At 37.5% G+C, this 288358-nt stretch overlaps 1 protein-coding gene, 1 long non-coding RNA gene and 1 pseudogene across 7 annotated transcripts; 2 read left to right on the top strand and 1 right to left on the bottom strand.

Annotated features, from left to right (window-relative positions):
- The first annotated feature begins 22126 nt into the window (after nucleotides 1-22126).
- Nucleotides 22127-49296, top strand: LOC131762367 (uncharacterized). 6 transcript variants are annotated; one of them, XR_010842235.1, is made up of 8 exons: nucleotides 22127-22212; nucleotides 23936-24079; nucleotides 27183-27506; nucleotides 28135-28177; nucleotides 31653-31756; nucleotides 34571-35330; nucleotides 35448-35532; nucleotides 49068-49296. It is a non-coding gene; the product is annotated as an uncharacterized lncRNA (long non-coding RNA). The 6 variants fall into 6 exon arrangements; XR_010842233.1 differs by having other exon boundaries at nucleotides 27183-27388; nucleotides 28071-28177; XR_010842234.1 differs by lacking the exons at nucleotides 23936-24079; nucleotides 27183-27506 and adding an exon at nucleotides 37930-38042 and having other exon boundaries at nucleotides 22143-22212; nucleotides 28071-28177.
- CALCR (calcitonin receptor) lies at nucleotides 32772-181967 on the bottom strand. Its single transcript, XM_059073923.2, has 14 exons — nucleotides 181902-181967; nucleotides 181499-181718; nucleotides 99350-99430; nucleotides 93174-93330; nucleotides 90102-90212; nucleotides 85083-85195; nucleotides 79325-79416; nucleotides 71931-72057; nucleotides 60875-61028; nucleotides 47678-47738; nucleotides 47532-47598; nucleotides 45089-45307; nucleotides 42419-42460; nucleotides 32772-34886 (listed from the first exon to the last, which is right to left on the bottom strand). Exons 2-14 carry the CDS (start codon nucleotides 181526-181528, stop codon nucleotides 34614-34616), a joined length of 1527 nt encoding a protein of 508 aa, XP_058929906.1. The 5' UTR covers nucleotides 181529-181718; nucleotides 181902-181967; the 3' UTR covers nucleotides 32772-34613.
- Nucleotides 58933-59310, top strand: LOC131762363 (ragulator complex protein LAMTOR3 pseudogene; annotated as a pseudogene).
- Nucleotides 181968-288358: the final 106391 nt, after the last annotated feature.

Raw genomic sequence — 288358 nt, forward strand, 5'->3', positions numbered from 1 at the left:
TTAGGAAGTGTTTCCTCCTCTTCTATTTTCTGGAGAAGATTGTTTTGAATTGGTGTTAATTCTTCAGTGAAACAATCTGGGCCTGGGGATTTCTTTTTTAGTGGGAGGTTTTAAATTATGAGTCGAATTTTCTTAATAGATAGGTTAACAGATCTATAACAGATCATCATTCAGATGATCTGTTTCATAGAATGAATTGTAGTAGTTTGTGTTTTTTGAGTATTTGCTTCATTTCATGTAAGCTGTCAAATTCATTTGTATAGAATTCTTTGTAATATTTTCTTATTATCCCTTTGGTGCCTGTGGGGTCTGTGATGGTACGTACTATTTCATTCCTGCTATTGATAATTTATATATATATATATATTTTGTGGTACACGGGCCTCTCACTGTTGTGGCCTCTCCCGTTGCGGAGCACAGGCTCCGGACACGCAGGCTCAGCGGCCATGGCTCACGGGCCCAGCCACTCCGTGGCATGTGGGATCCTCCCGGACCGGGGCACGAACCCGCGTCCCCTGCATCGGCAGGCGGACTCTCAACCACTGCACCACCAGGGAAGCCCAGTCCTGACTACTTTTGATAGCACCTTTTAGGTTTCGCTTGCCCAGCATCTTTCTCCCCTTTTTCCTAACAACACTTTGATTTTTCCTTTTGGGAACCGACTTTCTCATTCTTGGTCCTTGTATATGGGTCACATCGACTCTTACACCCCCTTGTGACTGCAGGCTTGGAAATGTGACTCAGGCATAGCCAATGAGACTTATTTTCTGGGGTTTAATTGGAATCAGGGGGAAAGATAAGCTGGAAATGCCAGGGATTATTAAATGGAGAGGACCTGGCAATGAATAAAGCGAACGCAGAGGAAAGTAGAACTCAGAGAGGAGAAAGAGAGACTGAGTCCACTTGATACCTTGAACTTCTGGATCTTAGTATGCCTAAACCCAGTTCAACCTCGGCTTTTTCAGCTACATGAGCCATTGCGTTCCTTTTTTCCTTGTTATACGGGTTCGAGTTGGCTTTCTGTCACTTGCAGCTAAGATCCTTGTTTGATAACAATGTCTGAAGTTGGCGTTACATTGAGTATTGAGAATTGGGAGGGAAGCCCCAGAGCATCTTTCCTCCCTACACAAATTTAGGAATTTTCTTATGCTGATTAGGTCTCCAGTCAAGACAAGTCACCAACAGGTAGAAAACCAGATGTAAATAGATTGTAGTCTATTAACATGGGCGTATTATTGATTGATGTTTTCCATCAATCAATATTTTATTGGCTCAGTACTTATTCAGAAATACTTTCAAACTTCTTTAGAAAGAGTGCCAACAATAAGCCACTTAAATCAGATGGCAGGGCTTCCCTGGTGGCACAGTGGTTGAGAGTCCGCCTGCCGATGCAGGGGACGCGGGTTCGTGCCCCAGGCCAGGAAGATCCCACATGCCGCGGAGCAGCTAGGCCCGTGAGCCATGGTGCTGAGCCTGCGTGTCCGGAGCCTGTGCTCTGCAATGGGAGAGGCCACAGCAGTGGGAAAAAAAAAAAATCAGATGACAGTATTTACGTTATCCATGGGAAGAATAATTGCCGTGTATGATTTTTGTGTCAAAGGCATAAGAGTTATGTTACTTTCTACTCAAGTCTTTCCTAGGAGGATGGTTGGTATTAATCCATCTTTATTATACTCAATCTACCACTTGTAATGAACATAGAATATTCTGAAATCTTTTAGGTAAAAAGTAAGTCAGTGCTTCAGTTAAGTGAATCTATGCTGCTCTTTGGCAGGGACTGACCCATGCTTTATTTGTTTAAAAAAAAAAGAGGAAAAACATTTCCTGCCTGGTATATTTAGACAAACATTTGCCTTATACAGTCTTTCCTTTATGGATTATTTCTTTGTCCTCATTCACTGTTGATAAATATCATGTTCAGTATCCAAAAGGCACAATTTACAAATATTTTAAGGCCCAGCAGTTACAGTTTTTCCTTGTCGCATCACTCTTTCTTGTTTTTGATAGTTCTTTTTGTGGTTATAAGACCTTTCTTAATGACTACATGTTTTCTTACTTTTGGCAAAACATTTGATCTTGGGTGGACTGACTTTATCCTGCCTCCTCTGCTGCCTGGATGGATAAGAAGGTGTTTCTTTATTTGGGGTTTTGGTTTTTTGATAAAACCAGTGGGGTTTTTTTCATGTTTACTACTACAACATATAGAGGGCTTTCTTATTCTTAAAGAATCACTAAGAACATATATCCTTTTTGAATTAATATTCTTTGAAAATTATTTTATTGATTACTTCACATTGTCTAAAGATTCTAAAGTTATATTATGAACTTTCATAATTCAGATTGTTGGGAATAGAATAATTGCTCTTAGATCTGATACACTGGAGAACATCTTTACACTCACAAAGAAATTGAAGACTATGTAAACTGCAAAGCACCTTGTTGATTTTGATGCTGTGTCAAAGCCAGAGGTTAATTATAATGCCTTTTAATCCTATTTCTAAAAAACAATCTGTAGGAATTTGTTGTGTAAATAGATTTAGTTTGGCACTCTCTAAACAAGATGACTTCAAATAGGATGTTCCTAAAAGATGTTATGTTTTTAAAAGTACTTTTTAATTTCCCCTTATGCAAAACTTTGGTTATATTCAGATTGAAAAACACTTTTTTTAAATTGAAAATTGGAAAATTAAGAATATTGAAATGATCCAATTAATATGATACTCTCTAAAAACTGAAGCTAATCCATCCAAAGAAATATTTTCACAAGTAACTTTTGAACTAGAAGGATAAATCCAGGGAACAGAAATGCAACCGAAGTTATCAGTAGACAGAAAATTATATTCAAATCTTAAATGGGAGATGGATTTTTTTAAAAACTTATTAAAAAGCATAGCTCAAGGAATTTCATCATAATTTGGGGAGGCAGAATGTTCCTTCTGTCCTACTTTGGTGAGTAATGTATTCAGTCCTGACCATCTCATTACCTAAGAAATGTAGGCAAAGTGGAAGGAGTTCCAGAGTTAAGTAGCAGACATGACTAAAGGCCTTGAAAATCTAATCCATGGGGGAAGATTCAGTGAAACACAGCCTGCTTGGAAAGAGTACACAAGCTGAGCCAACACTGGGGGAATAATCAGGGTCATGGGAGGAAGCACAGTGGAGGAAACAGAGTGTAGTACATACAGCCGTCTTCATTAGCAGTCTCAGAAGGGGGGACTCACTGGGATTGTGGAAGGGACAACACAGCAATTAAAACTAGGTAAATAAACTCACAATCACATGTTAAGGATTTTCAAAAATAAACTGAGGCATACTAAAAACTTTCAGGAGTTGACTTGAGCAAAAATCAATTCTAACTGGGCAGCAGCCCAAACCGGAAGTGGTTAGGAAAGGAGTCAGGGGAAGACTTAAATAGAAAAAGTGGGAAGCAAAGGAAAAAATTACTTGATTGGCTATAGCTTGATTATAGTTGGCTGTTTGTGATTGGTTGTCCTTAGTGTTTTAATTTTGTAACTTTGAGGCATTTGCAAGCTCAGGTTTTGGTTTGCTTACCATGGCATTAGAGCCACCATGAGAAATTCACATGTATTCCATTTTCTTGGAAGTGGAAGCTCATAGCATGCTTTTAAAACAAACAAAGCAAAACAAATGAACAAACAAACAAACAAAAACCCAGATTCTCCACAGTGTCTTTGTTATAGGCAAGACTACCTGCTGCTTTATTTCCAACATATGTGGGCTAAGTGACAGTGTCCTGTCTTCTCAGCCAGTTTGGAGACAACTTAGTACATTTGATTTGTGTGTGTTAACATGATTAAACATTCAAACTTCAAAATTCTTCCTAACAGTTCAGTGGCTTTTTGAGCGCCTTCTCATTTGGAAACAAAAATTGAAGCCCACACTTATCTCTTGGCTCTTCTCCATGGGTTGGTTTCTTTCCACTTTGCGGAGATCTAAATATCAACAGGGTTTTCCTCTACCTCTCTGGGAAGTGGAAGACAAGTTAACATAAGCTTAAATTATGAGTTAGGCCTCTTTTCCTTTTCTCTTGAGGGCTACTCTCTTCTTCTACATGCAGCCACAAACTTGCCAAGAAACTAGTGTCTGGTGACCCCCTGTGGTGGTGGTACTCCATTGGGCCCAGCCCTTTATAGAGTTTTTACAGGATCTTGGCTCTTCTTCTTTCCTGCCAAATTCCTCTGTTTAGAATCCCATTCCTTTTTCTTTTTTTTTTTTTTTTTAAAACTGTAGTTGATTTACAACATTGTGTTAGTTTCTGGTGTACAACAAAGTGATTCATATATATATATATATATATATATATATATATATATATACACACACACACACACACACACATATATATATAAAATTTCATATTATTTTCCATTATGGTTTATTACAGGATATTTCAGGATATGTATTACCGTATTACAGAATACAGTTCCCTGTTCTGTACAGTAGGACCTTGTTGTTTATTTTATATATAGTAGTTTGTATCTGCTAATCCCAAATTTGTAATTTATCCTTCCCCCACTCCCTTTCCCCTTTGGTAACCATAAATTGGTTTTCTATGTCTCTGAATCTGTTTCTGTTTTGTAAATAATTTCATTTGTATCATATTTTAGATTCCACATATAAGTGAAATAATATGGTAAGTTTGTAAAGGAATTCTAAACATGAACATAATGTAAGTAATATTCTTCCTTCCCCAACTGTGTCTACCCTAGTCTTCAGAAAAAAAAGGTGAAATTTTTTTGGTTGTTGTGAAAATGGTGACCATGCTTATTCTAATGGTTTATCATTATGAGTTCACTTAATAACATAGGAAATTTCATATGCTCACTTATAATTAGAGGCTATCAGAGAAGTGTGAATATATAGTCTGCATTGATTCTAGACCTCTTGATTCATAGTCGTAATTGGTTGGTTGTTATCTCCTTCAGGAGGGAACAGAGTCTTGGGGAGAGCAGGTTTAATATATCTTTAGTCAACAATCTCCCAATAAGAACTGAATTTGATAAGACTATATAAATTACAGCAAGAAAAAGATTAAAATGTCAGTCTTTACAATTCTTGACCAACTTGGATCATGTTATTCATGCTGTCATTTATGTTTGAAACGCATTATGAACCCAACCCAAGATTTTCTTCACCTACATCCTTTCTCCAAACCTCTTCCTTTCTCAGAATTCTCTCATAGTTAATGCCATAAACATCCTCCTAGTCACTGGCTGGAACTCTTGAGACCATTTTAGCTCCTTATTTTCCTTCATCTTGTACATTCTGTGAAATACCAGTTCTAGTTAGTTCTGTCTACAGAGTTCCTTTCATACTTGCCTTTTTGTTGTTGTTTAACAAAGCATTGGCTGATTCCAGGTTCTTGGTATTTCTTGCTTGAATAAGTACTATACTCAATTTAACTTGAGTATAGGTTTCAAATATTTGCTACCTCCCATCCAGTATGCCACACTGCCCCTCTTAAATGCTATGAAAATCTTTGCATTGCATTTGAGTCTCCTGTATTGACCCTCTAGTTCAACACAGTGGCCCACTGTTACCCCAAGAAAGTCATTTTCAGATTTCTGCTTAGTTTATGCTAGAAATGGCAAAATTGGTCTCAACCCTTAGGTCCAAATCAGAAGCAACCTTTGACACTTTCCATGTAATCTGTATCCTTCTGAGCTAGGAGACAGGGAAGTTTCATGTGATAGAGAAGGAAGACTGTAATAGGACAAGAAACATACTCCTCCTTTTCGCTTCTTCAGCCTCTCCATGCATCCAGTGCCTTCCTTCTTTCCCTTCAATGCGCTCTGAATGCCGCTGCATGCTCTGCTTCCTGACCAGGGGCATGGCTTATTGGCAGGATCTAGCTGAGAGCTGAAGAAAAGGAGAAAAGCTAAACTTCAAAAAGCATGCACTTCGCATGGACACAGGGTCTGAGGCATTCCTTGGGGAACACAGAGAACCAAGGACTTGGTGTTAACTCAGCCCAGTTATTTACTTAATCCGACTTTGTTGATGACCACTTTTCCAAACTGAGGGACAGTTCCGTTTGCATCTCAGTCCTCTCCTGTATAAAAACGTGATGGTGAATTAGAAAAAAAACCCAAAAACCGAACAGCCATGTTTCTGCTTGATGGTACATTTCTTACCACAGCAAAAGTGTCTGATTGAAATGGTTATAATAGAGCAGAAGAAGCACAGAAGTTAAGGTAAGAGGACCTGTTTGAGTGTGATGTGGACGTGCTTTTGAAGTACACACCTGGTGCTCTCTTCTGCCCACAGCTTCTCTCCGGCTGTGTGTAGTAGGAATGAGGGGAGAAAGGGAGAGCGTGTCACAGATTCTCCCCCACTGCCTATGATGCAGCCGCTTCTCCCATACAAAGAGGAGACAGACAGCCCCCAACCAGCTCACAGGCTGCTGTTTGATGTATTCTATCCCTGCTAGCTGAGAGCAGACAGACAGCCCTTGTTGAGAGGAAGCTGTGGCCTGAACTCTAGGCTGAAATGGAGACAATTGGATCACTGAGCCAGAGGGTTGAATAAGGTTCTCAGTTATTAGGAATTATCACCAGAGTCCTACATTGGGAAACACATTCAGGCCACAGGTAAAAAGCAGACTGGTCATGATAAAGCTGATGGATCATGGAGAGGCCCCACTCTACTCACACCTGTACATTTGCTAGCAGGGAGAAGTTTTTCCAAAATGAGATGTCGTAGCCTGTAAATATTAAGTGGCCAGCTGTGAACCACTGCAAAGCCAATCTGGACACATTTTAATTGGAATAAGAGCCAGAGAAGTAGCCAAAGACATCTGCCAAAGGAATGGAAGTAGATCTTGGTATTACTTGATTGCCCACTGGGGATAAAGGGCAGCAAATCAAGTGCTGGAAGTTAGAACCTTGTGAGAACAGAAATGGGGCTAGAAAGTATGGCAATGTAAGTTTTCTTTCCATAGATTAGCAATAACTAATGGCAGATAAATCATTCATCCTTTAAATCTTAACATTTTCTTTGGAATGATAGTGTAGTTTACCTAAACTTTTTTCCTTAGTTCTGGTGAAGTAACTGAACTTGAAGTTTAATTTCTTTGGATATATTTCTTCAGTTCCTGCAGTTATAAGCAGTCTCTGTCATTTTATGAAAATGTGTTTTATTCTCTAATTTTTTGAGAAAGAAAAAGAAGTGTAGCCCATTACCAGTCCAAACAAAGGGAAGCAGCTGATAGAGTTTTGCAAAGTGCTGATTGTACTTGTGAGCAACCCGTGGTCTGCTTGCTCTTGGAGAGGAGCATTCTCTAACTTGAAATTTTCCACTGTTTGCCAGGCCCAGGAAGTATCAACAATGGTTAAGTGAGAATGAGATTCGTGACCTTAAGAGTGGTTTGGCTAGAAAACCTGAGGAAATACTCAGGGGTACCATCCCAGCTGACAGGGAGTAGTGTGTTTCCTGGGTACTGGAATGGCAGGGGGTGGGGTTGGTCCTTGGGATGGATGTGCACCTGCTTTCTGATGGTCTTCTAATGAGGGATTTTGTTTTTCTCTGACAGGGGTGACTTAGATGTCATCCTCTCTGGGACAGAGATGTCCTTATGTCTCTGAGGTTTGACGAATTTCCTAAGAGACCACAGGGACATGTTCTTTGACCTGGACTAGTTTTGATATGGGATGGCACTTAAATTACCTGTTCTCAGGCTTGAGTTTCTTGCTTTATCTCTGCATTGCCCTCACATTCTCCCAGAGCCACATTCCCCCTGCTCTGACACCTGCTTCTCTGAACTCCGGAGGAAGTTCTGCGCACCCAACAGGGCAAGTGAGGTCAATGGAACACTGAGCCCAGCAAGGCAGAAATAAAGAAAATGCAGCAGTCATTCTGGACGGTGGTAGGTTTATGTCCCAAGAAGAAGGAAACATGAGCACTTCAAGGACACAGGAATTTGTCAGAATTCTTTCTTTGCCAAATCCTAGCAGAGGTCTGCCCTCAGTCCACTGTCAAGAACAATTTCCTGTTCTCTTTTTCCAGCCTGCATGTCCATTCTGTGGAGAAAGACTTGGCTTCCACTGATGGACTGTCAAATGTAGCTGAGTTCAGTACCTTTGCCAAAACGTTTAACCATTTCCTCTGGAAAGCTGATATCCAAATAGAACCTACCCAGTAACTTTATTTGCTTTCATGAATTATTAAAACTGCTAAAATTTTACCTGTCAGTCTCTCCTTGGGAAGCAGTGGGAAATCTGAGGATAATTTTCTGCTGAGAAATAAGTAAGACATGATCTTAAAGGTAAAATTTTAAAGGTGATCATGTCTCACAAGCCCAAAGTTTCCATTGTAATAGTCCAGCTGTTGGTCACATGCCACATTCATGCAACAGTGATTCTTTTTAGATCTTGCCATCAAAATTTGCGTACAGCTCAACCCAGTAGGGCAGCTAGCACCAATGGGAGCAAGTGGGCAATTCATCTACACATGAAGTGCTGCAGGAGACCTGAAATGTTTCTTCAGAGATCTTTCTTCCTACATTTGCTGATTTCTTTTAATGAGTATAGAAAGAGAGATTATGTGTGCTTAACTTTATGCAAGTTTCTATTCAGATGTGGTTTCTTGTAATGTAGGAAACATTTTTATTTTTAATTTGAGAAGCATCCAGGCCTGAAATTTGACAGTAAAGAAGTCAGGGTAAGGTTTTGCACAGAAAATCTTAAGATGTTTGGTTTCAGTCGTTGCAAAGGAGAATGGTTTCTGCCTAGAGGCTTAGTTTGGTGACGTTAGAAAATCACAAAGATAAGAAGACTGAATTAAAGCCATTTTAACTAGGCACCTCAAGAACAGTGGTCTCACATTGAAAAATGTTTTGCAAATCAAACGTTTGGTAACTTCAGATGCATTTAATATGAACTCAGATATGTGGTAAGTATGTGTAATCAGAAAGCGTCCACTTCCTATCAGTCTGTGGTTATATGAAGACAATTGACGTTAATTTCCCAGACTCACTATTTGGTAGCCTTCTAGCGTGTAACCGTAAAGCACCAGCGCCCGGCACAGTTGCCCCCAAGGAGTGACCCACACCCTCTGCCGGGCACTCTCTCATCACTGAGCCAGGCACTTTGTCTTCTGGCCATCAGCCTGGCCTTAGGGACAGCCCCCGAGTTGGGTCGTGTCCTCATGGGGGATCCTCCTGGCAGTTGTTTTCTGCAACAGCCCAACTATCACCACCTTCAATTGCTAAAATGACAAAACCCTAAGGTACGAAACAATCCTGTGTCCCCTTCAGTCCTCACTCTACCCGGGGACCGCATTGTAGTCTGTGTGGAGTTGGTTGTCTTTTTCCTATTTTGAACTTCACTTTGGATCTGGACCCAAGCATTTTTACTTGTGCTCTGAGTCTCACTAAGTCACTTGTGAAAACAGTCCTTTGATTTTCTGCTTGACAGTAAAGTAACTTCCTCTTAGAGGCTAAAAACCTGGCTGGCACTAGACCAGAGGCCATCACATTTCCCTTTCAGTCCTCCACTGGGTTCCAGGAAATAAATCATCTCCTATAATTAGACCTGATGTGTTGCCCCAGCAATAAGCGCTTCATCCTTCACCCCCTGAAAAGACTGCATTTCCTTTAGGGCCATCCAGAACCACTGCTGATGCATAGCAAAAACCAACTCTATTGTAAAGACAGTAGTGCCATGAAACTCTGCAGAATTCACACATCTAAAATTATTTCCAGACAGACCTACAATCTTTAATATCATCCCCTTCTCTCCTCACGCCAAACAACTCTTTCCAGTAACTTCAGAAAGTGAAGAGATATGGTAAACCTGAAACTTCTGTGTGACAAAGAGCTCAACAGTTGTGAAATTGCTTGCAGCACATGTAGTCAACACGGGAGCTGAGAAAGTTTATTTCTACTTCATTCAGGTACTTTCTCTGATGTAAAGTGATCAAAGTCGGTGCTTTGTGTCCACCTAGAGGGGTGGGATAGGGAGGGTGAGAGGGAGACGCAAGAAGGAGGGTATATGGGGATATATGTATATGTATAACTGATTCACTTTGTTATGCAGCAGAGACTAACACACCATTGTAAAGCAATTATACTCCAATAAAGATGTTAAAAAAATAAAGTGACCAAAGTGGAGAATGGCACTAGTACTCTTAATTCTCTATAAATTGGTCCAGATAAGTATGGGACACAGTGGACAATAAAAACCCAGTTATCCTTCTTTTATACTCCTTAGAATTTAGGAGATTTTGGAAAATAACTTCATTCACTGGAAGTATATACCAACTAATAACAGACTCTGGGCTTGATGCAATTTCTTTTCCTTACTGATTACTGGATCTGTTAGGAAATGCTCAAAATATATTGCATTCTTACCCTTAACCTAGAGGGAGAAATTATATCTGTCTGGTATCTATCACTTTAGTTACAATGTCATGTCACAATTAAAAGTTGACTATATGGACAAAAAGCTTAGTATTTTGATCATTATCTTAGAGGGATTTCCGACTGATTGAAAAATCTTTAAGGAACTCTCTAAGGAATGTTAAATTAGAGGTATTTTTAAGCAACATAATTTGTCTTACTGTAGTTTCTTTGCTCTCTCCCGCTAAGATAAAAACGGTGAAAGTGTGAGGAGTCAAGTCAGTGGTTTGGGGAAGGTGTGACACTTTATTGGGGGGAAATCTGTTCACTGATTAGCTGGAAACTTACCCACCTAGCAAGTGGAACCTCCTGGGGGTAAAATTCTTCTTACAGAGTATGCAGGAAATTGCAGACTTCGGAACATTCTTGCAGATGTACAGATACAGTCACATTTATTGTCTGATCTCTTATGAACAATTTTTAGAAATACAATTGACCCTTGACATGTTAGATTTTAAAATGTGCTATTTGGACCACTCACAAGCAACCCAAAGGATCAAAAATGTGTGGTTTGCTGAGGTACAAATTTGAGTGATTTTCCAAACAAAACATTTAGTGAGAAGGGTGGCATTATTTTACATGTTTGCATATCTCTTTAGTGACTGGCTTAATGAAGGCAACTGGATTCTTATATCTGCCTCTGCCTTCATTCAGTCTGTTGAAATATATTGCTTTTGATTGAAGTATGTAAAGAAAATCTAGTCTCACAGATATGTACTAGAACATGTAAGAGTGTTTTAGTAACTCTTTTGGATAATTATAGATTGTTTTCTTTGATTCATAACCTCTGGAAGGTTAAGTGTAGTGCAATCATTGTATTGATAGTTTTTTTTAACATCTTTATTGGAGTATAACTGTTTTACAGTAGTGTGTTTGTATTGATAGTTTTTGAAGTTTCATCATTGCTAAGAAAATTCTTCATATGGTCTTAGAATTATAAAGCCAGAAAGAGCTTCATTTCAGATGTGGAAATCAAGACATAACGTGACAGAGATAGGATGAGAATACTGGTATTCAGACTCCAAATTCATGATCCATTAAAGTAGGCTACACCTCACCTCAGGTTTACCTGTCATTGTTTTTTTTTGAAAGATACCCTTGTTTTTCAAGAAAGTGAAAATGCTACTTGTCAATTGTAATTTTAAGAATAATAGATACAAAATTTTATTTTTCCTGTTTCTCCCAGGTGGTTTCATTTTTTGAAGAAAGTGAGTAAGAGATTCGGTTGGCTATTGCAGAATGGAGCATGCAGGACCCTCCATTTCTCTAACAGATAAGAGGTGCAGTACCACCCTTTAATCCCTAGTAAGCACTCAAATATTCGCCAAGCTTAGTAAGACTTGCCATAAATACCTAACAGACTGAAATTACCAATCTGCAAAATGTTTTCCTGTGAGAGTGCATTATGAAGTTAAATTTATTCTGTAAAATTGTCAACTAGTAATTAATGTAACTAAAGTAGGAAATTTTTGTGGAATCAAAAATTGCTTTTAGTTGTACTATTGTTCAGGAAGAACAATTTAAGAACATCTGGATTCTGTGTTCTTAGCTCATCATCCTAGTTTATGGTGTTGCTTTTATTCTCTTGTAGGTGGTAAAATAGTGATTCAAAGACTAAGATTAAATATAAATGTGACTCTCCTTTTTAGGTCGTTACTAGTAGAGAGGGGTATCTTTTGGAGATATTTAAAGGGCTGGATTATCAGCAACTTTGTAAATGTTTAGGATTCAGTACAATTCAGTATGGGTTTGGCTGCTTACTTACATCTGTAATTTTTGACATTGCATCCATTTTAGGGCTAACATAATGTGTTGCTTGATTTATGAGCACTCAAAAATCCACAAACATTATAAATTAATAAATAAGACCAGAATATCAAGCATGAAAAGTGTTTCTATTAATAAGGATAAGAATTTTGCTTTCAGCAAATGAAGTATGACATGGGTTTACTTCCCCCAGCATCTGTTCAGAAGTCTCAGAATTTGAACACTTTGTGCATTCTCTCTTTTGTTCTGTGTTCCTTTTGGGAAAATTCCTTGAACTGTGATCTAGAGAAGGTGAGAGGTGGACTGGTCTTCTATTCAGCCTAGTACATTTCCTTCTATTTACTTGACTTTTAAAATCTTAACTGGAAATAAGAATAGCTGCCTTCTCCTAGTCGGAATGCCTTTGCCACCTACTAGTTGTGTGACACTGAGCAGTTTTGCTGTCTGAGCCTTACTTTTGTGATCCATAAAGTGGGAATAATATCTTCCTTGATATGGTGTGGTGTTTAAGGGGATTAAAAGAAATAGTGTATGTAAAGTACTTAGCATAGTGTATGACCAAAGTAAAACCTCATTTATCATTACTGAAGAAAATTTTCCAGATGAAGCCGTGTTCCTCCTTCCCTCCATAAAGCATTCTGGCAGATGCCCATGGAATGCTGAATGCTCAGGGCTAGAAGCTACTCAGGAAGGTGTGGTCGAGGACCAACAGCATTGGCATCACCTGGGTGATCACCTGGTATCACCTTGGTAGAAATGCAGATTTTTAGGTCTCAACCCCAGACCTACTGAATAGGAGTCTGTATTTTAATGATCCCCAGGTGATCCGTAAACACATTAAAGTTTAAGCAACACTGTGACAAGTACACCTGCTTAACAAGTGTTTGCTCCCAAACCATTTGATACCAGTTGTTCTTGCTTTTGTAATTACATAATTTAACCAAGTATCACATAAAGCTAAATAAGAGTGTGAAAAGGGAGAGTTGTTGTTTTTAAGAAAACTAAGTTAAATGCTTTAGAACAATAATAGTGATGAATGAGTTATCAAAATTGCTGTTGAAGTAAGTGTGGGTGAGGCAACCGTAAAGATTGGAAAAATGGTAAAGATCTGTAAGATTGTGAGCTCTGAGTTCTTCTCTTGCATGTTTTAGTTTCTAGATTTCACTGTAAAGAAGTTTAATACCACTTAGTCAGTGACTGGGGCCACCCAGAAGAGTGTGTGCTCAGCCCAAAAGATGAGGGCGACCTGGAATCAACAGCTGCCAGCTAACTGCACATCTGGGCAGCCAGTCCTTTCTTACAGGGGAGAATCAAGGGACACTCACAATGTCTGCCATCATCCCCATCTGTTTCTTAAAAATCTGCAAACCTGTGAATACTTGCATGGTATAAATAAATAAGCCTACGAGACCAATTTCTTATTTACTTTATTGAATGAAGACACCTACAAATGTGAAGACTTTGAACATCCCAAGTGCAAAAATTTATACACTTTAATGATGGCGTTTGGAACTTGACAACTAATCGTGCTGTATGCACACCAGTCTGTAAATATAGTCAACAGTCGTCCCCAGAGCTGTGAAGTGACTCTTGACTGATTTTCAAATTATTGTGAATTTGCTAACTAATCAAAATTCTGAACACAAATTGGCTCGGTCAGGATGCATGATGCATATCTAAACCACCGAGGAAATATCCGAGCGGCTTTAGGAATTCATCTTCCATCATCTCTAGTACGTTTTACAGACCACAAATAGCCAGTGGAGAAGGGTGTTTCTCTGTAGCATCTATCACAATCTCAAGCTTTCTTACATAAAGGCAAACTGATGTGGTAAAAAAGAGTGATACCTGAAGTGAGAAGGCCTGTGTTTGAGAATGGCCTCTGTCATTCAGTTATGGATTTAATGTCATTGGGGATTGGTGGTCACGACGTCTACCGCACAGAAACTTGGGAGGGATTGAGGAAGTGGATTTGTTGACTTCCTACAATGAGTCAGTAATGTTATTACATTTACTTACTATCTAGTTTAATTCTTGAAATGCTGTGAAGTTAGATATCTACATTTAATAGATGAGGAATATGACACAGAGTTACTAAGTGGCAGAAGTCAAATTTGAACAAAATTCTGTCCAATACTAGAAGGTGTGTTCTTTTCTTTATACCAGCCTGCCTCCAAATAAGTTTGTGAAATTCATGTGCATATATGTTAGTTAGTATTATAAATTGAATGTCAAAATAGCACTCTTTATGTCTCAGTTTTGAGACAAGAACAATATGATAGGTGTCCAGTAACCCTACAGAATATCCTAAAGCACAAGGTTAGCTCACACTGGAGGTCCCAAGAAATTATAAATTAGTTTTCCAACAAGATAGTTTCTGTCATGTACTTTGAGAGTATAAAAGAGTTGTGGTAGAGAGACCTTGGGAGAAAGGATTTATTTGGAGAATTGTAAATATTCAAGACCCCCAGCTTCCCCCTCTCCACCCCCACCAATGGCAGAAGGAAGATGGTTGTTTCCTCCTCATCAAAACCAAATTAGAAATGCTGAAAGGAGAACCACTCAGAGAACAAAACTGGGTATGCTTAAAGAAGCTTAAGGAAAGAAGACTGAAGTCTGACCTTCACCAAAAAACCTATCATTGTGTGACTGCTTGAAGCTGCCCTGCCTGATGGCGGCAAAGAGGTTTCTGTACTTTCACTTTTAGTGGTGTGTGTTCTTCAGGAACGAATATGGACCTATATGGAAGGGAACCAGCCTGGGGTGAAGAAGTGACCCTACCAGAGGGAGTGGATGGTGGAAGAATGTCTATAAGCTGAGAGAATGTCAACCAGTAAGAGAGTGAACCCTCCAAGCCTCCCTCGACCCCCTGGTCCAGTAAAGGGAACCTCCAATAGAGGATAGGGCCTCTGAGGAATCTGCACTAGAAATAACCAGAACACTGTAGGCCCTACACATCCAGAGGCAATAAAGACAGATCACAGATGTGCCTACCATGAAAACCTCTTTTCACCAAACTCTGCCCTCCCTGGGCTCAGAAACATTAGCTAGTGTGATGGTGGGGGAGAGATACTGATCAACACCTCCTGCCATACCTTTGCTGTAATCTGCTCTGCCAGATTCCAGTACCGAGGGACTGTGATTATTACACTGTCCTGAACATTTTAATTCCTTAAATGTGATTATTCTTGTGAATGAAAAGGTACTTTCCTAAAGCATCATCCAGGAAATGATAAGAAGGAATGAAAGTGCTTGTGATTTTTCCCTACAGAGGGCAATTCATTCACATACAGGCTTTATTATTATCTAAATAATAGTGGACTATATAATATAGACCTCTATATAATAATAGTGGTCTAAATGAAAGTGAACTTGGTGCTGTTCCTCATTCATATTCAGCATGTTTGGGTGATGTAGAGGCCAGCTGATTGAGATTTCCTGGTGTGAAATTAGAGACCTGGAAAGAATGTTTATGATGACCCAGTGTCTAGGACCTAGCCCAGCACCTGGCATCTTACAAATATCAAACATTCAATAAACATTTTTTGAATTGAATGTAGTCCAAGATCCTAGTTTTACAGATTCAGAAAGGGGTGTTCAGAGAGGTGAAGTGATAAGGTCAGATAACTCGTCAGGGACAGAACCGAGACCTTCTATCAGACAATGGCCTTCTTGTTACTTCTCCCCTCTGGGGTAAGCTGCTTCAGAAAACTCAGTTATAAGTCCAGGTAGGTAATTAGCCTCCAAAACATGGACTTAACAAAGTTTTATTTCTTGCATGTGCTACAGGGATGATGTGGGCTAGGTGGGGGCTGTGCTGTGGGGACACCAGGTTGTCAGAGGTTCCACCATATTAGGTTTGCTGCCATCTCAACATGCAACTTCTAGAGTTGCTGCAGCAGAGGAAGAGAACAATGGAGAAGGCACACTGTCATTTAACTCTCTTGAACTGAAAGTGACACATGTCATTTTCCACTCTTAGGGCATTGGCCAGAATTAGCACATGGTCCCACTTTCCTACAAGATTACTGGGAAATCTTCCAATGTACCCATAACAGAGAGGAGAAATTAATATGATGACATAGTAATTGTTACCACATCCAGAAGTGTAAACTCACTTTAACTTTTGTTCTCCTATCTAAAGTTTGTTTTCCTGTCAAAACTGAGAAATGATCTCTGTCAATTGCAAGGCCACAAGGGAGAATGGTTGCTGAATGGTGAAGTCAAAATATCTCTTTAGAATGTTTCTGTGTACTGTGTATAAGTTCATTCCTGCTTAAGAAATTGCTGCAAAAGACACATTGCAGCCACATACTAGAGCAGTCTATTAGAGCAGTCTGTAGTGCTGATCTGGCAAAAGAAAGTCCTGTGGTGAGACATTTTGTTGACAGGTGTTATATCTTATTTGGAATGGAGGTTTTCCAGCCAAAAATAGGTCCAGTATTCTGATAACCAAATTGCCTCCCAGAGGAAGAATGCATTTATTTTAACAAATAATATAGTCTCACAATGAATGGCTTCATTTCAAAACTTTCAAAATGTGGATCTTATTTATTTTTCTAAGGAAGAAACTTTCTGTAAAACAAACTCCTCCTGCTTCAGTTACAATGACTAAACACTATTGTTGTTTGAAAGTGTCATAGAGAGACATGAGACAAGAAATTAGGGGCTGAATGGAAATATGATATGAATAAAATGGGGATGAGGATTGGGTTTTTCCCTTGCAATCTCTCTGAATCACAAACAGCTCAATATTTTTATTACCAACATCTTTTGGTGCTTATAAATATTTTTGATAAAGTGAAAAATAGAAACTTATCAATAGGAGCACCTAAATATGTAAAGCAAATATTAACACACCTAAAGGGAGAAATAGACAGCAATATAATAGTAGTGTGGGACTTTGAAACCTCACTTAACTGATGGATAGACCATCCAGACAGAAAATCAATAAGGAAACATTGGACTTAAATGACAGATAGATTTAACAGGCATATACAGACCATTCCATCCAAAAGCAACAGGATACATTCTTCTCAAGTGCACATGGAACATTCCCCAGGATAGATCATATGTTAGGCCACAAAACAAGTCTTGATAAATTTAAGAAGATTGAAATCATATCAAATATCTGTTCTGAACACAATGGTATGAAAATAGAAATCCATTAGAAAAAGAAAACTAGAAAATTCACAAATATATGGAGGTTAAACAAGGTATTACAAACATATTACTGAATCAAAGGATCAAAGAAGAAATCAAAAATAGTTTGAGACAAATGAAAATGGAAATACAGCATAACAAAACTTATGGGGTGCAGCAAAAGCAGTTCTAAGAGGGAATTTCATAGTGATAAATGCCTGCCTCAAGAAACAAATATCTCAAGAAGCCTAACTTTACACCTTATGGAACTAGAAAAATAAGAACAAATGAAGCCCAAAATTAGTAAAAGGAAGGAAATAACAAAGATCAGAGCAGAAATAAATGAGATAGAGACTAAAAAGACGATAGAAAAGATCAATGAAACCAGGAGCTGTTTTGAAAAGGTAAAGGAAATTGACAAAACTTTTGCTAGACCCATTAAGAAAAAAAGAGAGAGGATTTAAACAGAATCAGAAATAAAAGTGGAATTATTACAATTGATACTACAGAAATACAAAGGATCATAAGAGACTAGTATGAACAATTATATGCCAACAAATTGGACAACCTAGGAAAAATGGATAAATTGCTAGAAACATACAACCTACCAAGACTGAATCAAGAAATAGAAAATCTGAACAGACTAATTACTAGTAAGAAGACTGAATCACTATCAAAAACCTTCAAAACAAAACAAAACAAACAAAAAAGAAACAAAGTCCAGGACCAGAAGTCTTCACTGGTGAATTCTACCAAACATTTAAAGAAGAATTAATACCAATCTTTATCAAACTCTTCCAAAAATAGAAGAGGAGGAAACACTTCCAAACTCATTTTACAAGGCCAGCATTACCCTGATATCAAAATCAGACAAGGATGCTGTAAGAAAAGAAAATTACAGACCAATATCTTTGATGAATATAGATGAAAAAATCCTCAACAAAATATTGGCAAACTGAATCTAACAATACATTAAAAGGATTCTACTCCAAAGAATAGTGAAAATGTGGAAATTGATTCTATTGTTCTTTTTCATTCTGTAGTATCCATGTATAGTTCAAGGTTCCTGGGGAATAATTAAGTAATAATTGGGACTGTCATAATAGCTACAATAGAAAGCTTTATCACTGGGTTCCCTATATCTATTTTGAAGAAGAAGAAATCCTTGCCCATCAGATATCTGTACTTGCATAGTTTGTTAGAGATATTTGAGTTGCATTTCTTTTTTAGAGCAAAAAGAGTTGACAAGTCAAACTCATAGAAACCATAGAATGGTGATTGCTGCGGACTGGGGGATGAAGGAAATGGGTAGATGTTGGTCAAAGGGTACAAACTTCCACCTATAAGATGAATAATTTCTAGTGTACGGCATGGTGGCTATAGTTAACCAACTATATTATGTACTTGAAAGTTGCTAAGAAAGTAGATCTTAAACCTTCTCACAATCACCACCCCTCACAAAAGGTAATTATGTGAGGCAATCAAGGTGTCAACTAATTTTATTGTGGTGATCATTTTACAATCTATATGTGTATCAAATCATCATGTTATACACCTTAAACTTACACAATGTTATATGTCAATTATATGTCAATAAACCTGGAAAAATACCAAATGGCAATTAAATTAAGAAATTTAATTGCCATTCAATTATTCCACAAATATTTATTGAATACCTACCGTATGCCAATCACTATTTCAGATCTCAGGGATATTGTAGAAAACAACCCCAGAACTCCTGTCTTCACAGTGTCTAAATTTTATTGGAAGGAGAAGAAAATAAATAACATAAATAAGATAATTACATATATGTTAGAAAATAATACAGAGAAAAAAAGAAAGCAGGGAGTGGGGGAGAGAATGTTAGCATGATGGGTTATGATTTTAAATAGAGTGGTAAGGAAAGCCTCACAGAGGTGACATTTAAACAATGTCTTAAAGTGAGAGAACAAACTTTCTGAATATCTGTGAGAACTGCATTCCAGGCAAAAAGAATAGTTAATCATAGGAACCAGAGGCAAAAGAAAGTATAACATGTTGGAGAAACAGCAAGGAGGCTAAGTGTGGCTATAGTAGTTTAAGCAATGGGGAAAGTAATAGGACATGACAGCAGAGAGGTGACAGGGTGAGGGCAAATCATTTAGGGCTTTGTAGGGTATTGTAAAGACTTTGGCTTTCACTGTAAGAAAGGATCAGTAGAGGTGTTGAGCAGCGAATAAAAAGCTCTGGCTTAAGACTTGTTTTTTTTTTTTAATTTCAAAACATTATACCTAAAAGTATATACATTGCAATTAACAGTTCACTGAATTATTAAAAGTGCACACACCCATCTGACAACCACCTGAATAAAAGAAATAGAACATTACTTAGCTTCCCAGAAGCCTCATTGTGACCTTTCCTATTACTACTTCTCTCTCCACAGATACAGTAACCTGTATCTTTACTTCTGATATCATCAATTTGCCTTATTGAAATGTATGTAAATGAAATACGTGAGATTTGTTTGTGGTTTTACAAAAAAAAAAAAAAGAGGATCTTACACCATGATCAAGTGGGATTTATTACAGGGATGCAAGGATGGTTCAATACCTACAAATCAGTGTGATTCACCACATTAGCAAAATGAAGGATAAAAGTCCCATGATCCTCTCAATAGATACAGAAAAAGCATTTGACAAACTCCAACATTCATTTATGATAAACACAACAAAGAAGTGGGAGTGTAACTCAATGTAAAATGGATCATATATGACAAGCCCCTGGCTAACATCATACTCAGTAGTGAAAAGCTGAAAGCTTTTCCTCTGAGTTCAAGACCAAGACAAGGATGCCCACTTTTGCCACTTTTATTCAAGTATTAGAAGTCCTAGCCAGAGCAATAGACAAGAAAAAGAAATGAGATATCCAAAATGGAAAGAAAAGAGTAAAATTGTCATTGTTTGCAGATGACATGATATTATATAAAGACTCCACCAAAAACCTGTTAGAACTAATAAACAGATACAGTAAAGTTGCAGGGTGCAAAATTAATCTATAAAAATTTATTTCTATACACTAAAAACAAGCTAAAAAAATAAGAAAATTATTCCACTTACACTTACCTCAAAGTAAGATACCTAGGAATATATTTACAGAAGTGAAAGACATGTACACTGAAAATTATGACACTGGTGAAAATGCTCATGGATTGAAATAATTAATATTGTCAAAAATATCCTTACTACCCAAAGCAATCTACATATTCAATGCAATCACAATCAAAGTTCCAATGGTATTTTTTTCCCTTTAGGCCAGGATCATGCTGTTTTGACTACTGTAGCTTTGTAATATGTTTCAAAGTCAGGAACTATGAAGCCTTCAGCTTTGTTCTTTATCAAGGTTGTTTTGGCTCTTTGGATTTTTGCATCTATGTTCATTAGGGATATTGGCCTGTAGTTTTCTTTCTTTGTAGTCTTTTTGTCTGACTTTGGGATCATGGTAATTCTGGCCTCATGAAATGAGTTTGAAATGTCCTGTCATCTTCAATTTTTTGGAATAATTTGAGAAGTATTGGTGTTAATTCTTTAAATGTTTGGTCTCAGTAGGTTGTGTGTTTCTGAGAATTTATCCATTCCTTCTAGATTCTCTAATTTGTTCACATTTAATTGTTCATAGTAGTCTCTTATAATCCTTTTTTATTTCTATAGCATTAGTTGTAATGTCTCTTCTTTCATTTCTGATTTTATTTATTTGTCTTCTTTTTTCTTAGTCTAGCTAAAATTTGTTACTTTTGTTGATCTCTTCAAAAAGCCATCTCTGAGTTTTGTTGATTTTTTTCTATTCTCTATTTCATTTGTTTCTGCTCTAATCTTTATTATTTCCCTCTTTCTGCTAACTTTGGACTTAGTTTCTTCTTCTTTTTCTAGTTCCCTGAAGTATAAAGTTAGGTTGTTTGAGATATTTTTTTCTTCTTTAAAGTAGGTGTATACTGCTATTAACTTCCCTCTTAGTACTGCTTTTGCTGCATGCCAATAGTTTTGGTATGTATATTTCACTCTCATTTTTCCTAAAATATTTTTAAAATTCCATTTTGATTTATTCTTTGACCTATTGGTTATACAAGAATGTGTTGTTTCATTTCTATATGTAGATGAATTTTCCAGTTTTCCTTCTGCTGTTGATTTCTAGTTTCATTCCATTGTGTTTGGAAAAGATAGTTGGTATTATTTCAATCTTCAAAAATTTGTTAGACTTGTTTTGTGACCTAATATGTGATCTGTTCTGGGGAATGTTCTGTGTGTACATGAGAGGGTACATTCTGTCACTGTTGGTTGGAAGGTTCTATATGTGTCTAAATCCATTTTGTCTATAGTGTTGTTCAAGTCCTGTTTCCCTTTGATCTTCTGTATGGATGTTCTATCCATTATTGAAAGTGGAGTATCGAAATAAAATAGATTAATTTTATTCCTTTGATTGGGCTAAGTTTTCCTGCTTTTTCCTGTGCCTTGTAACTTTGTGTTGGTATCCATGCATTTGAAAAAACAGCCTCCTCTCCAAGTCTTTACAAACTGGCTTTGTATAAGAAAATACCTTTACTAATCAGTGTACCCAGAGATTCTGGGGGCCTCTCAAACCTTTTTTGTTGATGTGTCTTCTCTGGATTTGGGTGCATAAATTCTCACAGGGTTTTGTGTTTGTTTTTTCAGGCACTTGTAATCTCGTATTCCCTCTGGTGTCTGCGTGCAGTACTGCAGGTTCTCTGGAACTGCTGCAAGCCTCTCAGCTTTCTTTTGTTTTTAGCAGCCCCCAGGCTTCTAGAGTATTCTGGTCCCATCAGTGTTCCCAGTGGGTGAGACAAAAACAAGTCTCTCAGGCAACCCCCTGCCTCAAATGCTGGAACATTGAAGGTATGCCCTTTTTCCTTTGCCAGGAATAAGCCACTAGCAGAGAGTTGTTTAATGACTTTCCTGGGTTAATTCTGCCTTTGGTTAATTTCCAGAGTTCTGAAAAATGTTGATTTTGACAACTTTTGCCAGTGTTCTCATTGTTTTTATGGAGAAGCAGATTTTTGGAACTTCTTACTCTGTCTGGATGTGTATTTCCTCTATATTGCTTTTATTCTTAATATGTACTTGCAGTTAGTGCATAATCTAGATTGATATTTGTATTATTTTATCTTATTGATTCTGTCATTCTGCTGACTTCTGGCTTCCATTATATCTGTCTAAGTCACTCAGAAGTTAGTCTGTTTTTCATCACTGGTTGCTTTTTAAGAGTTCCTATTTGTGTGTGTGTGGGGGGTTTAGTCTATGTTACTCTGTGAATTTCTTTTTATTTACTCTTTTTGGCTTTGTTGGGCTCCTTGTGTCTGTGGATTGATGTGTTTCAAGTTTATGGAAAATTCTAAGCCATTATCTCTTGAGATATTACTTGCAACCCATTCTCTTTCTCCATTTTGTTTGGTGGAGCTCAGGTTAAATATATATTAGACATTCTCACATTGCTTAGTTTCTCTTCTACCTGTTTCTTCTATCTATGTGTGAACTCTGGATATTTTCTTCTCACTTTTCTTTCAGTCCATGAATCCTCTATATCTATGTCTAATCTATCAAACTCACCTACTGTCTCTCAAATATTATTGGCTTTTTTATTATAGAAATTATATTTGATTCTTTTTTAAGAGGTAGAGATAAAGGCTTCCCTTTATTTTTCTTCCAGTTTTATTGAGATATAATTGACATACTATAATTTTAAGGAGTACACTTTTAATAATTTTATTCCTTGCAGATATCTTCAACCTTTTATATACATTTAAACAATGTCAGCAAAGTTGTTTTTTAATCTACATAGCAAGTTCAACATCTGATGTCTTTGCAAAACTATTTTATTCCCAGCTCTCTTCGTGAAGTCTAGTTTCTTTGTGCCTAGTCATCTTTGACTATGTGCTGTACAGCATATTTGATTTTTTTTTTTGACTATTGACAAAGTTTGCACTTACACTTTTTAAAAATAGAACACTTGAGATTGCTTTTGCCAGGCACATGTGCATAAGTAAGGAGCTCAAATATTTCTGGAGAACTTAAAGTAAGTTCAGGAGTTGAAATTCCCTAGTTTATCCTGAAGAGTGGAATGGGATATAATTCCATAAGAGTTACTTTAATTCACCCTCATCCTGAATCCTGATGGTGTACCCTTTTGGGGATGCCAGATCATTATGGGGAGGATTTTTTTTCCTGTTAGTCATCTCTCTTCTTTGTATGTCAAAATTGAGGTTCACATTGACAAATGCCCTCAGTGTGCAAGCGCCTTCTGAGAGCACTTATCTTTCTGGGTTATTATTTTCCCTTCGCCTTTGACTTTGTGTTTTGTTTCTTGTTTTCACTTTTATGTTTTTAACAGATAATTTTAATATTTTATCAAGATTTTTATCTGTTTTCTGAGGTAGACTTAATCTGAATTATCTAATCAACTATTAACAGAAACAAGAATTCCAGCTGTGCATATTTCTTCAAAATGTGCAGCATCTTGCTCAGAGAGCTTCATGGATACCATGCTGATTTCTTTTTTTTTTTTTTTTTTTGCTATACGCGGGCCTCTCACTGTTGTGGCCTCTCCTGTGGTGGAGCACAGGCTCCAGACGCGCAGGCTCAGCGGCCATGGCTCACAGGCCCAGCTGCTCCATGGCATGTGGGATCTTCCCGGACCGGGGCACGAACCCGTGTCCCCTGCATCGGCAGGTGGACTCTCAACCACTGCACAACCAGGGAAGCCCATGCTGATTTCTTTACATGTCCTTCTTCATCAGGTCCATTATTAGTTTTACAGGCAGATCAGTGATTTTTTCATACATTCTCAGTATACAATTCTGGTCTTCCACTGCTTTAATAGTTGAGCTTTTTAAAAAATATATATGAGGCATCACATCTTTCTATTGCTGTGGTCTCTCCAACTTTCTGTACCATCCAAGTGACAGTACTTCTCTATTTGTGTTAATATTTCAATTAACTTTGTTACTCTTACACTTCACATCTTTGTAGGATATAAGAATTGTTTCTTTCTTCCCAGATAATTTCCCATGAAACATGGGAAACATGTCCTCTTCTTCTTTTATGGTCTTGCTTTATCTGTCAGCCTGGGGTCCTCTGGAGAAAGTTTTGGAGCTGTATCTGGGCACTATTATCCCTCTCTTCCTCATTTTTCAGTTCAAAGATTTCTTGGTTTTGCCAGCCGGTTTTCTGCCCAATAGAACCCTCTCAGCCTTTAGGATGGGCAGGCAGGCCCTCAGTAGGGACCCAGTGTACTGATGCATTGATAATAAGATTCAGAAAACCAAATTCTAATTTTCATGGATATCCTCAGATTGAACTCTTCTCATTCTACCTTCTTTCTCTGAGAAAGCTACTACCATCATTTGGAAGAAGAAATGAAAATCACCTGTGCTTCCATGATCCTCAGCTTCTTACCTAAAACCTTCTGACAGGGAACATTTTTTATTACATTAGTATTCATTCCTATGGGAGTATGAGTATGTCTGATGCATTTAATGAGCCTTGGCAAGTTTTTCTTCAGGGCTTAGACATATGCTCTAAAAAGCCAATTATCTTAGGGCACATTGCGATGTCAGGACAGAAATCTACTGCAACTATTTCAAGGAGAAGAGGGATTAATTGTAAGAATACAAGGCAGTATTATAGAATCCAATTGTTGGAAAAACAGCCAGGTCTCTTGAAAGATAGAAAGTAATCAGGTGGCTACTTTTTCCATTTCTGTCTTGCTCTCTTTCATCATGGTCCCCTGTCTCCATTCTCTCAGCATCTCTATTCTCCTGATTTTCTTTCTTATTTATCAGTGCATATATGGCTAAAAATGGCTGCTTAGTTTAGGTGTCTGCCTGTGTTTATTTTATTTTGTAATTAAAATTTTTAATTGAAGTATAGTTGCTGTACAATATTATATGTTACAGGTGTACAATATAGTGATTCACAATTTTTAAAGGTTATAGTCCATTTATAGTTATTATATAATATTGGCTATATTCCTTGTGTTGTACAATATATCCTTGTAGCTTATTTTATACCTAATATTGATAGTTTGTATTTCTAAAACCCCTATAATGGCCCTCTCCTTTTCCCTCTCCCCACTGGTAACTACTAGTTTGTTCTCTATATCTGTGAGTCTGCTTCTTTTTTGTTGTATTCACTAGTTTGTTGTATTTTTTTAGATTCCACATATAAGGGGTATGTGACATATTCCACATATGTCAGACAGAAAGACTTTGTCTTACTTTTTTCACTTAGCATTACGCCCTCCAAGTCTACCCATGTTGCTGCAAATGGCCAAATTTCATTCTTTTTATGGCTGAGTAGTATTCCATTGTATACATATATACCACATCTTCTTTATCCATTCATCTGTTGGTGGACACTTAGGTTGCTTCCATATCTTGGCAATTGTAAATAGTGCTGCTATGAACATTGGGGTGCATGTATCTTTTCATATTAGTGTTTTTTTTGGGGTTTTTTGGATATATACCCAGGAGTGGAATTGCTGGGTCATATGGTAGTTCTATTTTTAGTTTTTTGAGAAACCTCCATACTGTTTTCCACAGTGACTGCACCAATTTACATTCTCACCAACAGTGTAGGAGGGTTCCCTTTTCTCCACATCCTTGCCAACATTTGTTATTTGTGTTCTTTTTGATGACAGCCATTCTCACAGAATGTGCTGTGGCAAAGACAGTGAGATCATCTGGTCTAAACATAGAAGACATTCTCTTAGATGGTAGTGTAGATGGAGAGGTAGTGATTGGTTTATCAGTAGATCAACAGATTCACTATTCTGGAATGGAGAGACACTTATCCACTTTTTAAATGCATGAAGTGTCTTCCTTGATTCAATTATTTTAACACATATACTAAGGGCAGAGATAGGTTATTTCTTGTTATTAATTGACTTGTAGATTTGTGCGTTTTTAGGTTGTTGTCGTTGCTGATTAAATGCTTCAGTTTCACCCTCCCTGACCACATGGCTATCACGCAAATCAGATCAAGAGTTAACCTTTTCTATGTGTGTTTTTCTAGTCACTAAGTTCTAAACTTTGTCTTTGCTTGCATTCTGAACTTTCAGGATTATTTTCTTCTATTCTTTCTAGTCTTTCAATGAACTGGAAGAGGGTTGCCCTCTCCCAAATAGGGATACCTGTTTGCTCCTAAAATATATATCATCTATGAGACTTTTGAATCAGACAAACCTAACACCCACTTTGCAGGTTCCCCTCTCACAAGATGAAGTGTGGATCCTGATGGTTCTCCCTGGAAACAGTCTTATTCCCATGTCTAATAGTGTCATTGTTCTAGTAACTACTTCTCTGCTAACTGAAGAGTCTGTGGATATCTTCATATGCTTTTTAACTTTTTGGATGACTTCTTCTATAACCTGCCTTTGCATAGCCCATGTCAGTATTTTTCTTATTGATTAACTGGAGTTCTTTTTTATGTTCTAGACATTAACTCACTATTAGTTTTATCTTTCATTCTAACATTTGTCTCTTTAACAAGGGACACTATTCCTTATTGATCAGGTATCTTTATTTTGATGTAAACAAATTCTTTTTTTTTTTTGGTTTTTTAGTTTGTTATTTGTTTAAGAAATCTTTTCTGCCCTCAAGCTATTTGTTTGCACATTGTTTTTGTAAATGCATGTATTTATCTTTTACAATTAGCTCTTGATCTCCCTGGAATCTACCTTTTTATATAGGATTAGTAAGAGATCCAGTTTTATTTTTCCCCATGTTGTGAGCCAGTGTTTCCAACATTGTCAAGGTAATTTCTCGCACAATGTTTTTCTTTTTTCTTTTTTTTTTTTTTTTTTTTTGCAGTACACGGGCCTCTCACTGTTGTGGCCTCTCCCGTTGTGGAGCACAGGCTCCAGATGCGCAGGCTCAGCGGCCATGGCTCACGGGCCCAGCCGCTCTGCGGCATGTGAGATCTTCCCGGATCAGGGCACGAACCTGTGTCCCCTGCATTGGCAGGCCGGCTCTCAACCACTGCACCACCAGAGAAGCCCCACAACATTTTTGTTTGTGTGTGTGCGTGTGTGTGTCTGTGTGTGTGTGTGCTTGCTTTTACTCCATTGCTCGCCTTCTGTTTCTTCTAGAATAAACATATCTAAAGTTTAAGTGTCCTTCAAGGAACAGCTTTAGGTATGTCCCATAAAATTAGAGATGTAATGCTTTCCTTATCTAAATAGCATTAATAGTTAAAAACTAACATGACACTAATATAAGACAGTCAACATTCTATAATCTTTATTTATTTCGGCCACACCGTATGGCTCGTGGGATCTCAGTTCCCCAACCAGGGACTGAACCCGGGCCATGAAAGTGAAAGCCTGGAATCCTAACCACTAGGCCAGCAGGGAACTCTCTATAATCCTTAATATTCTTTTGAAAGTCAAGATTGTACAGAAATATTTATTGTTTCCAACATCAGATTGTTTAACTTACAATTTTGTTATTAATTTTTACTTTTATTGCATTATGGTCAGAGATCCTCTGAGTGATGTTAATCCTTTGGAATTAATAGAGGTTTCCTTTGTATTCTTAAATATGGCTGTTTTTGTAAGCATTCTATGTGTACTCAAAAAAGAATGCATGTTTCCTGTTTGTTGAGCGTATAGTTTGATATCTTTAATAGTTTGAGTTTGGTGATTGTATTTTCCAGATATTATATAACACTTCTAATATTTTATTTGCATGATCTATTAGATTCTGAAACAAGGATGTTAAAATATTCAACTACAATTGATAAGTCATCTATTTCTTCCTGAAGTTCTCTTAGTGTTGTTTGGTGTATTTTGCAGCTGTATTTTAAGGTGAGTATGAGTTTATAATGGTTATAATCTTCTTGTTCAATTATCCCTTTTCCTAATACATAATTTTCTTTCTGTTCTTTATGCTTTTTTTGCCTTATTAAATTCTACTATGTCATATATATATATTTATCATTTAATATTTATATTTTAGTTCCTTTCATATTAGGCTCTTTAACCTTCTGTGATTTTTTTTTGCGGGGGGGGGGCTGCACTGTGCAGCATGTGGTATCTTAGTTCCCCGATCAGGGATGGAACCTGTGACCCCTGCAGTGGAAGCGTGCAGTCCTAACCACTGGACTGCCAGGGGATTCTGTTTGATATTGAGAGGATCTTACATTTCTTTTGGTTCATGTTTCCCTAGCATAATTTTCCCATCCATGTTTAATATTTAATTTTCTTTTGTCTTAGGTGTGTCTCTTGTTGCCTGTACATTGTAGGGCTTTAATTTTTCACTCCACTATGGAACTATCTGTTTTTAATTGGTGACCAAGTCCACTCTATTATAATTAATCTTATATTAAGATATTTCACACACTTTATGGCCCATAGTCATGCTTACTCACCCATATTGCTTTCTTAACTATCCAAATCTCTATTTCTTCCCCTAAAAGAGAAAGCTTTAGTCTGCTCTCTTGTCATGTTGATCTTGCCCCAATCTTGTCAATATTAATAAGATTTTAGTTTGGGGTATTTATTTGTCAATCTTTGAGTTTTTTCTTATTTGAGGTCTTTTAATCTTTCTTTAATCCTGGAGGATTTAAACAGTATTTTTTCAAACATTCCCCCTCTCTATTTTCATTTTTTGGTCTCCTTTTGGGACTCCCTTTGTCCAGGTGTTGGATAGAGACACTTTCATAGCCACTTCGTAGAATTATGAGCCTACAGATTAATCTTACTGGCTTTGATTTCCCCTTTGGGCCATTCTAAATAATGCCCATTCTTTTTTTAGGAACTACTAACTAGGTTTTACAAGTCATGCAGCAACATGTCAGGGGAAATCTTTGCCTGGCTAATAGAGTAATGGTGGCTATAGCCTGTTTTGATTTACAAAAAGCTGTTGATGATTCCAACTGAGCCTATTGGGAAAAAAAATACTGGCTTATGTGGCTCTGGATGAAGAGAAGGAACTGACAGCTGTCTTACTCTGGGTATAGAATGTCCACCATTGAGGACAGGTCTTATTTAGCATTTTGCAGTAGAAAATTATCCCTGGTTTTCAGACTTAGTTTTTTTAAAAATGAGTCACCTCTATCCCTTTCAGTGGGACAAGCCTCCCAACCCTGCACACCCTTTCACTAGGCGCCTGAGTGAAAGCTCGGCTGCAGGGTGAAGTCTCTTATCTCTGCTCCCAGTTAGATGACCCCTATCTGGCCAGTCTCCTCAGCTCTGACTCATTTGCTTGAGCTAGAAACAGTAATCAATGAACTTGACAGATTTGACTTGGGCTCTGATGCTCACTTTGACCCTCCTTATTCCCAGGCCCCTTTGATACCAGCTTCTATGGCTTGGGGTACTATCCTCCTGACTCTGTAGTTCATCTAGGCCTCATTGCACCTACTATTCCAGGTACCAATGCTCCTTGGGTCCGCTCTGGTGCACTGGGGCCAGGATCTAAACCAATCTGGTTAGCCCTGTTTGCATCTCCACCAGGGAAGGGGGTCCTACAAAATGTGGCAACACTCTTAGTAGGAAACAGAAAGTACTGAACAAGAGCTTTTACCAGTCCTGCAAGGTGGCAATTTAAAAAGCAGAGGCACTGGGCGCTCGATTCAAACCCTAGCTCAGCCACTTACTAACTGTGTGATTGTGGTGGGCATGTTATTCGTGGCTCCCACTTAGTTTTCTCATCACTAAAATGGGGCTAAATTCAGGTTTCGCTGTTATAAAGAAGAGGTAAGCTAATGTCCATAGGTTTATATTGACTATGGTGTTTCAATGATTGGTGTTCCTTTTTTCTTCTCAAATCATCTCCATTTGAGGGATGTTCTTCATAAGTTCTCTGTAACTTAACTCCATATTAAGCCTCACGATATCCCCCTTGTGACGACAGCATACAGAAGCTATAAGGCTGCGTGTGGTGGAAAAGTGCTATATCCAGAGAAATGCTTGCTGCCCTGAGAATTAACCACCTATCCTGCTGGGCAAAGATTTCGAGGGCTTGCAGCTGGGTGTCTGTTTCAGCCTGAGAGACCAGTGTCCTAGTTTTGATTAGCCAGTCTGGCAGGGTTGGATGGAAACAGATATCCTGATCTATTCTAAATGTTTTTTTTTTTTCATTAGAGACATCTCCGTTGGTTCTTATTGAATATGTACTTAGCACTTCACCAGTAACACTCTGAGATTTTATTTGGAGGTGATTTCTCCAAATTAAAATGAGATATTGAGTCTCTCAAGCAAAGCAGACTGCGGTGACATTCAGTGGTGTTGCTGGTCAATTGGTGAAGAGTGAGACAGTTTTGAGTGTCAGTGGAAGGGCTTCTAGGTAGAATGCATTGAATGTCTGTGAATGGAAAATGGACACGGATCAGTGACCTAAGAGACTGGCTGGTCAATACTGAAGATAATGGAAAATCTCTGAAATCTTTCAGAAGTGCTTGCTAATCCAAATGAAGGAAGATATGATATTAGAATCTCTTCCTGACCTAAGTTAGCTTACAGTTTCAATGGCCATGTTTTCCCTCCTTCAATGCTTATTTTTCATAGATATTAAACATGTTAATTCTATGTCCAGAAGAACAAAAACCATCAGAAATACTGTTGGTTTTAAATTTTCAAATGTGGTTTCTTTCTTTGTCTTCACACGCACGTATTATCATCCTTTTTCTTTATGCTTCCAGTTAATTCCCCAACCTCCCTCCCCACCTCATACAAATTATCTCTGGATTGGTTCAGTAAAATTAATTTTCCTAAGCTTAAGTTAGGAGCGAGGCACCTTGTTTCTGCTCTCAAAATAACAAATGACCATTTCTTTCTGAGCTTTCTAAATATGCTTTTCTAAATATGTCTTCTGATCCATCCTCTTCATGAATAACCTTATTTTAAACTCTGTTAGCTCCAACCATAAGATGTTGAACTGTAACCTAGCCAATGAAAGAATTACTACCTTAGACCTTATCAAGAAAATGAGTCCTTGCTAAGCCTTTATGCAGAGATCTTGTGAGAATACTTCTTATAACTTAGCTGTCCCACCCAGCACTAATGTGGAGAAAAGGTCACACGCAGCTACCACCTCCAACCCCATGTGTGTGTGCTTCTGCCCCAAAGATATCAGTGGTTATGGTTTAAGGGTATGGGTTCACTTGGCAGGTTTGACACAGAGAACTTTGTCATGATGACTTGTTGTACAGCCGAATGAAAGGTGTATGAAACATCTGTTGCATTAATGACAGTGAATGCAGGAATGAATGAGAAGGGTTGGAGATCCATGATGACAGCATTTCTATCATTTCTTTTCCAACATCTTTCCCTCCTCCAGGAACCATGATATGCACGTGTATCCAAAGGCCAGTTTTGGATCAAAGCAGGTGGGCAGCTGACCCTCTGAGTTCCAGTTACCCTGTGGAAGAATCAGATTTTACGGTATGATGGGAAATTATTTTTGTTCTTCAGTATCACGAGGGTAAGGATATTTGTTTCTCCCAGTGGAACACAAAGGGAAAAATGTAGCCCTGATGTATCCTTTCTGAAAAAGTTCCCCAGATCTCCTGAGGCCAACAATTCTGGTTGCTGTCACATAGTATGAAGACCCTACAAATTGCTCTTGTTCCCCTGTATTATTCATCATAGTTCTCATTTATTCCTCATTTCCAGATCTGAAAATCTTTCCAGTAGTGGCCTTTATGCATTCTAATGATATTTAATTAGCTGCCTTTAACCCAGCCAAAACTATCTTAAAAAATCAATGATTGTGGGCTTCCCTGGTGGCGCAGTGGTTGAGAATCCGCCTGCCGATGCAGGAGACACGGGTTCGTGCCCCGGTCCGGGAAGATCCCACATGCCGCGGAGCAACTAAGCCCGTGAGCCATGGCCGCTAGGCCTGCGCGTCCGGAGCCTGTGCTCCGCAATGGGAGAGGCCACAACAGTGAGAGGCCCGCATACCGCAAAAAAAAAAAAAAAAAAAAAAAAAAATCAATGATTGTAACAATTCTAATGATCTGATGTGATGTTGAACAGTTCAAGTCTGGTCCCACAATAGTGGAAAAAATAACCCAAAAAAAACAAAAACCCGAAGAATGTGATATTTTCTTGCCCTTGCTTTCTTTGCTGTGCTGCCCAAAGTTATACAATATAGTTTGCCAGTTGCGTGTGGTTTTGCTTTAGCAAGCGTATGAGAACTGTGCTTTGGAGGGTCTAGTCAAATTGAAGACTGAAGATGGTTCCACTGACAAAGATAATAACCCTGATGTTTCGCATATGGTTTTCTAACCTATATTTTTGCATTATCTTGCCTTCTCCTGTAATACAAGAAAGATGAGATGTCAGCATCCCATGGCTGAAATGAAACAGAATAGGGAATGAGTTTAAGAGATGAGATGAATGAATGAATGAAAAGCTGAATGTTTCTTTAGAAAAATATGCACATATACAACTTTTTGCTTATCACATACTCTGTATTAATTCATACATGGATGTAGCATAAGCATTTTGAATAATTTTGGCATTGTGCACAATTCTATAGTAAGCTGTTTGATTTTCTTCAGCCACTACTATATTAGCACAATAGCACTAGAATATTTCAGCAAAATATTATCACATTTGTACTAGAGCTGCCAAAAATACTCTGTTTTCCATGTTTGTAAACAAAAATAGGAACGCTATTACATAAACACTGTGATTGGAAAAATACCCTCTTTTCAAATCCTCCTTTACATTCAAGTAAAGGAGACTTAAGCTACTTTAGTATCCAAAATACATTTTCTGTGAAAGAATATAATTTTCTTTGGGTGCACTAAATATGCAACCAGAACAAATCTTTTTGTCTTTCCAAAACTATATCATTTCTGAAAGGCAGTGCCATAAGATGATATACATGAGATGAGATTTGGAGGGCTTCAATGTATGTCCTCATTTAGCATACAGATTAACTAATGGTAACTGATTACTGTTGCAAATTCACAACTTCAGGTGCCAGCAATGATACTGGTTTACTCAGGGATTTTTGAAGATTTTATATTGCAGGAAGTAAAGAGAGGTATGGGAGTATAATATTGGATTTTATATGAGAAAGTTTTTATTTTAAATGAGTTGATATATAGTTAAACTTGTAGCAGTTAATTTTTTCCCTCTCCTGTTTCACTAATAGCAAACAAGAGGTCAACTACAAACTGATTTCTAATTAGTCCTACTGAATCTTCCTGGAAAAGGCTCTGAGATCTTGTTAAGTTTAGAAGCTGGGTGGAAAGCAGTTAATGGACTTGTATGGAGTCTTTTAATTACCAGTCTTAAATTTATCTTTTACTGCTAGATAGCACCCAAGGGCAAGAGGTAATCTGCTTTATAAACCTTGGAATGATTTGCTTTATAAATCCTGGAGTTTAGGAAAGTGGAAAACTCTCTTTAAAGAGAGTATTCTCTTCCACTAGGAATTATATTTTTGGCAGTTTTGTGAAAAATTTAGTGATGGATTCTTTGTGACCTCCCAATTTATAAATGTTAGCAACATGAAGGCCAATTCCTCACAGCAGTTAGGGCCTGCCCAACAGATAGGATTATCCAAAACCAAGATGAGCGTATTAGTAAACCAACTAACAAATTGACCCATCTAAGGTTTAGAGCAAACTGACTCTAAATTTCTTTTTCACTCAAAGCATTACATTTTCCTGCCAAATGCAAATCTTTCCCCCCACCTACACACACTTGGTCATCTCATCTCTATATTAGAAAGCCACATTGTCTTGCGGAGGTCACACTATAATTTGTGCAGTTTACATTGTGTGGATGGTAAAACGTCTGAGTAACATCAGAATTGATAGAAATTAAAAATTAAAAATCAGATCCTTAGCCAAATACAGAAGTATCCTAATTCAAAGTTTAGAGTTAAAAAGAAAAACATTGACAGTGATTTTAATTTTTCAAAGGTATAAATGGCTCAAGATTAACAAGGAGCACCCTGTATCTGAACTAGGTCAACTTAACTGTGTTTTACTCGGACACTTTGCTTGCATTACTATGACATTTGTATCTCAGTCCTGGATGAAAGATGGAATTCACAGGAGTTCACAAATGCTGCAGAGGGAGACTCCATTCCTAGACTGTCTCCCGGTAGCAAGAGTACCAAGTAAAACTTTCTTCAGGTTCACTATGGACAAATGCACTTAGTAATTCTCACAAATGAGATGTTTGCTCCTGGGAGGATGGAAATTACTTTAAATGCATGGTCGGTCTTTTTCCCAGGAAATGAGGGCTCAGTGATCACGATGCTGTATTTGCGTCACATTCAAGCGGATGACTCTTGCTCGATGATTTCCATGGCGATGACCTCAGCACCCTCCATAGCGACGACCTCGGCCCCCTCCTCGCCTAGGTTGTTGGTGGGCATGTTCCTTGGCTCCTGATGGCAGATGTAGACAGGAATCTGAGGAGCCTCAGCCAGGGCGGCAGCGGCAGCGGCAGTGGCAGCAGCAGCGTTGGCAGCACGGTTGGCACGGCGGCGGCCACTCCAGCGCTGGGCTTGGTATTGGTTCCATTGACGCTTCAGAGCAGCTTGGACCTGGAAGAGAAGAGAGAACCTTGTGTTCATACAGTTGTCGGAAATGATCTGAGCCAAGTTCATGAGCACAGGTCTTGGAGCTTATCAGAGGTTGAATTGTAATTCTCATCTAAAGGGCCGTGTGGTAAATGCTCTGCCTGTGGAATATACCATCTTGGAAGAAGAATTTGCAAACTGGAGAACTGAGTTACTTGCCTCAACTACCACTGGCAAGGTTATTTGCTGTTTTGAGCAAAGATTTCTTCATTAGCTCTTACAGTCAATGAATGAAAATTTGACTTGGTTTCACATTCAGTATGGCATCCACGCCATATTAGGGAGACAGAGTTTGAAACCTTTTTATCTGCTACAACCTCTGATACAGCAGAAGCTTTTATCTAAATCTATACATTATTGGTCATGAAAAAAATATATGGAAACCATTGCACAGTTCTGGATTTTATGGTAATGGCCTCATACTGTTGATTTTCCTTTATCCAACGTGGCTTGAGATGGGGTGTGCCCGATAAAACTCTGGTTAGTGGTTAACTAACCATGTCTTATTCATTTTTGTATTACCAGATGTCGTGGTGTCAACATCCATTCTAGAATGATTTTCTCCCTCTTTAAGCCAAGAAAATGATCATCCATGACCGTATTGTAATTGGTACGTGAGCGTCGGGTGGTATTAGGGTGGGATGCTAAAACTGGCTAGAGTGAATTTGAGGAAGAGACTTGAATTCCTCCCTGAGGTGAACTGTAAACCACTAGGTCATCTACAGTTGTGATTAGGTCTTCTCTCTCACGCCATGGTGTATGATTTGGGGAATTACTCTTGAGCTCCAATGGGTTGCTAATTTTCGAAATTATCAGAAGCAACCACTTGTAATATTGTACCAGCAACGAGCTGCGTGGGAGGGAATGGTTGTCACTGGGTAACATCACATCACCTTCCCTTTCCTTTTCCACTGATAAGGCCATTTCACTGGGTCTCATTTGATGCCATGAAAAAGTATTGAACTTTGGGTCAAGAAACTGACTCTGCCCACATTAGCCATGAAATCTTGGGTAGTATAGTTAACCTCTCTGAGACTCCTTTCTTCAGTACAACTCGTCTACCTCACCTAGCTGTTTGAAGGATTAAATTGTTGCACTATGAATCAAACTGGCTTCTAAGATGTAAGTACCATACAAGGAGGCTATTATGCCTATTATTTTTTTAACATCTCTATTGGAGTATAATTGCTTTACAATGGTGTGTTAGTTTCTGCTTTACAACAAAGTGAATCAGTTATACATATACACATGTTCCCATATCTCTTCCCTCTTGCGTCTCCCACCCTCCCTATCCCACCCCTCTAGGTGGTTACAAACCACCAAGCTGATCTCCCTGTGCTATGCGGCTGCTTCCCACTAGCTAGCTATTTTACGTCTGGTAGTGTATATATCTGGTAGTGTATATACGTCCATGCCACTCTCTCACTTTGTCCCAGCTTACCCTTCCCCCTCCCCATATCCTCAAGTCCATTCTCTAGTAGGTCTGTGTTTTATTCCCGTCCTACCCCTATTACTCAGCCATAAAAAGAAAGGAAATTGAGTTATTTGTAGTGAGGTGGATGGACCTGGAGTCTGTCATACAGAGTGAAGTAAGTCAAAAGGAGAAAAACAAATACCGTATGCTAACACATATATATGGAATCTAAGAAGAAAAAAAATGTCATGAAGAGCCTAGGGGTAGGATGGGAGTATTCCTATTATTATACCCTTATTATGGCAGGATGGTGGCCTCAAGTCTTTAAAGGAAACTCTTACGTCCTATGTGTGGATATATATATATTTGGAGGGTGGTGGTGTTAAGAAAATAAAAAAGAGCTCTTAATTACATAGTTTCTCAGTTCTCTCTCATATATTCCAAGCTAGGTCTCCACAAAGAGTACTCTACAGCCTGGTAAAATATCTGATGCTAGTGCAAATGAAAGTTTTCTTCACATTGTGATTTGCACTGGCAAAAGGGTGTTGTTGGATCTTTCTTTTGGGAAAAGGAAAGATCACCCTAGGAATATATTTTCAAATACAAAGGTGTTTATTAAAGGTATTAATGAATGAATAGTTCAGACTCTCCCCTTCCATCACTCACTTTGTCCTTCACTTCACTCCCCAAGAAGACAACTGTTTCCCTATCCGTTTCTGGGCTTTTGCTTTGCAATCTGTGCAGTAGGGAGAGCTACAGAATTGAAGAGAGACTAGACTGATTATATCAGAAAGGATTGATATGAAACCACAGCTGAATATATCTGGGAAAGAGCATCCCTACTGAGTTATACTTTCAGATAAAACATGAGTAAATTTTACTTTTTGCCATGCAATGAAATTTCTTTTAGTACCTCTTCAAGAATCTAGTAAATATTTAAATTGCTTTCCAATTCTCTTTTGAACTTTGGATTTCTTTACAATGTATTTTCCTGTTGAGACTAGCAAAGAGAGAGTGATGCTTTATTTGGGTTGTACCGTCTATTAAACTGGTCCTTAAATGCCAGGTTTATAATCTAGGAACTATCAAGTGCCCTGTTGAGGAATTAGGAAATATACTGGCTCAGCATAATTTTGGAGAAGCAATGTCCCCAGACAAAGGGAACTGATAGTTTCCGTGGATTCAGCATCTCTTAAATACCAACATTGTCTTTATAGCTAAAACGCAACACAGATATTTAGAGGTATCTGAGGCAGACAGTGCCCAGCAGGAAAAGAAAAAAAAAGGAAGTCTTTGTTTTGACTCATCTGTCCTTTTAAAACAATCTCCATTGGAGTATCCATGCATACTACTGAAGTACCCAGCATGAGGCCAAAGGGTTTGAGGTCTATTTCAATTTTTTAAAATTGTTACAGAAATGTTCATAGCCTCCTATAATTGTATTCCAAAATTATAACCTATCCTTTTGTGTGGAGATGGCAATCTGCTTCCATTTGTAAACCACACATGTAAGAATAGGCCCTTAGCAGCATGTGAAAGACACTTCAATTTAATACAGTTTAATAAGGGCAATTATCTCCTACAATACCACAGGTTGAGCCTAACGCTGCTTTGATCACAAGAATGTGGGCACTGAATCTGAAAAATACAGGGGAGACTCTGGTTGCTCCTGAAAAGCATCAGAGATGTAAGGAGTTGCCCACGGCGTAAGTATAACATACAAAGTTTTGAATTATATAAATTCATTGCTCATTATAAAAGCAATTAACACAGATCACTTCACATTTCCTCGATTATGTCAATTTATTTATTGCCAACTTTAAAAAATAGAGCCCTGGTCTGATGGCTTGAAGACATAATTATTACACTTGGCTCTATTATTAACTAACTGTATAAGGCTGGTAACATTTGGGCCTCCATTCCTATATTTGTAAAAAAAAAAAAAACTCAGGTTGGAAGGTTCGTGGTTGAATTTGGATGTTTTTGTCTTTGGCCTTTGTTTTCCCGTTAAGTTCATTATAAGCACTTGCAGTTATTGCTGCTGAATGGAAAGTGGGACTTATCCCAGGAGTTCTGATTTTTTTTTTTCTTTGTCTAGGACAAAGAAATCCTTGTTTAGCTTTGAGTCCCAAAGCTTTCTTGAGCCTCTAGAAAGACAATATTTTTGAAAACCAAGTTTTATTGAGAGAATTTCTAAATAGAAAAACTTATTTTTGCATATGAAGTGGTCTGAAAATAGAACTTTACTAAAAGCAATAGTATACAGCCACTATGGAGAACAGTATGGAAGTTCCTTAAAAAACTACAAATAGAACTACCATATGACCCAGTAATCCCACTACTGGGCATATACCCTGAGAAAACCATAATTCAAAAAGAGTCATGTACCACAATGTTCACTGCAGCTCTATTTACAACAGCCAGGACATGGAAGCAACCTAAGTGTCCATGGACAGATGAATGGATAAAGAAGATGTGGTACATATATACAATGGAATATTACTCAGCCATAAAAAGAAATGAAATTGAGTTATTTGTAGTGAGGTGGATGGACCTAGAGTTATACAGAGTGAAATAAGTCAGAAAGAGAAAAACAAATACCGTATGCTAACACATATATATGGAATCTAGAAAAAAAAAAAGGTTCTGAAGAACCTAGGGGGCAGGACAGGAATAAAGACACAGATGTAGAGAATGGACTTGAGGACACGGGGAGGGGGAAGGGTAAGCTGAGACGAAGTGAGAGAGTGGCATGGACATACATACACTACCAAATGTAAAATAGATAGCTAGTGGGAAGCAGCCGCATAGCACAGGGAGATCAGCTCGGTGCTCTGTGACCACCTAGAGGGGTGGGATAGGGAGGGTGGGAGGGAGATGAAAGAGGGAGGAGATATGGGGATACATGTATACGTATAGCTGATTCACTTTGTTATACAGCAGAAACTAACACACCATTGTAAAGCAATTATACTCCAATAAAGATGTTAAAAAAATAAAAGCAATAGTATAGCGAACATGCAGGATATGACATAGGGAGAGTCCCTTATAGACAGGAAGGGGAAGTGGTGAGTACAGAGCCCTTCCAGTCCCCCCACCCCCCAGAGGAAGAGGAGAGAGAGATATAAAGAGACACAAATGACTATGCATTTCCACTTCATGGAGGGAATACTTAAAAAAATGGGGAGAAGAAAGCAAGGAATAACAAACATTCCTGTATAGCAGGTCTTTCTCTTTGCTTCTGAGAGCACAGTCCTGAAAATTGATAGCCTTGTAAAGAAGTCCCACTCTTGGCTTGGTACCAGGTCCAACATGGTGCCTGAGCAGTGGAGTAGCAGTGACTATGGCACATACTAAAGACAGATTCACAGGCCCTTCACAAAGGTGAAGAAAGGGGCCTGAGTTTCCAGGCTCCTCAGGTGGCCTGGAAGGGAGGACTGGTGTCTCAGGATAGGGCTGGGGCCTGCAGAGTGAAAGGATCTCTAGGGTCCTCAGAAGTGAGGGGAGCCGCCATGAACTTCAACAGGGGTTGCCAGCATAATACTTGGAAACCAGCTGCCCATTTGTTCAAAGGCTTTTGAACTAAATATTTTCTAGAGAGAGACTGTTGTAAACTATTAGAGGCTGGTGGAATGAGCTCTTCAAAGCAAGCTAAGTTACAGCAAATAAACAAAATTTTAGTTTTCACACATTTCAATTTGTGACTATTGAATTGAGATCCTTCTAGACCTTGCTGCTTTGATCCACAAACTATTTTATCCACAGTACATGGGCAATAGCAAGAAAAATGAAAAAGGGAAAACCTGCACTGTGTTGTTAGTACTCTCAATTTTTAAGCTACTGCTTAGAAAAATTGGGCCTCTCCCTAGGTGTAATCATCTTTTTGTGGTCTCTTAGATACTTAACAATTTACTGAAATGACTGGGTGGTCAATGTCCACACTCTTGGAAAAGTTGTGGGAAATGTCTGTTACCGAAGCGTGCTCTCGTGGTCATCTCCTGATTCCTTGTACTGTAATCCTCAAAATTCCTTTCCTGCTTTTAAACTACCAATTGACTATCTGATCCATTTCCATAGTAGAAGCCACTGATAACATATGGATAATAAACAAAAATTAAAACCTTTATCTTTGTCGTAGAGCTGACACATTAGCTCCCTCGATCTCTGCTTAAACGTAACATTCAGCCAGGCAAAGCCTGCTCACAACCACGCGGCTGGAAATCACTTTCCGCATGTGTGAGTGCCCTGCCCATGCTCAGTGTCGTAAGACAGTAAGCTCACAGGAGGCCCAGGGGCCTGCAACCCATGGGGCTGAGCTGATACTACATTTGGCACAGTACACCGTTTCTGTGTTATCAGAAATGTCACACTGGTACATTCCCGTGGTAACATGACATTAACTAAAATGGGGATGATTTCTTTACTTCCCAAAGTAGAGATAACATACTTGAATTAGAGACTTTCGATTGTTAGGAGCACCTCTGGGCTTGCTTTCTACGCCTGCCACTACAAAGACAGCATCGTGGATAAGACACAATCAGTATTGAGGTATTTTTACAAATGCATGCAAGCCTTTCGTGTTTTCAAGGTATGCCCTTCCTGAAACTGATTTTTATATTAGCCCTATATTGATATTATTTTAGATGAAAACATTTAATTTGTATGCCACCTGAGCCAACTCAAAAGGCAGGGATATTCATTCACAGAAACTGATATAAAGATGGGGTGACCTAAGCCCTATTTATTTATTAGTTTTTACTGTTCTTAAAAGAAAAGACACTTTAACAGCTGGTAACAGAAGGATGTCTTTTCGTTTCTATCCCAGACTTTCAGTGTAGTCCCTAGCAATAGTGAATGCACAGTATATTTTTGTTCGATTAAGGAAACGATGGATGGATGAATGAATGAATAAAATGTATCAATTAAAAGGGAGAGCAGGGGCAATCATCTTGCAGTTTTAGAGAGGAGCAAGAGGTTTTAGAGCTGCAAAATATTATAAGTGCTTACTGAATATTATTTAACTGAAGAAATAAAGACTAGAAAATCCATTAAATATCAATTAATAATGGTTAGAAAACCATTCTTATTACTAACTGGAAAATAATACATTGATCTTTTAACAAAATGTGATTAGCCTTGGTATAAAATTATTCTTAATAGGAACTAATTTAAAATTATCACAGATACTTTTACATTAAAAGTTATGAGGTGTATAACTCAAGAAAGTGTACTAACAAAACTTCAGGAAGGAGTCATAGACATAATGCCGTGCAGTGGAAGATTTAGTCCATTGAATTGGAAATCAGGAAATTTGGGTTCTAGTCCTGGTTATAAACTGTGATTGTGACATTGGGCAAGTCACGTGATCTTTCCGGAGTTTAGATTTCTCACCTGAAAAATGAGGCAGCTTTCAAATCATGTTCTTTGAAGCCCTGGAAGTTCATTGGTACAGATTTAAGCAGCTCCACTTTTGTTTTACAAATTGGGCTCCCAGGCAAGATATCATTGGAAGAAGGGGAACTCTGTCTAAAAAAACCCTTAAAACACTGGCCATGTGGATCTCTAGATTTTACTCATCTAAATATTCAGATAACAAATTACTTATTCCCTTTTGAATCTTAACTCCAGGGTGATTTTCAAAATGTTGAATAAGTGGTATGACACTGGCATCAAGCAACTGGAAAAGAAGGCAGTGAACCAGGACAAACTGGCTGGATACTGGTTCTGCCCTAGTGAGGAGTTGGGTCTTCCAAAGGGAATGGGGGGGTGTGACATCTATTCTATGGGAATCCAAAATAGCTTTCACTGTTGCTGCTTAGGGTGCTGACCAGCTTAAGGTATAATCCAAGGAAATGAGAATTTAGCTACCTGTCTGGATAATATCTTCAGTTGTACCACACAAAAACACGGGTAAGATTCAACTTGCAGTAGTGGAAAAAAATATGATCCAGCTAGTCATGAAACCCTGTAAGGTCAACTGTAGAAGTGAGAGCAAATGAAAAGTGCACAGAGGCCCTTTGGAGACTGTAAAGTGCTGGCTTTACATAAACGAGTGACGGTATTACATGTAACACACGCTTACCTCGTGGTTGCAGAAGCAGTAAATGACGGCAACAAAGAATCCCTAAAAAGAGGAGGAAAAATAGAGTTGAAATTATTTTTGTGTACATTGTGTTGTTTAGTAATCAATATAAACAGACAACCTGGAGAGGAACATTTCCCTACGGCAGTAGCAAGTCAAGGCTCGATGAAAATTACAACCACTCATGTTCAGTGCTTCACTACAAGAATATTCCATTAGAAATGCCTTTTTCTCATTAGGATTCTATTGTCTGGCTAAAAAGACTACTCTCGTCAATCTGGTTAATATATTACAGCCTTTAACATGGAGATTTATAGCAGAATATGCTGGTTACAGGGGATTTGAAAAGAATCTTTGTACCTAAAAAACTTAAAAACTGAGATCTTGTAGCATTTAGTAGAGAAAACTTTTGCAAGCACAAATGTCACAGTCAGTGCATGGCTGTGGGCCTGACTGTGCCCTGGGTCCTTGTGGTGAACTAGTGCAGTACTGTTCCCACAGCCAAGTCCATCTCGCCAATAAGGACGTGGACTAAGTAACTTCTGAGGTTCCAGTCACTACTCAGAAGATTCCTGTGTCCAAGCTTTAACTGCCTATAGAAATGGCCAAAATAGTAGATCCGATTATTAAAATAATTCCTAAACTTAACTTTTTAGTCAATATGTATTTTTTTTTTTTTTTGCGGTACACGGGCCTCTCACTGTTGTGGCCTCTCCCGTTGCGGAGCACAGGCTCCGGACGCGCAGGCTCAGCGGCCATGGCTCACGGGCTCAGCCGCTCCGCGGCATGTGGGATCCTCCCGGACCGGGGCACGAACCCGTGTCCCCTGCATTGGCAGGCGGATTCTCAACCACTGCGCCACCAGGGAAGCCCCTAAACTTAACTTTAAGCCCTATTAATTTTGACCTCCTCCTTCACATTGAGCCTCAGCAGTAGAAAATAAAACTACTTGGACATGAATAACTGAGACAACAGAACTCTGGCCTAAGAGCCTGTAGCAGACTCACTTCTGCCTTAGGACACGCCATGTCCCACCCTTGCTTTCCAAGTACCTCACACTGTGCCTTCAACGAGGCTTTGGATCTGAAGCAAAGTGAACGGAAACAAGGCAGCCACTCTCCACCTCTGTGTGGTAGACATGGGACCACCTGGGATGACCCCCAAGAGGCTGCTCCATTCTCTCCCACATGAGAAAAGACCTGGATACATTTCCCTATGTAGTCACTGAACTGTCAAAGATGGATTCCTGACATCCCTCTGACAGACTGAGGGTGACAGAGCAGGAGCCGTGGATGCTCTGTGCAAATTCATTACAGCTCCTGGAAAAACAATTCAATGTGTATTTATGAAAGGAGGGTCTGAAAGTTACTGTATGGGAGACAGAGTATATGTGTGGGTGGGACCAGCTGAGGGTCCTGGGAGTAATGGGAAAGCAGAAGCAACAAAGTGCTCACAAAACCTAGTTTCCTTCACAGTTTTGGCTGTTGGCTTGGAGTCTGTAAGTTACGAGATTTTAGGTCAGCTTTAGAGTTATATCTGCTGACTTTGCCACTAACCAGAAAATTCCATTTCCTTATCTGTAATAGGCCTGAGAATACTTACCTCACACATGAAGTGCTACATAGTGGTGAATGGTAGCTATAATTATGATGATTTCTGATTGGACAATGTGAGAGTGTCAGCCATACCCATTCTCTGTGGTCTGCCTGACATTGTAGGGCTAAAATATAGGTATACTAAGGTTCTGACCTCTCTAATCAGAACCAAGGCAATGAAGTGAAGTGACTGGAAACTGGCTTCCAGTTTAAGAGGGATATAGATTCCAGCTTGGGGTCCAGTGTTGGCATTTCACACTGATAGAAACATCTGCTTCTCTGCTCTGTGTTTTCATGGCATTAGCAACTATACTGATAATAATCCAGGTTGGAAAGCCAACTGGCATTGGTTACATTGGTCTTCTACAGTCCCCTCAATAAAGCAAAACCAAATGTGGCCCTCGGATGCTGGGGAGGGGAAGGAAAGGTCAAAAGCACTGTGGGAGGGACTTCCCTGGTGGCGCAGTGGTTAAGAATCCACCTGCCAATGCAGGGGACACGGGTTCGAGCCCTGGTCCTGGAAGATCCCACATGCCACAGAGCAACTGAGCCCTTGTGCCAGAACTGCTGAGCCTGCGCTCTAGAGCCCATGAGCCACAACTACTGAATCCTGTGCGCCTAGAGCCCGTGCTCTGCAACAAGAGAAGCCACCGCAATGAGAAGCCTGCACATCTCAATGAAGAGTAGCCTCTGCTCGCCGCAAGTAGAGAAAGCCTGCGGGCAGCAATGAAGACCCAACACAGCCATAAATGAATGAATGAATGAATGAATGAGTTAATGAATGAAAGAATAAAAAAAGCACTGTGGGAGTAGCTCTGCAGTCAGTCTCTGGACAAATATATTTGTTCTCTAAAGATGTATTCTCAAAGCTCATACCTCCTGTTTCCTGTCTCCTTGCCCAATTTTAAGATTCAAAATGTGGGAAAGCAGGCAGTGAGAGAGACAGAGAAGGTAACATGTGTTACCTTCCGGGTAACGTGTTCTAAAGGGTCATTCTCATCTCAGAGGAGCCCCAGAAAACTGTGGGCCCTGCACCAACCAGCTGAGTGAATGGTTGAATAAGTGCTTTCCCTACCTGGAAGTGAATCAAAGAGTGCATCACGTAGTCGTAGATCCTTCCAAGCACTGGGTGGGAAGGTCTCCAGGGGAGGACGACGAACTGAACCCCCAGCAGGGGCACCAGGATCAGAGTGGCCCTCACCGCCTTCAGGTACATGTGCGATTCCTCCTCCTGGGATTCCTTCATTTTCTTCACAAGCACCCGGACGATGTTGAGCAAAAAGAAGAAGTTGATCTGCAAAGATATGATCCTTCTGAGCAAATTCTCCACGTCAGCACCCCTGAAGGACACCCACTTCCCTCAGTTCTCGTTTATCCAGTGTGGGGAGCAGGTAGCACCTACACGGGACACAAGTGACTGCCTGAGAGGTAATATAATCGGCTCCGTGTTACAAGAACACGGAGCATCAGTAAAGCCAAATATTCTTTTCAGACGTGAATTAACATTTCCCCCCGTTTTTCCCTATATGAGAAAATAATTTCCTGTATATGTAAGTATATTAGGTTCAACTCTAAGGCAGGTATTTTATTCTTTATTTAGGTTTTTATAATTTTTACAAAGGAAGTCATAAATGACACTGAGATTTCTCTTTCTTATCTTTTCATTATGAAGATTTTTCCCTTAGGCAGGACTACTTAACTAAAAGTAAAATGAGGGCTGAAAAATTTATCTGTAAAGCTTATGCAGTGGAGAAAGCTAACGTAGACTTTTTTTTTTTTCTAATAACACTTTTCAAAGGAAATCACTTCATTGAGGTATAATGTACTTTCAATAAAATGGAGATTTTAAGTTTACATTTGGGAAGTTTAGACAAATGTATGTACCTGTGTAACAACCACTCCAAACAAGAAAAGAGCACTTCCACCACCCCAGAAAGTCCCTTCTTGAGCCTTTGCAGTCAACAACTCCCGGACCCCACCTCCAGCAACTAATGATTCCTATCATCACAGAAATGGAGTAATATATGGTGTGTATTCTTTTATGTCTGGTTTCTTTGGTTTAACATTACTATCTGTGGGATTCATTTGTGTTGTGTGTATTGGCATTTCATTCATTTTTACTGCTGAGTAGTACTGCATTATATAAATAATACATACACATACTTTGTTTATTCATTCTCCTGCTTATGGAAATTGGAATGGTTTCCAAAATTTGACTATTATGAATAAGCATGCTGTGAATATTTGTATACAAGTCTTTGTGTTTTCATTTCACTTGAATAAGTACCTAGGAGTGGAATGCCCTGTTCATATGGTAAGTGTATGTTTAACTTTGAGAAACTGCCAAACTGTTTTCCAAAGAGGTGGCTTCATGTTACATGCCCTCCAGCATTATATGAGAATTCCAGTTGCTCTTCAGCCTTGCCAACACTTGGTACGGTCACTTTTTAATATCAGCCATTCTAGTGGATCACAAATTACTTTTGGCTATGAAGATTAGTTTTAAAAATTTAATTGATCATTTATTTAAAAATAATTAGAATAATTCTTCTACCTGGAATAGAAATAAATGTTATTACCCCAAAAATTCAATAAAGGAAAGAGACCTTTAATAAAAATTGAATTCTTATGGGGTGTTGCGTAAATATTCAAGACCCGTGTTAGTAGGCCCTTGTGAGCACAGTTGAACTAGTAAGTACACCACTATTCTGAAAAATGGCAAAAGAAATTGAATTTGCATTGGAAAGGCCAGGAAAGTTAGGAGACAGCCCGGGTGATAACCTAGTTTGATCAGTTACTAATGGATGCTTCTTCAATGCAGGAGCAGAATATGGTCTATGACTCCGACTTTTCATTTTTCTCACTCTTACCTGAAGAAAACACTATCTTTGAGGTTAATGGGGAAAATAATGTCTAAATTTTAAATTGGATGGTTCTGATGATGGCCAACATACAGTAAACCATGGGTGGAAATAAAGAGCTTGCATATAGACAGTCATATTTTCTCCTGGCCCAACTTCTTACTAGTCATGTGATCTTAAGTGAGTTTACTTGAGTCTTTGGGTCTAGTTTTCCTAATGCGTAAAATGTCTCAATGTATCCACTTGGAAGGTCTGCTGTTAGTAACGGTATGGCAAGGTATGTGAAGTGCCTGAAATGCTGTAAGTGCATGTTCAGCAGTAGTCATGATGATGGCTCATGGACCAAAGGTGAAATGGAAGATGGTTTAGTTTGGCAAAGCCCAGGGGAAAATGCTGCAGGGGGACTTTGTGATCTCTCGCTTTCTTATCAGCAACATCTTTACCTTTGGCCTTTAACTAGGAGAATTTATAGAATTGTTGGAAAAAAAAAAGAACACCTATATTGTTGCTATGGCTTGTATAGAAATGAGCTTATGCCCCTCCACCCAATTGTAGTATATAAAAATCATTTTTAAAAAGACTCTCAAATCAAATTGTTCTTATTATAGATTATCATTAAATTAACTGTTAATAATGGATTTAAAAAGCAATTCTCACCACTAATGCCCCCATGACAGGACCATGGATGATGTAAAGCAGGTTGGTGTCCACACTCAGCCAGCAACTAAAAAAAAGAGGAGGGAATACATCAATACGATTGCATTTTATTTACAAATATGTTAACTAAGAACCACAATACTTACTTGTCATTGAAAAACAGGGCCCTTGCGATAGCATGGGCAGTGGTTGGCACCAGCGGGAGCCCTAAAATGTGAAAAAGTACAAAAGCTATAACTACAGTTTTATAGAAATTGTGGTTTACTTTCACGAATAGTGGCAAATTTCATGTCTTGTCAAGATATTGCCCTGATGTTTTTGTGCAGATTATCTTTGGTCAGACCAGGTAAAAATGCTCTCAGTTAGAACATCATGTGCTGTCAGAGAGTTTGGTTAACAGCATCCAGATAATTAAAAGCCTTTCACAAATTATCCAGTGTGGTAGGTACATTGTTACTCTATGACCATAATACCATTGTTATGTCTGTGGTGATGATGACTATTAATTGAGACCAGAAAGCTTTTCATTGTGTGTGAACTGGGCTCTCTTACACAGGGGAGGTGGGTTGTCCTGAAGGGAAGGGACCTGAGATGGCATATGAAAGCCATAGTCTGATTGCTCCAAAGACTTCTTGGTGCTCTCAGTATTTCTTCCAGGCTTTTTGTTTTTCTGTTTATATCACGTGCATTGATCCTACTTTCTTTCAACAAAAACACTTCAGAGTAGCTAGTACATACCCTACCCTCTGTAAGTTCTGGCTCCAGGACCTTTTATTAAAGCAGCTCAGAATCTATTTCCCTGAGTAAACTTGAAGTACTAGTCAAAAACAACTTTGAGTTTATAAATGGAATGATGGAGATAGCTGCTGACGATGCATCCTGTCAGTCTGAATCTTTTAAAAATCAACCTTTATTCTATAAAAGTAATCTAGAGTAAAGCTGTAGCTTTTGTAAAAAAAAAAAAAATTCTTTTTCTCTGATATACCCATGCACAATAGAAAATTATTTGATTTGGTTGACACATTTGTAGACAGTTCTTAAAACTATTATCAATTAAGAAATGTGTCTCAGAAGTGAATCAGACCTCCACACTTCTATTTTCTGTGAATTATATCCAAAGAGACTCAGAACATTGAGTTCTCACCAAAGAACCATCTCAGCTTCTTAACCCATGAAGCATATAATTCAAAACAGGACCATCAAATGTTTGACTTTGAAGAATTTTGAGTCTATTTATATAAAACATGATTGTGTTTTATTCACAGCAGTTCTAACATCCCACTCAAGTTTAGAATCAGAAATTCACTCTCTGACTTCACTTTGAAATACACATTTTAGAATTAGACATCAAGAGAGGCAATATGGAGACTTCACTTCCACCTTGTCATTTTGTAGAAAGGAAAATGCGATTCTTACTTAATACAGAGATGAGTATAGACCCGTATCTGTTAATTTCCTACGGCTCTTCACCTGCCTCTAGCTATGATGTCACTTTTTACACAGTTTATTTTTTCTTTCCTTTTCCTCTTCTTCCAGGCTTCAAGTGTCATAACAACCTTTCCGGCCCACTAAAGATGGTCAGAGTAAGAATAATCCTCTTTCTCCAGGATTTTTCTTCAGGAGTGCTGGATAAATTCTACTTGTTCATTATAAACGTCCATGGGTGGGGGAGGTCCTTCTTTGATTTATAACAACGGGAGAAACAGCAAGGTGAAGAATCAATCTGAAGAGGGTTGTAAAATAAATGATTTTTCTGAGAACTAAACTTCAGTGTTTGAAGTTGCTTCCATTTGAGAGAAATTGACCAGTAAGCCCTCCAGTGCAGACTTGTAAGGAAGTAACTACTGAAAGAAGCCTTTTTTCATTTTCTGTTGGGAAGTTCACCACTAGATACTTTTCACCCAGAGGGTGATGTTCATACTGTCTCTTATAATTCTTTGAGATGGAGTGGGTAATATTACAGCTGAAATGAATGGATGAGATGTACATCACCTGCAAACAAAGTTAGGTCTTAGGATGTAGCTTTCTTGGGTCAATTTTTCTGCTGTCCCACTTTCAAACTCTTTTCAAAACACAGGTTACACCTTACTTCATGTCATTGGAACTAAATTTTAGGACCCATTGTACTGTTTTGGTGTGAAAATAATTTCAAAAGGACAATAAAAATATCCACTAGAAATTTCTTCTTCTCTGCTCTATTAAATTCTTTAAAGTTTCTGTGAAACTATTTTGGTTGAGAATTTATTTTGGTTGTAATTTTACTTGTTTTCCTCCCATCCAAAGATAATGTTTGCCTGAAGTTCTAAGAGAAGGCTATTGCTTTAAAAGAAGTCATCATAGCTGTCTTACAATTTTGTTCTCAGAATTGAGATTTGGTACTGTGATTTTTGAATGGTAAAGAGTTTGGTGGAATTTTAGTGTGTGCTGGAGTGGAGAAAGATAGATTTAGCCCAGGAATGTTAAAAAAAAAAAAATTACATTTTAGAACTATACTTGTTGACTATCTTTCTAAACATCTATCTATGGAAATGCAAATCCTTCTCATTCTTTTAAATGGATGATTCTGTGCTTACCTTACTGAATGTGATGTTCCTTAGGATTCTACTTGAATCATTCTGATAAAGTTTTAAGTATTCTCTGATTAAGATATCCCATAAATATTTTACTTATTTTCATTACCTTCTTTTTGATACAACAGCTTGTTCTTTTTCCCTTTGAATTGTAACACACATGAACATGTGTGTTAAGCAGATGTCTTCAAAGAGCTGACTACGATGATGCTAAAAAAGTTTTATAACAAATTCACAATGCATCAGTATGGAAAGAGCAGTATAAATTGCTCCTTCCAGGGTGCTCTCATCTCTGCTGAATGTCACAAGCAAGAATAAATGTGCAGCCTTTTTCTTCCATGAGAAATGTTCTGAGTGTGGCAGACAGGTGTTTTTAAATAGTCAAAATTGGTACAAGAAGTATGCCATACATTTTACTTCAAAGGAAATAAGTAAACTAGATCAGACAGAAATGGTGTCGGGGGCGGGGCAGGGGGGATGTTATTTTCAGGTTTTCAGTTTGAAGGCATCTGACCAGTACCAATCACTATTATTGTGATAATCAGAATTGCTATTGGGAAGAATTAAATTGTAGCTAGTTGATTCCTGGCATGACCAGTTTCAAAAGACGAGAAATCACTGAGAGGGTATGTATGAAGCTGAGAAGGGCAGGGAAAGGAAAGAGGAGCTTCTTGTGGAAGGCTGGGACTAAAAGAAAAAACAACAGAAAAGAGGGGGAAGATGGCGGAAGGGTAAGAAGTGGAGATCACCTTCCTGCCCACAGATACATCAGAAATACATCTACATGTGGAACGACTCCTACAGAACACCCACTGAACGCTGGCAGAAGACCTCAGACCTCCCAAAAGGCAAGAAACTCCCCACGAACCTGGGTAGGGCAAAAGAATAAACAGAGACAAAAGAATAGGGACGGGACCTGCACCAGCGGGAGGGAGCCGTGAAGGAGGAAAGGTTCCCACACACTAGAAGCCCCTTCGCGGGCGGAGACTGCGGGTGGCGGAGGGGGAAGCTTCGGAGCCGCGGAGGAAAGCACAGTAACAGGGTGCGGAGGGCAAAGCGGTGAGATTCCCGCAGAGGATCTGTACCGACCAGCACTCACCAGCCCGAGAGGCTTGTCTGCTCAACCGCCGGGACGGGCGGGGGCTGGGAGCTGAGGCTCGGGCTTTGGTAGGAAGCTGGAAGAGGACTGGGGTTGGCCGCGTGACACAGCCTGAAGGGGCTGGTGTGCCACAGCTAGCCGGGAGGGAGTCTGGGAAAAGGGCTGGAGCTGCCGAAGAGGCAAGAGGCCTTTTCTTCCCTCTTTGCTTCCTGGTGCGCGAGGAGAGGGGATTAAGAGCGCTTCTTAAAGGAGCTCCAGAGACGCGCGTGAGCCGCGGCTATCAGCGCGGACCCCAGAGATGGGCATGAGACGCTAAGGCTCCTGCTGCCGCCACCAAGAAGCCTGAGTGCCAGCACAGGTCACTCTGCACACCTCCCCTCCCGGGAGCCTGTGCAGCCCGCCACTGCCAGGGTCCCGGGATCCAGGGACAACTTCCCTGGGAAACTGCAAGGCGCGCCTCAGGCTGGTGCAACGTCACGCCGGCCTCTGCCGCGGCAGGCTCGCCCCGCATCTGTACCCCTCCCTGCCCCTGGCCTGAGTGAGCCAGAGCCCCCGAATCAACTGCTCCTTTAACCCCATCCTGTGTGAGTGAAGAACAGACGCCCTCAGGAGACCTACACTCAGAGGTGGGTCCTGATCAAAAGCTGAACCCCCGGAGCTGTGCGAACAAAGAAAAGAAAGGGAAATCTCTCCCAGCAGCCTCAGGATCAGCGGATTAAATCTCCACAATCATCTTGATGTACCTGCATCTGTGGAATACCTGAATAGACAATGAATCATCCTAAACTGAGGAGGTGGACTTTGAGAGCAAGATATATTATTTTCTCCCCTTTTCCTCTTCTTGTGAGTGTGTATGTGTATGTTTCTGTGTTAGATTTTGTCTGTATAGCTTTGCTTTCACCATTTGTCCTAGGGTTCTGTCTGTCCGTTTTTTGTTTGTTTCTTTTTTTATTAAAAAAATTTTTTTTCTTAATAATTATTTTTTATTTTAATAACTTCATTTTTTTTTATCCTCTTTCTTTCTTTCCTTCTTTGTTTCTCTCTCCCTCTCCCCCACCTCTCTCCCTCTCTCTCCTTTTTCTCCCTTTTATTCTGAGCTGTGTGGATGAAAGGCTCTTGGCGCCACAGTCAGGAGTCACTGTTGTGCCTCTGAGGTGGGAGAGCCAACTTAAGGACACTGGTCCACAAGACACCTGCCAGCTCCACGTAATATCAAACAGCGAAAATCTCCCAGAGAACTCCATCTCAACACCAACACCCAGCTTCACTCAAGGACCAGCAAGCTACAGTGCTGGACACCCTATGAAACAACTAGCAAGACAGGAACACAACCCCACCCAATAGCAGAGAGGCTGCCTAAAATCATAATAAGGCCACAGACACCCCAAAACACACCACCAGATGTTGACCTGCCCACCAGAAAGACAAGATCCAGCCTCATCCACCAGAACACAGGCACTAGTCCCCTCCAAAAGAAAGCCTACACAACCACTGAACCAATTTTAGCCTGGGGACAGACACCCAAAACAATGGGAACTATGAACCTGCAGCCTGCAAAAAGGAAACCCCAAACACAGTAAGATAAGCAAAATGAGAAGACAGAAAAACACAGCAGATGAAGGAGCAAGATAAAAACCCACGAGACCTAACAAATGAAGAGGAAATAGGCAGTCTACCTGGAAAAGAATTCAGAATAATGATAGTAAAGATGAGCCAAAATCTTGGAAATAGAATAGAGAAAACGCAAGAAACATTTAACAAAGACCTAGAAGAACTAAAGAGGAAACAAGCAATGATGAACAACACAATAACTGAAATTAAAAATACTCTAGAAGGGACCAATAGCAGAATAACTGAGGCAGAAGAACGAATAAGTGACCTGAAAGATAAAATAGTAGACATAACTACTGCAGAACAGAATAAAGAAAAAAGAATGAAAAGAACTGAGGACAGTCTCAGAGGCCTCTGGGACAACATTAAATGCACCAACATTCAAATTATAGGAGTTCCAGAAGAAGAAGAGAAAAAGAAAGGGACTGAGAAAATATTTGAAGCAATTATAGTTGAAAACTTCCCTAATATGGGAAAGGAAATAGTTAATCAAGTCCAGGAAGCACAGAGAGTCCCATACAGGATAAATCCAAGGAGAAACATGCCAAGACACATAATAATCAAACTGTCAAAAATTAAATACAAAGAAAACGTATTAAAAGCAGCAAGGGAAAAACAACAAATAACACACAAGGGAATCCCCATAAGGTTAACAGCTGATCTTTCAGCAGAAACTCTGCAAGCCATAAGGGAGTCGCAGGACATATTTAAAGTGATGAAGGAGAAAAACCTACAAGCAATATTACTCTGCCCAGCAAGGATCTCATTCAGATTTGATGGAGAAATTAAAACCTTTACAGACAAGCAAAAGCTGAGAGAGTTCAGCACCACCAAACCAGCTTTACAACAAATGCTAAAGGAACTTCTCTAGGCAAGAAACACAAGAGAAGGAAAAGACCTACAAGAACAACCCGAAACAATTAAGTAAATGGTAATAGGAACATACATATCAATAATTACCTTAAATGTAAATGGATTAAATGCTCCCACCAAAAGACACAGACTGGCTGAATGGATAAAAATACAAGGCCCATATATATGCTGTCTACAAGCGACCCACTTCAGACCTAGGGACACATACAGATTGAAAGTGAGGGGATGGAAAAAGATATTCCATGCAAATGGAAATCAAAAGAAAGCTGGAGTAGCAATTCTCATATCAGACAAAGTAGACTTTAAAATAAAGACTATTACAAGAGACAAAGAAGAACACTACATAATGATCAAGGGATCGATTCAAGAAGAAGATATAACAATTGTAAATATTTATGCATCCAACATAGGAGCACCTCAATACATAAGGCAAATACTAACAGCCATAAAAGGTGAAATCGACAGTAACACACTCATAGCAGGGGACTTTAACACCCCACTTTCACCAATGGACAGAGCATCCAAAATGAAAATAAATAAGAAAACACAAGCTTTAAATGATACATTAAACAAGATGGACTTAATTGATACTTATAGGACATTCCATCCAAAAACAACAGAATACACATTTTCCTCAAGTGTTTATTGAACATTCTCCAGGATAGATCATATCTTGGGTCACAAATCAAGCCTTGGTAAATTTAAGAAAATTGAAATAGTATCAAGTATCTTTTCTGACCACAATGCTATGAGACTAGATACTAATTACAGGAATAGATCTGTAAAAAATACAAACACATGGAGGCTAAACAATACACTACTTAATAACGAAGTGATCACTGAAATCAAAGGGAAAAAAATACGTAGAAACAAATGCCAATGGAGACATGACGACCCAAAACCTATGGGATGCAGCAAAAGCAGTTCTAAGAGGGAAGTTTATAGCAATACAAACCTACCTTAAGAAACAAGAAACAATTCAAATAAACAACCTAACCTTGCACCTAAAGCAATTAGAGAAAGAAGAACAAAAAAACCCCAAAGTTAGCAGAAGGAAAGAAATAATAAAGATCAGATCAGAAATAAATGAAAAAGAAATGAAGGAAATGATAGCAAAATCAATAAAACTAAAAGCTGGTTCTTTGAGAAGATTAAAAAAAAATGATAAACCATTACCCAGATTCATCAAGAAAAAAAGGGAGAAGACTCAAATCAATAGAATTAGAAATGAAACAGAAGTAACAACTGACACTGCAGAAATACAAAAGATCATGAGAAATTACTACAAGCAACTGTATGCCAATAAAATGGACAACCTGGAAGAAATGGACAAATTCTTAGAAATGCACAACCTGCCAAGACTGAACCAGGAAGAAATAGAAAATATGAACAGACCAATCACAGGCACTGAAATTGAAACTGTGGCTAAAAATCTCCCAACAAACAAAAGCCCAGGACCAGATGGCTTCACAGGCGAATTCTATCAAACATTTAGAGAAGAGCTAACCCCTATCCTTCTCAAACTTTTCCAAAATTTAGCAGAGGGAGAAACACTCCCAAACTCATTGTACGAAGCCACCATCACGCTGATACCAAAACCAGACAAAGATGTCACAAAGAAAGAAAACTACAGGCCAATATCACTGATGGACATAGATGCAAAAATCCTCAACAAAATACTAGCAAACAGAATCCAACAGCATATTAAAAGGATCATACACCATGATCAAGTGGGGTTTATTCCAGGAATGCAAGGATTCTTCAATATATGCAAATCAATCAACGTGATACACCATATTAACAAACTGAAGGAGAAAAACCATATGATCATCTCAATAGATGCACAGAAATCTTTCGACATAATTCAACACCCATTTATGATAAAAACCCTGCAGAAAGTAGGCATAGAAGGAACTTTCCTCAACATAATAAAGGCCATGGATGACAAACCCACAGCCAACATCATCCTCAATGGTGAAAAACTGAAACCATTTCCACTAAGATCAGGAACAAGACAAGGTTGCCCACTCTCACCACTCTTATTCAACATAGTTTTGGAAGTTTTAGTCACAGCAATCAGAGAAGAAAAAGAAATGAATCCAAATCGGAAAAGAAGAAATAAAGCTGTCACTGTTTGCAGATGACATGATACTATACATAGAGAATCCCAAAGATGCTACCAGAAAACTACTAGAGCTAATCAATGAATTTGGTAAAGTAGCAGGATACAAAATTAATGCACAGAAATCTCTGGCATTCCTATACACTAATGATGAAAAATCTGAAAATGAAATTAAGAAAACACTCCCATTTACCATTGCAACAAAAAGAATAAAATATCTAGGAATAAACCTACCTAAGGAGACAAAAGACCTGTATGCAGAAAATTATGACACTGATGAAAGAAATTAAAGATGATACAAATAGATGGAGAGATAAACTGTGTTCTTGGATTGGAAGAATCAACATTGTGAAAATGACTCTACTACACAAAGCAATCTACAGATTCAATGCAATCCCTATCAAACTACCAGTGGCATTTTTCACAGAACTGGAACAAAAAATTTCACAATTTGTATGGAAACACAAAAGACCCCGAATAGCCAAAGCGATCTTGAGAACGAAAAATGGAGATGGAGGAATCAGGCTCCCTGACTTCAGACTATACCACAAAGCTACAGTAATCAAGATAGTATGGTACTGGCACAAAAACAGAAATATAGATCAATAGAACAGGATAGAAAGCCCAGAGATAAAACCACACACATATGGTCACCTTATCTTTGATAAAGGAGGCAAGAATATACAGTGGAGAAAAGAGCCTCTTCAATAAGTGGTGCTGGGAAAACTGGACAGGCCATGTAAAAATATGAGATTAGAACACTCCCTACCACCATACACAAAAATAAAGTCAAAATGGGTAAAAGACCTAAATGTAAGGCCAGACACTATCAAACTCTTAGAGGAAAACATAGGCAGAACACTCTGTGACATAAATCACAGCAAGATCCTTTTGACCCACCTCCTAGAGAAATGGAAATAAAAACAAAAATAAACAAATGGGACCTAATGAAACTTAAAAGATTTTGCACAGCAAAGGAAACCATAAACAAGACCAAAAGACAACCCTCACAATGGGAGAAAATATTTGCAAATGAAGCAACTGACAAAGATTAATCTCCAAAATTTACAAGCAGCTCATGCAGCTCAATAACAAGAAAACAACCCAATCCAAAAATGGGCAGATAACCTAAATAGACATTTCTCCAAAGAAGATATACAGATTGCCAACAAACACATGAAAGAATGCTCATCATTAATCACTAGAGAAATGCAAATCAAAACTACAATGAGACATAATCTCTTACTGGTCAGAATGGCCATCATCAAAAACTCTAGAAACAATAAATGCTGGAGAGGGTGTGGAGAAAAGGGAACACTCTTACACTGCTGGTAAATTGATACAGCCACTATAGAGAACAGTATGGAGGTTCCTTAAAAAACTACAAATAGAACTAACATACGACCCAGCAATCCCACTCCTGGGCATATACCCTGAGAAAACCATAATTCAAAAAGAGTCATGTACCAAAATGTTCATTGCAGCTCTATTTACGATAGCCAGGACATGGAAGCAACCTAAGTGTCCATCATCGGATAAATGGATAAAGAAGATGTGGCACATATATCCAATGGAATATTAGTCATAAAAAGAAATGAAATTGAGTTATCTGTAGTGAGGTGGATGGAACTAGAGTCTGTCATACAGAGTGAAGTAAGTCAGAAGGAGAAAAACAAATACCGTATGCTAACACACATATATGGAATCTAAGAAAAAAAAAAGGTCATGAAGAACCTAGGGGTAAGACAGGAATAAAGACACAGACCTACTAGAGAATGGACTTGAGGATATGGGGAGGGGGTAGGGTAAGCTGTGACAAAGAGAGTGGCATGGACTTATGTACAATACCAAACGTAAAATAGATAGTTAGTGGGAAGCAGCCGCATAGCACAGGGAGATCAGCTCAGTGGTTTGTGACCACCTAGAGGGGTGGAATAGGGAGGGTGGGAGACACAAAAGGGAAGAGATATGGGAACATATGTATAACTGATTCACTTTGTTATAAAGCAGAAACTAACACAGCATTGTAAACAATTATACTCCAATAAAGATGTTTAAAAAAATTAAAAAAAAAAACAACAAAAAACAAGTTTGATTGTATGCTGGCCTGTTTTGAGGACAGGGAAAAACAGGAGGACCTAGCACCTGATGTGGGATAGGCAGGATAGTCACAAGCTTGATTTCTAACCCTACTGGATGGTTAAAAAATCCAGGATGCTGGGCTATTGCCAGGGTACAGCCCTTTTAGTAGCCCCGCTGCATTTTGGCTCTTGACTTCTATGAGATGCTCTAGAGTGTGAGAATTTCTCTTTCTGATTAAATTAGAATATCTTATTATCTGTTCCTTACAACCAAAGAGCTGTAGCATCATCAGTTCAACTTTGAGGCAACCCATATATCTGCCCTATTGACCCACCATTGAAGGATTATCCCACTGGGTTTGGGTAATGTATTGATACTTGGTTAAAATCCATGTGTTCCTGTGAGGGAGTGTTGACCAGTAAACAAATATAGCATAGGGCCATCCCTGGAGTAAATTGTGGAGAAGACTTTGGGCTGCTTACATGACTTCCCTGAGGCATTTCTATACAGTTGGTAACAATATCTGTTGTCCCTCCTCATGAAATCTTGCCTCTCTTATGGATACTTTTAGGGGCTCCCCCAAATACTGCATTAAAAGTCAGGCTTAGCTGAAGGCAATCCACAGCTTCTGCTCCAAGAGTCATAGTCACCCTGTCAGTGGAGAGTAAGGGCAGCCCTTTGGCTCTATAGACAGTGTGAATGGCCCTCGGGATCCTCCTCCACTATGGAAGTTTCACTGAGTGTGTTTTTGTCCCAGAGCTTTTTCCCTCTCACTGCCTTACTATCTGTCTGCTTCCCTTCCACCAGTGGGACTGTTCTTTTAGCAGCCCTCAGGCAAAGGGAACAATTCTAGAGAGTCCCCAAGGACCTCAGCACCCTACCTTAGTCAATTTGTACAGAATTAGCCACACCTCACAAATCATGTGACAGCGGCTTGTAGAGGAAGCTGTCTCAGAAGCTGTCCTCTGAAGTGACAGCCCAGAGAAGCAGGCAGCCCAGAAACCTAGGCGTGGAGATTGATCCTGCCAGAGAAAGGGGTTCATGATGGCGGATGACCTACAATGATTCCTGTATAAAAAATTACCACGGGTTGAGAGGCTCCATGCTATTATTGTTGTATCAGAATGAGATGGAGTGCCTTTCATTAAAGTGGCCAATGATAACGCTCCAGAACATGCTTTGAGACCTGGTTTCTTGTCTACTTTTGCCCTTGCAACACAACAACCGAGCAAACTTGGATTTTCAAAAAATAAAAGTATCACCTGTTACTATAACACCTACCAGGTGCTTCCATTCAATCGTCTACCTTTGGTGGTGAGTTTCATAGCCAGCAGCAATGCTAATACAGGACTAATCATCAGCCTCGAAAAGGAACTTGCTCCATTATTGGAAGAATTGAGACAAGTTGTGGAAGTTTCTTAATCTGGCAGTGGTTTCTATGTATACCTTATCTTCATTATATCAGACACAGTGTCAATCCAGCAATCTTTAGACTACAGCAACACTTGTATCCATGTACTCAAGAAAGGGCCCCTTTTTCCACCTTACACTAGAGAAAGAGCCTATAGATAGAATTTATGGACAGATTGATTGTTATTTTTTCTTGTGGAGGACCTTTTCTTATTTGTGAGATCTGGGGATTCCACAGAAATGGTTCAGTCTATCACAGCTTCTAGGGAGTTAGTCCAGTCACCAAATATGCATGAGATTCTATTCGGTGGCTCAGAATCAAAAAGATACTTTGATCCACGTGAGCCATGAAGTGCTCTCTATTGTACAATATGGCAGGCCTGCAGAATGAAGCAGACTCTTTTTATTGTGAATGGTGAGAACGTATTTTTCTTCATATTATTTTCTTTGCATTGAGTGTGAGGACGATAAAATGGCTTAGTAAAAGTAATAAAATCAGTACAATCCCTAACTTTCCTTTGTATATATTATTTTGCAGTATAGGTGAGTATTACTAAGTGATTTGATTCTTCTCAGAGGGTGCTGCTCTTTAATGGAAATGAAAATGACAGCCAATCGTTTTTTCTTCCCTTCTGCTTTCTATAACCAATCAGTGTTTTTTAATGTTTGTGTATTCTTTATAAAATTTAGATGTGATTCATTACTGAATTGTTTCCAATATTGGTATGTATGTAAACATGGTAGTACAGCCCTTTTTTTCATACTTGAGTATAAATAAAATAGTATTTTTAAAAGTACAGTTTGAGCACTACATAGGTTTTTTTCCCCCAGACTGTTTTTAAACATTTAAGGACTACAATTAACTTAATTCACTCTTTCAACCACATGAATAAGCGACTGTTTCTCGTCTGGTTTGGAGACTGTGTCGCCTAACATAAACTGTCAATTGGAAAATGAACCTCATCCATGAGCCTTAAGAAAAAAAAAGAAGTAGCAGCCACACCTCAAACAGTCCCACCAGAAGCTTTTCAAAGCCATTGCCATGCACTGTGATGTCAGGTAGGTTCTACTTGGAGGCCCATGTGGTTACGTCTATTACTTAGCTGGACTCCACTTCCTGAACCTTCACTAGAGGAGGCCTGCTGATGGATTGACAGGAAGGAACACACTCTTGAGGAAGGGAAGTGGGTCCAGGGTAGGGGAGTACAGAATTCAAAATGTGAAATTCTCCTTTGCTCTACAAACAGGTGATAAATAAAACTGAAGGGGGTCTAATCAGATCTCTCAATCAGCGCATGTTTTCAGTCCATCTGTTAGCTGGGTTTGTTTGCTGAAGACATTCTCATAATCATACCCCTCCTTCGCTGCACTCGCCCTCCTGCTTATCACAGTCCATGTGAACTTGTTAAAAAGCTTCTATCAAGTTCTCTTGGAGACTGAACTCCTGCCAGCACCTGTGTCCCATCTCTCCTCAAAGGATCTCAGCCCCTGCCTGTTCTCTGACCAAGACTAGAAGACTGTGAATATACAGACAGAGGTAAAGGTGGCTCAAAACTGAGCTGCAGAAAATACATACCCCAGCCCAGGACATAATACCACCACATGCGTTGTCCCTCAGCGAACACAGACACCACGATGAGGGTGTGAAGATAGACTCCTTCACAGAGCATCCAGAAATAGTTGCACGACATCATGTACTGGTGAAAAAAGTGCAAAATCTTGCAGATAGGCTGTTGGAAAGAAATGGAGATACTCAGTGGAAGACATCTGTAACAATTTGGCTGAGAACATAGGGTGAATGTGAGCACGAGCCAAAGTATCTGCATTCAGCCTGAAAGGCAGTTTCCCCAAGCATCTATCAACGTGTCACCCTCTAGAGTCGGAAATCAGAGTAATAGTTCATAGGTTATTAGTATTACATGTAAACAAACAGCCAACTAGGGCAATGGAAGCCTAGTCTCCCAAATGTTCTTTTCTCATTACATCCTGGTTACTTATATAGACTAGACAGGTTTATTTTTCCTGTAGTGTGTCTGAGACCCATAATTTTTGATAGCATCCAAGGATTCGTCACATAACTTTTAGGGCCCCTTTTCTACGGCCAATGAGGAGAATAACACAGAAATTGTTAATGCTGTCCTGAAGTTCACTGATATGTTAGTGATTTTTACTTAGCAGTAAAAGAGGAGAGAACTAGGTGGTAAATTTCTCATATATGAGCCAGGAGCTATGCTGAGCCCAAATGATGTGATTTTGCTTTCATAAGGGAGCCTTAGTTTCTATACGGGGGTCCATGTGTTTGGGACACAGAGATAAGGATGGCAACCTCGCTTGGTACTCAGTACTGATGTGGGATCCACATTTCTGGAGCAATCAAGATTAACTACATATTGTTGTCTGTAAAGAAATAATTATTGCTTAAACTACATAACAGAACACCCTAAAGAGTTTCCTAGTCACCTCTAGAGTAGGGCTTGTCATCTTGGCACTATCGATGTTTTGGACTGGATACTTTTTGTTGTGGGGCTGTCCTGTGTGTTGATGGGTGTTTAGCAATATTCCTGACCTCTAGCCCCTAGACGCCAGTAGCATCCCCTACCCAGTCATAACAATCAAAAACGTTTCCAGACGTTACCAGATGTCCCCTGGAGAGGAAAATGTCCCTGGTTGAGGAACACAACCCTAAGGTATTTAGCTGTGCTCGACTCCCTCTAACAACAACAAAAATAGCAACAATTTAGCATGCAAGACTTTACATATTAGGGATGATTATTTGCATTATTATTTTATCAAATGCTCTGCTTTACATTTTGAATCTGACTGGATTTCAGGCCTTTTTTTTTACAAAGCAAATTAGCCATAAAGTGACTTTCAGTATTGCAGAAACCTTTTCAGGACCACTCATTTCTATTCAACGCATAGCAATAGTAATTCATTTACTGGGAATCTGATGCACTGAGTCCTTTCAGAACTCATTGAACGTAAGAAGCAGCCAGCTGGGTCCATGAGAAGGCGGATAGTGTATTTTCAGAGATAGAATCAACCTCTGATTCTGACCAAAGTGGAACAGTAGTGCAGATAATTCAAAACATCAGGTAATCTAAAAGTAATTTATATTGGCTTACAAAGGCACTGACTTTTTTTTTATCTGATTACCTTCCTAATTGGGATTATTTAATATTATTATTAGTTTGCATTTGCTAAGCAAATACTTGCTATGTGCACATGACAAACAAGGAAGTAAAATAAGAAATTCAGTTGATACTCTGGATTCATTTTAAAGACTACTCTTACTTGAAAACCCTATTCCTTCTGGATCAAGAGGTCCAGAGCAGAAGCTTTGGTGGCTGCCATTTGTAGAGGAAGGGATAAGAAGAGGGCAAAGATGATGGACCAGGGAAAAGCTGGGGCTCTGCATCATCCAAAGCAGCTTTGACTTCACATTTTATATGCAGCCAATCCTCATTATTCACTGTAGTTATGTTCTATATGGCTAGATACAGTAGCATACTAAGGAAAAAATTGTGAGATGTTTTTTGTTTGGCTTTAAAAAATTTGGCAAGGGAGAATTCAAAATAACAACCAACTATTTCTTAAAGGACATTCTGCTAGAGTTTGGTTAAACACGTTATTATTTAAGATCCTTTGATTTGTCAAAATGGTGGCTAAATTTCGTGAAGAAACTATGCTTATTTTTGTGTGTGTTCAATCCTGGACTAGGTCCTACAATTGCAAAGACAAAGGTCAGTGCTTGCAATTGAGAACATCATCTTCTGGAGGGGAGATGAATACAGAAATACATAAATGCAGCCATGCACAGTGACTTCTAAAACAGGTGATTTCTGTAATTAACATTAATACCATTAAAAATTCTTTTCTCAGGTACATAGCAAAGCCTGACACCTAGATAATAGCAAATAAATGAATCAAACTAATGGGGCTTGTGTTGTTAACATTAAATAATCCATTCAATTTTGTGAGAAAATTAACAAGGAATGAATTAGTAGATTCTGCCAAACTTGAACAAAGTATTAAGTATTGTCAAGCATTCTGCCCTTCCTCCAATTTTTGCATTATTTGGGGGCTGCTATACAGACTCATTTATAGTAAAAGAGGTGGCTAACTATAAATTTACTTCTCGAATTTGCATGAACAATATTGAGGCAAAATGAAGAGCGTGCTAGGAGGGCCTCTCTTTGGTTACTGGGGGCTATTAGAAGCATGTTTGAAAACTTATGGCGAACAGTTAAAACCACATCCTCCACCATACAAATATATTAATAAATAACTAAAAATATTGAAAAATTAGTTTGAAATGGTCTAAAGAGTACTAACTCCATAATACTTTGTACCGAGTCAAAGCTGCCAAGTTTATTTCTGCTAAATCTTGCTTTAAAGCAGAAATACACCTTGGGGTAGGTTCTGGTGATCTCCAGCACTGTGTCTATAGGCTGTTCTGCCTCTGTCGCAGTGGTGTGTATTTCTTTCTGTCTCATGTAGGCATATACACCTTTGGGGAATGGAGGTTGCAACACCATTACCTTCCCTGAACTGCTTAGAACTGGAGTGGGAAATACTGTGGAGAGAAACTACTTTTGTTTGTCTATAAAAGTGAATGCATCAAATGAGACTGATATTTGATTCGGTCAGTAATTTTCCCAGCTCTCTTCTCTTGAAGTGTGAGAGTGATTTTGATACACAGAGAACTAGAAAGGACATACGGCTTACCTTTTTCCTCTCCATTCCTTCATACATCTTACAAGCTTGAAATGCCCTTTCATCAACTCCTTGAAATTAAACTCTAAAGGGTATGGGCATGGCTTATTGAAAGGAGTTCTTGAAAGCAGTGATGTAATAATGAATCCCTCCAAAAATATCCAGTTCAAATATAAATAATGAAAAAGTTTATAGTAGCGCTTTTTCAAATTTTAGCATGCATCAGAGTCACTGGGAGAGCTTGTTAAAACACAGATTTGGGGTCCCACTAGTAGAGATTCTGATTTAGAAGATCTAGCATGGGGTGGTAGATTCTGCATTTCTAAGTTAAGTACTGAGTGATGCTGATGGTATTGGACGATGGGGCATGCTTTGATTGGATTTAGGGTACAGAGGGAGTTTACTCAGTACCTGACTGCTGTTTTGGTTACAGCCTTCCAGTACTGATAACACAAACCATCAAAGAGCACAAGCTTCTTGTGCCAGTAGACTCACAATGCAATGAGAAACATCCTGACTTTGATTCACATGTACACTAAAACTTCGTGAGGAGGAATTACAGAATTTTTTGTCAAGATGCCAGTGCAGTTGACAAACCAAAGGGCAAAAGGCTCTCATCTCAACTTGAAAACTGTCAACTTGTACAGTCTTTAAAGCTAGCTGAATGAAGGAGAAAAATCCCCCGTCAGAAAGTCAGCATTAACTTTGTAGGAAACTACTGCAGTCCTTCTCTAGAGAAATTTAAAGATATAACGTTTTCAATTAAATGTGAGTCTGTCATGCAATCCTGGGCTGCTTTCTGATAAAGCCTCAGAGAAAATAAGCTTGAATCTGTGCAACTGTAGTCACGATTGGGTGTGTTTAGAAAAAACAAACAAACAAACAAAAACCACTGGAGAAAAAAGTCCCGTTTGAGATAAATACACTGGAAGATGATCCAGAAATTGGCAAAGGAAATACTCCGGAAGTGTTCAGGAAACAAAGCCAGAGAAAACAGAAAACATGACGGAAAAAAAAAAAAAAAAAAAGCCTGTTGGAAATGTGGCAGGGGAATAAAAATTAACAGCTTGCTAAACTCACGGGTCTTTGCCTACATGCTGTAATGAGGCTATTATCACTCTTCACTGGGGATTTTCAAGCCATGACTGAATGAGTTTTATATGCTCAGGCTCAGGCCACAGCCCTTCCTGGTTATTTGTGATTTAAAAACCTCTGAGTATGTTCATTCTGCTTTCACATTTAGTCCTTTTAGATTTAAGCAGTATTTTACACACGCTCTGTGTTTCCACACCTCCCATGGTGTGTTAACACAGAAATGAAACTGAGTACCACAGTTAGAAAATGATGAGTGCCTAAGTCCATGACAATGGTAACAACTCTAGTATAAATAATAATAGCTAACATTTGAGAGTTCTGAGTCTTAAATGGATTTATGGCTCTTAGGTGTATTGGTTCATTTAATTCTCACAAGCAACTCTTTGAGAAAGGTACCATTATTATTGATATCTCATCTCTATCAAGAAAGTGAAGCACAGTGAGGTTAAGTAACTTGCTCAAGATTAATCTGTAAGTAGAAGGGCTGGGATCTGAGATCCTGTAGTTCAGCGAGAACAATGCTGTAGTATTTGGAGCAATCCACCTGAACACAGCTAATATCAAATTGATGATTGATTGCTCCACAGCTTTCTAGCAATTAACCAACATACCCCAAGGGAGTGTACAAAACTTCTAGTAACTCAACTGAAAGTTATTTGAGAATGAAAACAAATCTATAAGAAGTGCTGCATGACATTCATAACAGCCTTCTCAAAGCAAGGGAAACAAGCTGCAAACGTTGAGATGAAGACTCACTACATAAACCATACCACAAGATACCATTTGTAGGTGACCGATTTCTCGTGCAGAGGTATCACCCAGATTGGTCAGATGAGAGAAACTGGAGATTGGGTTGACGTTTATAGCCATTTTAGGAATAAATTCTTCAAATCCATATGGAAACGTGGTTGATTATAAATAATAAATTTTAAAAGGAATAAAGAAATCCTCTATACCTTTCTGTACCATATGATCTTAGTTAAAAGACCACTTATTGGCTTTGAAATGTAAGTAAAATGAAATAGCATAAATGACCAGGGTAAGATACCTCAATTCATTACCGTGTCTTGGCATTATTCTCTCTGCACTGTCCCTCAAATCCATCATACTTTTTCATTCTCAATCTAATGTCTTTCATAGGCTACCAAAATGGATAATTCCAATACTGTTTTATCTGCCATTTGATCTCTCATCTCAAAAACTCTGCTATCGGGCTTCCCTGGTGGCGCAGTGGTTGAGAATCCGCCTGCCGATGCAGGGGACACGGGTTCGTGCCCCGGTCTGGGAAGATCCCACATGCCGCGGAGCGGCTGGGCCCGTGAGCCATGGCCTCTGAGCCTGCTCGTCCGGAGCCTGTGCTCCGCAATGGGAGAGGCCACAACAGTGAGAGGCCCGCCTAGCACCAAAAAAAAAAAAAAAAAAAAAAAAAAAAAAAAACAAAACTCTGCTATCGCTGTCACCTCCCTCACATTTACATGCTCTCCCTCCCACCAGCCTCCTCTGCGCTAGGTGGGAGGAGTCCAGTTTCCACCCGTGGTTTCATCAGTTTCTAGTGCCTCACTTCTAAGCATCCGTTCCAAGCTGATCTTCCTGTGACGTCCTGACATAGCCTATTGGCTCAACTCTCCTGAACAAGTGAGACTTAGAAGAAATTCACTTTGTTTTTCAGAACTTGGGACTCATTTGACTTTACTTATATAAGAGGCTATAGAAAATGTGACCCAAGTGTTTTGGCTTTTGAGGTATAAAATGCTCACGTTCCCAGTAAAACTAATCTCCCTGTATTGTCCCTTTCAGACTGAGACAAAAAGTTCAGAGAGACATTTCTTTCTAGAAAATGACTAGTATGCTGCCAGCTTCCTTTAGATGCAGCAAGAACAATGCTTTTAATTCTGCCTCCTAACTCTCTACATTGAAGATCGTCGAAAAAGCAGACAGAACAAGAAAATGAAATTTTAGATATTATGGAAGTGAAATGTTCAGATGACACAAATGACAATGAGCAATTTTCACATCACTCAATAAACTGAGGATTTATTCAGCCCTTATTTATTCGATGAGTTATTCTGAGTTTAACTTTAAAAAAAAAAAAAAAAGTTGTGTGAAGGAATAAGATTCTCACCCTTGGTTTTACAGGAGAGAATCTGCCCAACCAAAAAACTTCCAGGGGAAGAGACTGACTACTTCGATGGGAAACGGACCATAAACCCACTGGGATTCCCTGCTGAGGAGTGAGAACACTGTTTTCTTTTGCCCCCAACAAAATAAACCCTTTAGAAGTAGTGTGAAAGCACTGGGATGATGCAGCCTCCTTTTACAAGAAATAACTTTCCTTTTAATATATCCCCTTGGGCACTGGAAAGGAAAATATTTTTGCCTCTTAACTACTGATCCAGTGACCTGAGAATTGGGTCAAAATGAAAAAACACAACCCACAATTCTGTCTTTAGTTTGCTTAAGAAAGAATGAGTCTTTAAAAATTATATATTCTTTTTTATATAGAAAATTATGTATTCTTTTTTATAGAAAAGAGAATATGCTTGAATCACAGACAGATGAAGTACTGCTGGATGTGCTTTTCTTTAGTTTATGACTTTGGTGATGTTTTTCATGTTAGTTGAAACTTCAATAAATATTTATAGACTGAAAATGTCTAATAACTTCCCTTTTTCAAAAATTTCTTCTGCTAATTTTTTTTTTTGGTCTGTCTCTTCTTTCTTGGGTTTTTCTTTATTATCTCCACTTTTCTTGGCTAGGGAGGACCTTAATCTAGTGTTTTCTGGAATGTCAGTTTTTCAAGAAAAATGCAGTATTTCATATAATTTATCTAGAGTAATTAAAAATACCTGATTTTGCACATGACTTAGTAATAAGTTGAAGACATGACTTTCAATATTTGGATGTTATTTTCTCTGTCTTTTTAAAGGTGGGGAATTTTATTGCTGGGAAAGATGGGGCTTTTCTAGTTAAACTTGGTGAAACCTTTCCTAGTTCTTGTTTATCCCCTGTGTATTCAAATATATTACAATAGGAAAAATTCCTTTATTCTTAACGCCTGCATTTGTAGTTCCAACTGCAATTTACTTTAATAGTCTTTTGGATAGGAAAAGATCCTCAAGAAACTAGACTTCTATGATAGCGTTTATGACAGAATATGCATTTTCAAGATAAGGTACAATACAAAGTTTAAGACCTATGTCTCTCTTGGAAATAGTAAATAAGCAGTTTCAATGATGAATAACATACAAGATATATCTACTTGAGAGTTCTTTCCTATCCTTTCTTGAACTAATTTTCCCTGCTGAGAGAGAGCAGTCCTGTGTTGTATGTGGAGGATTAGATAAGAGGTGTACCAAAATCTCACTGGAAAACAAAGACTGTTCAAATAGAGAAAGTACTAACAACAAATGTCCTAGTATTTTTCCTTTGGGCCAGTCGTATGCTTCACAATTTACAAACATCAATTAATTTTTGTCATTGTGGTCTTTGGTTTTTAGCCTATGCTACTTATATGTATTTGGTGAAAGGCACATGTTTCCGAATTTTGTCCTATGGAAGAAAACAGACTTGTGGAAATGTGGAAGAGGGCGAAGTGTGCTCACACACTATGACATGCCCCATTTTCCACTGTAAGTGGGCTGTGATTGGTGGCTTATTCTCATTTGAATCTCAGAGGAAAGGAGACTTCTCATTCAGGCACACAGAGCAAAATCAGGCTTTTTGCTCCTTTCTTTTCCACTAAAAAAGAGACTTACACATACTTTGAAATAGGTAGATAAATGACTGAGTCTCACATATACAGTTGCAAGACGTAGGCAGCTGTTTCCATGTGAGGCTGGGCATATTCCTAGGGATTGTGAAGAGAATGTCATAAATAGATATTTCCCCCAAATGATATGAATTTAGTTCAGCCTGAAGACTAAAATTTGAGTTTGGGGTGCTCAGTAAACACTTGATTGATTGGATGAAGTTCTACCTTTCAAGAGTTTTAGAGTTTTTTTCCTAGGAAGTTTGCTCTTGCATAGCTAAAAAAACCCACCCCAAGTCTGTTAGGTTAAAAATATATTGATTAGGAGAACCCAGTGTTAGTCCTGCCATAAAGATAAACTTCTTTTCAGTTTTTCAAACTTATGTCACTTTGAGAATGCCTAATGTGAGAGAGCCAACCTCTCTCCTCCATATCCAGAAGAAAGCTTCCTATTAATTTCTCTGACTCCCCTATGTTCACATTCTCCCAGGGAATCAGCTGCTTTGTGGCTAAGCCAGGTCCCTAGATACCTGCTTACAGGCTTTATTAAAGGTTTCTAGGCGGTAGGGGAGCTGGAAGGCAGAGCCGAGCTGGCTGCTTGGTGGCTAGGAGGCAGCCTGTGTGCTGTGACTGCCAGAGTACCTAGGAATGTCTGTCCCTAAAGTACCTACGAAAGTGAAAACATCCGCCAATGATAACTTACGAGTCTAGGAAAATGAATAGAGTAACAGATTGTTGGGAAAGTCATGTGCAGAGACCAAGGGAGCTAGCCACAGGGCAAGGGTTAGCAGTAACCTTGTGAGCAATCGTTTGCAATATCACGCTCTTGGGAATTTTTAAAAGCTTTATGCTTCTTTGGGACTCTGGGACAACCCCTTGGAAGTAAGGGCAGTTTTTATTACTCTCATTTGATGGATAAGGTTAAATGGCTTCTACAATTTAACAGTGAACTCAGAAAAGTCCTGAATGTATACTATTTCAGGAGGAAAACAGGTTTAGTATGATCTCATAATGGATGAAAAGCCCCCATTACCCTACATCCAGACGGTGGGCTGGAGGCATGACACGTGGGTGTGAGACCCCGCACAAGAGAGATGGGAGAGAGTCTATTCAAGAATTACAAGACCTCTGCTCCCAGGTTGGTGGGCTGATTATTCAGTAACTAAAGTGCCATTTCCTGGCCTACTCTGTACAGATAGTAAGTTTCTCAGGGTTTTCATATTTAATGGGAAATGCGATGCCCCAAATTTGAGTTTTCTTTGCTGAGATATTCTTGGTTAATGGCTTCTACACCTGTTTTAATCTTAGTGGGAGTCAGCTTCCCTAATGAAATGGAGTGTGCTTGTCTAATTATGGAGAACCATTACTTTGAAATGGCTGAGGCAATATCTTTAGGAACAATCTTCCTAAGGAAAGAAAGCAAGATAATCAAGAGCACCATGTGGTACAGAGGAGAGAGGATGGGCTTCTGCGTGGGACAGGTCTGGGTTTGAATCTATCTATCTAACCATCCCCGGTGTGTAGGACAACTATCCACATCGAACTGTCCATGGTGTGTAGGACACGTGCCTTCACTGAGCCTCCATTTACTCAGTTAATAATGGGGAGATGGCAGGACGGGAATAAAGATGCAGATGCAGAGAATGGACTTGAGGACATGGGGAGGGGGAAGGGGAAGCTGGGATGAAGTGAGAGAGTGGCACGGACATGTATACACTACCAAACGTAAAATAGATAGCTGGTGGGTAGCAGCCGCATAGCACAGGGAGATCAGCTCGGTGCTTTGTGACCACCTAGAGGGCTGGGATAGGGAGGGGGGGAGGGAGGGAGACGCAAGAGGGAAGAGATATGGGAACATATGTATATGTATAACTGATTCATTTTGTTATAAAGCAGAAACTAACACACCATTGTAAAGCAATTATACTCCAATAAAAATGTTAAAAAATAATAATGGGGAGAATATCCACCCTTCGCTGGGGTCTTGTGAGGATTAAGTGAAATGAGATTACTTTTATTAAAATCGGTTGACATGAAAGAAGAAAACTCATCAAGGTAAACCCATTCTGCACCTAAGACAGGACTCTGTCTCAATAACAGATGCCATGGTTTTAAAAGATGGATCACAGTGCCTTTCTGGATGTATTCACACTGCAAAAATTATTAGCACTGTGGATCCATTAGAAGCCAAATTAAGCTGCTTTCCCATGCCATGCCACTGTCACGCAGGATGCACGCTCTGGGCAGATTTCACGCATTTTTGTCATTGGGTTGGCAGAGCTGTCAAATGCCAGTTTTGAAAGATGAGGCTATCTACAGATGCTTGCATAACACAGTTAAGCAGAGAAACAAAAATGAAAATATCCCTTGGCCATTCATTGTGTGCTGGATAACTTCTGTTTGTGCTTTCAAATGCACTCTCTACCCAGCTCCTGGGCCTGGAGAAACTGCTCTGCACATCTCCTTCAGGGCTTCCTCGCCCTCTGTTTTCTGGTTGAGCTCAGTTAATGGGGGCCATTAGCAGAGACTGGGAGATGACAGTGCCTGAACTAGGGACATTTAAATCTTTTTTCTAAGTCATGCAAACATAGAACATGATAAAATTTATATGAATCACTAGAGTAAATGCATAGCTACTTGCAGCTGAAGTGACTGGCTCAAGACCAGCTCGGCACCAGAATGCTGAGGGATTAATACCTATGCACACCTGTAACCCATTAGTGACACACTGGGGCCACTGCAAAGCACTGCTTTAGTACACCTAGTATATGTGCTCAGTGAACTTCCCATAGATGTTAATAAATTACTGATTAGTCATGAAAATTCATTATTTACGGTATGATTCTTATGGGGCTATAACTTTATTATCCCCAGCCCTTTACTATAGCGTATAACCATTACTTCCAATAATTACACAGAAATGATGTGCCTTGTTAAATGCAAAACTCAACTGTAAAAGTAAATATTATTATATATGTAAACAGCTGCTTAAGTAAGCCAATGACACCATGTTCATTTTTATATTTACTATATCCTTAAAAATAAAATTAAAAACAAATCATGTAGTGCTTACCGGATCCCTTTTCACGAGCTCTCCATTGGGCACAACTTCAACCAGGTGGATGATGATAATGATAGAATTCAGAACGTAAGTCAGAAACATGTTCTTGTGCAGAGTCACCCTTTGGCACTTAAGGCTCCTGGAAGGAAAAATTAACAGAAAGCATTAACCAGTGCCAAAATGTTGACGTACCTGGAAAAAAAAAAAAACCCACTTTGTAAATATTTTTAATATTTTCTTTAGCAACAGAGGAAAGAACACATAGAAATAAGTGAAGCTTTCCTCTTTAAGACTCATTACTACCTTTCTGCCTGATTTTTACAGACAGTTTTCTGGTAGCTCATAGTTTTCAGTCCTCAGGGTGACTTCCTATAATAACTAAAAGAGTGAGTGATAAAAATCACTTTTAATTATAACAAATGTCATAAAATTAATTAAGAGAAGGACTTTTACAAGAGAAACCATTAGGGTTTGAAGTTGTGCTTCAGATGAAACGTCGACTCTCCATTGATGTAACCCGGCAGACATTGAGTGGCAAATGGGATAATAGAGCCTGAAGTCAGAAACAAGGCTGCCTGACAGCCTGATTGAATCCATGTCCTTGGCCCATCACATACACAGATTTTATTAAGTCTCCTGTCATCCTTTTCTTGCACCATTTCTTTTAATACCTTCTTATTTCTTGTATTCCAACTGGAAATGAACCCTATGGCTCCTTCTTTCCATGTCCTCCTGATGGTGGAGCTCAGACACAGGCAGAGAATTCTAACTAGTCTCAAATGTGATCTCGTGCTGAGGCACGGTGTGGTTTGGACCTGGGACCTATCCAAGTGCACTGCTGTTGGAACAGTCATATCCCACCTCTGGCGTACTAAACAGTTCGCTGCATTTTTCATTCCTTTCTCCTCCACTTCATAAATTTGTACTTGTGTACTTGTGTGAATGTTCATCTAAATAAACATTAGTTTGAATATCCTATTTCACTTTTTGATGCAAATGTAGACAGCCTGCAGGACGGCTATAACAAAATTGGAATGATTATCCTAGATGAATTAAAATCTCGTGTTTGCCATATTTGATCCAGTCAAAAAACGTTTAGCATAATGTGAGAAATATAACATTAACATTCAGTTAATGATGCCAATGAGTGATCACAGTAACTACTCCTAAAAAAAAATCTTCATGGAATAAAGCTAGAATCCCAGGCATTTTGACAAGAAAATTCTGGGGAAAAATGAATCATGAAAATGCTTTCCTATATTTGCAAATCAAAGGAAAAATGAGTTGTCAATTATCTGTAGTAAAAAGTAACTTTAAGCAATAAGGGCAACTGTTAGAGCATATTTTGATTATTGTAGCTACCTTTTTGAACTCTTCAGGAAGCACAAGTATTAGTAAATAGTTAATACAGAATACTTTAAAATCATCAACTTGTTGAGCAGGGGTAGAATGCAGGAGGCAGCCAATGGCAAAGATGGGGTTTAGAGGAGAACTTTCTCTCTCTCCCTCTCTCTTTCTCTCACACACACTACCATGTGCTACTTTATGTAGCAGCAGAAAATGTTGTTAAATAAACCGAATCTCGTTGTTTTTTTAACAGTACTATAAAAAGGATGCAAATTTAAGGCTTTAAAAAGAAAAAAATATTTATGTGAAACATCATGCCCATTTATACTGCATAAACTCTTCCCATAAAGTAACTGTTAAACCTCTGACCTGCCATTTTTCATACAGTCGTAATAGCATTTTATAATTCTTCTCACTGGGAGGCAAATATCTGTGTTCTCATTATTGGATTCAGCCTGGCTTAAACCAACGACAGTTGACATTATGCATAACTAAGGAGTATGGATGAATGCATCATTCAACATTGTTATTCTCATGCCTGATTTTCTTTGGATTGGGTAGAGTTCAATAATCTGTCAATGGACATTAGCTTACAGAACTGGTTAATGTTCAGTCTCCTGTGTAAACCAGAACTGCCCTAAATAAAATATACTTCCTCCACCTCCAGCTTACTCTTGGGTCCTTGTATCCCTGTTTTATTTTTCTTAACACTTACTGCCTCCTGACCTATCGTATATTTGTTTACTGCCTGTTATTTTCTCCTTTTCTCTTACTAGAATGGAAATGCTAAAGGAATTTGTTTTGTATACCTAGGACAGCTTCTGACACACAGTAGGGCTTAATACTCTTTTTTGCATTAAAAATCTTTATATAATAGCAATTTTCTTTGAGCCGTGACCACTAAACAGTTCTTCCAGTACAGAGAATTACATTAAATGCTAGATGATCTCATATTTCATACTTTGTATCATACTGAACATTTGCCAGATTCTTAACATTGGACATTATCCTGTTGTTTAACATTACGTAAAACCTATATACAGTACTGTGTTATTCACACAGTGAGAAAGTGATGGTTTAAAGCTGGATAAACCGTTAGGTTCCAAAGGAAGAATATGACTAATATGAGTCTCTGTTTCTTGAATATTTCAATATAATTTCTCCTTATTGAGTTTTAAAAATTTTACTACACTTACTTGAAGACATTTACACTCAGCTTTTTGAAGCGAGTTAAAGGTACTTTAAATTCATTAAAATTCTTTCAATAATCCAACACATATTACTGTGTATCCAACTCTGATTCAAACATTCTTGTAGATGCTACAGATATATGGGTGAACAAAACAGACAGCTTCTGCCTTCACGGACCTTGTATATTACATAATTATTTACTATTATAATAAAGGTTCTGAAAGAGGCATAGGATGCTGAAGAAAATTAACTGAACTTAAGAAATTATGTGTTTAATTGTTCCCAATACAAATATCCTGTTGCCTGAATGAACATGAGAGAAGCGGACATTTTCCTGTCAGATCTGAAATGTCTTTAGTAGAAATGGCATGAACCAGATATTAGCTCTACTTTATTCCTCTTGATAAAAAAAAAAATTTTTAAAACCACACAGGTATTTAGATGGACAGGACATTGCTTACTCTGAGTGACAGGGAACTATAAGTACTATAGATTCTCCAAGAGTGGGAGGATAAGACAATATAATCTACTCCTGTCTCGGCCCAATCAAGGTGTCATTCACATGTGAGGATGAGATAACGATTTACTTTCATATGAATCTCAAGATGTCACACTTTAAAGTTAAAGCTAAATGTCATATTTATGATTTTAATTTACCTGGTGTAAATCTTTCACATTGAAAACTTTGTTTCAAGTTATTGGTATTCTACGCATGTATATGTGTGCTTGCAGGATCTTGAAGTTGTATGAGAATGTGCTTAATATTTGCCTTGAGTCTTGCAGATTGTATAGATCAGTTTGATATCACAGGACAAGGCACAACTTTAAGTTTTTTCCTTTACTTAGGTATCATACCTTGTTCATGATGGACAAGAGGAGTGAGGGAAGGAAGCATTAAAACTCCTAGAAAAATTCAGAACAATGTTATACATCTTTCCTATCAGACAAGGACTTTATACCTTTGGATTTAGCACAAAATCTTTATCCTTAAGGAACTCCCTTTCAATCATAACTCTTGCTTCTTTTCCTATTACTACTGTTCTATGAGTGAACATGTGCCACGAGATGACCAACAGTTATCTCTGGTGTCCTGCCATGTCAAGGGTGGGTTGGGAGAAAGGAGGCTGTTTTTGCTGCCATTGATTTAATGGTTTCTCTGGAGGAACAGGAAGGCAGCCAGAGATGTATAATAGGATACTATATAAGATAGTTATCTATCCATCCATCCTCTATAAAGATGTGAAATTGAATAATAGGGAATACCGAGTAATAGAGGAATCAATATTCCTTTGAGAGGTCCCAGTGGAAAACTTTTTTTTTTGGGCCAACGTGGTCAATGTAATGTAATGTAGAAAATGTAATGCAATGAACACACTTCTCTTTCAGCATATATTTCTGTTAACTTTCAGGCAAGAGTAATTGATATTCACAATATTTAATCAGCAACTAGTACTTTGGTACCAAGTAGTCAAAATGGATGTTAATGAATGTTCTATTATTGGATCTTCCTTAAGAAAAAACAGTGAGATGTTTTAGAATTATTATGCAGAAATGTAAATTGATAAATTGTACATGGAACTGATAAGTGAATTTATTGCAAACTTGCTTAAAATGGCAGAAAACAAACACAAATGTCCACTTATGTGACTTTCTCAAGCCAGTCTTCTCTAAAGGTATTTTTATTTTAACCCGCTTATTGACATTTACTCTTAGCATCTAGTCGTGAGGAGTCTTAAGTAATTCGATGGTTCTATTTCATTCCTCTCCATGGTATTAGTCCTAACTATTTTTCCCAGTATAGGTCCTAAACCAAATATCCTAAAAAGGCTGTTTTCAACCTTTAATTGGTGGATCAGAAGTAACCTGTATATCATCCTGAATATTATTTTAACTCTGCCACTTTGTACAGTTAAGATCTTCAGTATTGCCTTTTCTATGATTTAAATCACTGAAAAAATTTTCCTTTATCTTGAAGAGGGCCTAGACGTTCAATTTTATTATAACGAAGACTTTATATACATTTCTACAATCATTTTCCAATAGCACAGGGAGCATGATTCTTATTTGTTTCAGGTTACACAGTCCTGCCTCTTATCTTCTCCTGAATGCTCAGAGTACATTAAGATTAGCAGCATGCCTTAATGATCTCATTCTGAATAATACCCCAGGATTTTTAGCAAAGTATTGGCAGTTCTACAGCCTCCCATATATTCAGTAACTCCTCCGCAGGCCTTCCTGGCCTGCTGGTTTGAGAAGGACACCTGCAGGGTTATTCCTTTTTATAGACCCTAGAAGGCACATGTTAGGATTTTAGAGTGAGAGTTCAATGGGATGCTTATGAATGAGGCATTAGGTCTCAGAAGCAGAGCTGAGTGTAACTTCTCATTTTGGTTTCATGAACGTTTTATGAAATTGATTATTTGGATTTTGCAAAATAACTCAACCCTGGGCGTGAAGAATTAAGCAAGGGAGTGATGATTATTGCCTGCTCAGGTTTCACACAGATGATGCCATTTAAGTACATAAACTGTAAAACCTCCCCTTGTAATGTGCAGTAAATATCACAAGGGTGATGTTGAGTGTTTGAAAAACACCTGGGAAAATATTTCTAATTAAAAGATAAAATGCAGTCATAGATCAGTTATTTTATTTTTATTTTCACAGTCACTTTGAATATTTCTGAAATCCAAATGTAAGAAAAAATTTGACGAATTAGAAACGTACTTTAAGAAAAACAGATGTCATTGATAGTTTTAGTTTGGGCAGATTTAAGGTAAGATTAAGAACAAGTATAAAAATCAGATATGACTGCTTCTGGCTTTGAATATTAAGCATCTCAGCATGTGTGTTTTTTGTATCCTAGTCACCTTTTACTGTGTGCACCCTAGAGAACCAACTGTTTCAGTTTGTGTCTTCCCATTGTTATATTCAGATTCTACCTCAATAAGACATGTTTTTCCTCCCAAGACTTAAGTTACTGTTTGGAAGCTTCTTGAAACAGAGAGACAGTAAGGGCAAAATCTGTGCTTCCTGGATAGTATGCCCCCACTCCCAAGGATTTTACCAGATTTTGTTTTGGGACTAGCTGGAATTGAGAAATATTTCACTTTGCCTATGTGCTACACTTTTAAACACCCATCTTTAGTGGCTTAATAGAGAAATTATTGAAAGAACATTCTTACTTTCTTTGCTGATTTGGCTCTCATACCTCATCACTTATTTAAGTGACTGGAGAAGTAAAGAACTAAGAAATCTCCCTTGACATTTTTTTATCTTTAAAGTCCTTTGTACATTTATTAGTTGCAGAATTACAAATTTGGGGCTTTTTATTTCAATTTTCTTATGGTTATATTTTTAAAATTTAAAGAATAGACTTTTAGTGACAGAATTTTTAATCAAAGTTATGAGAGCCATGATGATGTATTTTTGCTCTGTGGTCAAGTGTAGTTGAAAAATGAATAGACATTCAAAGATTAATCATGCTATGTGTTTACTCTGCTGTATTCTGATCATTATAATTGAAAAAATTATTCTAATAATTAATCCTTCATGTCTTGTTGCTTTATCAGTCTTTCTCCTGTTAATAAACCAAATATGGAAGAAGCTCATTCTCTGCTTATTTATGTTATTGTTTGCTATTCAGTTAAAAAATTGCTATTCAGTTATATTGCTTAATCAACATAAATTGATGATGTTGACATAATACAATATGTAATTATGATGTAAGTTATAGACAGATTAAAAATAGGGTCAAGGAAAAAAATAATTGTAGTTGTATTAAGGGTGTGGTGTGATTCTCCCCTTGGTTTAATTTTTTCTAGTATTATGGCAATATTTTAACAAAAGTCAAATTAAGATTGTTATTTTATATATGAATCACTATATATTTAATTAAATATCACATCTTTTAAGTGTGGAGAATTATTTGTAGTCTGTGCCTATGAACTTTTCTTAATCATTTGTATAATATCACTAAAAAAAGTATCAGTGGAAGGAAATAGCACTGTAGCGTGCCTCCTGCCTTTCATTTTTAAAAATGACACTAAATTTAGGACATGTTTTTAGGATCAAATTTAACATATGTTACTATCTCACATACATTGTGGTCATTCCTAAAACTATAGAATATTTTAAATTCTCCACTATTGTAAAATCAGTATCTATATCAACTTAATCATTTTGCAATAGGTAATGCAATCATTTGTATGGACACAGCCTCAGAAAAGAAACCCTCATTGGAATTTTGTTTCTTACAGTTCTTAGAAGACACTTTCAGTTAACAATGGTAGGTGTGCAAGGGCAAAAAACTGACACTTGACAACAGGCCATCTTCTTCTAGAGGTTCTCCTTGACTCTGGCTGAGTTAGTCAAGGCCAAAAGAAACTTCCTTTTCTGGCTGAACATGATCATGGCCTTACCAGCCCCACTTCTCTTCTTACCCAATCCACTTACAGTACAGCTCATAATTAAGCAGGGTGTGTTTGAACTTGTGGCCATGGCCTCCATATTTTAGAGTGAGGGTAAAAGAAGGAGGAGGATTATTTCCTCAATACTTCATGGAAGCTTAGCCATGGTAAGTGGAACTTTACCATGTTAATGCAGTGTATTTACGGGCTCACAGGATTATTTCATTTTGGGAAGGAGGCATATCACCTTTGAAAATTATATGTATCCATCCTATTTTCCTCAAAGATAGGGTTAAAAAGCATATTTTAATTAATTTCATTTTTCTTGCTACTTCATGACTCCCAGTGTTACATGTCTTATAATCAGCAGACTTCCCCTGGCCCAACACTCTTGCAGAGTAAACCATTTATTTTAGTACCTAAGAGAAGAAAATAAAAGGCAGATGCTATAGGTGTACTTACCTAACAAGCACGAAAATCGCCAGGGAAATCACCAGGGTGAATATCGACATAGAATGACCCACAATAGCCAAGTAGTACAGAATGTATGCATTCTGCAACAACAACAACAAAACCAGTTACAAAAGCAGATAGGTGAATAAATTATTATAGAAGAGGTTAAACAGTTTATTTTTATTATTTTTTTTTTCATCAGTGTATACATGTCAATCCCAATCGCCCAATTCAGCACACCACCCCCACACCCCACCACTTTCCCCCCTTGGTGTCCATACGTTTGTCCTCTACATCTGTGTCTCAATTTCTGCCCGAAAATGTTTATTTTTAAATAGTGTAAATCAACAAATGTTTTTCTCCTTTAAAAAAATGACTAAAATAACAAATATTTCAGAGAATTAAATTATATTGAATTATAAATTGGATTAACTTTCCTAAGAATATCAGTTTTACTGGAATATGCATGACATGGTGGAAAGAATAGAAGATGGGGTTCATCAGAGAGTTCTGTACTCAGAGTATTATCATTAAGTGTTTGCGTGACACTCATAGGTCCAGTCACTTCAATTTTCCAGACTGCAGTAGCCCTTATCTGTAAAATCATGTGGTTGGAATAGATGATCTTTAAAGCAATTATATGTTGTAAGGAGCATCATTTAATACAGGGATACAGAAATATTGGATGTGAAAGGATGAGAAAAGATGGCCCAGGTAAACACTAACCATAAGAAAACTGGTGTGATATCACATAAGTCCAGATGTTAAGTCCGGATGATACAGCAATGCTATATGTCTATGCAACTAATAATATAAACTCAAACCACACAGCATAAAGCAAAAACTGACAGCTCCTAGTAATCAACAGAATGAACACCGGGAGGAAAAATCTAGCTATAGAAGATTTGAACAACATGCTCAACAAACTTTACTAATTCACATATAATAAGCATTGCACACAACATCTGCAGAATACCCATTCTTTTCAAATGCACAAAGAATATCCAAATTGACATACACTAGTCAGTAAAGCAAATGAATATATTTCAAATTAAAATCTCAAATAGCATCTTCACTGACCATAATACTCCAGAAATCATTAATAAAAAGATAACTTAAAAAACACATTCATATTGTTAAAAAGCAAACAATATATTTCTAAATAAACACTGGATCAAAGAAGAACTCACAATGACATACCAAAACCTTTTGGATGTAGATGAAGCTGTGCATAGAGGGAAGTTTAAAGACTAAAATGCATATATGAGAAAAGAAGATTGAAAATCAATGACCTAAATTTCCATCTAAAGAAAATTAAACTTAAGGAATGTAAAAGAAAGGAAATAGAAATGATAAAGAGAAGTTGAATATATATTGAGTGGATCAAAGACAAAACCTAGCTCTTAAAAAAAATTTCAATACCCCTTAGCAAGACTGATCAAGAAAAAGAAGACTCAAGAGAAATGAAAACATATGTGCACACAAAAACTTGTACAGAAAATGTTTATAGCACCATTCATAATAGTCAATAAGTGGAAATAACATAAATGTCCATCAACTGGTGTATGTGGTTTGTCCACAGAATGGAATACTATTCAGCCATAGAAAGGAATGAAGTACTTACACATGCTATAACATGGACGAACATTGAAAACATCAAGCTAAGTGAAAGAAGTCAGTCACAAAAAACCACATATTGTATAATCCTATTAATATGAAATGTCCAGAAAAGGCAAATCTCTTAGAGACAGAAAGTAGATTAGTTTAATGGCTACCTAGAAATCCATCGGTTATTATTTGCAGCTGATATAATACTATACATATAAAATATAAAATTTATAAATTACTAAAATTAATAAGTGAGTTTTATAAAAATTGTTGGATATTAAAATGAGAACAGTTTTAATACATAAACAACAAATAATAAAATTTCAAATGTGGCATTTACAATTGCATTAAAAAATCAAATGCTTGAGAATAAATCTGCAGAAGGGGGACTTCCCTGGTGGCGCAGTGGTTAAGAATCTGCCTGCCAACGCAGGGGACACGGGTTCGAGCCCTGGTCCGGGAAGATCCCACAAGCCGCGGAGCAACTAAGCCCATGCACCACAACTACTGAGCCTGCCACAACTACTGAAGCCCATGCACCTAGAGCCCGTGCTCCACAACAAGAGAAGCCACCACAATGAGAAGCCCGCGCACCGCGATGAAGGGTAGCCCCACTCGCTGCAACTAGAGAAAAGCCCACACGCACCAACAAAGACCCAAAGCAGCCAAATATAAATAAATAAATAACTTTAAAAAAGAAGTCTGCAGAAGGATGCATGTGACCTCTACACAGAAATCTATAAAACATTATTGAGCGATATTAAAGACGGAGATGAATAGAGGGATATATTCTACTCAATCTTTGGAAGAAATGATATTATAAAGATCTCAAAATTTTCAAACTGATCACAAGGTTTCTTTGCGTGTAAAATTTGACAGACTGCTTCTAAAATTTGCACTGAAAATACGAAGAAAAAATATAGCCCAGACAATCTTGAAGAACACAGTGGTAAGATCTGCTCTATGGAGCATCATGATTTGTTATAAAGCCACTGGAATCCAGCAGTGTTATACTGGTGCAAGGAGAGACAAATAGACCTATGCAATGTGGTCCAGAAGCATGTAGTGACATGTATGGTCACTTGAGATATGATAATGGTGATGCTACAGGGCAGTAAGGGAAAGGACGGTCTTTTCAGTAAATGTTGCTGGGTCAGTTGAATAGCGATATGGAAAAAAAATACAATGAATCCCTAACTCTAATTTTCAACAACCTAAAATGTGTGTTCCAAACTGAAAAGAAATAGCACCTCTTAAGTATAATCTTTGACCAGCAGTAGACATAGCTCAAGCATTTAAATCTAAGTTCTTTACTTATGTTATTCCACATTGTTATATTTTCCATTGTTGCCTTTTATGTTTATGATACCAATGGGAGAGACATTTAGGGGCAGGTGGACCTATGACACTCCTCTGACCATAGTGGATCATTTCCTTCTCTATTTACTGATAGGTAGAACTCTCTAAGCACCTAACTTGTTTTCAGAGCTGGGCAGCCTGTATTCTATTTTGTCTGGGAGAAAAAGAGACTGTACTATCCATTTGGTGGGTGAAACAGAGAGGGCAATGGCTTGAAAGGAGGACAACATAATCTCTGGGCTTCTGGTGTTAAGTTCCTTCCCACAACAGGTTATTGGGTTGTGGGAGGAACTTAAAGTATTTTCAATAACTTATTGGGTCCTGGTATGAATGTGAATGCAGTGTAGATAAGCTGGATAATTTCTATGAAGTTCTTTGAATTCCTGGGAGAAACGCGCCATTTATGTACAAATCATTTGTACATAAATGTACAGCCTTGTAAACAGCCTTGAACATTTTGATTCTTATCAATTTCCTTGTGAAGGGTCTGAGATTGAAGCACTAATTCTGCTTAAAAGGCTCCCAAAACAGAGCCCTTTGTTTGGTTATGTGCATTATTGCTAGACAGAAACAGATATTGCCTTGTAGGCCTTAGAGTTGCAAAATGAACGCATCAACTTATCCTGAATTGTGGTTGCATCATTTCACTAGGCATTTACATATTGTTCGCCAGTTTCATTGTTGATACTGCTCTGCTAACAGTGCTTTTTATCCTTGCAGGTAATGATAGTAAATCTGGAATAGTTGGTTTATACCTAGAACTGATAAAAACTTCAGTATAGCTTGTAGGTCCCTTCTTAGAAGGTATTCAGGAATCTTTGCAAGACAACACTCAGCTCCTGTCTTTTCTCCCCAGGAATTCATTTTCTGGCTCTTTTTCTAACTTTACCACTAGACAAAAACAGGTGTGGCATTTTCTAACAGTTTTCCCTTTAAAATAGTTTACCATATTGAGTCCCCTTGCCATTTAAAGTACTGTTTTTTTTTTTTTTCGGTATGCGGGCCTCTCACTGCTGTGGCCTCTCCCGTTGCGGAGCACAGGCCCCGGACGCGCAGGCCCAGCGGCCATGGCTCACGGGCTTAGCTGCTCCGCGGCATGTGGGATCCTCCCGGACCAGGGCACGAACCCGTGACCCCTGCATCGGCAGGCGGACTCCCAACCACTGCGCCACCAGGGAAGCCCCTAAAGTACTGTTTTTAATTTGTATATATAGGCATGCCAGTGTTTTATTTTTACCTCTGCATATTTTATTTGTAAGGAAATTTTATATAATTTAATTCATTTTCTTTCAGTTGCCTCCAGAATACTTTAAAAAATATGCTTCTGAAATAGAATTTTCTAAACGTGTAAGGTTAAATCAACAGCTCATAATTTATTTGCCATTTTTGTATCATTGTTAAGACTGAGAAGTGTTTTTCTTCTAAATAAATTCTAGGTTGATTTTTTTTTTTTTGCCTGTATATAGATGGAACATTTGTGCATAGAATTTCAATCATGTTAGGTGCCTAGAGGAGAGTATATATTCTTAAAATACTTTATTTCTTTCTCAGATGTGGCCAGAGTATGTGAAGACGTCAAATGTGGCAGCACTGAGAATTGTTTATTTGGATGTGCACTCATTCTAACAATTCAGTTAAAAGAGTTAAATTTTTTTTTTTCTGTAAAATACTCAGCATTCATTCAGGAAATTCCTTACTCATTGACACGTCATTTCAATCAGACCTTATTAAATAAATAGCTCTAGGATGTAGGCATGTGTATGACTCTCAGGGGTGACTAAGCAATTTGCGGAAGCAGTAACTGGCTTTGGTGCCCTCAGCCTGTGCCTGTGACGAGATGTCCCTCTAGTCAACTGGTCTCTAAGCTATCTATTCATCTTCTTTGTTTTTAATTGTTGTTTATTTTGTTTTTAATGGAAGGAAAAATTCCTATACTCGTAAAGCTTCTTTATAGGAAACAAAAGCACTGATGTGCGTGTAGCTTCCAACTTCGCAATAACTGAGCCTACAGGTCTATCTTTGAAGGAAACAACAGGTTTCTCTTGCAGCCACCAGGGCTGTGCAGAGATGCCCTGTGTGCTAAACGCTGACCAACGGTTTCTCGCAGCTCTGTGGGGAGAGGAGGCTGGTGGTAGACTTGATGATCTTTTCAGATTTCTGAAGCATCTGAAGAAGGCAGTAGCTATCTGCCTCCCCTGCCCCGCCCCACTGGCTTAAGTGTTTCTAAGCAAAGACAGTAAAAATATTTAACAGCCAGTAAGACGCAAGAAGTAACAAGTTAGAATGGACTTCCACTGAAAATAATCTAAACAGCCACACTCGTATCACTGGGCTGATGAGAAGCCCCATTCTTAGAGCTCCTTCAAGGCTTGATAGTGAAACTGTCATAGACATCTCAGGACAGGGATGGGGACAACCGTTAGCTGGTGACTTGTGGAGAAATCTGTAGTTTTGTAACTCTTCCAGGAGAAGAGATGTTAAGGCAGTTCCTGGAAATGCTGCCTAATGTCTGGCACATTTGCTCATGGACACGTTTGCTCCATGGACACTTTCCCCTTGCCATAAATGGCCTGATTCCACATGCTCACAGAACTCTCACTGACTGATTGCCAACCAAGAAGTAAAACATCATTTTCTCTAGTGCCACTTCATAGAGTCCCTAGAATTGACAGGTCATTATCTGATTTCCTTCTACAAAATAGTCGGCGTCTTGGTAGCAGGTGTTTTACAATTAGGCATAAATTTCCATGCATAGATGATGGCATTCTCACCCAATACTGAAATTTGAAATAGAACTTACCTGCATTTTCTCAGGAGTGAAAGCGTTACACATAGTATAGTTGGACCAGGATATGTTGCTGTCAGGGTGCGTGTACCAAAGCCCGTCTTCCTCACAGTACTTTGTAACTTTTTCTGTTAATGAAACAAAACTTATTATCTCAAAATTGCAAGAAGGAAAAAACAATAAATTAAAGCTTAAAAGCCATTCCAAAGTGTTAATCACTTTATAGAACTTGAACGTGAATACAAGTCAATACAGACTACCTCGAATCCTGTATTATACAAGATGCTTTAATATGCATTGCTTCAATTTAGCTTCAGCAAAGTCATGTGAAGCATTGCTATCTCCATTTGACTTTGCCAAACTTATTCTGAGTTACTCAGACTTTTTCTAGTTCTCCAAAGTACCTCTCCAATGCGTTTATTGCTTAGAGATCATATAACAATCCCGAACTGGTAAAATATGAAAAGAGATTTTACCAGTGTGTTTACAATCCTCACATGGTTTTTATTTTTGATAATTTCATAGGGATGATATTTTTGAAGCAATGTTCTTCATTGGCAAAAGCAAAGAACTATCATACCTATTGAAAACCCTTTCATATATGTTTTCTGGTGTTTTTCTTTTAGCACAAGGATATGGAAATCAGAATCATATACTAATATTTGTCATCATTTTAAAGGCTAAGAAACAATTAATGTTAAAAAATTTATTTTCCTGAAATATTACTTAGATCTGATAACATTTAAAATAATTTTCTATCAGAAGTTGTGGTTAGTCAAATCAACATGCTAAGAGCTAGTATGAAAATTATTTTAACTTTGGCAGTTTTTAGGGTGAAATTCATAGTTTTTCATTGTATGGATGAAACAGACACTACCAAACTCAGCACAAGGTTTAAACTGAAAATTGCAGACTTGTTCGTAATACGTCTACTCCAACAATGATTTAAAATGGATGAAAAAACACAGCTTTCAAACAAAAGGTGTTTTAAAGCACCTATTAGAATCATCATTGCTTAATGTAAATCTGTTTCAATGTTAAGTAGAAAAATTTTTAATTGCGAATTTACTGTGACTGCCACTGGACAAAAACTATTTAAAGAATCACCACTGGACACCAACAATATTTCCAAAAGGGTTAGCACTAATCCGCAGGGAAAAATTGATGTTGAAAACTGGTTAATGATTTAGTTGATGCTTTGTCAATGACCATTCTAAGCTTACTCTCAATTTAAAAAAAGTGGTTTGTAATGCAGCATTTTATCTTTAACATATTGTTAAAAAGTAGTTGTGTTTTATTGAAATGAATATAATTTGGTTTTTACAAAGTTATGCAGCTATATAAGGTAACGTGTTCTACGGAAGAGGGTGTTCCTCCTGAGGAAGTCCTTTCCAATCACGGACGGCACTGCAGGAAATCTTGTTCTGTTTGGATTTAACTCAAGTCTGGATCTAGGCATTTCCTGGTTCTAACTGTTGCAGCTATCAAGAATCTGTCATCCTCCACCTGGCAAATCTTTCAATGTTTGATGGAAGGCTACATCTACTCTGACTTCCCTTTCTAAACCAAACAGCCCTATTCACTCTCGGCACACATGCTATCCCCTCACAGCCTGAAGCCTCTCTGCACGTGCTCTGAGATTGGCACTTCCCGCTAAAATAGTCTAAGTTTGAGCTGCCCCGTGAAGAGGCAGCATGTTTCCTTCGGTCTAGATTCACATAAGAGGAGCTTCTTCCAGACGCTCAAAACCCAGTCCCCAGAGCTTTGTGTTCCATTAATCGGAAGAGGTGCCAGACACCAGCATTTTTAAGAAGCTCACTGATTCCAAAGGGTATCAAGGTTGAGAATCATTGTCCTCCACCATATGTTAGCCACCTTGCCTCTGTCCCATTACTGCTGATTGAGTGTTTGACTCCTGCCCTTAAATCCCTCCTAATAAGGATCTGCTTTTTATACTCTAGCATATTCCTTCAGACTCTCAGCCTCTTTGGAATTTCAATACTGTTAATTCACTCTTTCATTACCTACCTGTCTTTTACCAAGCACTTTGTTTAACATGAAATCTCTGTCATTTCATTAAACTGTTGTATGTATCATCAAGATACAGCTTGGGTCAATGGTAAAATACTAAAGAATTTAAATGTGTTGAATATAGGTATTTTTAAGGTTGGCCTTTCTTTTAAAGTGGACTTGTCCCCCAGCTGAGAGGTATCGAAAAATGAGGCTGAAAAGATGGATCTATGCCTGGAAATCCCTGTTTTGTGACCCCAGACTTGCCTTTTAGTTAATAATTACAGCCACTTTGGCAAGAGCCCATTGCTGCTTTGGAACTGGCCTTGCAGCCTTGATTGCAGGACAGCTCTTTGTGCGACTCACGTTACCTCTAATGTGGCTGTCAGATCAAGATTAATGAAGCATCATTTATTGGGAACAGTCCATAAAGACCTGGGGGACTGCGATCAAATAGCATTTCGTTAGAGTTTACAGGAAGGTAGTGCTGAGCAGGGCACAGCACTAAGCCCTCTCTCTCTTCACATCCCAACTCTTCCAACAAAAGGAGAATTCCCAGAAGTGGCTGGCCTGAGCTGGTTTTAAAAGTGCCCCACTGTAATCCCATTTCCATGATCTCTTCTCACTGGGGTCGCACTTTGTATCTCATTCTTGAAGGAATCACACAAAGCATCTCCCAAACATTGTCTCAGGGATAGACTAATTGCTCTAATCTGGATTCCAGAAACTTTCTTGCATAAATTTTATTGTATGACTGCTGTTTTCCATCTTAATCGACGTCCTCACTTTCAGTCTGCGGGAAATAACCTCTCGTCATTCACAGACAGTAAGTGTGGGTAACCAGATGGGCTGGTTAACCCTGAAATGTGGTAGAAGGTCTGACCCAACAAGTCTTGGAAAAATCTGAAAGAGAAGGTTGAGTTTTCCATAACCTCTTAAGCAAAACACAAACACGGAGTCTTCTCTTCAAAATGCTACCTCTAGTCCAGACCAGATAATTCAAAGAAGATCCTCTCTTGTCAGGACCCTGGCGTCCCCTTCCTCTCATTGGGTGTTCTCTCTTTCCTGGCCCCATTCCCTAGAGGTCACTGAAGGAAGGAGGAGGAAGATGAGCACCCTGAGGTGCTGCGGGATTACTGTGCTGTTATTCCACCTCTGATTAGAAGCGATACGGAGCTTGAGGTGGAATGACCTGTGTTCTGGGAGCTCAGTCCCCACACCAGTCAACTAGTGGCTCTAGTTGCAACATCTAGAGCCACCTGAACGCCTCCTGCAAGCTCAGGCTCACTTTACTCTCAGGAACAAATCTCACCCCTTAACAGGGACTTATGCAATGTGTCTGTAGCTGGACCCACTACGTTTCAGCAACAGGATCTCCTTTGTAATGAAGACTATATTCCCTTTTAAGTATCTTAATCCCAGGTTTATTTCAATGGGACAGATTTTCTATCCAGTCTCCTAGAAGGGAACTTTTCTGGCCCTGATACCTACAGTTCCTGGAGCTGGGCAGCTACTACCTTTTATTCCTCGGGGACCCTCTTTCCTCCATGGCCTGTATCAGTCTCCTCGGTTATTGTGCTCTGCCTCTTACTGGAAGAGCTACTGAGTGCACTGGCTGGGCTTCACTGGTACCAGCCACTTTCTTATCTGGACTTTATTGTTTAACACAGTTTCATCTTGGCTGCACAATTTAGTCACAAGCAGAACATTTAAACATCTTGATGTCCAGGTTGCACTCCAAAATAATTAGATCAGAATATCTGGGGTGGTACCAGGGATCAGGATTATTTTTTTAAAGCTCCCCAGCTTCTCAGCCAAGTTGAGAATCACTTACTTCTAGCAGCTATCCAATCCCATTTCCCCAGCCCCAAGTGTCTAATCTCTGGATTGAGGCTGTTGTACAACCTCATACCTACTTCTCACATCCCTTTGCCTTGTTCCTGACCACTCACCACTGAGCATCTTGGATTCCAGACCTCCATTCTATTTGGATAGATGACAATACTAAGATGCGTAACTTTGGCCCCTAGCTTCTCACCTCACATGGCACCTGGTACTCCTGCCTAAGCATCCCCGCCCTACTTCTAACCACTCCAGTGAGGCTAGACTGAGGCCTGAAAGAAAACGATGTTCTCCCTTGAAAGTTCTGAAAGTACTTCAACCTGCATAAGTTTGTACAGTGATTTAGAAATATTATTTCTCAAATGCTTTTCCAAGACTGTTGCCCTTACTTAGAAAGAAAGGGATAGGTAAGATCTCAGGAGACTTGGGTTCACTTGTGGTTTTATGTCCAATATTACATGAGTATAAAATGAGATACTATATATGAAAATGTTTTGGAAAGTTAAACAATGATATTCAATGAAAATATTCCCATGGCACTAATTAACTTTAGTTATAAAAGTAACACCAAATTCACTTAACACACATCTGTTGGCTGTTCATGTTGGGCTGGGCACACAGCTGGGTTAGTACAATCCGTTTTAATAGTACCAGTCTAATTTACTGAGCATATTTTAATAATCTACTGTTGGAGCAGAAATCTGGTAAATGTCTAGAGTTACCACCTTCTGATTTATCTTCCCTACACATGACAGTTTTATATAATTTTCAAGGTTACATCAAATTTCCATTATGCATTTTCTACCAGCCCAGTACGCACAAACTCTACATCAAGCATTTGCGTAAACTACACATTTAAATAAAACTTCAGCTTTAGAAATATTAATTTTTTATTAAAATTTAATATTAAATATTTAAAATATATAAAATTTTCATTTTATCTAACGTTTAATATAATTTATGACTAAGGGGCATAACTGATCAGCAATGTGACTTAAAAAATAAGGGCAGCTTGCAATCTTTGTACAACTTGGTAATATTTCATTTATGGAAATTCTTCAGAATGTGCTAAACTGCATAGAATATGACTTGGTAGTACATTTTGTATCTGATTTTCTTTTCAGAACTAGAAAAATGCTAAAAGATTCATAGCAAAATATAAAATAAAAATAAATACTCTACCTGCTACATCAAAGTCCGGAAAATAATCTGGGCAGTGCTGTTCGGCGAGCACTCCAGCCGGTGTGTCATCCCAGCAGGACCATCCATCCCAGGTACGGTTGCAATACAGACCTGGCCATTTAGAAATAAATTATATTACAGTTGTCAAAAACTGTAGAATCCTCAGCAGTATTTAACAGTGCATAGACAGTTATTCTGGGACTCTCCACTTGGACATGGAAATATTAAAACAACAGTCGCAGCAGCAGCAAAATAAAGGTATTAACTTTTCCAAGTACTGGGCTTCCCTGGTGGCACAGCGGTTGATAATCCACCTGCCGATGCAGGGGACACGGGTTCATGCCCCGGTCCGGGAAGATCCCACATGTCGCGGAGCAGCTGGGCCCGTGAGCCGTGGCCACTGAGCCTGCGTGTCCGGAGCCTGTGCTCCACAACGGGAGAGGCCACAACAGTAAGAGGCCCGCGTACCACAAAACAAACAAACAAACAAAAAACTTTCCCGAGTACTAAGGAATTTCCTCTTTTTCTTTTTTGTAGGACATTCTCCATTTGTTCCTCAAAAGGCATATTTGTCATCTGTATGGACCCTTTCCTCCAAAATCTTTCCTTTAAAATATCTTCAGAAATGCTACGAAAAAACTCTTGTGAAAGTATATGCACTATTACCCCTGAATAAAAGGCTTTGGAACATTTGTAGCCTACTAACGATTAACCTTCAAAGGGGTTGCCTTAGGTAGTTCTATAGTTAGTCCAAGGGTGATGCACTTGTTCAGGAGATGCATTTGCAGCCAGTTAATGGGCTACATATAAAAACAGTCTTATTACTTTAGAATCACACCATTACTGACTAAAATAATGCTTAGTTTGATCATTTTATGTATTCTTCAACATTGGCTCCAAGTAGTTTCTCACTGCTTTCAAAAAGTAAATCTACTCTTGAAGGGGGAAACTTTTAGTGCAATTGTAAAAGTATCTATTTTTTCATACACCTTCTTATTGATACTAGTGTGAGGCTGGGGTCAGATTATGAGGTGTCTTAAATGCCATCCTAAGGAGTTTGGGTTTTTTTTTTTTTTCCTGTAGGTACGGTGGAACCACTGGGAAAGACACGAACAAATCTAGATTTTAGTGAGAATAAGAGGGTTTTTAAGGATAAGATTAACAAAGAGAGACAAACTAGGTGACTCTTGTAACAGTCCAGGTAAGAGATATTAAATGTCTAGGGCTTCCCTGGTGGCGCAGTGGTTGGGAGTCCGCCTGCCGATGCAGGGGACACGGGTTCGTGCCCCGGTCTGGGAAGATCCCACATGCCACGGAGCGGCTGGGCCCGTGAGCCATGGCCGCTGAGCCTGCGCGTCCGGAGCCTGTGCTCCACAACGGGAGAGGCCACAACAGTGAGAGGCCCGCGTACCGCAAAAAAAATAAAAAAATTAAAAAAAAAAAAAGATATTAAATGTCTAAAATAAGGCACTATGAGTGTATTTAGGAATAGTAATGAAATGTAATTAACGGGGTGTGGATGTAAAACAGGAAAATACAAGGATGACTCATAAATATTAATCCTGAGTAAATGGCTCAGTGGTGGTGTCACATACAGAAATGAGAATCCAGGAGGGATGAGTTTATGAGTAAGGTAATGGTGGGATTTGAAAATATTGTACTTGTGCAATGGCCAAGTGGAAATGTGTAGTAAATGTATGGGAGATGGACGGAGAGGATTAGGTGAAAGAATAACTGCATTTAAGGTGTTTCATTGCATAGAAGTCTGGTGTAAATTCTCAATTTCAAATAAAGGAATACTTTTTGTTTGAAAAAAATTAAATCTACCCTAAAACATAAAGCTATTCAAAAGAATGAGCTTCAGGCTTCTAAGGCAGTTCTCAAAAAAAAATAAAAGTTTTAAATAATGATCGTAGCACAAAAGTTCATCCTCCCAAGATGAAAAAAAAAAAAAAGTTTTAAATAATGATCGTAGCACAAAAGTTCATCCTCCCAAGGTGACTAAGACCAAAGCGAAGGAGACTGCACTCACTCCATTTCTGAAAATATCAATTTTGTGTTTCTGTCGTTTCACTTAGCTTCAGAGAAAGGGTTTCTTCTTTGGGCAGAGTTACATATAATGCCTTTTCAGGTTCTTAAACACTGAAACCAATGCAGACAGAAGAATGACATGTGTCTTTCAATTGACCCACTTTTTTGTTTGAAGGAAAATGCTAAAAATAGGAACTACAAATTAAAACCTTAACTGTTTGATGGCAAACCATCTGTAGTAAATAGAATATATTCAACTAATTTTCCCCCTAGGAAGCAGTGTTTTCTTAGAATACAGGAGGGTGCAAAAGATCTTGTTAGGTCTTTTCAAGTGCTTTAGGGGTCAGGGGAGAGAATTTAAATGAATGTAGCAATGCTTTGTCATCACATCCTCTTTTGTTTTCCCCTGGGCCTTCTGTAGCTAATAGAATATGCTTGGCGCTAAGAATATCTGCGCGGTCACACAGAGCATTCTAGAGAAGGTGATAGATAAACAATGTCCGCCTAGGAGATATCTTTTTCTAATTCCTCTGGGAACCGGGGGTAGAAAAGGAGAAGCATTAGCATGAGTTGCCACCCAATTGACAGATAAGGGAAGATACTACCTAATTAACCCAAGCAAGACAGAGTTTTGATAGGCTCTGCCTCAGGCTAATTCTCGGCCCACTATTTTCCAACTCTCTTCCTGTCCTTCTCTACTTCCTCTCCCTCACATAGTCCTATATTGCTCCTGCTTGCCATGGGTGATTACTGGGCTATTGTAGTAATTTTGTCGTAAATGCAGATATTCGCCAAAAAGCAGTCAGGTGAACTTGAGTAAAGAAACTAGGCATGTCTGCTTTCATACCACGGTATGAAAGCCACTGTTAAAACTATTGGCATATTAAATTAAAATTAGTCAACACATATTTACCCACAGAAGAAAATAAGCTTTTCCTGATGTTTGAAACACACATTCACATACGTCTTTCCTTTTACCTTCCCCTTGATAAGGGGGTAACTTTTGCATTCTTGATGGTTTTTCTGTTTTTTGTTTTTTACCTTCTCCTTGGTATGGGGGTAACTTTTGCATTCGGTCATAGCATCTGTGCTGTGCCTCCAACAGTCTCTGCTTTCCTAAAAGGTAGAGAAATGGCTCCGGCTCTATTGTTGGAGGGTGGGTGACCTCTGAAGCGGCAGGAAGAACTGGAATTGGGCGCTGTATTAGAAAGGAAACTGAGTTACTTATGGGGAGCAGAGATGGGTGAATACATAATGAAACAACCAAAAAGTATGAAAACATTTCTTTTCCCTCTGTAAGCAACAATTATGCATGGTCTCCACGTGGAATATTTTTGCTTTATAATTAAAAAGTGTATTTACATTTCATCTATAAATTCTACCTAAAATTTTCCTGTTTGCCTTCATTCTATTCACTCTTGAAAATGTATAGCACCCACACAAACTCATGCACCTCTTTACAAGATTGTTTTAATTTTATCAGTGTAAAGTTTAGAAGTAAACAAAGCAAATAACCTGATTTCCAAAATATGAATATTAAATCAACTTCGCTTTGTTTGGAACTCCTAAGAATCACAAATCATGTTATTTAAAGTAGCTATATTAGTGCAATAAATACATTTTAATTGGATTATTTCAGCTGATTTGCTTGTACTTAGATTGCACACACTGCCAAAAGTTTACCCCATTTATTCCATAGAATAAAATCTGTTCTTCTGAAACAGTCTGCTTTAGATAATTGGCCTTAATCTCTTTAAATTGGTTTCATCAGCAGATGACCTATACAAGGTATCATTTTCACTGCTGAAAAATCAATGTAAATCTTAAATATTTCTTAGAGCTTTTGAATTTTCAGTACAGACTGACATTAGATTTGTCAGTCTGTTTTCACTACCATCATAGGTCCCATTAATCTAAGTTGTGTGTGTGTGTGAATGTATCTGAAAAGATGAATGTCTGACAAATCGTCTTAAGATGTGTTTAGATAGATTTCAATTTCTTTTGTGGCTCTGATGTTTTTAGTAGTGCTTGAATCTGATTTTTTTATATCCATGTTCTGTATAGAGTTTTTTGGAAAAGACTTGCAAGCTTCAGCCTGCATTGACTTTTTCTGAAGTTAGAAATTCTCCTTGCTTTCTATTACACCTGTTGAAACACTTTTAATTGGCCTTATTCTGTTTAAATTATTCTAAGACTGAAGTTTCCCCAATGTACTGATAGCAGAAATAGTGTTAGGTACCTTTCTCTATTCTCCACAGTCTGTAAAATAAACATCTTTATTAAGTTGACCTGTATACCCCAGGATATTCATGTTAAAGCCTGTTTTCCAGTGTATCTCATTGTGTAGACAAGGCATCCTGTCCTATGAGACAGCCTATCACTAAAGGCTAAACTGTACAGAGCACTAAACAATAAAAATTCAGAGTAGAGAGAGAGCAGGGGCAAGAATAGTTGGGAATGACTACAGATACAAGGTAGAAATTGAATTGGATCTTGAGTATATGTACTGTCGCATAGGCAGAGAGGAGAGGGAAGGCTTTGTGGATGGCAGGAAAGGTATGCAGGTAAGTCCAGAGGAAGGAAATTGTATGTGTGAAACACTGTACTGAAACCATACTGCCTGGAGGGGAGCATATTTGAGGGTAAGATATGAAATCAAGGAAAATCAGATAATACAGGGCCCTGTGAGAATGAATACAAAATGTCTGGGACATGAAAGGCTCAATATATTTTAGCAAATATTTTAAAAACATGATGAAATAAAGCCGTCTTGCAGTTTTTTGATCAGTGAAGGTTGCAAAAGGAAAATGTTAATAAAATTCATGTGGTAGGCATCAGATGTCCACAGATTAGTGCTGGGGAGGCCAGCCAGGCAGCTGAAGGCATGGACTAGGTCACCTTAAGATGGAACAAGAAAGAGCAACTCAGCACTTTCTCAAATAATAAAAGCACCGAGGTATATCTGAACATAAGGAATGGAGAACAGTAAGAGTCAAATAGCCCAGATATTTTAGCCTATATGACTAGAAAAAGAAATGGTAGCGTCCTGAGAAAGAGAAGACATTAAGAAAGGAAAACCTTACTCGAGGGAGAAGGTAAGTTCTCTTTTGGACTAGATTTGGAGGTGCCAGCAAGTCATCTGAGTAGAAATCACTTGCAAACAGAAGAGGGTGAATACTTCTTGTTATAACATTACTTTTATAACTAGATGAATACTTATTGTAAATATATTTGACACTACTCTGTTAGGATTATTTCTAATTTTAATGCCTCTAGAATTTGTGACAAGAAATTAATGAACCGACAAAGATTATTAAAGGTGTACAAATCCTTTACCAATGTAGCTGAACAACATTATGCTGTAATATGATGACCCCTTTGCCACTGGTTTTAAGGTCAGTCAGTGAGCAAAGTCATTGAACTTAATGAGCCAAGTATTGAGCTAGAGGCTGAGGATACGGTGCTGAGTAAAACAAGCACAGAACCTGCCCTCGTGGAACTTACAGTCCAGCAAGAAAGACCAACACTATAAATATTTCCAGACACCAGAAACTGTGAAAGGTAAAGAATTATTAATCGTTAAATGCTCAGATATTCCATTAGGAATTGAGAGATGGTTTGGGAGTAAGGAAAAGTATTTTGACGAGATTTCATGTAAAAGCTTCTTTTTGGATTTTATTAGCCTATATTTGTTTGAATGTGTGTTTTAATAATTTGACTAAAGATCATGTAACCATGATCTTTGATTACAGTGTCCTCACAATAAGATACAAATGATTGGTTCAGCTTATGTATCTATTTGATTCTTTGTGGCTCTATTCTTAGAATCTTGAGTTGATATGAAAATCATCATTTGATATTATTTCTGGGTCATTTTCCCCACCATCTTCAAATCAAATTAGAAGATGTAATATGTTATATATAAATCTTTTCTGTCACTTATTAGATATTTTAGACATTAGGAACTACTTTGCTTAAGTTTGACATTCTTTCCAGAAGTAACATTCTGAATTTTTTTTTGTGGTACGCGGGCCTCTCACTGTTGTGGCCCCTCCCGTTGCGGAGCACAGGCTCCGGGCGCACAGGCTCAGCGGCCATGGCTCACGGGCCTAGCTGCTCCACAGCACGTGGGATCTTCCTGGACCGGGGCACGAACCCATGTCCCCTGCATCGGCAGGCGGACTCTCAACCACTGCACCACCAGGGAAGTCCCTGAATTCTACTTTTAAATGGACTGAGCAACCAAGTAAATGTTCCTGTGTTAGCTGGAAATTCATGGAGGCCATGGGGAGGCAGTATGTGCAAGAATAGCCAAGTGGAAACCCTATACCTGTATTTTCAATGACAACATTTTTTGGTTTAATGCAGTTTTAACACCAGCAATAGCGGAGATATGACCATCTCAAAAAGTAGGTGTAGTTCATGTAGACGACAGTAGGTAGCATCGATCTATCATTCCTCCAATGTTGAAACAAAACTCCAGTGAACTTCCCATAGCCTGGTCCAGCGGAGATTGTTTCAACACTGAGGGAATGAGGAATCAGAACTTCTGCCCTTAGAAGAGCCATAATAATCTGAGGCCGCTCCTGGTCTGGTTCATGTTTGAGCATTGACGGTGCAATTTTTCCAGTGGTAGCTGAATGTTTCAGTGATTTTCTTCGGAAAATAACATATATATTGAGGCATTCTGTTATATACGTATATAACATACAGATATATGTAGATATAAATATATAGCCATTACATCTATATAATTCTGATCATGGAATGACTACTGCTTAAAATAACATGTAAATTTCATAAAGTTCATTGATCATTAACTTTATGCTGATTTCATACAGTTAAAAATAGCTAGTGAGGTGGTATAATTCTCAGCAGTAAAGAGGTAAAACAGAAGCAGTAGTGATTAAACCACCAAGCAATGTGAAAAACAATATTCCACTTAACATAAGTGTTATGTTTAGTCTATGTATTTGTGGAATGTAAATATATAATTTTATGCTCACATGAAGCTAGAAATGAGACATTAAGGGCATGTTGCTTTTCTGAATAAAGACTGAAATTCAAAGTTTTGCATTCAAGCCATCTTGCATGATTCTTCCAAAATCAAAAACCACCTCTTAATTGTTGTCCTATGTAGCAGTTTAGCCGCCGCATATGTGATGTCACTCCTAAAGGTTCCAGTAGATGGCGCCACACATACGACCACCAAGCTGCCACTGACAGCTGTAGTCCGCAGCCGAAACATCAGGGTTCTTTCAGTTAATACCTTGAGTGCCTCCTACATTCCAGGCACTGTTCTAGGTTCTGAAGATTCAGCAGTGAACAAAACTGGCAAGGTCCCTGCCCTCATGGAGCTTACATTCTAGAAAGTTGCATCCACACTAATCATGGGGTCCAGAGGTAAAGCAATCTGTTTAAGCAATTCCTACTTTGATGTAAGACCATCAGCCTCCTTGTGTGTTACAGGTGATTTCTAGAAGTACAGAGACAGAACAAGTAGAGAGCTGTTCTGTGTAGAACTTTAAGGAATGGTCCAAACCTACTGAATGTGGGGATCCATGCTACTGGATTGAAGGGAGACATTCCTATTGATTGCCACAGACAGAACTGCTCTAACAGGACTATGAATCCAGAATCCACAAGCTGATATAAACAACTTTCCATGTCACCATTCTTAATAATGATAATGTCTATGTTTAGATTATTTGTAGCTTTCAGTTACTCGTACCTTTCAAAATAACAAAGGATAAAATAGAGCTTTGTAAAGTGTTGGCCCTGCTTCTTCCAGGTAGATGCCTGGTTGGTGTCCTATGTACTTTCTACCTGAGCATTATATAAACAAAACTGTATATTATCATAAATTCAACACAAATAGGGGAATACAGCTAAGTGAACAACAAAATAAAGTAGGTTCTTCTGAGAAGCATTATGTCTTCAGCATTGTCGTCATCATCATCACTACCATCTTTTTAGTACTAAGTGCCAAGCACTGTTCTAAGCCTATCTTATTACTGCAGGTAAGAGAAAGTGAGTGGGTAGTTTTGGCAAAAGTAGATGAGGCTAATGGAATGTGGTGACACACACTGATAGTTTTTAAAGGCCATTTGGAAATCAGGTTGGTAGAATTCAATAAATATATTGGTAGTGGTTAATTATGTATCTAAGAAGTGACATTTTAGAATAATTAAAGTCAACGTCATTTAAAAATTTCCATTTCTCTAGAGAGCAATGTGGAACATAATGAGTGTTTTAGAAGGAAACTGATGTATCAAATTTTTTATGGACAAATCCAATAGGTAATCCAAACACAGACAGAAGCCAAATTTGTTACAGTGAAAGAACACAAAGCTATTTAAGTACCCTATGCAATCATGTTTGCTAGTAAAAAAAAAAAAAAAAAAAATGCCCACAAACCATAAGACACCTGTCATGCTCATGCAAATATATGAAATTCTTTCAGTCTTTGAATTTTAAAATATATTAGGTAAGAGTTTTGAAAAGTGACCTTTTTTTTTTAAACATACCAAAAGTTATATAGTCTTTGTAAAAAACAAAACAAAAAATGTTGACTAGATAAAACTCAAACTTTCTTATATCTAGTAGTTACTTTCATTTCTTCTATGTCTAGTTATATACTTTATGAAATAAAATTTAAAAATATTTACATATAGTTGATCACATAGGATTTCATTTGAGATGAATAATATCAGTATGAATATACCAATATTTCTGCATCTATAGAATATGACATAAGGCTTAGACATTTACATATGAAATAAAATATTCCAGTAGTTTCTACAATATTCTTGTTTAAAATTTCGAACAGCATGAAGGTACCTACATCTCCAAGTACTGGATTACTTTTAGGAAATTATACTGTACTTTATCTGAAGATTAAAATAACATGACACTCTTACATAATAAAATAAACTATCCTCATTCAAACAGGTACAGAAGGGCTGCATTAGCAATCATTCCCATAAACTTTGACGTATAACATTACAAAATGTAAATTCCCTTAAAATTAACATGTATGAAATGTTAGTAATAGTTTTCCTTGAATAATATTAAGAGGAAATTTGTTAACAAAACATTAAAGAAAATTATAGTTTGGTTTTTGGAGAACAATGTCTACCCTTGCAAATGCCCAATCATAACCATACTACTTCAGCATTCTTGATTAACATAGCTTAAAATAACTTTGTTTCACTTACATTCAGAAAGACGAAGAGGGTCAAGCACCAGCGTGTAAGTGTGAACTTCATTCTGGGTTTTTGAAGACGGTCTTCGAAGACCTAGAAAAATATAAAAGTAACAAAGACATTTAAATTAATATAGCTCTAATATTGACTGTGGCTTTTTCTTGCCTATTTGACTTGAAGATCAATATCCAAAGACACCCTAAATACAATCCATGTAAGTACAGTAAGCTTGTGAGGCAAATGCAGCAGCATGTTCCATTTCCCTTCCTCTCAGCCAGGAACACTTGTCTGGCTGTTGTCTAAAGTTCTCCCATTAAGGAATTCTGGAGCCCCCTTAACATATCAGTACATAAATAAAAGATTCTGAGAAATCAAGAGCAATCAATGTGGACTTCAATTAACACATGGTATCAAAAGAACTACTGAAAATTTTCAATGGAAACATCCACAAAAGGGTCACCTCAATGGACACGAACAAATAAAACCTGTGCTTTGTAAAGGATTAACAGCTATGCCTTCCAGATAATCAAAAGCCAACTTTTAAGTAGTCTTATTTGCAGCCTTGAGTATTTTTCTTTCCTACAAATTCTTCAAGCGTCAAGTTGCTATTAAGAATAAATTTATTCCATAGTAAGGCTTGTTTGTTCCCCAAGAGGTCACCAGTACTACTCAAGAGTGCAACAGTCAGAAACAGGCTGCTTTGTCACAAATAAGAGTTTTTTTGTTACTCTGCAGGTAATTTTACACAAGGAAAAATAAAGGGGTGAAAAAATTTTTAAATATATACATTTAATCAGTGGGATTTGTGGGAAAACTATTTCAACTAGGGGCGAGTGGTTATCATTGCATCTAACACTCTACTCATTGTACCACTTTTAGGTTTTACATATTCGGCTACGTTTGAGTTAGTATCTACACTGTATGCCTGTTGGGCTGCACCTTGCAGGCCTGCGAGCCTTGAGACCAAAGAAATGGCGTGGAGACAGCGGTGGAAACATCCATGGGTTACTGGAGAGGGTATCTTAAGCAAAAGGTCCTGGAGCAATATCCCACGTTTTACAGCAGAAGGCAGGCAGGACATGACAGCAAGCTTTGCAACTTGTGGGAGAAGGAGGCTATCATTTATAAGGGGAATTGACATCAGGTTGGCTCAGTTACCAGGGGAACCTGAGCAGCTGGGGCAGGGAGCAAACACATAGGCAGGTACTATTTAAGCTCTATAATTAAGAGGATTGGAGTCACCTGAGAGAAGCAGAGCCTGGTCGAGCAGGGGATGTACAGAGAGCAAGGGAGCAGCCATCTTGAATGGCCTGACAACATGCTTCACTCCTACACACCCTGCAGGACCCTTACAATCTTGATCTGCACCTTTTCCGTGATATCCCTGGGGTCAGGTATACAGAGGCACACACCAACCAAATACCACATGTGCAACAGACACCAGCGGCTAAAGAGTATCATGAGTCCCAGAGGTGGGCAAACTTTGGAGCCAGGTGCTTATCAGGTCGATTTTTCACGGAAGTCCAGATGAGGATGACAATGTCCTCTCACGACAGGGACACAATCAAACTCATTTCACAGTGAGGCCACCACTGTCACCCAGTCCACAGATTCCCTCTACTTAGACTAAGGAGGGAAGGCAAGATATTTAACAGGCACAATACAGGGGAGATCATGACTATGAAGCAAAATACAAGCAGTAAGAGCACGCTGAGATCACATTGCCCTGCTTGTGGTTTTTGTCCTGGCCTGCAGTACCACACCACCTCTCCATCCTCAGTCCCCACAGCCAGTGCCGAATACTGGAGAGGTGTGTAGCAACGGGCCACAGGGTTAATATGATGGTGCCTTTCTCCAGTAGGGAGCCTGGATTAATTACCTTAGTAGTTTTAGGTGGGGCTGGGTAGAAGACAGGTGAGATCTATAAATCCCTTTCTAACTCTCTTCCCCACAAGGCAGCAAAGCCAAACCACTGGGGACTTACCTGCCAGTCCTAGGGTCATTTATGATGTGTCCCCCTGGGGGTAGATCCTGTATCAAGGGCAAAAGCAAGTTATTGTCCTAACCGACCGTTTGGCAGCAGTCGTTATGTGGTCGACAGTTGAACTTGGATTGTGTTGACTAGTTGCTTCTGGGTTAATAGGGCGTCAGCACTGGTACGATTGCTCCTGGGACATGTCATGTTGGAAGAGAGTTTTCTGTGTCAGTTGCTGAGTAGTCCCTTCATCCTTTCAATTAGCCCGGCAGCACAGGGGCTGTGGGGCAGGGGGAAATGTCAGCGTACGGTATTTGTTTTGGCCCATTCCTGAACTTCATGACCAGTAAACTAGGGTTTGTTTTTTTTTTTTCTGGCCGCGTTGGGTCTTCATTGCTGCACGCAGGCTTTTCTCTGGTTGCGGCAAGCGGGGGCTACTCTTCGTTGCGGTGCGCGGGCTTCTCATCCCAATGGCTTCTCTTGTTGCGGAGCACGGGCTCTAGGTGCGCAAGCTTCAGTTGTGGCACACGGGCTTAGTTGCTCCGTGGCATGTGGGATCTTCCCGGACCAGGGCTCGAACCCGTGTCCCCTGCATTGGCAGGTGGATTCTTAACCACTGTGCCACCAGGGAAGCCCCTAAAGTGGGGTGTTTTGCATTTACTCTACGACTCCGTAGACCTCGAGTAATGGCTTCCACCTGTTGTAACGTGCTGTAGACTGCACACAGCTGTTGTTCCAAGAAACAATACTGTTGCTCTGCCCCCTTCCACAGCTAGACCAGAAGCCAAGGACATTCTGCTGTTGCCACAGGCCCCAGCCAGACCCTCTGGTGAACTGGCCACCTCCAACTGACAAGCCTGTCCTAACACCCCTAAAGCCTGTGTCTGTAGTTGTTTAGGGGTGGCGGGTCGGGGGGTATGCTTGTCTTACCTGACCAGCTAACATGCAAGTATTTGATAGATAATCCAGGTTCTTACACTTTGTCCGTATTCACCAGCCATCTCTATGCAGTCAGATGAGCCACAAGCACGGGGCTACTACTTTCACACCGGAGGAAGGCTCTAAGGTTAACAGGATGTCATCAGTACGACGGAAGAGAAAGACATCTCCCATGGCAGTCAGCTGCCACAGAGCCCCACATGCTAGCGGACGGCCTCCTCAGGATCACCTCTGCAACTTTCCATACCCCAGCCTTATTTTCCGACATCTCGGCGCTCTCGGGAGTTTTTTCGGCCTCCTGGTTGGCTCACCAGTTGTTGGGCTGCACTTCGCAGGCGTGCAAGCCTCATGGTTGCCCAGCCTTGGGACCAAAGAGCCTGGAGACAGCAACAGAGACTCAGTGGTTTATTAGACCGGGACTCTTAAGCAAAAGGTCCTGGAGCGACACCGCACTGTTTACAGCAGAGGGCAGGCAGGTCGTGATAGCGTCCTTCACTACTGGGCGGGGCGGGGCAGAGAAAAGAGAAAGGAGAGAAAGAGGCTACCATTTATAGGGGAACTGACGTCATGTTGGCTCAGTTACCAGGGAAATCAGCAGCTGGGGCAGGGGGTGAGCACGTAGGCAGTTACTAATTAGGCCCTATAATTAAGGGGATTGGATATTCATGTGAGAGAAGCAGACTGGTGGAGCAGGAGATGTACAGAGAGCAAGAAAACAACCATCTTGAGTGGCCTAACCATACAGTGCCTAATATACTCGTCCCCAAGAGTAAATTGTATTCAATTTACATATTCGCATGCCAGGAAATTGAGAAAGTATAATTTTCAAGTGTCATCTTATATGCTGATCATTACCCCTTGTTTCTGACACTTCAAGCCCACTAGTAAGTTGAAAACACATACAGGTATTGACAGTTGAGGCATTACAAGGGATGCAAATATGGGTGAGACGGGTGAGATGTGGTTTCAGTACAAGAAACTGAGCACGGTGGGGGGATGGGGGCAGGGTGCAATATGAATGATGTAAGACATGTGCTAAAATAACTATAATACAGCCTGGGTAAAAAGTTCAATAAAATCGCACAAATACAGAGTTTCATAAAGGATCATTTCTGATTGGGGGAACAAGAGAAGGATTTGTATTTTGACCTAAAATTTGAGAACTGAATAGGGTTTTAAAAAACAAAGACCTACATAGGCAGAGAAAGCAGATTAAAAACAAGATGCGGAGATAGAAAAATTTAGGGGTAGCCAAAGAAAAAGGAATGCAAAACTTTAATTTAGCTGGAGCTTAGAGCTTCTCAGGAAGTGAAAATAAGGGTAGAAAAGTAGGTTTTGAGTGCCTAGAAAATTTATTACCCAAACTACCTTTTGGCACTTTGTGTGCCTGCCACTCATTTCCATCTATGTATGTACAGAACTTAACAACCTAGCCTGATGTGAAAACTCTTTCAGAAAAGGATTATGTTTTAGCTATCTATATATCTCTGGCACTTCACACAATCACTCACACATGATTATTATTTTTGCTAATAATGGTGGTTTGTGGTCTGATGAATTCTAGGAAGCATAGAACTCTGTTGAATGTATTATTTTTCCCTTTTTGATTCCTTGTATTCCCATGTCAGTGACTTCCACAATTATCCATGAACTGTCCAAATAGGAAACCAGGGATGGTCCTTGATTCCACCCACTTCCTTATACCTGACATCTAGTCTCCAAGACTCCTGTTCTATCAGCCTTTGGTATCTTGTTAAAGTGTTCACCCTTCTCCACCTCCTTAGTTCAGAGCTCCATCTTTCTCATCAGGACCCTAGCAACAGCCTCATGACCAGTTTCTCTACTTCAAGTCTCCATCCCTCCAACCCATTTCCTATAACAAAATGAGTGTAATTGTATCTTCCTTTAGTGATTGCCTCCAAACTTTAAGTAAATGCATAAAACCCTTGGCTAGGAATGTAGTAATACAGGGCCCCCTTTAGCAACAAGCACCAATATGATCATGGAGGGAAATAAAAAGGGAGAAATTAAAGTTGTCTCCTAGATTGCTAGCTTCAGTACAAGGACAGATAATGAAGGAATTCAACAAGGGGAAGTAGGTGGAAGAGGAGGAGCTCTTCTCCCTTAATTGGGAATATTATTATCTGAGTACTGGATGAGACTTATTTCCTGATGTGAAAGGTAGGACTTTTGAAGTGTTCACATACCTGTGAAATTGGTACAGCTTTCCTTAGTTAGATCCTACTTTTTAAGAAGGAAATCATAGACATACGATGGATTTCTAAGGGTCTGTTGAGTATGATAGTCCTAGGATTTCATCCCTGAGAGAAGCAGGATGTATGGAACATTACAGGTGTAAGAATTAAAAACCAGATCTGTTCTTCCCATGAAAGTCCTGCTCATTAATTCCAAATGTGAGAGCTAAGCACAGTGAGAAGCCAGCTTCTCTATGAAGGTGAATAGGGGGCGATCAGGCAGTTAATTTGGCTTATTCTATCTATGTCACATATGTGATGTCATTTGATATTTTATAAAGTATCAGTTGCTTGGTTTTGAGTAAACGGTATCATTACAATGCGGAGCAATAGCAGTGGGAGACTTGTCACCCTTAAGGTGAGTGGAGCTGCGTAGTCATCTTGGCGTAGGAAAGGGGAGGTCCAGGCTTTCAAAGCCCCACATACCGTGTTTACATTTGTACCATGAACAACTAAGGTGAATGAAAATGGATCTGAGACTGAACGCTTGGAAATGAGAGGTTTTGCCAAGAAACAAAGTCCTTTCTTTTTTCCTATTAATTGAAGAGGTCTGTAATTTTAAATGGTCTTGCATTATTTTGAACTCTTAACAAATTCCTCATGTGTAACATTATAGTATATCTGGGCTGTACTGCACCTGCCTCTAGTTAGAAAATTTCACCTGTACTTGTCCAGGGTTAAACAGTACCTTGTAGATATGCCTCTCTTTGAGAAAAGTGTTTTTTAAACAATATTTATTTATTTATTATTTATTTATTTATCTTGGCTGTGCTGGGTCTTAGCTGCAGCACACGGGATTTTTGTTGCGGTGTTTCGTGGTGATTTGTGAGGATAGGAGAAAGAACGCATAGGTAGAGCTGTGAAGAAAGACAGGGCTTTAAGAATTTAAGGGAGATAAACAAGGCAAAAACAAAGTAGAACCAGAATAAGCAATGAAGTAATTCACCTTCTCTAGGATTCTTCAAAGAAAGGGAAAAAAGAGTGAAGAAAGTTAATAAGAGTAACAGCGGTGGAAAACCCAAAAATGAATTAACAGAGCCCTAATATTAGCTGAACAGATGATTAAAGGATGGGTAGGTTGCAGGGTGGAATCTAGAGAAAGACAAATGTGGAATTTTTGATAGGCAGGAATTTTCTAATTCAGTTTTTTAGAAGTTAGAAATGTTCCAACTTTCTAAGCTTAGAAAGTTGAACCTGGACCCAGGTAGAAAAGGACAAAATCAGGCAAACAGTAGCTAATGGAGATAAAAATGCAACTTAGAAACTTTCAAATTGTAATGGGAACAGGTGAGACAGAGAACTTGTGATTAGATAGTCATATGGTACACCTGGAAGATGGCTCCAAGAAAACCAGAACAGAGCTTAACTTTGACATCAGATTATCTACTTGCTTCTTGATGTTTCTCCTATTTCTTCTCTACAACAAGGACATTGTTTCGTCTTGTAACCCTAGAGCCTAGAAAAGAGTCTGGAACATAGTAAATGGTCAGTAAATATTGGTTGCTTTGTTTAAGGGATGAATTAGGGTCAGAATTTGGTAAGGCAGGGAGGATTATTCTTTACCCAAAGAGCCCTAATTATGGAGCCAAGAGCTTCTTATTTCGGCTTCTGCTTTTATTATTTCTTTAGTTTTGGGCAAAAAGCTTCACTTCTATGCCAGTTTCATACCGATTCCGTATCCATATCCTCCTTGAATAGGAGAAGAATACACTTCCATATGTAAAGCAAATGGACCCCCCTGGATCTGTCTCAGTAGTTTAGCTACTTAGGGCAGTGGCTTCCAAAGTGTCTTTTAACCACTTTTTTTTTTAAAAAAAAAACAAAAGCTCTTGTGGAAGCCCACATATAAGCCAGATGGACGTGGAATCTAAACACCTGATTGGGGAGCCTGGTTTAGAATAGAGAAATAAGGTAACCTTGGACAGTGAGTGGTTCAGTCACTGAATGGGACAACAGAACATGCATTGCCCTGAATCCACAAATGAGCGCCCATCACTCATCTCATCTCTAGAAAATTGTATCCCTGTGTTGCAGGGGTGTGCTGGTTAGTGGAAAACACTCCTCCAGTGAATAAATAGCATCTAAATCCCTAATACAATGATGGTGATTAAATAGACTACTCTTCATTTAAAGAGAATAGATTTCCTTGGAAAGTAAAGTTACATTATTTTTATTTTGGGGGAAAAATATGAAACGCCAGTGTCTGAAAATAATGTGTCTATTCTCATAGATCAGCATTTCCAAAAGTGTACTCCATAGAATAGTGGGAATCCCATGAGAAGCAGCATAAAATAAAGTTTCCATGGCCAAAGAAGTTTAGGAAACTAAGCGTTTCCTATATTCCTCTTAGAGATGTACCAGAGACATTAGCACTTTAAAGTGTCTAATTTTCCTGTACCAAAAACACTAGTCTGACTTTAACTCTTCACTCTCCAAACCTGTTTGACCATGAAAAACATTGTTAATAATAACAATTATTGATCCATGGACAGAATATACTTTGGAAAATGCTCTTTTGGCTCAATGGCAATTTCTAACCCACCATAGTCAATTAAGCCTGCAAGCCATGAGAAAGAGCTGCCCTTTTACTTAAAATTTTCTTTTTTTCTTCTCCATGGAGCAAAAGTGGAATTTCTGAGGACTTAAATATTCCCCAGCCTTGGTACAAAGCCCAAAGCTATAAAAGGCATCTCAGAGGCAATTGCTCCTTTGGAACATTATTTGTCAAGAACCTCTTCTTTACTTCTCTGGCTATGGGAACAAGGAGTAGGATGAGGGGTGCGGGCAAAGAGTAGAAAAGAGGAGGAAGGCATTGCTTATCTAAAAACAGCTGTGGCATTCTGTCCCCCAAGGCCTAGAGCCTGTTTCAGATTTGAAATTTGGCATTTCTTTTGAGGACAACTCGATTTAATATGGTCCTGTAGATACAATCCAAGTGAGTAGGTAAGTGAATTTTGTGGAACCCTGGAACCACAGGCTAGGATGGTTTGCTGCCTTACCAGTGCCTTCTGTTTGGACAACTCCTTGATTATATAACCTACTAGAAAATCATTCTTCACTAGTACAGGAACTAATTTGCCAAGGCATAATGTGGTCATAACTCCAATCTATGAGGCTACATTAAGCAAAACAGAGTGCCTTACTGCTGCTCATTATGAGTTTAAAATCCCATCTAAATCCAGGCTCCTAGTTTAGCTGGTAAAAACTGTCACCCTCTGAATAGGGAAGCTTTTTTTGGTAAATAGGTTGGCACACAATGTAAAAGGAAGAATCTAGATGAGAAGTGAAGCAGAATAAAAATGATGCCATATTGAAAAAAATTAAGACTTTTTCTTTCACTCACATCAATGACCTGACATAGTAAGTGCTCAACATTTATTGACTGACACAGAGATCATCTCTAAGCAGCCAGCTAGGCAACATTAATAAACAGAGAGATCTTGGAGAAATCTTCAGAATCTTGTGCAGTTCAGAAGTGTGCCACTACTCAAATGGATATTATTAATGGATAATTAGATAAAATTTGGCCAGTTAAAATTAATTTAAGGGAAGGGCACCGTAATCTCGTGGATACTTTCTAGTACTGGATCTCCAGTAGCAGCCGTGAGAGGGAAAAGGGAGACAGAAACTGATTGGTTTAATTAAATTTAATTAAAAATACATCATGAACTTATTACATGTGCTTTAATGCCATCTCAAGATAAAGTTTAATTTCAATATGTGAGAGGTTGGGAGAAAAACAATTCAGTCTAAAGGGTCAGTATGAACAAAGACGAGGATGCGGGAATCACGGAATATATTGAAGAAGCTCTCAGTGGGTTGTTTCCAAACTCCACATTCTTATTCCTTACACATACACTGCCGTATAACAAGAAAGAAGTAAACTCAGTTTTGGACAAATGGAATTTGAATTGTCAGCGGGGTCTTCTATTTGGAGACCCTAAAATGCACCTGATTGTTATTCGCATCTTCATATGTTCTTTATAAGCACTTCTGTTGAGATCAGCAATGACAGATATGGGAAGAGGAGTCAGTGAAGTGTAATGGAAAAAAAAATACTGGGCTAAGGAATAAGGGCTCTATACTCCAATCCTAGACCCACCTCAAACTCACTACGTGACACTTAAGCACATTACTGAACCTTTCTGGACATCAATATAAAATTAGACAATTGGATCATAATTAAGAGCTTTTCTTACTCCAATACTGGCTCTGAGTTGCAATAAAATAAAAAACGTTTTTTGCCAACAGAGATAGCATAATAATTAGATAAATATTGGGTCTATTTGATCCTTCAATAGAAAATTAATATAAACAGCATTTTCCACATTGTGTTCTCTAAAATATCCCTGTGACCACTTATTTAATAACTCATAAATAAAAGGAAGGAATAGTTCACTGGGAAAAGGTTTGAGAAATGTGAAATACCATGTGCTCTTTTCTGGAAAAGTTTTATGTTTATGTTAGGATATTAAAGGTTCTGAGAAGTCCTGCAACAATGGATCCTTTAAAATTCATTTAAATTAGCTGTTGTTACTAATTATATCTACCAATAATAATGTGCTATCAATACTCAAGGAATGAAAAGGCAAGCTTGGCTAATAGCTGGCTTTTCATTTCAGTGAATGAAAGGTGTGTTGCTTTCTCTTTATTTGCAGAAAAGACTGTAGTTATAGGCAAATGTTGCAGACTTATTAGCATTTCTTTGTTATATTGGAATAGAAATTGCGGGAGTTTGCCATAACTTGTCTGGATTATTGAAAAGCTGATGATTAGATGATTGAGTTGGTGCTTTGTTTTGAAAGTCCACTTGCACAAATAACTCTTTAAGTCAAACTTTAAAATATTTAGGTAGAATTCAATGTCATACACATGTCAAACCATTCTACAAATACCAACAGGAGTTTAAATTGGTAGGTTTATGATTTTAGTCCTTATATACATATTACTGTGTCCTTATACACACTATTGAAAAAATCCTCTTTTAGAAAAAGATATGCCTGATTTGATTAGATGATGGAACTGGGAGGGATTCTAAAGTTCAAATTTTCCAAACTTTTCACTGAAAACCTACTGAAATGACTTCCCTTAAATTGGTTAGAAAGTTAGTGAAAGAGCTCTGCTTAAACTTAAACCATAGATTCCCAAACTAGTGTACACTCTAACTTACTACCCTGCCCCATATCAAAGGTTTTCCCTAGCTGGATTCAACCTTCAGCCAGTGAAGCCTCTGAGGCTTGGTCTAGTTGGGATAGAAGTAACCCATGACCACAGTTCATTCTCTTCCCCAGTTCAATTTCTCTTAATTACCTTCAGGAATTCTGTTTGGTTCTGATCTCAAGGATATCTTAGGGTAGAAGGTGCTTAGTCTGGAACAAAATGGGTTAAATAAAGAAATAACCTGTGCTGTTATTCAATGTATTTAACAACTGTTGCTACTTAAACATCTACCAGTCAGAACAATTGCTGGCTGTTAACCATGGGCACTGTTATACCGATGCTCACAAGCTGTAAACCAGCCCTGGCATTCTCCACTTCCCTCTCCTCTTCCATAACCTTGCTATTCATTGTGCATGTATTTCTACATTTGTGTTTGCAAAAATGGAGGTGGGGTGGAATGAGGCAGAGAGCACTGTTTTTTTTAATTTAAAAATTTTTTAAATTTTAATTTCTCTGATTCTATTGATTATTTTGCTTTTAGTTATTTATTTTTAATTAAAAATTTTAATACAATTTTAAAGGTTACTTTCCATTTATAGTTATTACAAAATATTGCCTATATTCCTCATGTTGTAAAGAGAGCACTTTTTGCATTTATAAATTCACTCATTAAATATTACTCAGTCAGATGCATTTCTTGCTCTTATGAGCCATTATGCACTACAGAGAATGCCTGAGTGGGAGCTACCCTTATGCACCCACATTCCTGAGATTCCATACAAAGATATTTCACCTACCACCTTACAAGGGACAAGCTTGCCCCTGTATTTCCAATTCCAGAAGCATATATTTACTAATAGAGAAAAGTGCCATCAAATGTAATTTAATCATTACAAAGTTTTCCTTTTCTTATTAAATTTTTTAAGGATCCATTTCCCTGAAATTTGAGCACCTTGGAAATTATCCTTTTTGCATGACTGTGTAAGCAGTTCAAAAGGTTCTGTAAAATTAGCTGGGTTCCCTTGAAAAAGTAGGGAGATTAAGCAGGATTAATGACATCAGGGATGGTCAGCCAAACTGGATCCCTAACTGTCAGCCATGATGATATAGTTTCCATCATAGCAGTTGTTTCCCACCATGACCCCAACAGCTAATGTTCAAGGTTCTGATCTAAAGGACACATCTAAATAGATGGTGTCCAAGTCCATTTCAATGTGGCGATCTAGTATTTCAGGTGAAGAGAACATTTTGCAACCTGCTTTATTAAAGAAAGTTTGGTCTTTGTGACGAACTTGTTTATGACTTGCTTTGCCAGTTCACTTTTAAAAAATTAAGTATATAAAGAAGTTATGGTACATAAAACAACACTTATCCAATCATTAATTTAATTAGGAACACCAAAGAAGTAAACTTAACCAATGTGATTTGGTTTAGGAATGTAGGTTCCAGTTTTATTTAGTCTTGCTAATAGGAACATTCCCTGTGGTGTAGCTTTGGAGCACAGAATAAGAAAGCTGTAGAGAGGAGGGAAAATCACGCTCATCACACCTTAATTGTTTGGCCCTGCTTTCGATCTGTCTTCCAGTAACTGGAAGTATAATTTTAAAATGTTTGACAATAATCCCCCAAAAGGAATACTACATAAATTAAAAGAAGGCACTTATATCAATGGGAGTGCCATTTCAGCGAGGACCATTCTCTCTAATTAAAGCTCCATTCATGATACCAATAGCAAGTTGCAATTAAAAAAATGAGTTAGTACTAAATTAGCAATACATTTAAGACAGAATGTCTGATGGTCTTTCTAATTACATCTCTTAAGAGTGCCCTGATGGTGATTAGTGTTAAAAATATATTTCACAAATGTAATTACTAAACTATAAAGGGAAATGAATCACAATGACTAGTGAAAAAATAGTCATAATACACCAATAAAAACAACTCCTAACAAAACACAAACAAAGGAAGAACAGGTTCAGTGATATTATAGAATATGGCCCAAGTTTTCCATTTTACTTCTTATGACCGTTTTGCTTTTTGGAAATTACCACCAGCAAGGGAGAGAACAACAAATTCTTACATTCACATTTGCCTTTACTAATATACACTATCACTGTAACATTATTTAAATGTAGCTGAGTAGTTAAATTTTGCCACATCTGTGTTTGAAATAAAGGCAACCCCTGACTGCAAAATAACAGATTATAAGGTAGTTACAATATGTAACCTCAGCAATATCTGGTACGCAAAGAATACCAGAAAGAATTCTTTAACCACATATTATTTCCTCTGTTCAGTAATTTTTTTTTTCTTTCTCCCACTGTATGTGAAATCTGTGATCTGCCATCTTGAGCAGACATTCAAATAGTACTTGTAAATAAGATAGGCCTCTATGTCTACCATAATGCTTACATTTTAAGACGTAAGAAAGATAAATACTTAAACTGTTCAGTGACTAGGCTCGTGATCTATCTTTGATAAAAAATGCCAGATTGGCAACTCTATGTAAATTACACCCACGTTGTATCTTGAAATGGTATCTTTTTTTTTAGCATGACATTTCTCAGGAAGACACAAGTGTTACATAAGTTATCCAAAAATAAGTAAATAAATAAAAACCAAAACCCTCAACAAGAAAAAACTACATTAAAATTTGGGCAAAGAACTTGAATAGAATGTCTCCAAAGAAGATACACAAATGGCCAATAGCACTTGAAAAGATACTCGACATCACTAATCATAAGGGAAACATAAATAAAAACCACAATGAGATACCACCACAGTGGGAAGGCGTGGGGCAGGGGGTGGTAACTGTTTAATGGGTATGATTTTCAGTTTTGCAAGATGAAAAATGTTCTGGAGGTAGATGCTTGTGCAACAATGTGAAGGTACTTAAGGCCACTGAATTATATACTTAAAAATGGTTAAGATGGAAAATTTTGTGTTCCGTGTATCTTACCACAATTAAAAATAGAAATAAAAAATGATAAAGAGATAGACACCAGAAAAAAAGCTCTAAATGACTGGCTTCATTCAGAGCTCATCACTGACACAGTGGGAAAGGATAAAGTAGCTGACTGGGGTGGGGCTGAGGGGGAATAACTTGAATGGGAATCTGGAGATACGGATTCAAGTCCCAGCCCTGCTATTAGCTACTTGTGGGAAATTTGGCGAGATGTGGAAAATGAGAGACTACTATAAGCTCCCTAACTTTCAGTAACTTTGCAATTCTATAAAGATGGAGGATGGTGACAACAGAATGGAGTATTAGGCACTGCAACACTCAGTATTCAGGGATGAAAGAAGGAGGAAACTGAAGGGATTTTTCTGTGGGAGAAAACTGCTGACAGACCATTCCTGTGTTCTAACCTGTAGTCAGGATCTTGGGACCCAGAGGATACATTTTGTACTCTTCTGTCGCCCACTGGGGCAAGATCATGGCTCTCCTCTGAATGGCAGTGTGCCAAACAACAAAAGCTCCATTTAATAATACTGCTTAGAGAAGGGAAGATACCTTATTTCTTTGGAGAATTTTCTTGGAAAGAAGTCATTAAGGACATCCATTCCTGGATAGCTCCAGAATGTGGCCAAGAAATAGAAAACATTGCATCAGGGCTATCAGCTATTTAATAGCTCTTCTCTTTTCCTTGGGACATCGCACAATTCCTTGTGAAAGAGCACTAAGAACAAGCTGCCTTGCGCTACCATCAAAAACAGAGTGCTGTCATTAAAATGCTTCACTGTGGTGATTTTGCTCGGGTAGTAAGCACATGTGTGGTGAGTGTGGAAATCATCATAGAAAGGCAAAAAGAAAAAGCATAAGACAAAATTGAATCATAAACTAAGACAAAGAAACACATAATAAGATTTTCAATGGAAATAAGTTAAATGGCCAGAGGTCATGAATGAACTACTAACAATTATTACAGATGTACTACTGCCTTTGTGGGAACCAAATAATGGTGAAATGTATACCATTATGGGACAGGTATTAGATTTTGGTCACAACGAAAGATTTCTATATTAAGTCTTTGTTTGATCTCTTACTCAGGGTTGTATGAAATCTGGAGGGTCTCAGCTTTCTAGCTTACTTTCCTAAGCAAGAACTTCTCCTCCAGAAAGTGGCTAATATCAGAAAAGAATAAAGTCCCAAAGAGCCAAAATTAGGGTTAGTTTAGTGAAAATGAAGAGTAAGCAGCCTTAGTGTAATTAGAAGGCAGCCGAACACTCCCTCGTTGAGCACACACACAGTCAACATACCATAGGGCGAGGAAGTGGTAAAAAGGGGATGTGTGAAGCTGTTATGTCAGTTAACACCCGATTGAGAAAGCATTAGTGTAACAGCAGCATTTCAGAAGGGCCACCAGCTGGCAGAGCAATGAAAAGCAGGAAGGGTAGTGAGCTAGGATTGAAAGGGGCAGGTGAATGGTCAGGTAAGGCAGGCCTATACGTGCTCTTAATGCTGGGGTTCTTGAGACAGACTGGAAGTTGAATCAGGTCCCAAGGAAAGAAAGAATTACCGAGAAAGCAAGCACAAGAAACCACCCCTACATCATTGTTTGCACAGGACTGGAATCAGGCTGATGACGTCTGCATTCTCGCATGCAATTGCTCGCATGGACAAGATGAAGACAATGACCTCTTCTCCAGTTTTATCTATAAGAATCAATGCTCCAAATTTCACAAAACCTCGAATCTCTGATTAGCTTAAGAGTTCCAGGATTAAAGCTACAATATGTCATTGGATACCCTCAAAGAATCTTATGGAAGCATAGATGCTAAGTACAATGAAAACTTCTATTGCCATTTGGAATATACCCAAAGAAATTTTTTCAGTCAGCAGAAGCGGAGAGAATGAGTTAAAGCAAAATGTAATATATTTTCCAGTTGGATATACTACAATCTCAGAAATGTGGCCGTCAGAAGGCGTATGGACTCACAAAGGAGGGTGGGCTTTTCAACACACTCTAATTAAAGCATAAATGCAATTGTTTTTAATACAAGTTAGTTGAATTTAAACCTAAATTCTGCTTCTGTTGACACTGTATTCTAACGTGAGGGTTAGAAAGTCAAACAAAACGAAACGACTGTAAATAGTAGTTGAGTGGTCTACTGAGTGAGGTCATTGAAATATTTTTACTTAACCCTGTTTAAAATGAAAGTCCAGGTCTTAGGGCATCACAGGTAGAGTACTGCTTTTGTGAAGTCCTATTTGTTGATAATAGTTGTGTGCCTAGAATGGTGGGTGCTTGAGGCCTTATTCTCATCACGTAAATTAATTCTCTCAGCATGGACTTGAGGATATGGGGAGGGGGAAGGGTAAGCTGTGACGATGTGAGAGAGTGGCAGGGACATATACACACTACCAAATGTAAATTAGATAGCTAGTGGGAAGCTGCCACATAGCACAGGGAGATCACCTCTGTGCTTTGTGACCACCTAGAGGGGTGGGATAGGGAGGGTGGGAGGGAGGGTGATGCAAGATGGAAGAGATATGGGAACATATGTATATGTATAACTGATTCACTTTGTTGTAAAGGAGAAACTAACACACTATTGTAAAACAGTTATACTCAAATAAAGATGTTAAAAACAAAACAAAACAAACAAAAAAACAATCCTAAGAGAGAAGGTTTGCAGGTGAGAAAGTGGCAGAGCAGGGATTCAATATCAGATCTCGAAGGTCTTGTAGTCCATGTACTTAGTGACTATGCAGTAATGTCTTCCTGATTTTAATTTCTATAGAGCTGGCTTAAAAATTGGGGATTTGGGTTCCTCTTTCCTACTCCCTTGTTCAAAATTAAATAAACTAGGTACTCAGTACAGAAAAAACTAAGACATTCCTACTTCTCATGACTCACAAATTGACTAACATACGTATGCACTCAGCAATCATGTATATTTGGGGAACTAATTTCAAAGAGACTGCACTTATATTATACCAAAACAGGTGCCAGAAGAGAGTGAATCAATTAATGAAGTGAAAATTTCAGGCAAAAAGGAATTAGATATTGTGTAGATACGTGGTTCTCACACTTTCAGTTTATGGATAACTTGAGTGGCAGAGGAATTCAAGAATCCCTTGTCCCATCCATTTATGCCTTCTACTGCATGTATGTGTACACAAATGTATACTCAATAAATACATATTCTGTTTTGGACTTGACAGAAAAACATGTTATTAGTTCATGCTAAGAATAAAATTGTGGACAGTGATTATAGACAAATAGATCATAAACACTGATGCTACAAAGAAAAATTTTCATAAACCATCTATAAAAGCCTTGTGACCTTCATTTGTAGGTTAACAATACTAGATATTTTTCCAAACAGGTCTTTCAGTTTTAGGTACACCATAATTATGGAGTACAGCACTCTGAAATATTGGTGGTAAGACACATGTAACATGATCCAAGATTTTCATTTTTATAGGATATAATACATAATTGTCATGATTGGGAAATGTATAAATCTTTCAACATTGCCTTTGTAGTGTTATAACATCAAGAAAAATGTTATACATGTATTCCTTTAGGAATGTATTTCAGAATTCAAGTTCTTTTTTTTTTTTTGTAGCAGATATAGCAGTAGTTTATTTAGTGGTCCCTTAGTATCACATACAAAAAAATGTATTATTTACTTCCAGAAATAATCAACTTGATAATATCCATTTACTCATAAGGAAATGGGTAAACTGTGTCAATTTTTCTTACGAATCACTTGTTTATATTTGGGCATCTCAACAATGACTGCATGGTGAATTGTGAATGAGATGAGGAGAAGAAATCATTTAAGGTGTTCTAACACTAAATTGCAAGGTTTATGAGGCAGAAAGCATGCATGAGCATTGAAATGGGGCTCTTAAAAATGCTGTGACTTGTTCTTGGAAGTCACAGAATTCAAGTTAGTTTCAAAGGACTCTTCAGTTGGGGTTTGACTTAAGGGTTACTCAATTAATGATACGTGAATCAAGGACTCTGTTCCAGCTACATTTTTAATTCAAGGGCTATGTTTAAAATTCTAAAAATATTGAGAAAATAATTCCCAAGTAAATTGATAGAGCTTTGAAAATTAGAAGAACAAGGACTTAGACCATCTACATGTTCAGTGGTTAGAAAGGATGAATTAATTAGGATGTCCTTCCTTTGGGACCTATACAACAAATTAACTTTGACATTAACTTGAAAGGCTTAGAGAGATTTTTTCATCTTACCTTTTAATGCTATCTTTATGCATTCACTTAAGTTATTACATGCAATATGATAGATGGTCCCTAAATAAGATAATAACAGTGGCTCCTTGTGTCAATAACTGAACCAGTAATTGCAAGCTGAAGCAGTTTAAATCTACTAAATTATGCTGATATTATGATATCAACATATAAAATTATGATATTTGCTCAACTGACAAAAACAAAATATTTTCCAAAACGGTGTCAATGTAGTAAGTTTTAAAAATAAAAAGTAAAACTAAGATTTTCTGTCATGAAATCAAATTAGTTAAATGATTTAAAATGTTTTAACCACTCTGGTTATTTTGTGTTAATCATAACAGAAAATAATTCCTATTAGGTTTAAAGTTTGTCAATAATTCCTGTCTCTTAACATTCAGCTATATATTCTAAAATAATGGGAGATTTTCTAATATGACTTTATATAATAAATCTCCAGATATAATTTTTTTCTGATTTCTTGGGGGGCCATATGATGGGACTAAAGTTCCTTCCACCTTCCAAACACTGTGGAAAATAATAGAGTTCTTGTTCATTTTTTCAATGATCTTACTACTAACATTCATGTAGCATTCATAAGCATGAAGATGTAGTATAAACTCAGAATATTAAATGTGGAGGGGATATATGTATATAGTGTGTGTGTGTGTGTATGTTTGAGATATGTTGTTAAAGCATGATTGGCTTTCGGCTTTTCAGGGAGGTATTCTTTTTTTTTTTTTTTGCGGTACACGGGCCTCTCACTGTTGTGGCCTCTCCCGTTGCGGAGCACAGGCTCCGCGGCCATGGCTCACGGGCCCAGCCGCTCCGCGGCATGTGGAATCTTCCCGGACCGGGGCATGAACCTGTGTCCCCTGCATCGGCAGGCGGACCCTCAACCACTGCGCCACCAGGGAAGCCCGGGATGTATTCTTGATGGAGTTGTGTTGTCTTGCCCTTTTACAGAAAAAAGTGATGGACATGGTTTTCAAATTGTCCCAGGCTCCCATAAATAAACTCTGACTTGTGAAAGATTGTATTCTCCCAAATGGCAACTCCAATATAAATCTCACCCCACATCATTTTATGATGTGATGTGGACACTCCTCCTTCAAGATGTTGTGTCTATATTCACTCCTTTTCAATTTGGGAATACCTTAGTAATTGACTTGACCTTCAGAGTATGGCAGAAATGATTCTTCATGACTTCATAGGCTCAGCTATAAAAGGCTATTGGTTTCCAGCCACCATGTTGTAAGGAAGCTCAGCTTATAACACATAGAAGGGCCAAGTATGGGTGTTCTGATTGGCAGTCCAAGCATCAACTGCCGTGCATGTGATGAAAGAGGCTTGACATGATTGTAGTCCCCTAACCTATAATTCTTCAGGCTGAAGCATCAGACATCAAGGAACAAGTCAAATTGTTTCCCCTGTGCTCTGTCTAAATTCCTGACTCAGAAACAGCCAGAGATAATAAATGATGATTATTGTTTTAAGCTACTAAATGTTGGGGTAATATTTTATGCAACAACAGGTAACTGTAATAAAATATGCCTTAAGGGCTCAGGAAAAAGATTAAGGAACAGTATTTGGGTCTAGTTCCAGCTCTGCCACTAAGTAGGTGTGTTAGTCTAATGTAACTAGACATGAATAAGATACAATACCCTCCAGATCTCAGTTTTTCCATCTTCTAATTGGGAAAAATTGGACTAGGTCCCTTTCAGCCCTAGGATCCATGATTCTGTGATGGGCCATTCTACATAAGGGTATATCATGAGGTATACCCAATAGATATTTGTTGAATGAATGAACGAAAATTTTAAAAATAAAATAATATAATAGCCATTAACTAAATACTCTGGGAGCTTTAGTTCTAAACAGAGTGAATAGGATGGAAATGATGTGCTGATTATCCTAATCACATTGCTGCATTTTACAATATCCTCAAACAGAATGAATTGCTATATGGAAGATAAATGTTTTTGCTTGTGGTTTTCATGATGAAGAAATATAGAGCAGCCGTCACCACTCACCACATCCACTTTACAGATATGAAAACAGGATAGACAGTATTAAAAGTCACATAGGTAATACATAGTAGCAAGTGCAAGCTGGGGACAGGAGAGGTATTCAATATTGCTTCAGGATTGGAAACACTAGGTCTTCTCAAGTTTGGATGCATATTATAATCACCTAGGGAGCTATAAAAACACACTGGTTTCCTGGCCTCTCATTCAAGATTCTGATTCACTGGGTGTGGCCCAGGTGTGGGTAAGGAAACATCCCTTTAAGTGCCTAAGAAGAAGTATGGCTAGAAATTAACTTTACCTCTTCATTTTACACTTGCCTTTCACTTTCTCTGAGATCTCTACCTGAAAAGAAACAGAGAAGAAAGGAAAGATTCCTCTAAGGAGGCATTTGGTATGCTTTTAATTTTAATTTCTAAAAACAAAATGATCCTTAACTGAATAACGGAAATAGTTATTTTAAGGGAAGAAAGTTACATGAATGTTTCTTTCCTATAGGATTCTTCTTTCTGGATCATAGAAAATCCAACTTCTATGTTAAAAATCCTGAGGGGCTTCCATGGTGGCACAGTGGTTGAGAGTCCGCCTGCCGATGCAGGGGACATGGGTTCGTGCCCCAGTCCGGGAAGATCCCACATGCCACGGAGTGACTGGGCCCGTGAGCCATGGCCGCTGGGCCTGCGCGTCCGGAGCCTGTGCTCTGCAACGGGAGAGGCCACAACAGTGAGAGGCCCGCGTACCGCAAAAAAAAAAAAAGAAAAAAAAAATCCTGTGTGGCAGAAATGAACTATGACATAAGGAAAACACTACACTGTGAAGCTGTAACTCAACTGAACCTGAATGAAGATCCGCTCCAGGTAAGTTGGCATCAATCTGTCAATCTCAGAAACACCAGCCCATCTGCCCAGGAACTATTAAGATGACCTTCAGCAAATTAGATTGAATGTTTTCACTTGAAGGGTGACCTGGTCTTGATGAGAGAGAAGTTTTGTTTCTAGGAGTTGGAACCTGCCTTTGAGAATCTGTGACTGAGCTGAGGGCAGGGCAAGGCACAGTGGTGCATGTTGGTTCAGATAAAAGCATGGCAGAGGAGGATCCCATAAGATTCCCAGGCAAAATTCTTTCCCCCAAATCTCTTAAATGGTTCCAACAATATTGGTTTTTAGATAGGAAATGATGAAGTCTTTTCTTGCATATTACTGAAAATCTAATAATTTGGGGAGTCATTCTCAAGAGTTGCTGGCAACTCTGAGACTCAAGTTAGTTGAAATATGATATTGTTATCTGGGAAAGAGAAGATCCTAATAGTGTATTTAAGAACTAACAGGCTTCCTAACATTATATAATATAAATAAACAGTTGCCCTAGGTCCTTTTGGACCTTTTAGTACATATGACAAAAACAAAACAAAACGGAAAAACTTTCAAAACAACTCAGCAAAAAATTCTAATTTAGAATCAATCTAAAACTTTTGAGGTCAACTGCTTTCAAAGCACAAACTAATTTTATTTTCTTCCTAAAGACTTTGTCCAAAGCAACATTTGGAATACTTGCATTTGGAGACTAACTTTCCTACAAATGCAGAAGTCTCCAGTTTACTTCCTCACTGGAAACCATTCCATCAAGTGAATCTTATTTATTCCAGGCACAATGTTGCATTTATAGACTATGTCCCTGACTAAGGACTCAGCATCAAGTAAATTATATATACAACATCAGTATATCATGAAAGTATAAATATAGAATTAAAAAATCTCTATGGTAAAATTAGTAATATTTAATTCTAACTCTAAAATGTGGACATTTACAGGCTGAATACATAAAAATAGTTTCCCTACATCATTAGTTTGACCTAAAGCTTCCCTATAATCATATTAGTTAGGCATTATTTTTATATACTTTTACTAATTTTTTAATATAGAAGGGATTTTCAGAGATGATTTGAAATGACCTATATCTTAAAAAAAATCTTTTCTAAAGGCTTATGAGACTTTTTTCTCCTTATAAGTTTCCCTGTCATGAGCAAAGGCATTCATTTACATTATTTCACTGATCAAGTGGAACTCAGAGTAGTGAATACTCTGTAATTATTTGCATCAATAACATAAAAATGTATCTTCCCCTAAAACTATATTTTGAAGTCAAAGTAGGTCAGCATTTCTCTGTTCCACATTTTCCTGGTTCAGAAGAACATGAGGAGCTAAAAACCTGTCCAATAGCCATGGGGAGAAGGTCCCAGTAAATATGAAGGTGGGGTTCATCTTTCACTGCCAGAAAGCATCCAGGCCTCTCTGGGACAGGTCTATGAAGACTCCACCTCTCCTAGAGGGCCAGGGAGGCATCCATCAGGGAGTAGCAAGGCTTTCCCAAGGTGGGGGGTGGGGGCTTTAATCAGTCATTTGAGAAAACCTAGGAATAACACTGTGGTTTGCATGTGTTGCATCAACTCCTTTATCTCTAAGCATGGACCAGGAGAACAGGGGAGTCTTTAGAATTGATTGGGAGAGTGACAGGATTCTATTTGGAGAATGGGTTGGAGAAGAGCAATCCTAGAGGCAGGGACAGTCAGGGAGCTGGACCTGGGGAACTGAGGAAGACTTCATGAAGATGACCTTGAGCTGAGAATAGAAAGATAAGTGTTAGAATATACAAGGTGAAAAAAATATATATGTATTGCTCAGGGACACAAAAACATGTAATTAAGTAAGTCATGGTGATAATAACTAGAAATTCTAGTACAACAAATAATAGTTGCCTCTCAGTGGGAAGGGAATGGAGTGAGATTGGTGAAGAATTCATAGGGTACTACTAACGACTGCCTTAAACTCAAAATTGTTGGAGACCTGGTATGGCCAGGCATCACGTTCTTGACTTTCACAACAACCCTATGTGGTACGTGGCATCCTCATTTTATTGAGGAAGAAACCGCATCCCAGAGAGATTAAGAGACTTACTCAGTCTTCCATTTAGTAAGAGGTAGAGTCTAAATTCAAACCTAAATTTTTCTGAATCTACACTCTAGGTTTTCATTTTCTCAGTACTTCATGATAATCTCCTCACTTTAGAAAAGCACTTCTTTTGTTTGATGGTACCACAATTGGTAATAAAATTAATTCAGAATCTTAAAAATATACATAAGACTTTCATAAAATTTACATGGAATTGACAAACATTTGGTGAGCATAAACATGGGGGGGTGCTCTTGCTTAATTAAATCCAACTGGAGATCCTAAAATATTTAAGATAATTTTATTTTTGATAGTATGAATTACTATGACTTATACAGATAATATGAGAATTATTAAAAAGCAACTCTCTTTCAAAGTGGATGAGGCTCTTCAGTAGGTCTTGAAGAGCTCCACGCAGTTTGACTGCATCTGCCCCTTTATATACACGAGAGTACCATATGATTCCACAGAATATTTCTGGTTCTAAATAGCAGTTGTAAAATTTTTTTCCTCAATAAATGGCAACACTGACATGCTTTATGATAACCACTATATGATTACTGTACGTGGGAACTGGCATCTAAATATTACCAGACCGTAGAGCCTGCTACGTAAAAAAAAAAAATTAAGGCAAACCAAAGGCCCCATGAAGGCCAGGAGTGACCATTAACACTCTCTAAATACATGTCCATTCTCAAATCCAGACACAGAGCTGATGTAGGAGGCTGCTACTCTTCCATAATGCTCTGTGCTTCCTGGAAAACCCAGAGATGTGGTCTTTACCTACATATGAATCCTGACTCCCCCTCCTCTCACTATGCTTCTAGGATGTTCCTAAAGTAATACTGGCTTTAAAGGAAACTGGGATACAAGTAATCCCAAAGGACAATTAGAAGTCTCAAATGCTCCACAAAAATATTTTCAAAATTTATTTTCAAGGAAGATCAAGTTAATCATTCATGTTAATAAATGTTAAAAAGAAAAAAAAATCTAACAACATCTGCTGCTCAGAGTAAAAGTACATACACGTATTTTTATCTGCTAGGTCACTCTGTTAAATACTGCAATATAGAACCACAGGTTTCTCACAGAACAGCTGGTTTAAAAAGATATTTCTTCCATTTTTATATTTCTATTCATTTTTCTCTTATGTTTTATTCATAATATTTCTATATATGTTTTAAAAGATAATAGTTTCAGAATGCTGTTTTTTTCAATAAAGCCCCTTAAACTTTCCAAATGGGAAATGACCAAGCTAGGTTTGAAACTCTGCTATGGCATTCATGAGCTGTGTGACCTTGGATAAGTCTGTCAATCTCTCTGAGGCTCCATTTTCTCATATGAAAAATGAGGATCATACTGCCTGTCTTGCAGTGTTAAAATGAACTTCAAGGAAGTTGGGTTCATAAAACATTTGACATGCAGTAACATTCCCTATATAGACACTTATTTTTATTGTGGTCTGGGCAAGTTCCATTTCTTTTTGAGAATAAACTGTAATTTAATAGTGAAGCCTCTAGAAAGTCCAGTAAATCAGGGATAGGGCCCAGATACAGTCAGAGAAGTGGAAAGTCCTTGGAAAGCTTATAGAATTAAGAAAAACCTTTATCTCTGCGTGCAATAAGATAATTAGGAGAGATTCACACATTTATGGGATTGTTTTTGTACATTGCTGGTAAACTTTTTCCTTTTGTAGCCTAATTTAAAATTTTACACATTAAAAAAATTCTGTCCATACACATAGTATCCCTTATGCCATCTTCTGTCATTATAATTATAAGAAACAATCTTCAATGGGATCTGAAAATTATTCTGCTCTTAAACTGGCTTTTAAAAACAATCTCAAATAATATATTGAGGCTATCTGGCCAGATTTTTCCATGTGCCCTGTGAATAGCCTTATTACCTTAAAAAGCAATATTTCCCTGACAGTGTCTGAAGAAAAGTTTTAGCAAATAACAATAATAACAGTGGTCATAATAGCTAATATTATTAGCATTTACTATGTATTAGCAATGTTCAAAATGTTTTATATATGTTGTCTCATTTAATTCTCACAGATGGGGTACTACTGTCACCCTCATTTTATAGATGAAAAAAAATGAGGCACAGAGAGATTAAGAAGAGAAGAAAGAGTAATTGACATGGCATGTCCTGAGAACATCAATATTAAAGCATGTTGCCTTAGACATACTGGATGCAACTGAGCAAAGACCTTTCGAATTAAAGAAATAAGAAGAAAGGGAGAGTGACAATAAAAGCAATAGAATCACAGCATTCCTATCTCTGTCCTCTCTCCTCTCCATGGAAAGCTTCCCTTGAGTATGTAATCCATATATTGAACCAGTTCTGCATCCTAGGCAGATGAAGAAAGCATTTTAGGGAGTGCCCTAAGTATTTACGAAGCAGTATTTATAACTACAATTGGAAGGAAACAAAGAGTGCAAATAATTACTGAAGTTACAAATATTAATATTCAAATGATATTATTGATCCATACTTTTGTCCTGGTTTTAACACTCACTGTACCCATATCATCTTGGGCTAATCAACACACTGCTCTAGTTTCCCATCTGTAAAATGAAAGGGCTGTATTAGCAGATGTCTAAGGTCTCTTGGAACTTGACATTTTCTAGTTCTTGTAACAGCTCAGGGAACTTCATCCTAATCTTTTATATGATGTTCTGATCTTTAATATATTTTGAGACCAACGTCCTTATCAAATTGCACTTGGCCTCTACCCACAAGGCCAGCTTCTTCTCTTAGTCATTGAAACGAAGGCATGAGAGATTTCATTTGCCCTGAAAACAGAGAAAATGATACTGACATCCTATAGATTTAATCAGCTCCGCTCTGTTTGCTGACTGGGTTATTTATTTCTGCTGTGATACTGGCCTAATAAAAAAATTAGTTCCAGTTGTGGCCAAGACAAAGAAGTCCTATTTTAGGGGAGTTATGCCCACCTTTGACATAATGAGAATAAACTGTTGGTTAACTCATAGAGCAAGGGAAGAGATGGAAAGCTGCTTTGTTATTCTATGTTATAATAATGGAATTTTTACTTTAAAGGTCCAATGCTTCTGCAGAATAATTAGCACATTTGTTTGTGTCAGTCTCAATCTCCATACATGCCAAGAGTAGATCCCTCACACCAATAGAGACCAGAAAAGTATGAGCAGGATTCCTACAAAGATTAGCATCCTTAAGAGTGCCTTGTTCTAAATCTTTGAATCTTACGCTGCATTATATTTTGCAATTGATTCCTATACACATGCTCTCAATTGTACTTCACAACAACCCTTAATGAGGACAGCAGATGCAAATATATTCATTTTATAGATAAAGAAATAAGGCTTAGATAAGTGGAACTTCATGTTTTACCATATGTACAAAAGCTAGATTTAGGACTAGGAGCCAAAGGAATTTGCCATTATTACCTAAGTTATAAATGCTAAGGAAAGGATTAGAACCCAAATCTTTCCACTTGAAGGCCTGTTTTATTTTTGTTCTATTGTATATATATCTGTATCTATTTCTTGCTATCTATCTATGCAAAGATTAAGATTATATCTTATTGTAGGATGATGGGTGAAGTTTCCCATAATGCTATATTTCTTTATAATAAAAAAGTAATAATCAATTACTAGAAGTCCTTCATAAAGTATAAAAGAGAGGATTATGTTGCATCACTCTTAAATTATGATGTAATATGAGACCACTTTAGGATGCAGAGCTGTAAATTCATAGCATTGAAAGTGAAAAGGAATTGTGGTTCATAGCATGAGACTAAGTTCAAAGAGGATAGGCTTGAATAGGACATTGATGTGTTGTTTGTTTATTAGAACCATAAGAGCATGAAATGGCTGGTGTTTGAAAGAGAATACTATAAATGTGCCAAGAGGGTGACAAGATGAGCCACTACTTCACAGTTTTGCCTCTGCCTAGTCTATAAGGGACTTCAGAGGTGATTCTACCTTAACTTAGGGAGTCAGAACTGAAGATTTTTGTCCTACCACATAATACCTATTGTAGTGCCAGGCACAAAGCCCAAACTCTGAAAATGCTTCTAACTCTAGGAAATTTGAAGTACTAGAAAGAGCTTTGAATTAGTGTCAAAAGATCTGAGTTTGATTTGAGATCTCTTTTTGTTATTTGCTAGCCATTTAGTCCTGGGCTAATGACTTGCATCTCTGAGACAGATATCCATCCTATAAAATTTAGATGGTATTAATAATTACAATGCCTCTTCACATAGTTGGGAAGATTAAATAATTATTATTATAAACTATGATGAGTACACATAAATGATTACTATTTCTATTTTTGAAAAAGGCCTTTAAAATATAACATTATAATAATTGATAACAATATTAAACATAGACACACACACTGGACTTCTTTGTGTCTATGAAGGCAGCCTGACTCATTGACTCCTTAGGACTACTTTCTATCTCATAGCTTTAAAGAGGATATATTTTCTATCCAAGATAAGGAAACCTTGTTGAGCACAATATTGACCCAAGGAGAAATTTAAAAGAGATTAGTTTTATATAATTATATAGAAAATCCAGAAATAAGTCTAACTCCCCATGGGAATTTATTGTAGGGTAAATGTAGCATCTTATATTGGTAGGGAAAAGATGGATTACTTAATAAATGGTGCTGGAACAACTGTAAAGCCATTTGGGAAAAATGTTGGTTTCTTCTTCATTCCCAATATGTAAATAAGTCAGATGGATTATTAATGTTAATATTTTAAATTAGCATTACTAAAAATGTTGCTTCATAACACTGATCTCCTTGAAATGTAGTAGAATATAGTAATTTAAAAGTTATTTGTTAAAATGAATGTGTGAGAACACTTCATCCATGAGTGTGTCCCTGGCTTAATCAGGTTCTAATATATTTCTCTTCTTATTACTTAAAACCTAGAAGAATTGAGAATTGATTTACGTTTTCTCTCCAATAGTTCCAAATGAAAACAGTTGCCTACTTCATTCTACATAGTACATTTCTCTCCATCAGGACTTCAAATAGACTGAGAACTCTTTGAGGACAGGACATATTCTATTGATCTTGGTAAGCCACAATCAGTGCTTAGCAGAGTACCTTGAAAAAAGCTGCACTTTAAAAGTACTAGTGGGACTTCCCTGGTGGCACAATGGTTAAGAATCCACCTGCCAATGCAGGGGACACGGGTTCGAGCCCTGGTCTGGGAAGATCCCACATGCCACAGAGCAACTAAGCCTGTGTGCCACAACTACTGAGCCTGCACTCTAGAGCTCGCGAGCCACAACTACTGAGCCCGTGTGCCACAACTACTGAAGCTCATGCGCCTAGAGCCCGTGCTCCGCAACTAGAGAAGCCACTGCAATGAGAAGCCTGAGCACCGCAATGAAGAGTAGCTCCCGCTCGCCACAGCTAGAGAAAAGCCCACACACAGCAACGAAGACCCAACGCAGACAAAAATAAATAAGTAAAATCGAAAAAAAAAAGAGAAAAAAAAGTACTAGTAAAGCAGCAAAACATTCCTTTTGATTGCTTTTATAAACCTAGAGATTGTTTCTATAGTTTTAAGTCTAAACCACAATAGTGAAATAAAATTTAGGTCAATATAAAGAAGTTTCCAATAAGTAGATATTAAAAATCTAATATGTAGTTACAATATCTAATATTTTGATAATGAGATAGGTTTCCTTTTGAAGCAGTGAGTTTCTAAGATCCCAAATCTAACAAATGTGCTTATTACTGCCTAGAAATTTCTATAATGGATGTGCATATTTTATAGAAATTTATTTTAATAATATATTTGTAACTCTAGGACTCTCATTATAGCCTTAGGTAATTACATTTTCTATTTCCATACTTAAATATTTTTCATCATAGGGGTAACAATCACTCATTAAATAAAATGGAAAATATGTGTAGAATAAAGAAGAAAACTGGCTAGAGTCCTACCACCCCAAGGCAATCACCTCCAATATTTTGGTCTATTTTTTTCCCAAATTTTTGGTACATATATTTATAATTTTCTCTTCCAAGTTATAGTCAAATTATAATATTATATCTCATATATCTTATTTATTAATTTTATTTCTGTATGATGAGAAAAATGCTTTCTAGTACTAAGTAAGCAAACAATTCCAATTTGTTTCATAAATGTACTAATTATGTTCTCCTCTTAAAAGGAGCTCACATATGCAACTGATCTCACAGAATTATCAAAATATTAGGCTTGGGAACAAAATAAATAAAGATGAAAATGATGTATGTGTGTATTTCTGAATGTGTATAATTTTTATAAATATCTGTACTTTAGCCCTTTGTCCCTAAGTAGATAATGAGACTCTACAGTCTTTTTCAGAAAATTCATTCCAAAGACACTCATGATAATATAAGCTTTAAAGTCAATTTTGTGTCCCTATTGGTTTACACTATAAAAATGAAAATTTTAGGGCAAGTCATATTACTTCTGCAAGCATCAGTCTCTTCATCTTTAAAAATAAAAGGCTAATATAAATATTTGCCTTACCGGGTTGTTTGTAGAATTAAAGCAATTAACGCATGCATACTTAGAGAGTGCCTTAGCACATAGAAATTGTTTCATAAATGTCATTTATGATTATCACTCTTGGGAAAGTCTTATAGTCAAACCTCAAAGTAATCTCAAAATCTTGAGGCTGAAAATTTTTTTTCTTTTCCAGGCTTCGGTTAAATAGAAAATGATAATCAATTTTTTGGAAATAATAATCTTTTAGAAATCACTTAAACATATCTATCGTGCCCCAGTTCTACACATTCCTATCTTCTCATTTGACCAATTCAAAAAATACTGAGGGAGAGAGGGTGATGCAAGAGGGAAGAGATATGGGAACATATGTATATGTATAACTGATTCACTTTGTTGTAAAGGAAAAACTAACACACTATGGTAAAACAGTTATACTCCAATAAAGATGTTTAAAAAATAAAAAAATTTAAAAAAAAACAAAAAATACTGAAAAATACAACCTTTTAACACTGACTCTCTGCTGTACTTTTCTCCAATTCTTTGACTGTCTTATAGAACCTGGATTTAGTATAACAGAAGTTGTAGGCCTACTAGGGACTTGCAGGCTACCTTAGAAGCTATCTGGTAGGATGTCTTAGAACTATGTTCAGACTAATAACATAAAATAACTAGCCCATCACAGGCAGAGAGCCTTTCAAGTTGAGGTTGTGAGCAGAAGATGACGTAGTGTATATGTAGTGTATATGTAGTGTATATGTATATGTCGTAGTGTATATGTTAAACACAAAGCGAAAGGAGCCAGGATCTAGGAACTTAATATGCTTTTCCAGACAGCAATCTATCCCTTCTGGATATCAGTACCAAAGTTTACTCATTGAGATCAAGGCTGGATATTTTATTTTAGGGATTTACGTCTTGAATTTATCAATTTGAAAGTTTAACGGCCAGTTAGGAATTAGACTGACAATGTATTTATTTCTTCCTTCTTCCTTTCTTTCCTTCCTTCCTCCCTTTCTTTCTTGCTTTCTAAGAAACATCCTTATTACATGTGTTCTTAAACATTACATGCATTGTAGAATGTGTATAACTTCCATTCACTGATTATTTCTTTGACTATAGAATCTTTTTTTGTAATGTTTTTATGTGCTTTAGAGACTTTTTCATGTTAAGTTATTTAAAAGTGACCGAATGCTCTTGGGAAAAGAATTATTGTGTGTGGGGAAAAAATCAGTGCTTAATCCTAGGAGAGATTATGAGATTAAGGAGAGAGAGTCTGTGTTTGACAGTTTAAGATTATGAACAAGTATAAGATACCAAAATTCTAGTTTGGATCACTCCATTCCAGAATACATGGCATTAGGTTAGCTATCTTTCGATACAAGGTTAATGAAATTGTTCCAAAGAGCATAAAACTATGGGTCAGAATAAAATAGTTTCTAGAAAAATCTATTTTTTCTTCAAAATTGCTTTCTTTCTTCAAATTTGGATTTGTATTATGAAATGTATTTTTCTTTATAAGGAGTGATTGTATACAAACGTAGCTCTAAAGCTTATAACAGAACTTCAAATTCACTTGATAACATATCTTCTTCCTTCTCTGTCAAATAAGTGGCTTGGCAAATGAATGAATTTCAGAGGAGATATATATATATATGTATGTATATGATAATATTTATGTCATATTTTTACATATGTTTATATATACTAAAATAAATATAAGTACATATTTATACAACTTTATATGTATGATATATGTTTTATAAGTTAATATGTATTCATTAAAAGGTATATACTTATATTTAAATTTTATATTTAAATATTACCCATTTCTCCATTTACAGGGTATCCTAAGGATCTTCATATAATTTTAAACTTTAATGATTTCCAAACTATAAATGCTATGAACTTATAAAAACATCATTTGAAAATTTAATCACTTAAATTTATTTTATACTTAAATTTATCTTGTGGTTTTTGAGTAATAAATTTATTTTTAAAAATTTCAAAAAATTGTCATCTGATTAAACATGACAAACAACTGAAGTAGGTAGACATCTTCAGAAAATGACTGAATGATTCTCGAAGGAGAGTATCCAAAACAATCTTTGCCCACTTCAAAATATTGTCTAGGAATAGCTCTCTATATAAGATTCTGGGACAAAACAGTGGCCCACAGCTATTATAAAAGATAAACATGAACAACAGAAGGACTTCACTAAATAAAAGCCCATTACATGAGGGCAGAATTCTGTGCTACTTCATGTAGGTTTGCCCTAGTGGGAAAGGAAATGCTACCTTCAGGGTTAACATGATTGAAGCTGAGGCATCTTTGAAGAAAACAGACCTGCTCAGTTTTAATTACAGAGATGAAGTTTTTGTTATTCATTGCCTCAAAGTGTGAACAATTAAAATTCAATTTAGGGGCTTCCCTGGTAGCGCAGTGGTTGAGAGTCCGCCTGCCGATGCAGGGGACACGGGTTCGTGCCCCGGTCCGGGAAGATCCCACATTCCGCGGAGCGGCTGGGCCCGTGAGCCATGGCCGCTGAGCCTGCGCTCCGCAACGGGAGAGACCACAACAGTGCGAGGCTCGCGTACCACAAAAAAAAAAACCACAAAAAAACCTATAAAATTCAATTAAGTAAGCTTATTAAAGAAGCATAGTAATCTAACCTCTTACTTTAGGTTCCAGAATATAAGATACCACTGTCTACTGCTCTGCAGTATTAGTTTTGTTTTCTCAAAGAGTCTAAAACTGATCAGTAAATGCTCTGATACCTCTGATTAGTCCAAAAGTTAAGTCTATGTTTATTTAAATTCTGTACACTACCAACAAAGGTTCACACTAGCCTGATCGCTTTCGGGTCCCCTCCAGACACTACTCATTTTTGTATAACCAGCACCTTGCACAGTGTTTGGTCCAAAGTACACCTTCAATAATGTTTGGGAAATTGCTGTGAAATTTTAAATTTTATGATATAATATAAAAATAAGCTCTAAAACATTATTCTCCGTTGAAATATATCAAAATTGATTATTTTATTTGAAAATGTAATATAATTTTAAAAGACTTTACTGAGAAAAGAATTAGAAATACATCTTACTCAAATTTAGCCTTTAAGGAACAAATTAAACACAAAGAAAAAGTTACTCTGAAATTTCCTAAAGTCACAGTTCATTAGCACTAATGTTCTATTTTACCCCAAAATACTTGGCCTCATGAATGAGGCTTCTGATTTACCCGCGCTCAAGTTGCTAACTTAGGCTGAAACTGATATATAGTATTTATCCAACTTTATTGGAGATTTTGTGAAAGAGGAATGTTTGGCTTTATTTCTACAGGAAACCTTGGTCTCCAATTTCTCTTGGAGGAATGTTGCGTTTTACAGCTGTAGAAACTGGCCTGTAATATGACTGTGGGAAGATTAGTTTATTTTAATGCCTGTTGCATACATGGATAAATAGATTAATGAGTGAAATCTGACAAGTGGACATACAATAAAGATGTAAGTACGTATTTAGTTTCAAAATAAAACAACAATTTGAAGAGCCACAAAACTGCATATTTAATACGATTTTTCATTTATTTTAAAATCACCCCATAAATGCTGGGTATCTTTTCATGTGTCTTTTAAATTTCTTTTAATTTCATGTTTGAACATCTTGTATCTTAGGCTTACATAACTTTGACAGAATGTAGGGTCAAGGCACAGTTCCAACCACAGTTCAAACAGAACACTAGGTATTAGTGTTTGTTCAATAAGTGAATGAATCAATGAATGGAAGGATGACTAAGGTTTGGGTAAAGTCAGTGCTACCAGTCTAAAACATTTACAGTAGTCATTGGAAAGATAGTACAATAAAATTAATGTTAATATATGTGAAGGTAAAATTTTCCTTGGTGTTTAGATTAACCATTCAATTTACACTCCCCTTATAATAGCAAAGCCTCACAAACATCACTATTTCTACATTTCTACATGTAAAAGAGCTCTTTTATTTTCACTGCTCTGTATCAGTGCTCATCTTTTACAGCATGAACTCTCAGCTAAACTGGTTAAACAAATTGAGCAAAGACATACTAATAAGTATTTTGACCATTATTTATATTCTAGAAAGTTAAGTTTGAAAAGAGCTTTTTTCCATTAATGGGGTGCTCATGTAATTATGTGGCAGGTCAATATAATTGTCCCTTATTACGGAACTGAGAAAATACAGTGTCTGAGAGTTTAAGTGGTCCTCATAGGAATTCAGTGGCAGACAGAGGTTGTAAATCTATAAATCAAAATATTCAGATTTTTGCTTAGTGTAAGCTATGACCAATTCTGCTAATTTTATATAGGAACATTAGATATGTGCTGTCCTGACAGTGGAGAATACTCCTTAGTCCCTTCCTGACTGCTAGACCTATTTGGGGACTCAGCAGGTGGACCAGTTTTTACATTCTAGAAACTATATAGATTATGTAACTACAGACTTTATTCTCACCTTTTAATTTAACTTTAATGTCACATTACACAAAAGAGTTGGCTCAATTTCATTTATTTGGATCAATGTAATATATTAGACAGGAGGTCCATAATTTCCTTTATATAAAAAGTGCTTAAGATTATCCATAAGTGGTGCATTTTAAACTTCATTAAAGATCCTGACATGTTCTATTAGCAAGTTTCCAGGGAGCACAGATGGCAATTAATCACACAGGTGTTGGTGATTGAGGAGAGCAGCACCATCTATGAAAAGAACTTCTGAATCTCCAGAAACAAATAGTAATATTATTAAAGGCATCTCCTATCAATACTCCAACTTTCTTAGATCTTTATATAAATTCTTTGGCTATTAAGCAACACATAGTACACCTTAAACTTACACAGTATTATATGTCAATTATATCTCAATAAAGCTGGGAAAAAATTAAAATTTTTGCTCATTTTAGAGTTTTCCAAATGGCTAAGTGATGGAAAATCCATCCTAGCAGAATAGATGGTCCTTTAAGCCAGTGGTCCTCCAAGTATAGTCCCTGGACCAGCAGAATCCACATTGCTTGGGAGCTTGTTAGAGATGCAAATTCTTTGGCTCCACCCCAGACCTACTGAGCCAAAAACTTGTGGTGAGGCCAAGCAATCAGTGTTTTTACAAAACCCTCCAGATGATTCCCATGCAAGCTAAATTTTGAGAACCTTTACCATAAGCTACCTGGAGGTGCCTGGAAAAAAACGCTCCCCAGAGAGAACACAGTGGAATGTAACAATTAAAGTATTATAATTTATATTATATTTAAATTATAAAACATCATTTGGTCATGGACAGAGTGTTTCTTCATTTTGAGCTCATTAGAATGTATTTAAATTAATAGTTCATCAACATAGAACTATATGGATGCTAAATGCAATTTCATTCTGTGAAGAAGAATTTGCTTTAGGCAATGGTGGAATGGAAGTTACTGAATGTGGTAACCTAGGCTGAGTTACTGTGAAAGTCTTTGCAGGCTGGCAGGGACCTGAGATGCTAAATTATAGCTGTTGGTGTTCCATATGTCCATCTTGCATGCTCTATGACTTCAGGAATATTTCCCTGAATCATACATTTCTTTTACATATCAAAAAACAGGGCTGAAAATTATAAACCATCTTGGAAGACGAAGAAATTAGCAAATTGCCAATCTAGGGAGGCAATATGAAAAATAGTTCTTTTACTTGAATTTATTTTATGTTTATATATTCTTCAAAGCAATTCCAGAATTTCATGGAGATATAAATATATGTGGTCATACAATTATATTTGCATTCTTTTAATCCTACTTCTTTTATTCTGTTCATTCTTTATACTTGTTTCCATGTCAACAGTGCCAATTGTAAAAGCCACTGCTAATGGAAGCTTAAAAGCAAACCAACAAAAAGAACTCTCTAGCTTTAGGTTAATTGAAACAACCCAAAGATTTGGTGGCCAAAGTCTTAATCAAAATTCCTTCCCCAGTGGGGAGAGGGGAGGGCTGAGGGGCAATATAGAGGTAGGGGATTAAGAGGTACAAACTATTATGCATAAAATAAGCTACAAGGATATACTGTGCAACACAGGGAATATAGCCAACATTTTAAAACAACTATAAACAAAGTATAACCTTTAAAAAGTGTGAATCACTATATTGTACACCTGTAACTTACATAGTATTGTACATCAACTATACTTCAATAAGAATTCAATTGTAGCTAAATTTTTTATATGATGAAATCATCATCAATGAATTATCACAAAAGTTGATTTTAAATTATAGCTGAAGAATATTTAGTATACTGAATAAATAAATCAGCAAAGCTAATAATATGGTTAACATTCACACTGTATTAAAAATATCATTCTTTCTGAGGTTTTAGAAAAACAACTTATACAAACTGTAGAAGGAATATGAGTTTTGTTAGTATGACCCCTGTTGAATACTCTCAAATACTATCTATAGGTAGCCATGCAGAAATAATTCCCATAACTGTGTGATATGAATAAAAGAAAGTAGTGGTAAACGAATCAAAGTTCTCATTATTTCAATATTTTCCTCCTTGTCAATTTTGGGAAGGATACTGCATGAGTAAGTTTCTCTAAAGGCAAGTTCAGGCTCTGTAACAAATAGCTATACACACAAGCCCCAAGAGATTATATCCAGTGTTGGAAGGGTTTAGCTCCAAGAGTGGGACAGTGCTGAAGACAGAAAGGGACCTCTTTTCAGTCTTTCACATCTCCTTCACTATCCACTAGTCATTAATGTATCTATAAGTTCTTGTTGTATGGGCCAACGTTTGCTGCATCTCCTTTTACCTTAGGCAGATATTCAGGAGGTTAGGTTAAAAAAGATCTCAAGCAGCAGAGAATGTAGTTTATTGACAGGATTCTTTACAGATAGATAATGACAGTAATGAGAAAGCTGCATAATTGCTATTTGTGGTGGGCCAAAACCTCAATGGCTGATACACATGGAACAAAATTATTAAGGCACTTTGTTTCAGAGCTGGAATGGTTCCCAAATTAGAACAGATCCACTAACAGTCCATCTGGCTAGGTTTTGGAATGGTGGACAGACTGTGGCCTACGGAAGCAATTCTTTAGAATAAAAATGGCAGGGGTGTTCCTTTGCCAATAAACCCAGAGGACTTTGTAGGAATTCAATACATATCTATATCAGAGAGCCTTGATTGCTCACATCCAAAGTAGAAAAATCTCAAAAAAAGACGTGAGTATTCAATGTCATTGGTGTGAAAGATAATTTCCCATTTCCTGGTCAATGCAGAAATGCTTGTCAAACTACATGTAGGATCAACTCATTTAGCTGATATGCTTTATAAAAGATCAATGTACTGCCAAACTAGTGGGGAAAACAGTGCTCTGGCTTCCCTTCATATGACTCTGGTATACACAGGAGCCGCAGAGAATCAAGGCTTCTTTGGATCATGGTTTAAATTAGGGCTGGACTTAAAATTTAGGAAGAAAGTGATCATATGTTCATAAAGGACTAGCAACTCCTTTAGTTAGTTTAGCCAGTTTCAAATACCACATTTCTGCTTAAAGAACGAACATGGAATAAAAGCCTCCAAAGGATTTACAGTTCTAGGATCAAAGAGAAGAGCTTTGATTTTTTTTTTTTTTTCTCTTAGGCACACTCAATCTAACCCAGGGAACACAGCCTGGGAGATCACCCAGTATGGACTGGGGCTCCTGGGCTTTGTGGTGTAACGTAAATTGGAGGAGCCAAAATGCTCTTTCTCCTTGGTCAACTCATGGCATTAGTGTAATGAAAGGTTGCAACGCTCTGCCAAACCAAGGACAAGCAGACAGGAAATCCTGCACTAATAGAGGAAAGCCCAGCAGCATTGGGTGGTAGGGGACCTGGGTCATAATAGTCACTCAGTAAATAGTCTACTGAATAGAATAAATTAATTCTAACCTCAGCTCTGCTGATAACTACCTCTTCAACCTTAACTATTTTTCTTTCCTGAACTTTCACAAAACAAGTGTGATACTGGTGCTTACTTCCCAGGACTCTGACATTCTAGAGGGACAATACCTAGAAACACATCTTGTGAAGGGTGAGGGATTAAAGATGGTATTTCTCTAAAAGTCACCTGGGGACTAACATTTTAGGGGATAAAAGTGGTGCCAATTTTGTCATTTTTATTCTTGTTTTATTTAACAAAATTTAGGTAATCTAAATCGAAGAATACTTCCTTTTCCAAGGGACTCAGTTACATGATTTCCATTTGAACAAGACAAAAGTGTGTCTGATGGACACTCATTTTTATTATATTAAGTAAAATGCCCAAGAGATGACTCAGCACTAATTATTCAATATGACTTTATTTTTGCAGGAAGTTCTAATCACCTTCCTAATCTGGCACTCTTTCCTCCAGAAGCCTGACACGTTTTACAAATTATGCTTCAAATTTTCAACGGAAATACTGGCCTTTGACCGCTGTTGAAATGCCAAGACCAATGGGAGGGATAAAGCGCTAAGTTGCTATTGGTTTTTATGTTTTTGTGTTAATGAAACATCAAAGCTGAGGTTTCAGTGGGGAATGGTATTGAAGGAAAGATCGAAAAGACTTGGCATTGTTTATGCTTAGACACAAACTGGTAAATTAGGGTGGGGAAATACACTGATATAAAAGAGTATTCATTTCATCATTTTACTGTGGGTTCACTCTGAATGAAGAAGAGTAGGAAGATAGGGGCCTTTGCTCATGAGGTTTAAGTAGATCTAAAATTTACAGAGATAAGTTACCAACATTTTGGTCTTTTTCCCCCTTGTTCAGTAAATTTTGAAAGTACTCAACTTTTTTTTCTGCCACAAATGTTATTTCTTTGGGAAATAAATCTGGGGGTCATTGCTCACAAATTTGGTGGCAGTCTGTTTTTACCTTCCTGATGTCTATTTAGCAGTTGGTATAGATACTCTTATTACCCTAGAGACCACCACTCTGTCCCACATTTCAAAGTGGAAAGCAAATCAAGCACCATTGATTAACAAAAGATCTCTTTATCTAATAGAAGGATGATTTTGAAGATGCCACTTTAAATAGAATGATCTAATGAAGAAAGCTGACTATGGACATTTTCTCAATGTCATCAAGTTCTGTATCAAAATAGCTAAATACAAAACAAAGAAACACAATTTACTACACACCCATCAAATGTTTGGCAAGTACTTCACATTATCTCTAATATTTACAACAGCCCCCAAAAGTACATATTAGTAGTTCCTGTTGAGTAAAGCACAGGAGCAAATAAATGAGGCAGGATTTGTAAACTAGGAGAAGCCCATTCACTTCCCTCTGTACCATGATGCCTCTTAAGATGGGGTCTCCTCAGTCACAAGTGCTCAGAGATTGCAAACCTGCCTCATTCAAAATTAATTGTCATTCTTTTGAATAAAGATGTAAATGCAGGTAGACATTATTTGTTTCTATCCATGTTAGTACCCCTCCCCCCGAAATTCCTAAGTTTAACCAATTATGGTATCAAGATAAACCATTCTTTTGAAGAGTCTGCATTTCTGATGATGATAATGAGGGATTAGTAAACACCTATAGAACAGTGGTTGCAGAACTGAGCACAGTTTGGAGGTCAAACAAGTTTTATTACATTTTCTCTTCCTCCCTCATTCTTCAGTAAAATTATTGTATTCACAAGGCTTTACTGAAGAGAGACACAGATGCTACAATAGATATTTACCCTTACACAAGTCCAGAGAGCCTACAGTGTTTAGAAATTGATAAATAATCCCATACAAAACTATTCAAATACACAAAAGAGAGAACATTTCCTGAGTTATACTAGGTATTTTATGTATACTGTCTCAATCTATATGAAAACCAAGAGAGAGAGACTGATTACTTCATCTTATACACGAGAAAAATGAGATTCAGGGAATCTTACTAATATCACTAAATTAGTCAGTGATAGAGCTGTGATGCTAATCTTCCTAACAGTAAACTATGTTGCCTCTCAACATTATTTTCAGATTATTTTATGGCTATTCATAGTAATTTGCCCATAATTCCTCATATGAATACACAGAAAAATAAGCGTTAAGTTTCACTGTCATTGAATCTTGCTGACCTGTGATTTTTAATTCTGTGCTTATGCTCTATTTCTCCATGTACAATCAGCATTTCTTCTAATTATAAGACATAGCTTATATGAAATCCTGGTAATTGCATAACTGAAATCTATTGGATAATTTATACCAAACAAGCTGAAATGCAAATTTTGTTCTTCAAATTAAAAAAAATTCCACCTGGCTGGGTACTTCACCATGGAAGCTTAAATTTCTTAAGTGCATAGGCCTGTCTTGTTTAACATACACTCAAGTTTACGGTTTTTGAATGAGTGAATGAATGAACCAATGTCCTCACTGAGACCAAAAGGTACCTCTCCTTGGCTTAGTAGTTGTCACTTGAGGTATATAGAAAATTGCCAAAGAATTTCAAAATTTAAAGAATTTCATATTGAAAACCAGAAGTAAATAAATTTGGTTTACCTACTCAGGGCTGGATTTGCTCTTTAAGCAGTTGCCCTTGGCCTAAGAGGCAGCTTGATTATTTCTCTAATCTAATTATGAAGTTAGGCATAAACTGAGCCAGTGTGGGACTTTTGAACTACTAAACCATACTGAACTATGTCTGCTAATGCCATGATATTAAACGTTCTCTGGTTAGAAACAGAATTTTCAATTTTTTTTTTTTTTTTTTTTTTTTTTTTTTGCGGTACGCGGGCCTCTCACTGTCGTGGCCTCTCCCGTTGTGGAGCACAGGCTCCGGACGCGCAGGCTCAGTGGCCATGGCTCACGGGCCCAGCCGCTCCGCGGCACATGGGATCTTCCCGGACCGGGGCACGAACCCGTGTCCCCTGCATCGGCAGGCGTACTCCCAACCACTGCACCACCAGGGAAGCCCCCAATTTTCATCATTTTAAATGAGCAACCATAAAACATTTATTAAACTGTGAAGTAATGAAAAGATTTTTTTCTCTTAAGTTCTGTTCCAGGTTTCAGGTTAAAACGAAATGCCGTCATTGACACCATTTTCTAATATGTTTAGTGCTTTAGAGGAGAAGAATATAATTTAGTACTTTGAGTGAGAAAGTGCTCATTTGTTAGGTTATCCATAGAACCACAGTGTTTAGGAATGGATTAAGACAAAAGCTGATGGTGCAAGGGGGCACAGAGCCCATGTTTCTGAACAGGCTTTTGTCTCTTTATGATGCTGCATTGGACAATGTCCTGCAGGTTTGTGGATATCAACTTTGTATAGTGTTTTATTAGTCTAGTCTTACATTATACTTTTTCAACTTTTCTTTTTGGTAGTAATACAGTTGAATGTTTTTCATATCTAAAACATAAATGAGTACTTATAGGTATAATAACTATATGTCTCATCACTTTTTCACTTTGTAGAACCCCATGCTTTCCAACTTATTTTCTCTGTTTTTCCTATTATTATTACTTTTAGCTTAGTCTATGTAACTAGCTTCTTATTTGATCATTTTAAAATAATTTTGTTTTTAAAATTAACAAATATAATTCTCCTATCAATCATGTAACCAGCTTGTTACAATTCTTTCCATGAATCACTTTCTACAAACCTCTTGTCCTTGTTTATAATCCTATGCTATGCTTTAAACCATTTTTTACTATATATATGTATATAAGTATAATATTCAAATATATATAAAATTTACAATATATGAATTCAAACCATCTGGATGACAAGTCAACATTTTCATTCTCTTACATAAGGTCAAATAACATGTTTGATAGTATTTTTTCCCCCTTACCAAATTAATGAAGTTAACTAGTTGTTATGGGACTCTTTTAGTCAGGGCCTAAGACAATTCATACTATTCCATTCATAAATGTAAATTTGCTTTATTTAGAATGGGTACTATTAAATATAAAACTTTTCAATCTTTGTCTAGTAGAATATTAGCCAGGTAGTATGTGCTTAACATGTGCCTTAAAAAAAAATAACTAACTGATTTACTAAATTGTAGCAGTGATCACTTTGCTATGATGATGGATAATTAATGAAGGACATGGAAAACGTAATCGGGTACTAACTTACAATTTAATTTTTAATAAACCTAAACATTCAAAATACGTAAATGTCATAAAGTCTCTTCCTTCATTGGGACAATTGTGGTTACTGTAATAACAAAAACAATCAAGAATGTATAATTATATGTTCTGATGAAAAAGCAGACAGACCTGGATAACCTTTTAGTGTGTTTGATTTTCTGGATAGGTGATTATCTGGTTTATTCTTGCCCTCTGGGATATTCCTAGCATTTTTAGTGCAAAGAAGTATTTATGTCCTGTCTCAATTCCTTCTGCTACAGTTTTATGACAGTTATTCTTCTTGCACCTTCAATAGAGGTGGTGAACATTTGGTCAGCATTATCAATCCATTTAACATCACTGTGTGCTCAGATCCACCCTCAGGTTAGTGTTTCTCTCCTGGACTAGACAGTTCTGATCCATTTAATGTTCTGTTTCTCTATCTTTAAAATACATTAGTCTTCTCTCCTGTACTCTAATGGTTCTTAACCTTTTCTTGGTTTGCAGACCCTTTTGAGAACCTGATGGAAGCCATGGAGTCTCTCTCCAGGCAGATAGGCAACCATTCAAGAGTCTGTGCAAATTTCAGGATATACTGCACATTTCAGATAATGGCTATTGAAATAAGAATCTCCTCAGGTGGCTGTGTAAATAGTAGATTCCTGAGGCTAACTCCCTGAGTACTAATGGCGACAACTGAATAAGCACCTAGAATCTGAATTTTAATAAACTCTAGGTGACAATGATGTTTGAAGATTGTGCCATACTCTGAGATATATGAAGACTGCACCATACTCCTCTGGAGTCTAGGAGCCTCAGATGAAGAATTTCCACTCTATGTTCTCTCCAAGTTTTATGTTTCTTAACTCCTAGAAGAATCTAAACTTAGAGACCTTACATAATTTATTTAGTATATAACATGTTAATCCAAATCTCCAGGGAAAGGATTTATGAAATCCCAATCACATATCAAAGTCCCATTTCCTCTCTGAAGTTTTCTGTGAATTTTTAAGCTCCTAATCGTTTATATTTATTGACTGTATCACTTGTTTGGCAAAGCTACTATGTTTATGTATTTAAGATCTTGGTTGCTATTTAGAGGAGGCATATGATTATCTTATTTCTCCCATTTTGATCACAAGCTTTTGAGGACAAGGATCTAGTACAGATGCATATGACCACTGATTGCTCAGCCCAGTGTCCCAGGAAAAGTAAAAAACTTAATAAATCTTTGTTGATTGATAAATGCATGATTAAAGGAATAAATGTTCTTCTGAAATCAATAATTCTCCATAAGAGTCTATGACAATGTACTCTTTGGCCAGTGACATCCAAGGAGTCATTTCCACATGGCACAGGTCTCTGGAATCAGATATATGTGACCTAGGATAACATTCCAGATCTGATATTTGTTTGTTGTGTGTTCTTTGGCAAGCTATTGAATGCCTCTAAAAGGCTCAGTTTTCCCATATGTAAAACAAGGATAATGAGAACATTTCCATCACAGGATTGTTGTGAGTATCGAAATGAATTAATAGAGGCAAAATGCCCAGCACAGTGCTGGCATATGGCAAGTACTCAGTAAGTGTTAGTTGTTTTTTGATTTCTTGGTGATGCTGGCCTTTTATAGCATGTGGTAAACAAAATTCTAAGATGACCCCCCAAATTTCTGCCCCCAAGTGTACTGTCCTGGTATAATCCATTGTCATTGAGTTGGGGCAGGACTGTGAATAAATTCTAATTCACTCCCATGATTAGGCTATGTTATATGGCAAGAGCAAACGGGTTTTACAAATATAACAAAGGTCTCAAATCTATTGACTTTAGTTAATCAAATGGGAGATTTCCTGGGTGGCCTTGAGTTAATCAGGTGAGTCTTTAAAGGAATTTCACCCTTCCAGAAATTGAAAATTTAAAGAATAAAAGGACTTATGGCCATGGCTACATGACAAGAAACTATAGGTAGCCTCTAGGAGCTAAGAGCAGTCCCTGCCAATAGTTAGCAAGAAAATGGGGACATCAGTCCTACAACCAACAAGGAAACAGGACCCTCTATCCTACAACTACAAGAAATTAAATTCTGTCAACAACCCTGAAACATCCTTGGAAGAGAACTCCAACTCTGATGAGATCAGAGCAGGACTGATACCATGATTTCAACCTTGGGAGACCCCCCCGCCCCCCAAGCAGAGTACCCACAGCAGCAATAGAAAACTAATACATTGCATTAACAAGCTTGTGAGTGCTGACTGAAGTTGGATAAAGCACAAATTATACCTTAAGTTTTCAAATCTGAAAAAAAAGTTACTTGCAAATAAGAGAAAGGAATAGGTAAATGAACCACTTTCTGTTTCTGTATATGCTTCCTTTAAAATTCCTATTGTGATTTGGCATTCCAAGCTGGTTTTCCTAACACCAGAACCAAATATATGTTAATTATTCATTGTATACAACATCACAGTGTTTCATTAAGAAATAGTTTATGGCCCCCTTTTTCTGTGACACACAATACACTTTGAAGCATTTTTGTATGTTTAATATGTCTTCACAATTTTCAGAATGGAACATATTTCTGAATGCGCTTCTATAATGGAATCATGACATGTCTCAGCTGTGTGTACAAACACAGTCTCTACTTAAAGGTTCCATTCTTTTCAACGTAATACAGCTAATAAAATTTCTAAATATGGATCATTTTATATTATTAACCACGAAAACCAAACCCAGAGTTAAATTCTTGCTTTGCCATCTCAGTGATTTACACATATAAATTAAAAAGGGAAAATAATCAGTCAGAGACAGCTAGAGTTTGTCCTCCCTATTAAACTGAAATAGATTGAAGTTGGGAAGTGTTGATTAAGCTTGTAACAGCCCTTATGAAGCTCTCTGAGAAGCCACCATCTTTTAGAAGAGGGACAGGAAGCAAGGGAATGTTAGAGTTTATAGCAGAATGCCAGATATTTAGTAGAATTTCTCCGGGTCCTTTGTCTATGTTAATAAAGATATGCATCACCCCAAAAGTAGAATAGATGCAATTCTAACCAAGCCTTTTGAAAAGATAGAGCATATAGGTGTAATTTAGAGCTGTGAAGGTATAATTTGGCTACTACTAACTTAAACATTTTCAGTTCAGCAACTTAATAAAGAAAAGCATTTACAGTGTTTCACTTTACTAAATAAAGTACATGAGTCCACTGAGAAGTCCTCTCCAGGGAACCTAATGTATATTTAGGCTATAAAGTAGGTGTAAAGTTGGATCCTTATTTTATTTTCTCCTGCCTTGTCAGATATTGAACATATACCAAAACAAATGAGAATGCAAAAAAATAGTATTAAAGGAAAACCATGGAAGATCTAGTGAATTTCATTATATTCTTTAGTCCTATTTGCTGAAGAAAACAATCCCAAAAGAGGATATTTATGTCCTTTATGTAGAACATTGAGCTAGAACTAGTTTTGCACAACTCCATTTGAGCTTTCAATTTAGCTCAGCTTTGATTTTGACAGTTTTAAGTGTCTGCGTGGGTGTCTTTTTTTCTTAATGTTTTCCCTTTGTAACTGACAATTGTCACTTCAAGGTATTTTTCAAATAATTTTTTCTAGGATTTAATTATTAGATATATCAAAATAATGTGGGTTTTTTTTTAATCATCAAGCATGTATAAAAATGTGACTGATAATTGATAGAAAATGGTCATAAACTATCCCAGGTATCACTAATCTCATAGAGGAACAATTAAGGGGGAATATGATGGGGATTTCTTTGATAAAGAAAAATACTACACAGCATACACACATGAGTTATGAATAATATATTTTAAAAGAAAAAAGCATAATTAGCTATAACCCTGAAAGCAATATTATTATTTGTATTTAAGTGTTTTATAGGAAGATCATCACTTAGCTGAGATGTGTTACACTTAGGTTTAAAAATTTGAGGGACATTGGTCCAGGTAGTTTTAAAAATATATTATTTGTCTAGATCAGATGCAGGGGCTACATACTGAGTTAGAATTTTACTGAAAGCAGTGAAGGTACGGATGTGGCAAATTATACTGATATGGAAAACTTGTATAAAAAGAAGGAAAAATTAACAATCAATTCTGAGAATATATGTATGAGATTGAAAGATGTAAAACTTTTAAGAGCACTTATTTTAAGTTATCTCCTTATATAAATAATTTGGGAGCATTTACTATCCAGAGAAATGAAATGGCCAGCCTACAATAAGGCCGAGCAATTGATTACAGTTCTCATGACTATCTTGAGCTGGATTCTACTGTGGCTCCAGGATTTCACTCAGCTCTTTCCACTATATTAGCAACCTCAATGACTTTAAATATTGCATAAGGTGTTTTCACAGATCCACAGAAACAGAATGCACAAAAGCCAGTCCATTTTTTTTCTAGTGCCTTCCAAATGGAATTCTTGGGACTGGCAAGAAGCATAAATTTATGAATCTGACCTAAGTGTGGAGTTTGGAGTACTGCCCTGCCTAATATATTAAAATTTTTTAAAAGTTAATTAAAATATTCTACCAGTCAAACAAAATGTACCTGTAGCCAAATGTTGTGTGTGGGTCACTAATGGTTCACCTCTGCTTCACCAGCTTTTTTGGAGGTGATCTCATTTTCTGTCATGGCCACTCTCTAGTTCATGTTCTCAGTGTCTTGCGGGACACTGGCCTCCCTTCAATTCTTCAAATGCACCATAGAGCTGGTGCATGTTCTGATTCCTTTCTTTGGATCAGAACCCTGATTTGTCCTTCAGAGGACTCAGCTGAAGTATCACCTCTTCAGGTAGGCCTTCTCTGACCACCCTATTGTTCTTTATCCTATTGCTTTCCTCTATTGCATTTATTATCATGTATATTTAAATATTCTTCAAGGACAGACCAGTGTTCATCCAGTCCCAGTACTACATGTGGCCTATAGCAGGTGCTCAGTAAGTATTTGGTGAGTGAATGAATGAATGGATGAATGGATGCTCTAAGAGTTAAGGGAAGGTCTCCTGGAGGAAACTATTTTTAAGTTGAAAGCCCAAGAGATCTAAGAGTTAGTTAGGCAAAGGCCTGCTGGGTGGGGAACATTCCATGGCAAAGGCTGTGATGGGGAGAGAACATGGTGTGCTCTGGGAACTGCAAGAAGCTTTCCTGTGACAAGATTCTAGAGAGTAAGAAGAAAGAGGCAGTCCATGTCTTTGTATGGCCTGAACTGGAGGACCCCTGTCAAAGAAGGGCAGTTGTTCTGTGCCATGGACATCACAGGTCTGAAGGGGAAGAAAGCAGACAAGCAGAGAGCTGCAGAGATGAGAGCCAGAAAGTACTGCCAGGCTTCTTGCGGATTTTCAATGTCTAGTTCCATTCCCTAGAGGGCGGGGTGGGAGCAGGGAGAGGGCAGCTGCTTTCAGTTTCTGTAAGCTGCCCTAGGAGGCTTCCAACAAAATACTAGTTGCTAAGGAGACCGCAAATTAGATTCTGTTGTGTGCAATCAAAAATACTGATTAATTCAGCAGGATTTGAGGGGCATATAGTTCAGTTTTGGACTTGGTGAGTTTTTGGTAGCTGCGAAACAGTCCCATGAGTACAGTAAGTGAGAAGACAAGAGTCAACAGTTAGGATACGGTTCTCTTGCGTGGAGGGCAGGTAAATACACTGTCCACTTAAATATAGTCACTCTATCTTTGGTAAAACTGTAGTTGAAAGTATTTTGTACTGAAGCTCTACATTTTTCAGAAATGGAACTATGAGATAAAATTTTGTTTGAAGTGAGATCCGGTAAAAAGTTTATCTTTGCTGATACACGTTCTAACTTTTTTTGATCTTTATGTAACCCAATGTGTTTCTTTATTTGCACTTATTTACAGGAAAATTGGAGGCAAATTTGGTGTCCAATGATAATTTATTTTAAATGCCTAGTAAAGTCTACTTTTTCTTGTTCCTTTAAAACAATTTGTATTCTGCTTTATCCCCACTTGTCCACTTAAAAAAAAATGCTCAAACTTGAAGACAACTCTAAAGAAAAGATATACATCTTCTTTATATTTAAGTGGTATAACAGAGAATGGGAATATATAAACACCAGCATTCCTCTGTAAATCAACTTAATTCAACCTCTCTCTTCCCCATTTATCATCAATCAGGAAGGATTTAATAGAAAACAGTTCAATATCAGTAGCAAAAAATTCAATTTCATTAAGAAAAATAACAAGTGATTTGGCATTAAAACTCACTGTAGCCTTGTAAAGGCTGCAAAACTTCAGATGTGAGTTGAGTTTATAATTTGTAAACTGTGATTGCCATGCAAATTCACTCCACTGGGCTGAACGATAGATACAGATTGGATTATAAACTCCAAACTAGCAAAATCAAATTACTGCTTTGTAAATGAAACAGGAAACTGAGCACTGAATTCTTTTTAAGATAAAATAGCAACAGAATTTAAATTAACTTATAGAAATTGGGGGAAGATACATTCATTGCTGCATTTGCATTAAATATTGACTTCAGAACAATATATCAAATACTTTTATAATTAAAAAATGAGCTGCTGGAGTGTTTTGTTTTATGTTCTCTTGGTATTTGTCAGACAATCTATGGGCTAGAGGGTATCTCAAGGTTGTGACTTGTATGCTAACAGATGAAAACAGTTTGGCAAAGTGCAAGTCAAGTTCTATTCCATCCATTCGTCTATCCACAAATATGGAGTTTACTGTGTGGCTGGAACTAGCCACTGCTCTGAAAGGGCTTGGCCTGTGCCCATCCACTATAAATGGGATCTCTGGAATTCTAAACAATCACCATAGTCTGCTACAAGGCATTAGAAGAGTTTCTTTTTTAAAACAATTTTTAATTTTTTTCATCTTTTTTTTATTGGAGTATACTTGCTTTACAATATTGTGTTAGTTTATACTGTACAGCAAAGTGAATCAGCTATATATACACATATATCCTTTTTTTGGATTTCCTTCTCATTTAGGTTACCACAGAGCACTGAGTAGAGTTCCCTGTGCTATACAGTAGTTATCTATTTTACACATCGTATCAATAGTGTAAATATGTCAATCCCAATCTCCCAATTCATCCCACCCCCGCAAGAGTTTCTAATGTTTGTGCTTTCTGAGAAGCTCATTGATAAGCATTACGTTAAATTTTACTTTCATGGTTATTTTTGGATTATAAAAACAGTATGAACTCATTACACAAAATTTGGAAAATTAAAAAATGTACAATAGAGAAAAAGTCACCCATACTGATAAATAACCATTGTTGACATTTTGATGTATTTACTTCTCAGTCTTTTTTCTATGAATACAAATATATATGTATATGTACATACATATATATGTATATACACACACACGTGCACATTTGTGGTCATACTATACTAGTTTTTTGTCAAGTTTTTATTACAATGTGAGATTTTTTCCTTGCCAATTTTTTAAAATAAAGAAATTACTAACAACAAATACTCTGTGAAACCTTCTATATTTAATATTTTTATTTTGGTTTCTTGCATTTTTTTCTGTTAATGGTCTCTTCATAATTATTACAATTCGTAATTAGGGTATATTTATATGTGATAATAATTGCTATAGGAATTCCACCTTTTAAATTTCAATGGAACTAAAAGTAAACAAAACACAGACTGAATAACAAACAAAAAGAAATGGCAGAATAAAGGGAAACTGGAAAATTTACAGTATTAAGACCAATCATGCCAATTATGACAATAAACATAGTTGGAATATATTTTCCCATTAAAAACAATAACTTTTACTTTGGTTAAAAAATTCCAACTGTACCCTGCTTGCATTGATAAGAAACCAAACACAATGATGTGGAAATGAAAAAATAAAATGGATAAATAGGGGCTTCCCTGGTGGCGCAGTGGTTGAGAATCCGCCTGCCAATGCAGGGGGTACGAGTTCGATCCCTGGTCCGGGAAGATCCCACATGCTGCAGAGCAACTAAGCCTGTGCACCATAACTACTGAGGCTGTGCTCTAGAGCCTGCGAGCCACAACTACTGAGCCCGCGTGCTGCAACTACTGAAGCCCGAGCACCTAGAGCCCGTGCTCCACAACAAGAAAAGCAACCACAATGAGAAGCCCGCGCACCGCAACAAAGAGTAGTCCCCGCTTGCTGCAACTAGAGAAAGCCTGCGCGCAGCAACGAAGACCCAACAGAGCCAAAAATAAATAAATAAAATAAATAAATTTGTTAAAAAAAGAAATATGGATAAATAAAATCAATCTGATATCAAATAAAATGGAAGAAGCATTGAAAATTGAAATCAGATAGTATATTCTCCCCTTTTTACATCCTAAATAAGGCTGGATATTATAATTTTTTAAAAAGTCTTCCAGTTTTATAGGCAAGCATGGTATATTTATGACATTAATTTACATATTATTAGTGAATTTGAACATCTGCATATATTTTGTTTAGACTCCCCTCCCCCCTTGATGATTTGCTTTCCATTTTCTTTGCATATTTTCATGTAAGTTTAATTCATTTTTTGAAAGAATTTTACAGCCCTTCCTATAGTTGTATTGTTAATAATTTTCCTGTCATATAGATGACAATTTTGCCTTTATTTGTCTTTGTAAATCTTGTTTCTGGTGACTTCTTTCTTTTTTTTAACATCTTTATTTGAGTATGACTGTTTTACAAGAGTGTGTTAGTTTCTCCTTTACAACAAAGTGAATCAGTTATACATATACATATGTTCCCATATCTCTTCCCTCTTGCATCACCCTCCCTCCCACCCTCCCTATCCCACCCCTCTAGGTGGTCACAAAGCACAGAGGTGATCTCCCTGTGCTATGTGGCAGCTTCCCACTAGCTATCTAATTTACATTTGGTAGTGTGTATATGTCCCTGCCACTCTCTCACATCGTCACCGCTTACCCTTCCCCCTCCCCATATCCTCAAGTCCATGCTCTAGTAGGTCTGTGTTTTATTCCCGCCCTACCACTAATCTCTTGACAGTTTTTTCTTAGATTCCATATATATGTGTTAGCATACGGTATTTGTTTTTCTCCTTCTGACTTACTTCACTCTGTATGACAGACTTCGGGTGATTTTTTTTTTAACACATAGAAGATTTAAGTGTTTGTGGTCAAACACACCAGTTTTGTACTTTCTGATTTTTTTCTTTCGCTTTTTTCTTTAGAATGATCTGAGATAAGTATTCACCTACATCTTTGTCTAATTCTTTCTGAGTCTTTTAGCTGGAAGTTGGGATGAGACTCATCATCTCTTTATAAAGGCAGACTTGGCCAGGAGGAGCTTGTGGTAAATCTTCCCACAGCCTTCCTCCAACTGTTAAACAGCAAGGATATTTATGTCACTGTGAATCTCTACACCTGTGCTCAGTGATTTCATGCTGCTCATGGCTCATTTCATGCCGAGCAGCAGGAAAGGCTGCTGTACAGCTTTCCCAGGCTGAACATGAACTCATCTTTTCGCGAGCTGTAAGCTGTCCCACACTTTCCCTGGACTGCCAGAGAAGGGCCGAAAACACATTGCCTGGTACTACTGCCTGGGCTTTCTCTTTAGGCTGCTTCATGCAAGAGGCTGGACCTGCTGCATGTTAATTTGGTGGAAATGAAAGAATAAAATACCCATGAGGTAATGTATCTTGGCTTACTCTGTCAACTGGGAGGCCCTATTCAAATGCTATTCCTGTTGACATTATTACCAGGAAAAAAGGAACCTATTAGACTTCAATAAAATATGACTTTCTTGTATGCTGTTTTTCATGTCATAGAGATGAAAAATCCTGAACTCTTGCTAAGTGTAGAGTGCTGGTTTTGTTATATTTAACTTAGAAAGGCAAGAGGATTTTGACGGTAAATATTAAAAGAATTTGAACTATGCAATGAAAATTCTGCTTCTAGGTGCACAGGCTCAAAGGAAGCAAATTTTGGTTAAGAAGTTGCATTTAACAGAAATGTGGTATCTCCTAGTACTGGAATTATATTAAACCGAGAAATCCAGGTCAGAAGTCCTTGCTTCCTGGAGTTCAATGATGTTTTGCCAAAGAAATGATGGAAGTCCTGGGCTGGCCAGGACCCTGAGAACATGTTTTATAAAGACCCTATGCTGGCAAGAGGTATAGAGATGACTTCATGGGACTTCTGAGTCTGGAATGTCTTTGCTTCTATTACCAATTATTTTTGCTGGATTTTTGACACAGTGTTTTTAATTTTTAAAAATCTAAACAAAAATAACTATCGACTTCCTGAAGTTAAACTTTAGTCCTGCTGCTACTGTGAGACCGACCTCATATCACCCCTCTCTCCTCATCAGACAGGGGTGGATTGGAAGGAACACAAGGAGCCTCCTTGCTACTCTCCAGGCTTGCGTTCCTCTTGCACAAAGTGTGGGTAGGGACTAAATAAGTGAAATAATGGTAAGGGACCCTCTTAAACATATACATTTTAGTATACTTTCCTTTATTAAAAAAGAACACTGCTACGAATTAACAAACTGAAAATACTAATATGGAATACCATATTCTCAGAAATTTTTTCACCATAATTCCCCAGGCAATATAATTGGATATTAACAGCTCATTCTAACAAGGTCCCAGGCATCATGCTACGTGTTTTAAGATAAGGCAACCCCATAATCCTGGATTTTCCAGGAAAGTCCTGGCTTATTCCTGCTGTTCCAATGTTATTATTAGTAACATCTCTGTTCACTTGCAAAAGTGTATCAGTTTGAATAAGTCATATGGTCATATTATTTATGAGAACTATTATCTTTTGCCTTAATAAAAACTATGAGAAAGATACTATTATTATGATCCCCATATTTCAGATGAGTTACTGATTTATAGAAAGGTTAAGTAATTTATCTGAAACCACACAGTTTGTAAATGGCAGAGGCTGGAAGTCAAACCCAGGCAGTGCAGCTTCAGAGCTTGCCATGGCGGGTCCCCAAGAGCTAAGTGACTTCTAATTTACAGTATATTCTTAGAGTAGAGCAGAATCTACATTCAGATTTAAGTTCTCTTCATTGGGATAAGCTGGTTTGTGTGCCTTCATTCTCATCTCTCTTCTCTCACAGAGTGGTAAAGAATGTACAAAAGGACATACTCTCAGAAAGAGCAGGTCTGCTAGCCTGGAGAAGAAAGTACAGAACTGGGATGGAAATTCTCCCATTGACCCTAGCACCTCCAGGAAGCAAGGAAAAAGCCCCTTGATCTCATGGTATAGACCTCTCAGGAATGGTTAGGTGGTTTGTGGGAACTCTACTCTTGAAGTACTAGCAGGCAGACTTGGATTAAAAACTAGAGTTCTAATATTCTAGCCGGTAGCTAGGACACCCAGTTAGTGTGACATGAGGACATTACATGTTAATTTATAGAACACACTTTCCTTTGAACCTTATGTTATACATAGTGTAATAGATAGCATTGCTTTTTGTTGACCTCTGACTCCTAATGTAGACATATTGGGTGTAAAAAGAAATAAATGGAGAGTACTAAGTAAATTGTATTTTTTAAATGTCAGTTATTATGTTAACTGGCTTATATTTTCAATCCTTAAAACTTCCAGTGCCTTAAAAATGAGGAGCATAATATTTTATTTGAGTAACTTTTATTTTGTGCAGTTTTGCCCATGACAACCACATTTGTACTATTCCTCATTCAACAGAGAATTTGAAGCAGGCCACAATTAATTAACTCCTCTTTTTTATGGACAGGAAAATGGATACGTTTAGTGATCTGCTAGAAGTCATATAGGTCAGGCATGCGGAGTTTGAATGAGGATGAGGATGCTCTTCTCCCAATTACAGCACTAGCTAATCCCATGCAATTAGGTTCCATCATATTGGGAAAGTCACGCCTGAGTATGTATTCAATGCAAGTCCCAGTAACTCGATGTGCTGGAATCAGCCATTTCTGGATCCATTTGACCTCTGTATGTATCATGGGTTCTCAGATGTGCCTTCTCATCAAGGTCTTACAATACTGTGGAAGGGGGAGTTTGTGGAATCACCCTGGTTGCTAAGAATGAGAATAAATGACTGTTTCAAGGCCAATAAATGACTGTTTCAAGGCCACACTCCTCTGATTCTAGAACGTTGTTCACCCTGAGATTTCCCCAAGCCAGTGGCCTTCAGATAGGTATACATGTAATCCTGGCTATGCAAACACTTTCAAGGTAGAGGGCATATGAATAATTTGGGGTTTAAATTTCTAGATTCTCAATCTCTCTACATATACGCTTTCTTAAGACTGATCTGCCTTAGAATTTGTCTGAGGTATGCCAAGTTCTTTTTTCTCTAAACCCTGTTCACAAACACCCTTCTTCTACTTTACAAAAGAACAAACAAACAAAACACAAAAGTCTACCTTTCATCATTAGTGCATCTTTTGGGGTTTAAACAACCTTGCTGGCTCCAAATATTAGTGCTGGATTGGTAAAGTGAATGACTATAATGATTGACTAACGAATATTTTTGAAAGTCTTTTCTTTCCATAAAACTATAGGAGGATCTAAATAAGCTGTTAAGCTTAAAAAGGATTAGACATAATTCTTAATTTAATGCTCAATCACCATGTGATTCTGACCTATAACTAAGGAGGAGTTCAAAGAACTGAGGGACAGAACTATAATAAAACTGCTTCTATTTCATCTGCTTTTTAATGTTAATAAATTCTCTCAGCACCTAGGTCAGAAAGACCAAAAATATGAAGAAAATTGGTTACTGAACTCTGTATACTTCTATCAATATATAATCTTTACTAGTGTATATTATGAACTAATGAGGACAAGAAAACAGAAAAATAAAACCCCACAAACAAAACATTTCATCTGTCTCATTAAGAGAAGGATTTGCAATAAAGCTTTACTTTAGACATTTAGTAATTTTTAGAATTCATGATATGTTGTATTGTGAAGTTGTTAACTGATAATAATTGTAATGATAATTCAATCTAGAAGAAATTCTTTTCGTGTGTGTTTAAATTACTATTCCCTGGGATTCTTATTTAGATTTACATTTACACAGTTTTTTTTTTCTCCTTCAGAGAATTGTAACGGCACGATTAACAACATTTTCAAGTAAAAATTACTTTCAAGTAAAAAGGGTGTTACCTTGAGTGTAAATTATTTCCTTATTTTTAGGAAGTTAATGGAAATATGAGTTAAAAGCATATGACAAAAATAAATGATGTAGAATTTCCAATTGTTACATTTCTACCGATTATTCAAGGAAGGATGTCTGGCTGGCCCTTTAGCCTTTTTGTGCCTTTGTTTTATCATGCTTACAATGAAGGAGTTAGATGAAATCCATTTATTATTTTAGCTGCTGAACTCTTTATTCAGAGCAATCTTAGGTGGGGAATAGAAAGCTTGACTTGCTCTGGTGGAACTTGGCTGTGGCCATGGCCAAGTCCTCTCCTTCACTGCCATGGCAACCTTGGAAGAACAGCAGGAAGAATTCATATGGAAAACGACGCCCCTTGGAGGCCCAGGGGTTCAACAAGGCCCTTTCTGACTCCAAAATTGTAACTGAAAAGAAAAAAAAATATTTCTAGCCTTCAAGCTCATGTGGTGGTGTAGCCTTAAGTCAGAGCTTGTTTATGTATTAATTTATAGTGTGATCAGCTCTTTCGCTTGATATGTAAGAACAAGAAGTAGTAGCTTTAGTAGACTCTGGGGTAGGATGTTTGTTTTAGGTAACAGCAGATGTTCTAAATGTTGACCACTTTGGAGTTTTCTACTTATGTCCAAGGGAACAGGGGGCTTGCTTCTGGTTAGCCTTATTGGATTTGCCAGTGATTCACTATGAGAAATGTGCAATTAGATGTAACCAATTTAATTTGCCTAAAACAGTGAAAATAATACGGTCCAGCCAAAAAGTTACTTTTAATATTCTATCTTTAACTAAACTGATTGCTGCTCTCTGTGTCTCCAGTGTACAATGAGACAAGACCACACAGAACATGTGCACTATGATTGGCCAGGAGATTTACATCAATCAGTGTTAGAGACTAAGTGATGATAAAGTACTCTTAGACCTCCTGTCTTTTATATTTAAGGGCAATAACATTTTTCAGGTGATGCTCATAATTCTCAATTATGATGCCCCTTTCAGTTAGGGAAGGTAGAGCGAGAAAAGGGGACATCTGGTACAAAAGAAAAAATGAGATCTTCTCAACTGTGAAATTTTCCAGTTTGTTTCTTGAGCATTCTCAGCTTGTGGACTATTTAAAATAGCTAGCTTAGGAAGCTGATATTAGATAATATGAAGACAATTACTCTGGAGGCTGAAGTGACTGATTATTTTTCATAGAAAGTTTCCTGGGAGAATCATTTTATAAGATTTGTGGTTTGGGTGTCAGGATGAGAAGATCGAAGTAAAAACATTAAAAGGTTGATCTTAGAATTTATTCAGATCATCTGACTAGATAAATCCTCTGCAGATTGAAGGCTTGCCAGAGACATTATTAAGTAGAGTGAATGGGAAATGCAAAGCTAATGTCGTTCTGTATCTTTGTAACTCAATTGAGATGTAAAGACCATGAACAGTGTTTAAATATTATTATAATGACAAGTACATTTAAGAAAGGCTATCCAGGAGCTAACCTATCCCAAACCAACATATGCTGCTGAGGGACCAGTGCTTTAAACAGTGCAAATAGGCAATTCCGTTTTAATCACTAAAACTCTTATCTTCTGGAGGAATCTGACTGGCAACATAATTAAACGCGACGATTTACCTCAGAACGCTATGATAGAGTTCATCATTTGCTGCACTTTAGCTAAATACAACAATATGTCAAAATGTGAGGTGGAATCTTTATTCTTTTTCCCAGTAAGAACATTTGATCAGCTTTGTTTCTCAAAATAATGACTCGATTAAACAGTGTATACTACATAGTGTACATAGTGTATGGTTTTATTTCCTCTTTAACGAGTAGTGGAGAAGTTTGTCAATTTGATCAAGATTGGCACATTTTAATATCTTTAGAATTTACATTTACTGTAACCAAGAATTTTCATTTGCACTAAACACACACACGTGCGTGCGTGCAGGAAAATGAGACGTGGGGACTGGAGCAACTGGAAGTGTATTAAACAAATACTGTAACTGGATGGATTAAAGATGACAAAACACGTACTTGAAATATTCAAAAACCCACTTTCAATCTATACCTGCTTCTACTTATTTCTAGGAAAAATATAATTGGAAGTGTAGAATATAAATGTATGGAGGAAGGAGGCATAACGACTGAGTATAAAGTTAACAAACACGCAAACAAGATATAAAAGCTCAAAAATTATTTAATTTTGGAATTATTTCCAAAAATGAAACAAATATGCTTGAAATGAAGTAAATATACTCTAACAACATACATATAGAGCAAGTCCTTCCTGAGACTGTTTTTTCATTCAAGTTTAAGAAAATTCCTTGTAACAGGAAAAGCCATTAACAGAGTGTTAGCACTCTGCCACCTACTGGACGACCTGTCAACTCCCAAGAAATGCGCTCAGGAACTCGAATAGTGTATTTCAATAGCAAGGCTTCCTACATACAGAATTTGGTAGTAATAAAGCTCTGGGATACATGCAGGCGAACTTTTCCACCCCGTTTGGCAATAAGCTATTTCCCCACTTATTATGGAAGGCTGTTTGCCAACATGGTTCATATGCTCAGAATCAATCCCTTAATGTTCCAGCAATAAAAACAACGACACAACAAATTCCTTCAACAGGTTTTTAAGTGCCAGCTACATTAGAGTCCATTCCCACACAGAGAATAACAATGTTAATTCTAGGCACCAGGCCAAAAGTGACAGAAAAAGTAAAGAGGAGTTTGGCAAAAGGTCGTAGGTGCTTTTATCCCCCTACCCTTTGAGAAAACAAATAAGAGGACCATTCCTTGTGGGGGACATCTCCTGGATGGAGTGGACAGAACACGCCAGTACGTCTACTTTCAACAAGGGGAACCTGTAACTTCGAACTGTTAAGAGTCAAATTCTGTAGTATTTATCTTTACAGATATAACAAATGTAAGACTAAATCATGATATATGAAGCCAACCCAAGCAGAAATGATATAATTTGGTAAATCCAACTGAAATAAATGTTCAATATTGATAATTCAAATTAAGAAAAAGGCTGGCCAGCAGTGAAATGGAAAATAATAATATTATTATTATAATAATAGAACAGGACATTACATTTAAATATTTATACCAAAGTCAAAGAATGTCAAAGTTCAAAGTACATGGAGAGCAGGTAGACCTCACTTCTACAAAGAAGTAAACAAACTCAGGAGGTTAAGTGATGGAAACAGTTTAATGCAGAGAAAAGGTTGTATCAAACCCTAGCTTGGTCATTTACCAGCTAAGTGATCTTGGCCATTGTTAATTAGCTTCTCAGAGTTTTAAGTTCTTCATCTGTACAAGGAAAACGTATGATCTAACTTAGAAAGTGGCTATGAAGATTAAATAAATATTAAAATAAAATATCCAGCTCGATTTCTCAAAGACTAACTGGTGCTTAGTAAATATAATCTCAAAAAAAGTCACAAAACCTTTTGCAGAGCTAGAGCTGGAACCCAGGTGTTCTGACTGTTGATGTTATGCCCTTTCCAAGACTGCACTGTTTCAAAACTTTAAAAATAATTTTAAAAATAAGATTCAGCTCCACTGGTATATGCACATGACTTCAAGTAAACCAAGGTCAAAGCCTGACCTTTGTGAATTAATTGATTGTCCACATTTTATTCAGCACCACCTTTAGAAAGTCATTTCCAAGACCTGAAGTATGGGTGAATCAGGTTTGATATTAAACCTTTATATTAAACCACATCTCTGTAATTATCTCTCTTTGGTCTACTTCTATCCTCTCTGGAGGACATAACTTGATTAATTTCAAAGTTAATCTTTGATGATTAGCACTATCTTCATATATGAAGTACAGCCCATTAATAGATTATTATATCAAAGAGAATTTATGAATCTCAAGCAACAAGCAATTGAGGGACATCATAAGAAGAAATGCTCAAGTAGAGCTTCCCTCTTCTCTAAGTAGTACCTGCCCCCATAAAAAAGGGATTACTTTTGCCCATTAGACATGGTGGACCATCTTCAGTAGAATATGTCTGACATCACCTGGGAAAAAAAACAAAGCAGTTCTTCCTCATTGGGTGGGATAAATAGAGAATCTGTTTCTATGATAATGGCAAAAGTATATATCTTTCCTAGCTAGCGAATGGGAGTATGAACCCCTAACCACTTTCTTCTTTCAAATGTATAGGGTTGGTTTAGAGGGGGAAAGTTTTAAGAGAAAATGGTCTTTCACTCAACTATGGATTGTTTTTAAAATCTGCTGCCTCCTTGCTTTCAAATTTCAGCCACGGTGGTTAAGACTTCACTGACAAAATGTTGCCCTCTTGTGGAAGAGGGTATAGAATGGTTTGTTTGCTCCATAAAGGACACATGTAGGATCAAAGGTATGACTCATAGGGAAGTATATTTTGGCTCAATATATCAAAGAGTTTTGAGAGCTGTTCAATAAGGTGAGAACCTGGAGATACTAAGATAGGACTGGGTATTAGGGACTGGATCCTTTAACAGGTGGAAGTTTGGTCCAGATAACCAGCAAGGTCCCTTCCCACACTAAGATTCCATAGTTCTAGGTTTTACAAAATTCATGCTGTAGAAGGGTATTCATGAAAACTTACTCTCTATTGTTTTTTGCACAAAAAACTTTGGAGGCATATTAGTACAGTGGTAAGGATGCAGAGTGTGGAACCACACTTCCTGACAGCTCTGCCAATGGGCTTTGCTCATTATTAGCTGTATCACCTTGGGCAGTTACTGATGTTTTTCTGTACCTCAATCTGCCCATTTATAAAATGTGGTTAATAATAGTATGTACTTCTTGGTGTTATTATAGTGATTCACTGAGTGAGTGCATGTGCTCTGATATAGTGCCTGGTTCAAAATAATCCCTGCATGCCTCCCTCCCCAAGTGTCCGTGCACTCTCCCTTTCTACAAAATACACACCCTATTTTGACTACACAAAGGGAATGTATGTGTAATCCCAAAACAAGCAGGGATGGCGACTATGTGGTACAAATCCCATGACTTCCCACTCCTGTAGCCATGACAGATATTAATCTTCTAGCATGGCACCCAATGCTACTGTACCTAGATGTGATGATGTCAGCATGCTTCTCAACACAGGGCTCTAGAGTAGACAAGTGAGAAGAAACTTATTTGCCATTTCTGCTTTTGTTAATTTGTTCAGGACATTCGAATTTAAACTTTAACTGTGAAACCTGTCATGATCAATGGATAAGCCTCAGATTGACACATCCGCTCCACTTTTTGCTTCAGGGTGATATTTTCATGGTGGCCTTTGTAAATTGCCACAAGATTTTGGTTTTATCTGTTTAGTTTTTCATATGAAGAGATGTGCATTTTTAATAAACCATCATGAAAATTGGTATATAAAAATGTGCTTTGTTAGAGGTACCATTTCTATTATAAGTCATCTGTTTGAAAGTGTATCTATTTATTTTTCATGATATTTCATTTTTTAGAGGCCGGCACGAAAGGTTTCAACACTTGCTAGAAGAGATTTTTCCTATTCCTTACAGATTAAGAACCATTTTAGAAATGCAAACTTTCCTCAAAGAAAGGAAATCTACCTGCAAAGAGATCAAAGGAGACAGAAGTTAGACAGCACAAGTGACCTAAATTAAAGATGACCCTGTCATAATTTGTTTTGGAAAAGGGATTGATATTCATTATCAGCCTTTTCTTAGAACAAGATAGCTAAACCTAGAGGGAATGAGGGACCTAGGAAAACTATAAGGATACAGAGTCCAGCAATAGTCTGTTGGGAAGAGCAGAAAGTTTACAACCAAGTAGCAGCAGGCTATTTCTAGTCTGTTTCTAAGCACTATGTTTCAAAGGGACATCTCAGCTGCAGAGATAAGACAAATGCAGAATTCTGAAGTCAGAAATAGTGAAGGGTCCAACTGCCAGGCCATATATAAGTACATGTCATTTTATAAAGTACATAATATCATTAATATTTGAGCCCTTATTCTGTACCAGATACTGTGCCAAGAGCCTTACTCATTCCATCTTTATTGACACAATAACTCTGATGGGTAGGAACTAATATTCCTCTTGAATGGATGAGAAAAAATAGGCATTGCAAGGTTAAATTGTTTGCCCCAGGCCATGATGCCAGTAACCTGCAAGGCCAGGACCTGATCTTAGAATCTCTGACTCCAGAGTCTCTGTACTTAACTACTACACTGAGGGTCCTTGTGGTTATGAGATAACTGCCAGGTCCCATCTCCCTAGGGTCCAAGGGCCAGTGGGAACTTCAATGCAGGAAGGTCCCACCCAGATGACAGAGAATGTCAAACAGAACTACTATTCAAGCGTCAATACTCTGCATGGGGCTGGAGAAACTTCTAGATGAACAGAAGGTCAGGAACTTGATAGTCAGAGGGGATTTTGTTTTGATCAGTCTCCAGCAATGCCCCATGCCCTCTGTGCTCCAGAGCAGTGCAGGCATAGTTAACTCAGGGCCCTTAGGGGCTATGGGTGGGCTAGAGAAAGATTTGCTCATTATTCTCAAACTGGTTGTGAAGAAGAAATGACAGGCCTGCATATTCCTGGGGTCAACATTTTGAATAGCTGGGATGGGACTAAGGCTGGTAGCCCCAAATAAATTTGACAGTGGTTTAAACAGCAAAAAATCACTTGCAGAGCAGATTAAATGCAAACGTTTAGAGTGATGCCTCCTTTCAAGTTATTTTGAAGGGATAGACATTTATCAAAGTGGACACATTGAATTCAAAACTTGTTAAACAGTTTATTGATGCAGGTTAATGACTATATCAAAGTGAAACAGGTCAAGCAACAGCACTGAGCTTATTGTAGGTTTATTAAAACAGATAGAAACATCAAGCTAAATCTAATCTGAAATCACATCTTTTGATTGGTAGACAGAGGAGGTTTATCACATTTATGAATGATATTTCTGCTCAATTTTAAATCTAATTAAAATATCCCATATCCACTGAGGTCCTTTTTACCAACTCTGAAGAGAATAAAATTAATCTGTTAATACAGAGGTGAGTAACTCAGATGGCCAAATGCTTGGAACAGATATTTCACCCTGCGTGGCTTACCTTAACCAAATACTACGTCCTACAAACAGTTCAGAAATGAACATGGGCATTTTCCTTGCATTCACAGATTGTGTTCAAGAAAAAATGGTGTATGCTGTTTGACATGGATATCTTCAATATGTTCTCTAGTTTTTAATTAAAATTGTTTTTAAAATATTTGCCACTGCATTTTATTCTTATTGCCTTTAACAAAATACATATTTTTAATCACTAAACCTAAACTGAAGGGAACTTTTTTTACTTTATTTTATATTATATAAGTTAAAGTTCTCCTTCATATTCATCCCACTTCTCCAATACAACTGCTCAAAAGTGGAAACCATTAACAATTTGAGGTTTACCATTCTAGATATTTTCATGTGCACAAAGATGTGTGTAGAACATACAATTTTATAAAACAGGATCTATTTATCTATCTAAATATATTCCCCTGAAACTTTCTTTTCTCTTAGTATACGAACGTTTTTCCATGCCAGTACATAGAGATCTACTTCATTCTGTTCTAATGGCTGTATTGTATTGCACAACACAGGTATGTCATAATACATTTAACTATTCCCCTATCGATTGGTGTTTAGGGAGTGATTCTCCATCTTTGAAGAATTACAAATAATATTGCAAGGAATATTATAGAGGTACTGAAGGATATATACAGAAAGACCCTCATTTCTCTAGGGTAGATAATAAATAGAAATGCTAGGCCAAAGCATATGAGCATTTGTAATTTTGTAATTTAGTAATACTAAATCACCTGCTTTTCCTTGATTGTTAGTGAGGCTAAATGCTTTATTATAATGACCTTGGTCATTTGGTTCATCTTCCATGGATTTATAATCTTTACTCATTTTTTAAAAATTGGACTATTTTTTTTTTCTTTTGTATTTATAGGAGCTCTTTGTACCTCAGTGTTTAGTAACTTAAACTCTGGAGTCAGAGAGATCTGAGTTTAAATCCCAGTTTTGCCTGTTTCTTTCTAGATGACTTTACATTTTACTTAAGTCTCCAATCCTCAGACTGTTCAGATAAGAAATGATGATAATAAAACGACATACCTGTTAGGGTTTTTTTGAGTCTTAAAAATAACACAATGTTTGTTAATTTTTAGGATGATGCTTGGTATAGAGTATGTGTTCGATAAACATTATTCTATATGCTACAAATACTTTATGCATGTTGTTGGTTGACTTATAATTTTCTTTTCAGAAATTATTACTTTATAGAAGTTCTCCATTTATACATAGTCAAATCTTTCATTTCTCCACCTTTTTTGGGGGCTTTGGGGTTTTGTATTAAGCTTAGAATTACAACACCTAGATTGTAACAAATATATTCTCTTCTATTCCTTCTAGTACATTTACGGTTTTAATTTTTACACTTAGACCTGAAATACATCAGTATTTGTTTACGAGTATGGTACAGTGCAGACATGCATTTTGAATTTCTCATCATTTCACCACTGATTTGAAATGCTGATGTTATCATCTGCTAAATTCCAAGGTGTTTCTGGCCTCTTTATTTAGTTCCATTCATCTATTTATCCTTTTCTGTGTCAATACCATGGTATTTTAGCTTTTTCAATTTCATGGCATATTTTGACCTATGATAAGGCGAGACCCTGACTCCTTTTAATTCTTTTGGTTATATTATTTGTTTATCACCTATCTTCTGCATTAGAATGCTTCCTGGGAGGCATGGCCTTGTCTGCCTTTTATTGCTGTATTTCAATTGCCTAGTCCAGAGTAGGCACTCAATAATGTGGCTTGAATAAACAAACTTAAATCCAGCAGTCTCTTTTACATCCATATTTTTTCTTTCACTTAAAATTTTTTATTGTTAAACAAATATAGAAAACAACATAAAACAAAAATAAAAACACCCTTGTAACTAATGCCCTATATCCAGTTTTTAGAAAGAAATAAAGCAATTTCTGCCTTTCATATAATTATCATGACAGCAGTAGTAGTTTTAAAAGCTGTCATATTGGTAGGGATCTTTATTTCTTTATATACCAAGGTTTGACTATTGTTTATTTATTTGTACTATTTAAAAGGACATTATTTATTCTGCCATTTGTTTTAGGAAGAAAAAATGGCTACTTCCTGGAACTTTCACCTTTAGTGGGCTAGAAGGATGTCATTTAAAATAAATAGAGCTTCAGTTTTTTTCTGTATCTCTCAGACTCTGTAGAGATGTTGAGAGGGGAGAGCAGATTTCACATCTTGCTGTTCTTGATTATCTTTTAAATAAAGGCAATTCTTTTCATTATATTAATCAACTCTTAACTGGAATAAACAAAAATAAATGAGAAAAACAACCCGTTCTTCCTATTCACCCAGCTATTTTTGATATGAATTTAGAAATACTGGAAAGTACTGGAAGTATTGGAAGGAAAGAAAACATTAGAAACATGGGCAGTGAGGAAGTATAGCATGTGGATTCCTTCACTCAAAATGCAATCACATTATCGTTGGTTCTCTGTTGACAGTGGCCAAGAAAATGCTGGGGCAAATATAAGGCAAGATGGTATTGGGCACGAAGTAGTCAAACTGAAAACCCTTGAACTAAGGAAGGGATAGGGAAGAGAGTGTGTTGAATGGATACATGGGAGGTATTTGTGAGCTTGATAGCTTGACCATTAGCATCAGCATCACCTGGGAACTTACTAGAAATGCAAATGATTGAGCCCCACCTTAGACTGGATCAGAAACCCTGGGGTGGGGTCAGAAATCTGTTTTAATAAGCCCTCCAAATGATTCTGTTGCTGGTTGAAGTGTGAGAACTAACGTTTCAGTGCAGTAAGAAGAGAAGATGGGAGGTTAATAAAACATAACTAATAAAATCCTTGTCCCTATCAACTTCCGTGTCATGAATATAAAAGAGTAGTTGAGAAAATTATTTGAGAAAATATGGTAAGACTGGTAGCAAATGGTAACTTTAAAAATGGGTAGGCAAGTTAGGCAATTGCTGCAGTACCTCTTAGCAAGAGTCACACACACTAATCTAAAACTTTTCTGTTCCCTTACCCACCCCCTCCAAGACAACAAATTATTTCTTATTATTGCTGTCCAGCACAATTGGGCTGATCTGGTTTTCTATAGCTTGTCTATTAAGAAGAGCCTTCCAGCATACAGCATGGTGGCTACAGTTTAAAAATACTGTCTTGTATACTTGAAATTTGCTAATAAAGTGGATCATCAGAATTCTCACTACAAAAAAAAAAAGTTAAAAAAAGCGATGAGAATAGAAACAAATGAAAAGAAATGCCTTCCACACTCTGATGGGTTATGTACCAAGGCCTTTGCTCTTTTGTGGCCTAGCAAAATGATGTATTGGTATTGTAAGCCAAGTCGATTATTTCATCTAAAATGTTTTTTATTACCTGAAATAAATCTGCAAGGCCCAAAGCTAAATGCTGTGACTCCTTCCCCTTCTCACTTTTAGGTGCAGTTGTGAGTTTCTGGCAATATGCTTGGGTACTTGAAAAAAAAACATTTTGAATATTTCTACTCATAACTTTTTTTTTTTTTTTTTTTGCGGTACGCGGGCCTCTCACTGTTGTGGCCTCTCCCGTTGCGGAGCACAGGCTCCGGACGCGCAGGCTCAGCGGCCATGGCTCACGGGCCCAGCCGCTCCGCGGCATGTGGGATCTTCCTGGACCGGGGCACGAACCCGAGTCCCTTGCATCGGCAGGCGGATTCTCAACCACTGCGCTGCCAGGGAAGCCCTACTCATAACTTTTAATGGAGCAAAGTTAATCTTTAAAGAAATACGTTGGTCTTTGAATATAAATATTTTCAAGCCATTTTCATAATCAGTGCAGAAATTGAGATTCTCAAACATTCTCTCTCTCTCTTTGTCATCCTCTCACTGGTGTCCCTGTCTCTTGTACAACTCTTAACTTCCCTTTGGAGGTCCAGCCTTGTTATCTTCCCTGTCTGGTGGCCGACAGACCATGTGACAAGATCTCTCCTGCAAAACTACACCGTAAGTCAGAGGAAGACATGAAACTTAATAACTGTTAAATTCTTTAAGTTCAAGATATTTATTCTCACAACACAGTGTGTATTCAGTATACACTTGTCTCTGAATATATTAGAAGCAGTTACTTAAGATCCAGATCACTAATGAGCTCAAAACAAGAGATGGAACTCAATTAGAGTGTGCTATATTAAGAGAAAACCCCTCGGAAAGAAAAGAAAAGGAATTGGCTTTCCTTCCTCATTTGCTTGCTCTGAGGACTGAAATATATCATACTTCTCCTTTCTCTTTAAGAAGACAGAAACTTCTTATTCTTTAGGATTATGATGAAAACAGAGCTTTTGCCTAAGGAATCAGTGAAATGCTGACTTTTTCTAATCTTCCACTGGCAACTAAAGCCACCCTCTATTCTAGGGAGATGAAGTTGCTCTTCAGGCAATTTAAATAAAAACAAACAATACATTGGCTCTCAGTGTCTGAAATTTAGAGAAACATATCTGCTAGTATGTACCACTCACACAATGAGGTTTTTTGTTTTGTTTTGTTTTGTTTTTTGTGGCACGCGGGCCTCTCACTGTTGTGGCCTCTCCCGTTGCGGAGCACAGGCTCCGGACGCACAGGCTCAGCGGCCATGGCTCACGGGCCCAGCCGCTCCGCGGCATGTGGGATCTTCCCGGACCGGGGCACGAACCCGAGTCCCCTGCCTCGGCAGGCGGATTCTCAACCACTGCGCCACCAGGGAAGCCCCAGGTCATTTTTTATAGACATAAAAATCATGGGTCCACTCCACTTTCAGATTTTATCTTCCCATTAAACTGATGACCTTCAGCTACTGCCTCCTTTATGCACTGCAAGATCTTACTTTTCGTATCCTCTGGTGATCTTTCCAGTTTCCATTCCCACTTGTATTTGTTTTAATGTTATTTTTATTGGATTGATATATATATAAAAAATTAATCATTTTAATTTCATCTGATTTTCCTACTGAGAAGTTTATGTGTTGTGCCCATATGGACAGCATCATCTAAAACATACATCTACAGAATGATGGAGGCATATTTAAAGCAATGGGATTTCTCAAGTTTTTGCCATTACTGGAATTGTGGTGTGCAATAGTGAAAAGAAGGTTTGGGATTCACATAAAATTGTGGGTGAGGGGTAACCAAGAGAAGCTTTGGGATGTGAACAGAACTAGGCTCAAGCCCCAACTCTATTACTTAACTAAATGGGCTACTTTAGCTTATGTTTTAATCTGAGTTATAGTTTTCTCTTCTGTAAAATGAGGGTCATCATAATTATAAAATAGATAGGAGTTACTGACTGCTGTTGATCCTATATCATGCTTGGCACTTTTCCTATTTTATGTTAAACCCATGAAATAATCCTTTAAGATATAAATAATTCCTTCTTTGAAGGAAACTGAAGCTAAGAGAGGCCAAACAATACTAATAAGCAGTACATCCTGCTGCATCCTTTAAAGTATGCACTGCCTCAGGGAGTGTTGGGTGGGGATCAAATGAGACACTAAATGTGAAAGTACTTCCTAGATGACGTGTGCTCTACTCAACCAAAGCTTACGTGTTTTGTATATTAAGAGTGCTATACCATAAAAATATATTCACTGATATGACTTTCTTTCAAGTATAACCTACTTCCTTGACAATTCTTTAAAAACTATAAAGTGGCACTCACTAGTATAAGGGTTAATCTTGGGAAATTTTGCAGATTGCCTTCTGTACCACTCCTCATTTCCTAGCAGCATTCTATTTCTTTTTTTTAGGAGAGCCTTGATATTTAAATTTTATGAATAAGTACAACTCCACTCCCATTGTCCCCAATGTGAGGTAAGGGGCCTAGGGTTGACAAATTCATAATTTTTAAGTAAAGAGTATTTTTAACAACCTCTCATACGTTATCATCATTAGATAAAAAGAATGGATATTTTTGCTCCAGAAAGGGAAGAATATATATCAGAACAAAGTGCAGTGCTTTAAAGTGAATACACATAGTAGTAGGACAGACTCTTGACATTGTCTTTGGTATTTTAATTTTGGGGCCAGACAGTGAAATCTCATCATGGATCCGCATGGGTCATCAGATGAGATTTGAGAACTACTATTTTAAAGGCCATGTGGGACCCTGAAAAATCATGACTGAGCAGCAAACAGACCTGGGTGAGAAAGCATGTTCTGCTTTTTGTAGCACAGGACAGCGTGCTACTACCGTGGGTTCTGTAGTTAGGCTGTTTACGTTTAAATACTGCCTCTGCTTCTAGTTACATCATCTTTCTTTAAGTCTCTAAGCTTCACCGTTCCCTGGAGGTAAAATGAGTATAACAATAATGCTTGTAATTATTATGAGAATTAAATGGGATAATTCATTTAAGAACCAACATAATAAGCCCTCGAAAATGTTAGGTTTTTAATTAATTTATTATGAACATATTATTATTAATAACTTGTTCTTATTTATTTATTTAGCCTCTTTGATTTTCAGGTTTCCCATCTGTAAAATGGAAATACAAATAGCTAGCTTGCAGGGAGCTGTGCTCATCTGAGCTGAGCTGAGCTCATTTGCTGTGTAGCCTAAATGAGATAATGCGTATTTGTACATAGAATGACACTGATCAGAAGCCTATGACATGGTAGTCATTATTATTTTTTGTGACATTTCCCCTCCGTACTTCCCTAGTGCATTCACAGTTGGCAGATGGCCCTTGGCTTCTCCAAGCCCCTCTTTGGTGTAGTACTTGAAAGTCTGTCCCAGCCAATCCCTCTATTATGTGCCTAAAAACTTATCTGTTCCATCTATTTGTCCCTTAAGGTCCTGAATGCACCTGAAAGCAAACTGCCTTGGGAAAGTTTTGAATGTTATTTAAACAAGCACACTGAGAAATCGTAAAAGCAAAACACGTTCATGATTACCTGAAAACACATTCAGCAATACCTATTTTGGAGCTCAGCTTAAAAGTATTGTGAAGAGGAAAGGAAAAAAAGACAGAGACGTTAAAAAAAAAAAATCTCCAGCTTGGAAACAATGAGTAATGGTAAGACCAGACAAGCTTGTTTTCTCTCCTAAGTCTCTATTTTCATGTCCATCAGCCTGGATAACTCAGGGAGTCCACCCAAGGTGCCATCTATCTCTCACATTTCTGCCGGCTAGTTACCATGGGGGTTACGTCTGGATCTCAACCCCTTCTTTTCTTTAATGTGGGGTGGAGTCTGGCAGCTGAAGATTCTGGACAGTGATGACATCAACAGGAGGAATTAATTCAGTGTATATTGCTATGATCTGGACTCCTTGATGAAGAATGTCCTATTTTCTAATATATACCTCTCTATTCAAATCTAAAATTGTCCAATGCACCATGACATGGAACTAGAATAGCTATTCCCTCCTATTCCCCCAAAACATCTGACTGAGGGGATAAGGGGAAATATCTATGTGATACTGGAGAAGTCATATCTCTTTTATTTCTTTATCTGTACGATGAAGGAGTTGGATTAGGACCTCTAAGATCTGCTCTAATTATCCCCAAGAACATGTGTGCTAAGGAGTGGGGAAAAGGTAGAAGTTTGTTTTAGAAGACTTACAAGTGACTGAGAAGAAGGGGGGACGTGATAGGGAGGTGTTATGTTTGAAAATTCATCAAACACACAAGTAGATCATGGACTAACTTAAATGAACATAACTGGGACTTAAGAATCTGAATGAGGTCTGGGAATGGACACATATATGTAAAATTGATGGTGAGAAACAACTTTTATTGACAAAACCTGGTGTCATTAAAACTTGGGGTTTTCTTCTAAATCATTTAGCTGGGTATTTAAATAAATATGAAGAAGGGCTCAAATGTATTGTCCTTGTTATGCTAAGAGGTGTTACAGACTGGAAATAGAAAACAAAAGGGGGCTTGGAAAAATCTGACTGTTAAATCAACAGAGAAGTATCAAAGAAAGGTTCTTTCTCACCTTTCCAGGTCCCACATGCTATCGCCAGAGTCAGTCTGCTCTTAATCATAACCTTCCTTAGTTTGTAAACCAGACTGTTCTTTGGCTTTCTGGCAGAGAAAAATTTAGTCTGGGTCTAAATGAATTCTATAAGGCAATATTTATGAAACTTTGGGCTTCTGCTAAATTGATTAGACTAATTTATCTATCTGAAGGTTACCTAAACAGAATAGAATGATAAGCATTCCTCTTCTGCTAGAGACACTGATCAATCTTCAAAAGCATTCAAGATAAGTTTCTGTGTTAAAAATCAAGTGATTTCTTTTCTGTCCTAAGAGGATATTTTGTATTATTGAGGGTTATAGAAATATTATTCTGTAATATTTTGAGATTGATAAAGGGCAAAGACCATCCTGAGCCCTTTTCTTCTTGAGTACTTAGAATGTAGCATCATCTCAAACTGACAGAAGAAATGTTAAGAGTAGGTTTTCTTTCCCAACTAGATTGAAATAAGATAAAACCGTTTTTCCTTGTGCTGTATACACATTTTTTTTCTCCATGAATTTGATTACACATTATACAACTTTGGAGGATAAAACCTTCGTACTTTCTGGTGTATTCATTTCCCTTGCCTCTAAAATGATAACCTACTGCTGGAAAAAATGACCTGATTCACAGGGAAATTGGATAATCTAATGTAAAGCAGTTAGGTTCTAGATCAATATTCTGTGAAATACCCCTGAAACACACGTTTCCTATTCTTTCTTTCATTATTCTTAAAATGAGCCATAACAGTGGAGGGAAAAAAAGCTTGAGACTCAAATACATCACACAAGAGGATGCATGAAAAATGTAAAACCAGTAAATAAAAGAGTTAAAATTAATATCAGAAAGGAAAATAACTTCGGATTATGGTGAATAAGTTAAAAACATATCCGAGGTGGTAAATGAAAATCCCTTGCAAAAGGCTGAGCAGCTTGAACATGGAAGTACACACAGATTTTCCTTTGGGTATCGGAAGGCCCCCATCCCCTGCCCCACCCCCCCTGCAGAAGTACACAGAGTGCCAATGCACTCACCTCATAGGGAAATAAGACCATTTAGAACACATGGAAAAGAGTTGCCATGCTCCAAAACAGATCTTGGAAAGTTTATCATCTCAGGTGAGTGAGTACGAAACTTGACCACTTTTAGGCTAATTAAAATTCAGTGTATTTGTACTTGCCATTTTTAGAGCACTTTTTTTCCCCACATAATTAAAACCATATATATCATGGGTTTCTGATTAATTTTCAGGTAAGTAATCAAGATATAGTTTTGAAATTCTATTTAAAACCATGTTTTGTGAAGACCTGTGTTTTGCTTTTCTTTTTTAGTAGAAATTGCACTTTTACAATAATAAAACAGATTAAGTTTTTGCATTTGACTCTGCTTTTTATGAATGAGATGTCAACTTGGCAAAGCGCAATTTCCCCTTCTTGTAAACCACAGGGCAGAGTGGAATACTATCAGTAGGGGTGCAGCCTTTGAGAGCTGTAGACATTAAGATTCAGAACAGATAAGGAAAACCACTATTTAATTTCTTTAATTTTCTAAGAAAAAGAGAGAAATCCATGGACCTGCAGTTGGAAAAAATGCAAAAGTGAAAGACATTTTACATCATTTATTTATTTATGTATTAAATTTATTTTATTGAAGTATAGTTGTTTTACAATGTTGTGTTGACATTTTACATCATGATAACAAAACTTTGGCTGTTAAGCTTTTAACATAAATGTACAAGAAGCACATTTCTCTTTTAGGATTTACTTACTCTCTGGAGCTGGAACTCCTTGGTTTCATTTCCAAATCTGTCCTGGGTTGGCTGTTCATTCTTCCATAAGTTACTTACCTCTCTGTGCTTCAGTTTCCTCAGTGTGCAAAGGGGATAACTGTACCTACCTGAGAGTGTCGCTGTGAAGATTAAATATATTAATATCTATAAAAGGCTTAGAACATTACTGGCTCATAGTAAGTGCTATGTAAGTGTCAGATAATACTATCATTATTGAAATATTTCAATAAATCTATTTTATATCCAAGTTTCCTTGAAAGTTTTTAATACATACTTTTCTTGAAAACGAAAAATTATACTTTGCTGTGAATCAGATATGTGAAAGCTGCAGCTAAGTGGAGATTCGAAGATGACCAAAAAGGCCCACCTTCTCCAAGCCACACTTGCATCAGTATTTAAAGTTCCTGATATTATCTTAGATTTCAGAAAAGGCAGATTTCCCAAAGATTTTCAGCAGGATAGTAAGAACTGGTATATCACAAAAGGGTCTTGTGGCTATGTAAACTGAGAAATGCTGTGAGGACAAGATTAAATGAATATATACCTTCATTTGTTAAATAGATATTAATCAAGTGCTGGAAATGAAGAGTCAACAGGACAGACCTAATGGGCTTTATATTCTAATGCATGGGATAAAAAAGAAACAGAAAAAAAAAATAAAATGATTACAAACTGTACTATTAGAAAGGAAATACTCAAGGAGCTGAGAGAAAGAGACAGATTAACAGGTCAACACATACTTTAGAAAGTGTGATTGACTGTGGCAGACCTCTTTGAGGTAGTGACAATTTAAGCTAAGGTCTGAAGTAAGAGAAGCAGTTAGACATGTGAAAATGAGTGAAAGAGCATCCCAGATGGAAGGAAGAGCTCCTGTGAAGGGTGTGAGGAGGAAAAAAACGAGATGTGCTCCAGCGAATGGATCAAGATCAGCGCGGTGGACTGAATGGTCCAGGCAGATGGCACAGGAGCAATAAGGCTGTGACAGCTAGGGCACAGAGGACCAGGAGGCCATGGCGAGGAGTGTGGGAGCACGGGTGCAGGTGCAGTTGAAAGCCCTTAAATGGTTGTGAACAGAGGAGAAACCTGCTCTGATTTACATTTTAGGAGTTTATTTTGGGTGCTGAGCAGAGAATGTGTAGGGGAGGGGTGCAAGGGCTAGTGAGCAGGCCAGCCAGGAGGCCGCTGGAGGGGTCCTAGCAAGGGATGGCAGTGATTGGGCTACATTGCCTGTGGTGGATATGCAGCAAAATGGACTTCACAGCTTTTAATATGCTTACGTGTAGGACAGAGCTTCAAATTTGGTGATAAAGATCCAACTTGATTTGGTCAAATAACACACATCAGGAAATGCCAGGTTCAAGAATTACCTCCTGAATCACTGATAATGCAATTTTTTTTTCTTGAAGAGAGTAAAGGTTTATTCTACTACTATATTATCTGCAGACAGCAGGGTTTGTAGGAATAGGGTAAAAGAAAAGCAATTGATTTGGGGCAGGGGCAAAAGGGAGTTGATGCGGAGATTGTGGAAAGACTCAAGCAGTGGGGCTTTTTCTTAGGAGAGCAGGCTTTCTGGAATAAAGGGGAATACTATGCGTGGTAGGTGCTTGGGAAACTAAGAGAAGGCAGGGGGATCCAGAGACAGGCTCGGCCTCTTATGCAATGTAGTCCAGGGCCATTATGTGTTTGACTCTCTATGTGGTCATCTATAAGTACATTCATGCAAATATTTGTCTGCAAATGCTCACAACTCCCTGCAACTTTGCAGACTCTTTCAGGGACAGCACTGGACTTGGAGTCAGAAGGCTGGAGTTTTCATGGCAGCCTGTCACTTACTGGTGGGGAAATACGTCATCTCTGCCTCAGTCTGCTCTTTAATAAAAGCATTCGACTCCAGATCAAAAATAAGGATAAAATATTAGTTACCGAGAAAATGTATGGCATTCCCCAAATACTAGGAATGCCTCTTTAACAAATTAAGATGCAGCTCAATGAGACAACTTCCAGTGCTGATATTTGCTGACTCCAAGTTGCTACTACTCAAATATGCCCGGATTATTAACATTTTAGCTAAGAAGAAATGCCAAGTTTCTCATTGACCTTCTATTCACTCAAATGATATTAAATGATATTAAATGATATCTAAATTGCAATAATATACATTTTCCTCATTAGATGCAATAAAATTATTTTCATTTTGAGTGGGGAAAAAAGCAACTCAGTAAATTCTTGTTTTTCCTGAATTGCCCCTAGAGCAACAATGATCGCTCACCACTTTGCTGGGATTTTGCTTTAATGCCATCTTTGCAGTCTATAGGATGTTAGGAATGAAAAACTGTTCTAATATTGTCCTGACCTTTTAGCCTTGTAGTGGGCCCAGGGAATGAGGTGCTAAAGCAATTTGCATTATTTTGCTCTCTGTGCCATGAACTTCTTTGAATCTTGGGCTAAAGAGACCCCCATCTCAATGTCCATAAACGCCGACATTTTCTACAGCCTCATGCTTGCAAGAATTCTGTCTGTCAGACTTAGGGTTAGCAACAAAAAATTATTCTGAAGTTTGGGTTAACTAATGTATGAATCGAGTCAATTTGAAATTTAAATTTGGCACCAGAGCACTTCGCCTGTCCTTTCTTCCCTTGTTGCCCAAGTTGACTTTATGAAAACACTAAAGAGGAAATTTCCTAAAACGGCAGAGCTTTCCTTTAAAAATTATTATTATCAAAGTGATAATTTTTTCCTAGTCCAGTCCTGGGATAAGTGCTGTTACTTTGGGGCTCCAGGAAAGGATAAATATAGCTTTCATAGTTGGCTGACACCAAATTCATATTTGTTTACAATAAATTCATTTGTTTAGTTAATAGAAATAGATTTGGGTCAGATATGAAAGCCTAAAATCCTAGAAGAACTATGTCACATGTCATGTTTTCACTGCTGTGCAGGAAATTCCTGCTTATGTATGTAGCTACCTAGAATGTCCACTTGACATAATCGCACGAACCTGCAGTATTGCAGGCTATTCTAAATTGCTGGGCTTTGGTTACTGGGAGACCCACCTTTCCTGCAGCCCCAATGGGTGGGAAAGCTGAGCTTAGCACCTCTGGAGAGGTGTTAAATGTCCATTTAACTTAATGTCCTCTGACTTAAATGTCCATAGAAAGGGGCTCCTGATTCTGTCCGTCATTAAAGGCTCTGATCATTCAAGACAATTAATATGTACAATTATAATAGAAAGATTTCTAAGTCATCATCAAAATGTCATTTGACTGCAGTCGTGGAATAAGCCTAATCTTTTGGCATTAGGCAAACAGGTTTGAGTTCTAGCTCTGCCGCTTCCGAGATACGTGAACCTTGGTGAGCCACGTCGGCTTTCTGCATCTCTGCTTCCTCACCTATGGAATGGGATTGATAATATTCCACAGGACTGTCATGAGAAGTGACTGCACATCACTGTATGTAGCACAGTAGGAGTTCAATGAGTTGCAGCTGTTTTGTTATTATTTTATTTATATTCCTAAAGTCTAAAAGGTATTAACTTGCTGATGATCAGTTATTCAAACAATTTAGAATTAAACGCTTGCAGGACTCCGGTCCAGACTGGGAATATAATAAGGAAAGTCCTGTTTGTTTCCTTCCTACAGAAAATAAATACCACTTAAGTAGCTTCAGCTTAGTGCAAGAGGCAGGGGAGAAGTAGAGGTATATATTTTGTGATTAAGAAATTGTAGGGCTTCCCTGGTGGCGCAGTGGTTGAGAGTCCACCTGCCGATGCAGGGGACGCGGGTTCGTGCCCCGGTCCGGGAAGATCCCACATTCCGCGGAGCGGCTGGTCCCGTGAGCCATGGCCGCTGGGCCTGCGCGTCCGGAGCCTGTGCTCCGCAACGGGAGAGGCCACAACAGTGAGAGGCCCGAGTACCGCAAAAAAAAAAAAAAAAAAAAAAAAAAGAAATTGTAAAGAGGCCGGTGGGAAACGGTTCTGCATGCTTAAACAAAATGCTATGTTCTGAATATGTAAGCTCTGCTGTAAATGTTGGATAAAGAAAACACCTTCAAGTCAACACTGACTCAATCCGGAAACAAGAGTGTGGGTGTAAGAAGGTTCAAGATGTGAATGGATTATTGATTTGAGAGAGAAAGGGCTAAAATCTCTGGAGCAATATTGAGCTGATACCATAAAAGAGGAAAACTCTAAGCCTCAATGTGACAAAAATAATTTCAGGGAAAAAAAAACCACCATATTTATGACCACGTTTAGGTGAATTTAACCCATTTCACAAAGAGAAAAGAATGTCTCTTATGTGTGCTGGATATGAGATTAATATGTGACTCTGTGCTTTTTAAACTAGGAGAGAAATAAGAAAAAAACAGATATCCACACAGAAAAGGGAGAATAAAATGCCATAAGACAAATATAAAATGGTATAATGTGTGATCTAAAATTAGTATATTCACCTGTGCAACTTTTGAGTACATGAATATTCTGGGAAACATTTGGATGCTGAAAGACTGGGATTTCTAGATTGTAATCCCTGAGGAAGGGGATTATAAAACTCATATTTTTCCCAATACACTAATATAATAAAGAGATTAAGAGTTTATTTAAATGAATGAATGACAAAAGGGAAGAATACTTTATACATACAGAGGCACATACACATAAGTGTACATGCGTGGTACCTCTGGAAGCCCTAAGGAAATAGATACCAGGATGTAATATTACATCTTGTTTGGGAGTGGGGGAATTGGCCACATGCAAGACTAAAAAAAGGAAGCAGCATTTAAGTTAAACTAGAGGGGACTGTAGGAATTCAAAAAGGGGAGATAAAGTAAGGAGTGCATATCAAACTGAAATTATTGTAAACCCAGGGCTTCCATTTCCTCATTTCTTGCTCTTAGTTAAATCCTGCTGTGATCTCTCCATCCTTACCCCATTTGATTTGCTTGCAACATTCTGTTTGGATGCCCACTTTCTCCTCCCTGGCTTCCATAATACAACTTTCTCTCGTGTTTTTCCTTTCATCTAGCCTTCCATCTCAGTCTTTTTTGCAGGCTCATTTTCCGCTGTCCCTTAAAAAAAAATTGGTTTTCCTGAAGGTTCCATCTTAGATGTCTTTCTTTTTAATTGTCTGCCTGGTTTTTTTTTCCTTCATTTTTCTTTTTTACTTCTCTATAGGTTATATCCCCCATTCCTATTGCATCAGGTGAAATAGATATACTTATGTCTCCCAAATCTATACCTCTAGTACAGAATTCTCTATTTATTTATTTATTTATTTATAGCTGTGTTGGGTCTTCGTTGCTGTGTGTGGGCTTTCTCTAGTGGCGAGTGGGGGCTACCCTTAGCTGAGGTGTGCGGGCTTCTCATCGCAGTGGCTTCTCTTGTTGCAGAGCATGGGCTCTAGATGCACGGGCTTCAGTAGTTGTGGCTTGCGAGCTCTAGAGCACAGGCTCAGTAGTTATAGAGCACGGGCTTAGTTGCTCCGTGGCATGTAGGATCTTCCCGGACCAGGGCTGGAACCCGAGTCCCCTGCATTAGCAGGTGGATTCTTAACCACTGCGCCACCAGGGAAGCCCCAGAATTCTCTCTTGAGACGCAAATTTCAGTATCTACTTCTACTGGACATTGCCACCTGTTTAAGCCAAATGCGTCACGTTCCAAATTAAATTCTTTTTCTTCCTTCCCTGAAATATTACTTGTTCTATGTGAATGACATCCATCTCTTCTATTATCTGTGAAAGAAACTTGGAATTGATCACGCAATCGTCCATTTCCCTCATTTATCTCACTTCAAATTTCTATCATTCACCAACTACCCCTATAATCTCCTGTTTTGATTTTTTTTTTTTTTCCTTTTCTATCTCCACCAAGGTCACTAATTGTTTCTCCTCTCTGTTTCTGCAGTAGGGTATTTTGGTTGGTCCTGGCGAGGTCAGGAAGGTACAGGTCACAGAGAGGCTTCCGTGCTGGTCAGCTGTGCTGAAGAGTTTGCATGTCATCATGAGGACAATGAGGGTCCTTGAAAGAGTTAAAATAGGGGACTTATAATCAGATCCGCCATTCTGGTAGATCAGTCTGGTTGAAAGATAGGAAGAATATTAGAATGAAAGGTGGATGGATACAAATGAAAAGGAAGCCTTATTGCTCTAATACGGGGCTGGCTCGGCAAGACTGTAATCTCATTGGTGCTGTCTGTTTCTGTGCCTTCAGTTCCATTCTGTTGCCCTGCACTGTATGGTACCTCCAGGGTACCTCTGGATACCTGAGGCTTCCCCAAAATCACCATGTTGTTTCAAGCCTCCAGGGCTTTTTTAGAGTCTGGTATCCTGCCTCTAACACAACTCATCTCTTCCCCTCCTTATCTGGATCATTCTGTTTTGTCATTTAAATGCTGAATCATGTCCCCTTTAGGGTCACCTCGCTCGGAAAGTTTCCTTGATGTCTAGCTCTGTGCTGTTCCTCCCTGCTTCCAAAGCGCTCATGGCATTTCTCTACTGGAGTACTTACCGCACGGGTTTGTAATTTTGTCTGTCTCCTCCAGTGTCCATGAAGCCAAGAACTATGCTTTGTCACAATATGCCCTGACTAGGATGCAATAGGCATTTAGTAAATATTTACTGAGTTTTTAAATATGAATGAAACTATAAGGATGATAATTTGTTAGATGTGTTACCGGGGAATGATGAATACATTCTGAAGGACAGAGGAAGGTAAGATTTGAAATGCCAAATTCTGAACTACCAGATAAATAAAAGGCAGGGACTGGGAATAGAGCTGCAGAAAGAAATCAAAACCAAAGCAAACCAGCTCTGCAACTGAACCACTGATGTAAAGCGTTCTCCCCCAACATACTCCAATTCTGAGGCAGTGGAATATAAACTTAAGTTGTTGGCATAAGGGCTGAAAATGAAGGATGGACTGGAGTCAATTATTGTGGCATCACTATGGCTTCAGAACTGGAATTAGGGAGCTCTTGCGGTTTTCTACTTGACTTGGATAGGAAAGATAAAATGAGATTACATCATGAAACCTCTTCAATGCTAGGCTGACGAGTGGTTCTAAGTCTTATGCTCCTGGGGCAATCACTGAATAATTATGAGTTGAGAGTGACAAAATGGGAGCTTAGAAAACAAGTCTGACTGTGTTGTGTAACACTGAATGCATCACAGAGAGACTAAATGTGGCTAAATATTAGGAGAATATTTAAGCACTTTGTTAAAGGTAATGCAAGTTTAAACGAGAGGGGTGGCAGTGAAACTAGGAAGAAGAAAAATGCAGCATCCATGAGAAAAATTGGGAGTAGCCTTGAGACTTAATAAGAGAGAAGAAAGATATACATTTGTAAATAGAAATTTTAATGAAATAGAATGGTTAAATATTGATTACAAAAGCAGAAAATATTTCATGGAGCCAGGTACTTTATTTCTTTGAGAAATAACTCCTTGGGTTTAGCGTATTTGTGTTATTCCTTTACAAAGAATACCAATTCATACACTACTTTTAATAAAGAGTGGCTTTTCATTTGAACAAAGACATAATCTTATACCTCAGGTATCCAGAGGTACCCTGGGGTATCGTGTAGTACAGGTCAATGGCATGCAGCCACAGGCACAGTGGGAGAAGAACAGCCAGCTCCAACGTCTGGCCAAGCTGGCCCGTATTACAGACCTTTAACTGTACTCTTTGATCCACTCTTCCTACCCTAAAATTTTTTTCTTAAAAAACAAACCCCCCAAAACCTAAACTAAACTAAACTAAACTACACTCCAATCAAACACACTTTTTGGAAAAACAATTCAAGAAAATTGCACTTATGAATATTGAGGAATAGATTCTGATGACATTTTCTATCAATTCTTCCGCTCTCAATTCTTTACTTCTAAAGTAAAAATTTAAAGACCTAAAACCTTTCCATATTACCAGTTTTCTAAACTCATAAAGTGAAGCCAGAAACATATGTTAATATTATTTTCTGTGTTTTGATACAATTGAAAACAAGTTAATACCATGGTGACAACACAAAATATTATCACTTGGTTTGATTTTGTAATGCTCATATAGACCTCTGGAAGATCATATTAACACCGAAAAGCACATAGTTGTCACACAAAATAACTCTTTTAATTATAATTAATATTGAATAAAACCTCATAACTGAGTGGAATATTACTTGTGTATTGGTGATTCTCTATTGACCAATTCCTTGAGGATAGGGACACATCTTATTTGTCTATGTATCTTCAGGCTTAATGCAATGCTTGGCATATCACAAATAATCAAAAATATTTTTTGAATAAATGACATTTAAAAAATATAACACTTACATAGAACCTACTCTGCACCAGGAACCTACCCAAAGTGATTTACAATTATTAATTCATTAATTCTCATTAGAAAAACCCCATTTTATAAAGGAAATTAAGACATGCAGAGGTTAGATTACTTGCCCAAAACCATACAGCTTCTTAGAAGGTTATAGAGTCGGGCATGAAACCCAAGCAGAGCCGTGTCAGAATCCGTACTCTTAATCAATACTGTTTTGTGAAAAATGTAGTTTTTAAATTAAATATGTATGTATATATATATGTAAGTATATAAAACATATTTTATTATAGCATTGAACTTAGAATAAGAAGACCAGGGTTCAAATACATATTAGATTTACTCAGTTTGCAGCTTTGAGCAAATTCATTAACCTAATGGGTCCTTAATTTCCTCATATGTAAAATCAGAATAAAAGCTATTACCTCACAAGGCTCTTGTAAGCTTTAAAGAAAATAATTTACGTGAAAATACTAGAACATAGTCGGCACCCAGGATACGTTATTTGGTGTGCCAAGGAGCATAGTTGTATTTTCTTCTTCTCTCCCTTCAAAAGGGTATATATTTGCACATTACACATCATGTAGGTCTTAGTAAAATGAGATCAAATTCTGTGTTTCATAAAACATTGTTTTCAACAGCTCTTAAAATTAGATTTAATTTACTACACCATTTTCTGGACAGTCAGATAAGCTTCAAACTCAATAGCTTGTTTTTTAGAAAAAAAAAATGTTTTTACCGGAAACTGTTATGGTTTAAACATCTACCATCAAGGAAAAAAAAAATCTCTTTCTTCTAATTGGGATATCAAGTTATAAATATTTTTTAAAAATTAGACCAACAATAGAACATATGATATTTATGTTCCAACACCCTCCAACGTTAACTGACTCTACCAAACCTGACATGAATCACCTCAGTCAGTGGTTCCCAACATGGCTACACATTACAATCACATAAAAAAGCATCAAAATGTAAACCCCTTCCTCAGATAACCTGATTTAATTGGTTTGGGGTAGGGTCTGGGCATCCATTTTTTTTTTTTTTTAAAGCTCTCCCATTGATTCTAATTTGCAGCCCGAGTTGAGAACACTGGTTTAGGTTATCATTGAAAATATCACCAGTCTCTTATTTCCATTTCATTTTTACTCTAATAAAAACCAACAGTAGATAATATCTTCATTCATGTCAACATTGAAAGAATCGGAGAAGTTCACCAAGAACAGAGTTTTCTTCAACTCCAAGCATCATGAAACAATACAACTGTACGATTATTTATGTGTTCTTATGAATAAGTTATAATAAGGATTTCATGTTTACTATATTGGGTATGTTGCTGTGGTCAATAAATAATCTTAGAGTATTTGACAATGACTTACTATTATTCTTGTGGCTATAGTTTCTGAAATTAACTGTAGATTAGAGGCATGGAAACAAAGCAAATCCCGGCAGATGGAGGTTTTGAGCTATGTTAAAATATTGAGTAGAAATGAGTGCCCACTGAGAATACTGACAAACTGCAAAGATGTTTTGCAAATATAATCACCTTAGATCCTCTCATAATGCTACTGTAGAAAACCAGCAATTTTGACTTTTTAAAGCTGGTTTCCAACTGGTCACATAGTAGGCTATCAATATACTATTACAAATGATACTTTATAAATCCCACAACACTAAAAGCATTCTTACTTTGTCTCTAAGGGTAAGTCAAGGTTGCCCAAATGTATGAACTATTTGCTTTTCTATTATCATTTAAGACACACTCCAACTTGGACACTGTGCTATTTAAAGATTAGTTTCAGAAACCACATGGTCACACTTTGGTTTATTTTGAACATTTCACTTTCAATCACCCAATGATTTTAACAAATAGCCTTGAACAGATGCTTTGGTTCAGGTTAACTATGGCCGTCAGGGTCTCCTGAAGATCAGCAGTGGAGCCCTACCTTCTAGTCTTGCATGTACTACGTAATAGTTTAGGTTAAAGCTTTCATACAGAGCTTTTCTTAAGTAGATCTGCAAAATAAAGCCGGAATAATGGGTTAAAAAAATCTAATTGGATTGTTGATTTTTTACTTTGAATGGATTTCCTTGGACCTCAAGGAAAATGAATGTTTTGGGAAGAAGAACTAATATGTTAGAGCTTTTCTTGATGTCTTTCACCCAGGCTTGGAAAGAACATCATGAAAAAAGAGTACCCTTTTGGAAACTATGCACACAACATGTTTTTCCTAATAGGTGTGAAGAATGGCTGCTATGCATAAATGATTGTTGGAAAATAATTCTCTGTAAAACATGACTTAAGCAACTCCATTCACCACTGTATTCATTTCCAATATCAAGAACAACCATGACACATCACATAGACGCCGATATTATCTGTTTGTTAGTTAATAAACATCTTTTGGAAAAAGTCCACAACTTTCAGCCCTGTAATTTCCATACCCAGTAAGTTGGAGAATAAAACTTTGTGGGAACGTTGATATTAACAGCATAGTAAAACTCACACAAAATCCCAGGACTCTTCAGTATGAAACCCTAAGTTTTAGCACCCTGCCAGGACAATTAGCTTTCCTATAATCAAGGGTAAGGTGAGGCGACTAAGAACTAAAGCCGACCCTAATCAGAACCTCAAACATTACAATCAAACTGCAGTTTGCAATAAAAAAATAAAAAAATAAAAAATAAAAAGGTATCTGGTACATCTCCACTGTTAACCTTCCCGGAGAACATCCCAAAGCTTTAAGTCCCACTCATTCGAGACCCTCCTTACCTGGAATAATCTCACTGGGCTGCCGGCCATGGCTCAGTAGAAGCGAAGGGCATTCGCAGGTGGTGGCTCCAAAGACTCAGGAACTCAGGCTCCAGCGCGCATCTCCTGGGTAGGAGATGGCAGCCGCTGGGTGAGGTGCGGAGTGTGCGCACCTCTCCAACCCAGGAAGGTCCGCGAGCGGCGCGGCGCAGCCCACCCAGTGTCTGAGGGGCTGGCCGTTCTAGTGGAGAGAAAACTCCGTTAGTCCGGAGCGTTCCTTCTCCTGCCTCCTCCTGATTTCCTGACACTTTAATTCTGCCTTAAGTGATAGTTTATACCTAACCCCAGCTTGTATTATATGCTAAAAGGCAACTGCTTTATCCCCATGCTTGATTCCAACCTCCCCAAAGTCCAAGAGGCTCACCTTCCCGGCGCCTTCCTTCCCAGCTGTGCGCTGTGCGCAAACTTCTCCCGACTTAAGTCTTATACTCGTCCGCTCCCCCGCCCTACCCCGCCCGCATCCACACGCCCCCGCCACCCCCCAGGCAGCAGAGGAGGTGGCAGCGGAATTGATGAGCGTCAGCCCCCCCGCCCCCGTCAGCCCGCTCCTGTCCCTGGAGAGGAAGGGGAAGCAGGAGAGCTCTGAGCGCCTCCGCGCCACCCCCTCTCGCCCTGGACAGCGAGTGGGGCTGCGCCTGCCGCGGCTGCCTTGCTCGAGTCCCGGCTGGTGCTCACCCCACGAGCCCCCGAGAGTAAAAACGCGGCGTAAACACAGGAAGCAGGAGAGGGACCCGTTAGACTTTGGGGAGGGGGAGAATGGGTGGGGGGATCCGACAGTCTGGGCTGGGGGATTCGTCCGTCCCCGGAGATAGCTTTCTGGGAATCTTGTCCCCCTCCCCAGAGGATGCAAATTCCGGAGGGGTGAGTTTCCCAAAGAAGCTACCCCTAGAGATCGTGCCACCCTGGCTCGTTCAGCCACTGCTCGGGGGGGCAGCACCACCTGGGAGCCTGTGGAGAGAGGGTCCCTAGTGGGCGAGGTGGTGAAAGTGGGATGGAGATGGTGGGAAAACGGTTGGCTAGGAACTGGGGTCCTGAGAGGAATCAAGAGAAGGAGCTGGGAGTCCGGAGGTAAGAAGAGGGGCCACGGGGGTCCGGAAAGTGCTGGTAGAGCGGTCAGACTTGGGCAGCTGTCTGGAGCTGAAAGCGCAGGCTGGACTGGGGGGAACAGCGCCCTTCATGTAGGGGCTGCTGGTGGGCGCAGTAGCCTACCGGGAGCGAGCAGTGAGGAAGTGAGGAAGACGGGGGTCTCGAGTGCTTCCACCCCCGCCCCCAAAGCCTTTGATGCCAGGAGGAGCCCCGGACAATCCGATTCCAGGCAGGGCGCTACTCCGGCTGCTGCCGGGGAGCGCTCTGGAAGGTGGGCAAGTTGGTTCCAAGGACGCACAGCCCTCAACATCCTTCAGCCCACCGCTGGATAGGGCAAGGCAGCAGCGGATACTTTTTTTCCTAACTCTGTTCGACGGACCTTGGGCTAAGAAAGCAACATCCCGCCGTGTCCCGGGACTGCAAGGTGGCCGTGGACCGTCCAGGTTACCAACATTATGTACTCAGCAAGGAAATAATGGCAACAGCAACCAAATAGGACGGGAGGAAAGCCAGACAGCAACCCAGCACACTTTCCGGGGCAGTCCGAGTTTCTCCTAAACACTCAGACGTCAGAGTTACCCTGTGAATGGGAATGCAACCTGCACCCACCTGTTCTCTGATCCCTTCCCTGAAGAGAGTACACTATAGGCAAAAGGTGCGTGTGTTTCTGTCCTATTTTGAACTCCTATTTCCCATCCTAGTGGGACTTCAGGGACCCCTGATTCATGTGATGGGGGATTTTCAGGGGAAGAGAGAGTCCAGGGGCAGATGGGCTCTCCAACCAGACCTTATTAGGGGTTTTGTTTTTCCAGGCTCTTTCTCCCCTCCATAACCACACCCCGCTTCCTTGCCACCTCCAGTCTGGTGACCCAGAGGGCTGTGTGTGACTCACCATGCATTCAAACCCTACAGCACCTCCCCTGCCGGGGAATATTCTACAGTCCCTTGATTCTGAGGATCTAAGTAGGAATGGTGTATATAGCAGTAGAAGATGTGACTAGGAAAGGTAGATGGGCAACTGGGAGAGGAATTTTGCAAAGGAACACACACACGTACACACGCGCACACACACACACACACACACACACACACACACACAGTAATACAAACAAGACCTATACAAGAAATCTTCTGAATTCTGGACGTAGATATGGGTATTCACTCTGTGCTTTGACATCGTCCTTGGTTCAATGGCTCCCTGCTTCCCATCTGCGGCTGACCAGCCAACACCTGACCATGCCCTCCTTTAACAATTATCTTACATAACATTAATTACCCTTTTTCGATGTAAACAAGCAGAGAATTTTTAAAGTTGTTTGAGTATCTCCTATGGTCAACTTCTGGGGGCTAAGCATTGACCATTTCCCTGTTGTAGCCCGAATCATGACAATAACGAATCAGGGAGAGTTTTTGCTAAGTGAGGGTATTGCTGTCCTCTGCATTGTGTGATCGAGCCAGCACAGGGAGATTTTTCTGTTGGAGGTTAATCTTAGGGCATCCTGTATCAGTGACTGACAACTGGTATTCTGAGAGCAGGATGGGGCTTGGTTCCATAAAGCTACTGAAGGTGTGTGGAACACAACCCTTAACCGTAAGAGAGACAAAGCAAAAGTCTAAGAATTAGTGAGAAAATGGCATGAGTGTATTATAAACCTTAAACTGTGTGTGGTATAAGCATAAAAGACCCAGATGAATTAAAGTGCTAACTGTATTAGAGACAATATTGGAGGGGGAAAAAAAAAAAGGAGAGTTCTCTGCAGGCAGAATATTTCAGGGAAGACGACAGAGAAGTGGGATCAAAGATGAGGGTCTCTGGTCTCTCAAGAGTTTAAAATTGACTCTGTCAGCCATAGACATTTACTGAACACCAGAGAGATTTGCACCTGTTAGAAGCACTTGGCATTTACAGAAATTTAACTCTACTGCTGTCCTTTATCACTATCAAAATATTTCTATGTAGATCCAGTGTTGTAGATCCTTGGAGGGTGGGTATTAACCTGGGGATGGTCTGGTAAGAGGGCTTGGCAGTGTTTTTAGAAATGCCGTGAGGCCATTACTGGGTTCTGAAACCAGTTGAGAGGACACAAGCTGTATTTTAAAACTGAAGTGGAATAGAAAAGAAAATACAGAGTTCATCTCCTGTGACAAGTGTGAGAATGGTTTCTTGAAACTTAAGTCTATATGTGTGTACTGAGATACAAAGTAAAGTATATTTCTTTTTCGGACTCACAAAGCATGCATCTTGTAGATGCAAGGCATGCTGGCAGATTGCAGGGTTGAGGTGTGTTTTATCTTTGTTTTATATTAAAAAAAGATTCTGATCTTAAGATACTTGTTTATAATAAGCCATGCTTCATATAGAATATCTTATATTTGCAAATAAGCCTTCAAATAAAATTAGTTCTTCAAAGAGGCATTCAGGAAATAATATCTTAAAATATCTTAAATATCTTAAATATCTTAAAATGTGATAATCAAACATTTCTGAAATTTTCTCTGATTACTTATGACTTTTAAATTCTTTGTCTTTATGAGACTTTGCCCCTTTCCTTCTGTCCCTTTTTCCTCTTTAAAAAAAAAGAGAGAGAGAGAGAGAGGCTGTGTGACCTCTCAACCTTGTCTCTCCAGGACAAGGTTTACTCTTCCTCAAAACCAGGATTTTGGCTGTATCACTTTAATGCGATTTATGGTTCTAGACTCCAGTGACTTTTCCATAAAATCATGACATTTTTGAATTGCAGTGAGTGAAAGGAAGATTGCCCTTTATTAAAAACTAACTCTACTAAAGCTTGTCCTTGTTAAATATGATAATGTAAGGGAAGGTCACATTTTGGAGGGACTGAGAAAAGTCATGCATATAAAAATGTATGTGTTTTGTTATATTTGGAAGAAAAATCATTTATCAGGATAAGTGCATTCGAGTTTATTCTCTTTTGAAAATAAATTTAAAGAAAAAATTTCTGGCCTCTCTCAGGAACCCAATTCCTAGCTTCAGTTAACTCCATAGTCAGCAAAGTCTTTCTTATATGGAAATACAGCCCAATCCCTCAACACACAGTTTAATGCATATTTAATATTACCTTATGTCACAACACACTGGCCTATCCACCCATGGGGGACCCCAAAAATATGATATGTAGCCCTTACCCTCAAGGAACCCACAATCTATTTGAGGACATTTGTTTCTTCCTCTTTTAGCCTCCGTCCAAATAGACAACAGCTGGTGATTTTCCTCTATATAATTACCCATCACAGCTTATATTATAGACCTCATCATGACAGAGAGAATAATAATTCACCTTGGTGAAAAAGAAAAATTTTAAACAATTATTTTAAACAATTTGAACTTCCACCTGATAGATTAAGTTCTCTTGAGGGTAGTCTCCTGCTTTGATTTTCTGCCTCTTTTCTGGAAATAGGAGCCGATGCACTTGTGTCTCTTCTCTCTTCATCTTTCAAAGGAGATAACACAGTTGTGTTTCTCTGCAGAATGTGTCTCCTGGCAGGGGAAAAACAAATTTCACTTAAACTAGGAAGTGTCTTTCCAGATTGTGCTTACATAAACTTGACTTGGGTTAACTGTTAACTTTATGAATAAATAACTCATGTTAGGAGGGGATGGTGGGGACATACACCATTAAGTAGCAGTGGAAACTACTTGTCCCATCACTGCTAAAGTTAGGAAATATCCAGATATTTCATAACTTCTAGAGAGAAGTCTACAGAGAAATTCAGAACCCAGGAGGAAAACTGCAGAAGCAAATCGTGCATGCATTTATTTATTAATTCATTTAATAAATAATGAATAATTGAGTTCAAAATGTTTACATTCGTGTGGGAGGATGGAGATATATGATAAACAAAATAAGAAATAAGTTGTTGATTTTAGTTACTGACAATAGTATGAAGATCATAGTCAGAGGACTGACAGGCAGGCACGAGGTACCTTGAGCTGAGATGTGAACGAGGTGGAGCTAGCCATTCTGAGCTCCCCGGTAAAATCCTCATACAATGCTGCTTCAGCCCTCGTTAAATGAAAATAAGTCCCACTAGGGTCTGGAATCTATTCTTTTTGTGATTGTGTGTGTGTGTGTGTGTGTGTGTGTGTGTGTGTGTGTGTAAAGGGCTCTCTGTAATTTAGTTGTATTTAATTTAGGAACATCAGAAATGGGAGGTATTTGACTTGCACTAAGTGGGATAGGGAGCAGTAATTTTAGGTATTTTGGGGGCTGGTCCATATGAAGTTAAATTAGGAGGGAACCCTAACATGACACTAGCCTTTTGGCTTGGATTGTCTCAGGTTATGCTGGCAGAGTGCTAAAATGCAAAAGAATATACAACTTCCCTCAGAACTAAAGCAAAACTTACCTTTAATATCTATGATTCTTAGTTTTCCATTTTCTGATTAAAAATCAATAGCTTTATTGAATTTGCTTTAATGAACACCTACCACCTACTATCTGCTAAGCTTTCAACGTATCATCTCATTTTAACTCTGTGAAGTAGGTCTGCTTATTATTCTCATCGTAGAGATGCAGATACTGATGTTTACTGGTTTGACAAAGGAGCCCGGATTCTAACATAGGCAATCTAATATATTAGACTGGCTTATATATACATTTGACTGGCTTAATATATATTTGACTGGCTTTAATTCAGTAATTGCTCAGCAGAGATATGTATTTTTATAGATAAAAAATAGTGAGGCGTAAGATTATTTTAATAGGCAATTCTAAACAGATTCACATATTTTTAAATGACACAAAATTTTCTTTTTCAAAAGATATTTTGCTTCAGCCAACTACAAACTGAACACCTAGCTATCGGAATTACAGCGGAGTTTTGCCTTCCAGGCACAGTACAGCCTAATAGAGGAGTCAGACCATTTAAACAATTAATAATAATTCAAAGATCTGTAGCAGAAGTATGTTCCAGTGCCCTGGGAGCTCAGAAGAGAGGGGATTAATTCTGCCTGGGAAGAGATTTGATTTTACTAGTTATCGTCTCTATGAAATCTAATGCTCTGGCACTAACAGACTCTGATGTGGGTGGGTGAGTGTTACAAACACAGAGCTGTATGTGCCCTAGAAATAGAATTTTCCTTTTTCCAGTGTTAAATGAGGTGATATTTTAAATTACATGGTAAATATACATAAATAAAATCATGTAAAAATAGAATATACTGTCCATACAACTTTTTTTTGGATACTGTGTTTAAACATTTATAACAGATTCTTTCCAGTTTGTAGTTTAAGCAAAAATGTTATTTTGATGATAGTTTACATGAATGGGGGCACTTAAAGGGTAGAAAATAAAATGGAATCAGTGTAAAACACTGAGAAAAGATACCCTTAAAGCAAAATAAAAATAGAAAGAGAAATAATTGACCTAAGTGCCAAAATTGAGTCTAAATCTATGAAAATGTTTGTATAAAATTTGGAATCTACGGCCCCACCAGCATCAACCCCGGCTGGCAGGGAGACGGAGGGAGAGAACAGAGACATCAGTTTATAAGGGACACAGTTTATAAGGGAAACAGAAGGACTGCTTTACATCAGGTGGGCCTCTCTAATGTCCTAAAATTCTGTGACTCTAAATGACAGGAGAATAGGCCCCTGGTAGGCATCTATAAATACTTCAGAAATTGTTTTTAATCGAATATGTTAGAGAAGAAGATGACGACAAGGGAGCACACATGTTTCAAAGGTGGAAAGTGAAAAGGGAAAGGAGTCTTTTAGCATAAAGAGAAAGCATGACTAGGAACAAGGATTAAAAGAGAGAAAGGACCATGAGGAATTAGGTGTTTCATCCCTGGGGTGATTCTTAAACTACCCTTGTCACCAAGTTTGTTTTTCTTAAAAACTGACTACCCAGTACTAAACTGATTACAGATACTATATACATATACATTGGGGGCGGGGGGTGAAAAACACATCTTCAGAACCTCATTAAACATCTGCCAATTGAGCATCAGCCTTTACCAGTCTTCCCTTTTCTACTTCAAAGGGGGGCAGCATTTTTCCATGTCCTCTTTATTCCTGTTTTATTTAAACAATGTTTTCTCTCTGTTTTTGTTTTTCAAATATCTGCTCATATTTTACCTTTTTTTAAACCCTTTTCTGATATCCTTTTTCCATATACTCAAAATTTCTTCCACTTATTGAAGCCTGCCTTCTCGTAAGAAAGAGAACTGGTTTTTTATTTTCATCACTCAATGATCAGCCAACTAGATTCTCAGCTATTTGAAAACAGCTCAGTACTATTATTTAAAAGGAAATATTTTTATGTTTCTAATGAGTCTATGGTGAGCTTTTCAAAAAAATGGACAAAAATCACCCACTGTTATATGCAGAATGACAGAGTTGATTAAGAGATTTAGGGCAGTGCTTCTCAAATTTGAATGTGGCACAGATCACTTGGGGATCTTGTTAAAATGCAGATTCTGATTTATCAGATGGGGTGGGGCCTGAGATTATGCATCTTTGACAAGCTTCCACGCCCATGATGCTGGTTTATGGATCATCCTTTAAGTAACAAGGCTTTAGAATCATTCCCCTCAAATATGCACATCATCTTATTAACTTTATTCTTTTAAAATTTGGAAATATGCTTTACGCTATAAAATACATTACTGCCATGACCATGGAAAAGAGAACTAATTCTGGTTTTCTTGAACTTAAAAATATCTTAGCAACTCTCTGTAGTAGAAGTACTGGGGACAGTTGTCCTGGGAGAGGGGTTTTGTTGATGAAGACATGACTCCTGTGTAGGAGGAAGTTGGGAAAGAAATTTACTCTTGGGAGATATTATGCACATCAGTTATTTTTCCTGGGAGGATATTTGATTTTAAAGAAACTAGTCTCTGTTAGAGGCAGAAGGGAGTGTTGGTAGTGGTGGAGATGCTTGGTATTAGTGTTGGTATTGGTGGTGATGCTTGTGATGGTGATGGCTTTGGGGGTAATGGTGGTTTTGGTGTTAGTAAAGGGGACAATGGTGGTGGCAGTGGAGATGGTTGTGGTGGTGATGGTGGCAGTAATGGTGGTGATTTGATGGTGATTGTTTTTTGTTAGTATGATGGTGATGGTGGCGGTGATTGTGGTCATGGTGGTGGTGATTATTGTGCTGATGCTGCTGTTGGTGGTGGCGGTAATGGTGATGGTGGTGGTAGACATAATGGTAGCAGTGGTGGTGCTAGTGACTGTGATGGTGGTGGTGGTGGTGGTGGTGATGATGGTGATAGTGTTGGTATGTGTGATCATTTGTTGGTGGTTATAGTCATGGTAGTGGCAATAGTGTTGGAGGAAGTGGTTGTGGCAGTCATAATGGTGATGGTGGTAGTGTTAGTGTTGTGATGGTGGCATGGGGGTTGAGATGTGGGTAAAGGTGGTAGGGAAGGTGCTGGTATCAGTTGCACTAAATAACAGAGCAGCAAAGATTGGTTTTTAATTCTGGTTCAAGCCATTTAACATCTCTGTGTACTTTTGCAAATTACTTAATGTCTCTGAGCCTGAGTTTTCTCATTTGAAAAATGGTGATAATAAAATACTTAACTGTGAGTATGCTTCAGGGATTAAATGAAGCCTTTAGCAAAGTGTAAGGCATATAGCCTATATTCAATAAACGTGTTGATTAATTTTTGATGGAATTGCCCAACGCCACATTCATTCTTAACTTGTAACTGTCCAACTAGGTTGAATTCAGACTTTTTACTTTTTCTTTTATATTTTCTTTCTGTCACATACTCATTTGCTCAGAGTGAGAAGTCATAGATTGGACACTGATCTTTCAATGATAAATGAATAAAGGCAGTTATTTCCTATTTAAAAATATCTTTGTATACTTTCAGCGCTTTAGAAATTGATTTAGCGCTTCTAAAATATAATAATACATTTCTATCCAGAAAATTCAACAATCACATAAACTGGGAGGTCAGAGCCAGGATTGTTGTAAATGGATGTGGATTATTTTCCGTACATCTTTATTATTTAGCCCAGATCCTCCTCAATACCATCCTCCTCCTGACCATCAAGTGAATGCTCAGGAAACTCCAACAAGTTTAATATTGGCTGTAGACATGCAAAATTTCCTCCTTGAAAACTCTGACTTGATAAAAAAATCTAAACTTCCTGGTCAGGCATTCAAGATCTTCCCAAGTTGTACCTTTGTAGACATTGTCCACTTCTCACCGTATCCTGACATGCTTTGGCCAAACTAGGCCATTCATCCATTTGTAGTAATAGCTTCAATTTATTAGGTGCCCATAATGTGCCTGACATTGTGTTTAGCATTTCACATGCATTATCTTATTTGATCATCACTTCACCCTATAGGGAACATGTTATTGCCCTTAATTTACAGATAATTAAAGTTTAAGGTATTTAAGTGATTTTATTAATGTCACAAAATGAATAAATATTCCAACTCCAGTATTTAGATCCAAAGGCCTACTCTTTCCAGGATCTCAGGCTGCCTCCCTAAATATCTCTTGTTCCCCTTCTTCTCTGCCTTTGCTCATGGTGAGTTTCCATTCTGGAAAGTACTTTTTTTTTCACTATTAAAAAAAAAATATCCTAAAAGCCTTTCAAGACTTCACTCAAATGGTACTGCCTGCGGACTGCTTGGATTTGAATCCTAGTCATGTGACTTTAGGATTTAGGCAGTTTACTTTCTCTTTCTGTACTTCATTTCAGTTCCTCAGCTGAAAAATGGGAATGATAATAATTGTATTTGTATCCTCATGATTATGAGGATTAAACATATGTATGTGCTTATATCACACACACACACACACACACACACATTATCTGTAGCTGTGAAGTTCAGTTCTCACAAAACACTATTATCAGTATTTGTTATAAAAGCAGAAGTTATCTTAGAGATCATCTGGGAAAATCCTCCTAATTGGAAAAATGATGAATCTGAAACTTAGAGAGGGTTTGTAACCCTGTCCTGTGCCACACTGCTGCTGGGACAGCCAACTCTAGAATTCAGGATTTTCACTTCCTTTACCAGAATATTTCTTTACATCTTCACATTGGAATAAGCTGCCCTGTAAAACTTTTCTTAATTTGCCTCTGAACTTCATTGTAATTTGTTCCCCTCTGATGAAGAACATTGCATTGAAACTATTTGGGTATATTTCTTATCCCTCCAACTCAGTTGTGACATCCTTGGGTGCAGGGAGACTTTCCCATTCATCTTTGTTTCCCACTCAACACCGGTGCTGACTCACATTGCATTTCATGAATTAATTTGCTATTACTATTATTGGAACTGATTATTCATTTGCTAGAAATTGAAATCCAGGTGCTTTCACATCAATTTTCTATACTCTCAGCAACTCTGAGGGATGGGTGCAATTTCATAGAAGAGGAAACTGAGGCTCAAAGGCTCAGAGAATAAGAGACTGGAAGGTTAATTGGACAGGAGCTCCAAAACCAACCAAAGCAGAATCATTTGCTCTTTGGGTAGCTACATGTTTGTTGCCCTTCTTTATTGCAGATAAAAGAGAATTGTTGGTCTATTATTTGCTCTTAATTTCTGTGCCATTTTGATTTTCCTCATATTTTTCATTCTCCTACTTGTTTTCTTCATTAAATTGAGTTTTTCAGGAACTTGAAATATACATTTTTTTTTCTGTTTTCAAAAGGAATAAATGTTTGTTGCAGAATATTTAGAAAATAAAAAGGAAGAAATAAATCACCTATAACTTCACCAGTCAGAGATAAGCAACATTAACATTCTGGTTCTTTTCTCCCCAGTAGTTTGTCCATGTTAGAAATATTAATTGTATCTGCTTATCTTTCTCTTATTTTAAATTACATTTAAATTGAGATTGTATTTCCCTTTGCAACTTACTTTCTCTAGTCATTATCTACGATCTGATGAGTAAGAGTGGCATAAAAACAGATGTGAAATAAATTACTTCAAACCCAGGGTGTTATATCTAGGAGGGCATATGATAAGGAGTTCAAAGTATAGCTGACATGGTTTTCATGCATTGGGATAACTCTTTCCAGGTTTGCCCAGTCTAGAATCTATTTTCTTCCAGCTTCGACTATGGCAGCACAAGTAACATCAACTACCATTATAGTGGCTCCTGTGTAGAAACAACACTTGGCAGTGTAGCTAAAGAGAGTCTGTTATCCAGGGTAATAGGCACAAACATTTAGAACAAAGCACATTGAAATGTTTAGCATTTGCATGAATCTGCTATAGGTATTAGTATTCATATGACTTAGGGAAGTAAAGGAGATAAAGTCTCTGTAGAGCACTTTAAGTCTATGTTTTCAAGGGTTGTACAGAGGAGATTGATGCTTCTTTACATTTTGTATATCTTTCTAATGTAAGTAAACATGATCAGTCCCCTAGCAGTTTCCATGATGAAGAGAAGTGAGCAGTGCAGAGTCTGGATGAGGAAACTCTGTTAGATAAGAATTTTTTTTTTTTTTTTTTTTTTTTTTTTGTGGTACGCGGGCCTCTCTTTGTTGTGGCCTCTCCCCTTGCGGAGCATAGGCTTCGGACGCGCAGGCTCAGCGGCCGTGGCTCATAGGCCCAGCCGCTCCGCGGCATGTGGGATCTTCCCAGACAGGGGCACGAACCCGTGTCCCCTGCATCGGCAGGCGGACTCTCAACCACTGTGGCACCAGGGAAGCCCGAGAATATTGATGCTAGGTGGATCTGAGGGTTTTGCCTATTGCCTACTGAATAGGCCTGAGAGTTATATCAGTAGGAATTAGGTATGGCTGCAATAATGCCAAATAACTCTGGATTAATATTATTAAAGTTTATTTCTCCCATCCGAAGGTATATTGAGATGGGCATCTGAGGGATAACATGGCTAACAGGATCTGCTCCTGCCAAGTCCCCAAAGATCTGGGCTCCTTGGAACTCGTTGCTCTCCCATTACTATGGTGAGGCTCATGTCCTCACGAGCTAAGATAGAATTCCAATGACTGCAACCACATTTCAAGCAGGAGGATGCAGGAAGCAAACAGAAAGACATCAAAAGGGTGTCTGCCAACTTTATTTCAAGGAAAGTTCACAGGAGCTGCCATGTGACTCTTGTACTTATAGCTCATTGGGCACAACTTAGTTATATGGCCACAAACTACAGAAGAGTATGGAAAAATCATATGGGAAAATCGATCTGCATTCCAGACCACCATATGCTAAAAATGATATCATTATAAAAGAAGGAGAGAATGGATACTGGGGACAATTTTGATCTCTTTCAGAGAAGTTATTACAAGAACCACAGTGAGTATTATTTATAACTTACTCTCTATGTAATTGCATTTTAGGTAAATGTTTAATACAATTAAATAGCCTGTGGGCCAAATCCAGCCTGCCCTCTGTTTTTGTAAATAAGGTTATATGGGAGCACAGCCATACTCATTCATTTGTGTATTTTCTATGGCCGCTTTCACACTACAAAAGCAGAGTTGAGTGGCTGCAGCAGAGACCTAAAATATTTACTATCTTGCCTTTTACCTAAAAAGTTTGCCAAGTTCCATTCTAGACTCTAGAGTATAGCTTCACAAATTTTGAATGAATCCATTCTTTTTTTGTTATTGTCAAGTCACTAGTTAAAAGAAGCCTTTTATATTTTTATTACATTTAGGTGCATCCATAAATAAGTTATACTACTATTTTGTGTATTATCACTTAATGAGAGAGAGGGAGAAAGGATGGGGAGTCGGACTTTGGATTTATCAGTACAGTTTTATTTCTTAAAAAATCTTAAGTAAATTGTGATAAAATATTAACACCTGTCAAATCCAGGTGGTGGGTATATGGAAGGCTGTTAGTTTTTTGTATTTCTTTGGTATATTTAAAATATTCTATTATTTAATAACTTTAAAAAGTTTTAAAAAAATTACATCCCACCCCCCCTTTAAAAAATATATTGTAATCAAATTTTGGTGCCATTCTAATTTGGTTGTCCCCTTACAGAATGGTGCCTTGAGCAGACTGATGCCTATTGGAGTGTGATATTTTTGTGACTGAAGCTCCAGAATTATATCAGCAGTTCCAAAGACTCTGCACATCTGTAAAATGTGTCTGCCTCTGCTTGTGTACTCCAAAAAATAGCACCTGCATCCAAAAACAGGAAGGCAAATGTCTCCTAGAAAAGGAATGTACTATGTTGGGATTGATACATTTCTGAGATGAGAATGTTTGAAGTAAGAAGGGTTCTGCATTTTTTAGTTGAGATAAAATCCAGATCATTTACTCATAGTAGGATAAATTATTTAGGAAGACCAAACACCATGCTATAGGCTCTTTTAATATTTATGTTTTTGTTTTTTTAAAAAGGGGTACTTTTAATCTATAAGCATGTGGATATTAAAGGAAAAAATAACAGGTTTCTAAATTATTTAAGATTTACCCCTTTAGAGGTAATAGATTAAGTCTCATTGCTTCTTTGGGAGAGACTTACTGTACCAAAGAAGCGATATTGCCATGTATTTAAGTAGGTAGAAAAATTTGAAAACTTCTGCTGCTAACATTGTATCCAGTCAGGCTTTAACACACATACATACGCATAAAAAAAGCTGCTTATCTGCCAAAATTGGATAGCTTTACCGAATGCAAGTTTAATTAACTGGAAAAGAGAGTTAAATTTTAATAAATAATTAGGGTGATTATTAAGCACTATGGTACACTTAAAATGTGCTGTGAAAATGCAATAGCAGTGTCTCCCAGGTTTGGTTCCCTGCTTATTTCAAGTCGTTACCTTTTGAGAAAAAACTGAAAATAATGGGTAATTTTTTTTTCAGAGAGAAAGAAAAATGTATAAAACAAAAAACAACCCTTATTTGGGTAACATGACAGTACATTTTATATCAAGTCAGAAAAATCAGCACCTACTATGTACAAGGTAGGGTGTTATATATTAAGGATATAAAAATGGATAAAATATGGTCTCTGATCTCAAAGAACTCACAGCCTAGTTGTGAAAAGGGAAATGAAAAGTGAAGTGCCACACAAGATATAGGGGTGTGTACTAAATGCTTTAAGAGTACTAAGAAGAACAATTCATTCTGACAGGGAAGCACAAAAAAGGTGCCACAGATATACACATACAGATAATAGGAACAGGCATAGAGAGGAAATAAAGAGAGCATCTCATGCAGAGGAAAGAGCACCAGGCAAGTCATAGAGGCCTGCCTCAGGTGCCTATCTTGTTTGAAGAAATGTGAATTGCTTCATCTTGCTGGAGTCAAGGTCACGGGAAATAAATGACAGGGGGTGAAAATATAAAGGTGGTTAGGGACAGATTGTTATTGAAGGCTTCTAAGGAGAGGTTAAGTATAGGCAGATCTGGGTTTTAGGAAAAAATTGTCTTCAGTTGAAGGGGAAAGCAACAGGAAGGATGGAGACCAGTTATAAGAATGTCCAATGGTTTTAGTGAGAGATCAGGGTGATGGTGGCTAATTTAGATCACAGTCAGAGACAACAGAAAGGAGGAGGTAAAGAAAAGGAATCTTGCAGAGCTAAGTCCATTTAGGGATAAGAGAGAGAGAGAGTAGGTAAAAATGGATAGCAAAGATGATGACATAACCATGGTAGAGAACATGTGAGTTGGAAACAGGGTAGGAGAAAATTGTTATTTTTCATTTTTAATGTCTTTGGGTTACTGAGGTCTGTTTGACATCCATGTGATAATAACAGTATTCAGATCTAGAATTCAGGGCAGAAGTGGGACCTGGAGAGGGACCTTTGGGATTCATCTATAAATAAGTGATGATTGAGGTTCTGGGGTTAGAGAAATTACTCTGCGTAAAGCATAAAACAAGATAAAATGAGGAAGCAAATAACACTTTCTGATTAGGGTGGCAATTTAAATGGATTTGTTCCTTTTCAAAGCCAAGGAGGTTGCTATTTGGAGTTTCCTTCTCCATTCCCTGACAGAAATTGGGCTTGATTATCTGCATTCTCTCTCTAAGTAATTATTATTTTTCCATTCTTACAATTAGCAAGCATATTTTTAACGTATGCATGGTATCCCACTTAGTATTGTCCTATGGCCTTTTCTTTCTCCCACTCTCCTTTCTCCTGGAAGTACTCTATCCTATGATCAGTGTCTCCTGATGTCTTCCCTCTGTCTGAAATTACCTTGTAGGTGAGGAACATCATGTAGATGATGAAACAGAAAAATCACAGCCAAAATTGCAGCAAAATTTTGGGAAGAAGTTTAAGCAAGGATATTCATGACTCTTCCATAATTTTCTATTTATTTTATTATTAATTTAATGTATGGTAGATTATCATAAGAATTATATTCAAGTATCATATTACCTTTAGAAATAGCACATTTTCTTCAACAATAAAATTTAACAGAATAGATACTTCAATGAGTACTGGAAATGAAAGTGAATTCCTGCATTTCTGTTGCATTTGAACATTTTCTTTTTACCATAAGAACATTAATTACGTATGGAAATAGTCCAAACACTTTGTTGTCTTTGTTGCTTATGCTCTCTGTGTGAAACACTCAAAATGTGAAAGAAATTCAGGAAAATTTTTATCTATTATCACCTAACTTTGACTCATTCTTCTTAGATCAGCTTTCAGATAATTATTATATTTTCTACTCATGGACCAAACTCAGTTACAAACTCCATTTATAAATTTTAAATTACTCGAATCATCTACTTATCGTTTACTACAACTTGAATTTAAGATTATCTAGCATTTAATAACAACTCAAGTCAATGATGATTTCATCTAATTAGTTCTATATTGGTTAGGATCAGATTTGGCCATATGAAATGGGAAAACCCAAAGTAATAGGAGCTTACATAAGGAGAGTCTTAACTTACTCACAGAGGAGACTAGAGGGAGGCAGCTGCTGGCATTGTGATGACTCCAGGATTGTCAGATATCCAGTCTCCCTTAATTTTGCTACTCTGCTACCCTTAGAGTCTTAGAGACAAACTATACTTTCTAAGAAGTCTTACAAGTTCTCTGCTTCCATTTTATGGACTTGAGCTGTACCTTTTCACAAAAAACTTACACAAAATATAGTCTTTTAGCTAGTAACTTGATCACCCAAATAAAACTGGATTCTCTAATCATTTCATGATGTAGGTATGTCAAATCATTATGCTGTACACCTTAAACTTATGAAGTCATGTATGTCAATTATATCTCAGTAAAACTGGAAGAGAAAATATATATATATATATAAAATATATATATATATATAACTGAGTTCTGTTATTAAGGGTGAATGCAGAGAATGGATCTTGGAAAAGGCAATTAGCAACCCTGTCACAGTCAGTATACCATCACACTGTTATTCTAATATAAAAGATAAGAAACTTACTAAGTTAATTTTCAAGCCAATGATGGGAATTTAAAGTATCCTGTTCTCTAACTTAGTGCTTTGAGATTTCAGTTTACAAAATAATATAGATTCTTGTTTCCCAATGGCAGAAAATCAGTGCAGTATAATCTATAAGATTATTTAATTCAGAAAAAAGGCACTGATTAAATGTAATATGGCAAGAAATCCCTAACTCTTTAGGAAGTTATTATGCTGCCATCAAGAAAAATAATTCCTCTTTCAAATCCCACTATCCACTTATAAAACCCTCTGTCAAACCTGTCTGCCTTTATCTATTAATTCCTTCTAATTGCATACCCCACTTGCTCTCACATAGACCCTGCCCCTGTGTTTTCAGTAACCAGTACTTGACCTGCCTAAGTAGACTTGTACGGTAACTTCTCCTCTGAATTTTCATCATCTACTTTCATCAGTTTCTGGTATCTTTAGTTCCAAAGGTCTCAACTCACTTTGGCACGTATTCATCTGAATGCATCTTTAGAATATGTGATCTTCAGGAAACACTGCATCTCTAAGATCTGACTCTGAAAAAGTATGAGATTTAGGATCATGCAGATCAAGGTTCAAATCTCAGCTTTATCGCTTGCTCCTATGACTATGGACAGATAGATTAATTTCTTTCAGCCCAGACTTCTTCCTCTGGAAGATAACGAGGAATATGTCTACCTCATTGAGTGGCTGAGAAAATTAACCAAGACACTGCAAGAAACTGCTGATGTCCAATATTCCCCCATTCCAATCATCACTGTGATTATCTTCAGAGCAGGTACAATGTCTTATAAAAAGACCAGGAAACTTTCTGGTAACAGAGTAGGCTCTTTATAAATGGCTGCTGTATGAAGGAAACTCCTATCTTCACATATCCTATTTCACATATGCATGCTGGGTCCCAAAGGGCTTCCAGTTCCAGCCCTCACCTGTTGCTGGTGAACCCTGAGGTTCCATGTCAACAGGCCAAACTGCCCTTTTGCACTTGTTTCATTTCCTTTGGGGACCTATAGAGTTCATTACTGCCAGTGGCCCTCAGAGAAGGCAACTCCGTCTGTTCTGCCAGGTTTCCTTAATTTATAGTCTTAGAAAGCAGAGGATGGGTTTTCAAGTTCTTCTTTCCCAAAAGGTGTTAGATTTTTTCTGCTTATTGGCTGTTCGTTCCTTTGATGAGCTTTGCATACTAGGACTGTCAGACAAGAAAGCCTAAATTGATTTTAAAAAGGTCATTTTACCCTCTTTCTACACAAACTTGCCCTGTAAATATATGCCTAATTATTACTTTTTATTTGCATAACAAAGAAGGTGTTCTAGAGGCTTCTTTCTGAACCAAGATCTTATCAAGGTGTTATCAATGCTGCCTGTATGATTAGACATGTCCTCAACTGGCATGATATTTATGCTTTGATTGACACTCAAATACATTGAAAATATTATAATTTCCATGATGTTTTAATACTGCAATTAAATTGAAAGATTTCCTAAATATACAGATTGTAATTTAGAATTGCTAGAATTGTTAAGCTTTTAGCTTAATCATAAACAAAATACTTAATATTTTCACATCCTATTTGATCCAAGCTAGAGCATACATTTAAAAAATGGATACTTTAGTAGATTATAATATACTGGCTATCCTGCAGTTGACTGGTGATGGGTTTCTGACAACACATCCAGAATGCTGGAATAATAAGCTAACTCTGTTTCTTGCAGATTCATATTCATCTGGGCATGTTCTGAGGGTTGGTTAGTGGACCTGCCAGGGGATGTTTTCGTGAGGAACCAAGAAGCCTGGTAGAGAGAAAACAAGTACCTGTTCTGGGAGCTGACAGCCAGCTCTGTTCCACTCTCCTTGATTATCATAAAGCCTGGGGGAGAACTATCTTCACGATATTTCATTCATGACACTTTTGTTTCGTCATGGTGAAGTGATACTCAGATTGCCTGGCTAGATCCCTTAGGCTCCATGCCAGAGTTCTTAACTAAGGCGAAAACAATACAGAGAGTCAAACAGCAGATGTCGCTGATATTCCTATACAAAGCTGAGGGCTTGGAGCAATGCTATCTTTGTGGATTTAGCACCAGAACAGTTGAAGTGGATAGGAAAACCATCTGTTCAGTGATGCAGGTAAGAGAAGAACATTTTACAAGGCTTCACCGGGCAACAATGATGGGTGCAGCATATAGATTTTCTCTAGGATGTTGAGAACTGTCGGTCAGGGCAATGTGCTTTTGACCTGAGGCTGTGTTTTGAATATGGAAGAAGGTGACAATTTTGAGCTACACAGAGACTATCTCCTCCATACACAGCTTTGAATCAGAGAGAAAGGACTGAAGTTTCCATAACCCGTGATGTGAGAATAAGAGAGAGAAAGACAGAAAGACAGACAGACTAATATCATAATATTACCAGGCTGGTAGTCAAGAAAAGACATAATAAAATTCTTTATTTCTCTCCTTTGAAATAATCACATCTTAAGTATCTCTATGAGTGAAACCTCATAATCCTTTAGCAGAATTTGCTGGTGGTATTTAATAGTACTTCAATATGTTAAGGGTTCATTCCTGTTAGAGATATTATAGTGAAGTGGTTAGGAATTAACATTCTGGGGTCAGCCTATCTAGACTTGCCACCTGACCCTCTATGTGATCATGACCAACACATTTAAATTCTTTAAGTCTTGGTCTCCTTATCTGTAAAATAGGAATAATAGTGCTGCCCTCACAGGCATTTTTAATGAAAATTAAATGAGATAATTATTTAATGAATTTGGCATTTACCAGACACTCAATGCATACTTTTAATACATGCACTTTTTTAGACTGCATAGAATTTTACTTTTTAAAGTTCTTTTCACAGCAAACAGAAGACTTTGTTAAGCTGTCATGACAGTGATAACTTTTGGGTCTTTTAAAATTCTTTCTTCTCCAAGTGGTTAAATTATTTCACGGCTTATCAGCTGTGATCCAGTTCCACAGTTCATACTCAGGCATAACTGCCTCCTCAAATATGCGAGGTGGTAAGGAAACTACAAAATCAGGACAAAGGATGTTAAATCGCTATTTCCAATGTGCCTTACTTTGAACTTGACACTATAAAATTTTGCCTACTATTACGGTACCCAATTCCTGCTTGGAATATTCTGCATTTCCTCACATTTTACAGAGCATTAGCTCAACTGACAATTTGGCAGACAGTCTAGGCTAATGACGTTGCATCCATTTCTTAACCTGACCCACGAATTAATGCAAGCAAACTATTCCTACATTTCACTAAATAATTGTGTAGTAAAACAACAACAACAAAAGAACAGTGGTCACTTAGAACCAACTAACATTTGAACCCTGCTTCTGCCTTCTTCTCTGAAAGCCCCAAAGACATATATATGTACAAAAAAGCACAAAGAAGGAAAAGTGCTATTTCATTCTTGGCTGGGGTTTTTGCTCTGAAACCCAGTGTAAAGCAGTAGTAGTAGGTAAGTTAGGCTTCATGGGAAAGAGATAGCTAGTGTTTTTTTTGTGTGGTTTTGTTTTTGTGCTTTTGTTTTCCTTTCTGAGGGAAAACAAGTTCTGGGCTTCCCTCAGACTTGTGGATAGAAGAGAAAAAGAGTTGAAAGAGTGAAGAGTGTGTGGCCCTACTCTGTGGCAGTAGCCCTGGGCTTATCACCACATAGGCTTCATGGGAATTGTCTACATGGGGTCACACCTCTCAGTGACAGATCTGTTAACTAGTGGTTGCTCCCCATGAAATTCAGAGTAGTACCTTTTTCTTTTTTTTCTGTACGCGGGCCTCTCATTGTTGTGGCCACTCCCATTGCGGAGCACAGGCTCCAGACGCACAGGCTCAGCGGCCATGGCTCACAGGCCCAGCCGCTCTGCAGCATGTGGGATCTTCCCGGACCGGGGCACGAACCCGTATCCCCTGCATTATTGGCAGGCGGACTCTCAACAACTGCGCCATCAGGGAAGCCCCATACCTACTTATTTTGTTGGTAGAATATTTTTCACCAGATATGGATTCATTCTTGAGGTGTACTAAAGAGGAGAGGGGTTGAGGAGTTTTAGTTTCTTTCCCCAGAAGCCAAAATTGTTGTCTTTGTATTCATTCTTATGTTAATTCCATGGAGTTAAAGGTCAAGTCTACGATGAGCTAAGGGCGAGGCTGTCTCTTACTTATCAGTAAGTCCTACCTGCATCACTGGGGTAATTTTCTTGAGCACTTTCGGTGCTTTATTTTGCGCATCTGGGATTAAAGATAGAGGTGGTTCAGCTCCTCTATACTCTATTTTTGTGCAACAAATTATCCCCAAATTTAGCATCTTAAAACAACAAACATTTATTACCTCATACAGTTTCTGAGAGATAGGAATCTGGGAATGGTTAAGCTGGGTAGTTTGGGTTCAGAGTTTCTCATAGGGTTGTACCCCAGATATCAGGGGATGCTATAGTCACTTGAAGGCTTGGCTGGGGTTGGAGAATCTGCTTCCAGGAAGGCTCGTTCACATAACTATTGGCTGGATGCCCCAGTCTTTCACCACATGGAACTTTCTATAGAGCTTCCTGAGTGTCCTTATGACATGGCACTGCTTCCTCCACAGTATGTGATTCAAGAGGAGAGATCAAAGAGAAAGTCAAAATGTCTTTTATGTCTTAATCTTGTATGTCACAAACCATCACTTCTGCCGCATGCTGTCACAAGTGAGTCACTACACTAAGCCCACACTCAAGAGGAGGAAAATAAAACTCTGCCACTTGAAGGAAGGGCTATCAAAGAAGTTTTGGACATATTTCAAAACCACCACACCCTCAGATCTTTTACAATACCTTCAGAAGCTTCTGCAATTGACTCAGATAAAATATTAAGTTAACTCTTAGGCTGTGTCAAGTGAAGAATTTCCCTTCTCTTCTATTTTCTACTTTGAATAATTCTTCCTGCTGTCCAATCACACTCACCAGATGGTGTTAAACATTGTGAAATGGATACTATGGGTCAAATAATGCAATCAAAATCCTTTGATTATTAATTATAATCAAAGGATTATAATTAATAATAATTGATAATAATTTCTTAATTATCAAGAAAATTCCTACCTCCACAGAAAAGGGCAAATGAACTTTCTTACTTCTTTGTGCTAAGGAGAAATTCTTTGCTCACAAATGATAATTCAAAGGTGTGCCCTTTAAAGATTTCTTCTTATTCTTTTTGGCCTTACCTAAACAAGTCTCACTCAAGTGAATGAGTGTGTGTGTGTGTGTGTGTGTGTGTGTGTTTAGCCCATGTCACTTTGCACAGAACTAATATGGATACTTTGTTATCACTAAAGAAGGATTATCCTTGCCACAACTGTGGCATATCATTAAATTAATGTCCCCCAAAGAGTCATGCTTCTAACCATCCACGCCCTTATGTGTTCTTTTCCATATTGACTCTGGGGTTATCCTCATGACTTACTTTGTCCCATTAAACTTCAACATATGTGGTGTAAGCAGAGGCTTGATGAGCGTTTGTGCATTGGGCCATGACATCTTGAAATCTGGCCACTGGGTGAAGAAGTCTGAATTAACTGTGTGAACAGGCCATGTGGGAAAGAATTAGAGCACCTCTGCTGAAAGCCCAAACCGCTCCTAACCTTGTGAGTGAGGCCATCTAGGAGGAGGCAGACCCTGGCCCTCCTGCCAACTAACTGTGAACACATGAGTGAGCCCAGCTTTCCACCATATGGAATAGAAACAAGCCGTCCTTGCTTAAATTGTCATCCCACAGAGTTGTGAGCAAATAAAAGTTGTTTGGAGGTTGTTTGTTGTGAAGCAGTAATTAACTAATATGACCAGTTTCTCATATATTCTAACTTTTTGAGGTTCCAGAATATCAATAACATAGGACTAGAGCACTGGAATAATACCCATGTGATTTAATTACAAATAACCCCAGAATCCAACAAAACCCCTATATTTAAAAGAAGCAACTTTTACTCTAAATGCTGATTCTCTTATATAATTCCCAAGCAAAGCAATTTTCCCAAATCAGTACATATTAAAATCTAGGTCCAGGGCTTCCCTGGTGGCGCAGTGGTTGAGAGTCTGCCTGCCGATGCAGGGGACGCGGGTTCGTGCCCCAGTCCGGGAAGATCCCACATGCCGCGGAGCGGCTGGGCCCGTGAGCCATGGCCGCTGAGCCTGCGCGTCCGGAGCCTGTCCTCCGCAACGGGAGAGGCCACAGCAGTGAGAGGCCCGCGTACCGCCAAAAAAAAAAAAAAAAAAAAAAAAAAAAAAAAAAATCTAGTTCCAGTCTGAAACTGATAGTAAAGAGCATTAGCATTATTTGAGGGAATAAAGTAGATAGGAGAAAAATAGAGAAAATATTGTAGAGAGAGAGTTTCTTGGTTTCAGCTTTTCTAGGCTGTCACTCAAATCCTCCAGATGTTAAGAGACGTGTGAGAGAAATCTCACAGTAAGAGGTTAATTGTTCTATTGTTTGCCCTTGCCTACAATCATTTTGGAAGCCTGAAGGAGCTGATCAACTCTCTGCTGCTGAAAGCTGTGCTCCCAGATGCTTCCTTCAGGAGACTGGTTTCTCTGGGCCAAGTCTGAAGCAATGTATCCTTTGAATGTCACATGCTGTAACCCTACTCCTTTTCACATGCTGAACTTGTATCTTCTCATTTCCTGATCGAATCTCAACTCTCTTGGGCTGTGAACTCTACTTTAGCACATACTAGTTGCTCAGTAAATGTTTTTTCAAAAATAATGAAAATTTTTTATTATAACACAATACTATTTTTCTACTACATCTTTTTTTTTTCTAATTGGAGCACAACCTGACTTCCCATGTAGGAATATGAAAGTTCTCAGTGCTGATTTAAAAAAGAAAAAATCAATAAAGGGGGAAACACAAACAAAATAAGTGAGGTTGGCAAAATCCGCAACACCAACCAATGTCCATATCCTTGGTTTGGACTGATGCTCCCTTGACCCTAGAAACAAATCCCAGCCTTCAGTACCCACTGAGAATTTAGCAAGAGCTCTGCTGACTTCTTGTGGGATTCAGGCTGCAAGAACAGCAGCTTCTCCTTTAGTCTGAAGCTTAAGAATAAGTCCCCCGTATTCCCCTAAACATATCTTAGTTCTGGCCATGGTCAGATGCCTGTTCCCCCCAAGTGACTGTCATTCAGCAGGTTTTTAAATAGTCTTATACATTTGCTGGATCCCCAATCCCATTAATATTAAAAAGTACACTTTCATTTTGAGGCTTAAAAGGAAAAAGCAACTTTTAATACAGGAATCTGTCCACGTTGTAACTTGTTCTCCAAATGTCCATTCCTAGGCATGTACTTGCTGGCTTACTGAAACAATGTCAGACATATAATGTTCGGACTGAATACCAAACAAATATCCCTAGTTCCCTTTCAGCCCCTAAAAGGAATCCATGCACAAAAGAGACAAAGTGGGTGATGCAATAATTTATACTAACTGGGGTTTTGTCTCAAAATCCAGGAATTCTAGGTTGGGCTGTATGAAGGGGTCCTTTTTCCTAACCCAGTGGGACCAAACAGCTTTTAGCCAAAGCAGGCTATGAGTTGTATTTTGGTCATTTCCTTCATCTTCCCAGAATTTGCCAGTCCAATGTACTGAGATGCCAATCTCACTGTACCACAGAAAATCAAACCAAAAACAACAACAAAAAAGGAATTTTAGATTTTACTCTAATACCTACTGACTTGGTCTTGCCTAAACTTCAAACAGGTCTTCTTAGAGGCCACAGGGAAGTGTCTGGACAGAGCTCCTGAACTGTGAGTCGTTTGTGGCGAATAGCACACAGATATTAATGTTTCCTGTCCACTCAGCAGATGCCTTTTCATGACACTAATTAACAGTATGCTTTACACAGTCTAAGAAAGTGAGCAAAACTTATATAATTGAAAAGAAACTGTTTTAACAACAAATAGCAAACTCAGATATTCTACCAAGCTTATATCATAAATATTTGCTAATGATTAAAGATAAAGGTTTGCAGTTGGGAGGTTTTTAATTCTAAGTTTTGGTCTGGCATTCAAAGATTAATAATATAGACCTATAGTATGTGGAACCAAGTCACACATGACTTGCAATGTCTTTGTGAGAAATGATGTAGGGTCTCTTTTAAGACTAAAGCAATTAAGTTTGTTTTCAATATCCAGTTAACTCTAAGACTCTCAATATCACTATTGAGAAGATTTAACCTCAGCAATATTACAAGTGCTAATGCTGTCTTTAACTAAAGTTTGCTTATTTTATGATAAAAAGAAAAGTAATATTGCCAGTGTAAGCACACACACACAAAGAATTACCACAGTATATATATTTAAGTATAAATGCACATCGAATACATATTTTTATTATCCAGATTAACTTTATTTATGCCTTTGCTTTTAGAAGCAGTACTTATCCATCTAAAAAATTCTAATATTATTATAATAACAAGTAGCTTTCATTCAAATGAATAATAAAAATCTGGATGTGAGAGGACATAAGATAAATATCAAGTTACTTGTTGAATAAGTAATTATTTAAAATGTGCTTTGTATTGATTTTACTGAATCATATCCTATTGAATATAAATATTTTAACTGTAAATAAACTATATTTCTCACTGAGGTAGTCTACTAAAAGACTTAAAAAAAACAGCAAAATGACCTATTTGTTTCTGTATCTTGTTGAGAGTTGAAGGTACATTTATACCTTATCTATATATGTTTTCTTTTATTTACCTTCCCATTTTATTCCAGAGAGAACATAAACATGAGACTTTGTGCAACAAGATGATCGTGGTGTTCACATATCTGTTTTCAGCTGATTAGAATTTTCAGGTGTATCAAAATGTATTTGTTTGGAATGATTGGACATGTTCCTATTAAATTCAGTATTATTGAATTTTCTTATCACTTGGTCTTTCTTCTCTCCACATTAAGCCTGCTAGGAAGAAGAGATTCTCTTCTTTATTTAATATGGGTGCATTAAACCTTTGGGGATCCAAAACTCTCTCTTCAATATGCATGAACACTTCAAAAGCCTGAATAACATAATGTGGTTCTAAAAAGTGATCCCTTTACTCCCTTTTTACTAGAATATAATCCATAGTCAGATCATGCATAATGCCAGATAATGGACCACGTTGAGTAAGCCATGCCACTAAATCTTTCTCTGACCCTACAATGTTTTTCCCAGAAAAAATATTTTAAATGAGGAAAAGTCTTCTAGTCATGCTGTTTTGTTACCTTTTCTTTAGGAAGAGCAGAAAAACACTGTCTGCTGTGCATGTGGTTCTTTTTACAAGGGTTTTAGGGTCCATAAAGCTTTGATTTGTAATTTAAAAGAATATATATACTCTTTACATATGGTTAAAACAGAGAAAGCATCCCTGGGAACTTGTGGCATAAGTATACGGTGGAACATTAGAAAAAGCAAAGGCAAATTCAAATGAAGTAAATGCTAACCAATTGTAGACACTAGGAAAATACTCCAAATTACAAAATTTTTTTTTGTCATAATATAAAGATAGTACTAGGTATGTCCTGGTAGGCTTATACAAACACACAATCATTTTGTGCGGCTTTTACTTCCCTCAGCTAGTCACAGCTACACCCATCCTATTTGACATGGATATTGATAGCACGATGCTGATAATAATGTCACAATATTAGGGTCATACTGCTATCTCACAGCCTTTAAGATGCCCCCTGTTCTCCCTCAAGGCCTTATTCCAGGCACTTGCCTCTTTTGGTCCTTCTGCATTTAATGCATAATTTCATCTCTGGAAGCAATAAAGGGGAACTACATGGTGAATTCAAGTGCAGTATTATAGAGTTCCCCACAATATTGTGATGTTCTGGGCTTTGGCAATCAAGCTTTAGAGATAATCTAAAGGTATTTAGTTAGATATGCCCTTGTGCCTGAAACAGATTCCTACTCACTTGGCTTGGTAGGTCATCTCAGAGAAAAGAGTGCTTTTTTTTTTTTTTTTTTTTTTTCTAAAGAACTCATCATTTCTAGGAGAGAACCCCTTTTCCTGATTTCTTGTCATTTGGAACAAAGTTCAAGATAATATCTTAAGATCTTTACAGCATTGTTTCCCAATTGAAGAACACAGCCATAGATGGGTTGTAAGATCAATCTAGTAGGTAGGTAATGACAAGCAATTAAAACTAAAACATAAAAGATATAGTGGTGTAAGAGTATCCCAACTACCACAGAATAAAGAATATTAGTTTTCACTGTATAGTGAAGGTCTTTGTTTCAATATACATAAGAATATGAATATGTTTAGTGGGTCATAGTGAAAAATGTATCTTTTACTGAGATGTGGTGAAAAACAGTCTTGAAAAACTGATTTATGATAATATGATTCTATAGATGTTATGCTTTACAAAGGATCAATGATTCAACTCCAGAAAATTGTCATCTTAACTGGATAGACACACACCTAAGTAGCAAGAGAGTTATAAATACTGGTTTCCTCTTTGTAAAGAGTTTGATGCAAGAAAGAGTACTATCAAAGTTAACAAGCAAGGAAGAAAATTAAATATGCCATTTTCTCAGAATACACACATTCTGTCTTCTACAGGCCTATCGAATATGGCATGGGTTGTTCAGGATCTCATGAACAGAAATGATCTTTTGGACAAAGAACATTCTCTTCTTCTTTTTTTTTTTTTTTTGTGGTACGCGGGCCTCTCACTGTTGTGGCCTCTCCCATTGCAGAGCACAGGCTCCGAACGCACAGGCTCAGAGGCCATGGCTCACGGGACCAGCCGCTCCGCGGCATGTGGGATCTTCCTAGGCTGGGGCACGAACCTGGTTCCCTGCATCGGCAGGCGGACTCTCAACCACTGCGCCACCAGGGAAGCCCCACATTCTCTTCTTGTAGAGACATCTAGAGCGTGACTGGGAGTGATGGAAGGTCAAATGAGAAATTGTGGTTACTTTCTCAAACAAGAATTTAAACGGCCCAGGGTTCACTGAGTGGCCGTTTTCATTTCTTATTCATTTTTTTCTTTTTTTGCTATCTCATGACCTGTTTCTATCCAATGTAAAGCTTAAAAATATTATAGATGCTTTTTATTTTGAGTACAGGAAAGCTTAGGGCATTTACTCTTTTGAAATAACTTTAAAATGTATCTTATTCCTCCTTGGTTACCCTGCTTTTTTCCATTTTGAAATTCGGAAAGTTTCTTTGAATTACTGAGCATCCTGTCCACCGTTCACTGGCATTAATGAGTCCTTTTCATCGTGGGCAGTCCCTTTGCATAGCTGGAGACTTTATCAAATTATCTATTGCTAGCAATAAACTAAAATCAGTTTTCATATGAAACTCATCTTTATGTAAATCCTATTATCTGATGGAGAAATGATTACTGACATGGGACATGAATTCATTGGTGTATGCATTGAATACCAAGTAAAATCTTACAACAGATTTAGAGACCTAGAAATGGTGACCGTTATTCCATGTTAGTAATTATAAAACATTTTTTTTACATTCAAAGCAGTCATGTATCTTATTATCTTAAGATTCTTTCACTGCTTTCTTTTTCCTTTTTGGTCAGAGAATGAGGACTGTAGTATTTCTCACCACACTTTATAATCCTACACCATATCAGCTTTGCTAAGATGTTAAAAAAATACACACATGTCTTCATCATTATTCTTACATCCCAATAATTTATCCTGTTGACCTTCATCTTCAGATTGCATAATCAGGCACAGATATAGATGCACTAATATGACCAGGGTTCTTATTAGTCGGAACATCCATTCTGATTGGCAGAGCCCAGGCTGTGTTGCTTATCATATATTTCCAATATCTCCCCTTTCTATGCTCTCACTCTCACGGCAAACTTTTTGAAAAATAAGTTGACCCGTGTAAGGAATATTTACAATATTTTCAACAAGGGCTTTAGAGCCAGTTGTAGAAACACATCGTCAAATTATGAAAGATTTTCGGGAAACAGAGAAGAGAGATGACCTATCAATATAATGTAAGTAAAAGATGAATTTAATGACATATGAAAGTAAAGTCCCTGTGGTTAACATCCAATCTTCACACTTTCCTTACCTCCTCTGTCTATGCTATTTGTCATAAACCAGGACACAGAATTATCATCCCTAGGTGTGATTAATAATATTGAAAAGTGAAATAATAGTGTGAAGAATAACCAAAGGAGAGGTGGGACTGATATGAACTCTGCTTCCTCAGAAAGAAGTTTCCTCTCAGTAGGAAACTTCTAGGTGGACAAAACCTCTGAGGTAAGTCAAGAAGTAGTGAGTTAAAAATCATCTGTTTTCTGCTTTGCCCCATTACTTTGTTTCAAAGATTTAATTTTTTTTTGATTAGAGGAAAAATCTGTCCTGGACCTGCCAGATCTTTGGCTAATATTCCTCCTTTCCCATATTAGAGAAACATGCTATCTTTTACTATATTTTGATGATTACTTCTATGGTAATGTGGAAGCTGGTAATATCCATCTCGTCGCACAAAAACCCAACGCTGAATATGTTAATGTAATTTGGCAACATTGCTAATTATGGCTTCTTTAAAGAAATATTCCCCATATTTTTTTCTTGGTTAAAAACCAACACTGCTATGTGAAATTTGAAGTGATTGACAAACTTAGGAACTCTCTAAAAATGCACAGAACCATAGACCAAGGTGTGAAAAAAAGAAATCGTTTTCCCTCTGAGATTACAAATTCAAAAAGGTGACTGAGACAAAATATAATGACTTTCATTTGAATTGAGCAAGGCACTGGGGTTAGCAATGTCAATCTCACGAAAAGTGTAACAAAATCTCTAATGATCACAGAAGGTCTAGATCCTCATTTGAAAAATACTCAACCAGTAGTGATAGAAATGAATGGGATTATTAGAAGCCCAATACACTTATTTCTTTGACATAATACATTTTCAGATACCTAGGATGGTGTGGGAAATGGAGAATGTTATTAACCAGATACATTGGTTAGGAGAAAGGTTGAAAATAACAGAGTTGATTTTCATCACAGTCTGATCCTCCCAAGTACAATGGCTGGGAACGCCTCCTTTTCTTACATAATATCACTGCCTCTATAACTATCAAAGATGCACCTTTGGTTATAAAAAATGGGTATCCTGATAGGGGTGGTTCAGAAGAGACTCAGCAGAGCTTCAGGCATTGTTTCTTCTGTAGGCAATGTGAAGGAAGCTATGGATTAAGAGCCTTACCAGATAGTGGTATGAATAGATAATGTGGCTAATCATGTAGGAAACATGTAGTGAGTGCTAGGATGATAATAATCAATCTCTAGGTGTTGGATCAGGGCTTCTCTGACTCACTGGTAAAGGTAACAGAGGGATAGGGAAACCCCCTTGTCTGATGTCTTCCCCTCAGGCCCTGTGACCTCAAAGTTTATATCTTACCATCTCCTTTCTCTCAGGACTAGTCCCACAGGATCCTCATTTGTTGTCATTATCTCTCCGATATCTCATTGTGGAAAAAACTCTAGGCCCTGCTTTTCTCAAGGTTAAGTTTTGATTCTTGAGAGCTGTGGTCGTCACCAGTTGGGTTCATCAATATCCAGTTACCCTCTGTTTCAGGTGAATATTTTTCTTCTTCTTAGAAAATGGCAGAATTGCACTTTTTTGGCATTCTGGTTCTCTTGAAGTTGGTTGGGGCCACTAAATTGGTTTTGGACAATGACTTGTGGACATAAATGATAGGTGTCAACCAATGACTGATGGGAGCTATTGCATATTTACTCTGCTCTCTCACACCTTGGGTAGGAAATCTCCAAGATGTGTTTTCCCAAGTTTCCCAGTGGTGTTATACTTCGGTTGCCTACTTACTTGGTAACATATCCTTTACCGGACCTTTTCCTTCTCTGCTTCTCTTACTTTCTTCTCTTTTTCTGGTGTTTCCTAGGATTGTCTTCCAACTATACTCTTTGCACTCAAACCCTCCTGGGGTGGTTTTAAAATATGCCCACAACCTTCAAACACTACTTCCCCTATAAGATGTAGCCAAATTCTGACAATTTGTGTGGATTTAGCAACTTGCTTCTAACCAATAGCATATGGTAGAAATGATGTTTTGTGTGTAGGGATAAAAGACATCATAGGTTACTCCTTGCTATCACTCTTGGATCACTTGCTCTGGAACAAGCTAGCTGCCATGTTATGTGAATTCTTAAGTAGCTCTACAGAGAGATCTATGTATCAAGGAATTGGGGCCTCCTGCCAGCAGCTATGTGAGTCAACTATCAAAAAGCAGACCCCTATCCCTGGCTCCAGTTCTAGCAACATCTTACTGCAAATTCATGAGATGTCCTAACCCAGAATCACATAGCTAAAATGCTTCTGGATCCCTGACTCTCAGAAATTATGGAAGACAATAAATGCTTGTTGTTTTAAACTGCTAATATTTTGTTGCACAGCAATAGGTAACTAATTCACCTTGTCTCAGAGATTGCTTCTGAGATACATGAATGCAATGATGACTCTCTTGTTTGAGTGAAGTGTACTGAGACCAGGTAGGTATAAAATAGAGCCATGGCCTAAGTCTGTCTGACAGTTGATTCAGTGGCTCTCTGGATCAACCTGTAGTTATTTATCTAATACCTATGTGTTTAAAAGGAAGGATATATCTAGCAACTGATGGAACTCTCCTGTTGATTCCTTGACCTTTATAATAATATCCATTAGAGTGGGAGAGGACATGGGAAAGCCCTTAAAATGCATCCCACCATGCAAGATCATAAATCAGAAGCATCCTAGGTATACTGGCAGGGATTAGTGCCACTTTCAAAAACTAAAGAATGCAGATACTGCCCTGAAAAAACAAGATGGATCATGGTGCCTAATGGTACACTTCCAAAAACTTAATAAAGTGATAGCCCCAAGTACAGCTGCCATACCAGATATAATATATTTATTAGAAGAGATCAATACACTGACACATTGTATTAGACTATTGATCTCACAAGAATGTTTCTTTCAATCCCAATCAAGAAAAAGGATTAGAAGCATTTTACATTCACTTGGGATGAACAAAAATAGACATTTATAGCCTTGCACCAGGGATATGTTGTCAAATTATATAATGTGTGGAGTCTCTAGTGAGCCCCAGTAGAAGAATCACATTGCAGACCCTTAGCATTGTGGAGTAAGGTCATGCTATATATAGCAGGGAAAATTTTCCCATTCAAAATCAGTTCCTGATGTAGCGCATTAAAAGAGATTGTCATTCCCATCCCTAACAACAAAAACATGTCATATAAGCTACTATAAAATCATGGTCTTTCAGAAACTCTTCAGAGAGCTGAGAATGTAAAACAATTCCAATGAGTTAAATTCTAGAAAGAAATTAGCCCTTTTTAGGAAAGCAGATGCCTGTGCCTTGCTATCATCCCTGGGGCTGTGGTGGGAGAAGCTTCCAATAGATGGGAGTAAGGAGAAACAGCCAAATTTTTAATGAACTTTTAATGGCTATATGTAGATGGCAATGAGTGTTGAGATTTCTGAAAATCCCAGTGACAAAGCAACTCCACACATAGCCATAAATTCTTTCCCATGAGACCTTTGTTGTATGCACAGCAACAGTGTATGAATGTGAGGTACAGGGAAAGAAAGCTGAGAGGCATATCCTCAAGGTATATTGACCCCTCATCAAGTCCAAGGAAACAGGTGGCTGGAGGCTGAGGGCAGAGCAGGAGAGCTCAAGAGAGATTTTCCAGAGGTGCTTGCAACCTTGACCAAGCATAAGCCCATGGAAAACTGGGTCCAGGGAAGAAAGGTAGAAAGTTAGAAAGCAAAGAAATCTCCCTAGCACTCTCTGTAGTGCTGGCAGCTGTGCTGTAAAGTACAGAGAAATCTTCAGCATCTTCTTACGCTCAGGAAAGACCTGATCTCACCATCAAAATATTTGAACCCAGTGGTGAACTAGATCCAATAAAAGTGCACTAAAAGCCAAGACAGATTACATAACCATGGATTATACTCACTCAGCAGGTCAACCTAATGGTTTCTCTGAAGGAGTATGTCACTTCCTAGAGTAATTTTATCTATATTAGTCCCTCCTGTTCTTTTTAGACACAGTATGTGGTATTTAGTTAGAACTTGCAGGATATATGAAGAGGCAAGACAATGTCACCCATAGGCAAGAGAAGAGCTAGTTGAAGGAGACCCATCCATAACACAGATGTTGAAATTAGCTGAAGAGGTCTTTAAAATAACTAGGACAAAATATTAAATAATTTAGAGATAAAGGGGATGTAATGGTTTTAAAACACGGTCCCAAAATTCTTTGACACTCTTCATTGAGAACTATCTCTATTTCACCTCCCCTTAAATATGGACAGGTTTTTATCTGCTTCAGACAGTGGGAACAGAGTAAGGCTGAAGTGATCCTATGTAACTTCTGAGGCTATATCAGAAAAAAAACATGCAGCATCTTGGGATACTTCCTCTGGGAGAAGCCAAATGCCAGGTAAGGAGTTTGATTACTGTCAGATTGTTATCCTGGAGCAGGCACATACAGGTATTTAGGTCAATTGCCCTAGCTGAGCTCCCAGGTGACATCCAGCATCAACTGTCTGCTATGGGTTGTCATCTTGATATCCAGCCCAGTTGAGCCTTCAGAGGACTGCAGTCCCAGCTGATATCTTACTAGAACCACATGTGAGACAACAAAAGCTGAGCTTTTCCTGAATTACCATAAAATCATGAGCAAACTAAAATGATTATTTTCAGCTGCTAAGTGTGGAATTTATTATGCAGAAATAATAACCAGTAATAACCAGGACAGGTAGAGAAGAGATGTGAACAATTGGAGAATTACAGCAGTGAAATGGAAACTGTTAAGAGAGAAACAGGTGGAAATTCTAGAAGTGAAAAGTCTAATATAAGAAATGAACATTCATTTGATGGGTTGGTAACTGGACATGAGAAATGAAAGGATTAGTTAACTTGAAGATGAGTGAATAGAACTTATTTTAATGAAGTAAAATGATTATATATAGAACATATATGGTATATTGTCTATGCCATTCCTTAGACTCAGAATTCCTCAGCAGGATTAAGTTCCAGTAACCCAGGGTGGTAATTTAACTGATAATGCACCTTTCATTGCATCCTTGCCTTCTTTGTATAACTTCCCTACCTTCCATTAAATTGCTTGCACTTGAATCCTTGTCTTAGGACCTGCATCTGCGGAAACTCAAATTATGCATGTGTTATCTTATAAAAGGTGACAAAAATCCTAGGAATTCTATCATAAAATCTTCTTAAAACTTTTTAAAGTTGAGGAAATGAAATATTAGAGAGGTTACAGAACTTGGCCAAGGTCATATAGCTAGGAAGTATATGAAAAAGACACTAGAGCCTGCTCTTAACCATATTTGATAGTAAGTTCCATTGTGTAGCATTGTACAGTTTACAGAGTGCTCCCAACACATTATCTCATTTGTCTTTAGAACAAGTCAGTGAGATGGGCAAAGCATATACTTTTGTTCAGATTTTTTTTTTTAATCAGATGAAGAAACTAATTTAAAAAAGAAAGTTACTTATCTAAACTAACAGAGAGATCTAGGGGCAATGCCAAGACCAGAGCTAGGTCTTCTGACTTCTAATTCCTTGTCTGCTGTACCACGTTTTAGGACTACAATTAAATGAAAGATGCTACTCTATATTTCAATCATCCCCTTGCTATTTTCTCAAATACTTCTGAAGTTGAATGAAAATTCCTGAAATTCTTTTTAAAATCTAGAATGTTGAAAATGTAATCTTTAATCATATTTTTTTAGCTCAAGATTTTTAGAAAATTCTAAGGTGATGTTGCTTATGTCTGTTTAGGTGTTCTCAAATATGACTAAGCCCTGTGGATGCATTTGTTAGAAATCGAGGTCAAGGTGACAGTGTTAATCATATCAAGAGGCAATTAAACCCATAGACTCTGGAGCTAGATTGCTCACATTGGGAAAGTTGTCTAACCTTTCTCTGCCTCAGTCTCCTTATTTGCAAAATGGAATTAATAGTAGTATTTACATCATTGGATTGTGAATATTTGAAAAGTTAAAATGCATGAAAAGCAGTTAGAATAGTACTTAATAATATTTTGTTTTGTGTCCCATCTGGTTGAGCTTTCCATTCTTCAGAAAAGGAGTTATGATGCCAAAAAAAATGGTCTTTAGTGACCAACTCTCGGGTGTATATCTTGTCTGAGCAATTTTGAGGGGATATTTTCTTCTACCATATGATTTTAAAGGATAACATAGAATTAGAGTGGAACTTGGTAAAAATCTAAATAGGACATCAGATGCAGGGCCAGGAAAAATGGGACATCACTGGATGGGAAGATGAATGTTAACCAATGGTAAATATTGTGCTGTGTAAGCTTCATTAATGGGAATAAATTTCTTTAAGGAAAAACAAGTTCAGAAAAAAGAGGTAATTAAAAGATGTACTCATGAACTTTGGGCAGAATGAGGAAAAGAGGTCTGATGAAAAATAACTTCCTTATATTCCTGCCATAGAGCCTGGAAAGTTCAAAATTCGACAACTACTTATAAATGAATGTGGACAGGGACTGGAGAGTGGTGTAAATGACAAAGTCAAAGACTGCTGGTAAGAGTATGGAAGATTATTTTTCTTACTTAGTGTTTTCTAATGTGCTACAATGTGGTATGTGTAATTCAAATAGTCAAGACCACAAAGAGCATTTAGAACAAAATAAGATTTAGTGATAAGGTTAACTCATTTACTTTAAGGAAGGATACTCATTAGAATTAATCTGATGTAAATGATCAGAGTCACCAATCCCTCATTCTGCCTCCAAGTAAAAAAAGTTAAATGTTCTCAAAAAGATATCGGGTACTGCTTACTTAAAAGAAATGTTTAATGCTACTCTAAGACCATAATCATTAAAACTTATGGTAATGGAAGAGGTGATGGTATGCATTTATACAAGTATTAATACAAAGTTCATGCACCAGAGAATTTATTAGGTCAATTTTTTAAAATATTACTTTCAAAGATGCCCAATGTCTTTCTACATTTACAAAAAGGCTTATATAAATAAAACATTCCAAACTTGTTTTAAAAAGTAAGCATATTTGTTTAAAATTAATTATTGTAGAGATTTATTAACACTATATTTGGCAAAGTTAGAAGGGGAACCGCAAAAGATTTAAAAGCAGCTTTAAAAATATTCCCACATGATTATGGTAAATGCATGCACAGCTTTAGAAATGAGAATTTTGTTCTTTTAAATAAAATGGCAAGTTAATTGTTCTTAATAATATATCATGGGGAACCACTGACTCTATCTCTGAAGGTTAGTAAGCAAGAACTGAAGAGATGAATATAAAATATCAATTTTGACAAGCACCGATTAGCAACGTCAGTCCATGAACTTGTAGGAGAGCACAAGAAACACAAGGAGGGTAACCCATGATATTCGTACATTTAGTCATGACACACCTATTAGAAACTAATGCTGTGTTTGGTAGAGCTTATGCATAGCTCTTTAAGAGAGATCTTTCTTTGTTAAACAAATATTGTACTTTAGAATCACCATACAAGAAGATAAAAGTCAATACAGATTCTGAAAATGAACGCGGACAAGGATGCAAGAGTGACATAAATGAAAAAGTCAAGGATTGCTAGTGAGATTGTGGAAGATTATTTTTCTTATTTATAGTTTTCTAATGTGCTACATCGTGGTATGTGATGAAGAAGCCAGACCTTCAGGCTGCAGCTTTTAAAGTATGCACGTATACAGATGACCAACAGGCACATGAAAAGATGCTCAACATCGCTAATTATTAGAGAAATGCAAATCAAAAACTACAGTGAGGTACCACCTCACACCAGTCAGAATGGCCATCATTAAAAAGGCTGCAAATAACAAATGCTGGAGAGGGTATGGAAAAAAGGGAACCCTCCTACACTGTTGGTGGGAATGTAGGTTGGTGCAACCACTGTGGAAAACATTATGGAGTTTCTTTAGAAAACTAAAAATGGAATGTATGATTTAGCAATCCCACCCCTGGGCATATATCTGGGCAAAACTATAATTTAAAAAGATACATGCACCCCTATGTTCATAGCAGCACTAGTCATAATAGCCAAGACATGGAAATAACCTAAATGTCCATTGACAGATGAGTGGATAAAGAAGATGTGGTATATACATACAATAGAATATTACCCAGTCATAAAAAAGAACAAAATAATGCCATTTGCTGCAACATGGATCACCTAGAGATGATCATACTAAGTGAAGTCAGAAAGACAAATACCATATGATATCACTTATATGTGGAATCTAAAATATGACACAAATGAACCTATCTGTGAAACGGAAACAGAACAGAACAGAAACAGACATAGAGAACAGACTGGTGGTTGCCAAGGGGCAGGAGGTTGGGGGAAAGATGGAGAGGGAGGTTGGAATTAGCAGATGTAAGCTTTTATATCTAGGATGGATAAACAGCAAGGTCCTACTGTATAGCACAGGGAACTATATTCAATATGCTATGATAAACTGTAATGGAAAAGAATATTTAAAATATGTATATATGTATAACTGCATCACTTTGCTGTATAGCAGTAATTAACACTTTTAAATCAATTATTCTTCAAAAAAAAAGATAAAGCATGCAAATATATACAGTCCTATGGGACCGCATGCCTATACCTCATTGGTCACCATATTGAGGTGTCCCCTGGGCAGCAATCCCCAAATCTGGGGCTCAAGATGAGTGTCTAAGCTCCTGTCTGGGAGATACCTGCCAGCTATAGTGAGGTAGAGGGAGAGGCAAAGATGACGGTGCACTAGCTTACTTCCCTGACAGCACATCCACGTCCACAGGGCCCTACGTGTGTGCCCGACCCTCAGGCCAGAGCTCCAGGGCCGGCAAAGAGGCCGCCTTCACAGAGAGCCTGAGGGCGTCTCCGGCTGTTCTCTGTGCACTGCCCTGCCCCGGGTGGTAGCCTGCCAAGAACCACCGCGCAGATTGCCACGCCCCCATGGGGCCCAGGAACGCAAGCCACGCTGGCCACCAGAACCGGGCGATCAAGTAGTGCCCCCCTGGACCCCCGCCAGCGGCCGTAGGCTGGGTGCCAGATGCACATAAAAGCTCCAATCCGGGGATCCCGGCCCCCGGAAACTGGGAAAGGCGAGCAAAGATGGCGGCGGCCAGTCTCCCCCGGAGAGTGCCAGCAGGCCCCCAAATGCCGGTCTGATCAGATGCCTACCCCCGCCAACACTCCAAACAACCAAGTGGGCCTCCCCCACACCAAGTCCGGCACCCTGGATTGGCGCTTCGCCCGGGGCCTTGGGGCTGGTGAGTCCCAGCGCGTGAGCCCTTTAAGAGCCACGGCCCTAGAGCCTCGTGGAGCGTGGGGCTTGTGGAGACAGCCCCGTTGGTTTTCAGCGCTGCGTGTTTTGAGGGCCGTCTCTCAGGTGCAGGTGTTAAAAGTGGCGTGTGCCCCATGTGGGGTTCAAACCCTTTTCTCCTCAGTGAGCAGCTGTGGGTCTCCACACGGGTGGGGGAGGCGGGGCTGGTGGGGTTTGCGGCGAGATTGTGACCCAGCCTCTCTTACCTGCTTCGATGTGGACCGTAGGAGTGGCTCAGCCAGTTTTTACGTTTTTTCAAAGGATGTTGTTCCATATGTAGCCATAGACTTGGTGTGTCTGTGGAAGGAGGTGAGTTCAGTGTCCTGTAAGGTCGCCATCTTGAATCGGAAACTTGTCAATCTCTTAATTGAAGCCGGTTATCTACCTGAGACTTGAGCGTATATTGATGAAAATGATAATTTTAATAATCTTTGGTTCTTCTGAAGGGTCTTCTTTATTTACGAAGCAAATGGGAGTAGGGAAAAGCTACTGTGAGAAGTTTATCATATTATGGGTTCCATGTCCTAACTTCCTTTAAAACCAGGACTCATCATAAAATGATTACGTTATTAAAGGAGTCCATCACACCAACTCGATGAATCTCTTCCCAGGGATATAAGCTTCATAAGTGAAGTCAATAAGCTGATGAGAGTATGGCTACATGCCTAACATGTTTTTATAATTTTTCAAAACTTCCACTTGTGGGAATTACTTATGATCTATTGTTATCTCAGCCTCCAACTTGAAGAGTCAAGAAAGTTGAAGAGCAAATTTTTCAAGAGGTAGGATTACCTTAAGAGAACATACGTTAAACATTTGTTATAAGAAAGTCCAACATCTGTCCCAGTGGTTCTCATTTCTTGGGTTTAAGGAATCATGATTATAAACATGATTATAAACCAAGCATTATGGTATATTTAGAGGCCGAAGGCACAGTGCCTTGAGATTACAGTGGTATCAATTATAGTCTTCTTTCAACAGTCTGACATAAAAGTTGGAAGTAAATTCTGTAAATTAGTAATTGATGAAAACAATATTTGGATTCCCCCCGCCCGGTGGCTTGTGGGATACTAGTTACCTGACCAGGGGATTGAGCCCAGGCCCTCAGCAGGGAAAGCAGAAGTCCTAACCACTGGACTGCCAGGAAATTCCCCCATTTTTTTTAATTTTTATTTTTTTAACTCACAGTGTTCCTCCTAAAATTTGTCTCAATAGAACCATGTGTCCTTCACGGTAATAAGATCGTTTTGTTTGTTTGTTTCACTGGAAGTTGTGCTTTAAATGTCATATTCCAATACATAACAGAGTCCACAGGGTGATGCATGTTCAAAACTGGATTCTCTGACACGTTCACCTCGTCCCCCATGCTTTTGCCTTCTGGCTTTTATTCTTAGTTCTATACTCTCTTCACTACCCTTTCTTTCTGTCAGCCCCTAAAGCTCTCTGTGCTTTTTAATTGTTTGGTTCCTGCTGAAAAGTCCATCTTCTAGCCTGGGTTGTTAGTCATCCTCAGTCACTTCTTATTCTGTCATCGCATAGCAGGTGGGAGAGAGGGTTTTCAGATCTTAAAAACTGAGGGGGAAGGAACAGAAACCTCCCTGATGTCATTCTCGCAAAGGGAAGAATCTGAAAGACTAATTAGTAGTATTCCTTTACTATTGCAGATAAAGATTGTCATTTTTTTCTTATGTTGATTAATAAAAGTTCTGGTGATATAGCATTAAAAATATCTGTCTTTCCTTAAGAAGCTTTTATTTACTTTTTTTAATGTTGGAAGAATCCATCCTGGGTTGCATTACAAAAAGCCCCTTTATAACCTCCTTTTATAATGTTGGTCTCTATACTCTTGGGTTTTCCTCTATTACTCTAGCCTTTGTGGGTATAAGGCTATAGAAAATAGTCACAGAGGGGTGGGTTAGGTTTTTGGACTTGCTTAGTCTTACTACTGATGCCTGCCGACCCACATATTTTAGTTTGCTTGACTCTTACCTTACTAAACTTCTCAGATGGCAACTGCTTATCTGGAAACAACTTTTTACCTGTAACTATATTTTACAAATCCTATGCCATTCTTGGCTAGGCTTCCCTTCCCTGTAACTAGGTTTCTATCCATTCCCATTCCTGCCATTGGCTTTAGCCCTGTCCTAGTGGTTGAATATATTTTTCTCATATGGTTCTTCAAGTACTTCTACAGCATTTAATCTTTTGGATCAAGATAAGTTCTCAAGACAAGAGAATGAGAACATTAAAAATAGCCTTGATTTTGGAATCTAGTACATGCAAATACAGAACCAAAACTTTTTTCCTTATAAACCAAGCTTGAATTCTTTGGTGATGGTAGTGGACAGCATGTGTCTGCAATCTTTTCTGGTGATGAAACTTTTATTTCTTATTGGAAACTTTTTCTGTGATTAAGTGAGGATAGCTCTCCCCTTTCTGGCTACAGAGGGACAGGGAACATGGCATAGATCCGGCAAATCAGAGTAACATATCTTGCTGGCCACTTTGATTGTTCAGCCGTAGGCATGTGACCTACTCAGGCTGATAAGAGTCTCTCAGGTTTTTCTTTCTTTTTTTTTTTCAGCTGTTAAGTGTTAGTGAAGGCTCTGAAAAACAGAGCCATTAACCTGTATGTGTGGGATATAGGGATTACCACTGATCATCTTTTTTATTCTGAAGAAACCAAAGAGAAAGCCAGTAGAGACAGGAGATTCTAAGAGATGGCCAAAGAGATAGTATCCTCTATCTAGCCATGCTTGAAACCCCAGGACCTAGCTACATTTCCAAACTTCCCAATGGTATGAATTAATACATAAATGTCTTTTGTTACCAAGCTATCTTGAGTGGGTTTTCTACTACTGGCAATCTAATGAGTCAAATTTGACATTGTAACACACAAATTGAATGATTTATAGTGTTATTTTCCATCTGAAACCAGAGAGTTGTCTTGTTTCAGATAAAGGAATAATATAATATGCGAGACATGAATTTGTATCTGAACTAGCTAAGAATCCAACCTAGCAACAAGGAGAAAAAAGAAATGTTTTTTCAAGAGACTCATACCTCAACCACAGAGAGGTATTTCTATATGCATTTTCCTAGTGACTCTACTTGTTACATAACCAGGGAAATGGAAGAATTAACTTCATTTAGTGAGGCAAACTAGGAGGGTCAGAATCTTTCTAGGATTAGATATTCAGATTTGAATGGGCAGGGAGGTAGAGAAGCACAAGGAAGAGAAAATGTGGAACCAGCTGGATATTAGTAAGAAATTCTGGTCTATTACATAGACAAATACTTAGAATAACCACTTTTATTGGCTATAATGGCTTTTAATATGTTCTGTGCCCTATGCACACCACGTATCTCTATTCTTTGCAACAAGTCTACAATTATTAATAATTCTATTTTACAAGAAGGAAACTGAGGTGTAGAAAGTTGGTGAAGGCCATAGAGTTAAGGGATAGAAGTAGAGTTTGAACTCATATCTTTTGAATTTTAAAATCCAAAGTTTTGTTTTCCTTGCTACACCAATCTACTCCCTTGAAACAGGGACACCAACGAGTGCACTGACTGTCAATACATTGACTTCATCAGGTTCTAGCAGAAAATCTCGAGGTGGGCAGGAAAATCATTGAAACGGCAATCCTACTTTTTGGCTATCTCTTTCAATTAAAAGAATATGTCTGCTGAAAGGTGATCAGCATAGTTTCCTAGTTCAGGCAATGGACTGTGGAGCCAGGCTCCCTGGATTCAAATTATGGCTCCAGCACTTGCTAGTTTTGACATCTTAGACAAGCTATTTAACCTCTTTGTGTTTCAGATTCCCTAGTTTTTTTTTTTTTTTTTTTTTTTTTTTTTGCGGTACGCGGGCCTCTCACTGTCGTGGCCTCTCCCGTTGCGGAGCACAGGCTCCGGACGCGCAGGCCCAGCGGCCATGGCTCACGGGCCCTGCCGCTCCGCGGCATGTGGAATCCTCCCGGACCGGGGCACGAACCCGCGTCCCCTGCATCGGCAGGCGGACTCTCAACCACTGCACCACCAGGGAAGCCCCCTAGTTTTTAAATGGGGCTATTAATAATATATACCTCTTAGGATTGTTATAAGAATAAAATATGTTAATGTTGGTAAAGTTCTTAGCACTGGATGCATAATAAGTGCTACATAAATGTTTATTAAATAAAATAAAAGCCAGATGCATAAGTGTGGTTTAATATTAGAGTGTTTTTATCTTTGAATTGGTTCCTCCAGGTCAGGATTTCTCAAGTTTGACACCATTTTCTTTTTTTTTTTTAATGGTAGAAGCATGTAATACTTTATTTTTTTTTTTTGACACTATTTTCATTTGGGGCTGGATTATTCTTTGATGTCGAGGCTGGCCTGTGTAACGCAGGATGTTTAGCAGCACCCCTGGCCTCTACCCACTAGATGTCAGTAGCACCTCCCCCATGTGACAACTAAAGTTATCTCCAGACACTGACCAGTTTCCCAATGATGAGTGGCAGAATTGTCCCCTTTGAGAATCATTGCTCTATAAATAAGAGTTAATAGCTATAAGTCTTGGATTTATATACAATTATTTGTACTTACAAGATTATAAAGTGGAACCAATGACTACATGTCACTACTACTACAGACGTTTCAAAGTCAAAACTCAGAATCTTGTTAGAAAAGATCTTAAAGGAGTGAGATGTTGTCACCAGTTTGCTATAAAGCCTGCTGAAGTTCATCACTCTTTTCTAAATATTGTTATTTCTGTATTTGGTGTCCTCTGGTCTTTCCATTTCTTTGTGCATTTCCCCTCTGTGCCCTTCTCTGTGTAGCAACACCACATGTCTACCAGCAGGTGGTATCCATGAATAATGGGATCTACATCCTTTCCTTTGCAGGCATGCTCAGATTACCTCTCTCACGTTGCTGTGCTAAGGCTTAGATGCAGAGAGTTCTGTAGGGGTATTCTAGTTCTTTCCTCTAACTTGTGGAAAAAAAGTTTTCAAATAGAATTTTGCCCTTCCTTATTGTGAAGGCTGCTTGCTAAACTTTATAGAGCAGCAGATATTATGTATGTATAACTCTACGGTACGAGTTGGATGCCATTACTTGTAAGCAGAATATTAGAGGCATTTGCTTTGCAGGATATTTAGAATCCTGCTACTTTTGGTACCCAGACTGTGTTATTTCAGTCTCCTTCACTGACCATAAATTACTGCATCCATAATGCCATGTGTCAATATGGAGACTGGCTTAAGCAGATAAAAAAAGAAGACTGAATATCTTTACCTACTGCATTTTAAATACCCATGAAAGCACACTGTATCCTCTATTTGTATATCACAGTCATACCGTTGAAGCATTCCAATTCTAGTAGTGAATTATAATCGTATAGAACTAAATCAACATTTTCTTATGCCACAGGGTATTTAAAGGTATCCATTCATTATAAAGACTCAAATTTCAGGAAAATATATATTAGATAGTAATATTGTAGTTTATAAAATTTAGGATATTACATTTTTGTCCTTTCTCATGCAGCAGTCTTGAGTCTACCAAATTTGCCTTCTCTGGATTTTAAATTCTGATTCTTAATTAATCATAGGGGAAACTACATCCCCTTTATTGTATTGCCTAAATAGATCAGACCTGTTCTTTGGAAAATGGATACAGTAAAACTTCAGAAATAATGTTGTCATTTCTGAGCCAAAAAGGCGGAATTAAAAGCAAAAGTCTTTCCGGGAAGCAAAGTGAGGATTAATAATCAAAGAAAAGTTGAAGGGTAGGATTCTAAATTAATTTAATTCATCTGACACTTTGGAAGGATTTTGCTGTTTCACTTCCCTTGGGCCACTTCTATACTGGTTATAGAATCAGGTTGAGCCAATCATTTCCTCCAGCTTCTCAATCTATATTTGACCCTGTTTTCCGATCAATGTTGTACTGATTGGTATTAATCTTGTAGAGAGCTAAAATGACTGGTTCAACTGCACCTTGGTTTGATCAATTGTTAGGTATAGATCTAGTGTTAGAATTCTGTTCTTCATGAAATTATGATCAAACAAATGATCCCCTAATAGAACTTTGACAGCTTAGTAATAATAGTAAAATTAGTAAAATAAAGGAAGGCTTTATTAACTAATATGCCACAGGAAATTTTAGACATATTTTTATTTTAAAAATTATTTGAAGTTTGGAAAATACTTTTTTAATATTGAGTTTTACTTTTCTGAAAAATTTTGTGTTTATGTACATTGCTGTTTTTTTCTCTTTGGTTGTTTGACTTTGTTCTTATTGATTTACAGAATCTCTGCCTCTCTCCCACCTTAACCCCTGCCCTCATCTTCCAATGTCTTATTTTGTTATTTGTAATATCACAATTTCTTTTTTGTGTGTTACTTTTAAAACAATTAGAGTTAAATTTTATTTTCCCCACAATAAAAACAGTTACATTTTCTTCAGTATTAAATAAATAATACATCTCTAAAGTATTAAAATGATACATACAAATATAAGAAAGTTAAGATCTCCTGAAGTCTCACCATCCCTAAATAACTACCACTAACATTTTAGCTCGGCTTTTAATGCATCTTTCATGCATTCATTCACACCCACAGACATATAATTTTACATATAATTGGATCCTATAACTTTCCCTCTTTTTCCTTCCTTATCACCCCCATTTCCATCTTCTATAATTCTAGGTAAGGCACGTTAATAACCTCAGTCTTCAAGCCAGCAGTGACATATCAAATCCTCCTTATGCTTTGAAAATCTGACTGTCTCTTCTGTGACTAGCTGAAGAAAATTCTCTGCTTTTATATGTTCATGTGATTTGGTCAGATCCACCTCGATATCTGCCTGTAACATAACCTAATCACTGGAGTAAAATCCATCATATTCAAGGTCCCAGGAATTATAGAGGGCATGTATAGAGTGGGGTGGTAATTCTTGGGGGATATTTTAGAATTCTGCTTACCACAGTCTGCCATCTGACTCCCAAAACTTCAAGCCCCTGTCAAATATGCAACACATTCATTCCCTCCCAAGGATTCCATGGGTCTCTCCCCCCATTATAGTACTGGGTCAAATCCGGAATCTTCTCTAAATCTCATTATCTCAAAATCTCAACATTTAAGTTATCTAAATAACATGCAAATGAGGCCCCTGGGTATAATCTTTTAAGTGTGACTCTTGGGGCACAATTAATCTTTGTGTGGACCTGTAAAGCTAAAAGACAATTTGTATAATCCCAACACCCAACACTCCCTACATACAATTGTAGGACAAGTATAGGCTAAAAAATTATAGGCATTCTAAATCAAAAAGGGCAAAAATGGAAGATAAGAAAGAATCATTGGTCCAATAAAGTTCTGAAATTTAGCCAGGCAAACTGTAGCCTGAGTTCCTTGATAAGGTTTCAGGTTGGGAATAATCCTTCACAGCTCTCTGCTCTGCTCCTGAGCTCTCATTTGTGCTCTGGAGTGTTTTGGTGAAGCTCTTTCTGCTTTGGATTTTACCGTTAGTCATATTTCCTTTTTTATGAAAGATAGCATGTGCAGGTATCTGCGTAATTTTGTCAAGCTGCTTCCTTCCAGTAGAAATTGGGCATCCAACAGCTTCCTTTCTTTTTGTATTCTCTCTGTTCCTTTAAAATTTTCTCATGAACTTTTATATTTTACATTTATTTTTTGCATTTACATTTTTTGAGGAACATTGTTCTGTAGTTTTTGTGATATCTTTGTCTAATTTTTGATATCACAATAAGGCTCACCTCATAAAATAAGTTGGGATGTATTTCTTACTCTTCAATTTTTTGAAAGATGGTGTGTAAAATTGGTATTTCTTACTTAAATATTTTGTAGAACTCACCAGTGAAGCTGGTTTTCTTTGTGAGAAACTTTTCAAATATGGATTCTGTTTCTTTAGTAGGTATAGATTTATTCAGGTTATGTATTTTTTTCTTGAGTAAGCTTTGATTATTTGTGTCTTTCAAAGGATTTTTTTCTTTTAATCTAAGTGTTCTAATTTATTGGTATAAGTTGTTCACAATGTTTATAAGATCTGTAGTGATTTCCTTGCTTTCATGCCTGGTACTGATAATTCGTGTTTTTCTTTTTTTCCTGACCAGCCTTACTAGAGGTCTTCAATCTTATTGATCTTTTTAAAGAACAAATTTTGTTTCCATTAATTTTATTTATTGGTGTTCTGTTTTCAGTTTTGTATTTATTATTTCCTTTCTTCTGCTTGCTTTGGGTGTAATTGATTGTCCTTTTTCTAGTTTATAGTGGAGAAGTTTGGATCATTGATTTGAGACTTTTCTTTCTTTTTTTTTCCCACAATGTATACATTTATTAAATCATCACATTGTACAAACTAAAGAATCATGTTGTATAACCTAAACATATATAATTTAAAAAAAAAATTTTATTAGCGTATAGTTGATTTACAGTGTTATGTTAGTTTCTGCTGTACAGCAAAGTACATCAGCTATACATACACATATATCTACTCTTTTTAAGATTCTTTTCCCATATAGGTCATTACAGAATATTGAGAAGAGTTCCCTGTGCTATATAGTTACCTATTTTATATACAGTAGTGTGTATTTGTCAATCCCAGTCTCCCAATTTATCCCTCCCCCCTACACCCCACTTTGCCACCTGGTAACCATAAGTTTGTTTTCTACATCTGTGAGTCTATTTCTGTTTTGTAAATAAGCTCATTTGTACCTTTTTTTTTTTTTTTAGATTACACATATAAGTGATATCACATGATATTTGTCTTTCTCTATCTGACTTATTTCACTCAGTATGACAATCTCTAGGTCCATCCATGTTGCTGTAAATGGCATTATTTCTTTCCTTTTTATGGCTAATATTCCATTATAGATATTTTTTTTTTTTTTTATTTTTTTTTTTTTTTTTTTTATTTTTTGCGGTATGCGGGCCTCTCACTGCTGTGGCCTCTCCCGTTGCGGAGCACAGGCTCCGGACGCGCAGGCCCAGCGGCCATCGCTCACGGGCCCAGCCGCTCCGTGGCATGTGGGATCTTCCCAGACTGGGGCACGAACCCGTGTCTCCTGCATCGGCAGGCGGACTCTCAACCACTGCGCCACCAGGGAAGCCCTCCATTATAGATAGATACATTCCTTTATACACACACACATACACCATATCTTGTTTATCCATTCCTCTTTCGATGGACATTTAGGTTGCTTCCATGTCTTGGCTATTGTAAATAAGAGCTGCAGTGAACATTGGGTTGCATGTTTCTTTTTGAATTATGATTTTCTCTGGATATATGCCCAGGAGTGGGATTGCAGGGTCGTATGATAGGTCTATTTTTAGTTTTTTAAGGAACCTCCATACTCTTCTCCATAGTGGCTGTACCAGTTTACATTCCCACCAACAGTGTAGGAGGGTTCCCTTTTCTCCACACCCTCTCCAGCAAGTATTGTTTGTAGACTTTTTAATGATGGCCATTCTGACGGGTGTGAGGTGATACCTCATTGTAGTTTTGATTTGCATTTCTCTAATAATTAGTGATGTTGAGCATCTTTTCATGTGCTTTTTGGCCATCTGTGTGAGACTTTCTTTTCTTATATAAGCATTTGATGACTAAAATTTCCTTGTAAGTATTGCTTTAGCTGCATCCCAAAGATGTTGATGTGTTGTGCTTTTATTATGAGTGGTTCAAAATGTTTTCTAATTTTCTTTGTGATTTCTTGACCCATGAGTTGTTTAAATGTAAGTTGGTTAATTTCCAGATATCTGGAGCTTTTCTACATTTATTGTTTTTGGTGATTTGTAATTGAATTCCACTTTGGTCAGGACATACTGTATACAATTTCCATCTTTTCAAATGTTTTAAAGATTTATTTTATGGCTCATCATCTGGTCTCTCTCTATGTACATTTTATGAGCACTTCAAAATAATATCATCTTCAGTTATTGGAGGTGGTGCTATATAATTGGCAATTAGGTTAATGTGGTTATTTTCCCCCTAGTTTTATTGAGATATAATTGACATATAACATTGTGTAAATTTAAGATGTACAACATGATGATCTGGTATACATATATATGTGAAATGATTACCACAATAAGGTTAGTTAACATATCCACCACCTCACCCAGTTTCTATTTAGTTTGACGGGGTTATTAGTGTCATTCAGTCTTCTGTGTCTTTGCTGATATATATTCACATCTTTACCATTTTTGGTTTTTCAAATTTCTTTTTGTAGATTCAGTTGCTCTCTAGAGTATTTTTCTTTAGTACTTCCTGTACTAGCTGCACTTCCTGTAGTGCCCCTCTGTGAGCTATAAATTCTGTTTTTGTTTATATGACAATTTATTTATTTTATCTTGGAGTTTCTCTTCCCAGGTTATAGAATTCTTAGTTGACAACTTTTTTCCTTCAGCCCTATGACTATGTCATTTCAGTATCTTCTGGCTTGGAGAGTTTCTGATAAGTCATCTGTTATCTAATCATTGTTATTCTGTGTATAATGTGCCATTTTTCTCTGCTGCTTTCAAGATTTTCTGTTTATCTTTGGTTTTCAGCAGTTTGAGTATGATGTGTCTATGAAGAGCTCTTATTTTTATTTTAAAATCTTGCTTGGAGGTTGTTGGGTTTTCTGGGTATGACAGTAAGTCAAGAAAAGCAGCAACCTCAGATCTGGCTACATATTGTCTACCTTTCAAGAGTAGATTTCCTTTGTGGTCTCTGTTAGCTTTTCCTTTGTGTCCCTTGGGATATACTCCATCATGCTTACTGTAGTTGTTAACAGTGATTTGGGCAGTTTATACTTTGAATTTTGGTTTTACTTCTCTTTGGTTCTTACACTGGCATGATTCCCCCTTTATACCAGCTTCTTTCCCAGGTCTGAACTCTGATTTCTGGAACTTTACCTAGTAAAGCTCTGTTTTGTTTTTCACACTGCTGTTTTCTTCCCATTGCCAAGTCCTTCTAAGACTCCTACTAACTTATAATAGGTTTTGTCTTTATACATTCTATATTTCCTAATACTTTTTAAATATTTTCTATGCCTAAGTCAATATCTAGCTCCCAATTTAATAACTTTTATTTAAGCTGCATCTTTTTATGGTTTAACTTTTCATTATGTTTTAAATTTTGTTACAATTTTTTCTATTCTGTTTCATATTCTTATTTTATATTTTTAATTTACTATACATATTTATTCTGTGGTGTTGATTCAGTAGTTACAATGTCTGATGGCTTTGGGAGGGAGGGTCTCATCCCAGTGTTGTTGTGATAAATGACATGTCTCTATGCAGGGCTCCAGCTCCACTCTCTTTTAAAATGATGTAAATGCCTGTCCCTCCTGAACTTTGAACTACGAGTGACAAAACCCAGCACTGGTCTATTCTGTAAAAGAATATAAGTGCCCTTTACAGAGATGCAATGTAGTACTTGTTTCCTTGTTTGAGCCACACATAGAATCCTAGGTAAATATATAATACATGTTTTAAATTCTATTATTGGTGGTGACAGGTGATTTTGATCAAAACTGGATTAAATAGTCATACTTAAGTGGTTTTTACTTTTAATCAGAGTTAAGCAGAAGCAAATGACAATCTCATTTATAGTCAGAACAACAGAAAGGAAATTAGCTCCTCATCTAAGACTTTAGGAAATAAAGCCAAGTAATTATTGTAGGAATAGGGATGAAGTGTCAGTTCCTGTATTGTCCAATATTTTTTCTCCTGCATAATTATTCTGACTTAGAATGCTCAATGAGCTATAGACACAAACCTTTCTTGGAGGATGCAAGCTTTAATTTGTTTGTAGTTTATTTCGGGTTCCCATTCGTGGAAAGGAAAATGTGTCAATTTATATTTTCAGGTTTCTGATCAAATTTATATATATACAAGTTACTATCAATATAGATTTTATATTCTTTGTAATTTGTCTTCTTTTCTATACAAATAACATCAAAATTTGCCTTTACCTTGGTCAATAAATCACATTACATTTTACAAGTATCTTAGAAAAAAAATGCCCTACAAAAATCTTTTTAATCATTGAGGCATTTTCCTTTAAATTTAATGGGTTGGATAAAACAATATACTTGTTTTATCCATGAAACCTAGGTCTTACTTTTGGTAATATTGCTGCTTGGTAACTCTTAGCAGTATTTTAAATTCCCTGAGTTGCAGTTTCCTCATTGTAAAATGAGAAGGGCCAAGAAGGAAAATCATTAATGTCCCTAGTAATTTTAACTTTCTGTATTAGAGACTCATACAGACTTACTGAGTGTAAAATACCTGTGACGATTCTCATTTCCTTTCTAGCTTCTCACATACTTTCTAATTCTTTTTCAGTGCCCCAGAGATCCAAACTGTTCTTATTCCTTTTCTGAAGTGTAGCCCACCTAGACTAGTGACTCTCAAATTACATACTTCAAATCTTTGGGTGCCTGTAGAGTTATTGGAGTTGTAAAGAAAATATAAATCCTTAAATGCTTCAAATATTTCCTATTGATTGAAAGTGGCTCATATGTATGCACTTTAATTTTTCAGATACAAATAGATGTTCCTGTGATTAGTAAAATTAAAATAATTAATTTTAAATATCCATTAAATTAAAGGAAAATACCTTAATGATTAAAAAGATTGTTTTGCAGTGCATTTTTTCCCTAATGGATGTATGTAAAATTTAATTTATGATTTATTGACCAAGATAAAGGCAAAAGTTTTTTTGTCATTCTGCGCTTTCTGAACAATGTATAATTAAAACAAAACTAGTCTCATATGGAGATATTTGGAAAATTTGGTTTTTGATAATGTTAGGAATAATAACCATTCTTATACTATTTCATTCTATTTTTTTTTTCAATATGGGTTGCTTCTGAAAATAAATCCATATGTCAGTTTTTGGTAAGCCTTCCTGGAAAATTACTATAGGAAAAAAAAGGTAACAATTTGATATCTACTCTATGCCCCATCGCACTCTGTATGAGCCTTTACTTTTTTGACTTTTGACCTTACATTTAATTATGTCTGTCTTCTTCACTTGATTATGGATTACTTGAAGATAATAATTGTTGCTTACTTACCACTGATTTCTCCCATGACATCTAGCATGTCATGGTGCATAGATAGTAAATGCTTAGTAATCAGCAGACTGGGAAGCTGCCAATAGATCAGAAAAGAGTGAGCAGTCACCTGTTACTGAGAAAGCAGGAGTGACCAAAGGACAAGTCTCCTGATTAGAATATCATTCAGTAAAGTTCAGTATTCTGGGCTACCTCAAGGACCATCCTGATACTCAAGGAAATCCAAAGACCTGCGTAGATTCATCTATTTCTCAGAGTTTTGTGTGATCAGTTGATTAGATGGGAGTGAGGTTGAGTCTGCCTAGGGAAGGTTAGACGTCAGGAATTTGTTACATTTGTTTAATACTTTACAACTTTCAAAATGCTTTAATTACTGTATATTTAGGTCAGGTGTTACATGTATATTTTGTATGAAGCCTATATTTACATACTTCTTGGCTAGATCGATATCTAAGAAATTAAGGGTGTTCCAGAGGATTCCTTGGGTCTTTGATGATACTAATATCCTAACAACAAGCCTAAATGTAGTTCCAAGAAGAATATAAAGGGAATACTCACTGAATGATTGAGTGATGGTTTAATGAAAATCAGGATGACTGAGGTAATGTTTTGTCAGATATCCAGAATATCTCTAGAATCCACTCTTTTTCTTCCAGAATATCTGCCTACTTTATGACCTGGTTTATTTTATAGTTTACTTAATGGTGTCTCTTCCTCTTATGTATGTTCTCTTAACAAATCCATTTCTCACATTGTTGCTAGTCATTCTTTTAAAGACAGACTTCATCATTTCTGTCACCTGTTTGGAAACCTCCAATGGTTCTCACACTCTGGAGAATAAAGTATAATACTGTTAGTATGATGTGGGGAGATGTAGTCAGGATTTCTCCAGTAACATTTTGGATGATCTTTCTGAGTTGCCTAATTAAAGGATTAAGGGACTAAGGTCTCCTGTTCCCAGTGGGAGAAACTGCTGGTATCTCCATATGGTAGGCACCTGGCTTTTCTAGTACTTTTCTGAGCAGCTGGCACTTAAGTTCAGGCTTTTAGATGTCAAAGAAGTTTATTTCAACCCAAACTCTACAAAGACTAGCTCAGCTTGTGCCATAAGAAAATAAAGTCAGTGTGGGAATGGGGCAGGAAGGGAGAAGAACAGTCATATAGCAGGCCCTGCTGCACCCTGTCTCCAGGGAATATCTCCGAAGGATGTCATGGCATGCTGTGAGATGGAGAATCTTTGAAACCATTGCATTTCTGTCCCTGAGTTTCAGCATGTATCAAACCCTCTGCAATACTCCAGGAAAATGAGATTCTTGACCGTATACTTCAAATATGCCTTTCTCCCTATTTTCATGCTTTTTTTTTCTGTTTTATTCCAAGCTGTTTGCTGTTTCTCCCATATTCTGCACATTTGTACTTTAATTACGTCTGTTCACAGTATCTTTTCTAGCTTATTTGCTAGGCAGTCCTACAGCCTTTGGTCACCATAACAATTAAACAGAGCTGTTCCATAGAGCTATTGGTTGTCTACAACACTAAAATCCCATTTCAAGTCATTTTCCTTTCAAGGAAGCAATGTCTGTTTTTTCCTCATCTAAAAAAAATTGTCTTTGTAAGCATACCAATTGGTTGATGGTTTAACCATGAAAATATGATTTATTTACACTGACATGGGCAACCATGTTAGTGGGAGAAGAAACAGGTCTGCAGTATCACAGAGTTCTAAATATGAAAGTTTGAATTTGCATGTTTATACAACTCCAGCCCTTCTTGTTTGATATATATTTTTTATTCTAGCAGGTTTCTACTCAGCTTTTACTGAGTTGTCTATACAAACTGTCCCCCAAGGTGGTTCCCAGAACTGCCTACTTACATGTTCAAATTAGAGTTATAATTCAGATCATTGAACTATCATGTCATTATAAAATAAGGAGTAATTGAATATTTGAGGATATTTTGTTTGAGCCCTATTCAGTTCTTTCTTGCTAATAATTCTATGCTAGATGATTATTATCCAAGTGTCTGCAAATTATATTATGCTTCTTTGATCAAAATTGTACAAAAACTCAGATATTTACCTTCCATTGTATCTTATATAGATGCCAACAAAAAAATCCATGGAGTATACTCAGTGTTAAGGATGGGGTGTGAAGTGACTAGTTTGGCTGAAGCATGAATTAACTGTAGAAGAGGATAAGAATAAGTATAGAGACTATGGTAGGCAGAATTTTAAAGGTGGCCCCAAACATTCCTGTTTTCTGGTGTACACATACCTTCTTCCAGTTGTTCAAATGCAAATTTTGGTACACTTGTGAAGATATTTTAAAGATGAATTAAAATCCCAAATCTGTTAACCTTAAGATAAGCAGATTATCTTTGTGGTTCTGACCTGACCTTCACATCACTTAAAAGCACAGACTTTTCCTTAGCAGATCGAAGAAGAAGAGGTCAAAGATTCAAGTCACCAGGATTTGATGTGCCATTGATGGCTTGAAGATGGAGAGAAAGGAATGAAGGAAGCCTCTGGGAACTGGATGACAGGCAGCAAGGAAATGGGAACCCCAGTCCTACAATTGTAAGGAACTTAATTCTGCCAATAATGGGAATGGACTTTGGAGTAGATTTTCCCCCAGAACCTGCAGATAGGAACTCAGCCTACCTGGCACTTTGGCCTTTGGCACTATGCCCTGAGCAGAGAACCTAGCTATGCCTGGTTCAGGCTAGACTCTTGACTTACAAAACTGTGAGCTAATGAATTGGTGGTGTTTTAAGACACGCAGTTTGTGGTAATTCGTTACTTGGCAATAGAAAATGAATGTAAAGGACATTGCACTTATTGGAGTGAGAGATAAAAGCAGCTTGGACTATGGTGATGGGCATTGGAGATAGAGAAGAAAAGAGACAGAAGTAAGAGATATTCAGGAGCTAAAATTGATATGACTTTGTGACAGATTGGGGAATAAGGGAGATGGGTTAGTTAAAGCAGGTGTCTGATTTGTCATGGTTCATGGTTTGTCACACGTTGGAAGACCACCATGCTAATTGGATTATGAGAAAGTGGTGCACATGAATTGGGCTTTAAACGTGTAGAGTTTGGCATGCCTTTGAGACAGTTAACAGGAGATGCCAAGTAGGCAGTTGGATACAAGTCATTGATATATTGATGATAAGTAAGGTCATGGGCATGGTTGAAATCACCTATGGAGAGTATGGCATAAGAGGGTGGAACTTCAAGAATATTAACATTTAATGGCCAAGTGGTGGTCAGTAAGCTCACATAGAGACAGAAAGGCCATCATCTATGGAAGTAAATGAAGTGTTGTGTCATGGAATCCAAGAAAACAAGTGTTTCAAGGAAAAGAGCATTGTCAGTGTGACATGCTCCTAAGATATCAAGTGAGAAACATTTCTGTTGGGATAGTCAAATGAGGTTTATTGGTTACCTTAAAAAGAGCTATTAACATGAAGTGATGGAGGCATAAACCAGACTGGAGTGAGATGAAAATTGAGGGTGAGGAAAAGAAAACATTAAGTTTAATTTAAGTATTAAAAACTCTGAAAAAGTTTGCTTGTGAAGGGAAGAAGGTCAGGAAGTGGCTAGGGATGTTTGTTTTGTTTTCTTTTGTTTTTCTGTAGGAGACACTTAACGTATTTAAAAGCCAACTGGAAAGAATCAGGCAAAAGCAGTTGTTAAATATGCAAGAGTGAAAGAAGAATAGATAATGCACTTTCCTGAGAAGATGGAGGAGATGAGATCCAAAGGACACATGGAGGTTACATTCCTTTAGTGTCATAAGAATGAGGGATATTGATATGTTCTCATTTGGACAGGTGACAGGTTTACATATTAGGAAAAATGAAATTAATGGAGTCCCAGCTTGATGGCTTCTCTTTCCTCCAAAAACTATGAAGCATTGTCATCTGTTGAGAATGTGAGGAGGAAAGGTGGAATTATAGGTGTGAGGAGGAGTGGATAGGGTCTAAAATAGTCATTGTGGAAAACGGGGGACTCGAATGTCCAGGTAGTTTGTGAGGAAGCTTAAATGTCATAAAATTAATGAAGATTTTCTTTTCAACTTTTCAGCAGCTGTCACCCTTTACCTTCTCTTACTCTGAGGTAAAACTAATGTATGATATCTTCTTCCCTTGAAATACCATGATGGAGATACTCTCACTGTATGATAACCATCTGTTAGCATGTCTTTTTCCTCCATTAGGCTGTGAACTGCACAAGACCATTTCTGATGTCTTAATTTCATTTATCTTTGTACTCCAATACTTTATCAAATAATGAAAACAAAATATTATTATTAGAACCTGGCAAAAAGTAATAAAAAATAGTAATTTTAAAAATTGAAATATTATTGAAATACAACATATTAGCTTCATGTGTACAACATAGTGATTCAACATTTGGATACATTGCAAAATGGTCTCCAAGTAAGTGTAGTTACCATCTGTCACCATACAAAGGTAATACAATATTAATGATTGTATTCTCCCATGCTGTACATCACATCCCCATGACTTATTTATTTTATAACTGGAAGTTTGTATCTTTTGATCCCCTTCACCCATTTCGCCTCCCCCGCAACATCCCTCTCTTCTGGCAACCACCAGTCTGTTCTCTGTATCTATGAATCTGGGCTTTGTTTTATTTTATTTGTTTGGTTGGGTTTTTTTTTTTTTTTTTTTGATTCCACATATAGATGAAATCATGCAGTATTTGTCTTTCTCTGTCTGACTTATTTCACTTAGCATAATATCCTCAGGGTCATCTTGTTGCAAATCGCAGAATTTCCATCTTTTTATGGCTAAGTAGTATGTATTCTACTGTATTTGTATATACCACATCTTCTTTATCCATTCATCCATCAATGGACACTTGGTTGTTTCCATATCGTGGCTATTGTAAATAATGCAATAGAGAACATAGGGACGCATATATTTTTCTCAAATTAGTGTTTTTCTTTGGATAGATACACAGTGGTGGAATTGCTAGATCATATGATAGCTCTATTTTGAATTTTTGGAGGAACCTCCATTTTGTTTTCTGTAATGGTTGCACCAGTTTACATTCCCATCAACAGTGAACAGAGTTCCTTTTTATCTGTTATTTTTGCCAACACTTGAGATTCCTTGTCTTTCTGATAACAGACATTCCAATAGGTTTGAGGTAATAGCTCATTGTGGTTTTGATTTGCACTTCCCTGATGATTAGTGATATTGACCATCTTCTTGTGTGCCTTTTGGCCATCTATATGTCTTGTTTGGAAAAATGTCTATTCAGATCCTCTGACCATTTTTTAGTAGGTTTTTTGTTGTTGTTGTTACTGAGTTGTGTGAGTTCTTTATATATTTTGGTTATTAATCCCTTATCAAATATATCATTTGCAAATATCTTCTGCCATTCAGTAGGTTGCCTTTGATTTTGTTGATGATTTCCTTCACTTTGCAGAAACTTTTTAGTTTGATGTAGTCCCATTTGTTTATCTTTGCTTTTGTTGCCCTGGCCTGTGGAGTCAGATCCAAAATTAACTGATGTCATGGAGCTATAGTAATTTTTAAGAATGGAAGTTAACCATTATTGAACACTAACATGTGTCACTTCTTTCACTTTTCTAAGTACATTTTAATTTTCTTATTTATAATTTAATTTTGTCCATATAACCACCCTAATTTGTCTATTTAATAGATTAGGAAAGTAAAGCTTAGAGAGGTTAAATGACTCCATGGTGATACTGTTACTAAGTGGAAAACTCTTTGGAATCCAGGTCTGCCTAATTCAGAACCCCAAGTTTTTGAGCACTATTTTCTGTTGTTTCTCTGTGGTACTTATTTATTTAGTAAGATTCTCCTATTTCAGGATATGCTTTTTGTTTTGGTTTTTTTTTTACGTGGGCCTCTCACTGTTGTGGCCTCTCCCATTGCGGAGCACAGGCTCCGGATGTGCAGGCTCAGCGGCCATGGCTCACGGGCCCAGCTGCTCCGTGGCATGTGGGATCTTCCCAGACCAGGGCACAAACCCGTGTCCCTTGCATTGGCAGGCGGACTCTCAACCACTGCACCACCAGGGAATCCCTCAGGATATGTTTTTAGTGAATATTTAGAAAATTTTCTTTCTTAACCTATTGAAGGGAAAAAGACATTACAGAACAAAAATAAATTCATTTATTTATTTCATGTAGATGGACTTTATGTCAAGAGCTCTATTATAAAAATACTGCAAAAAGAAAAAATTGATGTGGGAACATCCCAACTGTCTTAGTCTGTTTGGGGCTGCTATAACAAAATACCACAGAATGGGTGGCTTATAAACAACAGAAATTTATTCCCTTCTGGAGGCTGGAAGTCCAAGATCAGGGTGCCGACATAGTCAGATTCTGGTGAAGGCCATTTTCTGGGTTGCAGATTGCTGACTTTTAGCTGTATACTCATGTGGTAGGAGGGCTAGGGAGTTCTTTCAGGACTCTTTAATAAGGGCACAAATCTCGTTCATTAGGGCTCTGGTCTCATGACTTATCCCCTCCCAAAGGCCACCTCCTAATTCTGTCACCTTGGGCATTGGGTTTCAACATATGAATTTTGGAAGGACACATTCAATCTATAGCACCAACCAATAATATCAATATCACCGTTACTGCCTCATATAAGAAGAACATAAAGCAACTTAGTTTGGCCAGGCATGAGTATCTGCTTAGGTTATTCATTAATAAAATGGGAAAAAAAGAGAACAAAACAAAACCTTGATTCCAGGGCATAAAATGATCCCATAGTTATTGAGATAAAAATTGGATTATCTCAGAAGCAGGTTCTAAGATTAATTTGGAAATGGTTTAACACATTGTAGAAATGTAAGCCAGGTACCCAATCCAGATTAAATGACAAAATGGCAGCCTTGTTGCTTTTGTCCATTGTGCTGTTTTTAAGGAAAACATACAGAGAAAGAAAGATACAAGGATTAAAGACTACAATTTAGGAATAAATGGAAACTCCTTATATATAAACCATTCTTGGGCTGATCATGCAATCTACATCTTATGGGTCATTTTCTTTCTTCTTTAAGCTGTTTATTGATATCAAAGAGCACTAGATGAAAGAATGAAAAGGAGAAAGCTCCAGTCATTACATTTTGTCACTTACTAACAATCAAAGATGAAAAAAAACCCCTAACTATAACAATGTTTAGTAATCTGTGAATATGACTTATCCCATAATACTTACATGCTCTAACACCATAAACCAGCATTCTCAAATTTAGAAAAGTTTATCCCAAATATATATCTATCCATCTATCCATCATTAGATAGATCTTTTTTATCTATTGTAGATTTTTAAATTAATATTTTTGAATTTTTACATTTAAATCAAATATATTACATAATTTCAGATCAGAGTGTCGTGAAATTCATGGTATATCTGTGTATGTATATATTTTTGAATTTAATATTTAATAATATTGCCTTAAAAGTAAATTTCACATATATACCATTTAACAGTTAAGGATTTTATTTTAATTTAGTTTAAATTCTATTTTTTGGAGAAATGCATTAGCATTAGTAGCAAAAAGTAAATTTAAAAAGGACGCACTATTTTTGGTTAGGAATTGAATATATGTTATAATGTAGATTTTTTTTTTTTTTGCGGTACGTGGGCCTCTCACTGTTGTGGCCTCTCCTTTTGCGGAGCACAGGCTCCGGACGCGCCATGACTCACGGGCCCAGCCGCTTCGTGGCATGTGGGATCCTCCCAGACCGGGGGCACGAACCCGCGTCCCCTGCATCGGCAGGCGGACTCTCAACCACTGCGCCACCAGGGAAGCCCTGTAATGTAGATTAAAATGTAATTGTAGTTGAGACTGTAAAAATATATGAAAACTATTTTTTAAATCTAACTGATATGCATGAGTTTTATACATAAAATAATTGACTTGATTATCTGTATATGTTCTCTATATTGTTTATGATGGATGAGATATATCAGTAAAGATGTTTTTGGAATCAAGTAACAGAAAATCAATTCAAATTGGTTTAAATGTAAGGAGATTTATTTACTCACATAACTGGAAGACAAGTGGTGAAATGCATTTAAGTATTGATCCAGTGGCTCTGGCTTTATTTTTTACAAATCTCCTTTTGTGAGGTATTTATATATGTATTTGCATACAATAAAATACAACCATTTCGAAGGTTCTGTTTGAGGAGTTTTGACAAACGTATACATTTGGCTACACCCCTCATCAAGATAGAACATTTTCTTTACTCCCCCAAATTCTTTGATGGCCTTTGCATTTCTATCTCCAGCCGTAGGCAGCCACTAATCTTATTTCTAGCATTACAGACTAGTTTGCCTATTGTAGAATTTTATAAATTATCAGTCATGGCTGCCTTTTTTTTTGCTTAACGTAATGCTTTTGAGATTCATACATGTTGTTGTATGTATTGGTATTGTGTGTATCCGAAGTTCATGCTTTTAAATTTGAGTAATATTACACTGTAAGAATGTACCACAATTTGTGGTCCATTCACCTGTTGATGGACATTTGAATTGTTGCCATTTTGGGCCATTATGGATAAAGCTGTTATGAACAATTGAGTATAAGTCTTTGTGTTGGCATATATTTTCAGTTTTCTTGGGTAAACACTAAAGGAGCGATTGCTGAATTTCATGGTAAGTGTATGTTTAATTATTTTCCAAAGTGGCTGTACCATTTTAGAATCCCACTAACAATATATGAGACATTAAATTGTTCTACATTCAAGCCTATACTTGGTACTGTTAGACTTTTAAATTTTATCCTATTTCAGTCATTTCTAAATGGTATCTCATTGTGATTTTATTTATATTTCCATGATAAGTAAAAATGTTGAGAATCTTTCTAGTAGCCTGTTTGGCCATCTATATATCTTTTTAGTGAATGTCTAAAACTTCTGATATTTTCTACTGGGTTGTTTGTCTTATTATTGAGTTTTAAGAGTTATTTATATATTCTGGTACCAGTTATGTGGAAAATGGTTAATCTAGTATGCCTGAGTTGCTCAAACCTTGCATATTTCTAAAAAGGGCCTGTTTACATTTTTGGCCTTTGGCCAGCTCTTGGGAATTGAGCTCATTGTATGCTGACTGCTAAGAGTGTTTGGCAAACTTAGGGCCTTGAGCCATACGGTAACAGTTTGTCTATATAGTTTACACAAATAATATGATATGTGTTGAACAACTCATTTTTCTTGGAATTAGGTAGAAATAATGGTTGAACTACATTTACGAATGTACTAAATGCCCCTGAATTACACACTTTTAAATGGTTGATTTTATGTTACATGAATTTTACCTCAATAAAAATAGCAATTTTAATAATAGGCAAAGGATTTGAATAGACATTTCTCCAAAAAACCATATAACTGGCTATTAAGCATATGAAAAAATTCTCAACATCAGTAGTTATTAGGGGAATGCACATCAAAACCATGATGTGATACTACTTCATACCCACCAGAATAGCTATAATCAGAAAGACAGATAATGACAACTGTTGGCAAGGATGTAAAGAATTTGAAGCTCTCCTGTATTTCTGGTGAATATGTAAAATGGTGCATTTGCTGTGGAAATCAATTTAACAGTCCCTCACAAAGTGAAAAAGAGATTTATCATGTAGTCCAGCAATTCTTCTCCTCGATATATACCCAAGAGAAATAAAAACCTATGTTTTATTTGTGCATGATGTTTACAGTAGCATAATTCATAATAGTCAAATATTCATCAACTGATGAATGGGTAAGTATAATGTATACCCATTCAATAAAATGTTATCTACAATAAAAAGAAATTAAGAACTAATATGTATTACAACATAGATAAATCTTTAAAGTAATATTCTCAGTAAAAAGGAAAGTCACAAAAGATGATGGCTTATGTATTTACATTTATATGAAATATCTAGGATAGGAAAATTTATAGAGATATAAAATAAATTAGTGGTTCCTCAGAGCAGGTGGAGGTAGGGTTGGGGGTTTAGAGAGGAATAGATATTTACTGTTAATGGGCATGGAATTTCTTTCAGGGAGGACAAAATCTTTTATTTTTAATCTATTGGGTTGGCCAAGATCTTATGGAAAAACCCGAACGAACTTCTTGGCCAATCTAATATTTTAAAATAGATTGAGATGATCATTGCACAACTCTGTGAATATACTAAAAATGTTGAATTGTGCACTTTAAGTAGGTGAATTTTATAATATGCTAATTATTTATCAATAAAGTTGTTTAAAATGCAATCACTGTGGTAGCTGGTATCCTTCAGTTGAGTTAATAAACCAAGTTGTGACTAAGTCATGAATATATTCATTATATAAGTGATGAATATCTCTGTGCATACACACCAGACACAACTTGTAAACCCTTTTAAAACAAAATCTAAATACTTATTGCCTATACTGACAAAATATAAATGGAAATGCTGCATTATTTTGTCTAACACTGTAAACACCCACAGAATCTTTTGTAAGCCATTCTAAAAATAATCAGTGGGCTTCCCTGGTGGCGCAGTGGTTGAGAGTCCGCCTGCCGATGCAGGGAACATGGGTTTGTGCCCCGGTCCAGGAGGATCCCACATGCCGCGGAGCGGCTGGGCCCGTGAGCCGTGGCCGCTGGGCCTGCGTGTCCCGAGCTTGTGCTCTGCAACGGGAGAGGCCACAGCAGTGAGAGGCCCGTGTACCGCAAAAAAAAAAAAATAAATAAAATAAAATTTTTTAAAAAAAATCAGTAATTTGCTCTAGAGTCTCAGAAACTTTTCTTCTGAGAGACAACATTAAATTAAACATATAAAACATTTCTGTATAATATAATTGATAAACTATCTCGTATTAGCAGTGGGTGAGACCTGAAAGGAGTAAACCATGCTCATCAGCTGTTTGATATAACTTCTCCAAGTTTTGCCTTCCTCATTTATAAAATGTATACCATAATAATACCTGCTTTAGAGAATCATGAAAATTAAATTAGATAATGCATGTAAGTCCTCAGATAAGTATTAGATATTATGACAGCCCTTATTATTATTACTGCTTTTTCATTTTTTATATATTATATATATATATATTTCAGTGTCTAGGATTGACAGTTCCTTAATGCATAGGATTATCTAGCACTCCAAAATTTCTGGAACAGATTCTAAAGGATCAGATACTTTCTCTTCTATATTTAGGGTTGGTAGATTGATCAAGAGATGGGGGATGTTTAAGAGGGAATAACATAAATTTAATTTAATATAATAAATTTATATAATTTATTTTATTTACTTTTATTTATTATATATATTTATTTATTTTATAATTTTTATAATTTATATAATAATTTATATAATAAATTTAATATAATGTTCCTGTGGTCACATGCTATGAGAGTCACATTTTACCACTGGAATCTTGGAGCTCCACTTTATTTTCAAAGTCTTGAGTTCTCCAATTATGTACAAAAGAACTGGAAATTATTCATCATCCTATGACATGAAGATAAAATCCCCAAAATCTGTGGCAGCCAGTTCTGAGGACAAACAAAAGGAGTCTGGTTAAACAGTGAGCTGCTCTTGCAAAATTCGGAAGCTATTTGGTTTTTCCATAACACTCCTTGTAATTGTGTGTATTGACCACAGTACTGAGCAACTAGATTTTTCTTCACTATTGCAAAGTGAATTCCTCTCCAAATATAGAGATATGTCTTTATTGTGTGACATTCTTCCACCCAAGATACTTCTCAGTTACTCTTCAGGAATAAGTTGTTCATAGACTAAAAATGCTCAAAGGAACCTACTCAACTTGATAAACTGTTTTCTGTTTTTAAATGAAACTACTTAAGAGATTGGATTTTCCTCCTGGTTAACTTTCAGTTACCTGGGAATGAGATATAATGAAAAATGGAAGAAAAAGAGGTTGGAAATACTTTAGAGATTGACTGTGTCAAATGCTTAAGTAACTCCATTCTACTAGGCTGAAAAGAAAAGAAATTCTCCCTAGCTGAGGGTATATGTTTATTAAATAAAAAGAGCTTTTCCACATTGTTTGGGCCACTGTTTTGATTTAAAAAGATCATTATCTTGTACACGTTTGTAATTATCTCAGAAGACTGAATATGAATATGAAGTGGGTGGCTTTACTGCCCTTTGTATTTAAGGGAGAGCACAAGAAAATGATTACCTAGTGAGCTTCTTTTTGCTGGGTTGTTCTCTCTTTGGTGCTTTCCTTTTCGCTTTTGTTCTATTTGAGCTACGCAACTTTAACTTTCACCCCACTCAGTCTTACTTCCTGATAGTGGGTGGGTTTTTTTTGCATGGTTTAGCATATTTTTCCTTTAGTATTTCCGCTAATATTAGTTCTGGTTTCCTTATAATATGCATAGTTTTGTTTCTCCATATTACAGCTCTTTGGGAATCCTGTTTCCCATTTTCCTTTGCACGTCTCTAGCTAGTTAATAAGGAAAGAAGACTGTCAAACTAAGGACATGGGAGATTCCAGAACAAGGAATATTAGACATAAAAAGGACTGGAGATCACCTGTTGTAGATGTTTTGCTTTATAGATGGCTTAACTGAGATCCAAAGGATGAAGTGTTTTCCAGGATCACACATTACCTAATGACATTAAATCCTCTTTCTGAATCATCACTTATGTCTATGTTAGGATATCTTTCTTTATTTTTGTTATTAATAGAGTACATTGATGGAATTATTCTCATAAATGATAGCAGCAATGGTTCAGTCCTTTTTTCCACTGACACATTTGAAGACATTTAACTTCCTATTGGGTTAACAATGCTGCTATACATCAGGCAGGTTATCCAAAGATGTGCTGGCTTTGGTGGGGCATGTGACTGCTCCCATCTATTCATACCAGAATAATAGAAACAAAAAACACTCATTCAGTTTGCTGTTGCTGATATAGGAAGCTTCAATTCTGGGGAGGCTGCTGAGCTCCCAAGCCAGTTCCCCCCACTCCAGAGCCCCCTCCAGACTGAATGGGTCCTGAGGCCATAGGAGTGAGGCTGGGGAGATCAGGAGAGACAGGAGGGAGGTGCCCTCCCAGACCCCAGACCGGAGGAGCAGGAGAGGAGAGGAAAGCGTTTGCCCTGTCCACTCAAGCCCAGGAAGCTGGCTGGGCTCCCAGAGGAGGTCCCCTGCCCTCTGAGACCAGGGGTGGGGGGCACGCCAGGACCCCTTCTGTTCCTTGAGCCTAAGCCCCACCTTCCACAGCCCCCAGGGCCTTTTCCAGCCTGTGTGTCCTAAGCATAGGCCCAGCTTACTGCCCAAACCTTGCCCTTGCTTAGGCCCCACCCTCCACAGCCAAGGCCTTCCCCCCTCCCTTTTTTTTTCTTTTCCCTCCTCCTCTTTTTTAATATTGTGGTACTGCTGTACCTTCCAGTTGTTGATTCATCTATATTTTTATTTTTACATTCTTTCTAACGTATCTGTTAGTTTCCCAGTCCAATTTTAGTTTTTACTTTGTTATTATCCTTTTTTATTTTTTATTTTTTAATTTTTTTTGCCACCCCACGACACTTGCAGGATCTTGGTTCCTGAGCCCAGCGTCGGGTGGAAGCTCCTGCAGTGGGAGCTCCGAGTCCAAACCAGTGGGCTAACAGAGAACCTCAGACCCCAGGGAATATTCATAGGAGTGAGGTCTCACAGAAGTCCTCATCTCAGCACCAAGACCCAGCTCTACCCAATAGCCTACAAACTCCAGTGTCGAAAGCCTCAGGCCAAACAACCAGTAAAACTGGAGCACTATCTCACTCATTAAAAAAAAAAAAGAGACAGCAAAAAAATATGTCACAGATGAAGGAGCAACGTAAAAACCTACAAGACCAAATAAATGAAGAGGAAATGGGCAATCTACCTGAAAAAGAATTCAGAGTAATGATAGTAAAGATTATGCAGAATCTCGGAAATAGAATGGAAGCACGGATTGAGAAAATACAAGAAATGTTTAACAAAGATCTAGAAGAGCTAAAGAACAAATAGAGATGAACAACACAATAACTGAAAGGAAAAATACACTAGCAGGAATCAATAACAGAATAACTGAGGCAGAAGAACGAATAAGTGAGCTGGAAGACAAAATGGTGGAAATAACTGCCGAGGAGCAGAATAAAGAAAAAAGAATGAAAAGAATTGAGGACAATCTCAGAGACCTCTGGGACAACACTAAATGCACCAACATTTGAATTATAGGGGTCCCAGAAGAAGATAAAAAAAGAAAGTGTCTGAGAAAATATTTGAAGAGATTATAATTGAAAACTTCCCTAACATGGGAAAGGAAATAGTCACCCAAATGCAGGAAGCACAGAGAGTCCCATACAAATCCTAGGAAAAACACACCAAGAAACATATTAATCAAACTAACAACAATTAAATTCAAAGAAAATATACTAAAAGCAGCAAGGGAAAAACAAAAAATAACATACAAAGGAATCCCCATAAGGTTATCAGCTGATTTTTCAGTGGAAGTTCTGCAGGCCAGAAGGGAGTGGCAGGATATACTTAAAGTGATGAAAGAGAAACACCTACAATCAAGATTACTCTACCCAGCAAGGATCTCATTCAGATTTGATGGAGAAGTCAAAAGCTTTTCAGACAAGCAAAAGTTAAGAGAATTCAGCACCACCAAACCAGCTTTACAACAAATGCTAAAGAAACTTCTCTTAGCGGGAAACACAAGAGAAGAAAAAGACCCACAAAAACAAACCCAAAACAAGAAAATGGTAATAGGAACATACATATTGATAATAGCCTTGAATGTAAATGGATTAAATGCCCCAACCAAAAGACACAGACTGGCTGAATGGATACAAAAACAAGACCCATATATATGTTGTCTACAAGAGACCCACTTCAGACCTAAGGACACATATAGACTGAAAGTGAAGGGATGGAAAAAGATATTCCATGCAAATGGAAATCAAAAGAAACTTGTAGTAGCAATACTCGTACCAGATAATATAGACTTTAAAGACTGCTACAGGAGATAAGGAGGGACACTACATAGTGATCAAAAGATCAATCCAAGAAGAAGATAGAACAATTATAAATGTTTATGCACCCAACATAGGAGCACCTCAATACATAAGGCAAATGCTAACAACTATGAAAGGAGAAATTGACAGTAACACAATAATAGTAGGGGGCTTTAACACCCCACTTACACCAGTGGACAGATCATCCAAACAGAAAATAAATGAGGAAACTCAAGCTTTAAATGACACAATAGACAAGATAGATCTAACTGATATTTATAGAATATTCCACACAAAAGTGGCAGAATGCACTTTCTTCTCAAGTGCACATGGAACATTCTCCAGGAGAGATCACATCTTGGGTCACAAATCAAGCCTCGGAAAATTTAAGAAAATTGAAATTGTATCAAGCATCTTTTCTGACCACAACGCTATGAAATTGCAAGTTAATTACAGGAAAAAAAACTGTAAAAAACACAAATACATGGAAGCTAAACAGTGTGCTACTAAATAAACAAGAGATCACTGAAGAATTCAAAGAAGAAATTTAAAAAATACCTAGAAACAAATAACAACGAAAACATAATGACCCAAAACCTATGGGACGCAGCAAAAGCAGTTCTAAGAGGGAAGTTTATAGCAATTCAATCTCACCTCAAGAAGCAAGAAAAATGTCAAATAAACAATCTAACCCTACACTTAAACTAACTAGAGAAAGAACAAAGAAAAACCAAAGGCAGTAGAAAGAAAGAAATCATAAAGATCAGAGCAGAAATAAATGAAGTAAAAATGAAGAAAACAGTAGCAAAGATCAATAAACTAAAAGCTGGCTCTTTGAGAAGATAAACAAAATTCATAAACCATTAGCCAGACTCATCAAGAAAAAAAGGGAGAGGACACAAATCAATAAAATTAGAAATGAAAAAGGAGAAATCACAACTGACACTACAGAAATACAAACAATTATAAGAGACTACTACAAACAACTATATGCCAAATAAATGGACAACCATGAAGAAATGGACAAATTCTTGGAAAGGTACAATTTTCCAAGACTGAACCAGGAAGAATTACAAAATATAAACAGATCTGTCACAAGTAATGAAATTGAAACTGTAATTTAAAATCTTCCAACAAACAAAAATCCAGGACCAGATGGCTTCACAGGTGAATTCTATCCACCAGTTAGAGGAGAGCTTACACCAATCCTTCTTAAACTCATTCAAAAAATTGCAGAGGGAGAAACACGCCCAAATTCATTCTATGAAGCCACCATCGCCCTGATACCAAAACCTGAAAAATATATCACAAAAAAAGAAAATTACAGACCAATATCACTGATGAATATAGATGCAAAAGTCCTAAACAAAATTCTATCAAACAGAATCCAACAGCACATTAAAAGGATCATACACCATGATTAAGTGGCATTTATCCCGGGGATGCAAGGATTCTTCAATATATGCAAATCAATCAGTGTGATACACCACATTAACAAATTAAGGAATAAAAGCCATATGATCAGCTCAATAGCTCAATCAAACATTTAGAGAAGAGCTAACACCCATCCTCAAACTCTTCCAAAATACTGCAGAGGAAGGAACACTCCCAAACACATTCTATGAGGTTACCATCACCCTGACACCAAAACCAGGCAAAGATACTACAAAAAAAGAAAATTACAGACCAATATCACTGATGAATATAGATGCAAAAATCCTAAACAAAATACTATCAAACAGAATCCAACAACACATTAAAAGGATCATACACCACAATCAAGTGGGATTTATCCCAGGGATGCAAGGATTCTTCAATATATGCAAATCAATCAATGTGATATACCATATTAACAAATTGAAGAAGAAAAACCATCTGATTGTCTCAATAGATGCAGAAAAGGCTTCTGGCAAAATTCAACACCCATTTATGATAAAAACTCTCTAGAAAATGGTCATAGAGGGAACCTACCTCAACATAATAAAGACCGTATATGACAAACCCACAGCAAGCATGATACTCAATGGTGAAAGACTGAAAGCATTTCCACTAAGATCAGGAACAAGACAAGGATGTCCACTCTCGCCACTCTTATTCAACATAGTTTTGGAAGTCCTAGCCATGGCAATCAGAGAAGAAAAATAAATAAAAGGAATCCAAATTGGAAAAGAAGAAGTAAAACTGTCACTGTTTGCAGATGACATGATACTATACATAGAAAATCCTAAAGATGCCACCGGAAAACTACTAGAACTAATCAATGAATTTGGTAAGGTTGCAGGATACAAAATTAAGGCACAGAAATCTCTGGCATTCCTATACACCAATAACGAAAAATCAGAAAGAGAACTTAAGGAAACACTCCCATTTACCATTGCAACAAAAAGAATAAAATACCTAGGAATAAACCTGCCTAAGGAGTTGATAGACTTGTACTCAGAAAACTATAAAACACTGATGAAAGAAATCAAAGATGACATAAACAGATGGAGAAATATACCGTGTTCTTGGATTGGAAGAATCAATATTGTGAAAATGACTATACTATCGAAAGCAATTTACAGATTCAGTGCAATCCCTATCAAACTACCAATGGCATTCTTCACAGAATTAGAACAAAAAAATCTTACAATTCGTATGGAAACACAAAAGACCCCGAATAGTCAAGTGATCTTGAGAAAGAAAAACGGAATTGTAGGAATCAGGCTCCCTGACTTCAAAGTTACAGTAATCAAGACAGTATGGTACTAGCACAAAAACAGAAATATAGATCAATGGTACAGGATAGAATGCCCAGAGATAAATGCACACACATATGGGCACCTAATTTATGACAAAGGAGGCAAGAACATACAATGGAGAAAAGACAACCTCTTCAATAAGTGGTGCTGGGAAAACTGGACAGCTACATGTAAAAGAATGAAATTAGAACCCTACCTAACACCATACACAAAAATAAACTCCAAATGGATTAAAGACTTAAATATAAGACCAGACAGTATAAAACTTTTAGAGGAAAACATAGGAAAAGCACTCTTTGACATAAACCACAGCAAGAACTTTTTTGATCCACCTCCTAGAGTAACAGAAATAAAAACAAAAAAAATAGGACTTAATTAAACTTAAAAGCTTTTGCACAGCAAAGGAAACCATAAAGAAGACAAAAAGACAATCCTCAGAATGGGAGAAAATATTTGCAAATGAAACAACAGACAAAGGATTAATCTCCAAAATATACAAACAGCTCATGGAACTCAATATCAAAAAAACAAACAATACAGTTAAGAAATGGGTGGAAGACCTAAATAGACATTTCACCAACGAAGACATACAGATGGCCAAGAGGCACATGAAAAGATGCTCAATATCACTAATTATTAGAGAAATGCAAATCAAAACTACAATGAGGTATCACCTCACACTGGTCAGAATGGCCATTATCAAAAAAGCTAGAAACAATAAATGCTGGAAAGCATGTGGTTAAAAGGGAACCCTCCTACTCTGTTGATGAGAATGTAAATTGATACAACCACTATGGAAAACAGTATGGAGGTACCTTAAAAAACTAAAAATAGAACTTCCATATGACCCAGCAATCCCACTACTGGGCATATACCCTGAGAAAACCATAATTCAAAAAGAGACATGCACCACAATTTTCATTGCAGCAGTATTTACAGTAGACAGGACATGGAACCAACTTAAATGTCCATCAACAGATGAATGGATAAAGAAGATGTGGCACATATATACAATGGAATATTACTCAGCCATAAAAAGAAACAAAATTGAGTTATTTGTAATGAGGTGGATGGACTTAGAGTCTGTCATACAGAGCGAAGTAAGTCAGAAAGAGAAAAACAAATACCACATGCTAACACATGTATAAGGAACCTAAAAAAAAAAAAATGGTACTGATGAACCAAGTTGCAGGGCAGGAATAAGAGGTAGACATAGAGAATGGACTTGATGACATGGGGTGGGAAGGCGAAGCTGGGGCAAAGTGAGAGTAGCATTGACATATACACACTACTGAATGTAAAATAGTTGGCTGGTGGGAAGCAGCAGCATAGGACAGGCATATCGGCTCAGTGCTTTGCGATGACCTAGAGGGGTGAGATAGGGAGGATGGGAGGAAGACTCAAAAAGGAGGGGATATGGGGACATGTGTGTGCATATGGCTGATTTGCTTTGTTGTACAACAAAAACTAACACAGTATTGTGAAGCAATTATACTCCAGTAAAGAGCTATTAAAAAAAATAGATAACTAATAAGGACCTACTGTATAGCACAGGGAACTCTCACTCAATACTCTGTAATGACCTATATGGGAAAAGAATCTAACAAAGAGTGAATATATGTATCTGTATAACTGATTCACTTTGCTGTACAGCAGAAACTAACACAACATTGTAAATCAACTATACTCCAATTTAAAAAACAAGGAAAAAAAACTAGATAAATTAATAAAACTTGCTAATTTATTAATAAATCCATAGGAAAAAAGATTTTTTCTTAGACTGACTCATTGTTCAAAAGTATGGCTACTTCTCTCTTAAAGCACTATTTTGATTGTCATCTCTAGTCTATTTCATTTAATGAAAGACTTCTACTGGTTACTAATTAATCAGTAATATTTTATGTTAAACATACCAATTAAAGGTCGTGACAAATCCAATCAGAAATTGAAATACACCAAAAAGTTCAAAAGAAATAAATACAGACCAAATCAGAGAAATCAGTATCATGCTCATCAGTGTGAATTTTAGCTTTATAGTATCAACAAGAATAGGGACAATGAGATTTTCATAATGATACTGATTGCTGTCATCACATCTTGAATGAGCAAGACAGAAAATAAAAGGATTTTCATAAATTGTTTACTTGCTTTCTGAGAAGTTTTTTCCTATTGCTTTTGAAAGTTTTTGAAAGTATATTACTGAAGTATATGGGCACTGGATCATATTAACTGATTAATTTAAAAGAGAATGGTTAATACATGTATCAATCAAGGTCCAAATAAGAAAACAGACACCTCTCCAGGTCTTTCGAAAAGGGGGGATTTAATGCGGGGAACAATTACTAGAACCTGTTTATCTATTTTTTTTTTTTAATAGAGAGTTGAGCTGAGACAACAAAAAGCAGAAGGTGAAGCAATCTAGAGTTAACAGCAGCAGGACAGCACTACCACCCCAAAGCTGGAGGGATAAAATGAAGAGGTAGTATGACCAGAATCCAGAAGCTAGATCTTCCTATAGGAGTTAGAATCATGGGGGCAGGTGGAAGGCTGTGTAATGGAAGTTGGAGTCAGCAGTCTATGTGACCCCTGTCAAAGAAGTCACCAGGAGTAGAGAGAAAAGAAAGAAACAGTCTGGATTTTATTCTGTACCTGCTCTCCAGTCTTTTGTTATGCCTCCCAATGTCTGTGCCTACTTGGCAGTCCGAGGGCAAGAGAAAGACAAATAAATGTATTTCCCGGTGATGTTGAGAAAATCAGAAGTGGAGGGGTGGTGGGGAAAAAACTTGCACAATGAGTATTCACTGATATATAAAATAAGAACCCTTGAGATATTCAGAAAGACAATATTTATCTTTTATGCAAAGAAACAAAGGATGACAGAAAACTTCCACTCAACTAATTTAACAAGAGACAACTCAAATTACAATCCACATGTAATTTTTTTTTCAAAATACAAGGAAGTAGAATAAAACAACCACAGCTTTAATTTGTGTTAAAAGCTCCTTACTCGGATGACTTAGCTTTGCTTTCATTATATTGCTAATGGATACCAAATATTTGTATAGATAATAAGTATGTCCCTGTATTCATGTTAATGTTTAAGAGGTTGGCCTTAATCATTACCATGGTATAACCTCTGTAGGGTGTATCAGCCCAGTGATAGTATTGGCAATAATTTAGTCGTATGTCAACAAAACTCCCATTATTTTAGCCGTAATTGTGGGTGTTTATTTACTTAGGCAAAAATCTAGCCACAGAGACTTGGAGACAATAACTTTATTTTCAATCAGCAACTATTTCCCTAGTTGTCTGTGTGACTACAAATATGTTAAGTGTTTTAGAAGGAGTAAAAGAAAGGTCAGCCCTAGTTTCGACAGTGACAACAACAAAAACCACTATATTAAAGTTCTTACTCATACCAAAAGAAAGCGTAAGATTGAATGTGATACAGTGGGATCCAGAACACAGTCTTACTAGTTAGAAAATTTTGGCTTTGCTTCTTTCTAGTTGTGTAATGCTTTGAAAATTGCTTTTGAGCCTTGGTTTACTGTACAGAGAGGGATAATATTACCTATCTCATGTGTTTGCTGTGAGAAGTGGTTAAATATGTAAACAGCATAGGGACAGCATGTAAAATGCTCAATAAATGATAGTTATTATTAGTCATTTTAATAATAATGGCAAGAATAGATGGCCAAAACCTAAGGGGGATTAGAACTGAGCTTTGAGGGATCAGAAGAATTTGAATAGGTCAAGGATGACAGTATTCCAGAAACCACAAATAGCTTTATTTAATAGATTAAATAGAGAGGGAAAAACATATTTGGGAAGATATATAGAGTTAGTGGATCAGGAGAAAGCTAATAAGCAAAGGAAGAATATCAGATCATGAAGATGTCAAAAGTAAGGCACTGATAAGGGTTCAATCTCTCTTCTAAGTACAGGATGCAAGTTCAATTTTTTAAAGATTTTTCTAAATTGAGGTACGGTTAACATGGAATAAAATATACAGACCTTAATTGCTCAGTTTTAACAATTGTAGAAACCTGTGTAAACACCAAAGAAAAGCATATGTAGACCATTTCCAGCACACCAGAAATTTCTCTCAGGTACCTTTTCAATCATTTCTCCCTTTTCCTACCATGTCTTTCATAACTTTCTAATATCTGTCACTATTAAAGAATTTTATCTGTTCTTGGAATTCATATAAATGGAATTACCTGGGAAGCATTCTTCCATTCCTTTTTAAATTTAACATGATGTTTTTGAAATCCATCCATTTGCTGGATACTGTATCATATTTATCTGCATTTTTTTTTTAAAGAAAGACTGGATGTGGGAGTGCTATTTAGACAAATCAGTGATACACAGTATTATTTTGAAAACAATGTTTGTTTTAAATGAAAGCTTATTTATTTATTTTTGGCTGTGTTGGTTCTTCATTTTTGTGCGAGGGCTTTCTCCAGCTGCGGCGAGCAGGGGCCACTCTTCATCGCGGAGCGCGGGCCCCTCACTGTCACGGCCTCTCTTGTTGCAGAGCACAGGCACCAGACGCACAGGCTCAGTAGTTGTGGCTCATGGGCCCAGTTGCTCCACAGCATGTGAGATCCTCCCAGACCAGGGCTCGAACCCGTGTCCCCTGCATTGGCAGGCAGATTCTCAACCACTGTGCCACCAGGGAAGCCCTATCTGCAATTTTATTGTTCATAATATGTCCTTATTATCACTTTAGTGTTTTTATTTCTGATGTTAATTTTTATTTCCTCTATTTTTCCTGACTATTCAACTTAGATTAATCTTTTCAGAAAACCAACCTTTCTTGATTTTCTCAATTTTTTTGTTCATTTTCTATTTCAGTGGTTTCCAATCATTTTTAATTTTTTCTTTTACATTGCATATAATTTACTCTTCTTTTTCTAATGGAAGTATAGTTGATTTACATTATTATATTAGTTTCAGGTGTACAGCATAATGATTCAGTATTTTTACAGATTATACTCCATTACAAGTTATTATAAGATAACAGCTTTAATTCCCTGTGCTATACAAAATATCATTCTTGCTTATCTATTTTATACATAGTAGTTTGTATCTCTTAATCTCATACCCTTAATTTGCCCCTCCCCCTTTCCTCTCCCCTTCAGTAACCACTAGTTTGTTTTCTGTATCTATGAATCTATTTCTGTTTTGCATATACATCCATTTGTATTATTTTTTAGATTCCATGTATACGTGATATCATACAGTATTTGTTTTTGTCTGATTTACTTCACTAAGTGTAATATTCCCTAGGTCCATACATGTTGCTGCAAATGGCAGAATTTAATTCTTTTTTATGGCTGAGTAATATTCCATTGTATATACACATCTTCTTTATCCATTTGTTGATGGGCATTTGGGTTGCTTCTATATCTTGGCTGTTGTAAATGGTGCTGCTGTGAACATTGGGGTGCATGTATCTTTTCAAATTAGTGTTTTGGGGGTTTTTTCCAGATATATACCCAGCAGTGGAACTGATGGATCATATGGTAGTTCTACTTTTAGTTTTTTGAGGAACCTCCATACTGTTTTCCATTGTGACTGCACCAATTTACAGTACAAGGGTTCAACACTGTACAAGGGTTCCCTTTTCACATCCTTTCTAACATTCTCTATTTGTAGACTTTTCGATGATAGCCATTATGACAGGTGTGAGGTTAATTTACTTTTCTTCTTCTAACTTCTTCAAGGAGAATCTTAGGTTATCGATATTAGACCTTTCATCTTTTTAAAAACTTGCATTTTAAGCTATAAATTTCTCTTTCAGCATTGTTTTAACTACATCTCACATGTTTTTGTATGTTGTGGCTTTATTGCTATTTATTCCAATATATACTCTAATTTACCTGTATATTTTCTTTGACCTATGGACCATTTAAGAATGTTTTGTTTAATTTTTACATTTGCTACATATTTATATTTTCTCTATATTTCTATAATTATGTATTTATTATATATCTATTTATATATTTAAATACATATTTATTTACTTAAATACTTACATTTTCTATGTATTAAAATTTCTATAATTTATCTATATATTATAAATATATATATATATATATATATATATATATTGCGATACATGGGCCTCTCACTGTTGTGGCCTCTCCCATTGTGGAGCACAGGCTCTGGCGTGCAGGCTCAGCGGCCATGGCTCATGGGCCCAGCCGCTCCACGACATGTGGGATCTTCCCGGACTGGGGCACGAACCCGGATCTCCTGCGTCGGCAGGCGGCAGGCGGACTCTCAACCACTGCACCACCAGGGAAGCCCTAAATATATTTTTAAATATACTTAATGATTTCTAATTTAATACTTTAATACCTTTAATAGTCTGAGAACATGTTCTGTTTGTTTAAGGCCCACTATATGTTCTTAGTGAAAATTCCAGATGTGCTTGAATGCATAGTTTGTACATGGGAGTAGTATTCTATAATTGTCAAATGTGTCAGATTGTATGACAATTTTTTAAAAATCTTTTATATTTTTACTGACTTTTGGTCTACATATTCTAATAATTACTAAGAAAGGAAATTAAAATCTCCATCTTTGATTATGGATTTATCTATTTCTTCCAATATTTTGTCAAATTTGATTAATATATTTTGAAGCTCTGCTATAATTATGTTCATACATGTTTGACTTTTATGTTTTCTTGAAAACATAAATTATTTTGTCATGAAATGCACTCTTTTGTTTCTAGTAATTTTATTGTTCTGAAGTCAGCTTTACCTGAAATTTGTATAGCCGTACAAGCTTTCCTATGCTTAGTGTTTGCGTGAGATTATTTTCCATACTTTCATTTTCAATGTGCCTGTGCTTTTATACTTAAAGTTTTTTTCTTGTAAACAGAATATAATGGGGTCTTGTTTTCCTATTTAGTGTATCAATCTCTGTCTTTTAATTGGAATGGTAATCCCATTTACATTTAATGTAATTGTTGATATGAGTGGGTTAAGTATCCCATTTTAGTATTAGTTGTTAATCCCATTTGTACTTTATTTCTTTGTTTCTTCTTTCTTGCCTTCTTTTGGTAAATAACTTTTATATATCTAATTTTTCTCTTGTATTGGTATTTTTAGCTATGTCTATTTAATTTATTTATTTATTTTATTATTATTATTTTTTGCTGTACGCGGGCCTCTCACTGTTGTGGCCTTTCCCGTTGTGGAGCACAAGCTCGAGAAGCGCAGGCTCAGCGGCCATGGCTCACGGGCCCAGCTGCTCCACGGCATGTGGGATCCTCCTGGACCAGGGCACAAACCCGTGTCCCCTGCATCAGCAGGAGGACTCTCAACCACTGCGCCACCAGGGAAGTCCTATTTTATTTTTTAGTCGTTGCTCTAGAAAGTGCAGCAGGAATCATTAAGTTACCACAGTCTACCTTTAAATAATAATAATGCATCATATCAGGACATGCATAAAAATCTTATAAAATTTGTTATAGTATGATTCCATTTATTATCCCCACTCTTTCCTGGGTTATTATAATTTACTTCTACAAATACTCTAAACCTCCAAAAATCTTTGTTACCATTTTAAAATCAAGATCAAGTCTTTTACAAATGTAAAATATTATATAAAGGTAATTTAAAAAGCATTTTATATTTACTCAGGTAAATAAGGTAATTTAAAAAGCATTTTATATTTACTCAGCAATTTACCTTTTGGATACTCTTTATTCTTTCATGAAGATCTTGTGTTTCCTCTGGCATTCTTTTCAGCTTAAATAACTTCTTTTCTTTCTCTGTCTCTATCTTCCTTCCTTCCTTCCTTTCTCCCTTCCTTCCTCCCTCCCTCCCTCCCTTCCTTCCTTCCTTTCTTCCTTTCTTCTCTTTTGAATTTGGATTTTCTGGAGATGAATTCTCTTAGCTTTTGGCTATCTGAAAACATCTTTATACTACTTACATAGTTAAAGGATATTTTTACAGGAGGTAGAATTCTACGTTTGACAATTTTTATCTTTTTCTTTTAGCACTTTAAAGACATCATTCCATTGTCATCTGACTTTTATTATTTCTGGTAAAAAGAATCATTTATATTGTTTTCTTCCTTTATATTGAGTCTCTTCTTCTCTGGCTACTTTTAAGAATTGTTCTTTATCTTTGATTTTTAGGAATTTGATTATGCTGTACCTAGGTATAGTTTTCTTTGTATTTATCTTCTTTGCTTCACTGAGAATTTTGGATCAATGGGTTGATGTCTGTCACTAGTTTTTGAAAGTGTTCAGCTGTTATCTCAAATGTTCATTCTGCCTCATCCTTTCACTTTTCTTGGGACTACAATTACATATAATTGTTTTTTTATGTTCACTTAAAAAAATCTTTGAGTTTTAGTTGGTATTCTTTCTGTTTAACCTATCTTCAAGTTTTCTGATCATCTCCTCTGCTGTTAAGTCCATTAAATAAATTTTTCATTTTGGACTTGGTGATTTTCACTATGAGCATTTCCACTTAGTTTTGATTACAGCTTTCATCTTTCTGATAAATTTACCCAGTCTTTGCACATCTTATCTACCTTTTTTACTAGAACTTATAGCATTTTAATCACAATTATTTAAACATTTCTGTCAATTCTACCATCTTGGAAATCTCTGGGTCTGCATTTATCAGCTATTTCTTGTCTTGAACAAGGTTCTTATTTTCTTCCTTTTTTATGTGTCCTATACTTTTTAAAATTATATACTGATAATTTTGTATAAAATATAAGTCGAGACAGAAGTAAATAATATTCACCTTCAGAAAGGGCACATCATTTCTTTCAGACTGCTGGAGAGTTCTCTAAGTCATTCTGATCCATAGATGAGTTGGCTCTGAGGTTTATTGTGTCTTTGATTTATTTCACCACTGACTTTAAGCATATTGAGGCTAAGATCAGGGCATTCCCTTTAGTAGAATCTGGTATGTGAGCACTAGTGACGTTCTGGAAATCTGCCTGTTTTACAAATGAGCTACACATTTTTGTTTATGTGGGTTGTCTTTTTTTGCTTTGCATTCCAGATGCTAGGGTTTAGAGCAGCTATGGAGTTTTTTTGTTTTGTTCTGTGTTTGGCTTCTACTTGTACCCCTGTGCTTGCTGGTCCTTGGTAGATCTTTTTGAGCCTTGAGTTTTCACCATGACATTCAGAGAGCAGCTGCTGTCCACTCTGTGAAGACCTAGCTTGACCTGGATGTATTTCTCTCAGTTCTACTGGTGTGTCCCCAGTCTTTGACATTTGAAAGTTTGAGTGGCCACTGATAAATTTTTTTCATCTTTCTTTTCCTGACGTCTCACTTGCTAAGGTTACTGCCTTAAACATTCAGGAAGGCTTTCTCTGAGCTCCTTTTTTCTATCCTCAGGTTTTTGTATACTACTGCTGAATATTTGGTGAAGAGCTGAGGAAAATAATTGGCTGGTGGTGACAGATTTAATCTGTAGCTGAGGTTCCTTAGGATGTTACTATGTCACACTAGCCTACATGCAACTGTTAAAATTCCAGCTGTTTCTTCTTACCTCTTACATGGCATATTCTTCTTCTCACTAGAATTATATGACTATCTTATCCCTTTTTTAATTTTAGCTCATTTGTTTTTCTCTGTGTCTTCAGCTTATTATGATTTTGAAACTTGCCCAGATTGTTTTGTTTTGCGGTTTTAGGGTAAGTAAGATATTCTCTTAAGACTTGAAAAATCTGAAAAAGAAGATGAACCTAGGAAGCTCTGTATTTAAAATTAAATAAGTTAAATCTTATAATAAAGATGATGTGAATTAATGAAACTCAGGATGTAAGGATTAAACATATTTGTACATGTTAAAGGAATTTAAATGACCAGGAAATCTAGAAGTATCTTCTGATCTTTATGCAATGATCCCAGATGATCATTGCTGGATAAACTGATCAGAAAGGAAATCTACTGTATAGGATAAGAGAAGTATAATAGGCTTACTTGGTAGAGGCAGAATATAGTAAGTTATTGAAATCAAGGAGGCATTGGGAAAAATAAAAACAAGTTGGAGAAAGATAGAAAATGCTATATTTTTAACAATTTTAAGAATAGGACAAGCCAAGAGCAAGGTGGTGGTTCCATCAACAGGAGTGGAGTATTGACTTCAGGCAAAATGTTGGATCAAGTTATTCATATTAAATCTCTGCTTGAAAACTCAAAATGTTGGATAAAATATAAATATGTATTTTTACATATTAAAGGAAAAGTAGCCTTCAATATGTATAGTATTTAAAAAAGAACAGGTGAAAGTTAAAGAACTGAGATCTTCCTCAAGATGTTATAATAAGAATTTAAAAATAGTAAAAGTATGAAAATTAACATAAGACAAGAAATTAATAAAATAGAAAATAAACATGCAATTGAAGAAATCAACAGGGAGAAAATTTGATTCTTTGGGGAAAAAAAACCCTTAACATAACTGAAAAAATTCCAGTGAAACTGATTTTTAAAAAGGCACAAATATCAGGAATAAAAAAGCTGATGTCATTATAAATGACACAGACATCAAAAAATGTAACAGTGAACCAGAGAAAACATCATAATAATAAGTTTGAAATTTTAGCCATAGTGGATAAATTCCTAGAAAAATATAAGCTACCACAACCAAGAAGAAGTAAAGAACCTGAATTTGAATTGAAGAATTGGACCAGCAATCAAAAGTTGTTTCACAAGAGGAATCCAAGATTAAATGATTTCACGGCTGAGCATTATCAAATTCTCAGGACAGAAAGTATTTGTTTTACACAAAATATTCCAGATTATGTGAAAAACTTCTCAAGTCATTTTTTGAGTCTGGTATAATGTTGATGCCACCACCACCTGAAAAGGATAGAATGCAGAAGAAAAATTTCAGGCCAGTTCCTATTGTGAATAAAGGATGAAAAATTCTACAAGATATCAGCAGATATACTACAGAAAACATAAAAGAATAAAAAATCAGGGCTTCCCTGGTGGCGCAGTGGTTGAGAGTCTGCCTGCTAATGCAGGGGACACGGGTTCGAGCCCTGGTCTGGGAGGATCCCACATGCCGCGGAGCGACTGGGCCTGTGAGCCACAATTATTGAGCCTGTGCGCCTGGAGCCTGTGCTCCGCAACAAGAGAGGCCGCGATAGTGCGAGGCCCGCGCACCGCGATGAAGAGTGGCCCCCGCGTGCCACACTAGAGAAAGCCCTCGCACAGAAACGAAGACCCAACACAGCCAGCCATAAATTAATTAATTAAAAAAAAAAAATCACAGTCATGCTGAATTTATCTAAGAAATCAAAGTTTGGTTTAATATTATAAAATCAATTAATGTAATGCACCACATTAAGAGGTTAAAGGATAATAATTATATTTTCATTTTAGTACATGTAGATGAATTCAATATTCATATAAGATAGAAATGTTAGAAACCTGAGGAAGAAAGCAAAACTTCTTAATCTGATAGAGGTTAAATAAAGCTATATATAGCAACATTATACCTAGTAACAAAATGAAAAAGGTTTTCTTTGAGATTGGCAATAAGACCAGAAAGCTTGCTCTTATTACGTGTATTAAACATTGTATTGGAGGTCATTGATAAGGCAAAAAAAAATCATAAAGAACGGAAAAGAAGAAACAGAATTGTCAGTATTCACTAATGATATGATTGTACATATAGGCATTCCAAATATATTGATAGATAAATTATTACAATTTAGTGAGGAGGTGAATTTCAGGAAAAACAGATGATCACAATAAGGACAGTGAATTTTGGGACATTGTAACTTGCCCTATTCCCAAAGCACATGGACTTTTTAAACTAGATATCAAAAATATTATTAATTTTTAATAAATAAAACTGCATGCTTCAGTGACAGACATGTAGACCAATGGGCTGGACAAATAGCCCAGAAAAAAAGTCATGTGTAAATGGACACAATGTATGAGAGACATGGCATAATGGATCCGTGGAGAAATGCAGATATTTCAACAAAAGGTGCTGGTACAACTGGAATCCATATTGAAAAAAATTTGGACCACCACAACCTCCAGAATTCCCAGGTGAATTAAAGATTTACTTGTTAAGGGTAAAACTGCTGTTTTAAAGACATTAATATAGAAAAATATGTTTGTAATTTTTGAAGTAGTGAAGAACTTCTTTAAAAAAAGTAGAAAAAGCATCCATCATAAAAGTGATAAAGTCAATTACTTTACAGTGAAATTGTTTGGTTCGCTAAGTATTAGAAAAAAGTGAAGACAAACCAGTTTAGGAGATGTGAGAGAAGATATACACAAAACATGTAAGGGACAATTGACTTGATTTGGGAATATATACATAATACTCCCACAAAATAATGCTACATAAAGATTTTCAAAAAATTTAAAAGTCAGGAAATACCAAGTGTATTAGATCAAATTACTGGTTCCAACATTTTATTCCCCTGTAATATGATTACACATGCACATCATTGCCATGACTTGGTGTATAAAATGAATGTATTCACTCCTTGAGTTTTTGCTTGTTATTTAGGATTTGCTTTGACTAATGGCATGTAAGTGTACACGACATAAACAGTGGCTTAAGTTAGGCTTATACGTGGAGCTTGCTCCTAAGCTTTCCAGTAGTTCCCTATAAAATTCCTTTACATGTACATATAGCATATTACATTCACTATATTAATAATCTGTATTTTGATTTAATTTGAGTTATCTGAACAATTTGTGAATTATGAGGTGTTTCATAAACACACACACACAACATACAACACACATACACACACACACTTTTGGCCTTTGCACATTGCTTCCACATTTGTTTTCAGTGTTAGGTCATGATCACTCAGTGGCTATTTTCTTGGAAAAATGAGGAAGTCCACTATGTTCGTCCTGAATGAGCTGCCTTTCATCAATTGCATTTTCTACCTCTTGCCTTTCAGAAGACAACCAAATGGGCCCAAAGGCATTTGTTTAGTAATCTAAAGAATGACTTTTACTGTGAAACTCTGGAGAAGTTATTGTGATAGCTTCTGCAACTGTTTGTTTGGGATATAATAGCAGTCCAGTGTCTTTTGCATGCAAAACAGTGTACTGGGAGCTATTTTATCCTCTGCTTTTGTTTCCACTCGCCCTTATTGCAGGTTTCTAGACAATTTTGGCAAGGTGAAATTTACTCAACCAATATTTATTAAACATCTGCAATGCTCTAGGAATTGAGGGTGTGGCAATGAGTGACTGAGTGGAGAGGGAGCTCTGGTACCTGTTTTTATAAGGACACCTATTGGATCATGACTTCCCAACCCCCATAACCTCGTTTAGTCTTAATTACTTCCTTACTCCAAATACAGCCACACTGGGGGGTTAGGACTTCAACATATAAATTTGGGGAGAGGAGCACATACATTCAGTCCATAACACTTGCTGACCTCTTAGTTCCTCATCCTCCTCCTGACTTAGGGTTTCCATTCTTGGGACCCTCAATACTACCTATACACTCAGTGCTACCTGTAGTATTTTTACCTGCACTACCTAGCTTAGACTTGGCTGGTTCTGTCCTCAAAGCTTATTATCATCATCAACCAACACTGATTAAGTGTCTACTTATTACGTTCCCTTATTTGGGTGCTATGAAGCTTGATTTTATCAGACTGTTAGTGAATGCCCCAAATCAAGCCTTTGGCTTAATACTTTCCTTCCTCTCTCTTTGCCCTTCCTGAGGCTTCTGCATTTCTGCTACCAGTTTTACATCTACAGCCTAATGCTGTTTACTTCTCACTATGTGACAAATGACCTGTCATTTCTAAAAATCCTGCCTAGTGACTTTGTACCTCAGATATTTCCCCACCTGGCTTTGTGGAGCCACTCGTGACCTCACTGGGGCACGCTCCAATCTACTGTAGTACATTTACTAGCACTAAAGCCAATGATTGTCTCAAGAGTTTTACCAAACTCAGGAAATCAAGTAGATGAATTACTTGTTGTTTCTATCTCAGTTGTCTATGAGAAACACACAATGGGTATATTTTTCACTTCAAAAAGACATGATGGGATAAAAACCCATTTGGAAAAGATAATGAATCATAATGAAGAGCCCTTACAAAATGGTGGATAATTGTGCCTGATATGTCTTCTCCGGTGGCTCTCCTATTGACAGAAGTGTGTATTTTTAGAACTGAGTGCTTCAGAACTGGGCAGTTGTGTTGTAACTATGGCTTATGTTCTCATCATAAGATAGACAAGACCCCCTGGGATCTCCTCTGCTTGAATGGAATGAATTATTCAATTGACAGGGGAGATTAAGAATGCTTCATCAGGCAAACTAACACAGGCTCATTTTCCTATCCAGAATAAGACTTTCTAAAGAACTTTTCATAGATGAAGAGTCCTGCAACATAAACACTACTGAAGTATTTGTTTTTTTGAAAGATGGCTCAATATTTCAGTCATGGCATCAGTCATTTCCATAGGATCCTATGTGATTAGGGACATACTGTGTTTCACTGAAAATACTTCAGTAGGCAGAGAGAAAATCATAAAAGTATGTTCTTTCTGTGGATTCATTAAATTATTTGTTTATTGCCAGGTCAGTGTAGAGATTCTATAGGGACTTGTCACTCTGTTCTCAGCTAGGATCATGAAACATGCTGTCTTTAGAAACATATCATTCAGTCCTTATTTATTCTAACTGCTCTGGGATCCAACTGTTTTTCTCTCCTAATCCCTACCCTCATGGTACTGTGATAACCAGGGAAATGCTAAAGTGATGAATCATGCAGTGATAATACTAATCATTTACTCTTTCTTTTAAAACAATTTTTATGGATAGTAACAATAAATCATTTTTATGTATAAGCTAAGTAGGGTAAAACCAGCTCCCGTACAATTTGTAAAGTAAAATTCTGGTAGAAAAGAATGTATAGGTTATAGAAAATTTAAAAGTTTAGACTTTAAAACAAATTATCTTTGTTTTATCCTTTGTGCTCCATTGCAGGCTGTATATCCCCCAATTATTTAAGCTGTAATAATTTGTTAGGTTCATCTGTGTGTCCATTTCTCTGACTTGAATATACTCAGATCAACACAAGTCTTTTTCTTCTTTAATTTAATAGGCACCTAAACATAGGGCCTGGCATTTATTGTGCACTCAGCATAAGTGAGTAAGTGACTGGCTTACACATAAATGTTCTTTTTTTCCTAAAAATAATAGTTAGAAAGGTTTTCCTATATTACCATGAGTTAGCAAAAGGAAATCTGAAATAAAATATCTGTAAATCTGCCTTTAAAAGATCTGTTAAAACAAACAAAACAAAACAAAACTGATTTTTCTCTATATGGTACTGTATAAAATTTTAGCTCATGTACTAAATAGGTCAAAGATTTCCACACAAGATGTTTATTGACAACTTTTCCCTAGCCTGAAACTCCAGATATTTGAATTTTTATATTCTGAGAATAAGACCAATATGTAAGAGACATATCTTAGTTTTCTTTGTTAGTTTCTACTTGTATTATCAAGTAAATCAAGTTTCGTATTCCACTCATACAATTTTTAGGAAATTCATGTTCTTGTTTTAATTCTTCTATTAAATGTCATCCCTCCAAATGACATTTTAGCTCTCTGTACTTTTCTATAAAACAAATGATCATGAAAGTTGCAAAAGGGTGATTATTAGCATAAACAAAATGATAATATGTGGAAGTATTTTGAAAAGTATTAAGTAACAAGCAACTACAGGGAAGTGTTGAAGAACAGACAGACATGGGAATGCGATGATGAAAATACTGTGGTTGATTAATACCTTTTATCCTTGGCTCAGTTTTCAAGGCTCCTAAAAACATATCAATTGCATAGAGGTTGTATTGGGATAGTTACTGTTTCTTCCAGGGCCTAGAGCACAGCACTGTGACTTCTACCATCCCTGGCTCATTCTCCATATGTTTTTGAGCTCTTTCTACCTTGGCCCAAGCCACTCTATCCAACTGAGGGCACTTCCTATAAGTAGAGAAGATGCTTTCCCTATTTCTGCTCGCTTCCTGAGAATGGAATTCAACCAGTAGAACATAGATCTCTCTCCTCTGCATTACTTGCTCGGCCCTGAGGAAGAAGAATGATTTATCTGAGGTGGTAAACTTGGGTAGGGTTACTAGACAGGTTTGGCTGAGTTCTACATCTCTCTCTAGGACCAAGCCTGTTTACAGCAAGAAAGGTCCTCCTCTACCTCTTCACACTGGAGTCCTACTTGGGCAGATCTCCACATTACAAGGAGGCCTCTGCTGGCTCAGCAACTGGGTGCCTATGGCTATCTAATTCAGGGGTCCAATACTGGTGATCCTACTTCACTCTCCCACCTAAAAGTCCTCCAGCCTAGACACTGGTTAATAAAAGTGATAATTTATCCTCCATAACTACTGTTTATTTTATTTTTCAACTGTTCAGAACCTGAATGGTGAAGAGATGTGATGCTTATTGCATTATCCTTTTCTCTCATCCCAGAAGTCTGCACACATATGTTGGGAGGGTCTAAAAGTTCTATCATGAGCAATGACCCTCTGGTTCCAGAATTTGTTCACATTTTCCTCACCTCTTTTCTCCATTTAAATCTAGTATTCCTTATTCCTGTATTCTTGGTTCTCTGGCCCCCATTTTTGTCTACGTTTTGGCACCCGATGCTCATTTCAAGCCCCCTTTTCCATTATAACCCATTTGGTAGCCCAGTGCCATGCATTTTAACTTTGGGGGAGAAAGCAAAAACCCCAGCACTAGCCTTGAGGGATCCCAGATGGTCAGCACACTTGCCCTAAACAAGTCCTCCTCCTACTAAAGGAGGTTGGCACATTCTCTAGCAAACGAAGGCCAGCACCAGCTGCCCTGCCTTGTCTCTGTTAGCTTTTTTGCTGTTCTTGCAGACTTTTCTCTGTTAGCCCAGAGAGCTTCCCAACAATGTTGGGAGCTGCTTGGATGATAGAGGAAATGTTTTGCTTTTCTCCAATCCTGCCAATAGACTACTCATACGTTCCCTGTGCATGATGTTGAAATTGCCTGTGAGAAGTCTGTAACTACCAAAACTTTCTGTTTGGATTCTGACTGGAATGCAGTGAAGGAGATTATTCAGTGGTACTCCCCCCTGCCTTTTTTTTTGATTTGTTGGTATTTAGTTTAAATGTCTTGTTTCATGGTCTTGACAGTGCTGTGGTATGATATTACTTTGCAACCAGCATGGTGCCACTATTTTAAAGGTCACTGAGATACTCAGCCTATGTTTACATTCCACTTCCTGCTTGGAACACTGTGTTCCTGATTGACTTCACCAAGTTGCTGAGGCTTTGGAACACCTCTTGGAAGGTACAAATTTCAAAAAGAATTAAAAACTGTCTTAGGCATTTGAAATATAAAAATAGAAGCAAACTTAGAGGTCCCTTAAACTCTCAGTTTAAAAAGATAAACTGATGTGACACAGATTAAGTGATTTTCCCAATAGAAATGATACTAAATATAAATCTGAGGATTGTAACAATGTTGACATTATGCCTGATTTAGGGCTTTTCCCCACTTCACAGCACTGTCCTCTCATTACCAGAGAAGTATAAAAACATTCATCAAACACTTTCCAACTCAAACAATTTACTCACTTTTCTACATAAATGCTTACTGGAAAATTCCATCTTGCTTTGACTACTTAGATACTTTCCACATGGAGCAAAGGCAGTTATTTAATTCTTTAAATTCTTGCTCTGTGGAATTGATATCTAAAAGTTATTATTCTGTTGGCTAAAGATTTATAGAGGTTAAAGCCTTCCTGAACCTTGAGGGGACGTGCAGGATAGATGCTACTGCTTTCTTTGATTTAAGATTATGAACATATAACCCACAGAACCACTGTGACCCTAGTGGTCTTTGGTCTATGCCTTTGAAAACCTATCTACTTTCATAAAAGAGTGAAGAAGTTCACTCTGCCCACCTTGAGTCCTTGGCAAGAGGATGGCTGCACAATTCTATTGCAGGGAGATGAAGAATTGGTATCAATAAAGCTCATCCTCCCATCTGCGCAATGAGGTTAGTGTACCCATCCAATATGAGAGCAACCGAATTACAGAATTATATTTTGAAGGTCTTTTTCAGGGGCCAGACCTGATATGAATTATTGTATCAGGCATGAAATCAGCAGGAAAAAAGATAGCAACATCATAAGGAGTTATTGAAAATAGTTTAATAAACCAGTTTTTTACAATTATGTGTCCAGGTTTAAAGAAAACCAATAAAGAATGGTAAAATACCCATGAGCTTGCAAAAGCAGAAAGCTGCCATCACCTGTAGGCTTGAAAGGACAAAGGAAGCAAATGTTTGCTGGAATCTTCTGAGACCTACAACTGTAGGAAACACCCATCTGAAAGAAGCTAAAGAATTGGTCAAGGAACACAGTGTGTTAGCCAACCCACAGCAGAGCAGGGAGGAACTATGGGAATAAATACCTTGAATTCTTTCCTTCTACTCTTAAACTCTCAAACAGTGCCTTACATTGACCAAACAAATCAGAAAGTGGAGGACAAGGAAGCCCGGTTCATATGAATCAGTCCTGAAGCACATAGTAGGGTGGAGAAGGCAGAAAGCCTGTGTAGAGGGGCAACCAGATATGGTCCAGCCATGTACATTATCAAAATTTGCTGAATAAATGCATTGTTTCCTTATTGGAAAGACTCTTCAAATTTGACCACCATTCTTGCTTCAGCAGAAACTTTCACTGGCCTATAATTATTTTCCAATATTAATGCAGGTTCTCATACTCATTTTTAATCACCATAAGAATTTTCTCTCTTCCATAACAATCACAGTTCCAAAACTCAGCTCTTAAATTTTCCAGTTAAGAGAGCCTATAAATTATCTTTCCTTTTTTTTTTTTTGAAAACTGCTTTGAGTTTCTGTCATTCATAGCCAGAAGTCCTAATATGACCTTACTTGCTTTCTTCAGTCACACTCGTATTCAGTTCCTCAACCACGTTCCTATGAATGTTTCCGAAATTACTGCAGAATAATAAGTGGCTGAAATTGAAAGTGCCCTTCTCTAGGCACTTCATGAAAAATAAAGGAGACAAAATAAGCACAAAAGACAAGGTTACAGGCTTGCTTGCACAGCTTCCTTAGTAGAAGATCAAAAGATATCATAAGACAGTGACCACTTTTTTTTAACTGTTTAAACCAACATATTCAGAGTCCTGTCAGTTATACTCAAAATCTTGAGGGAAATGTCTGAATTTCTCAGGAATAAAGGGGCTTGTACACGTGGTTATAAAGATTCTTGACTTTACGCAATTTTATTGTAACCAAATCATGATTAGGCACATTTCGATCTCCCTCAGGATTCATTTCACTCATTTCCCTAGAAAGACTCTGAAATAATAATGATTTTTTTTAAAAATTTATTTTTGGCTGCGTTGGGTCTTCATTGCTGCGTGTGGGCTTTCTCTAGTTGCTGAGAGTGGTGGCTACTCTTTGTTGCAGTGTGCGGGCTTCTCATTGTGGTGTCTTCTCTTGTTTCAGAGCATAGGCTCAGTAGTTGTGGCTCCCGGGCTCTAGAGCTCAGGCTCAGTAGTTGTGGTGCATGGGCTTAGTTGCTCCACGGTACGTGGGATCTTCACGGACCAGGGCTTGAACCCATGTCCCCTGCATTGGCAGGCGGATTCTTATCCACTGTGCCACCAGAGAAATCCCTGAAATAATAATGATTTTGATAATGCTACTACTAATACTAATAAACAGAGCTACTACTTTTGAAGGCTTGATCCTGACCTTAGGTACTGCCATAAGACATTTATGACATTTATCTCATCTTTACAGCAATGCTACAAAGTAGATATAAATCCCACATTATATCTGAAAAGCCAGACTTCAGAAAGTAAGTAAGTTGCCGCATTGTCTCTTATTCTCTGATCATGAGTTTTTTCCTTATTGCACTCACTGCACTTATGTCTTAGCACATGTTAGTATTTATATTGACGGTGTAAACATGTTTGCTTAAGGAAGGAATCAAGTGGAAACTCCATAACAGAGAGAACAAAGTCTTAGTTGTGTGTTTGTTTTAACAGCTTAAAGCTAATCAATTACCTAATCTATGGTAAAGCTAGGATTAACCAACAAAGTAGAAAGAAAAAAATAAATGAGAAATATATACAGTGATTTTTTTTTTCACCTGATCAGTGAAATTAAGGATGGCAGGGTCAACCTATCAGCAAGATTTGTAAGACTTGGGGGTGGCAATAGAACTGACAATACTAGTATAAAGATAGAGACTTCATATTCTCTTTCACGACATTTTGATGTTATGCTGACAGTTTTTTAGGTATAGATAGCCATGGTGAAATTGTACTAAGGATGGAAATGATAATTGTGGCTTCATATCTGAGGCCAAGGTGATTTTATTGTTTCTCATCTAAAATTGATTACCTTGAAAATGGTAGAGACTGGTATCAATTCAATTGAGGACTTAATGAGTCAGAATCAAAGCCAAATGTGAATCGTTTTCTTGAGGTATTTCTTTTTAAAATGCCATGAGGCCTGTCCAAATCACTCATTGAAGTGTATATGAAAGTAAAATAGAATAAATATTAAAGAAAATATGATAATTTAGTCTAAATATAAATGCAGATGCTTTGCATCTTTGTAGGGCTTTTACACCCAGGTAAAACATACTGGGAATAGCATCTCACCAGGCATTATGATGTTCGAAGCAAGAATACTTTGCAGTGTTTGTTGTGAACAGCTTGCCAAGTGGTGACAGGTAAGCTGAGGACAGCATCCAGCCTCCTATTTTTAGTCTAGCTACCTCCCAATATTGCCTCCCTAAAGACTAGAATTGAAATGTAAGAAAGAAAATGACAAGATAGTCATAGCAGTAGTCAATTTTAATTAAAATTCAAAATTTTCTAAAACTATCAATATTTAGCTAACTTTGGTTAATGTTGGGTCTCCAAACTGAAAATAAAAAGTATATGTAATATAAACAAGATTTTTCCAAAGGAATTGTAAATGTGCATGTAATTTTTAACTTTAAATACTAGATGCCCTTGTCCACATTTTATCATCCTAATCATTTGCAAATATACTGCTTATAAAAATCACTAACATTTCTCTAATCACTGGTGATGTGCAATAAACATTTTGGTTTCTAACAGTACAAAGCACTTCTATTGATGCTGCTCATCAATAGACAAAAAAAATGATATTGAAATGAGCATAAGGTGAATTCCTAATACTGGAACCATTTTGCATAACTTGATCTCTCCATTGCAAGCCTACTCAGATGCTGGAGGGAGGAGGTATAAATAGCTTTAGCGAAGCTGGGTTTATCAAATGCTGATTAAATCCATAACCTCATGGGCAGTTGCTCAGTGAAAACCCAAGAAGCACTTTGTCTCCATTTGAAACACACACACACACACACACACACACACACACACACACACACACACACACTCTTCTTTTGTTGATGCTGAGATGATGTTAATTTAGAAAAAAAAATGTTTCATCACTGAAGACTAGCTAAATGTAAAATTAGAGCAAAGGTCAATCTCACTAGAAATGAAACTCTGGAAACTGTTTTTCCATGGCTCTCAACTCTAACTTTTTTTTTTTTTTGATGTGGACCATCCTTTTTAAGTCTTTGTTGAATTTGTTAAAATATTGCTTCTGTTTTATGTTTTGGTTTTTTGGCCATGAGGCATGTGGGATCTTCGTGCCCCAACCAGGGATTGAACCTGCATCTCCTGCATTGGAAGGTGAAGTCTTAACCACTGGACTGCCAGGGAAGTCCCTCAACTCTGACTTAATAACTACCATATTTACTTTTTAAGACCATGAATTGAGGGAGAAACAGTTCCAGTTTTGTGAATGTATGAGCATTTTCCCAAGTGAAATTTTTAGATGACTTAAATGTCAGTGAAGCAGAATCACCCCAATTGCATTTTTTTAATGTTCATATATATTTTAAATTAAAATATGAGAAAATTGTGAAATGTTCACAATGGAAAACATAAATAAGAGTGACCATTCGTAGCAGGGTTATCTAGTTTTGATACAGAACCAAGATCCAGGAATGGACTGAGGACTGAGAAAATGTGTGTGATGGCATAGAACATGCAACTCGGAAACATAAGCCCTGAATGTATTCCATAAATTCCTTGGGCTCAAAATATCTATTGTAGGCAGAATAATGGCCACGCAAATAGGTCCACAACCTAATCCCTGGAACCTGTGAATATTGTCTTTCATAGCAAAAGGAATTTTGAAGATGCAATTAAGGATTTTGAGATTATCATCGATTATCCAAGTGGCAAGGATCTTATAAGGAGCGTGTAGAAGGAACAGAATCAGAGAGAAGGCCATGTGACATTGGAAGTAGAGGTTGGATTGATGAGCTTTGAAGATAGAAAAAGGGGCCACAAGCCAAGAAATGTAAGTGTCCTTTAGTAGCTGAAAAGACCGGAAGCGGATTCTTCCCTACAGCCTGCAGAAGGAGCACAGCCCTGGGGATATCTTGACCTCATCACAGTGAAACTGACTTCAGATTTCTGGTGTCTGGAACTGAAAGAAAAAAAAAATGTGTTGTTTTAGGCCACCAAGATTGTGGTAATTTGTTACAGCAGTCATGGGAAACTAATGCAATTCCTTGCCTCTTCATCTTTAAAGCATATATATTTTTTCTATGTAACTTTTAAAGTGAACATTTTACCTCTTGGTAGAAAATCTAAAGGAATATAAGAAAATGGTGTTGGGGAAAGATGAGTTTTAAAATGAACAGAATTCAGGACACCAGATGATATTGAACAAAATTGAAACAGCAGAAATCAGAGATAGTACCTACCACCTATAGAAACCAGGAAGTAGGAAAAACATATTAAGCCCAAATAAAAAAACAATCTGAATGTATCTGGTGTTAACCATAAGTTGTCACCAACTTGATATTTCCCTTTTGTACAGCATGCATAGATCTTTTTCTATTTTTATCATAGCGTTTCTCTCTCTCCAGTATAAGGGTTGTTTCTTATTGTCTCTTCCCTCAGATTATATGAAGTTTCTTAGAATAGAAACTGTCTTTCCTCTTTGTGTATTGGAATCTAAAACTTGGTATTTAGTAAGTATTCAGTAAATATGTTGTGAATGAGTAAATTAAAATCTGCAAATACGTTGTGAATGAATAAATTAAAATCCACAAATATTGATACAATAGCTGCTCCTCTGATTAACAATTCCACCCCCCAACCGTGCACCCCAGATACTGCAACTGAGAAAAGATTGCAGTCCAATTATGCATGTGAATGCAGAACTGTTGTCTGAACAACCTCTGGGAGCCATTGTATAGGAAGTAAAGACAAAGTTTCTGAGGATTTTGAAGGGAGAAAGAGCCCTCACAAGTAGTCAGCACCTAATCTGAGGCCCCAGCAGTGAAGAGGTGCTGAGCTCTCTTCAGAAAGCAGTTCACTGAGGTAAATGGGATACATGATCTCTCGCTGAATGGGTTACAAACAGAGTGAGATAATGATCTGCTTAGCTTTTCAGGTGTTTAGAGGACAATGTGGGTGGAAATGGAGTGCCTGGGCTTCCTGGAGCTTCTAGGGAAGTAGCTTCTTCCTTGGTGCAGTCTCATCCAATTACCTTAGTGTACTGCACAAATGTTAATATTTTCTGTGTATGCCATGTTGTGAAAAAATGCAAAAGATGAGGAAATACTATCCAGTCTAGGCTTGAGTTTCTTTATCTCTGAAATGTAGACATTTGACAAGATGAGCTCTAATTCAATTCAGTTCAATTCAAACATTTTTGAGAGATCACTGTACTAACTTCTGGTATTCACAAAGATTAATAGAATGTGGTTTTTCCAAAGTCATGTATTTCAAAGAGTGCATACCCTCACTGGAGAGACAGGCATGAAATTCTCTTCTTGTAATACATCACACTATGGTGAATTTGAGGATGAATTATAATCCAAATGATATCAAAACTCAGCAGGAATGAATAATTCTAATTGTAGAATAAAAACATAGAGGACTTCAGAAAGGAGGTGACATTTAGCCTGTACAAAATTGATAGAGATTCAGTCTCTAAGGAAAGGAGGTAGAGTCTAAGAATTGTAAGCCCAATCCTGGAGACAATTCAGATGAAGAGAAGTGAGATTACTACCTGTCCAAGATCACTACAGGCTGTTGGCAGAACTGAGTGAGAAACCAGCAACTTCTTCACAGGAACTCCCAACAGGGCAGCTGAGGAAATGGGATTGAATTCAAGTATTCATAATTTCCTTATGGAAAAAGGTTATAAAATAGTTTAAGGCATAGTATAACTTCATAGGGAACTATTAATCAATGGCTAAAATAAGAGTAAGAAGGAAGCTTGGAAGCAGTATGGAAAACAGCTTCTTTTCTTCCATTCTCTTGGCATTGGCACAGAGCATCCAATGCCCAAGCCCTCAATGTCTCATAGTGTATTGAATAAAACTGTTGAAATGTGGAAATGCATGGAAATCAGGCATTTGGCTCATTTATAATTGAAGAGAGAAATTAAATAAAAAGTGGCTCTCTAGACTTATTAAGAATGATAAATGACCAAGCTAGGAAATGTTAGGAAGTTTAGGTCAACATATCTTATCGGTTAAAAATGAATGTGGGGCTTCCCTGATGGCGCAGTGGTTGCGAGTCCGCCTGCCAATGCAGGGGACACGGCTTCGTGTCCCGGTCCGGGAGGATTCCACGCGGAGCGCCTAGGCCCATGAGCCATGGCCGCTGAGCCTGCGCGTCCGGAGCCTGAACTCCGCAACGGGAGAGGCCGCAACGGTGAGAGGCCCGCGTACCGCCAAAAAAAAAAAAAACAAAAAACAAGAATGTGGAAGTTTAGGGGTATGAATAGCATATAGTAACACAGTGGTCAGACTATGTAAAAAAGTTGCACATTAGATCTAAATATGAATCACTTATTCTCTTTTTGTTTTCACTTTTCTGAAAAATTTCAAACATACACAAAAGTAAAATGAATAGTACAGTGGATCCCAATTTCCCCTCACCTAAGCATCAACAATTATTTAAATATATTGCCAAATTTATTTCATCAAAACCGCCCACTCCCAACCCCTTGTTGACTTTGTAAAAAAGATTTTATTGAAATATAATTTACAAACCAAAAAATTCACCCATTGTAATGATACAATTCAATGATTTTTAGTAAACTTATGGAGTTGTACAACCATTAACATCATGCAATTTTAAAGTATTTCTGTTACTCCAGGAAGTTTTCTCATGCCTGTTTGTAGTCAATCACTACTGCTACCCAAGCCCCAGGAAAGCACTGATCTCTCTGTCTCTGTAAATTTCCCTTTTTAGACATTTAATATAAATAGAGCCATACAATATGCAGTGTACTACTTTCACTTAGTGTAGTATTTTTGAGGTTTATTCATGTTGAATACGTATCAGTAGTTTGTTAATTTTCTTTCACAAATAGTATTCCATTGTAGGGATATACATTTTGATTATCCATTCACCTGTTAATGAACATTGGATTGTTTTCAGTTTGGGACTATTATATATAATGCTGCTATGGATATTTGTATACAAGTCTTTGAACATACGCTTACATTTTTACTAGGTAGATATACCTGGGGGTGGAATTGCTGAATAATAGGTATGTTTATTTTTAACTTTAAAAAAACTTTCAAACTGTTTTTCAAAGAGGCTGTATTTTTTTACATTCCTGCTAGCAATAAATGAAGCTTTTATTTTCTTCTCATCCTTGTCAGAATTTCAACATAGATGATCGTGTCATCTGTGAATAAATACCATCTTACTTTTTCTTTTCTAGTCTTGAATCCCTTTCATTTCTGTTTCCTGATTAATGCACTGGCTATAATCTTCAGCACAGTATTGAATAAAGTGGCAAGAACTAACATCCTGTCTTGTTCCTGATCTTGAGGCAAAAGCATCAAGTATAATGTTAGCTGTAAGGTTTTCTTAGATGTCCCTTATCAGATTGAATAAATTCCCTTCTATTCCTAGCTTGCAGGAGATTTTTATTATGATTATAAGGTGGATATTTTCCATTGAAATGACCTATGAGATTTCTCTTTAAGGTAGTTAATATGATGAATTATAATGACTGAATTTTTAATGTTAAACCAATTCTGCATTCCAGATATTATTGATACTTGTTCTGATGTATTGACATTTTCATATTTTATAAAGCTCAATGTATGAATTTTTTGTTTAGATTTTGTATCTGTATTGATCCAGTTATTAATTTGTAGTTTTCCTTATTGTATAGTTTTTTTCTGCTCTTGGTTATCAGGGTAAACATAACCTCGTGAATAAGTAGGGAAATATTTCCCCTCTTTGAATTTATCAAAGAGTTTTTGTAGAATAGATACTATTTATTTCTTAAATGTTTGTTAAAATTCACCAGCAAATTCATCTGGGCCTGGAGTTTCCTATATAGGAAGATTTTAAACCACAAATTGAATTTCTTTTATAGGTAGAGGGCTATTTATTTTATCTACTTCTTCGTAAGTGAGCTTTGGTAGTTCATGTGGTAGGTAGTTCATGTCTCTCAAGGCATTTGTCCATTTCATCTAATATGGTGAATTTAATGACATTATAAAGTTGTTTTTAGTATTTCCTTGTACTTTTTTAATATCTGTAGAATCTATAGTATATCACTTACTCATTGGATCTTCTGTTTTTCCTGATTAGTCTTTCTAGAGGTTTGTAAACTTTACTTACATGCTTCAGTAAGATTTTGAGCCACAAGATTTTGCTTGCATCTGTTATTTATATTATTATTTTCCATTTTATTGATTTCCATTTTTATCTATTATTTCTTTCTTCTGCTAAGTCTGTGTTTTAATTGCTCATTTTTTCTAATTTCTTATAGTACAAGTTGTGGTCATTGTTTTGAAACTTTTCTGTATATTCTCTAAATACTGTTTTAGTGGCATTCCATAAATTTTTATATGTTGTGTTTCATTTCCACAATTTTGACCAATTGAATAAGGATGAAGGGGAGGTGGAGGTCAATTTTTAATTAGATACTACAACAGAACATTTGAATTTTCAAGTAGAACATGGAATTTTCAAACAGATTAGGACACAAAGTATTCAGAGCCAAAGTATTCAGAAAAGAGAAAAGACAGCCTCTGTGCATCACAAAGAAACTAGTCATTCCCAGTTTAATGGGTGATGGGAAGCACAAGTTCTGAACATAATGGAAGAAAATAATACCTCCTTAATAACAAAGCTATAAAATTTTTATATTGAAATGGAACTTTGAGGAAGCACATAAGCCAGGATGAAAAATTTATTCCAGATGGTAATGATATCTGATATAAAAAGACAGTCTCCTAGGGCAAACTCAGCAGAGACAAGGAAGAGGGTCAGTAGTGCCTACTTGAATAGGAATCCTTATTTTCTCAGAAAAGTGACTGTACTCTTAGCTTTATTTTAGATTGGGTTTACCAATCGCTGGTGAAGACGAATTGGAAGTTTATATCAACACATCATTTTCTATAAAAAATTATGCACGTGTTAAATGTCGAGAACACTAAATATAGTTCTCTTTTCAGAGTACAGGTTCGGTGATGTTGTCAACTACAAGAGTTCCAGTTAAAGAGCCTCTCTAAATATTAATACATAGAGAGATTTCCAAACTTGGAACCTGTATTCTGCCACTGTGGTCAAGATTCAGGTGCTCATATTAGGCATTAAAATGTATAAATATCACTCTAATGAATATTAATTTGTCTGGATGAACTACATGACAATACATGGTAGGCTCTCAATTCCACATTGCCTGAGAAGGCTGCTTTCCTGCTTCCCCACAAGAAATGAGAGCAATGGGTAGGAGACAGTTTGTCTCTACTCTAACTTGGATTCATCTGGAGTTTCAGAAGATTGCTTAGGCTCCCATTTGCCTGTGGGTAGGAGGATGATGGGTGGTTGAAATATACATGACCTTAGTTTTGTAAGTTCTTCTTACAAACTCCTGGTTAAAGCCTATTTCTTAAGTGAGCTGCAAAACATTAAGGAATTTATTCTAAACATCAGTGCATGGCAGATGGAGATCCAGATGGAATCTGTCTAACACAATAGTGGTGTTCGTTAACGATCCTAACTTACACAACATATGATGAATAAAAGCCCTCACTTACATGAGTTTGACAGTCACCTTGTTACTAAGAATAATCTAAAAGTATATTGAATTTTTAGATGCATTATTGATGTGCTTTTTACTATTAATGTGCTTTTCACCAATATGTTTACAAACATAATCATACCTAGTTTTAAATGAACTTTTAAATTTGTCATATTATTTTAGTAGTTCAGCATTACCCTCTTGAGGGTATCCATCCTCCTCAATTTCCCAAGAACATGACAGGCTAATTCAGGCACTGAAATTAGGGGATGAAGGAGGAATCAGTCCTCTCTCCAGTTACCAAGTAAACAGAAGAGGAGAAAGACTGATCAGTTTACTACTGCTGCCCCTTGTCACCACCCAGAGTTGCTGTTGAGAGCTTGAACCTGTAAAATCCAATGGGCATTTGTTCACTGGGGTGAGGTCCTTTCTGGTTCCACCATGTGCAGGCTGAATTGCAACTTCTCTCGTTACCTTCCTGCTCAGTCACAGTTCTCAGAAACATAATATATCAGTGGGGCTGGGTCCTAAGGGCCTCTGAGTCTGAGCCACCCACAGCGTCAGAACTGGCCCTTTTCCATCAACGTGATGGCCAAAGGCAACAAAGCTGCAACCAGTGGCCCAAATCTATGCATAAATCTGACTGCACTACATCTTGAGCTATTTGTCTGCATTTAATACCAAAGGTATTTTGCATACTCTGGATTTCTGGATTTTCTTGATAAAATGGAAAGTTTAGCAAAACTGTGGCTGCAATGGGATGGAGCTGAGTAGCCAAGCCCCTTCTATTTATTAGTTCTCCTGTTGCCTTACAACCCAATCACTTCTCTTATTTATGACACCTGCTAGGTGTCTATAGACATTTGAGTGTTCAAATTGGAGGCAATATAGAGAATAGAAAGGATGGAGGGAGTGTAACTTCTTAAGAGTTGCACAGACCTATAGTTCAATATAAAGGCAAAAGTAACTTGTGAACAACTTAGGCAGGAAGACCTTTACTTTCCTGGAAATCAAGAAGATAGACCCAGTGAGTCAGGGTCTGGGTAACTGAACAAGCAATCTCAAGCTGGGAAAGAAGTGTGAGGATTGAGCCATCAAGAAGGAATCCGCAAATGGATTGTTGGGAGTTTTAGCTGACCAGAGACTGATACCCAGAGCAAAGATATGTTAATAGCCCAATCTAATTATTCATCAAGCTGAATTTAGTAATGATACTGCTTATCAGTTATGTACCTAAATTATTTACTGAGAATACCCCACAAAGTAATAAAGTAGTTTAAATGTGTGATTTTTGTTCTGTTAAATAGACACTGAAGGAGGAACTACCCCAGGAGAAGGGAAGTTTTTGTCAACAAGTTCTTGGAAATTGAAACTCTCTCCCTTATTCCTTTGCAGAAAAGTCCTCAGTGCTCAAAATATTTGGGAACTTTTTGTAGGCTACCCTGGGACTACTGTATCAAAACCTATTGTCCTTTAAAATTTTGGCTATTTGGTAATGAGATCACAAAGTTTTTTCTAATTGAAACATACTGTGGTCAGTTATTTTGAGATGACGTAGGAAAAAGGACATGAGAGACTGGTGAAATTCAAGTCAGCGCAATAGTTTCTCACCAAGGCCAGTCCTGTGTTGCCACTACAGCAGATAGGTGGTGATATGACTCAGCTTTCCTAAAATTAATACTCCTCCATATATATGCCCGATCAAATATTAATTTGTTTTGTCATCTTTCTTTCTCTCCATACCAAAGAAATTTTTAAGTTGCCTCCATAACATCTCTATCCTAGTCAAGTTGAAAAGGTGTGTGTCTTTTTAAGTCCAAAGGAAAATACTGTTTATAAGAGCTGCCTGTATTAAGTAAACCTTCCTGTAGCTTTTGAGGCCAAGCTGTATTGCTTTAAAGAGCAAAACTCTTTATACCAGCTGACAGGGGAAGGCAGAGCCACATCAACATTTTCCCTACCTCCACCAATTTGAAGAGGATTCAGTTTCTCTATAGTTTTAGAAGAGCAAATGTGGAGGTTTTAAAATGACCAAAAGATTTTAGAACTCTCTGTCTCCTGCTTTCTGAGTCCCTAAGAGCACATTAGAAAAAGAGTCTGCTGATTATTTTTTTAAGGAGGAGAAGTTTGGATGTTATTTCTCTAGAGCACAAATTTAGACTTATCTCACATAAACAATGATGACTTCAAGCTGGTCAAGTGAGGAAAACCCCACCCTTGTATACTCTGCCTTTCGTGTAACCCTCTGATCGTGCTGCCACACCCACCTCCATCTGTCCTATTCTCCCCTCCTTCCCTCATCTCATGTTAAAGGAGGTACCCCTCTTCCTACTTATGACTAATACCATCATTTATGCTCTGACTTCCTCACTGCCCTTTGCTTCCCAGGAACATTAGTCTCACTCTCCTTTCTACTGTACTTTCATATGTTCCTTCCATATAGGTTCTTTCTCATGAGTATGAGCATGTTCAAGTCTTTCCCACCTGAAAAAAAGCCAAGCTTCTCTTGACCCTCTTCCTTCCCTCAATTCTCTTACAATTTGTGCTCCTCATTTCCTCATATGTATCACACAGTCTTCAGCTACTTCTAATCTGGTTTCCCACTCCACCACTTAGCTCACATTTAAGATCTCCCAATGACCTCTATGTTGAAATCTAAACCTTCACCTTAACTTACCTCAGCAGCATTCGATACTCTTAATTTTCCCTTTTTGGAAACACTCTCTTTTCTTGGTTTCCATGATGCTACATTTTTCAGGTTTCCTTCCAAATTCTCTTTTTTATTATTTAAACACTTCACCTCTCTATAGGCTTCTTTCCATCCACCTGACCTCTAAATTTCAGAGATCTCAAGTCTGAGTTCTGTGGCCATTGCTAATTACAATTTCTACTCTCTCCTTGTATAATATCATCCACACATATAACTTAAATTGCCACTATACATCAATGACTAACAGAGTTTTATCTCTATGTCAGAGTTCTTGTTTGGGTTTCAGATGTTTGTATTCAACTGCATGCTTAACAGTACTTGAACACCTCAATGTATAGCCAACTAAACTTGCCCCACACTGACCTCATGATCTTCTACCCAAGCCTGATTCTTATGCAACATTCCTTAACTCAGTGAATGACATCACATGCCCCCAATTCCACAAACACCAGAGAATCATCCCTGATCTCCCTTTTCCTCACCTATTGTATGTAATGCATCATAATGCCCTGTTGATATTCTCTCTTAAATATCTTTCATCTTTCCCCACTTTTTTTATAATCTGCTGCCATCATTTCTTATTTGGACTACTCTATCACCTCCCATTTGGAGTTCCTGCATGCATTCTTACCAACTTTAATCAGTCTACCAAAATGGTGCCCAGAATAATCTTTAAAAACACAAATCTAATCATGCTACTCTCCTGCTTAACCCCTTCAGTGCTTTCAACTTGTTCTTATGATGAAGTCATAGATACTTCCTTAAATGATTTGGCCCCTGCCTACCTGTCTAGCTGCATTTCCCCCTCCCCTCAATCTAAGTCCCTACTACTGGCTTTCTCAGGTCTTTAAACATACTGAATTCTTCCTGTCCCTAAACCTTCACTCACACTGGCCTCTCTCCCTGGAATATTTTTACCTCTCTCCAACTCCTATTTCTGTTTAAGTCCTGTTTATCTTTTGCACCTCAGCACAAACATCACTACCTTAGGGAAGCCTTTTTTGACTTGCTAGATTTAGTCAGGACTTTTGTTATATACTTTTGCTTCATAGCATTTAATTCAACTGTAATATAAAAATTTTAATGTAACTATTTGTCAATGTGCATGTGATATACTAGACTGTAAACTCCATAAGGGCAGGTATGATTTTCTAGGTAGCTGTCTATAGTATAGAAATTCAATAAATAATATCTTAATATCAATGTTAGCAGTAGATCTTCTTAGATATTATGGTGTGGGTGGCAACCACTGGTAGACCCAGGACTTAGGCAAGTAAAAATGTAGGCATGAAAGAGAAGGACTGGGGCTTCCCTGGTGGCGCAGTGGTTGAGAATCCGCCTGCCAATGCAGGGGACACGGGTTTGTGCCCCGGTCTGGGAAGATCCCACATGCCACGGAGCACCTGGGCCCGTGAGCCATGGCCACTGAGCCTGTGCTTCCGGAGCCTGCGCTCTGCAACGGGAGAGGCCACAACAGTGTAAGGCCTACATACCGAAAAAAAAAAAAAAAAAAAAGAAAGAGAAGGACTGGAAGATATCAGAGGATAAATGATATATATGATGAAAATATAACAGATACCATCAGGGATGCCAACCAGATTTCAGTTCATATATTATCTTTGATCTACTGCTCTTGCCTTCCAGGAATGATGTATTGAGGAGTATTCTGAGCCTGCATTAGAACTCAGGTGGAAAAGAAGTGTTGTCACTGATTCATGATGTCTTTCCTGGAGTGGGAGAGTGAAGTGGTGGTGTGTGTGCTATAGATTTGCCATATCTATTAAAGGAATTGCCAAGTAATTATGGTCCAAGGCCCAGTCTGCCAATAATAGTTTGTAAAGCTAACCTACTTTAAGAATACCCACTGAGGAAACACATACTTACTGAAAACAAGAAAACAAAACAAACAAAAAATTTCAAATACCAAACATGAAAATCAAAAATCAAGCAGGAGAAACTTACTGGTATAACAACTGATTTCATCAAGGAGCTTTTTCTTGTGGAAACACCATAGTTAGCTTCCCCAATGCAGGTAGCATGATATTAACATTGTCTTCAGCATTTACCATATTCCAGACGATATGGGATAGCTTTACATTTGTTAACTCACTTAAATCCTCACAATATCCTGTGAGATAAATACTATCATTATCTCCCTTTTATAGATGAAAAACTAAAATTCAGAGAGATTAGGTAATTTACAGAACCTCTTAAAACACATTGAAAGAGGCAGGATTTTAATCTGGTTTTCATATGTCTCTCTCTCTCTATATATAGACACACACATATATTCTTGACACATGTTACTAGAAGTTCTGTTTATACACAACTTTTTAGGAAGACATTAAGATATATAAAAAATCCATCTGTAAATGATGTAAATTCTGCTTAGTAAAGGACAAATGTACCAATGTTTTTCTTGAAATACTGAAAGACGTAATTTTGCACCTCCAGAAGGACAGCTGAAAGGAATAGCTTGCCACAGAACTGTGATAATTTTTATCTCATGGAGTTATTTTTTATGTCACTGAAAAATGATTAATTGATGGTTTAATTATTCTTTGAAGCATCCAAGTAAAACTAATCAGTATGATATTTCTAGAGTCATCATTTTCCAATTTTTGATAAATAGTACTGTGACTTTCCCAATCATAAAATAGTCCTAGGCTTCCATATGAATTCTTGAAAAAGGTAACTTGCAGCCTCACACACACACACACACACACACACACACACACACTCTCTCTCTCTCTATATATATATATATATATATATATGTGTGTATATATATATATATTTTATTTTTTTGAAGTGCTCTGTTACTTGCATTGAGTCAAGATCTCTTAAGGAAATATCTGTGTAATGAGGCCTGTTTTGAGAAGTGACTGTAATTGATATAAATGTGCCATAGCCACAAAAAGTAAAAACTCTTTGAATCTTTATAAGAGGACGCACTTTGATAATAAGAGCTCCATAGCCTCAGTCAAGATCAGCTATTTTTCTAAAATAAAAATATAGCAGCCTCCAGGACTACCATTCTTATATCTTTCATAAGCATGAGAAATATTCTAAAATGACAAGAGGAAGCCATAGGCTGGGTATGATGACTATGTCTGACACCTTATTTTATGTCAGTGGAAAGAATTTCTTTTTCTGTATCAAGAAGATGTTCAGCGAGTAACTCTTGTCACTTATCCTCTATCTCCATCTTTCTTTGTCTCATTTTTAAAAAATTTTGTACAATAATTTATTACCCCAAGGTGCCTTGTCATGTTGCCTAACCCAATTCACTACACCCAGGACTGAACTTGAAAGAGAGTGGGTGTTCTGTTGTGCTATTCTGCCATCAGGAGATAGTCATAATTGTTCAATTAATCCACTCCCAGTTGATCATGTGAGCTCTGGCTTTTTACACCAAGGGTTGTCAATGTGTTTCTATAAAAGGCCAAATAATAAATATTTTTGACATTGTGAGCCATATAGTCTACAGGACAACTATTTAGCTCTGATGTTGTAGAACGAAAGTGGTCATAGACAATATGTAAATAAATTTTTAAAACATGACTGTGTTTCAATATAACTTTTATTTACAAAACAGATATTATACATGGCCTACAGGTTTGCCAACTGCTGCTTTGTACTTTCACTTGGGCCCAAATTTACCATTTCCTCCACCCAGGATTAAAATTGTGCAGGTAGAAATCCCATGAGCTACCTTTTCTAGACAGGATTAAGTTTTACAGTGGCACTAAACAAATTATCAAGATTCTTCTGTTTAGGATCTGAAAAAGACCTTTGACATATCAAACAATATATGGAATTTCTTTCTTCTTGACCACTGTTTGTCCTTTCCTCCTTCCTTCCTTCTCTCTTTCCTCTGCCTGTGCCCCCCCATCTCTTTTTCTCACATCAATAAATATTTTTTGAAGCCCAAATATATGTAAGGTTCTAGGGATACATTGGGAAATATGACCTAGGTTTCTGATTTAGAGATGCTTTCAGTCAATAGGGGAGGAAGCATAATAAAGAGACCTTTTCAATACAGTGATTAAGATTTTACAATGCTAGTATTGGATGCAACAGCTAAGCTTAGATCTGAAAGAGTATTTATTATCCAAGCCAATGTCAGGGAAAGGTAGTCTGGAAAGTGTCCCAGCAGGCAGGGTTTCATAACAGGTCTGGAGGTATGAGAAACCACATGGAGCTCATTGGACTGCAAGAACACAGAGTATGAGATGGGTTTGATAAAGAGTGAAGCTGGAGAGGCAGTCAAGGACCAGACCACAAAGGACCTTCTGGGCACCCTAGTTCAGGCCACCTTCAGTATTAACAGGACAGCTTAAAAAACCTCTTATCTTGTTTCCTGATCCCAAATGTTACCGCTCTTCAATCTATTTACCATACCATTGCCAGAATGATCACAGTCTAATGTAGTTCATATTTATCCCCACTTAAACCCCTTCAGTGGATACTCATTGCTCTCAGAATTATTTCCAGCCACTTAATATGACCACCAGATCCCATGATGATATGGTCCTGACTACATCTCCAGCTCATTTTCTGTCAGTTTCATCTCCATGCTCTGGTTATTCTTTTATTTAGGTCCCTAATATCTTCCAAAAGTGTTTATGTTATCTTTTGTTAGGTTTATTCCTAGGTACCATAAACACCCTATAGCCTTTTGTTGCTATTGAAAACAGTATCTTTTGTTTTAATTACATGTTCTAATACCTTATTATTGGTATCAAAATGCAATTGATTTTTGCATATTGATCTTCTGTCTATTATTCCTGCTGAACTCTCCTATTAATTTTAATAGTTTGTGCATTTTTGGGGGGTTTTCTAAGTAGGCAATTTATATCAACTACAAAATATTAAGTTTTTTAAAAATAAATTTATTTATTTTTGGCTGCATTGGGTCTTTGTTGCTGCGCATGGGCTTCTCTAGTTGTGGCAGGTGGGGGCTAGTCTTCGTTGAGGTGCACTTTCATTGCAGTGGCTTCTCTTGTTGTGGCTCATGGGCTCTAGGGCGTGCAGGCTTCAGTAGTTGTGGCATGTGAGCTCAGTAGTTATAGCTCACGGGCTCTAGAGTGCAGACTCAGTAGTTGTGGCACACAGGCTTAGTTGTTCTACGGCATGTGGGATCTCCCCTGACCAGGGCTCGAACCCGTGTCACCTGCATTAGCAGGTGGGTTCTTAACCACTGCACCACCAGGGAAGTCCCCAAATATTTAGTTTTGCTTCCATTTATTTCTTTTATGTGCCTGCCATTTCTTGTACTTTGGAGCTGTCTAGTACTTTCAGTACAATGTGAGATTGATGTGGTATTAATGGACACTTTTGTCTTGTTCCTGATTTTAAAGGACTCATTTTGCATTTATATTGAGTATGCTGTTTGTTTTAGGGTTTTTGAAGATATCTTTTATCAGATTAATTTTTAACCAAACTAATGTTTAATTGTATTGATCTTCCCCCCCCCCCCGATCTATTGAGATGATCATACAATGTAATGTGAAGATTAACATTGTCAAAAACAAATTGTCACTTGCCATGGGCACTTATCATCTACCTCTACAAGGATTAAATCATGCACTCCTGAAGCTTCTGACTTTCAACACCCCTTGAAAGGAGTTCAGGGTGGAGATCAGAAATGAGGCACTTTGTGCTCTGGGAAAAACTCACAGAACCAGTCTTCAGATAGGTAGATATTTTCAGGAGACGATTTTATATGCCCAATTCTTGTATCTCCTCATATCTAGAAAAGCACTAAACTCCTTCATGGTGACGTCTGCTCCTTGTGACTAGAAGTAACCTTCACGAGACTAGCAGGAACCTGCAGAAATATGTGCTTGATTGCATGTACTCCCACTTCACCAAAATCACATATATACTGACCTTCCCCCTACCTCTTTAGAGCGGTTTCTCAGAGCTGTTTGAGATGCTGTATCCCAGGCTATAGTCCTGATTTTGCCCCCAATAAAACTTAACTCACAACTCCCATGTTGTGCAGCTTTTTTTTTTTAAGTCGGCAACATAAACAGATTTTCTAATGTTGATTCAATTGCGTACTTCTGGAAAAAATACAGCTTTTTAAAAACACATTAATGGATTATATCTGTTAATATTTTATTTAGATTTCAGGTTTATGTTCATACTTGAGATTAGTCTGCAATTTTTTATTGTCATAAGATTACCACCTTTAAGGGTAAGATAATGCTGACCTCATAAAACAACTTGTCTTATGGAGAATGTCTTCTTCTACAACTTCTAGAAGGCTTTGTAAAACAATGGACATAACTGCCTTTCAATTTTGATGAAATACATCTTAAAACCATCTGAACCTGGTATTTTATTTGTGGGTATATATTAACTATTCACTTTTTAAAAACAGTAAAAGGACTCCCCTTTTCTATGCTATGTTTTAGTGAAGTTATTTTTTCCCTTGGAATATATTTTGACCTAAGTTTTCAAATGTATTTTTTTTAAAGTTAGTAAAACTACAAAAATTATTTTTTTAACATCTTTATTGGAGTATAATTGCTTTACAATGGTGTGTTAGTTTCTGCTTTATAACAAAGTGAATCAGTTATACATATACATATATCCCCATATCTCTTCTCTCTTGTGTCTCCCTTCCTCCCACCTTCCCTATCCCACCCCTCTAGGTGGACACAAAGCACAAGCTGATCTCCCTGTGCTATGCAGCTGCTTCCCACTAGCTATCTAATTTACATTTGGTAGTGTGTATATATGTCCATGCCACTCTCTCACTTTGTCCCAGCTTACCCTTCCCCCTCCTCATATCCTCAAGTCCATTCTTTAGTAGGTCTGCGTCTTTATTCATGTCTTGCTCCTAGGTTCTTCATGACCATTTTTTTTTTTTTTTTAGATACCATATATATGTGCTCAAATACGGTATTTGTTTTTCTCTTTCTGACTTACTTCACTCTGTATGACAGATTCCAGGTCCATCCACCTCACTACAAATGACTCAATTTCGTTTCTTTTTATGGCTGAGTAATATTCCATTGTATATATGTGCCACATCTTTATCCATTCATCTGTTGATGGACACTTAGGTTGCTTTCATGTCCTGGCTATTGTAAATAGAGCTGCAGTGAACATTGTGGTACATGACTCTTGTTGAATTATGTTTTTCTCAGGGTATATGCCCAGGAGTGGGATTGCTGGGTCCTACGGTAGTTCTATTTTTAGTTTTTTAAGGAATGTCCATACTGTTCTCCATAGTGGCTGTATCAATTTACATTCCCACCAACAGTGCAAGAGGGTTCCCTTTTCTCCGCACCCT

The sequence above is a fragment of the Kogia breviceps genome, chromosome 9 (genome assembly GCF_026419965.1).
Source record: "Kogia breviceps isolate mKogBre1 chromosome 9, mKogBre1 haplotype 1, whole genome shotgun sequence".
Taxonomy (NCBI): domain Eukaryota; kingdom Metazoa; phylum Chordata; class Mammalia; order Artiodactyla; family Physeteridae; genus Kogia; species Kogia breviceps.

Coding starts and splice junctions, on each gene's coding strand:
- CALCR (XM_059073923.2), bottom strand. CDS start 181,528: ATGGCCGGCAGCCCAGTGAGATTATTCCAG. Junction 99,431..181,498: donor GCCCAGTGAGATTATTCCAG/GTAAGGAGGGTC, acceptor ATATTTTTCTAG/GTCTTCGAAGACCGTCTTCA. Junction 72,058..79,324: donor GCGATTTTCGTGCTTGTTAG/GTAAGTACACCT, acceptor TTTTCCTTCCAG/GAGCCTTAAGTGCCAAAGGG.